Raw genomic sequence first — 227511 nt, 5'->3', positions numbered from 1 at the left:
CAAAAAAGGTCAAGTAATAATGAAGGTTGTGGAATAGTAAAAGGGATCGTGGAGGTAATTAAGGTAATTAAGGATAAAAAGATAAAATAAAGATGTGAACTTAAGAATAAGTTTATTACTTTTACTTATTATTTAAAGTTACTTTTGATTTTAAGTCATATTATTAAGTTATTTTATCAAAGATATTTGATTTCGTTAATAACTTAAATTAAGTTATTAAGTTATTAAGTTGGTTTATCAAACACCCGCTTAATCTCATTTCTTGATATAAAATCTTATGTCAACTTTTACAAGAAAACAAGAAAAAAAGGAAAAAAAAAAAAAAGTGTTTAACCCCATTTGTTTAGGCTGTTTTCTATTTTCATTTTCAAAGAAAATACAAATTCGGTCGAAAAATGTGTTTGGATGGTGTTTTTTCATTTTCATTTTATAGAAAATTAAGCTAAAAAAATTTAACTTAAAAATGAGTTTGGGAAAATAAAACACTTTTCTATGTAAGTTGAGATATGTTTAAACAACCAACTAGAAAATATGTAAAAGTAATATAAAGTATACAAAAATGATAGCAAAAAAGAGATTAATATAAATATAAATTAAGGTTTTCAATGGGTTTATAATCTTTGAGTGATATGATATTTTATCTACTTTATTTTTTATTTTTTAAATTCATATATTGTATGTAATGTAAATTAGGAAGATATAGATATTCAATTGGTAAAAAGTATCAAATATTATAAGAAAAAAATATTATTATAACAAAAATATTAGTATATGATCTCTAAAAATATGGTCATATTAACATTAAATATATGTAAAACAAGAATGAATTATCATTGTTTCAATTGGGTTTTAATTGGTTAAGCCATAACCCAAGTTTAATCCAGTCTTACCTCAAGTACATGGTTGAATCCAGGCCCAAACACCCAAAGAAATTTTTATTTCTTGATAGGTCCCAAACACTCAAAAGAAATTATTGTATTCATACTTTTTTTTTTTCCCACCCAAATAAATCCATCAAATCTTATACACATTTGCTTCACATGATAGGATATGAGATATTAGAATATCATTTTTGATATGATATTGTGACATTTTAAGATATTATATTTAATTAAAATGATATGATAGGATATTCTATAATAAGATACATTATTTGATACTCCGTTTAGCTTGTAGAAGAAAAAAATGGAATAATATATACTCTTTGGGACGGAGTGGAAGAGGGGAGGAGATTCTCGAACAAGGAAAAAGATCCAATGACTTCAAAAGAATTAAACAAGAATTCATATGAGGTGAAAATCTCATGTACGATTTTGTAGAGTAGTGATAAATGTGACTTATCTGTCGACTTTTCCACTATCACCCCCAAAAAACCAAACTCTGCCTTATGTAAAGTTGTCATAGTACAATTAACCTTTGGATTTGAATATTATATTTTAATATTTGCTATTATTTTTAAATAAAAAATACATTACACCCTAGTGTTTAAAAAATATATATATGAAATCTCCTTTTATGTTTAGAATTATTTTAAAATCATTTTATAATTTATAGTTTAGTAAATTATTATTTATTTATTAATAATATTCATAATTCAAATTTATAAATAAAATAAATTTTTTGAATTAAAATTTAATTTTTTTAATCAAAATTTTTGTTTTGAAAAATTGGAAAAAAATAAGTTGACGGAGAGGAATAAATTTATAATCTATGTATATCTAATATTTAACTTATGATCAAGGAGGAAAATGTCGCGATATTTCGGCGATATATCGCCGAAATATCGCGTGTCGGAGGGTATCGACACGATATTTCTTGGAGAAATATCGGTCCAGCGATATTTCGGCATTTATCGCGAGAAATCGCCGATTTCTCGCGATATATCGGTCATTTGGCGATAAATCGGCGATTTTTCTCCGATATATCGCGTGGTCAACGCGGGTCAACGAAAGTCAGACCCGCTACAGTGCGGGTCAACGCGCTACAGTGCTGCTACAGTGCCTCCCATTTTGCTTGCTGCTGAGAGGATTTGAACCCCAAACCAAAAGGTTTGGGGTTCACCCGCTTACCACTTGGGCTAAGTAGCCCTTTGATAAATAATATGCAACACTTATATATATACTTAAATTCATTATATAAAGAAAATATAAAAATATTTTAAAGAGCAAATTAATTATAATTATTTTATAATTAAATACAAAGTCTTTTAATTAATTACCAAAAATATAAAAATTATATAATTTTCTTCATAATGTTTTTAATATCATTAATAATTAATTAAATATTAAAAAATTATATATATATATATCATTATTTATTTTACATTGTTTAATACAATTGAATTAAATGGATCATATTTTAATACTAATATATATTTTAAAATTAGACATATTATAATCAAATATCATAATATTAGGTGTAATTTAATAATAAATGTACACTTATAAAATTCATATTTTTATCGATGCATACGATATTATTATCAAATATGATAAATCATGTTATACATATATCAAAATTTTCAATAAAATAACTTTAAAATGTCTATTATACTTCTAATTATATTATTGAGAGGTTTTCTTTACATTTTCATGAGTTTTTAACAATTTTAAGCACCAATATTTTTTTCCAAAATATCCGCCGATATATCTCCGATATATCCAAAAATATCTCCGATATATCCGATATATCCGTAAAATCGAAGTACCGATATATCCGTGATTACCGATATTTTCATCCTTGCTTATGATTATTATATACATCCATACAAAGTGAATATAAAATAAAAATTAGAAAATAATCTTATCACTTATCATAGTTGAACATGAGATAAGTACAAATTAAGACATTGAAATTAAAGTTCAAGTATGCATGTTTTGAGCTTGAATTTAAAACTCTTAAAATCATGAAAATCTAAAGAATATCATTATTTTGCTATAGTTCTTAAACTCTTAAATTCAAGGTTTTGTTTGTAGAATATTAAAAATATGTATGGTTGGAGCTACCAAGCTTCAATATGATTTTTAGGTAGTCCATTAAGAATTATGAGAAAAAAAATTGAATTTAGGTTACCCTTTTTTGCATAAATTTGAAAACTATCTATTCACCTCCTTTTAGATAGTCCTCTAGAAAAAAATACCTTTACATTGTTCACGGACAAGATGTACCTCATTCATAGGTTAGAAGACATCTTTATTAAGTTAATACCTTAGTGGGTATTTGATAAAATTTAACACTTATTATTTAATAATTTAAGTTGGTTTTAAGTTAAATTATTTTTAAATTATTAATTTAAAACTTATTACTTATTTTTTATTTTAATTATTTAGGTTGTTTAATAAAATTTATTTTAAAACATTAAATTAACACATTTATTCTTGCTAATTTAAATAATATTATCTTATTAGATTTTAACTCATATTTATTTTTATTAATTTTAAGTAATAAATGTATTTATAAAACATTCATATTTAAAGTATTGTAGATACATGAGATCATCATAAAAAATATTTATTACAAAAATTGAGTCATGTGGAATCATAATTCTAAAATATACTATTACCAGTGTGGATAAATAAGATAAAAAGAATTTGAAATTAAGAAAAAAATTAATTATTTTTACTTAATATTTAAAATTAAAAGTAATTTAAGTTAAAATATTAACTTATTTTACCAAATATTTTTTTAAATTAAGTTATTAAGTTAATAATTAATCTACAAAACACATTCTTAATTAACAAAAATAAATGAAAAGAAATGAATATTTATAGGGACAGAACTAGCTAGGGCTCTAAGGTTGCCCCCAGCTAGCTATAGGGCTGGCTCCGCCACTGAATAATTAGTTACAAGTTGGTGGTTATCCATAAATATTTCATCCCAATAGATAAAAAGTGAAAGGAAAAATGGAAATAGAATTAGATAATCCTTTGACCTCATTTCACTTTTTTAAGCAATAATTTTTATTTTTTTTTTAAATCTTTCGTGACCAAGTCCTTAAAATTTTCCATAAAAACTCAAATCTCGGAGTATTGACAACCCGAAAACAACCTTTTTTGAAACAATAAATAGTGAGTATTAATTTTTTTTTCTCATATTCATTATATTATTTATTTATTTCTATTTTTTCATTACAAATGATCATTTAAAATTAATTTTATTTTTCATTTTCTTAACTTTTTATAATGCAAATATAATATACCAGTCAAGAACTTTCCGATGGAAATAATATTATTTGTCTTTAATTATGTCCAAAGTATCGAATCAAAAGTTATTAATCACGAGATGCTTTTAACTCTACTTTTCTTTTTTCAAATTAAAATTAAGTAACATCATAATATAAATTTTTGAGCTCTTCTTTTTTCCTTTGGTTTTTGATGATTGATGAGCTAATATTGTTTTGACTTACCTTGTCACCATTCCTTCAACTAGGCAACATTATATAGCATATCAATAACACTAATCAAAATCTAGAAAGACGGTCCACCGTGACACCAAACATGATTTGCTTTGATCATGCCAAAAACATGAATTTTTGACACCTGCTTTAATTTCAATGCATGCTGGTGGTGGGAATTTGTTTATTGCTGGAGACTTGGTTGTTATCTGGAACTCTATGGTTAGAATCAGAAGTCTAGTGAAATGCTCCAAGCCAAATGTGGTCACTTTTGTGTCCATTATTCCCTATTGTGAGGACTCTGCTGGTATGGTAAATCCCTTCATGCTCATGTAATGAAATATAGGTTAGACAGTCAACTCTTAGTGGCACCTACTTTGAGGCATCTCCACCATGCACAACAGAAGCAGTCACATCTTCTCACTACCCTCAGCCACAACCATCCTTAAATTCATAAATCATTACCAATTCTTTGAGGTGTGTGATTGTCTTTTATTATATTATTATTATTATTATTAGTACTATGTTATAAGATTTTCCAAAGTTCTCAAACTTCGTTATTTTAAGAATTGTTGTTGCATAGTGGTGATGAAATTTTACGTGTAAACAGTATTAAAAGATGTAAGGTTGAGATTGTTTTATTATTATTATTATTATTATTTTGTTATAAGATATTCTATCCCGGGCCCACACGTTGCATAGCCACCTTCAGGCCTACAATGCCGATCACTGTACCTTTTTTTATTTTATCTATTTCATTATTTTATTTATCATTCCCTCAAATTTTTCGATATCCCAAATTAATTTCCAAAGATTCCAATTATTACATTCATTTGTTTCAACATTTTTATTTCCGTTATCATTATTAATTTAGTTATTTATTTATTTATTTTAAAATTTCCATCTTTAAATGATTTTTCAAAATTCCAATTTTCGAATTTAATTTCTAATTTCAAAAGTTCCAATATTCGCGTTCATTTATTTAATTATTATTTTCGTTATTATTATTATTCTATTTATTTATTTATTTATTTTAAAAAATTCATCCTTAAACAATTTTTCAAAATTCCGATTTTCGAATTTAATTTCTGATTTTAAAAATTCTAATATTCACGTTTATTTATTTAATTATTATTTTCGTTATTACTATTATTCCATTTATTTATTTATTTTTTTAAAAAATTCCATCCTTAGACAATTCTTCAAAATTTCGACTTCCAAATTTAATTTTCGATTTCAAAAATTCCAATATTCACATTCATTTATTTAATTATTATTTTTGTTATTATTATTATTATTCTATTTATTTATTTATTTATTTTTAAAATTCCATCTTTAAACAATTCTTTAAAATTCCGACTTCCAAATTTAATTTTCAATTTAAAAAATTCCAATATTCACGTTCATTTATTTAATTATTATTTTCGTTATTATTATTATTCTATTTATTTATTTATTTTTAAAATTCTCTCTTTAAACAATTTTTTAAAATTCTGATTTCCAAATTTAATTTCCAATTTCCAAAATTCTAATTTTCACATTTATTTATTTAATCATTATTATTTTCGTTATTATTATTATTTTATTTATTTATTTATTTTTAAAAATGACATCTTTAGATAATTCTTCAAATTTCCGATTTCTAAATTTAGTTCTCAATTTTTGAAATTCCAATTTTTCAATTTCCGAACTTAATTTCCAATGTCAAAATTCCAATTCTCACATTTATTTATTTATTTTCAAAAATTCCACCTTCGAATAATTTTCAAGATTCTAATTTTTATAATTTAATTTTCATAGTTTCTACTTCTCAAATAATTTCAAAATTCTAATTTCTTTCAAATTTAATCTCCAAAATTCCAATTCTTAAATTTAATTTTCAAAACTCTAATTCTTAAATAATTTGCTAATTTCTCTCAAGTTTAGTTTCCAAAGTTCCAATTCCTTAGTTTAATTTCAAAACTCTAATTCTCAAATAATTTTAAAATTTTCAATTTCTTTCAAATTTAGTTTCCAAAATTCCAATTTTTAAATTTAATTCCCAAGACTCCAATTTTCAAATAATTTTCGAGACTCCAATTTTCAAATAAATTTCAAAAATCTAGTTTTCTCTCGAACAATTTTAATTTCACTTTGGTTTTCAAATAACCTTCTATTTTTCTTGATTTTACATAAGTAAGAATGACTTTTTCATAATTTTGAAATAATGAAATTTGTCAGACCAATTCATGCAAGATAAATTAGGCTTTGGTGAGAGACCCAACATCAAAGAAGTTTTACTTAAAATAAAAATGAACTTGAGTGAAATATCATGTGTGTCATAGGTGATTTCATATTCTGTTTGGTGATGCATGTGATATATTTTACGTTCATTCTTGTGCACTAACCCCATTTCATGATAACGCATTATTTGCTTGCTACCAAGGTACGTACCCGTTCTCACTCTAACCATTCTCTACGTTTTGTTTTGGCTCTCAATGTATGATCATCTTTTTGTATCCACGTTTAATCAACCAATTGTCAAGCGTGCTTCATTTTATTAGTAGAGACCCGTTTTTAGGGACTTAGAGGGGTGCTACGGTTTTTACCGTACATTCCCAATAAGTAACCTAACCCCCAAGCCCCGATTTGGTTTTTTGTAGACCACATTTTCCAAATAAGGAGTCACACTTAGAGTTTTCTTTCTTATTTTGTTTACTCTTTAAAAATAAAACAAAAATAAGTGGCAACTCCAACTCATTTTCTTAATAAATAAATCATTTTTTAAATAAAAAGCGAGCTTGCCATCAAGTGGGAATGCATCGTGCAAAATGTGGGGTCCACAAATAGGATATTTTATAATAAGATGCATTATTTGATACTCATGTTTACCTTGTAGAAGAAAAAAATGGAATAATATATACTCTTCGGGACGGAGTGGAAGAGGGGAGGAGATTCTCAAACGAGGAAAAAGATCCAATGACTTCAAAAGAATTAAACAAGGATTTGTATGAGGTGAAAATCTCATGTACGATTTTGTAGAGTGGCGGTAAATATGACTTATCTGTCAACTTTTCCACTATCACCCCCAAAAAACCAAACTCTGCCTTACGTAAAGTTGTCATAATACAATTAACCTCTGGATTTGAATATTATATTTTAATATTTGCTATTATTTTTAAATAAAAAATACATTACACCCTAGTGTTTAAAAAAAAAATGAAATCTCCTTTTATATTTAGAATTATTTTAAAACCATTTTATAATTTATAATTTAGTATATTATTTATTTATTTATTAATAATATTCATAATTCAAATTTATAAATAAAATAAATTTTTTGAATTAAAATTTAATTTTTTTAATCAAAATTTTTGTTTTGAAAAATTGGTAATATAAAAAAAATTGGAAAAAAATAAGTTGAAGGAGAGGAATAAATTTAAAACTCTTAAAATCATGAAAATCTATCTTAAACTCTTAAATTCAAGGTTTTGTTTGTAGAATAATTAAAATATGTATTGAAGCCTCGCATCACCGAGGGCCACTACAGTTGCCAGATGGACGCGCCTCTTCAACTAAAGATGGTACCCACTTCAGTCAACCTGGAAAAGATGCCCGGACAAGGGTTCGGACACACCCTCCGATGGTTTTGTTAGTCTTTTCTCTAATATTTTGTCTATTCTCTTTTGAGTAAGAACGTTTACCTTCTTTCACTATGTGAGGGCCTTTTATAGTGTCAAAAGCTCTGTCCCCTTTAATGGTGGGAAGACTTTTTGGCTTGTCATAATGGTGCTAAGGTGGTGGCAGAGTCATCATTGTCTTGCAGGCGGTTATCAGAAATTGTGGGAAGGATGACTTGCTGTCATCCCTATCTTTTTGCTCTACAGGCGACGGGGTGTAGGCTGTGACAAGTTGCTTGAAGTGACTCAGGAGGGTCCCGTCAAGCATGCTTCTGGTAGTGTAGACAATGGTGGCTTGCATTTCACGACCAAGACTTTTGGTTAAGACGCTAGCATTAGGTCCGGACAAGGCGTCCGGATAAGAGAGTAGGGTCATCCGGATGACGAGTTTAAGAATGTCATATGCCCCCTGAGGGAATCCGGACAGAGAGTTGATGTGCCACATGTCCCATGGAGGAATGCTCTGCGGGGTTGCCACGTGTGCATTTGGGGGTGGTCCCTACAATGCCCCCCTTTTAACCTGGCTATTTTGCCCGGGCAGAAAATGAGGGTTACAAATGATGCATTTAGCCCATTCGTTTCTTTTTGGGGTTTACGTGACACGTGGTGCTGAGGGAGGGGAGGTATTTATGGCGAGTCGCTGTCCTTCGGATGATTTCCAGGCGGCATGTCGTTTCCATAGCAGTGCTGTTGGGCGCCTGGTCGTTTGGAGTACCGAGGAGTCTCATCCCATAAATAAGGAATCCAGCCCCCGCGGCTGGATTTTTTTTTCTGTTTCTTTGTTCATCTAGTCAGTGACTGAGCATCGCCTTCTAGGGTTTCTGTCAGCGGTGTTCCTTTCGCTTCTCGACCGGTGCATTTGGGCGACTGTATCTCTGCTTTCGTACCAGTTGCAAGCTTGTTCCAGGTATGTTTTCTGTTTCTATCCTTTCATCTTCAGCTTCCTATTTCTTCGATTTTCCTTGGCTTGTTGGGTATTTGTTTGTGATTGAGGGTTAGAGGTAATGTTTGGGGGTTTTCGGGGGATTTGCTTTGTTTTGAGCCCACTGTAGCTTCTGTTGCCCCCCTATCGCCTCTATGAATGGCTGAATCATCTTTTGGGTAGAGTTAGGGGTTGGGCTTGGGGAGTTTGGTTATTTTAAGCCTTCTGGGGCGTTGTTCTCAGGGTTGTGGGGCCGGGTAACTCTGTTTTGACTATTGGCATTTCGCCATGCAGGTTTTGTCTTGGCCCCACGCTCCACCATGCCTGCGAAAAAAAATGTAGTTTCGTCCAGCGTGGCTGGGCCTAGTGGGAAGTGCATCCGAGCAATCTTACTCGGGGAAGCCCACTGACAAGCTAAACGAGAGGGAGTTCCATGAGCGCTTTTGCTTCCCGAACGACATCTCCGTTCAGCTAGTGGATGGGGATGCTATGACCACAGAGAAAGCCGCGAACAACGCTATTTACTTTTCCAATGAGCAATTCAATGCGGGGCTCCATTTTCCTCTTCTGTCTCTTTTCAAAGAATTCCTCCACTACACTCAGATTCCTCCAGCTTACATCCATCCCAATATCGTCCGGGTGTTGATGGGGTGCAGCATCCTAAATATGTTGTTCAACTTGGATCTCTCCCTGCTGGAGGTCCTCTTTGTTTACACCATCAAGAAGGGAAAAAAAGATATCTTCAGCATGTTTGCCCATATCCCATCCCTTCAATTGGTGACCAATCTTTCAGATTCGAACAAGGGGAGAGCCAAAGGGCATGTACTGGTCAGGGGTCCTTAGGCCGGTCTGTCAGAGCATCCGGAAAGAGAGTTCTCCCCCAACTATTCGTTGAAGCTTCCGGGTAGGGTAGCTCTTGGTGTCTGTCCCATGTTGGTTACTGACTCTTGAGTTAATGTTATCAGATGACTAACCTCTTTTGTTTTGGCTAACGCAGGTACACATAAGAGGGGTCGCTTGGTTGAGTGGGTGAAGAAGGCTTCTTTCGACCATTTAAACAGGCTGTTCGAGATTACTTCCATCGAGAGACACTACCAGACACTCCTTACTGCCCGGAACCTCTTGGCGGTCGTCCAGGAACCTCAGTCATACGTCCTCAACATCCTCCCCAGGCGCCTACCTAAGGTTGTGGTGCCCGGGAAACATTTTGTGTTGAAGGATCTCCCATTTTATGAAAGGGCCCGCGAAGCTGACGCAAAGGCGCACCTTGACCAGCGGGAGGAGAAGATGCAGGAGGGAACGCTGAGAAAAGCACCTGGTGAGAAAGGGCCTGACGAGAAAGGACGCGGCTTTTCTCCTGCGATCTGCCCTCTGGCTGCAAAGAAGAAAAAGAAAACCATTGCACAAGCTCTCTAGATTGTGTCCCAGCTCCTGATCTTTTGTTTTCATCTTCAGACTTCGTGTCTAGTCAATTGGATAGCCTTGCCCCGGTGCCTGATGACACTTCTAGCTCCCCGCAGCTTGACACTTTTCGTCCGGGGTTTGGCCCTTCCCAGCCTCAGTCGGACTTTGTTGGCTTGAGAGTCGTGCACGAGCTGGAGGAAGAGAAAGACATGAACGATCTTAGAGCCGAGTTTTTGGAGAGGCGTCGTAAGCGGCTGTACAATCCTATTGAGGTTGTCCTTTCTCCAGCCAAGAGGGTCTGCCCGGAGAGAGCTGAGGAGGATCCGGTGGCAGAGGTCCCTCCATCAACTATGTCTCACCCAGACGAGGCGGGTCCTAGCGCGGCGGTAGCGACTCAGCTAGACGTTATGGGGCCTAGCGCAACGGCAGCAACTTAACCAGACGTTGCGGGGCCTAGTGCAGCGACCGTGGTTCAATCGGATGTAGCTGCCCCCAACAATGTCCCGTCTACAGAGGAGACTCATGGGACGAATGGGGGTCTGGATGCCGCGGTCGATGAGGAGGCTCTAGACGAGAAAAGTAGTCCAGTTGTTGCAGATTCCTCCAAGCTGGGAGGAAATGATGGAGATGCTGAAGGGAATGTCGTGTTTAACGGATGCGGTGGCTCATTCCACGAAGATGCCTAATTTCTTCCCACTCACCAAGTGGGTCTCTATGAACATGGGTGGTGACCCTCCTACCTTTGTTAAGGCCCGACTTCCTTTTGGCACCCCTGAATCCGTCATGTCCTGCATTCAGCATCTGCAAGAATGGACGATCCCCGAGACTGCAGAAGTGGTAATCCTTTCTATGTTGTTTTCTCATTCTTTCTTAGCAATTCTTATTCCATCGCCTGGTATTTTTTTTTATTTTTTTTTTTGTTCTACCTAGGTTGTGGCCGGCATCCGCTATATGATGCATACACACGAACAGCTTTTCAAGCGGCTGGAAGTGGCAGAGGCTATGCAGGCCTTCATCTTCCACCATCCTGGCGGCATTGAGGAAATGCGCTCGCAATTAGAGAGGGTGAAGGCTGACTTGGACGCTACTCAAAAGGCTGCAGTAGATGGGGCGGAGAAGCTGAAGTTGGCCGAGGGGGAGAAGGGGGCTATCTGGGCTGAAGTGGACTTGCTGAAGGGGGAAAAGGAAGCCTTGGAGGGTCAAGTCAAGGGGGTGGAACAAGAGAATTCTCAACTCAAAAAGGAGGTGGACGAACTTCGGGCTAGTCTCGTAGCTCAAAAGAAGGAAATAGATGGGTTGCAAACGGGCTTAGTTGCTCAAAGGAATGAGATGGAGGCCGGATTTTCCGCTCAAAAGAAGGAGCTGGAGATGGAATATCAGAGGCAGGTAGACGAGATGTATTTCTTCGGCTACCGTTGTTGTATGAAGAAGAATGACATTATGCACGATATTCCTTCTCTCCCTTCTGATGATGAGGATGCGATACTCGGAGGCCCTCCCCGATGAGATTTCTTTGCGTGTAGCCTTCCTTATAGCTTTTCTCTTTGTTTTGCCATATGTGGTGCAACCAATTTTGTAAAGATAATTTTTCAGTCATTTATAAATACTTATACTCCTTTGCTTTTCTTCACCATTTGTTTCTCTTTCCTAGTAATATTGCTTAAGGTTAGATACATTCTATGGACGGAGTAATGGGGTTCCGTCTAACTTTTGTAGGTGATAAGCCCCGCTTTCACCTGCTTTAGTGATGATATAAGGGCCTTCCCAATTTTCTTGGAACTTCCCAGCTCTTCTTTCAACAGTGCTTTAAAAAACTTTCCTGAGGACAAGCGTTCCGATCTTGAAGACTCGGGGCCGTGCCTTGTGGTTGTAGTGAGCAGTCGCTCTTTGTTGATAGTCGGCCATTTGGATGGACGCATTTTCTCTTACTTTATCCGCCTAGTCTAGGTTTATTCCTAGTTCCGTACTTTCATCACTCTGTCCTCGTACGACAGTCCGGATCATGGGCAATCATATTTTTATGGGGATGACTGCATCCATGTCATATGCAAGGGTGAAGGAAGTGTTTCCCGTGGGTCGCCCTGGCGTGGTCCGGTAGGCCCATAAAACGCCGGGCAGCTCCTCCACCCACTTTCCTTTGGCTCGCTCCAACCTCTTCTTTAAGGCAGTCAGCAAGGTTTTGTTTGTCGCTTCTACCTACCCATTGCTTTGGGGGTAGCGTGGTGTGGAGTACAAATTTTGGATTTTGAGTTCCGAGCAAAAATTCCGGAAGACAATGCTGTCGAACTGCGGACCGTTGTCAGCTATGATTGCTTGAGGGATTCCAAACCGGCAAATGATGTTCTTCCAAACGAATTTGGTGACATCTTTATCATTGATGTTAGCATATGCTTCTACTTCTACCAATTTATTGAAGTAGTCTGTGGCAATGAGTAGGAATTTCTTTTGGGCAGCTGCGATTGGTAAGGGTCCCACTATGTCCATCCTCCACTGCGCAAATGGCCAAGGGCTGGAAATCAACTTCAACGTTTCAGATGACACATGTGGTATGGGTGCATGTCTTTGGCATTTGTCACACTTCTTAACATAAGTCGTCGCGTCTCTTTTCATAGGGGCCAATAGTACCCTTGTGAGTGCACTCTATATGCCAAAGATCGTCCTCCGGAGTGATTGCTGCATACACCCTCGTGTAACTCAACTAATACGTATTGGGCTTCTGAGCGGTCTAGACACCTAAGGTAGAGGCCTGTGAAAGATCTCTTGTAAAGGCATTCTTTGATCAGGGTGAAACGGGCAACTTGTACCCGGATCTTATGCGCCTGCTTGCGCTCATCAAGTAGAGAGCCTGTCTAGAGGTACTCTGCTATGACTTTCGTCTACTCTTGGCCCTCTTCTTGGCTTTCTTCAATAATATTGGAAGTGGATGCTTCTGTGATGGAGGGATTAGTCTGCACATATATGGGCAATAGGGTGGCCTCTTTGACAGGAAGTGAGGCAGCTATTCTTGCCAGGGCGTCGGCACGTACGTTGTCAGCCCGTGGGATTTTTTCGATGGTCCACTCGCCCAGTCACTGCAAGGTGTCTCTCATTTTTGTTAGATATCGCGTCATGCGCTCGTCCTTGGCTTCGTATTCCTCCTGTACGTGTCTCACAACGAGTTGAGAATCGTTGTAGATTCAAAGCTTGGAGACGGATAGTGTGAGGGCGAGGCCTAGTCCGGACAGAATGACTTCGTACTCTACTTCATTGTTTGATGCAGGGAACCCCAACCGGATGACTTGTTCCAATTGTTCACCTGTTGGGGATTGTAGTAGAAGTCCTACTTCGAATCCCGACGATCGAGATGCTCCGTCAACTTGTAAAGTCCACCATTCTTCCTTGTGCGGTTTCCCATCTCGAGCAGGTCGTTTCATTGTTCGATGCGGGGAACCCCAGCCGGATGACTTGTTCCAATTGTTCACCCGTTGGGGATTGTAGTAGAAGTCCTACTTCGGATCCCGACGATCGAGAGGCTCCGTCAACTTGTAAAGTCCACCATTCTTCCTTGTGCGGTTTCCCATCTCGAGCAGGTCGTTAAGGGAATTCTACCACAAAGTCAACCATTACCGGCCATTTCATGGACAATCTCGGTTGGTATTCGATCCCATACTCACTTAATTCTATGGCCCATTGGTGCATTCTTCTAGACAGATCTAGCTTGTGTAGGATGTTGCGAAGGGGCTGGTCGGTAAGTATGACTATCGGGTGAGCTTGAAAGTAGGGGCAAAGTTTCTAGACGGCACTTCGCAAGGCTAAGGCAGTTTGCTCTATCTTTGAATACCTCGTTTCTGCATCGGCCATTGCTCTGCTAACATAATAAACAGGTTTCTACTCCTTATGTGTTAGGCAACGAAACAAAACAACGCTAACTACCCAATCTGACACAGCCAAATACATGTACAACTTTTCTCCGAGCCGGGGGCTGCTCAGGATGGGTGGCTGTGTGAGGTAATGTTTAATCTTTTCGAAAGCCCTTTGACAATTATTCGTCCATCCAGTCGTGTCATCTTTCCATAACACTAGGAAGAAAGGTCGCAATTTGTCGGTGAATCGGGCTATGAAGCGTCCCAGTGCGACGAGTTTGCTTATGAGGCGCCACAACTCCTTTTTGTTCTTGGGGGGAAAAGGGGGAGGGGGGGCACCTCCATGACTGCCTTAATTTGGTCAGGGCTGACTTCTATCCCTTTTTGGGTGACCATGAACCCCAAGAATTTCCCTGCACTTACGTCAAAGGTGCATTTGGATGGATTCAGCTTCATGTCGTACCTTCTTAGTAGGTGGAAAACTTCTTGTAAGTGGTGCGCATGATCTTATCTGGTTTTACTTTTGACCACTATATCATCAATGTATACTTTCACTGTGCGGTTAACTAGGGGTTTGAAGATCTTTTTCATTAGTCTCTGATAGGTGGCACCGACATTTTTGAGTCTGAATGGCATGACTTTGTAACAATAAAGCCCATGCGGCGTTATAAAGGCTATTTTTTCTTCGTTCGCGGGGGCCATGGGGATCTGGTGGTATCCAGAGAAGGCATCTAAGAAGGAGAGCATTCCCTGCCCGATGGTAGAGTCCACAATTTGATCTATCCGCGGAAGAGGGAAACTGTCTTTTGGGCATGCATTGTTGAGGTTGGTGTAATCGACGTATACTCACCACTTCCCTTCCTTTTTGGGGACCACCACTACATTTTCCAACCAATCCAAATACTCCACTTCTCTGATAAACCAGGCTTCCAACAATTTGTCAACCTCATCCCGAATAATCTTTTGCCTATCCGGGTGGAATCGCCTAACCTTCTATCGGACAGGTCTTGATGAAGGCAAGATGTTAAACCGATGGGAGGCAACTGAAGGATGGATTCCTGTCATGTCGGAATGCGCCCACACAAAAACGTTGTGGTTCTGTCGGAGTGTACCCTCGATATCTTGAGCCTCTTCGAGTGTCAAGAGGGAATTAATATGTGTGAGATGAGTGCTTTCCTCTGAGATTTGGATTGTCCGCAGGGGATCTGCCACCAGGGGATCTTTATCTACAGGGTTCAGTAATTGTTATTGGCCAAGTACGTTGGCGGGTTCAGAGAGTGGCTCACCATCTTTACTGGGTCCGGTCTCTCGTGCTATCTGATAGCACTGGCGGGCGACTAGTTGACTACCGTATAGATCGATTTGTCCGTCTTCGGTGAGAAAGCTTGTCATCTGATGGTATGTGGAAGGGATGACTTTCATGTAATGCAACCATGTGCATCCCAAGATGGCGTTAAAGGGGGACAAATCCTCTACTACTGAAAATTGTACGTTAATAATGATCGGGCCTGCTTGGACCGGTAGCACAATGTCTCTAAGGGATGTGGTTGCCGCTCCATTGAATCCTGACAAAATCCGCCCAGGGTTTTCTAGGCCGGATAGCTCGAGTCCCGTTTGCTTGATTACTGACGTCTGTAAGAGGTCGGCCGAGTTGCCTGGGTCGATTAGGATCCGTCTCACATCAAAGTCTCAAATCCTAAGAGATAAGATGAGGGCGTCACAGTGTGGTTGTAATATTCGTGTGGGATCTACTGAGGGGAAAATGATTGTCCCATCTATTGGGTGGGCGTTCCCGTCAGTTAATCCGGGCCGGATGGAATTGACACGTTCACGTACCAATGCTGCTCACAGCAGCCTCTGCCTCTTTCGTTTGGAGTCGTACTTCTCGTCCAAGGGTCCCCGTGGATGTAATTGATTACGGCTCTGGGGGCAATTGGGGCCTTGGAGGTCCCGAAGTGGTGACTTCGGGAAGTATCCCCAACTCTGGTTTCTAAGCGGACGTACTGCTTCAAATGCCCCGCTTTTATGAGTCTTTCTACTAAGTAATGGAGACTCTTGCATTGCTCCATAGTATGCCCATGCTCTTTATGATAAGCACACTTCTTGCTATGATCTCTCTTGGCTGGGTTCGCTCTGATGGGTTCGGGCCACCTGAAGTCGGACAAGTATCTGATCATAGGAATAAGCTTCTCATACGACATAGTAAGGGGTGTGAGTGGTGGCAGCTCCGAGTGACTTTGCTCTCCCTGTCTGCGGCCAGACAACCTTGGCTAGTTCCGAGGTTTGGAACTTCTTTTCGCGTCATTTCTGGCTGACTGTCCGGCGACCAGAATTTGTTAGGTAGCTGCGCACATATCATCTTCCAGCATTGAGTATTTGCTTGCGCGCCAGAACAGGTCATCCATAGTTGTGGGGGCCTTTTTAGCGAGTGATTCAAAGAATGGCGTACTCGGACATATGTTTCGTTTGAAGATTTGGAGGACAATGTCCATGCTATAGGCCTCTACTTGCAATACAGCCTGACCAAACCGTTTCACGAATTCCCTCAATGACTCATTCTTCTGTATTTTTATGTTTTGCAAGGTGCTGATATTCTGTTTATGTCGGGCAGAGCACAGGTATTGCCCCACAAAAGCTTCCGATAGATCCCAGAAGTTATCAACAGAGTTTAGAGAGAGTCGGTGAAACCATGAAAGAGCTTGGCCTTGTAGGCTGGCGGGGAATACCTTTCACAATAACGCGTCATTCCCTATGTCGAGAGTCATGAGTTGCCGGTAGTGCATGATATGGTCAAACGGATCGCTAGACCCATCATACGCAGAAAATTTGAGCACAAGAAATCCCCTTGGGGGATCATAATGGATAATACGTGAGCTAAAAGGCGTGGAGAGCATGTCATCCAGTCACTTGCTAATGGAACCTGGGGAGGGGGGGTTCATTTGATGAATTCCCTCCAACTTGTCGTACCGCTTGGTGCGGGGGGTTGTTCCGGACGGTGGGTGCGCTGGGGGGTTGGGATACGTTTCCTAGGTTGCGGCCGTCGGCGGTCTCTCCTTACCAGGTTCCTGTGGTCCCAATCTCGCTCGCATTGCGTCTGACAACTAGGGTCTTTTATCACGCTGTCTCTTTGATGAAAAACGGGTAGAGTCTAAGCTTTCATCTTGTGGAGCATGATACGTGGGCATGGGTCGTTCCCAAGATCGCTCATCGCGCATATCAGGGATGGCCCCTGTAGTTCCAGGGTACACTGACTCTGGGTTAGGCCTAGAATTCGCTTCTTGGCCTCTCGGCCGTTGGTCGTGAGGAGGTCCCGATGATGAAACTTGGATGCGTAACACCGCGTTTTCTTCTCTAAGTCTCCTTGTTTCCTGGAGCATGGCTTGCATTTTTCGCTCGCTCTCCAACTGTCACATTTCCATGGTTTCGCGCCATTCGAAATAGCTTTCATCTCCTCTGGCTGACGAACGACTCTTGGAAGGTGTGGACATCTTTGTCGTTGCTATGGTTCCCACAAACGGCGCCAATGTTGAAGCCTCGCGTTATCGAGGCCACTACAGTTGCTAGATGGACGCGCCTCTTCAACTGAAGATGGTACTCGCTTTAGTCAACCTGTAAAAGATGCCCAGACAGGGGGTCCGGACACACCCTTCGATGGTTTTGTTAGCATTTTCTCTAATATTTTGTCTATCCTCTTTTGAGTAAGAACGCTTACCTTCTTTCACTGTGTGAGAGCCTTTTATAGTGTTAAGAGCTCTATCTCCTTTAATGGTGGGAAGACTTTTTGGCTTGTCATGATAGTGCTGAGGTGGTGGCAGAGCCATCATTGTCCTACAGGCGACTGTCAGAAATTGTGGGAGGGATGACTTGCCATCATCCCTGTCTTTTCGCTCTGCAGGCAGAGAGGTGTAGGCTGTGATAGGTTGCTTGAAGTGACTCAGGAGGGTCCCGTCGAGCATGTTTCTGGCAGTGTAGACAATGATGGCCTGTGTTTCGCGGCTAAGACTTTTGGTTAAGACGTTAGCACTGGGTCCGGACAAGGCGTCCGGATAAGAGAGTGGGGTCATCCGGATGACGAGTTTAAGAATGTCGTATGCCCCCCTGAGGGAATCCGGACAGAGAGTTGATGTGCCACATGTTCCATGGAGGAATGCTCTGCGGGGTGGCTACGTGTGCGTTTGGGGGTGGTCCCTACAATATGTATGATTGGAGCTACCAAGCTTCAATATGATTTTTAGGTAATCCATTAAGAAGTATGAGAAAAAAAAATTGAATTTAGGTTATCGTTTTTCGGCATTAATTTGAAAACTATCTATTCACCTCCCTTTAGATAGTCCTTTAGGAAAAAACAAATACCCTTACATTGTTCACGGACAAGATGTACCTCATTCATAGGTTAGAAGACATCGTTATTAAGTTAATACCTTAGTGGGTATTTGATAAAACTTGACACTTATTACTTAATAATTTAAGTTGGTTTTAAGTTAAATTATTTTTAAATTGCTAATTTAAAACTTATTACTTATTTTTTATTTTAATTATTTAGGTTGTTTAATAAAATTAACTTAAAATTTATTTTAAAATATTAAATTAATACATTTATTCTTGTTAATTTAAATAATATTATCTTGTTAAATTTTAACTCATATTTATTTTTATTAATTTTAAGTAATAAATTTATTTATAAAACATTCATATTTAAAGTATTGTAGATACATAAGATCATTATAAAAAATATTTATTATAAAAATTGAGTCATGTGGAATCATAATTCTAAAACATACTATCACTAATGTGGGCAAATAAGTGAAAGGAATTTGAAATTAAGAAAAAAATAATTATTTTTGCTTAATACTTAAAATTAAAAATAATTTAAGTAATAATATTAATTTATTTTACTAAACATATTTAATTTACTTAATAATTTAAATTAAGTTATTAAGTCAATAATTTAATCTACAAAACACATTCTTAATTAACAAAAATAAATGAAAAGAAGTGAATATTTATAGGGACGGAGTTAGGTAGGGCTCTAAGGTTGCCCCCTGCTAGCTATAGGGCTGGCTCCGCCACTGAATAATTAGTTACAAGTTGGTGGTTATCCATAAATATTTCATCCCAATAGATAAAAAGTGAAAGGAAAAAAGGAAATAGAATTAGATAATCTTTGACCTCATTTCACTTTTTTGGAGCAATAATTTTTATTTTTATTTTTTAAATTATTTAGATCCAAGTCCTTAGAATTCTTCATAGGAACTCAAATCTCGGATTGTTGACTATCTGGAAAAACAATAAATAGTGAGTATTATTATTATTTTTTATCATGTTCATTATATTATTTATTTATTTTTATTTTTCCATTACAAACTATCATTGGAAATTAATTTTATTTTCCATTTTCTTAACTTTTTAAAATACAAATACAATATATCAACCAAGAACTTCATAATATTATTTGTCTTTAATTATGTCAAAAGTATCGAATCAAAAGTTATTAATCACGAGATTTATTAATAACCCTAGCAATGTTTTAAGATGCTTTTAACTCTACTTTTCTTTTTTTCAAATTAAAGTTAAGTAACATCATAATATAAATTTTTGACCCCTTCTTCCTCGTATTATTCTTTTTTCCTTTGGTTTTTCATGATTGATGAGCTAATATTCTTTTGACTTACTTTGTCACCATTCCTTCAATCTAACAACATTTAACACTAATCATAGAAAGACGGTCCACCGTGACACCAAACATGATTTGCTTTGATCATGCCAAAAACATTCAATCAAAAAAGTTAATGATGATGAGATTTACTAACCCTAATAGTAGTTTGAGGTCAACAAGCATACATGGGGGGAAGATTAAAAGAAAAAGGGCATAAAGGTGGGGTTCATCCGATCACCAAGTAGTCATTTCAAGTGATTGAAGAACATTCAATCCAACATTCATGGAATACAAGCACATTTTTATTTTGATGAATGAATGTTTCAGAAAATGGGAGAATTAGATTCCCAAGTTTTGGAGTGAAAAGAATTTTCCTAGAAAGTAATATCCATGGCTGCTTCATGGGTTTCTTTTTTTTTTTTTTTTTTTTCCTTTTTTGGGTATTTTGGTCTTAAATTCATTGGAAGCAGTTCCATAATGGCAATTGGATTCCAAATGGTTGGTTGAATTGATTCAAGAATGCATTCAAATAGAATAAATTCAATTGTTGTTGTCAATTTTTGCTAAAAGGATTAGAAGTTTCAAGAAATCAATTCGAAAATGATAAATTTGGGTGTCGTTTGGATATGTGGTCTACTCTTTTGTTTTTGAAAATAGAAAAATGTAATAACTTTATTTTTAGATATTTATATTAAAAAAGTAATAATTTGTAAAAGCTATTTAAAAAAATGAAGTATGAAAAAAAAATATCTTAAATTTAAAAAATAAATAAATAATTTTTAAGAAAATAAAAAATATATATATTCAAACAAAAATTTAATATAAAAAAATAGTTTTTATTTATTTATTTTATGGTACATTATTGTGGAATTCAAAAGTTTTCAAATTATTTTTTATTTAATTTTACTCAAAAACTTGATAAAGTTCTGTTCTAAGTTAGAAAAATGTTGGAACTAATATATAATTAATACAAAGATGATAGTAATTGTAGCAATTAAAAACATCAATAAATTTAGTATTAAAGTGTGATTGAAGCATATGGTCTTTTCATTCCTGATATGAGTGAACTTGAAAGTAGAATGTGGGAAATGAGAAGAGTGGCAATGAAGAATGGAATTGTATTCATCTTCCACTGTCTCAGTGGTCCAAATGGCCTGTTCTTCCCCTGGGGCGCCTGTCCTTTTTAGTAGGGACATGTGTTGGGTTTATGCCTTTTATTGCAAGAATCTTCAAGGTAATATTCAACATTAAGGTGGATTAGTTTTGGGTCTTCTTCAAAAGGAAAATGTCCTTCCATGGCCTCTCTCTCTCTCTCTCTCTCTCTCTCTCTCTCTCTCTTTCCTTTTTGTTCCATGAATCTATATAAAGAATCAGATGCTTTGGAGTTTGGAATCCATTGAAGATATGGAGGAAATTGGCCTTTGGGTATGGCTTTATTCCAAGCATTCTCAAAACACACATGTTAACTTCCAAACTTGAATAATTCTTCAAGTGGATGAACTTGTCCATAAACTTTTACTATACTCATACTAATTCATGAGAAAAACTTTTCCCACATTCATATAAATGGTTTGGACAAACATTCTATCATGAATCAAGCCAAATTAAGGTTAGTTGCTCAAATAGTAGGTCCAAAGTTAGTTATTCTTTAAATTGTAAAAAGAATTTTGTTGATTAATTGACTTTCGATAAGTATTAGCAGAGAAAGAAATATTAAAGATTTCTCTTTTTATTTTATTTTTGTATAAAATAAAGTTATGTTTAGTTTTCGAAAAGTAACAAAGAAATAAAAAAAAAATATAAATTAGATTAATCAAAATTAGTAAAAAAATTATATATTTTTAAATTATTTAATCTTTATATCGATGAAGTTATAAATAAAAATAATTTATTAATTTTAAATCTAATTTTTTTATTTTCTTTTGTTTTTTCTTTTTTTCTACTTTTCTTTCATATTTTTTTTCTCTTGTATTTTTCCTCAAATTTTTCAATAGCCGATCAAATATGACAAAATAAAACTTTTTGTAAAAAATAATATGAACATAAATAAAAATATTTTAAAAAAAACATATTCCATGATACATTGAATTCAATTATTTCATTGTTCATGCGAGAAAAGGTGAAATATAACAAAAAGTCAACTTTTTCTTAGAATTAATCGATTACAAGGAAGAAATAATCATCCTATTCTATGAGGGTATTTTTGTTAAAATATGGCAAAAAAAAAAAAAAAAGGAGATTAGATTTTGGAAATTGGGTTTTTAACTACTCTTTTAATCAAACAACCCTTTTTCTTCTACATCATTTTTCTCAAAACACATTTAATAATTTTTTATAAAAGTCAAAAAAGTGTTATTGATAAAGTAAAAGTATCTTTCCGATGATAACACCCAAACACGACTTTAAGTTGATCCATTCATTCACGTACATGGGCATTTAATCCAGTACGGAGAAAGAGCCAGGCACATGCTCTGCATGCGTTACAAAAAGTGACTATGTGACCGACATCTAGGGTTTGGAGTGAAAAGGAGTAGGTGAAATAGTCCCCCTCATAAATGCAAAAACTTACTTGGAGTCATACATTCAATGTTTATAATTTATTTTTATGAAAATATAATTTTTTTATTTTATATATGTTTAAAATTTTGAAAAATGAAAAAAAATAATAATTAAAATAATTTTTTATTTAACATTATATATCATGGAGAGGAGATGGGTATAACAAAATCATATCCTAACTTGCTTTGATTATACACTTTTCTCAAATCCCCTCCAAACTCGTTTATATTTATACAAAACTCATTCTATTATAAGCACATGAGTGCCCAAAAAAACCCACCCTCATTCGTGTTCCTTAAATCCAATTCAACTTTAAATAAAAAGTAAAAAATAAAAAAAAGGAAATAAGCTCGAATCTTATTATGTCTAGTTTGGGTTGAACTATGTAATAGAATACCTAGCCTTTGACGAGATATGAACATGATCTATCAATATGAATTGTTACCCTAATTATTATATTGGACTGAATTTTTTTTATTTAATTAAATTTTTTTATGAATAATAAAATTATTTTTAGTTTTAAAATATAATCTTCAAATACGAATTAAGGTCCTAGTAACTATTTTCGAAAACAGTTATGAATAATAGTTTTTTAGAACAATTTTTAAAAATTGTTTTATAATATTTTGTAAAACAAAAATCTGTTTGATAACGTGAAATATTTTTAACTTATTTTTAATATTTTTAAATATATTTTAAAAATAATTTTTATGTCTACCACTTTATTTTTAATCATTTCACATGTTTATACAATTATTTTTTTAAATCAATCCTTAAAAAAAAAATAAAAACAACTAAAAAATGTTTTTTGAAAACATTATGTATATTTTTTTATTATCAAAAGTGTTTTTTTATTTTTTATTCCGAATAATAGAAAACTACTCTTGAAAACAATATTTACTACATGTAGTAAAAAATTTTTGTTTATATTACATGTTTATTGTTTAACTAATATTTTCATAAATTAAAAGAATCGAATATCTAGAAATCATTTACTAAAAAGGAGGAGAAAAAACATTTGTAGGAAAGTCCATTTTTTATTTATTATAAATTAAAAGAATAAAATACTAAATAGTTACTACTATCCAAAATGAGGAGAGAAAATGTTTTTAGGATATGCACAAGTTTTATTTGGATAACACAGTCATGGTCAAGTTCTTGAGGTTTTGCCCTTTCTTTGAGTTACAATGTTTGGAAAAATAATTAATATGATTTTTTTTACTAAGCCTTTGTTAAATGATGTCTTCACCATGTTTTGAATTAAGTTATTAGTTTGAAGGTGTTTGATAAAACTTAATATTTATTATTTAATGACTTAACTTAACTTTAAGTGAAATTATACTTAAGTTTTCGACTTTAAACTTATTACTTAATTTTTACTTTAAGTATTAAGTTTGTTTGATAAAATTAACTTAAAATTTATTTTTAATTATCAAATTGTCGTTTATTCTCATAAATTATAATTCAAACAAAGGAGGTCGAGTAATAATATAAATTGTAGAGTAGCAACAAAGATTGTAAAAGTAATTAGGGTAAACGAGGATAAAAATATAAAATGAATATGTAGTGGATTTAAGAATAGGTTAATTGTTTTTACTTATTACTTAAAGTTGTTTTTTATTTTAATATCATTAAGTTATTTTATTTAATATACTTAATTTACTTAATAACTTAAATTAAATTATTAAATCACTTTAAGTTATTAAGTTAAATTACCAAACACATGCTCATATTCATTCTAACTTCAACTTCAAAAGACATTAAAAAGAAATTAAAGGAATACATGTTCTCCTCGTCGTCATCATCATCATCAAGGAAAAATAGAAGGAAAAATGAATGATATAATGAAAATGGTCAAAAAAATATACAAAATAAAACACATAATAACAAGAGTACACTTTAATTAATATTTTCATAATCAAGTCTTAATTTACAAAATACTGTTTGTTTTTTTTTTTTTTAAATTAGGATATTTATTATTCATTTCTTTTGTAAATGTTTGAAGGCACATTTTCTCCCATAAGATGGAATATTCAAAGCATAATTCTAATTCTAATTCTAAAATGATTGCATTGGATATCCATAAAAATATGCTTTTCTTATCCAAATAATTGTGTGCATAATTATTATTTTTTGAGGGGGCATCTAATTTTTTTTCTTCTTAAAATAAAACATAAATATTTTAATTATTCATTGGATGATGAATTTTGTATCACAACAATTAAAAATGTACTTTTTTTAAAAATCATGATATCACAATCTGAATAGATTAAATTAAATTAATTTACATTACCTTACATTTTTTTATATGACTTATATACGCTCATAGTCTTTCTGATTCTTGTGTATAAATATATGAACTTAAAAATAAATTAATTGTTTTTACTTATTACTTAAAATTGTTTTTTTACTTTAAGTTATACCATTAAATTATTTTATCAAATACATTTTATTTTTTAATGACTTAAATTAAGTTATTAAGTCGATTTACCAAACACCTACTAAATTATTGAATTGATATCATCAAAGTTCAAATTTAGGTCGCTGATATTGTATGATAAAAACTAAACTACTGAATAATAATACAAATATATGAAATTATTGTAAAAAAAAAAAATAAACGAGGTTAAGGTATAAAATAATGGAATCACGTATGAGATGTAACACAAAACATAAAAGTATTCTTGTTATAAACCTTATTAAAATTGGTTGCTTTGAGAAAATAGTTTTAAATCATCAACACCAAGAAGAAAGCGCTTGATTTAGTAGCACGAGTTCCAATGGTATCCTAATGAACTGGTCTATTACAAAGACGAGATTTCAAAATTTAGGGACTTGAAAATAGAACAAAAGACGGAGAGATTCAATTTTCTTTCAAAAAGAGATATAGTTATGTTAAAGAGACGATTATCTCACTTGCAAAAATTTTTAGACGATATTAAATATATGACAAAATTACCCGATATTGTTATAATCTTTGTTGTTACATATTGAATCCAAATTGTAATAGAACCAAAGAAGTACTTTAGCGGGACCAAATGTGGATGATAATTTATTGTGGTTTGAAGTATCAAGGTCAGATAGCTACCACAAAACTTACCAGAAGGTACAAAACTCACTGGCAATGTATTAGTTCCAATAAGATGTAGTTTTCAAATGTGGTCCATCCTTGTACCACATTTAAGATTGAGGGACCAATCGCTTTGGCTTATTAATTTCTTCACCAAGAAATCAACCCCATGGGCCTGACCATTTTAAACATGTGATTGGAGAGGAAAAAAAAAAAAAAAACCCCTAGAAAAAAAAAAGGATAGGTTTTGGGTAGCATAAATGTCAAAAGTCCCACAAAAAATCAGAAGGTGGGGAAATAAAGATTTTCCCCTTATATCACCTACTCCTCCTCAACTACATTTTGGCCTACCCAACTCCAAATTTCCTCATTTATATATTCATTATTATTTATTTATTTATTTTTGTGTGATACACATTCCTTATTAAAACTTGCATTGAAAATAATAATAAATTACGAATCCTCTAAAAATAATTCAAGTTTCATATGTTTATCAGTCAAATGTAGAGTTTAGGATGATCAAAAGTGCATTAAAAATAATCATAAATTACGAATTCTTTAAAAATAATTCAAGTTTCATACGTTTATCAGTCAAATGTAGTGTTTAAGGTGATCAAAGGTGGTATCTTTAACAAAAAAGATAATACCTATGACGAAAAAATGCGTGAAATGTTGATTATTTTTAGATAACGCTTAAAATTTATATTTTATAAACTTGGATTCTTATTTTACGTTTTTTTTTATTTTATATAAGTGCATGGAAAAAACTTTTCAAAAAAAAAAAAAAAAAAACCCACAAAAAAGGATGCCATTAACTTCTTTTCTTTCCATGTGGGGTGTGAGGATGCAAACCAAATCCAACAAGGCATTACCATAAAGGTAGGGCTTTTCTTTAGTTGTCAACATGAAATTAAGTGCCTCTCTATATCATAATTTGCTAGATGACAGTCACCCCCACTAAAAAAAAATGCCTTTGATCTAATGTAAAGCTTGTCAATAAGCATTTTCTCCATGAGAGGCTAAGGTTTTAGCTGCAAGTCTTATTCAAAATACACATAAAAATTAAAATTCAAAAGAAGCATCATTATTGTTATTACTTCTAGATAAATGTAAATGAACTTTTTAATCTAGCCACATGTAAGTCTCATTTGAATTTCATTATGTTTTAGTGTGGTCCAAATTTAGCCCTTAGAGCACAACAAAATTCAATTAATTAAGTCACTTAGGTCGCCATCAATGGGGTTCATCCATGTGAAAAAAAATCCAAGTTCAAGAAAGGTTGCTAGACTTTCTACTCCTCCAAACACTGAATTGGCGGTTAATAATCAATGTGGTAGATACATCAAGATATGTTTGACTAGTAGCTGAAAACACTAGTGTTACACTTGATTCTTAAAATCCCTTTTATCTATTTATTTTTTACTTTTAACTAAATTCTCCTCTTATTCATAACATGCATGTTACCTAATAATAATAATAATAATAATAATAATGATAATATTTTTCATTTTTTAAATAATTTTAATAAAATAAATTATTGACTTTAAAAATGACATTATGTATAGTTAAAAAAATATTATTTCTTGTGAAAATTTTATATTAATTTATATAAAAATATTTTATATTTAATGAAATTTTTTATGGTGCTAATATTATCTTCTTCTTTTTTCGAATTATAATTTTGATTTCAGTTTCAATTTTTATTTAAAACTAAAATAAAAAAATTATTAAAATGAACTTGGGTAAATTATTTATAACATCGGCCATATAAATGTTGTAATTTAAAAATATGGTACTCAACCACTCAAGTTGAATTTTGGTTTTTCTTTAATAATAATAATAATAATAATAATAATAATAATAATAATAATAATAATAATAATAAAAAGAAGGGGTGAAGCAAGATGCATGTGTTCGATATAGGGTCTTGCCCCTTTTGGAAGGAAACCCAATGGAAATTTAATTTTGACCTTCATGGTGAAGACATTTATTTGCAAGAGAAGAATGGAACACTCCACCTTTTTTTTTTCTTTTTGTTTTAAGGACTAGGTACAATTAAGGGATCTTCCCATGAGAATTGTGGCTTCCATATGACAATCCACATGACAATGAGACCATATGATAATATAAAATAAACATTTTTTTTCATCTTTAGATTGGTCATATGACAGTCCATGTGACAAAAAGTCCATCCCATAATCATCAACAAGCCAGCCTCACTTACCATGCCACAATTGAAATTTGTTCCATACTCATTAGGGTGTTAATCCACATGAGGTGCATGGGTACCCTTTGGGAACAAAATTGTGACTTTGTTTCATTGCATGCTAATGGAAAATTCTCATCAACAAATTTGCTTAAAATCATGTTAAATCATTGGAAAAGTAAATATAGAAAATATTGAAGTCACAAATCTTCATAACTTCCTAATTAATGTGATTATTTATAAATGTGAAGTAGTTAAAACCCATGCTTACTTACAATGCTATCATTAATCCATGTCATTTATTTTGAGAGATGGGTTAATTTAATGACGTTTTATTTATAGTATTAAAAAATAATTGTTCATGCTTTGAAATATGTTGTCTTTTTATTATCATGAAAAGTAGCTTTTCGATACCATAAATCTTTTTTTATACAAATTATGAATTTATTTGACTTATAATATTTTTTTTTATAAATATGCGGTCTTTTTATTAACATGAAAAGAAACTTTTCGAAATCTATGTGATTTCTTTAAGTAAATGATAAATTCATTTGACTAATAGTATTCTCTTGGAAAAAAATGAAAGAATTGTGATGACCCACAAGACAAAACAACCCATAAACAAATTTGATGTTGAATTTTGTTCATACTATACACACATTTGTCATGGATTTGCACAATAGAAGGTGGAATGGGGTAGTGGACTGCCTCTTTGGAAGAGAGACATTTCAAAAAGCCAAAAAGAAAAAAAACCCAAAAACATGAAAAGATAGGGAGTGAAGTTTTGATTGCCCATACCATGCCCAAACATTTTGCAAAGACCCAGGAGAGAAAATGAAGGTTTGGCCATATTTTTCACCTTTGATAGAAAGAGCCAAACAAGGTGAAAAGTGGGAGCACATTGTGCTCCAACATAAAACAATGGGATATGATGATTTGGGCACCACAAAATTGTTAACAAATTGGATCCCTTGCCCAATGACAGGAAAATCATGCCCTTTTTTCATTGAATTCCTTGAGTGGGTTCAGCTGTCCTCTTTTCTTTTTTCTTTTTTTCTTTTTTGTTTTTGTTTTTGTTTTTTTTTTTTGATGAATTGAAAAAAAAAAAGGCACATAGGCATGCAGAAAAGAGGGGCTAAAATCATGGACCCAAACATCTAAAAATAATAATACCCCAAAAAGCTTGCCATCATGCCAACACACACAACACTATGACCAACTACACTTAAATTTTGTGAAGTGAAAGCCGCCCACCAATCAATTCTCTCTTCTTCTCTCTTTTTACATCTCACTCTTTGAATTAAAAGTAAGCAAAAAGGCATCAAAACCAAAACATTTTTCTTTTTCTTCTTTTTAGCTGAATTAGTTTTCAACTATCTCAAACAAGATATGAAATAGTCTCTGCCATATCAAATCTATTATGCATTATTTTCTCCACAGAATCGAATCAGTAAATGTATTTAAGAAACATAGAGAAAATATTGGTTTTTTGCTGTTCTCATGATCCTGATATTTCTCAAATGTACCCATTCATTTAATGTAATATTCAATGGGAGATTACCTATAAATATTCTCTCTCCCCCTTTATCTAAAGCTTTTTGTGTATATATAAACTGAATTCAGGGACATGAATGCCCCACAAGGCGACACCTCTTTTTTCAGACTCACCTTCCATTCATACTGGTGATACATCATACGACTTTTTTTCTTTTTGGGTTTTTCTTTTTAGGAGTTCAATAATCTAACACGGAAGTGAAGCGCAAAGAACCATAACAAAGGTGGGACAGAGAGCAATCTCTCTCTCTCTCTCTCTCTCTCTCTCGCTCTCTCTCTCTCTCTCTCTCCAGTTTTTTCTCTCTAGAATGGGTTCTTCATTCCTTAGAATGAGAGTGTAGCTTTGCATGGTGGTGTGGGCTTTCTCTGTCTAGCAGCTTCTGCTACGTTCTCTTTATCAAAGGGGACTGTTTGCCTCGGCAATCTGTACAGGGTTCGCCAAACGATTTTACAGGAAAAACCCAGGTCAGTGCCTTGGATTTTCTATCCTGGGTTTTCCTCCGATTTCAATTTCAGGACCTCTTCTTGTCAGCTTCTGTACTCTCAAGATAACATAGAGAGAGAAGGCTAGAGCACTCAGAGAGAGGAAAAAAACAATTTTGTTTCTCTCTCTTTCTCTCTCTGTCTTCGTGGCTCTGTCTCTCTCCATTTTCTGCGTTGATGATGCAAATCTGTTTGTTTCCATGTGCAATGTGTCTGCAGATTTTCTCTCCAAATACCCATTTTTTCCCTGCCATTTCCAGATGGTGAAATGCCCCTCTCACGATTCGATCTCTCTTGCTTAACTCACCACCGTCTCAGTGTTTTCGACCTTCTTCTCCTCCTCCAAAATTTCTTTTCCGATAATGGGTATCGTTCTTCTGCTGAGTAAATTCATATCGTCATCTTCCCTCACCTCCTCATCTCATACCCTGTTGAGAGCAATTAACGGGTTGCCCATATTGGAGCTGTCATCAATTTGCATCAATTTGACATTATTCCTTGTGTTTCTCTTCATCGTATCAGCTCGTCAATTTTTCGTATGTATTGGTCGAGTTCGAATAATTAAGGATGATTCTGGGGCGAATTCTAACCCAATTCGGCGTAGTATTGATAGGGAGATTCGCGATATTGAGATTGGTAAGGGTTTCATAGCTACGGTGTCCTGCTGTTTCTATGTTTTGTTATTGCAAGTTTTGGTGTTAGCCACTGATGGGATTGGCCTAATCAGAGGGGCTTTGATTGGGAAAACTGCAAATTGGTCGCTTCTTTGCTTACCTGCAGCTCAATTCTTAGCTTGGTTCGTGTTGAGCGTTTCGGCTCTCCATTGTAAATTTAAGGTGTCTGAGAAGTTCCCTTTGCTGCTGAGGGTGTGGTGGTTTGTTTCATTTATCATTTGGTTGTGTTCAGTTTATGTTGATGCCAAAGGGTTCTTCAGAGAAGGTTTAAACCATGTGAGTGCACATGTTTTGGCAAATTTTGCTGCTTCCCCTGCCCTTGCTTTTCTGTTTTTTGTTGCAATTCGGGGTGTTACTGGTATACAAGTGCGCAGAAACTCTGATCTTCAGGAGCCATTGCTGCCTGAAGAAGAAGCAGGGTGTCTTAAGGTCACACCTTATAGTGAAGCTGGGCTCTTTAGTTTGGTCACACTTTCGTGGCTGAACCCACTGCTTTCAGTTGGGGCAAAGAGACCACTTGAGCTAAAGGACATTCCCCTTCTTGCACCGAAAGACCGTGCCAAAACTAATTATAAGGCTTTGAATTCGAATTGGGAGAAATTGAAGGCTGAGAATACATCAAAACAGCCTTCTTTAGCTTGGGCAATTCTCAAGTCATTTTGGAGGGAGGCAGCTTGTAATGCCGTCTTTGCTGGTCTGAATACTCTTGTTTCCTATGTGGGTCCTTACATGATTAGCTATTTTGTGGATTACTTAGGAGGAAATGAGACCTTTCCTCATGAGGGATATATTCTTGCTGGAATATTCTTCTCAGCAAAATTGGTGGAGACCTTAACTACAAGGCAGTGGTATCTTGGGGTTGATATTTTGGGCATGCATGTGAGATCGGCTCTAACTGCAATGGTTTATCGCAAAGGACTAAGGCTCTCGAGCTCAGCCAAGCAAAGCCATACCAGTGGGGAGATTGTGAACTATATGGCCGTTGATGTTCAGAGAGTGGGGGACTACTCTTGGTATCTTCATGACATTTGGATGCTTCCCCTGCAAATAATTCTTGCCCTCGCGATTCTATATAAAAATGTTGGAATTGCTTCTGTTGCTACATTCATTGCCACCATTATATCAATTGTTGTTACTGTTCCACTTGCAAAACTGCAAGAAGATTATCAGGACAAATTAATGGCTGCCAAGGATGATAGGATGAGGAAGACTTCAGAGTGCCTGAGGAACATGAGGATTCTCAAGTTGCATGCTTGGGAGGACAGGTATCGAATGAAGCTGGAGGAAATGCGTCATGTGGAGTTCCACTGGCTCCGGAAAGCTCTCTACTCGCAGGCTTTTGTTACATTCATTTTCTGGAGCTCACCCATTTTTGTTGCTGCCATCACCTTTGGTACTTCAATTTTGTTGGGTACTCAGCTCACAGCAGGAGGTGTTCTTTCTGCTCTGGCCACTTTCAGAATCCTTCAAGAACCGCTTAGGAATTTCCCCGACTTGGTCTCAATGATGGCTCAGACAAAGGTTTCTCTTGATCGAATTTCTGGATTCTTGCAGGAGGAAGAGTTGCAGGAAGATGCAACCATTGTTCTGCCACGAGGCATCACAAACATGGCCATAGAAATAAAAAATGGAGAGTTCTGCTGGGACCCTACTTCTTCAAAGCTGACATTATCGGGAATACAAATGAAAGTGGAGAGGGGGAGGCGTGTGGCTGTATGTGGAATGGTTGGTTCTGGGAAATCGAGCTTTCTCTCTTGTATCCTCGGAGAGATTCCGAAAATCTCTGGTGAAGTAAGCTGGTTTTGACTGAACTATCTTTTTCCTTACATCAAATTCCCTTTCTGTTGGTTAGTGAAGACCTTTTTGATGGGCAACAGTTGAAAACTTGTAATGTTATTTTGCTTATATGTTCAGGTTAGAATATGTGGTTCTGCTGCTTATGTCTCTCAGTCAGCTTGGATACAGTCTGGAAATATTGAAGAAAATATCCTTTTTGGCAGCCCAATGGATAGGGCAAAGTACAAGAAAGTTCTCCATGCTTGTTCACTGAAGAAGGATTTGGAACTATTCTCGCATGGAGATCAAACCATTATTGGTGACAGAGGCATAAATTTGAGTGGTGGCCAGAAGCAACGAGTGCAGCTTGCAAGGGCACTCTATCAAGATGCGGATATTTATTTACTTGATGATCCCTTCAGTGCTGTCGATGCACACACTGGTTCGGAATTATTTAAGGTTAGAAACTCATGGAATTGTTGATATTGCAATTAAAATGAATGGATTTTGGCTAAAGCTCTTACATGAAACTGCAGGAGTACATAATGACTGCACTAGCTACTAAGACTGTGATTTTTGTGACCCACCAAGTTGAATTTCTGCCAGCTGCTGATATGATACTGGTATGGGATTGTCTTTTGACTTTAATTCTATATATTGCTAGTTCTGACACTCATATGTAATATGTTAATGTGCACAATGACATTCATGTATTGTTCCTTGCATCTAGACATGATGTAATAATCAATAAAATAGAAAAGCTTCAAGGCTGTGCTTTTTTTTCTTGAAAAAAAAATGGTTGGGGAGTTAAAATATTACCATACACTAATTTTAACATTTTATGGAAGTTTCCTCTAAACATAATGAAATTTTAGTGAAAGTTCAAGAAATCATGCAGTGGCAACTTAGACGATTTTTCTAATATGAAATTTTAGTTGAGAAGTTAGATTGATTGTTTGACCAAAAAAGAGTGCCTGTTTCAGCCTTTACTAGAACATTGAGCTTTGATATTTAATCAGAATTGGACCCATATTTGAAGTTGATCATCTCAGACGTAAAGAGTTTATGTGTATCTTTCCGTTTTCCTTAAAGAAAGTAGCATCTCGTTTTTTCTGATTGCTCGACTTAAAGAGGGGAGATATTTATTTATTATTATTTTTTTCCTTCAACTTCATGCTTTTATTTCTAGAATTACTATTTTCATCGGGTTTTATATAAAATTGTCTTTCTTTAGCTGAAAGAAGGTAATCCATAGAGGAAGAGATTAGATTGTGGTGCTATGGTCTTGAAATCTCCAATGTTCATCTCCATTCTGTGCAGGTTCTCAAGGGAGGGCATATCATCCAAGCAGGAAAATATGATGATCTTTTACAAGCTGGAACTGATTTTAAAACTTTAGTCTCAGCTCATCATGAAGCAATTGAAGCTATGGATATTCCCAGTCACTCATCTGAGGATTCAGATGAAATTATGCCTCCTAATGGATCTGTTGTGTTAAAATGTGACACACAGGCAAATAATATTGAAAATTTAGCAAAGGAAGTGCAAGAGGGTGTATCAACTTCAGACCAAAAAGCAATTAAGGAAAAAAAGAAAGCAAAACGTGCAAGGAAAAAGCAGCTTGTTCAGGAAGAGGAAAGAGAAAGGGGAAGGGTCAGCATGAAGATCTATTTGTCATATATGGCTGCAGCATATAAAGGCCTATTGATCCCACTGATTATCCTTGCACAGGCTCTGTTTCAGGTGCTTCAAATAGCTAGTAATTGGTGGATGGCTTGGGCAAATCCACAAACTGAAGGCGGGCTACCGAAGACAAGTCCTATGGTCCTTCTCGGTGTTTTTATGGCCCTTGCTTTTGGGAGCTCTTGTTTCATATTTGTTAGGGCTGTTCTGGTTGCCACATTTGGTCTAGAAGCTGCGCAGAAATTGTTTGTAAAGATGCTTAGAAGTGTGTTTCGAGCACCAATGTCTTTCTTTGACTCTACTCCAGCTGGACGTATACTGAATCGTGTAAGTTTTCTGTTGACTGATCATACCCTCTTAAAATATGCTCGTCCTTTTTATATTACAATCTATGTGATGCTTATTTTCAAATCGTTTTCCTTCTTTCACATTATTTATTGTCATATGGATCATTTGTGATTTACCAGGTGTCTATTGATCAAAGTGTTGTGGATCTTGACATTCCTTTTAGACTTGGTGGGTTTGCTTCGACGACTATACAGCTTCTTGGTATTGTTGGTGTAATGACAAAAGTTACCTGGCAAGTTTTACTCCTTGTCATTCCAATGGCCATTGCTTGCTTGTGGATGCAGGTAAATAATGACTGAATCTCTAATCTTAAATTTCTCAATTTTCAAAATGTTCCACTCTTTATGTATGTTTGAGATGGTTTCATTCTCTGCTTTAGAGGTATCAAGAACAAAAAATAGACAACACACAGATAAAAACACATCTAAGACCACCTCCTAATCCCCTAAAAAGAGCAAAAATAATAAAAATGAAATAAAAACCATTTGCTGACCTGAACTTAGAACAAAATACCAGCTATTAACTTGAAAAAGAGTTGGAAGAAAAAATGATTTTAAGTAGTGTCCTCTAAATTTTGTTTACATATGACCATGATAAGAGTTTACTCAAGTGCCATAAATAACAGTTAAGGAGTCTTTTCTTCTTCTTTATCATACAATAAAACCATGTTATTTGAAGGGTTTGACTTCCTTTGAACATGAAACTTTTCATGGGGCAGAACAAGATGCATAACGTTTACATATCAAACAAGATTTCCCGCCTTCCTGGTATGTGCTTCATCCAATATTGAAGCTGGTCTATTAAAAATCCTTTTTAGGAATCCTTTCATGGGCATGGAATTAGGATTCACCTGCTGTGATGGCCAATCCAACCAGAAAGAAAAAACAAAAACAGAATTCATTCCTATTTTCCCTCCCAGACACATTCATTCTCTTTTGACACAGAGAATCAAGAGGTTGTTTTCCTAATATATTATTAGTCTTATTAGTGTTCCTAGTGGCACACTTCTGTTTGTGGAGAAGTCTCCTATACATTGATGCTAACTAGGTGAACAGCAGCACAAAAGATCTCTCATGTCCTTTCTCCATGCATGTTGCCCTGCTTTTGCCTCTTTCCAGTGGGAGATATAAAATGTCTAAATAAGTGTAAACAATCTGGCAATGGAGCTCTTCTTCAGTCATCTTTTTAGCCTACTGGGTGGCTAAAGGTACTTTGTGTCATGCAAGGTTTATACAATGTAGCCCTTAATCCCTCTGCATTTTATTTCTCATTCTGTTTGGTATTGTAAGTGTACGACTGTAGATGTTTCTTTATCATACTCATTCTATAATGCAGAAAATGGAAAAGGGAAAATTTTGGACTAGAGGTCAATAACGGGTACCTTCTGCTACATTTTACTATTCTAAGCATCATGGCCTATAAACTTTATTTTATTTGATTGTTAGCAAGGAACAACTACATAATTTTAGTTGGTAGTGAATGTTAATATCTAAATGAATAGTTTTTTTATTTTTTTGTTTTTTAATTTTTTTATGCTGTTTGGACCTGAAGTAAAATTTTAAGCATTGTGTACCTGAATGCAGAAATATTACATGGCTTCATCAAGGGAACTGGTTCGTATTGTTAGCATCCAGAAATCTCCAGTTATCCATCTTTTTGGTGAATCAATTGCTGGGGCAGCCACAATTAGAGGATTTGGACAGGAGAAGAGGTTCATGAAGAGGAATCTTTATCTTCTCGATTGCTTTGGTCGCCCCTTCTTCTATAGTCTTGCTGCTATTGAATGGCTCTGCCTGCGCATGGAGTTACTCTCAACCTTCGTGTTTGCCTTTTGCATGATTTTGCTAGTGAGCTTCCCACATGGAAGTATTGACCCAAGTGAGTTTTGCTTTTTGCTAAGTGGATCAGCTTATTCTAATTATGAATCTTACTTGCTCTGTACATATGTTCTATGAGACTTTAGATAACACGAGTTCATACACTATTTGTTTGGGGAAGTGGGGACATGAACTGATCCTTTACAACTGAACTGGTGATACTTTTATTGCTACGCCCACACTTCCATGGCCCAGTTACATGGGCTAAAATATAAAAATATCTCCTATATTTGTGTGTGTGTTTCTGGCTCTGTGTTTCTGTGTGTCTGTCTCAATGCATGCATTTAGTATCTTAACAAAACTGGATTTGTATACCTCATCTCATGTTACTATGGGAACCAAGCTTATGTGCATATGGGGTTTTTAGTGAAGGAAACTAGAAATAGTGAATTTTGATAACTTCTAATTTTGGTATACTATTGCTAATAGTGGCTGCTGGTTCTTTACAGGCATGGCAGGCCTTGCTGTTACTTATGGCCTTAATTTGAATGCTCGACTATCACGGTGGATACTTAGTTTCTGCAAGCTTGAAAACAAAATTATTTCCATTGAAAGGATTCACCAATACAGCCAAATCCCAGGAGAAGCTCCACCGATCATTGAGAACTCTCGCCCTCCATCCTCGTGGCCAGAGAATGGAACAATTGAACTGATTGATCTAAAGGTATGTGCTGCAGTTTCATCTTACCTCCTGTATGCATTCATTCTACTTCTTGACAAGGTGCCATATCTATTTATACTTGGTGGCATGGTTCCAAGTGCAGCTGTTTGTTTTTATATGGTGGGTGTGCATGCATGTGTTTGTAAATTTCCTTAAGCCCTGCTACAGTTCGAGGTTTCATGCATTCAAAAGGTGCCCAAATATGTTCTTAGTATGTCAGAGTTGACCATTCATCATTCATGAGTCACCTAGTTAAGTTAGCTTCTTGGTTCAAGTAGTTATTATTATTTAGAGTTCATTTGACAGTACTTTTAGAAAACAATTCTAGCTTAAAAAGTGTTTGGAAAAATTTAGAAAGCACTTTTAAAATGTTAAAAATCACTTGTGGTGCTTCCTGGGGAGCACTTGATAGGTGATTCTTTCAAAAAACGCTTTTAGAGAAACAATTCTACTAAAAACACTTTTCCTCTTCATGGGATTTTTCATATTTATTTTTACCGTTTTTCGAATAAGATTATGACACACATTGGAATATAAAATATTTAATTATAAGGCTTTCCATATGTGAGAACTCAGCCAAGTTCTAACACAACTGACTATTTTTAAGGGACACAATTGCAATGTGAAGTGCTATGCAAGTGAGATAGCAGCACTGCAACTTTAACTTTGGAATCCTTGACATCTTATATAAGGCTTATCCTAAAATCCCAAACCTTGAGTCACCAAGCTTAGTAATGCGTAGTTCTTGAATTGATGGAACTTATAATATCATTGGTTATAAAAAAAAAGTGTCATAATGTGCTCCATACACATGTTGAACTAAGTTGAGTGCTTCTCAGGCCTATTAAGTTATGGTGTCGTTACCATTCAGAAGCAACAAGTCTTGTAGTAGTATAGATCATACTTGCATAACCTTTTTTTTTTATGGTCGTGCCAAGACCCAAACTTGGAACCCCCCCATATCCCCTCCCCAAACCCTTGCCACTTGAGGCAGGTCTGGATGGCATACCTAAACTCGCATCGTGCATTCCTTTCACACTTTCAGTTGTTTCTTCATCATTTAGCCATCAGCACCCCCATATTTTCTTTCTTTCTTCTAGTAATTACTTTTTATTTTTTTATTAATCAGTTATAATTCAAAATTTGGTTAATTAAAGAGAAATGGACTTGATTTGCTAGTTTGCTCAAACTACAGCCTCACTGAAAAGCTTGGGTCTTGGTTATTCTGATTTTTGTTTTTGTTTTTTTTTCTCCTGAAAGAGAAGTGTGGGAAAAGAATGAAATTCAAATTTGTAATTTTACGGATGTAATATTTTTGTTTGGATAAATTCCAGTTAGTAGTGTATATTTTGTTTTGTTGTTGTTTCATATGCATAATATAGGCAGGGAATAGTGTCATGGCACTTTATTTTTTACTCTTCCTATGACCGTCTTTCTTTAGAATAGAACCTGACTTCAGTTTAATAAGCTGGATTCAGGCTGCCAGAATTTTTTAGGATAAAAAAAAAAAGTTGGTTTCTGGTTGCAATATTTATTTATTTAGGATTAAAACCTAATAGAAAGAATATTTTATAGCTTAACAATTTTTTCTTATAGTTGGAGTGAAAAGTTCAGTCAATGCAAATTTGTTCACAGAGTTTCCTGCTGATTAATCTGTTCTTATAGGTCCGCTACAAGGAAAGTCTTCCTGTTGTGCTTCATAGTGTAACCTGCAAATTTCCTGGTGGTAATAAAATTGGAATTGTTGGGCGTACTGGAAGTGGTAAATCGACTTTGATCCAGGCGCTATTCCGAATGATTGAACCAGCAGGTGGGAAGATCATAATTGACAACATTGATATTTCAACAATTGGCCTTCATGACATTCGTAGCCGTCTGAGTATAATACCTCAAGATCCTACCTTGCTTGAAGGGACAATTAGAGGCAATCTTGATCCTCTTGAAGAGCACTCAGACCAGGAAATTTGGCAGGTAAAATTGCCATTAACCATTGGCTTCCAAGCCATTTCACTTTTTTATTTTTTATTTTATTTTTTTGTCTTATTCCTTGATATATAATTGTTCCAAAGGTCCTGAATTTGTTAATATGCCCACAATAACAAATTGCTCCCACTAAATACTGTCTTGATGTGGTACAGGCACTTGATAAGTCTCAGCTTGGGGATGTAATCCGCCAAAAAGAGCAAAAGCTTGATACGCCAGGTACATACACATTTTGAACATCAACTTTGCCTACCATCAACAATGTTTGTAGAAGCTTTTTGAGGTTGTTTGTAGCTAATTAGTCAGTTGTATTGTATGTGAAATTGACAGTGCTCGAGAATGGAGATAATTGGAGTGTTGGGCAAAGGCAACTGGTTTCCCTGGGCCAGGCTTTGCTTAAACAGGCAAGAATTTTGGTGCTTGATGAAGCGACTGCTTCAGTTGATACAGCCACAGATAATCTTATCCAGAAGATTATCCGAACTGAATTCCAGAACTGCACTGTATGCACTATTGCGCATCGGATCCCAACCGTTATCGATAGCGATCTTGTTCTGGTCCTCAGTGATGGTATTTGCCTTTATCCCACTTCTTTAATTCAACAGATAAAATTTTGTGCCAGTGCAAAAGATAATTAGTAGCTAATAGTTTTGAAGTGATGGTAGGCAAAGTTATATGTCTGAACCAGATTTCTAAAATTTTAAGTTTCCATTTTGATTGCAAGATGTTTTTAAAACTGATTAATGGTTCTATTGAGAATGTTGTTGGGCTACTGAGGTAGGATTCAACAATTTCAACCTAAACCACATGGTTGGAAAGATTTTAAGATCATTACAATCTTGACTATCCTTTTATTTTGCAATTTTGAGATTATTGTATGATCATGTTCTGAACTTATTGATGGCATTAGGTATAGTTGGAAACAGTTCCTTCGTCATTCACCAGTATTTTTATTAGACTAGGAGAGGATGAGAATATTTATATTGTTGTCTTTAGGGAACTTGAATTGACAGATGCATTGGTGAAGGGTCCAATTTTTGGAACTAGTTTTATGTCTTTCAAAGTCATGGGAGTCCCTTTTGTGCCATCAATGAAGCTTTATACAGCACCAATATGGGAGTAAAAGTTTTTCCTAGTTGTCAGAAAAATTAAACCGAAAAAAAAAAAACAAAGAAAAAGGAAATAGTTCTTCATGGCTGCAATCTTCAGCAGAGAAGACGAATCATAATAAAAGGAAACTTGAAATCTTGGTAACTAATTTAGGTTGTAATGCTCGCTACATGGTTCTGCATCTTGTTTTTCATCCATTCTCTCCCTTGGAAACAAGATACAACGTTGGGGATTTCACGGTTGTGTTTGTTTTTTTTTTTTTAATCATTTATATTCCACTGTTAGTTTGTTGCATACCCTTCTTGTTTCATTGCTTTTTTTGCTGTACTATTGAAAATCAGAGTTGCATCTGCTTCTGTTTTGTATTGCTGCTTGAATTTCAATGTTTGAAAAAGAAAATCCATGATATATTCAAGAGAATTTGGGATTAAATGATGAAACTTGAGATCTGCTAAATCAAACTTCTGAGCATTTTATGGTGTATAAAAGGTCATTTGAAGTATTCTGCCATTTATGTTGATAGACAGACTCTCCATGTGAGTGCTAATGGAACTTGATTTTGGGAAACTTGGCAGGTCGAGTTGCAGAGTTTGATACGCCAGCACGACTATTAGAGGACAAATCATCCATGTTCCTGAAGTTGGTCACCGAGTACTCATCCAGGTCAAGTGGCATTCCAGATTTTTGAATTAGATGGTGTGCCTCAAAACCTTGCAGTTATAAAAGCAACAAGAACATACAACTACTCTAAGAATACTGCTCTTCTTGTGGTGGCGGCAGCGGCAGCTTCAGCTTCTGGAAAAGAGATGGGAGACTAAAAGGGAACCACAGGCCAAGAAGAAGAAAACAATTTGGTTTAAGTGTTGAAGAGATAATTAGTAGCCACTTTTAAAGCAGGACTGGAGGATTCATGCATGGTTGGCATATGCCTTCATAGAGAAAATAAGTCAGGGTTGGGAGAGGTTGGTAATAATTAGGTGAATAGTAAGAAATGCGGCCCATTTGTTTCGAGAATGTGCAATAAAACTAGGTTCTTGCTTCATTAGTTTTACTTGTAGAGCATTAATTAGAGAGTCAAATGTGTATTCCACTGTTTCAACTGCAGAAATTATGTTAAACAATTCTGCATGGTTCAAATTCCAGCCCTTGTTCTTCTTGCATTCTTACTCTCTCTGCCCTTACTTAAATCATGGCCAACCTATTAAAGTCTTTGTACTTCCATGTATGAATCTTTAAACTCTTGAAAATCATTCTCATCAATCATGGTAAGAATTCGATACACACATGTATGACCTTGGAACTTTGCTACTTTCATTCATATCACATGTTACAACAATGATGTATTGTATGGTTTTTACAAAAATGTACAATTGAATAAAGCATCTGACCATTCGGTCCCCTAAACTAATACACTCCATGCTCTCATACTTCCTTGCCCAAGCTTTCTCCTCCTTTTGGCTTGATAGGAGTCTTCATCAGACCTTATTCCATTCAGAGGAAAAGAAAACCCGCCTTAACCCACTGCCTTCAGCCTTGCCCTGTACATAGTATACACTTCTTTGCCCTTTAAAACTTGAAACTTGATGTTCTGACCCGCCTTATTCCATTAAGAGGTTGCTTACAGATCTCTGGCCTTCCTCTGATAGAAAAGGGTGCCGCAATAGCATAAGGGCTGACCACCTCTCGTCAATGTCCCTATGAAGACAACTTTCCAAGAAATGCCTCCCTTGCTCTGAAATGTCACTTGGAAATGCTGGGAGTTCAGGGCTGTAAGCTATCCGCCTCAGAAGATCTCTCATGTCGGACCCTTCAAATTGTTCACAACCCCAGACCAGCTTCCCAGTTATCATTTCTATCACCACACACCCAAGGGCCCATATATCTGAAAGCCAACACTGCATGTTATGTGTCAATAATTCAGGGGACATGTATCGGAAAGTACCTCTCACCCCACTGCATCCCTCATCATCCTCATCTGCAGGGTCATAATAGGCTTCCTTGGCCAACCCAAAATCACCAATCTTTGCTCTGAAACCATTGCAACAAGTCGGCACTAGTAGAATATTATCGGGTTTTATGTCGCAGTGGACATAACCATGGCCGTGAATATAACAGAGTCCTCGAACTATATCCCGAGTATAGCACCTCACCTCATTCTCCGGCAATCCAACCCCACCAGAATTCCTGATCCGACTACCCAAACTACCCCCACAACACTTCTCCAGCAATATATTGTAGTAAAGTTTTCCGTCACCCGACCTTGTGATTTCATCCCCATAACAGCGCACGACATACGAACTGGAATTCAGAACACCAAGAATCTCCATTTCTCTGCGGAGGGATGACGCTTTGGAGGTTTCCGCTGATTTCACCGCCAATTCAGAGGGCATGATGCAACTGCCGCCATTATCATCAATGAAAACAACCGGTGATTTTGATCTCAATTTTGCAGAGTACACAGACGCAAAGCTTCCTTGGCCCAGCTTGTGGCTTCGAATCCAAGTCAGACCATCAGAATTGTCCAGGCCTCCTCCATGAAAGAAGATCCTCCTCGCAAAATTGAATGGAAAGCATCTTCTGATCATCCATTCGTAATTGTCGTCATCCTCATCCCTACGTCTTTTCGCCATCCCCATGTTTATCTCCGTCATCGCAGATGAAGTACTTTTTCTGAAAACAGAGGGAAGTCTTGGGTTTATAGGGTTCTTGGAAGATCCAGCTGTTAATAAATTGAAATCCCAAATGCTCTTTCTAACCTGAAAAAGGCGGGATTTTCAAATCCCTAACGGTCACACAACGCGGGATTTCCAACGGTCATACAAACGCGGGAGCATAGTTTTAAAAGGCTCAGCCTAACTTCTAAATCCAGCCCTGTTTCAACTCCAAACAGAGTTTCATTATCTCAAAACCTTAATCAACAACCTGATTATCTCGAATTAAATTTTAGATTTCTCTAAAAAAATTTAAATTTTTGGGTCAATAAAATTAAAAAATTTATTAAATTTACATAAATTGTTTTTCATTTTTTAATATTTTGTGGAGTCAAAGAAAAAATAATGTTAATTCAATAAATTATATTTTATATATAACTTTTAATTTTTTTATTTATTTTAATTTTTCCATATAAAAATTAAATTATATTTGATTTTTAAGAAGAAAAATATTTAAAAAATAATTTTTTATATATAATGTTATTACAAAAAATATAAAAAAAGTGAAATATAATTATAAATTAGTTATAAATTTATAAAATTTTAAATTATTTAATATTTATATAAAAGAATTGAAATAAATTAAATAAACTTGAAGTAACATATAAAAATGATTTATTGACTTTAAATCTATTTTTTTTTCTCCTTTTTTTTTTTTCTATTTTTCTTCTTTTTCTCGCATTTTTCTTTGAATTTTTGTAATTTAAACATTACTCAAACAATTTAAAATATATAATCAACTCAATAGAATAAAATTAATAATTTTTTAGACTTATGATTGACTTGGTCATTAACAACTTTCAAAGTTCATTAAACAAAACCATGGAATAAATTAAACACCCATCACTTTCCCAAAACTTCACTTTCCATTTGTTGGGAACATTTCTTCTCATATAGGATTACCACATTCCAAAACAAAGTGATGGTTCAAGGCCTCATGGCTCCTTCCTTATTCATACTGTTAAACCTATGTGAAGATCCTCTGAAAGGTTTAATTGGATGTGAAGTTGAAGTTGGAGCATGTGGTTTGGCTGAAGAGGAGAAAGGAGTTGAACCCAAGCCTTGATGTAGCCAGATCAAACTGTATAAGGTTATCCTCCAACTGGTACCCTCCAATAACAATTGAAGTTCTGGGTGTGGGGACTCTCTTTCACGTGTCAGACCACGTGTCGTGCGCCCTCAATACTGTTTGGATAGATGTCGTAGTGCCTAAAGCATTCTACTCGGACCACATATGCACCTTGCAGATAACACCAAGCCCCCCAGAGCGGGCAACATCTTCTAGCTAGCTTCCAAGTCTCCTTTGCTACATATAATTGTTTCCATTTGACATGGTAATGACTAATGGGATTTTCTCCTACCCTTACATCCATGTCAATGGATTGTCTCACACTGCCCCATACCTCTAGCAAGCTGAAATGACGGGTAGCTGCATCATGATGCATCATCTGATGACACCTACTAGCCGCTTTAAATTGTGATGATTGCCCTGCCACCTACAGGATAACCATCATTGCAGAGAAAATCAAAGTGTCAACTCAGCACTACAATGACTCCCTCTAAATCACTATAAAAGCCCTCCTGAAGCATAACCTAGGTACACACATCTAAACTGGCCTATTCACTCTCCTCTCAAAAGGGTTCCAACCCACCTGTGTTTGACTTAAGCTTTGGATGGGCGTGTCCGAACACCCTATCCGGACATCCTTTATGCAGGGAAGAGGCTCTACGTGACACAACACAAGGGAGATCTGACTCCAGTTGATCAAGCATCAACACTGGGGTTTTCTCCTCCATCAACAAATCCAAGGCACAACACATCACCATTGACAAACACCATTGAATTCGCTCTGAAAATTCTCCAGACCATGCTGTTGTTTTGCAGAACAAGACCGATGGTAGGAATAGTTGCCCCGCCCTGTGTGCTATACACATTCTTTGAGTTGAAGTAGATGTTGAATGGTGCTACTGTTGCCACTCTAGTGATGTTCATGGAGGCGGTCGTGCTGATGAAGGCCTTAGTGAAGGCACTGTAAATGGAAGTCTCCATGACAATGTAGGGGTTGACTGTGTTGATCTTTGTCTCTCTAACGCCTTACTATTAATGGACAACAAGGATGTGTTCAATGGGAACCTTTTCATTTATCTAAATGGAATTTACTCCAAATAAATATTCTATAGAAGACTCGCCTTGAGAGTAAGTGGAAACTATGCTCACAGGATTGAGAATCAGTGGGGTGTAGATGAGTAACTGAGAGGCGTCCACATTAAGGAGCAGCTCATAAGGGCCATCACCCAAGAATATGATGCCATCAACTATGGTTGAAGAAGACAGACATATGGAAAATTTTCTATGGAAGTTAAAAGCAGAGGCGAACTGTGAAGGAAGTGCAATATGCATCATGCCCTTGGCCCCACTAGCAAGGCCTTCCAGGAGGGAGGTTGGAGCATAGGAAAAGAGGAACTTGGACACAGAGACTGATCTACCTGGGTTTGACCCATTAGTGGCTTAGACTGATACAACATCTACAACAAGCTCGTCACTGGAGGCAGTGCGGGTCACTGTGTTATCCGACAGGACACCGCATGTGTTGTTGTTGCACCCTAGCTTAGAAGCTGAGAAGAAATTCCCATAGCCACTGGCCTTGGCTACTAAGCATTGGGCTAACTTGTACTGCGTCGGGCGGTATGAGGAAGACACGTAATTTTGCTCACAATCAACGCATAAGAACTGACCCCCAAGATCAACCACAAGTTGGAAAGGCACAAGGGGGGTCATTTGGTTGATACTGGTCACATATTGGAGAGTAGAGCCATCTTTTGAGATGGGAACAACAAAGGCATGAGGCCTGAACGATGACTGAGCATTAGAGGATGAAACGAAGAGTAGGGAGGAAAAGAAGAGAAAGTAGGAAATAGAGGAAGCCATGATAGAGTTTGGTAGCTATAAGAGAAGAAGGAAATGGGCATGGAATAAGAAGTGGAAGGGTAGTTATTTTTACAGGTTGTGCTGGGTGGATGGAGACTTAAGGTCAAGCAAGGCTAGCCGTCTGGCTTTGGTTAATGGCATGAATCATGACAAACAAAAACAATCTAGAAAGGTTGTTGTGGAAACTTTTCAAACTTGGTTTGAACCATAGTTTTTAAAGACTCAAGGCGTAAAGGAGTCTTGGAGCCTAACGCGCAAGGTGAACCGAAGGCGCGGGCTTTAGTGAAGTGAGTCGCACTCTAATTTACATATATATTTTTAGATAATATAATCAAATTTAACAATCATTTATTTGTCCTAAACACATAAATCGTCAAATATCATCCAAAACTTCAATTTAATCAACATAAAACAGTAAAATAAAGAACTCCAAGCATAAATAAAAAATAAAAAAAAAATCCAAATCCATATTGTTAATAGCCTAATACATATCCAAATCCAAAGTTTCTAAACCAAAACATGAAATTTGTCCACAACAAGCAATCATCATTCCTCTTCTAAATCAACAAAATCATCATCATCATCATCATCACATTTGTAGTCTACCCCATCTTCTTCATCTGCTGAATCAACCATGTCTCCATCTTCATCTATTAGTGAATGAGAAGGAAAAATTCTAAAAATTGAAGCTATCTTCCTCATTGGTGGTATTATGTTTGAGTTTGCTCTAGCACTAGCTCTAGTATCAAACATGGCCTCCTCAGCTCCAGTAGCTCTAGCAACATCACTCCATGTCAAATTACATCAAACACAAAATCATCGTGTGCACCTCCATGAGAATCCTCATCTTCAATTCTTCCTATCAACCATTCATTGTTATCATTTATATCTTTCAAAAAAATTGGGTCAATGGTGTTACGTTCATTGTATCTTATCTTCAAGGCTTGATTATACTTAATATATATCAAATCATTCAAGCGTTGATGATCTAACCTATTTTTCCTCTTGCTATGAATCTGCAAAAATTCATAAGCTCATAAATATATTTTAAAGTTTTAACTTTTAAGTCACATTCAAGACTCTATTAGACTATTACTTGTAATTATTTTGGTCACTTACATTTTCAAAGATGCTCCAATTCTGTTCACAAACTGATGCACTGCATGTTAAGTATATGAATTTCATTGCAAACCTTTGCAAATTTGGAGTTGAAGTTCCATATGCAGCCACCATTCAACTGTAGTATAGATATTAACAATTTAGTGAAACAATTCACCTATTTTAGCAAAAACACAATCTAATAATTTAAATAAACAAAACTAAATAACTAACCTAATGCTCTAGTCTTCCTTGTCCTAACAACTAACTCATTCTCGAATAGTCCTTGGGCATTTGTGTACAAACTCACTTCGGCCACAACTTTTTCTTGCTTAGCAGGGTCTCTTGTTAGCCTTAAGATGTATTTATACAAATCACTCATAATCTCTGCATCATGCTCTATTTCTGGTTTATCATAGAAGAATTTTGGGTTCAAAAAGTACCATGTTGCATGCAAAGGCCGATGAAGCTGAATCTCTCACCTCTTATCAATGATGTTGAAGATTTCTTTGTACTTCTCTTCATTTCCATTAAAACTTCTCACAATTGTATCCTTAGCTCTATTCATGGCCTCATAGATGTATCCCATAGGAGCTTTTTTTTCACCATCAACCAAACGAAGAACACGAACTAGGGAACCCGAAACTTTTAAGCAAAATACAATAGTATTCCAAAATGAAGGCATTAGAACTATGTTGGCTATAGTTTTCCCTTTCTATTTTTTTGCTTATTTACTATCTGACCAATTTGAGTTTATAAACATCTTCCTCAAGTTGTTTTTTTGTTCATGCAATCGCGACAATGTGATGAAAGCAGTTGCAAACTGAGTCTTAGCAAGCCTAAGCAATTCCCTTTGTCCAGTAAACCGCCTCATCATGTTGAGTAGCCCTGAGTGATTATAAATATACTCATTTAGTGATATAGCCCTCTCCAATTTCCTCTAATGTTTGGTAGCTTTTCAATATCTTCCAACATCAGGTCAAGGTAATGTGCAGCACATGGTATCCAATACAAATGCAGGCGCTTTAATTCTAACAACCTCCCTATGTGACATTGTAGATAATAAATTTACATAAGTTCTCAAGATAAATAATTAAAATTTTAAAAGTAAATAAAAATTCAAGAAATAGTATTTATTACCTATTATCACAAAACTTGAGTGATTATCTATTATAACTTGAATAACATTCTCCTCACCAACTTGCTCAACCTATTTGTTAAGTAACTCAAACATCTTTTCTCCCATCTTAATCATTGAAGAAGTATTAATAGATTGCATTAACATGGTTCCCTTTGATTAATTAATCAAAAAGTTCACCAAAGTTATCTTTTTCCTATCGGTCCGTCCATCCGACATAATTGAACATCCATTTTTTTTCCATTCCACCATATGATCTTTCATCAAATCTATTGTGAGAGCCAATTCTTTCTTAAGGGTAGTAACTCTTATCTCATGAAGAGTTGGTCTCTTTATACCCACACTATATTGGCCAATAGCCTCAATCATTGGTTGGAAACTCGGATATGTGATTGTATTAAATGGAATAGCAACCTCATACATCCACCTTGTGATAACCATACAAGCTCTTTCTCTTACTTTTTTTTTTGTAGGCATCATTGATGGTAGTTTGTTTCATTTTCCCACTTCTTCGATTTTGAACAACCATCTCTGCATTAGGAGTGAAAAAATGATCCATATGACTTTTTTTCTTGGTTTCTTTTTAAGAAAACAGCCTACCACCACTTCCTCCTCGGTTACTACCTCCACTATAAATGTTGGTGACATTCATTCTACTATTAATCTCCTCACCAAAATCTTCATCTTCTAAATCAAACAAATCTTCATTAACATTTTCGCTTCCCATATTCATTTGTTCTTTTTTACTTTTCTTGGAACTCATAAACTCTTCCATTTCTTCTCTAACATGTTCCGGACATCTTCTACACTTTTTAGCATTTCTATATCCACTAACAAGATGTTGTTTGTGTTTATATATGCCTTCTTTGGTTACTTTATCACAAAAAATGCATATGATTGTGTTCAAATTTTTTTCATTAACCAAACGAGTATACTTCCATTCGGGATCTCTTCTTCCACTTGCATTAGAGTCCACTTGAGTTTCACTCTCATTATCCATCTTGTAGATAAATTATCTATACTACAATAAAATAATTATAATTAAAAAGAGAAAAAAAAATTTTTTAAATGTATATCACATTAACAAAAAATATGCATATGAGTGTTTTTTGTTTGTTTATTTTTATTTAATAAAATTTTCATGTCAAAATACAGTATTTATATTTATACTACAATATACAATACTTATATTTATACTACAATAAAATAATTATAACTAAATTAAGAAAAAAATAGAAAAAAAAAATATACATATCACATTAACCAAAAATATGCACATGAGTGTTTTTTGTTTGTTTATTTTTATTTAGTAAAATTTTCATGTCAAAATACAATATTTATATTTATACTGCAATAAAATAATTAAAATTAAATTAAGAAAAAAAAATTAAATGCATATCACATTAACATAAAATATGCACATGAGTGTTTTTGTTTGTTTATTTTTATTTAGTAAAATTTTCATGTCAAAATACAATATTTATATTTATACTACAATAAAATAATTATAATTAAATTAAGAAAAAAAATTTAAATGCATATCACATTAACATAAAATATGCACATGAGTGTTTTTTGTTTGATTATTTTTATTTAGTAAAATTTTTATGTCAAACTATAATATTTATATATATTTTTTAAATGCCAATGAGAGTTATAAGACAAGAATGGAAAAAAATGCAGAAAAGAGAAAAATACTGAGGTCCCGAAAAGGTACGTGACTATTTTTTTCTCTATTTTCCTCTATTTTTCCTCATCTTCTTCGTCTTTTTAACTTCTCCACTGCACGGTTGAGGCTAGGGCAAGATTTGGGAGTGGTGTAGGGTTCAAAACAACAAAAAAAGGGGGTTAAAAAGGAAAACATGGCCAAAACAATGTCGTTTTGATCCCAAAAAATCAAAATAAAAAATTAGGGTTTCTCTGCCTTCAACCCTCTGCAACCCGACGCGGCACCTTCGTGAAGGCATCGGAGAATGGCATCGCACCACTCGAAGCTTAGGTATGCCTTAGGTGTGCCTTTCACAACTATGGGCGAGAATTTGCATCTCTCATTGACCGAACCGATCCACACCTTTTTCAAACCGTTGGAGCCGTCTCCATTTCAAAATAAAAAAAATTAATAAAAATAAAGAATATGCAACTCTATATTTATTCTCATCCAATTAATGAAAACTGGATATGTGAAAATAATTATTTTAATTTAAATAAGGTTAAATTTAATTGTTGCTAAGAATGAAGGTAAACAATAAAACTAAAAAAAATAAGGTATTTAAATAAGAAGATACATTAACAATTAATAAGAATAAATATGAAAAATACAATTAAAAGATGACATAATTATAATTATTTTTCTTGAACCCTATAAACCCAAGACCGAGGGCTTTCATTTCAAGCTTGAAGACTTTCCTCTACTTGAAATAGAGGTAGCTCCAACAGTCTGAAAACGCAAACTCCCGCCTTGTGTGATTGTTAGAGACTGGAAATCTCGATTAACAATTAATAAGAATAAATATGAAAAATACAATTAAAAAATGACATAATTACAATTATTTTTCTACTATTTTAATATGCCATACATTAACTTTCAAGTCTTGATTAATTTCCTATGTTCACTCAATTATTCTTTCTTTTAGTTTTGATCCTAAGTCGTGCTCTAGTTATTTACTTTCTTTTATGTTCCACAATAAGATACGATATGAAAAGCCCAAAATTGGTCCAAGGGTTTCCTTTCATATTTAAATTTTTTAACCCTTTGGTTCAATGATTTTTAGGCCTATTTTTTTTTCTGGTTTTCTACCCAATTTTTAGGCTTATATTAATATCCAAGTACGTAGTGGGTATAAGTATTTCATCACTTTCATAGATGATTACCCTAGGTATGGTTATGTTTTGTCTTATGCATAGGAAATTTGATGCCTTGGAAAAATTTAAGGAATTTAGGGTAGAATTGGATAAACGATTAGGTAAATGCCTCGAGACACTTCGATCTAATCAAAGTAAAGAGTACATGTTAAATGAGTTTAATTTTTTCCTTAGAGAGCATGAGATTATATCCCAATTGAGTGCCTCTGGAATACCACAATAAAATTGAGTAGCGAAAATAAGAAAGCAAACTCTATTGGACATGATGAAATCCATGATGAGTTTTTCAATACCCTCTATATAACTTAGACATTGGTAGATATCTTCTGAACTTTAGTTCCATCTAAGTCAATACCTTTGACTCCTATAGAGATGTGGATGAATCGTAAGTCTAGTTTCATCATATTCACATATAGGGGTGTCCAACACATGTTCTAAAGCCAAAGGTAGATAAGTTGGAACCAACATTAGAAGTTTGTTAGTTTGTACGATATCCAAAAGGGACTAAGGGTTATTACTTTTATAGTCAAGTTGATTAAAAGGTGTTTGTGAGTACAAATGTCAGATTTTTGGAGGATGACCATATGATGAGTAATAAAACAAAAGGTAAGGTCAATTTGAGAGAACTAGATGAGACTCCCATAACAACATAAAAAACTATGGATCTAATACCAACCATTCTTATTTTTAGTACACAAGTGTCTCGATGTAGTGAGAAGGTTATTGTTCAACCAAACCAATTCATGTATTTGGGAGAGTTCTTTGAGGTCACTTAAAAGAAACATGAGATTGATCCCACATATTATGATAGTGTGATGAGTGATATGGATGCACATCTTTGGTAAGAGGCTATAGAGGCAGAGTTGGAATCCATGTATTCTAACCAAGTTTGGGAACTTGTAGAAACACTTAAAGGGATAAAACTCATAGGATGCAAGTGGTTCCATAAGAGGAAGAGGGGACTAAATGGAAAAGTTGAGACCTTTAAAACTAGGCTTGTAACGGAGAGTTATAATAAAAAACCTAGCTTCGACCATAAGGAAACCTTTTCACCAATAATCATGCTCAAGTCTATCAGAATATTTCTATCTATTGTAGCACATCTCGATTATGAGATATGGAAAATGGATGTTAAGACTGCATTCTTGAATAACAATCTCGATAAGAGCATCTATATAATGTACCACACGATTTCATAGGAAATGACTAAGAGCATATGGTTTGCAAGTTGTATAAATCTATTTATGAATTAAAGCAAGCATCACACTTATGGAACAAGCGTTTTGATCAGGCTATTAAGACTTTTAACTTTGATTAAAATAAGGATGAACCTTATGTGTACAAGAAAGTGAAGTAAAACATTGTGGTCTTCAAGGTCTTGTACGTTGATAACATTCAATTCATTGGTAATGATGTAGGGATATTGTCATCAATTAAAATTTAGTTATCTACTAAATTCTATATGAAAGATCTAGGAGAAGCAAAGTATATTCTTGGGATTAAGGTTTTAAGAGACTATTAAAATATGAATTTGGCATTGTCTCAAGCCACTTACATAGATACATAGATAATTGTTTGGTCAAGTATATGATACAAGGTTTCAAGAAGGGTTTTCTACTCCTCATTCTTAGTATTAGTGTCCTAAGACACTTGTGGAAAAAGAACATTTGTCAAAAGCACCCTATGCCTCAATAGTTGGTAGCCTCATGTATGCAATGTTATGTACTAAATCAGATATTTGCTTTCTAGTAGGTATGGTGAGTAGATATCAATTAAATCTAAGAGCAGAACACTAGATAGATATTAAGCATATACTCAAGTACTTTAAGAGAACGAGAGATTATATGTTTGTGTTCCATAGTAACAAGTTAGTACCTAAAGGGTACATAAATTCAGACTTTCAATCTAATAAAGATTCTCATCAATCTATCTCTAGGTTTGTAGTTACCTTTGGTGGTGTGGTTGTTAGATGGAGAAGTGTGAAGTAGTCTTGCATTGGTGACTCCTTTATGGAAGCCAAGAATGTTGCAGCTTCAAAAGCAGCAAAGGAAGTCGTTTGGCTTATGAAGTTCCTTATGAGATTTAGGGTAGTATCCTTGGTTGTGCAACCCATGATACTATTCTGTAACAATAATGGGGTTGTGACACAATCTAATAAACCAATAAACCATTGAAATAATAAACATATTGAGATGAAGTACCACTTAACTCGTGATATAGTTTAGAGAGGTGATATAGTGGTTGAGAAGATACCTTTTGTAAAAAACCTGACGAATCCCTTCACCAAGACATTGATAAGAAGAGTCTTTGATGGTCACAAAAACAATATATATGTCTAATGTGTTTGAATAGAGCCCTTAAATTCATGACATGATGTAATAGATTTGGAATTCATTATTTATTTAATAATATTTTAGTTTCATTTTTATTTATTCATATTTCATACTTACACTTTATGAGCATTCTTATCTGCATCTTTTGCATTGTACATGACTTAGGTGCATTAGGAATTGCAGGGAAGATCCAAATTCCGGGTTCCTTGCAATTAGATGACCTGTTCACAGCCGGTTCATGGGTCTAGGCAATCTATTAGAGGTTGTAGTACACTATCTCCTAATTTGAGGGATAATTAGTCTTAGCTATCAGGATAGGTTTCTCATGGTGTGTGCGCTAGTATGTATGATTACACATTGGACAGGATCTACGGTGAGTCACGACTTAAGGTTATCAAGTACTCATGACTTCACCAAGCTGCTTTATTGTGTTGTCTCTCAACCTTGAGAGAATATTGAGTTTGTACTAAAGTTTGTAGTGGTTTTGACCTATAGATGAAATCATAAGCTGATCATATATTCCCAATGAATTGAATTACTATTAATGAAAGCTGATAGTAATAGGTATTCTCAATAGAGATACTATGATATCTCATGGGATTGAGACAGTGTATCCCATTGGGTGTTCTTAAGAAGGTGTGTTTCTAGAACCTATGATTATAGCGGTTCCTTAAGTGGAATTTGGTATAGACTATTTGAAAGCTAAGACATGTCAATTGAATACATAATAGGAGGATTTATAACTCAAGGATGGTAAAGATAGTCTTGAAATACTGATAGCTTTCACCTTGTTAGATTAGGGACACCAGTTCATGGGGAGACTGAATGCAATGGATAGTAAATGATAGACTCGAGCACATAATGTCTTGTTGTTATTTACATAGGATGTTGGAGTTCATATGTTGGAGTTCAATTGATTCTCTATAGTGAGATGTTGAATCAACTTCAGAATTGGATTTTGAGAGAGCTAGAACTCCTATGGGTCCCAGTAGTTCCCGCTTTGAGCTCATATTCCTTGTTAGTACAGGTTATGAGGGTCGAATTAGCTATAAGTTCACTTTTGTGTATAAAAGTGCTTTGGTAATTACGCAAGGTTACATAAAGGTAAGTGAACAAGGTCTCTAGATTCGACTAATTGATTAATTAGTAAACCCTATTAGGTTAATTAATCAATTAGGACTTAATTTGAACTAGATTAAGTGACATAAGCCTCTATGGGCTCAAGTCACTTAAATCTAGTTAGGAACCTTATAAATACCCCATAGGGGTTAGGATTTCCATCATTTTTTGTCTTCCACTATCTAAAGAGAAGAAAATCATAGCTTCTAACTTCCTTTCATCCCCATCAAAAGTGTGCTAAGATCAAAGAGAGTCATCGAGCAGAAGATCATGAGTTCATGAGACTTCTAATGACATCAATTTGATTATTTAACACTTGGATTCAAGGTTTGAGAACATCCAAACCTAAAAATTAGTACTTTAACCCTAAAAGATCAATTTTTGAAAAATTAGTATTACTTTTGTTGCTTAGATCTAAGATGCCAACATGATATGTAGTTGGTTTGCTCTAAAGACATGATGCTTTGAAGTTTAGCGGGATAATGTTAAGATAGATCTCCTAAAAGTATGACATGATGTAACAAAATTTGGAGTTTGTTATATATTTAATAAAATTTTATTTTCACTTTAATAAATTATTATTCCATACGTTATATCTTACGAGCATTCTTGCATGTATCACCTACATTGTACATAACTTAGTGCATTAAGAGTTGCCCGAAAGGTCCAAGTCATGAGTTCCTTACAAGTAGATGATTTTTTTCTCAACCAATTCATGGGCCTAGGGAACTCATTAAAGGTTATAGTGTACTACCTCTTAATTGGAGGGATGACTAGTCTTAACCATCGAGATAGGTTTCATATTGTGAGTGCACAATGTATATGATTACACATTGAATAACACCTATAGTAAGTTATGACATAAGACTATCAACTAGTCATGACTTCATTAAATTGCTTCATTATGTTGTCTGTCAAACTTGAGAGAATACTAAGCTTATACCCAAGTTAACAGTGGTTTTGACCTATAAGTGAGATCCTAAAGTGACCATATATTCCCTATGGTTTAAGTCACTTTTGATGGAGGTTGATAACAATAGATATTCCCAATAAAGGCACCATAATATCTCATAGGATTGTGACAGAGTGTTTTGTTGAGTGATATTAGGAAGGTGTTTTCATATAAACTATGACTATAGTAGTTCCTTAAGTAGAACTTGACATAAACTCTTTGAGAGCTAAGATATGTAAGTTGATCACACAATAAGAGGATTTGTAATTTAAGAATAGTAAAGATAGTGTTTAAAGGCTAATAATTTTCATCTTGTTAGACTACAAACACTAATTCATGGGAAAACTATACACAATGAATAGCAGGTCATAGACTTGAGCACTTAGTGTCTAATTATTATTGACATAGGGTACTAGAGTGCAGTTTATTCTCTATAGTGGGATGTCTAATCAACTTCATAATTGGATTATGAGGAAGTCAATATAGTCCTATGGGTCCTAGTAGTCTCTGTTCAAGCTCATATACCTTATTAACACGATTTATAAGGGTTGGATTGACTCTTAGTTCACTCACGTGCATAAAGACACTTTGGCAATTATGCTAAGTTGCAAAGGGATTAGTTAACGATATCTCTTGGTTGAGCTAATCGATTAATTAAATGACTTTGTGAGGTTAATTAATCAATTATGACCCATTTTGGGTAACATTAAGTAACCCAAACCCATGTGGGCTTAAGTCACTTAAGCCTAGTTAAGAACCCTATAAATATTCCTTAAGGGGTTAAGGTTTTCATAGCTTCAATCTTCCACCAATCATAAAGAGAGAGCCTTAGCCTTTATCCTCCATTTCTCCCCCCTTCCCCCCAAAATATTTATGTGCTAAAGAATAAGGATGTAAAAAATCTTGGGTGTATAAGACTTTCGATAACTGTAGGATTGATCTTTACCAAAAGTAATTTATTAGGAACATCTAAATTTTTGGTAATGTTTTCTAAAACACAAATCTAAATCCTTTTGTGCTAAAATTTGTGTTTTTGCTTCCATTGTATAGGATCTAGAAGCTTAGGAAAAAGTTCATGCACTTAACCTAATCCTAGGATAAGGAACGAAGTGATCCAAGATTCTCGATATCACTATTATGTCATTAACATAAACAATGAGGATGATGACTTTAATCTTGGGAACCCTAAATTACTTTGTTCCTTGGCCTTAGATCTTGTAGGGTACATGCTATCTATCCTAGGCTCTTTAAATATAACGCAACGGAAAACAATGTCTTTAAAAAAACATATCAAAATCTAAATCTAAAGATACATTATGTACCTACAATTTAAATGTTCCTAAATCAAATCCAATCCAAAAAAATGTCGCGGTGTCGTAGAACTCATCTACCTAAAGGTCTTCCACTTAATCTCTCCCTTCATGGATCCTAGTATAAGATAAATGTGGGTTTTTCTTCATCTTTTGACGGTAGCTAGGGTTTTTCTCAATCTTTCTCTAAAAGACAATGGACAAAATGCTAAAAGCTTAGGGGGTTTATATAGGGTTCCTTGTGGACTTAAGTGACTTAAACCTAAATTAGGCTTAGGTCATCTAATTTAACTCACTTGGTTTCTAATTAATTAATTAGCCCTAATGGGTTCTAATTAATTAGTCAAATCCACCAACCCAAAAAGATTGTTCATAAGATTTAGTGCAACCTTTCATTTTTATCAAAATACCTTTATGCACACTTATGAACTACAAACCCATATTCCTCAAATAAAACATGTCACCATGAATTAGGAGCTCAAGCAGGGTCCACTAGAACTCATAGGAAAATACTACCTCCATCATAATCTAATTATAAAGTTGATTCAACACGTCACTAAAAAGAGTCAACTGCACTCACTATCCTCTAAAATTACGAGACAAAGCTCAAGTCCATAACTTACTGTATATTACTTGCAGACTCCCATGAACTAGTATCCATAATCTAACAAGGTAATGTTATCAGTCCATCAAGATTATTTTTCTAATCTTTGAGTTACAAAGTCTTCTGATTAATTGATATACTCTGCCTTATAAAGAGCATATGTCAAATAATAGATTATAAAGTCTTCCAATAAAAAATATCCTCAAGTCTTTTTTTTTTTTTTTTGCAAGAAGTCCTCTTTTCTAGAAGCTTTCAAGAAATATTGAGTCTTCAAGGAATTTCTTTAAAAGCTCTCCAGAATTTTCTTTAATCATCTCAATGAACTTTGAAATAAGAGCAACCCTTTATTTATATGATGAAAATCTTATTTTGAAATTATCTTTTGATTTTCTAGAGATAATTATCTTATTTATTTATTATGATAATTATAATTCATTTTAATTATCATAATGAATTATTTAGGATAATGATCACAATTAATTTTTATGAAATAAATTTTATTAATTACCATAATTTTATTTATTTTAATTATCATAATTAATTAATTATGATAATGAATTAATATTTATTTGATTTTTTACCAGATTATTTTATATGACATATCAATATATTATTAGCCCATTATTGACACATAGTAATTAATGAGTTGGCAAAATTTTTCCTACTACAATAATATATAAAATTAATCTATTAATTTTAAATTTTATTTTTTATTTTTCTCTTTATTTTCTATCCTTTTCTCTCTTTTTTTTTTTCAATTTTTTTTTTTTGTCTCTCTCTCCTTCTCCTTTTATTTTTTTATTTTTTATTTTTGCTCACATTTCCGAAAATCAAACATAAAATTTTGAAAAGGGAAAATGCGACATGGCAAGATGCGAAAATCCACGTCATCAATTAATATTATAAAGTTACAATAAACCTTGTTCCAATTTCATAGTCACTCCTGTCTCGTTTCTCTCCTCTCCCTTACAGCAGTCACAGTTGATAGAGGAGGAAGATGCAGGCCCTTTCAAGGCGATTAGGCCACCAATCCTTCAATCAGTCTCCCGCAATTTCCTCTCTCAAATCCATTTACCCCCTCTCTGATCACTGTATCCCTTCTTCTCTTCTCTATTTTCTAGGGTTTTACCCACATTTCTGATTCCAAATTGCGCCCTTCATTTCAGTTCTAAGGTTATAAATTCTGGGCCTTCTTTGATTACTATATGTTGATTTGATCTGCAGATTATGGTGCTGATCATCCACGTCTCGGATCTACTCTTGCCCCCAAGGGTGTGGGCCATCTGGTCCGGAAAGGGACGGGTGGGAGATCATCTGTGAGGTGAGAGTGATGGTTGGTTTAGTTATTGACGAAATGCGGAAAAAAAAAAAAAAAGGATTGGAAATTTTCATTTCAATCATGCTTTGTTCAGTTTGGTTGCCGAGAAAATGGGGGAAATGAATGGAATTAAATTATAATATGTTGGGGATTTTTTCAATTTGGGAGCAAAGGACGTTAATTTTCCATTCAAATGTTAGCTTGTTTTGGTATGTCTTAGGCTCCTCCTGATTGGTGAGAAAATGTGGCAAAAGGAGAGTTGAAATCCAAAGCTCTAATTGATAGCTGAGAAATGTAGTCAAGAAGGTAGAATCCTAACAATTTCACTATTTAGGACCTGAAAAAGGGATTTCATTTTTAAGGAACAGAAACATCCTAGGGTTTAAATTTTGGCTTTTCTCGGCAAACAAATGGAAGGTTTATGGATTGATTTTAGATAATGTGTATTGTTTTCATTTTCTTCTTTGATGCTAGGGTAAGACATAAAATTTGGTTTCATATGCCCTCATACTGGGGTTCTTTATTTGTAAGTTAAAAGAAAAAAAAAATTGTGTTTGGCAGTGGCATTGTTGCTGTGGTTTTTGGAGCTACTGGGTTTCTTGGTCGCTATGTTGTCCAGCAGCTTGGTGAGTGGAATATAAATTTTGTTATTATGGAACTAGCACATTGGCCCATGTTATTTTTGTATTGTATATGTGATTTTGTATCTGCATATTTCTATCGTAAACGTGGGGAAAGTTCTCTAATTCCAAGCTTGGTGGTGGAAAGTTTTTGTTTCTATTTTTCTCTAATACATGTTTGCTTGTATTATAATTTTTTCCCAGCTAAAATGGGATCCCAAGTGTTGGTTCCTTTCCGAGGTTCTGAGGATTCTCATCGTCATCTTAAATTGATGGGTGATTTAGGACAGGTAGAATAAATGGTGATTTATTCATTGATTCAAATTTTCCATTTGTGTGACTTGGTGGGAACAGTAGTTTGGCTGGTATTTCCTTTTAATTTAGACTTTTTGACTGATACTATCAGATAGTACCAATGAAATACAATCCAAGAGATGAAAATTCGATCAAGGCAGTAATGGCGAAAGCTAACGTTGTTCTCAATCTTATTGGTATTGAATTTCACCACCTGTCTCTTTTATGTATTAACTCTAAATATTGGAGGCAATGAAGTGTCTTGTACTTATTAACTATCCTTGTGGGCAGGAAGGGAATATGAGACAAGAAATTATAGCTTTGAGGAAGTGAACCATCATATGGCTGAGCAGCTTGCTATGGTAGGTCCCTGCATGTGCTTTAACTGTCTTATTATTCCGTTGAATGCTGAGATGTTTTCTGGATGTTGATACCTTTGTTACTCTTGCAACCCATATTTTGGCAATTTTAAGTTTAGAATATATTGATTATGCACTAGAGAAAGTTGGCTTGTTTATTCTTCTTTTTTCTATCAATATATCTTTGTGTTGTTTTCAATCAAAAAAAAAAGTTGGCTTGTTTATTATTGGCTGTGACCAATTTTGAATTGCTGTTTCATTCTGTGAAGTTTCCCTGGGTAAACATTAGTGAGAAAAGAGAAGAAATGACCATTGTTATGAACAAGGAATGCATGGGCAAGTTATAAGCTCACTTTGATGCCTCACCATATGTACATCCATCTCAAGTATTCTGATAAAGTTTCCAATAGGGTTACATGCATTTTTTATTGTATTATATGTTTTGTTATTTATGGATTGCATCAAAGCAAAGTGAAAATTTGAGTCTATATTTAAGGAACCATGGATTCACATGCTTGAAATCCATATGCTTAAGGCTTAGCATTTTCAACTCCCAATGGTCCAGGGTCTCTCCTTGCTGGTTTTCTTTTATGGCTCTTTCACATGGAGCTGTGTCCATATGATCAGTACTTCATCAATTTCTCTCAATGACAAAACTCTTAGAAAGCCTTGGTGAATCTCCAAGGCTTCTCTTCTTCTTCACTTTTTTAGTTTTCTGCGTTTCTCCGCTTATTTTTGAACCTGCAATTAACATTTGGTTAAGCCAATTTATATTCCTTAAAGCCTTGATTTGGATAGAAAAAAAAAAAAACCTTACACAGACCTTTCTTTACAACTGTAGAATTTAAAAAACAAGTTTTCCTTGCTGTGCAGAATTAACAGGAAAATTTTCCCTTAATTCCCAACCATAAATGAGATAAAATCTGAGCCTCTGTAATCCTTATTAAATCCATAAATCTTAATTCCATCCTCTCCTCCATAAACCTAAAAAAATGAAGCCTTAGCCCTTGATATTTGATGAGAAGCAACTACTTTAGCGGTTGTCTGACATCAAGTTGACTATTAAATTTGGTTTTCAGTGTCTTGAAGCAGAATCAAGGTCATGCACAGGAGTAGATATTATATTGACATTGATGTTTCTCTTGATCTTATTGATTAGTAGAGTTGTCTATTTGAATTGATTTGAAGAGTTGATGATTTGGATTTCTCTTGAGCTAATTGATGTTAGGCCATGATGATTTGATCTCTCAAAACCACTGCATTTGTTAGGATAAGAAATGGAGATGGGTGTGTTTATAAGTATATGGAACGAATTATTGATGCCTAATGTAAACTTTCATAAAAAATTAGTCCTGCATCCTTTGAAGTTTAAAGATCAAATTTGAGCACCCAGGAAAAAAAATTGAGGCCATTCCAATTCTATGATAATGTAATTTTCACATAAATTACTGTTGTTGCATGCTTTTTTGAATTGTTTTGGCTGCCCGTCCTCCTTTCTTAAATAAACTTTGTCTTATGTCATTGCTTTCTACTTCTTGGTATATGTTCCTCTTTCATGAGTGGTTTCTCATCTGAACCAACTTACCGTGCTTTCTAGAAATACCTTGTATCTTTTATTATTTTCTAAGGTAGCTCATTTTAATTGATGAACTTTGTGCCTTATCTGTTTTCCCTGAATGCATTTAATGGATCATTTTTGTTCCTTGTGCAGATTTCCAAAGAACATGGTGGTATCATGAGGTTTATTCAAGTTTCTTGCTTAGGGGCATCTCCATCATCTCCATCTAGGATGTTAATGGCTAAAGCTGCTGCAGAGGAAGCTGTTTTGAGAGAATTACCTGAGGTGAAACTATTATTTTTGCTCGAGTCTGATCTGATTGATGTGGCTACTTCCAATGGATCTTCCCCACCCCCCCCCCCCCCCCCCCCCCCCCCCTCTTATGCAACCAAAGAAAGAAATTGCTTATAGAAGATAAGAGAAAAGAGAATATTTCCTTCTTTTTTTGCATAGGGAAAGAGAAAGAAAATGCTTAGTATATTAAAAAAGAAAAAGAAGTCAGAATAAAGAGTCCTTGGGCTAGGAGACATCTTTGCAACTGGAGCTAGCGAAAAACTGGAAAACTCAATATTAAACTACCAAAAGGCTGAAAAGAGAAACCAAACTCAAGGTGGGACGCTAGGCCCTATATACTATTAGCTCCAAGTGACCTGCATCAATATTGTTGGCAGCCAGGAGAAAGGATCCCCTGAAGTTTATGACGGACATATAATTTGCTGAACCAAATGATTGCATATCATCACAGCTGAGTCATCCTCAGTTGGACAATGCTGATAACCCAGAGTGGGGTCCTCTTGAAGGCTGAAGCTCCTCCAAGAGAGCTAGTGTTTCAGCCTTGGTGGGTTACTTTTACCCACTGACTCAGAGAAAGACCCAGTTCCTCTTGATCTCTGTAGATCCCTGCCCCAGTATAAGTGTCACTTGATCTATTAAAATCTTTGCAATGCCAATCTCTTAAGATTTTATTTGCTTGTTGGTCTCTTAATGGGTCTTTATAATCAAGGAGTTTGCTAGCACTCATGTTGGTTTGAGTTTGTTGGATGCAGCTGTTTGCTGGGCTGCTTCAGAATAGATCTTGGGGTCTGACTTTTGCCTTTCTTTGGGTGTGCTAGGGGTTCTGGTTTCTTGTATGGGCATCTCATTCTTCTTTGTTTGTACTTCATTTGTCCATTAACAACTTCTGTTTTCACACAACAAGTTGGTCTTCAGCTTTCCTACCATGGGGAAGATCATATAGAAGAAGAAACTGCCAGAGGTTGTCTCCTGGAAGACCAATCATTACCTGATCACATATAAAAAAAATCACTCAGAATCATACAATTTTTTTCTCACTAACTAATTAAGCTAAACATTTTTTATGATGAGCATAGAATAAGTCATAAGTGTCTTGCCTTCTTTAATGCTTGAGGCTGATTGTTAAGTGAGGCATAGTTTTATTTTACAGTAAATATGCATAGAAAAGTGAAAAAGGAGCACATCCCTAGTTGGTTAGCTTTAAATAGAACCAAAGACCAAACTGAAAACCTGAGAGATGGAGTGCTTGTTGTTGCATCTTGCTTGTCAGGTATGAAGACCATCAATCTTGAGATGATTTTTTTTGGATAGGTAAAGAACAACTGTATTAATAGCCCCTACTAAAGTTCACACAAAAGTATACATGGTATGTACAAGGCACCAAAGGCCAAAGGAGTCAGAAAGGGCACAAAAGACACCACCCTCGCCTTACTTTGAGTTCAACCAATCAATAAAATCCATTAGAGACAAGGAGCACTCTCCTATGTGCACTTTTTGTTGACAGCAGATGAAATTCATTCTTACCATGGTTCCATATCTCCTGTGCCATTGAAAATGGTTGCAGAGCCTTTACTATGTCTTGGCAGGGTGTCATTTTCTACTGAAGTTATGATTTTATTAATTAAAAGATTATTTCTGTATGAAATAAGTTCTTCTTTCATTCTTTATGTTATGCAGTCATTTTGCACCTTTAAATTGCTTGCTTTTTATTAATGCAATGTCAATGAAAAAGGTCTGCTATACATTTCCTTATCTTGCATTCAGATGTTCCTTTTATTTATTTTTATTTTCATAGAGAATATGAAATTGATTAACAAGAGAATATAGACCATACAAGGAAGGACAAGGCATCTTTCAAAACATCAAAAACAAAGAAAGAAGAATTAAAGCGCCTCTGTTCAAAACCATCCCAAAGAGAGAACTTCCCTCTAAATTTCCCAAGTGTAGGGCCTCCTGTTTTTTCCAAGTAAATTGCTGTTCAATTGGTGCTTCTAGCAGCGTCACACCACAACAATGGCAACAAAAGAAAAAAAAAATCCCCTCCATCCTATGAGAAAAAAAATTACCTTGTTAAATCAATGCAGGAACCCTAGAAAACCTTGTCCATCGAATGATAGTTGAGGAATCCTCTTATACTTTGATTTGCTCCCAGCCTTGTTATAAGCCTCTCTAATGCCTGCAAGCAGAGCTAGCACCTCCAGTATGATAGCATTGAGAAGGCCCACAATGCACTTTCAAGATTTCGGCAAAATCACCAATGTCAATTTACACAAGGTTCCCTACAGAGCAGCCACCTAATTCAATTTATCCCACCCAACCAGAGGTGTCCAAGTGGGTGAGCACACTGCAATTCTTCTGCTGTTAATACATCTTTAAAAACAAAAAACAATCCTTTCCCAATCAATGTCACTCTTACAGAAAATGATCATGCAAATTCATCAAGAGTCATCTTCTACTTACCTTTTTCTCGCCATTTTAGTTTTATTAAACAGCATAGCAGAGGGCTGTTTAGAATATTCGGAATCAACGTGCAGGTGAAATAGGAATGAAAGAGTAGGTTGGAAGCAAAAGTTCGAGTTCTTGTATTTTGGTGATTGAAATTGATTATGAACAAATATTATGTATTAGACAGTGTAGTTGAGAGCTGTTTATAGCAATCTGCCTATTTGCAGTTGATAGAGAAGGATGAAATACAGTAGGTTAGACACAAAATGTTGCATTTTTAGTTTGGTGATTAGTGATTACAATTGATATGGACAACTATAATGCTTTGATGCTAATTGCTGCAATTTTGCTTGGATGGTGCACAAAGAATATCTTTACAATTTGATTTCCTGATGCTGAATATCTTGAAAATCGGAATTCCTAATGTATGCTTCCACTTTCAGGCCACAATTATGAGACCGGCTGTAATGATTGGTACAGAGGATCGGATTCTGAACCGGTGGGCACAATTTGCAAAAAAATATGGCTTTTTGCCTCTCTATGGTGATGGATCTACGAAGTAAGTCTAAATCTATTAATTGCTAATATGGAAACTACAATTCTTTATTGGGACATTTTAACCACTTTAGTTATTACTTCTTGCACTGATATAGAAATCTTTTCTAATCATTCGTGAATATGCTTACCACGACACCTTTTCAGATTCCAACCTGTATACGTTATTGACGTTGCTGCTGCAATTATGGCCGCCTTGAAAGATGATGGTACAAGCATGGGAAAAGTTTATGAACTTGGTGGGCCTGAGATCTTTACCATGCATGAGTTGGTAATTTCTGGTCCTCTTTTCTCAAGTTATAATATGGTGTGGATTTTTACTGACTCCAAGTGCACTTCAGGCAGCAGTAATGTATGACACGATCCGTGAATGGCCTCGTTATGTGAAAGTGCCTTTCCCAATTGCAAAGGTAAAACAAATATGCTGCTGTTGTCCTTTTTTCCCCTTCCCTTTTCTTTTGGGTGTTGGTCGGGTTGGTGATTGGAGGTCATTGGACAATGGGTTTATCTCAACTTGTTTTAATGGCTGCAGTTGGTCCATTTTGGTTTTTGTAGCTCTGGATGAATTTATTTTCATTCTTCTTTGCACTTATTTACAATTTCAATACATGAATTTTTGCTGTCTGACATTTATCAAAAAAAAAAAAAAAAATTTTTGCTGTCTGACATGAGTAATGGTTATTTTAGATTACATTCTTTTTATTAGGTTTTTGGATAAAATTTATATTACCATCTCTAATGTAAATTACACAATAAAGCCCTTTTAGACCCGGCTTAAGTGATAAAGGGTTGGAGAGGTTCCACTCTCAAGTTCCAAAGGGGACAAAAATTTACATATCAAAAGAATTTTAAATTGCAGCATGAATCTGCCTTTTAATGATTTCACTTCCATGTTGATAGTATAAATCTTGTCCTTATTTCTAAATGCATGTTAAAAGGCCTTCCAACAATTTAGCTGTGTTGGTTAGGATTTTGAAAATATTTTTTTGTAAAGGAAAAGAATTGCTTTAGCTTTCCCTTTCTAAAAAAATGGGAAACAATGTGTCTACTTTTTACATATTGCTATAGTAACTGAAATTATATTCAGAGCTTCAACATATCAAATGTGAGTCATGGGTATGACTGTATGTAAATAGGCTAATGCTTTCACTGTAAAACAAATTTTCATTGCTCATGAAAGGGGTGCCTCAACTGCCTAGGGCCATCCGCTCTCATGTGTGGACATGGGTCTGCATGTTGGTGTGGGTGGGAGGGGGGATTTATTGATTGGTGTTTGTGTGCATGATAAAATTTTGTTTCATGGGCACTGTTTTTGGTTTTGGGGTTTCACATCATGGGGGCTTATTGGCACCTTTGTTAGGGTCAGTGCCACTTCTATCAGAGAACACTTCTGTGGAGAATCATCCTGTATTTAGATGTAAACCTAAAAAGTGTTTTTAAAGCGTGTTGATAATAGGATATATGACAAGCGAGTAAGTTTTGGTAGAAGCATCTACCAAGTGCTAGTTCAAAAATCACTTCATGTGATTCTCTAAATCTTTCAAACTTTGTGAAACGTATAATTTTGATAAAGAAAACATTTCTAAGCATTAGAAATAGCTTCTAACCCTTCCAAAATTACTGTTAAATGCACTCTTAGTTTATTGATATCAGATAGAACCTGGTAATTAGTTACTTCAAATGAATGTTGAATTCTGCCCTAACTGTGGATGGGTTGCAAATGATTTCAGGCCATGACATTGCCTCGAGAAATATTACTAAACAAAGTTCCATTTCCATTACCTACTCCTGGTCTATTCAATCTGGATCTGATCAATGCTTTTACTTCAGATACGGTCGTTTCAGAAAATGGTTGGTATAGTAGTTTTAAGCGAGATCTTACCATCTTTCTTTTAATGTCAGATATGAATAAACTTTTCCGGTTATGGTTGTCTCATTCTTTCATTGCCTCCATTATTTTTGGTGGTATTGCAGCTTTAACTTTTGATGATCTTGGGATTGTACCTCATAAGCTGAAGGGTTACCCTATTGAGTTCCTTCTCTCATATCGCAAAGGTGGCCCACAGTTTGGTTCTACAATCAGTGAAAGAGTAGATCCCGAGGCTTTTCCATAAGGCTCTCTGGTTCTTTAATTTTGAAATGTTTTTCTACCCAAAAATGCTACCCAGCTGGAAAGACTTCGAACAGGTATTTAAGTCTTCCATTTCTTTAAGCTAATGGAAGGTTTTGGGTTCATGTCTCATCCCTCTCAACTTGTGATAAAAAATTTGTAATCTCAATGACTACGATTAATAAGGTGGACATATTTGTTGATCTGTAATGCAACTTAGTTTCCGTAGTGTTTAGGGAGCTACTAATCAGTTCTTAGTTTTGATACTATAGGTTTCCAGAGAGGGGCAGTTTCTGTTGAGACAAACTAGGGAAAGAATAAAGATATGGAGAGGATCACCCTTCAATGATTTCAGGGTTGTAAAATTCTGAGAAATACTTTGGTCATTTGTGATTCTTTAAGACATTTGGGATGACTTGTTTTGGGTAGTCCTCAAGGCCCAGAATTTAATTCCTGTGAAGGGAAGCACTCATATTTGTACATGTGGTATTTTTCGATTTTCGGTTTATTTTCTTCTCTGTTTTGCTTTTGTATGCCCCATTGGTCTCAGTTTGAACTGGAATGGCTATTCTTATTCATTTACGGCTACATTTTAAAGTCCACAACTTTGGTATGTCCTGATTTTCATTCTTAAAGGAAGTATTCTCGGTATGAGTGAGGGTTAAGTCATTCTAAAGGCAAATCGGCTTTCTTGTGGGTGTGGAAAAGTGGATGCCCAAAACTCTTCATACAAGTAAAGAAGCTAGGCCTGGTATTGTTAAACCAAAACTCAACCATGAAACCCTTCTGGGACTGCAAAGAAGAGGAGATTGCTTGCATCAATCTCCAGAGATTGTTGGATCATCTCATGTGCCCACAAACCAGCCATGGCTCCTTCCATCGTGTCAACTTGGAGGGAAGGAATGTCGGGGCTTCGATGGTCATGCGTCGTGGAGCTTCAGATGAGTCCCCAGATAGTGAGAGTTGCAGTATTAACATCTACATAAACAACAACGTCCAAGGGGTCAACAACTCAGCTTTGCTTGGGAGTCAGGTGAAAATGGGAGACCCTGGTGTTTACTTGACTTTCAGAGGTGTGAAATTCAATGAGGATTCTCGGGAAACAAACAAGAGGAATGGAGAGAGCAATGAGAAGGGATTGAGTGCTAAACTAGGATTTTGTGGGAAATTTTTACTTGTATTTATTTCTTTTCTGCTGTTGCTGTGTTTCCTCTAGCTTGGGATTTGAATTTGCATGAGGGAGCAGATGCAGAAGCTGGGCCAGAGTCAACAACACATAGAGTTGTACCTTTCTCTAAATTTCACTCCTATCAAAAAATTGAATTAACTCACTGAGTTACTTGAAACCTAAGTGAGTCATCTGGTTAAGTTGTTCATCTTTATTTTCTTTTTAGGTTTTATATACTAAAAGTATTTTTTAGAAATAAATTTATAAAATATATATTTCAAAATTAAATCTTTTTATCTTGGGGGACAACCTTAGTTGATGTAGTACATGCACCTAACAATGGAAGACCTTTCTCATTGATTTGTTTATTTTGGTTGAAATTCCCCAAAAAGTCAACTCATAAACTTGTCAACGCATCAGGACGGGGTCCAAGTCAAACAATCTGACGCTCCAGGCGACACAAGTGTGATGCACCTAACCCGCCTTCTGATATAATATCATTTATAGTATTTGGGTTAATTACATTTCTTGGATTAAGTTATAAATTTAACCTAAGCTCAGGATTGGGGTGTTACAATCAGTTTGTACACATTTTTCAAAAAAAAAATTAGTTGATTAAATTAGGGATAATGGATTAAAAGGGATGAAATCATCCCCATTTTGGAAAACTAAATCTTCGGTCTTTTTTTCAACCTAAAAAATACATATTTTTGACAAAAATACCTTCATATTTTTCTTATAAAAGTAGTCATTTTAAAAAAAAAAATACACATGTAAATAATAAAAATATTGAAAGGTATTTTTGATAAAAATGAGTTACTCTTTAAGTTCAAAAATGGAAGATGTGAGTTTTACAAATTTGAGATTTTTTTTTTTTTTTGTCCCTTTTAATAAATTAATCCATTAAATTACCACTACATTTGGTCTTTTAAAAAAAAGTAATTTCATGGTTCAATAAAATTTGGAATCATTGGACACCTAACACAATTTTGGAAGCCTATAAAATTAGGTCTTCAAATCAAAAGAGAATTAAAAAACAACAACTAATCTCCAATAAAAAAACCTCACAAAGAAGGAAAATTTGTTAAAATCAAGAAATTAAATCTCTTCAATTAAGCAACTAATTATCGAGAATTCAAAATTCAATTTTCTACCTTCGCTTATAAATAAAGACAATTTCCTTTAAGAAGGGGGGAAATGAGAAAATCTAGAGGAGATAAAAGAATTCATATCAAGAAATCAAGATATACAAAACTGTTGCATTCAACTTATCAAAATTTGGACTCATTGGACACGAGATACAATTTTGGAAGACTATGAAATTAGGACTTCAAATCAAAAGAGAATTAAAGAAAAAAAAAACCACTAATCTCCAATAAAAAAACATCACAAAGAAGAAAAGTTCGTTAAAATAAAGGGATTAAATCTCTTCAATCAAGCAACTAATTATCAAGAATTCAAAATTCAATTTTCTACATTCGCCTATAAATAAAGGTGATTTCCTTCAAGAAAGGGGGAAATACAAAAATCCAGATGAGATAAAAGAATTCATACCAAGAAACCAATATCTACAAAGTTGTTGCAAACTATTGGAAGTTTGGTTTTTTATTATTCAACAAGTTCATTCGGGAAAAAACCATTCTAAGCCCTTAATTGATCTTCAAATTCAAAAAAATAATGTTTTTATCGTTCTTCGAATTGTAGTCAAAACAAAAGAATCAGATGGAAAATATATTTTTTTTAATTAATATTATATTTGAAATTGTACCCTAAAATTTATCAATTTTAATAAATTTTTGTTTGCATTAATTTTGTAGGACTTTCACAAAATTTATATGTACATGGTGAATTTGATATAAGATCAATTAATCCTATGATTTTAAAATTTGTAAAGCCTTTGAGAATCCTTTTGGCAATGATTTTAAGAAACGCTTTTAACTTAAAAAGTGTTTTAAAAAATACAGATATTTGACAAAATTTAGTAAACATTTTTAAAAATATGAAAATTCACTTATAAGGCTGAAAAACCACTTATAGCATTTTTTTGGAAAAATACAAGTAATTCTCCTAAAAACATTTCAATAAAAATGTTGTTAAACACACTCTAAACATTCTATAGAACCTTATGATGATTTTTCACGTGAATCATATCTTTCTATGTATTATACGAAAATCTTTGATTTATCAATTGAACATATTCTAACAAGGAAATTATAAAAAAAAATCAAAATTTTGGACGAATATTAAACATCTATTTTTCCCTCGAGGTAATTGGGTGAAACAAAGATGATAAACTTTCAACTTGATTTAAACAAATACAAAATTAAAAGTTACCATAATGGTTGTATGAAAATGATAAGGTGTAATGAAGAAGTGGCACATCCCAATTTCCCAAGCATCAAGGGCTTGAACCTTGTCACGTTAGGTGTTTGCAGTCACCATTAATAATAGAGAAGTATATGGGCAAGTTAGGCAGGCCCTCTCAAGACTCGGTTCAGGATAACACACCCTACCCCTATCCCTCTTCTACACATGTTTTTGTCGGCTTACCTCGTCAATTTCATATTCAGAGTCTGATTTAGATGGGAAAGCATTATTGAAATCACTACTTTAAAACACTAATATTAAGTTATATTTATTCTTAATATTTTTTTTAAAAAAAAAATAAATGTCGGGAATTCTCATATCCATCCCGTTTATTTATTTATTTTTTATGAGAATAAGAATGACAACTAACATAAATAATCTAATAAAGTTGGAATTGGGAGGACTTGTCCTAAACTCATTTTATTGTTAACGTCAAGAGTATTCAAAAGTATTTAGAGCTCTTTTACCAATTGCCAAAATAAAGACAAATAAATAAATAAATAAATAAAATTTTAAAAAAATAGAATTTAAAATTAATAAATTATTTTTATAGATTATTTTAATTAAATTTCATTTATTTTAACTATTTTATATAAAGATTAAATAATTTAAAAATATATAAATTTTTAACTAATTTTCATTATATTTGATTATTTTTTTTACTTTGTTTATAGTACAATATAACACGAGAAAATAATTTTAATTAACATTTTTTTTCTTGATACTTTTCGAGAACTAAACACAAACTAAGGGTTAAAAATATTTCTTAATATTTTAAAGTGGTTTCACGTTGTCTTATAAAAAAAATGGAGTATTTAATCAAGTTTTAATGATACAAATTTAGATTAACAATGGGCTAAATCTTTATTAAAAATTAGAATTTTGATTAATAGAAAATGTTTGGTGGACCAATTTTACAACATTATTGTTCAACACAATTTTATAACAATTTCCCATTTAATTGGAGGTCCACCAAGCAAGCCTTTATGGCGAGGAGAATTTAGGTGTTGTCAATTTTACACTGGCATATGCCACTGCCTGGAAAATTATTGAATTTTCATTTTCCCTGGTACCAAACAGAGGCCCTGATTCACATGGGGTTGTCAAAATGATAAAGAGACTTCCCACCCACATCCTAGCCTCCCAGCTTTCCTTGTTCTTCTCACTTGGTTTAATGTTGAAGTCTTGGATTTTGCTCAAATTTATAATTTTATTATTATTTTTAATTTTTTTTAAACAATTTCAAAATGTTCCAAAACCTTACTCAAGCTTTTGGTTTGTTTCATTTTTATTTTTATTTCAATTTTTTATACTTATGAAATAATTATGATTTATGAGTGACATTCTAACATAAAATTTAGGTAAACTCATAATTTAATAAAACAAATTAACAATCACTAGGAATTTATTAATTTAAAAAAATCAATAAATTATTTTTATTTACTAATTTAATCTCCTTTCACTTCTTTTAATCTATCAGAATAAATATTAAATCATTTGAAAATCATTTTCATTATAATTTTTTTTTCTTTCCTTAATGCTTTTTCAAAACCGGACATAACCTTATGCTATGTTTAGTTCTCGCAAAATTTGAAGAAAAATGAAAGAGGAGAGTAGAAAGAAAGAAAAAAAATGAAGGAAAATAAAAAATAAGTTTAAATTTAATAAATTATTTTTATACATTTCTTCAAACTCATTTTACTTATTTCTCTCTATTATAGTAAGATTCAATAATTTAAAAATATATAAATTTCAAATTAATTTTAATTATATTTTATTTTATTTTTAATATTTTCTAGTAAGTAAAACCAAACATAAGAAAATCATTTTTTTCTTTTCCTAATATTTTTTGAGAACCAAACATAGCCTTAAAGTTTTTAAAAAATTCTAACATAATGTAATAATACTTTCTGAACAAAGATCCGCACTATTGAATATGTATGGTAAGATTTATATTATCCAATACCTATTGAATAAAAGATCTAGACCGTTGAATATGTATGGTAAGATTCATACCATGAATATATCTATCTATTTATAATGTTACCTGAACAAAAAATTTAAACCATTAAATATGTACGATGAGATCTAAATTGTGGAATGATGGTATAAATAAATAGAATCAGAGTACAAATACTACTCAATTAATAATTCACATCCAATTTTATCCACTTATAATATATTTATGATATTTTAATATGTGACGCTTTTATTAATATCATTTATATTTGAAATTTTATTTATAGAGAATGATATTTACAAAAAAAAAAAAATGTTTTTAAATATATTTTAACAATATATCATATAATAAAAAATAAATTTTTGGAAGAAGTAGGTATTAAGAAGAGGTTTGAAATGTTTACAAGTGATTTTTAAAAGTTTGTAAAATATATGGAATTTTTATAAGAAAGTAGTTCCAAGCATATAGAAAAAGAATTATTAATTTCATAACGAATTTCATTTTTCATCACCACAAAAGCCTTGTGATGCATTTTCCTAGTCCACATCTAGATGTGTGACAAGTGTTATATTCCTAATAATAATGAGAGAGAGGGTCCCATATGTCATGTGGTCATAAGACTCATAACCAAGTTAGTGGTTAGCCACTCTTTCTACTCATTTAGGGTTTGATACCCAACCCACAAACACCAACTTCCCCACATGCACAGCCCCTTAATTAATCCTCACTGACTAAGACACTCAAAGAAAGGATGGTGACAATTCCAAGTATAATATTGAATAAAATGTTTTTAATTAATAAAAAAAAGTGAATAATTTTTTAATTTAATAATAGAAAAAATAATAATAAGATATTGGATGGGTATCTAAAGTCTGGTACAAAAATATTGAACCGTAATTCAAAAAAATAAGACCAAAAATGTAAAGAAACGTAACAAAGATATGAAATCATGGAAATTCATATAAGTTATAAACGAATGAGACTTAGATATAAAGTCGTAGATTTGAATTATACCGATTATATTAGGACCCATGATTATATAATCTAGAAAAGCATATACTAATCACACAATCAAAGGGGGATGAATGGAGAGTTGTAGTTATGATGATAAGGTGCTTGATTTAAGGAGGAAAGGAGGGAATGAGGATGGGGAGTGGGAGGCATTGATTGACCAATTGGACAGGGTACAAATTGAGTAGAGTAAGATTGCCCTTCTAATTGTGGAATCAAAACATTAATGTAATGAAGGGCAAAAGCATTACCTTTTGGATCAATTCAACTTTATGGAGCTTCTTTTGGTTCTAAAGCTACTAATTTGATGTGATAAAAAAGAAACAAAGAAAAAGGTGACTTGTTTATGGAGAGAAAATTAAATTATTAAAAAAACACAAAATTTTCATTTCAAATACTCAATGTAAATGTGAAGAAACTTTTTTAAGTATTTTTCCTTTTTTAAAAGAAATTGAATTCACATTTCATGAGACCATTAAACTTCTCATTTTCTCAAGGAATGGCACAACCCCTCACATGCTGTTTAGCACCCCCAATGCCTCTCATTTCTCTCCCTTCTCCCTTCCTTGTCTCCTTCCCATCCCTCCCTTTTATTTCTTTTCCAAGTAACTCACCCCTCTTGTCCCATTCTTCATCTTTCCTGCCCTTTTCTCACTATCCAAGATACAATCACTTTTTAAAGATTTACATATTTTTATTTTTATTTTTTGGATTAAAATTAATTATTATTTATTATGACCTTCCTGTTTTATAAATTCTTTACGTTGTTGGTAAATGATGAGGGTTTTAAACAGATTTTAATATGAAAAGTTTATTGGACCCAAGTTAATTAAGTTAACTTAAAGTTGGGTCTCACCTTAAAAATTTGTCTACATTCTTGCTGTCATCTTTCAATCTTGTTTCCTCTCGGGCCTAATCGGACGGTCCATAATCACAGATCACAGATCACAAATCTCGGTTTCCGCGCACAAAATTAAAGCCGGGTCCTGGACGGCTCTCTCTGTATCGGGGCCCACCATCTGAAGCCACTCCGAATACCTGGCCTCCACGTGTTCAATCAAACGAAACGCTTGGGAATCATGAACGGAATTGCAGGAGCGACGTCACCAGAAGCACCACGTGGCAAAAATACACCGACTACCGACACGCGAGGACCGGCTCACGTCGCTAAAATGCGCCTAGCTGCCACCTCCGCTATATATACTCTCACCCACATTTGTCGCTTACACCAATTTCCCCTGTGAGCGAACACCAATGGTCTGGTCCATTTGCAGACATCTCCGTTTCCCATGTAAGGCCTCTCTTTCCCTCTCTCTCGAGTCTTCCATTATCGTCTTCGTCTTCTCGTCGTGAATCGTTCAATCGGGTCCGTTAGTCGAACGAACTCGCTGTTTTTGGGGATTGTGATGAAATTCAGGTGTTTTTTGCTGTAGCTTCTATTCTCACAAACGCATTCTCTCAGGTGCTTTTTGGTGCGTGTTTGATTATCTTGTTTATGTATTGATCTCCGATCGCGATCCGGCGGTCAAGGTCTGATTGGGAATTCTTTTGGTTTTGTATTGTGTATTTTTGGTACTGATTTCAGAACTGGAGCTGAACTTGGGTTAGGCTAGGGTTTGGATTTTTGTTTTTTCTTTCCCTTTCTGTTGTTGTGTAGTTGGTTTAGAATTGTGTTGTGAATGTGTATGTGGAATGGGGGTGATTTGGGTTTAGGGGTTTTGAATTTGGGTTGATAAGATAGGAATTTGGGGAGTGTTGTTAGGTTGGAATCTGATGAGACGTCGTCCAACGACGACTATTCTGCCTGAGCAAATGGATAAGGGAATGCCCAAGAATCAGCAAACCCGCCTCTGTTTCTTAGCCTCATTGTCCGCACTTTTCTGGGTTTTGTTGCTGTACTTTCATTTTGTTGTGCTTGGCAATAGTAATGTTGATGAATCTGTACAACTGACCACCATTCCTGTTGCCACTCAGTCGCACATTACCAGTGTGATTACTTCCCCGCCAGAAGTTACCAATTTGGCAAAATCCCCTTATCCTGAATTGAATAAGGAAACCTCTCTTGCTCAATCGAGTGAAGAAAAGGAAACCTCTCATGCTCAATCGAGTAAAGAAAAGGAAACCCCTGATCTGGAAATGAAAAAAGAAAGCCATGATCGAGAGCTGGATAATTATCCCTTTATGAGAGCATTGAGAACTGTTGAGAACAAGAGTGATCCATGTGGTGGAAGGTATATTTATGTTCATGATCTTCCACCTCGGTTTAACGAGGATATGCTGAAGGAGTGCAAGAGTCTCAGTCTTTGGACCAACATGTGTACGTTCACAAGTAATGCTGGGTTGGGTCCTCCACTTGAGAATGTTGAAGGTGTGTTCTCCAATACAGGGTGGTACGCAACCAATCAGTTTGCTGTTGATGTGATATTCAGCAACAGGATGAAGCAATATGACTGCTTGACAACGGATTCTTCTATTGCTGCTGCAATTTTTGTGCCCTTCTATGCGGGATTCGATATTGCACGGTATCTTTGGGGCTATAATATATCAGTGCGGGATGCAGCTTCACTCAATTTGGTTGATTGGCTTATGAAGAGGCCAGAGTGGAAGATTATGGGAGGGAAGGACCATTTTCTTGTTGCAGGAAGGATAACATGGGATTTTAGGAGACTAACCGATCTTGAATCAGACTGGGGTAATAAACTTTTGTTTCTGCCGGCTGCAAAGAATATGTCAATGCTTGTTGTTGAATCTAGCCCTTGGAATGCAAACGATTTTGGCATCCCTTATCCAACCTACTTCCATCCGGCAAAGGATACTGATGTGCTTATTTGGCAGGACAGAATGAGGAAGTTGGAGAGGAAGTGGCTTTTCTCTTTTGCTGGTGCACCACGTCCTGGTAACACAAAGTCGATTAGGGGCCAGATCATCGATCAGTGCAGGACGTCCAAGGTTGGCAAACTTTTGGAATGTGATTTTGGGGAGAGCAAGTGCCATTCACCAAGCAGTATCATGCAGATGTTCCAGAGTTCTCTTTTCTGCCTACAACCTCAGGGTGATTCATACACCCGAAGATCTGCTTTTGACTCAATGCTGGCCGGGTGCATTCCTGTTTTTTTCCATCCTGGTTCTGCATACACACAATACACTTGGCATCTTCCGAAGAACTTTTCAAGTTACTCAGTGTTCATTCCAGAGGACGATATTCGAAAAAGGAATGTCAGTATAGAGGAAAGACTTGGCCAAATTCCACCTGAGCAGGTGAAGGCGATGAGGGAGGAGGTCATAAGTCTGATTCCAAGGTTGATATATGCTGATCCTCGCTCTAAACTGGAGACTCTTAAGGATGCCTTTGATGTAGCCGTACAAGCAGTGATTGGGAAGGTTACAAAGTTGAGAAAGGACATTATTGGAGGTCAAACAGATGATAATTTTGTGGAGGAGAACAGTTGGAAATATGATTTGTTAGAGGAAGGACAACGAGAAGTGGGACCTCATGAATGGGATCCTTTCTTCTCAAAACCAAAGGACCAGAATGGGGATTCTGGAGGTTCATCTGCAGAGGCAGCTAAAAATTCCTGGAAGAATGAGCAAAGACATCAATCATGAACCGCTAGGCAACGATTCATGGATTAGGAGTTCTAGTACTAGAGATGCCTAACAACTGGAAACAGGAGCCTAAAACAAGACTCTCTGCTACAAATCAGGGCTAGAAGGCAGGTATGAACTCACCCATACAAGTGAACTTACCAGGTTGTGAAGCCCCCCAACCTTGTCTAAACTCAAAAGCATAGAAACATATTTTCTGCTTCTAATATATTTTCTTATAGGATTTTTGTTTCTCGCCTTATGTATTTTGTTCATTATTTTTTTTGTAATGCATTCAACACATGTACTGCTGCATAGTTGAGATTTCTTTCATCATTTCATGTACGGAATGCTCTTATCCCAGTCAAGTATACAGGAAGCAATATTGAGTTATCAAAGCTTTATTGATAGTCAAATTTTCATTGCTCAGTGGCTGTGTAGCAGCAGAGGTAATGGTAGTAACTAGTAAGTTAGTCAACCATGGCTTGATGCTGCCAAGATTCAATTTTTCTGTCAACAGGTGTTATGAGTACCCCAATTGATCACCTGCTTGTTTCTGTGATGAATCAGTTTGAAGCCTATGAACATATTCAATTAAAAACATTAGTTTTCAATGAATAATTTTGAGATAAAATAATAAATACATAATTTTGCTATATCATAAAACTTATGAAGTACAAATCTTCATGTCAATCTTTTTTATTTTTTATTTTAGGTAAATACTAACTTAATGCATCTTCTAAAGTTAAGGCAATATGTTGTTACTTTTCTAATGTTGAGATTCCATTAAAAAAAAGAAAAAAATTTGATGAATAAAATGACTTTTTTTTCTTCATATTTCATAATTATTAAAAATATGAAAATAAAGCAAATATAGTTACAATTAATTAAGGGAGAATTATGTTTTGGGGTTGATGGGTCCCCAAATTAACAAAAGGTCCATGTAACTCTTCAAATTGAGCTCAAGACCCAATGAAAGTATGAAAATTGAGTTTAAGGATATCATCCTTTAATATTTTCAAAAATGCCCTTTGTTGATTTTGAGAAAAAAATTAATATTTTTGAAAAATACTTTTATTTAATTTAATATTTTTGATTTAATTTAATATTTTTTTAAAATAAATTTATTTAATTTAATATTTAAAAAAATATTTAATTTAATATTTTTTTTAAATACTTTAATTTAATTTAATATTTTTGAAAAAAAAATTAATTTAATATTTTTTTAAAATACTTTAATTTAATTTAATATTTTTGAAAAAAAAAATTTTAATTTAATATTTTTGAAAAAAAAATTATTTAATTTAATATTTTTGAAAACTACTTTTATTTAATTTAGTATTTTTGAAAAAAAAATAATTGAAAAAAAATTATTTAACTTAATTTTATAAAATATTTTATATGTATTCTTAAAGGGTATATTTGTCCGTTACTATTTCATATCCTTCAACTCAATTTGAAGAGTTATATAGACCTTTTGTTAATTTGGGGGTCCATCTACCCCAAAAGATAATTCTCTCATTAATTAAATGGAATGAATTTGAAATTTCTTTTTTTCCTTTTTTCACATTTTTCTTTTAATATTTGATTCTGTGAAAGTATTCAAGGAAAGAAAAAAATTGTTTCTTTAAAAAATATAAAAAAAAAACAAATATAATTAAATTTAATTAAATATTTACATATTTTAAAAATATTTAATGTTTATATTAAAGAATTAAAATAAGTTAAATAAATTTAAAATAATTTATTGATTTTAAATGTATCTTTTAAAAATATAAAAAGTAAATTAAAAATATTTCAGAACATTGGCTCAACTAATATCGAGAAACTTGATGAAACATACCTTAAATTACTCTCCATTTCATATGAAATTAGATATTTGAACAATACTTATATATATCAAAGGGGTGAGATATGAAGAACATAGGCCAGTGGAGCCTGGCCAAGTCAATGTAGTGTACCCAATGAAACAGTACAAGCAATTAATGAGTCCCCAGTATCAATCCTTTGTCAACAAACCCACACACCCCCAATCGTGTTTCTACCACACCCACATCCAATTACTCCAAACCCCAAAATTGTTTTTGTTTTTTTGTTTGATTTCGTGAACATTCCAAAATGGAAAAACCAAACCCAGAAACAAAGATTCAGGGGATGTGAATCCTAGCGCGCCTGCATGTTCTTTGAAAGCCAATGGAATTGTATTAAAATCAAGCATAACATCTCGTGAAGGAAGCTAGAGCCCAAGCTCTCTTCAGCTCCTCCTCAAACAAAGGATCCTCGTGACGTTGAGCTCTTCATTTTCACGAGTTTCCTCGTCTCTCTCACTCCTCCGATATCCCTCCTCTTACCCTCTTTTGAATTCTCTGCAACTCCTTCAAATACCCCCCACTAACTTTTCTCCAAAGCATGCATCCAACTCCAAGCACTTCCCTTGTGTTCTCATTCCTCCATGGAAGCCAAAGCTCAGCTCTTGTTTTCTGTCCTCTTTCTCTTCTTGGTTTTTGTCCATGCTCAATCTCTACAAACATATATTATTCAGCTGCACCCACATGGGGCCACTGCTTCTTCTTTCAGCTCTAAGGTTCAGTGGCATCTTTCCTTTCTTGAACGCATCATGTTCTCAGAGGATGACCCGTCTTCTCGCCTTCTATACTCGTATCATTCTGCAATGGAAGGCTTTGCAGCTCAGCTATCTGAAACCGAGCTCGAGTCCTTGAGAAAGTTGGGTGAAGTTATAGCGGTTAGGCCAGACACAAGGCTCCAACTTCACACTACTTACTCTTACAAGTTCTTAGGACTCAGCCCTGCAAGCAGAGGTGGTTGGTTTCAGTCTGGATTCGGGCATGGAACCATTGTTGGAGTGCTTGATACTGGAGTTTGGCCTGAAAGTCCAAGCTTCAGTGATCATGGGATGCCTCCGGTTCCAAAGAAATGGAGAGGGGTTTGCCAGGAAGGACAGGACTTCAACTCTTCGAACTGCAACAGGAAACTCATTGGTGCCAGGTTCTTCAGCAAAGGCCACCGTGTGGCTTCAATATCGCCATCCTCAGACACTGTCGTGGAGTATGTGTCGGCCCGGGATTCTCATGGGCATGGGACTCACACATCATCAACGGCCGGGGGAGCTTCAGTTCCCATGGCGAGCGTGCTCGGTAATGGAGCTGGTGTGGCTCAGGGGATGGCCCCACGTGCCCACATTGCCATTTACAAAGTGTGCTGGTTCAGTGGCTGTTACAGCTCTGATATCTTAGCTGCAATGGATGTCGCCATTAGAGATGGGGTTGACATCCTTTCGCTGTCTCTTGGTGGCTTTCCAATACCACTGTTTGATGACAGCATAGCCATTGGCAGTTTCCGAGCAATGGAGCATGGAATTTCAGTCATATGTGCAGCAGGAAACAATGGTCCAATCCAAAGCTCTGTTGCCAATGAGGCACCTTGGATTACAACCGTTGGGGCAAGCACACTTGACCGGAGATTTCCAGCTATAGTTCGAATGGGTAATGGGAAAAGACTCTACGGAGAATCAATGTACCCTGGGAAACACAACCCATATGCTGGAAAGGAGCTTGAGCTGGTTTATGTGACAGGAGGAGACTCAGGAAGTGAGTTTTGCTTCAAAGGGTCTCTACCCAGAGCAAAAGTTCTTGGGAAGATGGTGGTCTGTGACCGGGGTGTCAACGGAAGGGCAGAAAAAGGTGAAGCTGTGAAGGAAGCTGGTGGTGCTGCAATGATTTTAGCAAATACAGATATTAATCTAGAGGAGGATTCAGTTGATGCACATGTCCTACCAGCAAGTTTGATTGGTTTTGCAGAATCAGTTCAGTTGAAGAGTTACATGAACTCCTCAAGAACACCCACAGCTAGAATTGAGTTTGGAGGGACCGTGATTGGGAAATCCAGAGCACCAGCAGTAGCTCAATTTTCTTCCAGAGGACCAAGCTTAACCAACCCTACCATACTCAAACCTGATATCATTGCTCCTGGGGTGAACATCATTGCTGCCTGGCCTCAAAACCTGGGTCCCTCTGGCCTTCCTGAAGATTCTAGAAGAGTGAACTTCACTGTCATGTCGGGGACTTCAATGGCTTGTCCCCACATCAGTGGAATTGCGGCTCTCATCCACTCGGCTAACCCCACATGGACCCCAGCTGCAATTAAATCTGCAATGATCACAACTGCAGATGTAACCGATCATACAGGAAAGCCAATCATGGATAGTAACAAACCTGCAGGAGTCTTTGCCATGGGAGCTGGACAGGTGAACCCTGAGAAAGCCATTGATCCGGGATTGATATATGACATCAAGCCAGATGAGTATATCACTCATCTATGCACTCTAGGATACACAAGATCAGAAATCTCTGCTATTACACACAGGAATGTCAGCTGCCATGAACTCGTGCAGAAAAACAAGGGATTCAGCCTTAATTACCCCTCTATTTCTGTCATTTTCAGGCATGGAATGATGAGTAGGATGATTAAAAGACGATTGACAAATGTGGGGGTCCCTAATTCCATTTACTCAGTGGAAGTAGTGGCACCTGAGGGAGTCAAAGTGAGAGTTAAACCCCATCATCTGATATTCAAGCACATAAATCAAAGCTTGAGTTACAGAGTTTGGTTTATATCAAGGAAGAGAACAGGGGAGGAGAAGACCAGGTTTGCACAAGGGCATTTGACATGGGTGCATTCTCACCATACTTCTTATAAGGTTAGAAGCCCAATTTCCGTGACTTGGGCAAAGTAGTGGCAATTTAGTAGTTGTAGCAGTTGTCTTAGCATAATAGTTGTAATTGTTCCAGCTTTCCCTATTGTTACTCACTTGGGGAATGATGTTCATGAAGATTTTATGAGTAGTGTTACTGTTTGTACCTTGCCTCTGAGGGACAAGTGATAAAAAACTAACCCTTTTTATCATCCAATAAAGACAAAAATTTATTGTCACGGATATTGTTTGGAGCTTTTGCTACTTGATGTAATTTCTCTTTAAAGTAGAAGATTTCCTCTTCCATCTTTTGAAGTAAGCAAATGGGCTTAATAAGGTCGAATATCCCTATTTCTGCTATGAGGCTTCAGGCATTGTCAGCATAGATAAGGAGAAGCATCAAGAAAGAAGAAGAGAAAAGTACCATGCTTATTTGCATTATATCCAACATGCCATATTGTATTCTCCAGTTTCCTTTCAATCAAACTAATTTGTTATATAGACAAGTATTTGAGGCAAGAGCCATCTCTACTCCACATGTACAAAAGACCATAAAGTGTATAAAACATTTTGCAAAAACATTGAAGCTTGTTGAATTATCATAGATGGAGAATACAGTAGTTGCATCAAATAAAAATGGGCATCAACCAAGTTTCTCAAATTTCAACTAAATTATAAAAAGAAACCCAACTTGGTGGCAGATGAAAGTGGAAGAATAAGATGGAATGAAGGATATACATTGCCTCATTTTTTGACGAATTGCAACCCATTCTCATTTGAATATCGCTCCATGAATCTCATGAACCTGTCCCACTCTCGTGGGCTGCGCATCACATACTTTGCTTCAATTCCTGAAGGCTTTCCATTGATGAACTTGGCACTTACATCAACTGACTGGAGAACCCCTTCCTCATCAATCATGTAAAAGCCAGTGATATCTCCAACTTCTCCAGATGAGTCAAAAACAGAGGGCTGTTCGAACTTGAATATAGCCATACCATTTGTGCCATCTCTTGATTGGGTCAGCCTCACATCTGGTACTGTCTGTTCATCAGTTCCTTGGATGAATTGAATTGTTGGTTTGACCATCATTGTAATGAGTCCAGATGTTGATGAACTTCGTTTGAGTGCAGCCCACTGTGGACGAGGCAGGTGCAAAGACCGGCCATTGAATGATGAATGTGCACTTCTGTGAACAGCCCAAGAACTCAAGCCTGTCCATTTTGACACAAAACATTACACCTATTGAATTCAACATTGTTAACTGATCATTTTCTACTATTTTGAATCTGCTAGTCTCGACATCCATATTGGTTATCCGACCTTACCAAATTATCAATCAATCTAAATGGCTTTTTGGATGGGGCAATGAGCCACCATGCACCCGAATCCGAATCCATATATTTCTGCACAATTATTAGAGAATGCAGAAGATTCAACTACTTCTGCCATTACCTCCATTTCAATAACACAACAACACTGTACAAAATTGCTCCTAGTTTGTACTTATGTCTCATTTACAGACTTACAACACCTCATTAATTGAAAAAAATATGTTTGTTTATCCAAAATATACTAGTATAAACACATAAACAAGCAAAACAGTGGACCTCTTTGTAATGGAAATAGGAACTATTTTCTATCTTTGCAAACAAAAAATGGAAATGAACAAATATATTTGGTGACATACAACCATTTTCAAACACATTTCCTGAAAATGGATTGTCATTTAAATACATTCTTAGAAGATGCTACTTTGTTTTTAAGTCATACAAGAACCAGAATCCTATTCCACATCAAGAAGTACTTAAATTTTATGGTATATAGACCCCAAAAGATATTGATTCCTCACAAGGCAACATCTGGAAAACCCCATATCTGATGAAGCAATGTTCTCTATTATTTTTTCCTTTTTTCAGAAATAGAATGTAGGAGAGATGACGCCATGTCTGAAAAACTAACAAATCATCCAAGCAATTCATGAAAATTAAAAAACCCAATTCATGCCATTGAATGTGTCTTCACATGAAGCTACAAAACACATTAAATTTTCTGCAGAGACACCATCTACAGCCAAACAAGAATCAAACCCAGATGTGAAAGGCTGAATAATGAAGCACAACATGGAAAGAAGTAAATGGGCAGACAAACCAAAAGCAGACGGAAAGAAGAGAGAAGAAAGAAGATTGTACCCGAGAGAGGAGATTGCTTGCAACAGTGAGACAGTGGAGAGGTGAATGCAAGGGACTGCAGAGCTGCCATTGAAGACACAGACAGAATGACAGAAACAGAGAAAAAGGGAAGAAGAAGAAGAAGAAGAAGAAGAAGAAGAAGAAGAAGAAGAAGAAGAAGAGAGGAGTTGGTGGGGTTGTGGTGTAAGAGAGAGAGAGAGGTGTGTAACAAGGACAGCCATTCACTACCCATATTCTTAGATTTGATTTCATTTTCCTACTATTCCCATTTGCCACACAGTACATGAGCTTGAGCTCTAACTTTTTGTTTAGGATAAAAATAAAAATAAAATAAAATAATGTCTTAGAAATATTTTTCTGAAATAATAGTTATTTTTAAAAAATATTTTTAATATTATTTGACACAAACTCTTTAATAATTTAAAATTTACATATAAATGAATTAGAAAATAATAGAATATGAAACAGCATCTATCGAGAACTTTTAAATTAAAACCATGAAATAAGGGTACAAATAAAATAAATCAAAAATTAAGATATAAATAAATAAAAATCAAATATTAAATTATAAAATCCGAAAATATACAACATGATTCACATTTCTTGACTTATTCTCTAAGTATATAGTTGAACCCGGCCACACCATACTTATTCTCCAATCTAATTTGATTATAATTTTTAGATAATCATAAAAAAAAAAATACTTATACCTCAAAAAATATAATCATAATTAAAAAAAATACTTAAATTCAAAAAAATATATTTCAAAATGTACATAAAAATATGTGAGCAGTTATTGCAAAAAGTGACCTTCCAATGTGTGGACCAGCTCTTGATGTGCTTGGGCTGTGTGATGGGTAGGGCCTAGGAACGTTCATAAGGCCTGAAGGGGCTGGGTCAAGCCCATAAGTTTGGGCTGAGTAGTATCTCTCAGAGAATAGTTTGTTTGGGTTGAAGGGTAGACCTGGACCAAGTGAAGGAGAAGAATAGAAAATTCTAGAACATGGTAGTTAGGAGTTGCGGTTCTAGAACCGCGTACAAGTTCGGCGGCCATTTCCCCATTGGAATGCCACCATCACCAAAATTGACATTAAAAAAGGGCTTGCTTTCATTTTTCCATTTTTCCATTTTTTTTTCCATTTTTTTTTCACGCTACAAAGACAGCAAAAAAGAAATGGTGACGTGGCGTCTCCTTTCTCCTCCGCCTTTTTATTTTATTTTATTTTATTTTCTCTTTTAAACAACCTTGAATTCTTGCATTTTTGCTTTTTTGCTTCTTCCATTTTTTTCCACGCTACAAAGACAGCGAAAAAGAAATGGTGGCTTCGCATCTCCTTCCTCCTCCACCTCCTTTTTATTTTTTAATTTTTATTTTATTTTCTCTTTTAAACGAGAATTCAAAAATATTCATGTTTAAAACGATTACCTCGAAAGTTCATTTATGAAAACATATGAAAAATATGAAACAGACCAAAGACTATAAGTAAAATTAAAATTTTATTTTACAACACTTTTAGAAAACACATTTATCATAAAAAAAACAACGCTTGTGAAAAAAATCATGAATCGAAACAAAATTTAAAAATTAAAAAATAGTTTGTGAGTGATTGTTGAAAAATTGTTTCTAAATTTGAAAAAGTAAATAAAAAAAACCTAGTGCATGAATAATTGAAAAGTCTTTTTTACCCCTCCCAAATGGAAAAAGTATCAATTTGGTAATTGAATAAGTGGTGTGAACTAGTATTAAATCATCAACTACATATTAATGCTTTTATGGGATTGAAAAAGTCCTCAAGCTTTAATGAATGTGTGACTCATGTTTTAACGATGCCCTCCACTTGATGGTCCTATTTTGTGGCCTACTCATGGAAAAATCATCATACTTTTGTATACTTCACGACTCAAATTATTACTAAAAACCTCCCTTTTTTTAATTTTTATTTTATTTTTCCTTGGGACTATAATTGAAGCATTCTTCATGCCACATTCCCACAACTCTTAGTCAAAAAGATGAGATACTAAATAATTAAACATCTGAGTCATGAAAACTTGATAAAATTCTTTTTCTTAGATGATAATACAAATTTGCAGACTTTTCATTCGATATATTATATTTTATTTCAGTTAGGCTTAAAAAAGAATATTGTTTATATCCATTGATTTTAATTTTTCTCGATATTTCATTCTTTATGCTCAATAATTTCTTCTCTTATAATGATTTGAGAAGTCCTACATTTAACAGTCTTCAAAATAATTTATACAATCTTCACATTATAACTTTGATACCATTTGCTATGCTATCAAAAGTTTCGATAGTAATTGATCAGTGCAAAAACATAAAAATAAATAATTCACATAGAAAAATACATGAAATTTTTCCCTGACATATCATAACTTTTAAAAATATATTTGATTTTTGGTCCTATTTTTTGTGGAGATTTATGTATATTGTAAACTTTTTAGAAATATTTTCTATATTTTTAATTATTATTCTTGGCATTTCTTGAAGTCCCCGGATTTATTTATTGTGAGGTGAGGGGGGAAATTGAATGGACGTGCAAATTGGTGGAGAATGTAATAGAATGTGTGAAAGGTGGCACCAGACGTGGCCTTGGAAGTTAGACTGCGTATGATTACGTAGAACTCCAGGATGGCACATTTGCCGAATCAAATGGACGGACGTGGATGGTGACATGGCAATGACAAGTTTAAGTGGATATAATAAAGGAAAATCCAAAAATCCCAAAACAACGATTAGTAATTAAAAGTGAAAACCCTTGCAACACGGGCGACTGGCTGAGCCGGTCATCACACCCTCTGCACTCACGAGGCCTCCATGATCCAAGTTGACCGCCGGCCTCTCTCTCTCCTCCTCTCTCTCCCTCCCCCTCTCTCGAAACTTTCTCTCATTTTCCCGCAAAATTGGACTAGTATAAATCAGACGTAAACAACAATCCATTCACCAACCCATTTCCACTCTCTCTCCCTGTTGCTCTTCTCTCTCTTGTTTCTCTCACTAGATCATCATCATCATCATCATCATCGTAAACATTTTTTCTCTTGGCTTACCCGGTTTGATTCGAATCGAGTGGTTATTGTCCATCATTGAAAACGACTTCGTTTCAGGATGGGAGGGGTGGTGGACGAAGAAGGCATAGCCAGGAAGTTCTGGATCAAGTTCCGGAACGATTCGGTTGTCGCCATGTACACTCCTTTTTTAGTGTGTTTGGCTTCTGGGAAATTGGATTCCGAAGCGTTTCTTCATTGTATCTCTCAAGATGTTCACTTCCTCAAGGCCTTTTCACAAGCGTATTCAACATTCTCCCTTTTTATCTCTCCCTCTTCTTGTTTGCTTCTCCTGACAATCTTGGATTTTTGAGGCTCTCGATTTGTGGGTTTTTCAGGTACGAAATAGCGGATGATTGCGCGGATGATGATGAAGACAAGGACGCTATTCGGAAGATGAGGAAACTTGTGATAGAAGCCCTTAGAATGCGCGATGATGCTGTTCGAGTATGTTCTTGATCGCTTCTTGCTTTTCGTGTTTTCAGAATGGAGAAAATTCCTTCCAACATGATGCGATGGTCTTTTTTGTTTGTTTGCCTTTCTTTCTTTCATCTTGCTTTCAATGGTTGTTTTTGGCATTTTGTTTGATGGGTCTGTTTTTGGCATTTTGATTCTGCTTCTTTTATTTTCATTTTCTCTCTAAAGGATTAATCAAGAAATGGGTATTTTAGTATTTAGGGTTTTACTGGCTTTTGCAGTTTTTACTTTCTGTAGTATAATATCATGCACAATTGGGATCATATGATACTTATGTGAATCTTTATTTTTCTGATTGTTTTGTTCTTGGCATTTTGATCCTGCTTCTTCAAGTTTCCATTTATTCACAAAGTGCATAATCAAGAAATGGATTCAAAATTTTCACACATGAATACGAAGGTTCTTTTTTATTTTGGTTTTAGGGGTTTTAGTGAGCCTGCAATATTTTGCTGTCATTAGATTAAGGATGTGCAAAACAGAAGTGGAATAATCTCATTTATATAAATCTTGTATTTTATGGCCATTTTGCTTTTGGCATTTCCATTCTGATTCTTCTGTTTGTCATTAGTTTCATCATTATTCAAAATGGTAATTTGATGTTATATTTGTTTATCTTTTTTATCTGTTTCTTTTGGTTTGCACATTGATGAGTTAGGTGCTCTATAAGGAAATAAAAGAGAGAGCATATTTGGTTTCCATTTGTTTTATTTTATTTTATTTTATAAGAAATAAATTCATTGTCATAATTCTTGTCATCACATTGTTATTACTATTCTTCTTCTTCTTCTTGCTATTATTATGATGGTGGAAAGATAGTGAAATTAGCTTGTGATAGTGTAGTTTGCAAGAATCAATGTTAAATCCATAGAAGGCAAGTGCACATGACCAATTTCATAGCGTCTAAGTGCTATGAATATATTGACACAAAAAATAAAGTTCTTGAAGAGAAAAAAATATAGTAGTTAGAAATATCGAGCGCTTAAAGTTACTACATAGTTTCTTTACAACAATTTTTTCCCTCTATCTTGTGATTGGCATTACACTTTCTTTAATTAAACAACTTCTTTATGTTTCTTAAACATCAGAAGGGGGGTGCAGAGACTGAACATGGTTTAAGTATGCCTTTTAGCAGAGGTCATAGATTGATTTAGAAAAATGAAACTGCTCTGCTTTTAGCATTGCTTTCTGTTCCATTTTTGGTGAAGCTTTTTGTTTCAGTCATGATTATGATTTTAGTTGGATGGCTAGCCAAGGTTTTCAAGTTAATTGGCTTCTGGTCTTTGGCACCATTAAGCACAAATCTGTGGTGTGGGATTCATTACCATTTCTGTGCTTGATTGGCAAATGATAAATCTAATATCCATCTATATCCATGTCCACTTGATTCATGCCCTATTAATAGCTGGACGTTAGCCACCGAATTCTTGGACTGATGGCTTTGATGTAGGGTTTAGCATGTGCATATGCAATGTGCACTTCTCTTGGAATCCACCCTCCAACTCCTTTCCTCTTTTTCCCTATGTTTTGACATAGATATTTCACCATTTGCTTGTCCTGAATTCTTGTAACTAGTAGAATTAAATAAGCATTGAGCTTCAACTGCATGTGGCAATCTCCTCTTATTTTTCCTTCAATTTATACTTGTTTGCAAGCATTTTTTTTTGTGTATTCTGAGAGAATCAGCTATTCAGGACTGGGGCTTTGACCTACCAAAAGAGATTCCTTACAACTCTGCAACATCAAAATACACAGATTTTTTACTAGCAACTGCCTCAGGGAAAACTGCAACTCCTTTTGAGAAGACAAAAGTTGCTGCTTATACACTTGCTGCTATTGCTCCTTACATGAGGTTCTATGCATTCATAAGTAATGAGATCCAAACTCTTCTAGATCCTAATGATGGCAGTCATAAATATAAGAAGTGGATTGACAGTTACTCCTCTCAAAGTTTTGAGGTTGGTTTAGTTATTTTGCACCAAGCATTTTCCTTGGTCTTTACCTTTTTTGGTTGAATTGGTATACTACTTTAGTTGTTGGCTGAAAAAAGTTGTCATGCATACAATTTGCTTTAACCAATCATCTATCATCTTTCTGAATTCAGGCATCAGCTCTGCAAAATGAAGATCTGCTGGATAAACTAAGCATTTCTTTGACAGGCGAAGAGCTTGAAATCTTAGAAAAGGTCTACCACCAAGCTACAAAGCTTGAAGTAGATTTCTTCTATGCCCAACCAGTTGTTCAGCAAACTATAGTCCCATTGTGTCGAGTGCATGATCATGCGAAATACCACCTTACTGTATTTTGTGATTTTGACATGACATGCACTCCCATTGATTCATCTGCCCTGTTAGCGGAGATTGCAATTGTAACAGCACCAAAGATTGATCTAAATGCATCTGAAACTCAACTTGTTCGGATGTCATCAACTGATCTGAAGAACACATGGGGTGTTCTATCTACCCAGTATACTGAAGAGCTTGAAAAATGTATGGAAAGCATTGTCCCCAGTGAAACAGGTATGATAGCTGATAATTAGGGTCGCTTCTTGTTGGTTTCCATTTTTTATTTTTTATTTTTGTTTGAAAACGGTACAGGAAAATGTAACTGAGATAGAACATAATTTAAAAACCCTATTCTTATACACCTCTGTTTTTACAGTGGAAAAATTCAATTATGAAGGCCTATGTAAAGCACTTGAGCAACTTTCTGATTTTGAGAAAAGGGCAAATTCAAGAGTGGTTCAGTCTGGAGTATTGAAGGGTTTAAATCTAGAGGATATAAAACGGGCTGGTCAAGGTCTAATTCTTCAAGATGGTTGCACAGGTTTCTTCCAAAAGATTCTTAAAAATGATAATCTGAAAGCAGATGTTAATGTACTTTCATACTGTTGGTGTGGCGATTTCATTAAATCAGCATTTTCATCAGGTATAATCTTTGTTTTAGAACAACATATATTTGTATGTCATGAATTTTACAGTGCAACATATGTCTATTTGCGTACAATTCCACCACTCATCTCCAGCCTATGAAATTGGATCCCCTGAAGTTCTCTGGCAATTGAAGTTTTGTTTCCCTTGACACTGATGCTTGATCTAAACTTCTTACTTATTTTACAAACATAAGAGTTCTCGTCTATCTATCTATATATATATATGTAGTCCTATGGCTAAAGCTCTGCCAGCTTCTTGTAGACTGAACTCTCTTTAGGCTCTGAGTTGTTTTTGGGTGGGATGGTCTAATTTTTCATTGCCACTAGTGGCAATGAAGTTCTTTGCAATAAACAAGGGGGAAGGAAGATCTCCACTCATTTCATTCATTCAGTGCCTGAGGTGAGGCGCGACCCACAACAAAACGCTGCGGGTGCTTGCTTAACTTACTTCACTTATAGCTGGCACCTACCGCAGAATTCCCACCTGCTGGAGAATGATACGGGAGTGGGGCCTTCTTCCCCTATCCTATATATATGAATATGTCATCTGCTTTCATACTGTTGGTATGGCAATTTCATTAGATCAGCATTTTCAACAGGTATGATCTTTGTTTTAGAACAACATATATTTGTATGTCATGAATTTTACAGTGCAACATGTGTCTATTTGCGTACAATTCCACCACTCATCTCCAGCCTAGGAAATTGGATCCCCTGAAGTTCTCCGGCAATTGAAGTTTTGTTTCCCTTGACACTGATGCTTGATCTAAACTTCTTGTTTATTTGCAAACATAAGAGTTCTCATCTATATTGCTCCAGTCAAGTTTGTAAATGGTGCCTTCTTTGTGTGGTTGTGATTGAGTTTCTATTAAGTTTTATGTTTGGGACTTATGACTGTCTGTGCTTGTAAATTGATTAATGTGATGCAAAGGTCATGGATGATAGATTGGACAATGGCCATGGTATTAGCCTATTAGGTATGAAGACATTGGACCACTGGACTTCCTTTGGAGGGGAGGGATGAGGGATGTCTGATTGTAAATCTTCATGATCAATTACCAGCTATCTGCTGGGTTTATGCCAAGAGATAAATTCACCATTAGTTCTGCCTACAGAAAAAGATAAACATGAATGGTGCTATTGTAAAGCCCATGCCCAAGGCTGAAGCCAGCCAGTAGAGGACAAACAATGAGGCATGCAAATAGCTCTAGTATGTAACCTGAGGAATCATTTGGGAAAGGTGTTGCCCAAGACACAGGAAAAATATTTGAAGTTTTAATTACAGTTACAAGTTAGTCGGAACAGTCATCTTAGAGCTCATGAACCTTCCTGGTTTGTGGGTGATCTAAAGATAATTTCTTAATTTATTTAGCATTTATGCATCAATTTGTCTCTTACTTCAAAGAAGTTTTTGAGGTGATATTTTAGGCTGAAGGCATTGATATTTGGACAGATGGATTTGTTCCACTTTTTTACTTTTCTTATATGCACATATATTGGTCATGTTGCAATAGGCTTACTTTTTAAAGGCCTCCTCACTTGCATATGAAATTAACACATGTTTAAAACACATAATTCAAGGCTGCACATGTCCATTTGATTGTTTTTCTCTCAAGTGGGATATTAAGAAAAAATGAATTGATGTCACTTTGATATCAGTTTTAAGTAGTACTATTTAGTCATGAAGTGGTTAAACTTTGTGCTAAATGGTTAAGGGATTTTGGTATTTTGTTTCCTTTTGGTGTTTGGTTATGTCCGGGACAGTTGTGGATTGAATTTTATATGATTGTCAACTTCAAGAGTTGATAAAATTGAATAGAAGGTATAGTGTTTAAACCTTGTTCTTGTTTGTTTATATCTCATTAATGTTTTATTGGTTAGAAGCTCTCTTAATCTACTTTTGATGGTTAGTTTTTTCAAGATGAGTGCCAAGCACTTGCACGTGTGTGTGTATGCGTGTGCACGCATGCATGCACGCCCCACCCTTTCATGTATGCAAAATGATTCTATTACCCTCTTGAAAGCAAATATCAAAAACCTCTTCCTTGGCTATTTATAAGACGTGTTTCTGGGGTTTAAATCCATTTATAAAGTTTGACTGTATTGTTTGTTTAGCCTTTCTGGGTGCATGAATTGTTTTTTGACTTGGGCTTAGTGCTCTCTCTCTCTGTCTCTAACAGACACCTGCTAACATACACACACTCATATGATCTCCTTATTTTCTGCCTGGCTTTTATTTGGCAATATTAGCCTTTATTTTCACTTTTGAGGACAGGCTCACTGCTTTGTTTAATTTGTAAGTTTTAATGACACTTCTGTACTGTAAAATATGCAAATCCCCTGAATTGGAACAATTATGATTTGAAACCATGCTTATTATTAACTAGGCAGTTTCATATGAATTTTGGTTGGAATATTTCCATCATAAAACATTTCATTTGTAATGGAAATTAATGTTGAATCAGGTTTGGTTGTTTATGATTATTAGTTGGGAAAGCCGGAAAGGGATTACTTGGAGTTTTGTTGATGGTGTTCATGCCTTCAAGGATTGTTTGGATTATTTCAACTTAAATGCTGTCCTTGCTGCGTGCTTCAAATTTGTTTCACTGTATTTATTTACTTTCTAAAAGAATTTTGATTATGGAGATTGATTTTCCCACTGATGAATGATTAAAAGTCTCTCTTTCCTGTTTCCTGAAACAGGGGATCTGGGTGTTGTTAGAGTATATTCAAATGAGTTGGCTTATGAAGAATCCATTTCCACGGGTGAAATCATTAAGAAGATGGAGTCTGCCATGGAAAAGCTTCAGGCTTTTAAGGACATCTTAAAGGAGGGATGCAGTAATGACATGGAGCACTTGACAGTTTATATTGGAGGTTCAATTGGTGACTTACTTTGCCTGCTTGAGGCAGATATAGGCATTGTGATTGGTTCAAGTCTAAACCTAAGGAGACTCGGAGATCAGTTTGGTGTTTCATTTGTTCCATTGTTCTCTGGTTTGGTGAAGAAACAACAGCAACTCATTGAAGGTGGCTCTCCTAATTGGAAAGGGCTGTCTGGCACTCTTTACACAGTCTCCAGTTGGACTGAGATAAATGCATTCATTTTAGGATCATGAAAACCCCCCTTCTCTCAGAACATACTCAGAAGAAATTCTTACAGTAGGATATACAGGTATAGATTGTGGCTAATTTTACCGAGCGCCACATTATCAGTCAGGTATTCCTTTTTTCTTTTTGTCTCCAGGGACTGCAATCCAGAGGTATACATATATCTTGTATTTAAGGTTAGATAAGATAGCAATAGTCATTGTTGATCTCCATCACCTTTCTTTTTCATCTTCAACTCAATGTTTTCAAACTTGTCAAAAAGCATTGAGGGGGATTAAAAGAGGGGGGGAGAGATGTATCAATTGATTTGTCTATATGGATTTTGGATGTGAGTGGATGCTCTTTTTTTTTTCTCCTTTCCTCCTCTGATAGTTGCTCCATTACAAATTGCAATGAGGAATTTTCTTAGTTCAGAATATACTTGAATGTGAGGGAGAGTGATTGGTGGCAGATGGGCCTTTTGTATACTCCATTAGAACAGTTTGGAACCATTGATACTCATAAGTACAGTTGGGTTAAATACCCTGTTTTGTGTGATTGGGAATATAAAACAGAGATGTTCTTATGAATCCATTTGTGTATACTGTTGGAATTGTTGTTTCCTTGTCCAAGTCCCCATAAAATGCTAATTGAGATTTTACATTCCCATTTGTTTCCATATGGCATCAATTGGCATTTAGGGGTGAGGGCATGTCTTTCTTTTGGGAATTGGGAATTGGGACCCTACTCCCCAACTACATTGCTGTGTTTTTACTTCTTATTAACGAATATAAAACCCAAACCCAAAACCATTTTCGAGAAATCCCATTTAGAATCAAAGCACTTTCTGAGGAATGTTGGCAAATGCTGACTTTTCTATTGAAAAATGAAGACCACCCACCCCACCACTCATAGTGGGTGGGTCAAACTGAATTCCTTTATATGTGCTTTAAGGTTGATTGGAAGAGAGCTCTCAACTTTTTAAGGGTCAAACTGAAGCCCAGCCCTGAGGAGAGTTCCAAGTTCCAACCCACCCATAATATTCATTTAAAAAAAAAATCAATTTATTTGCTATGTGTTTATATTTTTAATATTTTAATATCCTTTATACATGTTAAATTATTCATTAAATGCAAAATTCTAAAAAATGATCTTAGAAGGATAATGATTTGTAAAAACTATATATATTTTTTTTAAAGATAATAAAAAGTTTTTATTATTTTAATTTTTAAAAACAAAAAGTAAGTTAATACTTTTTATATAAAAATTATTATTATTATTATTATTTTTAAAAATAAAAAATAGGGAATGTATGCAAACTGAGGTGTTAAGAAAATATTATAGGTGGCTGCCAAGTTGTGGTTGAACATATGTATTTCTACAATTTCAAACATAGAGATTGAATTTTAATTTTGGAACATTCCATGAAGATGATTGGTAATATCACAAAATACAAAGTAATTACCATTTTCAGTATCAAATTTTAATTATTATTAGGACATATAATGGCAAAAGCATGGAAAATGGTGATAAAGATAATTTATTAAGTATAAAATGCAGATTAGGTGTGGGACCTAAAAGAGAAAAGGGCATGCAGGTGGGCACATGTGCAATCACCCACTTGTTTCACTCCCTCCCATCTTTCTGCTTTTCTTTTGGTTTTTTTAATACAAAACATAAAATGCTGGGCATGGTGTGGCTTGGCATAAATCCATGTGGTGGCACCTCAGCTTCCATTTTTCATCTCTCTCTCTCTCTCTCTAATAATAGGGATGAAGATGGGGTTTTCTTCTGCAGAGAAGAAGAGGCCCTCCTTCCCTATGAAGCTGGCCTCCTGTTCTCTCACATGGTCCCCATCTCAGCCCCCTCTTTTATTTCTATTATAAACTCACTACTCTATTCAAATCCCCCACTTCTCTATCAATCACTCCACATGTATCCATGTGAATTTTGGCAGTTAAATTAATCTTATCCCTCAGGAATGGCGGTTGGTGGGCTCCCTCTATTATTCATAACCTTCATCACTTTCTCCCATTTCCTCCTGTTTTCATACCCCTTGTATTATTTTCTATTCCCTTTTGATTCTCCCACACTCACCACCCATTTCCATTTTGTAGGATGCCCCTTAACTTTTAGGACTGATCCTGACCCACCCCACATTTCTTTCTCTTCCCCCTTTCAATACCCATAACTAATAGAAATAAAATTGCCCACAAATTAGTCATGATCATATTAAAATTTTCATAATATGAAGTCCTAAACTCTAGGGGCAAATGTCTAAAATAATGGGTGTGTGTAGCCCCAATCAAAGTGGGGAGAGCTAGAGACCACAGTTAGTTGTTGGTTCTTGTTTCCATAGTTGGCTGACCTATAACATGGAAAGATTCTCTCATGCTCATATTCAATCACATAGTGGATAAATGACCTACTCACATTATTATTGGATCAAGAGGGCTTGTCATTTTTCCATTCTTTTTTGGGGTTGAAGTTGGGTTTGAGCCTTTGAGGTCATGTGCATCAAAATTTTGGTGGAACCCACCCTTGATCTCTTGATTGCTAGTTTGATGGCAGGGCCCAGCCCTTGAACCCTTTGGGCATTTAATGATGAATCCTAGTCATACTTGGAAGTCACCCTTTACTAGAGTGGGAAAGTTTGGGATGAAAGCTAAATCATTTGGGCATGAGCTTTGGAACCAACCCCCCATGTAATGTGTCTAAAAAGAAACTTTTTGACAATAAGCTATTCCAATCTACTAGCTAACAATGCTTTAAGGACCTTTCCCCTTCTTAAAGAAGAGAGTTTCATAATGTATAGTAGATTATTGCATTTTTATGCAATTCACGTTTTGATCCATTCTCAAATTCCTATAATTATAGTCAAAAAACACAATACATAAATATTCTTAATCTAAAAAATTTTAACTGTAATATAAAAAAAATAGTAGGGTATCAAAGTGATATGATTGAACTTGTTATCTCAATAGTAAGATATACATAATAAGATCGAAGCTATTGGATTATAAAAGCAATAAAACCAAAAAATGAAAAATAAAAATGAAATTAGATACCAATAATGGGATGGAGGACCAAATTAGAGAATAAAGTTTAAAACAATGGAAGGGAATTGAATATGAAATAATGGAACCTAATTAGACGTGACAAGTTATGATTGATCCATTTTACGATAATATCCCTACAAGTAAGGTATTCTCAACCATCATAGTTCAATGTTAAGAAACAAGAGTCCTATCTCTTCTCACAAATTCTATCACTGTCATTTCAACATCCGATCAAAATTATTGCTTCGATGACCAAAAGAACACACTCGCCCCCATCTTGTATGCTATAATCTTCAAACCAAAAAATTTCATAATTATTATTTGCTGAGTTGACCATGATAAACACACAGGTAACAGAAGAAGAAACAATGCATCAGCAATAAGAATACATTCTCTCCATGTTTAATGTCGGAGAAGGTTCCAATAAGTCCAAAGCTTCACAGTCATTAGCTGCATATTAACAGCTGTTGCAGAACCCGAAACCTCACGAGCTCTCCATATTAAAAAAAAAAAAAAACCCTCCACAATCATGGCCATTATATTAATATTTATAGGTTGAACACATTCATCAATCACCCTTCTCTTCATTACTTCTCATATAACTCTTACCCTCTTCTCCAGATGATGTCGAAAATGGTGGAGAACTAGTGGAATTGTAAGTATTGAGGATGGTGGGGAAGAACAAGATGCAGGTGCAGGCATTTCTGGTGTTGTTCTTCTTCTACTGTTGCATTGGTTGTTATGGTAGGGGGGTTGAGAAGGATGAAGTTTCGGTTTTGTTATCGATTAAGAGGGGTCTTGTTGATCCTTTGAACCAGTTGGGAGACTGGAAAGTGGAGGAAAATGGGGTTGGGAATGGTTCAGTTCACTGTAATTGGACTGGGGTGTGGTGCAACTCTAAAGGAGGTGTTGAGAGGCTTGATCTCTCTCACATGAATCTCAGTGGCCGGGTATTGGATGAGATTGAGCGCCTGCGTAGTCTCGCTCATTTGAACTTGTGCTGCAATGGGTTCTCTTCATCTTTGCCTAAAACCATGTCTAATCTTCTGGCATTGAGGAGCTTTGATGTCAGTCAGAATTTCTTTGAGGGTGGCTTTCCTGTGGGGTTTGGAAGGGCACCTGGATTGACGATTCTGAATGCTTCAAGCAATAATTTCTCGGGTTTTCTTCCTGAGGATCTTGGAAACCTGACTGCACTGGAGATTCTGGATCTCAGAGGGAGTTTCTTCCAAGGCTCAATTCCGAAATCTTTCAAGAACTTGCAGAAGTTGAAGTTTCTTGGCCTTTCAGGGAATAATCTTACAGGCCAAATACCGAGGGAGATTGGGCAGCTTTCATCACTGGAGACTATCATTCTTGGGTACAATGAATTTGAAGGTGAAATCCCTGTGGAGCTTGGGAATCTCACCAATCTCAAGTATCTGGATTTGGCTGTTGGCAACCACGGCGGCAAGATTCCAGCTGCCTTGGGGAGGCTGAAGCTGCTGAACACAGTTTTCTTGTATAAAAACAATTTTGAAGGCGAGATTCCACCAGAAATTGGCAACATCACTTCACTGCAGTTGCTGGATCTCTCTGATAACCTGTTATCAGGAGAAATTCCAGCTGAGATTGCTAAATTGAAGAATTTACAGCTGTTGAATCTCATGTGCAACCAACTTTCAGGTTCAGTTCCTTCTGGGCTTGAATGGTTGCCTGAGTTGGAGGTGCTTGAGCTTTGGAACAACTCCTTGACAGGCCCTTTGCCCAATGATCTTGGTAAGAATTCACCATTGCAGTGGTTGGATGTATCCTCCAATTCATTCACTGGTGGGATCCCTCCAAGCTTGTGCAATGGAGGAAACCTGACTAAGCTCATTCTCTTCAACAATGGCTTCTCTGGTCCGATTCCAATTGGGCTATCAACATGTGCCTCATTGGTTCGAGTTAGAATGCATAATAATCTCATTTCTGGGACAGTCCCAGTTGGGTTTGGAAAACTTGAGAAGCTTCAGAGATTAGAGTTGGCGAATAATAGTCTCACTGGGCAAATTCCAGGTGATATTGCGTCTTCTACTTCCCTTTCCTTCATTGATCTCTCCCGGAACCGCCTCCAGTCGTCTCTGCCTTCCACCATTCTTTCCATTCCTCAGTTGCAGAACTTCATGGCCTCACATAATAACTTGGAAGGTGAAATCCCAGACCAGTTCCAGGATTCTCCTTCACTTTCTGTGCTTGACCTGTCATCAAATCAGCTCACTGGAAGCATACCAGCAAGCATTGCTTCATGTGAGAAGATGGTCAATTTGAATCTCCAGAACAATCGGTTAACAGGGCAAATCCCAAAGACAGTTGCCACCATGCCTACATTAGCCATTCTTGATCTCTCCAACAATTCTCTAACCGGTACCATACCTGAAAACTTTGGAACTTCTCCAGCCTTAGAATCGCTTAATGTCTCATATAACAGGCTAGAGGGGCCTGTTCCAACGAACGGTGTGCTTCGAACAATAAATCCTGACGATCTCGTGGGCAATGCTGGTCTCTGTGGTGGTGTCCTCCCTCCATGCTCCTGGGGCGCAGAAACTGCGTCAAGACACAGAGGGGTTCATGCAAAGCACATTGTTGCTGGATGGGTCATTGGAATTTCCACAGTTTTAGCTGTTGGGGTTGCAGTTTTTGGTGCTCGGTCTCTGTACAAGAGGTGGTATTCAAATGGAAGCTGCTTCACAGAGAGATTTGAAGTGGGCAATGGAGAATGGCCATGGAGACTAATGGCATTCCAGAGACTAGGCTTCACAAGTGCTGACATTCTGGCTTGTATCAAGGAATCAAATGTGATTGGAATGGGAGCCACTGGGATTGTGTACAAAGCTGAGATGCCGAGGCTAAACACAGTTGTTGCAGTCAAGAAGCTATGGAGGTCAGAAACCGATATTGAAACTGGGAGCAGTGAAGATCTAGTGGGGGAAGTGAACCTCCTAGGGAGGCTAAGGCATCGAAACATTGTCCGGCTACTGGGTTTTCTTCATAATGATAGTGATGTGATGATAGTCTATGAGTTTATGCACAATGGCAGCCTAGGAGAAGCCTTACATGGAAAACAAGGAGGGAGGCTGCTGGTAGACTGGGTTTCTCGATACAATATAGCAATTGGGGTAGCCCAAGGGCTCGCCTATCTCCACCATGACTGTCATCCACCTGTCATTCATCGCGACGTCAAGTCAAATAACATACTGCTTGATGCAAATCTTGAGGCAAGAATTGCGGATTTCGGATTGGCGAGGATGATGGTCAGGAAGAATGAGACAGTTTCCATGGTGGCTGGATCATATGGATACATTGCTCCTGGTGAGTAACTAGTTCTTCTCTTACCCTTTTCAGTGCAGAAACTAGAAAGTAGAAGATGTTTTACCTATACTGATGGATGAATTTTGCATTGCAGAATATGGATATACTTTGAAGGTTGATGAGAAGATCGACATCTACAGCTTTGGAGTGGTACTGCTGGAGCTTCTGACCGGAAAAAGGCCATTAGATGCTGAGTTTGGGGAATTAGTGGACATAGTAGAATGGGTTAGGTGGAAGATTAGGGACAACAGAGCCTTAGAAGAAGCTCTAGACCCCAATGTAGGAAACTGCAAATACGTTCAAGAAGAGATGCTTTTGGTCCTGAGGATAGCCCTTCTTTGCACTGCTAAGCTCCCCAAGGACAGGCCCTCCATGAGGGATGTGATAACAATGCTTGGGGAGGCAAAGCCAAGGAGGAAAAGCAGTAGCAACATCAATGGATATGACATTAACAAAGCGAGACCAGTGTTCAGCACCTCACCTGTAAATGGCCTTATGTAGGAACCAAATTATCGGTTCCTCTCTGGCCTTTCATTCTGCTTAGATTCTTCCTTTGTATGTAGAATTTTCTTCCTCTTTGTGATCAATCATGGACATTGTTGTCTAGATTATCAATGAGTATATCGAAGTGGATTCAATCTCATGAATAAATTTTTTCTTTCTGGGTTTCAATCAAACAGTCAAAGCATTTGCTTGAATGGCACCTCTCTGTTAGTGTTAATGCTGAAAATATTGTATACTGGAAGAGGTTCATTTGAATGGAATGGATTGAATAATAAGCTCTTGTGCAATGATGGTGGACAATTTTTTATTTTAATTTTTTTGTTTTTTGATAGGTAAGTAAAGATCATATTAAAGGGAAAACAAAAATATACACAGAGCAACCAAAGGACCAACAAAAAAAAAACACACAAAAGGATCAAAGACACAAACCACAGGCTAGAAAGAGTCTAACCAGTCCCAAAAGTCTAACAATGATGTTGAACAATACTAATGACTTTCTCAATTTGAAGGAAAAACAGGATCATTCCAAACCCAGATGGATCCTCAGATCATTTAAAGAACAACAAATTATATTTGAACTCCAAGATGCCTAAAGCTGAAATCCTTACCTCGTCTTTCTCTCCATATTTTTTGGTGAATGATATTTCAGTAAGCAAACATATGGCAAAAGGTGGAAACCAACATCAGAACCGAAGGAAGAGCAGCAGCAATGAAGGTATAAAAACCACTCGAACTTTCTTTTCCATTACAAAAGAAACTATGATTCCATATTTGGGTGCGCCAAACTCAAGACACCAGTGATTTAGCACTCCCATCTATTTACACATTGCATAGTAGCACACCATTCAAGTATGCACTGTGTATATGACACTGAATACTGAGATTTTTATGCCTTTCAATGAAACAAAAATAAAGGCTATAATTACCCAACAATGGGTGAAAACAGTACGCAAAAGAATAAAAGTAAATGCAGAAACCAAAACATACAGACGGGCTGTGGATGATCAGCATTCATTTCTTGGCAAAGTGCCTTGACTAATTATGTGTTTCTCTCCTTATATTTTACGTTTCAAGCCATGGGTAGTTTTCCTTTTCCAGAAGATGATCAACAAAAATAAGATTTAGATTCGCATGCTTCTTTGTCTCCCATTTCTTTCTTGGATCCTTGGAGCTGCAAAGTGAGGACGAATAAAGATAAATGGGATTCGTAAAAAGGTAGCTTTTGATGGGAGAATCACATTGTTGATCACACATCTACATACCAAGTCCATTAGCATCAGATGTCCTCATGATTCTGAGCCTCCTCGCAGAGCCCAGGAACATCCTGAATACAAATTATAGAAAGAGTGATGACTATGAAAACCAGATCAAATGACCCCCAGAGTCTAGATAATAAACTAAATTCTGTAGATAATTAAATCTAACAAGAGAACATATAGGGTATTAGGAAAAGACTAATACTTTCATTGTATAACAAATTAGTCTGCTTCTTTACTCTCCTTTTCTCATATTAGGTGGGCCTTTTTCTTTCTTCCATCTTCAGGAAGTTGAATATGTGCCCAGAAACCCCAACATGTCCACAGAATAAACACATGGGAACAAAAATAGGAGAGCACTACTTGGAGCTTCCCTCACAATTATCAGATTTTATGGAGCTAAACCCTTGAGATTTATGTTGAAAGATGCATTCTTCAGGAAAATACTGAATGGCCAAGGGGATGAGCTTGTACATGGCCATAAATGTACAGTACTCAACCATGACAAAAGACATTGAAATGAATGAGTTTTATTGGTTTAGTTCAGTTCCCAATTCAGAGATAGAACATTGTTTTCACGGTATGGTAGGCCAAAGAAGTAAACTAGTCATTGACATGGTTTATTATTGCAATATTTGCAACTAGTTTTGGTGTTAAGTCCATCATACAAAAGTAACAGTCACAAGTTTCTTTCAGTTTTGGGATTACTTTAAAATCCATAGAGCCAGACCCAGAGTTCCCATCACCTCACCAATGGTGAACTATTACCTACATTAACTATTAAGTCCAAGGTGGGCTGTGCTCAACTACCAGTTATCCTAAAAGCTTAGCTCATGTGTGACCTCAATCCAAATATGAAGAGACGAACAACCAATCACATAAACATATGAGCAGGAACAAACAAACACATAGGTCCAAACCGGAGAGCCCTCTCTAATGTGCAACTTCTACCCATAGATGAAGAGGCAATTAATCAAATGGGGACAAATAAAAGGAGGAACAAACATAGCAGATTCAAACTTGGAAACTTTGGGAAATACAGCTCTGAAATCATGTTCAACTAGAGCTTGAGATGTAAGAGTAATGAGCCAACATTGTAAATCAAGCTAACAGGCCGCGCAGAATGGACACTTTAGCAGTCCTCTAGACATGTTATTTGATTATAACAAACCTTAAGCACTTTAATTGGATTTGACACAGTTAAGGCAAGGAGAATCATATCCTTACCAAGGAAATAGTTAGCTAAGTTATAAACAGCAACTGATGAATTTTAGGCCAATTGTTTTTGATACCTGATTTTAGGCTGTTTGATGTATGCTAAATTTATTGACTAATTATAAACCATTTGTATAATCTTATGAAACAGTAAATTATATGGTCCAAATTCAGCTGTGTTCATGATGTAGATTTCCTAGGTGAAAACCCTTTGGAGTTAAATTACGAACTACTGCTTTAAATAAAACACTACATAACAATGCATAGTATGAATATAGACTTTCTAAATTGGCACATGAATTTTCTAAATAAAAAAAAAATACTAAATAATTATGTTTACTGTCAGTTTCACACGCTTGAGCATGAATATCAATAAGTTGTGTTTATTTATTCTCTTTTTAATATACTTCCATTTCTTTCTTTCTTTCTTTTTCCTAGTGGTAAAGGTGTTAGAATATAACTCTCGGTCACACCTTCATGCCTTTTTCTTTATCTCTTTTCAGCATGCACAGTAGCTTGTGTGATACCCAAACAAAATTATAGTTCTGTTTCTTTATCCTCTTTTTAATATACTTCCATTTCTTTTTCTTTCTTTCTTTTTCCTAGTGGTAAAGGTGTTAGAATATAACTCTCGGTCATACCTTCATGCCTTTTTCTGTATCTCTTTTCAGCATGCACAGTAGCTTGTGTAATACCCAAACAAAATTATATTTCTGTTTCTACAGCTACACCTACCCAAAAGAGGCACATCATCCAAGCAATTTATGACTACACAAACTGTTGAAACCTTATATGATGTGCATTTGTTATGAAAGCAGAGGACTAATAGGATCCAGTGAGTAAGTGCCTCCTCAAGGAAGTTTCAGATGGCTAAATGACTTTGAACTATTGTAGCTTTCTCATATACTTTCATAATGGTGAAAATCTTTTTGCAATTATTATCACAGTGAAGTACTGAAAACAAATAGTCTGAAACTGTGTCTTAAGCCTCTAGGTGTGTGTGATATGTCCTATGCCTAAGAATTAATACCTAGGTTTATAAGAAACATTATTCAAATGGGCGCAAAAACTGGATGTTCAAGGATTTAATAATGGATTGTGCAAGGGCATGTGAAAATATAACAACTGATGCATAGATTATCTATTAACAGGCACAAATAGCACACGTCTGCATTGTATTGAATGGAAGACACCTTACCCCCAAGGAACATCTCCAACCAGCATCCAGTCTCCCTCCTTGTCTTCATAGGTGAGCACAAAGTCAGATGAACCATCCAGTAATTTTGAGGGTCTTGTTGATTCTGTCATTGCATCATAATTCTCATTGCTAGACCCTAATCACAGACAACAAAAATTTTACCCAAAAAAACAGAAAAAGCAACATCCACATAAATAGTTGGCTAATTGATAAAGCTGTGCATGATTAGAAATTTGCATCAATTCAAAGTTCCAATTGATTTCAACTCTTTCCCTGCAAGTTCAACTGTTGAGTCCAATTTGGAAGAAAAATCAAAATTTAGGAATCTGTTTTCAATTTGATCGGTAAAAAGATCATTGGTTCACAAGATTGGCACAAACTGATTCTTTTTCTCAAGTTTGAAACTGATACTTAAAACTCTTCCTATGTACAACACCTAAGCTAATGAATCAGGTAATATTCTTGTCAGTGTTCAACAACTAACGACCAAATCACACTAATCTTTTATTCAACCAGCTAGGAGGAAGCTTAAGATATAACTTACCTATTGCATTGACAGTTGTGGTTGGTCCCTGAAACATCTCCTCCAATGTTTTTGCTAATGTCTCGTAGCAACTATGAGCACTCAGATCAACCTTCCTTCCAATTGGAATTCCATCCATATTCACTTTCACAAAGAACGAAGTATTGAGGGGCCCTTTCTTCTTAGCATAACCATTGGTGTTGTTGCTTCCGTTATAAGTGTTCTCTACCATTGTGTTTGTACTTTTACTTTTCTCAACCATTGAATTCAAGTCTTCAGTGACCAGTGATTTTGACTGGTTAGCCAAGCTGTTCATCCTATAAGCTCTGATAGGGGGCCATCCCACAACCTGACTGCTTTAAGAATCAAATTACAACCACAGCTCATTGGTCAGTAAAATGGAGAGTGGTAAATAGATAAAGTCCATTCACCAAAGACTCTGTATAGTCCATATACATTATAAAATAGGAATGCAGATGAAAAAAATTCTTAAAAGGTGGGAATCATGAAAACAATGTATGATGGGGAATAAGGCTATCTAGTGGAATAAAGCATGGCATAGTCCACTAGTACCTAATGGTGTAAAACCCTAATAGAAACATGCTTCAGACAGAAGAAAGTTTTCTATTGGTGTAAATGAATGTTGACAATCTACTCCTAAAAAGTCAGGCACAAGCTCTAACAACAGTGAATACTAATCCTGCTACTGCCAATAAAGTACTCAACTTTGCCCAGATATTGTCAAATGATTATTCCAAGTGTTTTCCAGTCAACAATTCTTGAAAAAGAAAGAAAAAAAGAAACAAGAGTTTGATGGCACATATAAAATGGCAGCAGCCAAAATGTTAGGGCTGATCTACACATGCGATTTTTTCATATTAAAGACTTCTCATGCCTAACCAAGGAAGTATTGGGATGCAATGCAACATGGATATCATGAAATCCACTTAGATCCCTGCCAGCTCAGTTTGGAAGTGCTATAATGGACAAAATGAAGCAAGAGCATGGATCTCATGGTTGCCAAAGCCTAACCCACAAAACAATGGTAGATTCTTATGTCAGAAATGAGTATATACCATATCACTGCCAAATTAAAGGCCAAGTAGAGAGATCAAGAAATTCTTAGACAAGTGAAAAGAGAATGGAGATTTCTACAAAATTTTCCCTGGGTTTTCTTTCATGCTAAAATATGAGTTTACAGCCTTTCTGGCAGCATGGAAAGCCAAAGTGGGAGACAACATGGAAAAGAAGCAGGAAAATATTTTGGAATCTAGTAAGAAACTTGTATAAAAACTTCAATAAAAAAATCAATGAGAAGCTTTAGAACACTAATATGAACACTTAAAAAGTCAGATAATAGATCAAATGGAAGGAACTATAGAATAAAATGCCTAAAATGAAAAATGTGAAAAATCATTAAGGGAAAATGGCTAGAGGCACTAAAATGACGAATGTATTCTCATGAGCTCTCTAACCATTTCCTCTGAAGTTGACTGGTCCCAACAGTTTTCAAAAAGTTCTCTAAACTATTGCAAAGATTTCCAAAAGGCTTTCCCCAAAATTTCCATACATTTTGTCCCAAATCAGAAATGGATTTCCCATTTAAAGCTAAGTTTCTCGACAACTATGGTTTGGTACATATTATTTCTTCCCCTTTCAGGAAATACTTGCAACTCATCCAATCTTTTGTAGTACCTCATGTTTAGAGGGAAAAACTTGGGTATATATTGTATCATTTCAATTTTAATTCAATGAACTTGGTTTTGTAGTTCCCCAAGAGCCAGGACTCGGCTATCGATGTTGGGTGCAACAATTAAGAACCCTGGAGAAATACAGTCCCAACAATTCAAAAACCTAGTTGAGTTGATATGAGTCTCTCTTTCAGTTTTCAAAATGAAACAACAACAAATATGGGCATTCAATTTCATTAATTGAACCAGATCATTCAAATCCAATAATAAATAACAAAAAATTGGAAATAAATAATTGATCAAAAGTTAAATGAAAGGAAAAAAAATTGTTGAAAACATACAAAACACCCAAATTAGGGGCAAAAACCATCTGAAGTCACTTAATCATAAGCACATAAACACACTAAGATTCGCTAAGAAGCATGATATTATATATTAGACATAAAAGAAGAAAGTAGAAGTCACAACCTAGGTGCTCATTTGGAAACCCATCTCCTTTTTAAAAAAAAATTAAAAATAGAAAATGTTAGTAACTTCTATATAAAATATAGTCACTCTTATATAAAAAAAAAATATTAACTTACATTATATTCTAAAAAATTACTACTAAAATTTTTAAAATTTGAGGAAGTAAAATTTTTTCAATAGCTCAATTTTTTTAAAACAGCTTTTAAAAATCATTATCTTTTTAAGGTAAGTCTCAAAGAATTCTTACTTTTTATAAAAGCTATTACAGTTTTCTATTTTTAAAAACACAAAACAGGAAGTGTATCCAATAGAGCATTAAATTTTGTAGGTATTTAGTTTAAATGATCCTTGGAAGTTTCTCAAGAGTTTCCAAAAAGCTCTCAAAAGGCTTTATAATAAAATTCTCCCTAAGATTTCCATAAAGTTTTGTACTAGCTTTGATAATGAGTCGCCCATCTAAAAGTAAGTTTCCCAGAAACTACACTCCAAGGTCACTTTCTTTCTTCTTCTTCCTCCGAATTGTTGAATATTCTCCACTTTCTAGTAATATCTCACATATTAGGGAAAAATTTTGAGAAGATATTATATAATTTACTAACAACATGACTCAGTAAGGGTTGTTCCCCATCAATTTTTGTGATGCTTTGTTTGATTGGAGAGAAAACAGAGGAAAAGGACAGAAGAATGCATATAAAATATAGCAGTTACAGTTATAAGCTGGCTCTCAAGAAAAACGTAAGGATGAAACCATATAGGACCAATACTTATCATAAATGCGACCCAATAATTGTACAAAACCTAGTTGACCTGGGTTTATCTTCCAGGCTCTGAGAACATAAATAGAAGAAGATAAGGGGTTTCAATTTCAGTTTCCCTTTATCTTTTCATCAAGTTTCTTAACAAAGAAAACAACGTCCCATGTAAATCTTGGTGTAGCAATTGTTTGAAAAAAAAAACATAACAGAAAGAGAAAGCAAAAGCCCATTTCCTTACTTTAATCAGATCCAACGAATTCCAATAAACGGATAACACAAATTAGAAAGAAATTTAAAAAAAAAAAAAAAAACAATGAACAAAGATTCACAGGAAAGGGGGGAAATGGACATTAAAAGAACATCCAAATGAAGAAATTGTATAGGGGAAAAAAAGCATCTAAAGCTACTAAATCAAAATCATATAAAACACATCAAAACAACTAATTAGATCAAATAGCAAAGAAACAATACCAAAAACACAAGAATCAGAGATTAGATTTTAGACTTCAAAAGGAGGAAAGTCTAAGTGTTTAAACAACTGGGGAAAAGCATCATACCTGCCATTATTGGAAGCTGCCACGGAATCAGCTCTTCTCTTGGTACCAACTGTTGTTCTATTAGCTCTGCTCAGTGAAGAAGAGGATGAAGATGAAGATGAAACTGTAGAAGGAAAGTCCTTAGCAGTCAAGATCCTTCCATACTGAGCCCACCCCTGTTCTTGAGGCTTGACACCACCACCACCACCACCACCACCACCAAGGCTCAATCCAAGACCCAACTCAAGCTCTGCTTCATCTGGGTATGAAGAAACCTCAGTGGACACCATCAAGTTGTCCTCTTTGGACACAGTGGACATCGACCCACTTGTACACACTCCTCCTCCACTACCACCATCCATTGAAATCAGTCACAGAAAAAGAAAGAACAAGATCAAAGAGAAGGGTTTAAGGGAGTTTTAAGGGAGGAAGCGAGGGAGGGAAGGAGGGAGGCAGAGGCGGAGGCAGAAGAAAAGAGAAGGCTTGTAGTGTAGCGTTGTGAATGGTGTGTTTGTTCGGAAAGGTAGGTTCGGTGGTGGCAGGGGTCCCATGTGTCTGCTATTATGGGCCCTTTCCTCTTTCTGGGCCTCTTTCTGAGTCATTTGACATTTTCATTGATTTTCATTTCATTTTTCTAGTGTGGTTTTAGTGTGTGTTGATGATTATGTGGGGTCCTCTTTACAGACAAAGTGCCTTCAATTTCCAACCAAACAGTGCCTTAGAGTCCCCTCTAATGATGCCAAATTTTCATATCACCTCACTCCCTTTTTTTATGGGGTTTATATCCATTCCCAAATCATTCATTTTAGGACCCTTTCTGCACTATTGGGACAATCTCCTTCCGTCATTCAACTTCATCATTCCCACCTCATCATACCTTGTCTCCCTTTTACTTCAACCCCCCCTTTCATTCATTTTATTAACAGCCCATCTCAAATAATCCACATTGCTTTTCTTTTTCCCTAATTTCCTAACAAACGAGTTTTCTCAAGATTATTCTTTTCTTGGTATCCATATAAATATAACAGAGGAGGCATTCAATCCATCCATTATGCTTTTTCCCATCAAATGAATTGAATTAGATCATTAAGCAGCATTTAAAGCAGAGAAGGAGAGTTGACCGGGTCCAGCAGGCCCAAACAGAGGTCTGGGCGCTGACGGAGTAATTATCAATAAAGAGAGAAATTGAAGGGAGATTGTTGGCGTAATGAAGTGGGAGGCGCAGCGTGTAGGCAGTCCAAACGACAAGCCGACAGGGTGTAGGGGGCCACTTTCTGACCCTCCAAACACGTAGGGGGGTGGGTGGTGGTGTGTGTGGAGGGGTGAGGGGCGGTGGTTGAGGCTGGCACGTGGGGAGGGGAAGATGGGGTTACGTGTGGGATCTGGGCGGTAGGAGGGAGGAGGGAGATTGTGGTGGGGAGCAGCAAACGATGGCGGTGTCGGGGACAGCTCAGCAGGAGGGGGGATCGAGTGTAGGATACGCCTGCCGCCTGCCCCCCCTACCCCCGGCTCTCTCAGGGGTTTGGGGTCCGGGGGGTTAAGGAAATGGTTTGGAGTCCGGATGTGGGGAGGAGGCTGAGAAGGAGAGAGTACGACTGCTGTCACGGGGCGGGGGAACAGGGGCATTAAATTTATATGGGGTGGGGGCCGCTTTTCAAAAGCCGTGATACCCTGCGCCTTGGGCGTTGACCCCATCGTTGAGCCCAAGACCAGTGTCCAAGTGTGATGGATCTTGACATGTCAGGACCCAATAACCATTCAACAGAAACAAATATCAATCTGTCTCTCTGCAACCCAATGCCAGTTCAGAAAAAGGTTTTTTTTCTCCGCCTTCAACAAACAAACCCTACTTCACTTCAAATGACCCACTCACCTTCTTACGAGCTCCAACACCCGGCTTCTTTTCCGACCTCTGTAGTCTGTCCTTCCATCACTTGCCCTACATGGTTCCTCTTGTTCCAAGGCCACCCTCAACTTTCAGCCCACAACCCCACTTTCCCAACTAACTTGATGGGGCATTCCTGTCTTCCCCACCCACATAGGGAATCCTTTTGCAGTCACTCTTTCTGACTGGCTCGGGGAAGTACACGAGTCAGCCATGGAGTTCCTAGGCATACTAGCTGGGGTGCTCTGGAGTTAGGTGACCACTCTATTTCAGTATTCCCTTCAGAGATAGCAGTCTCTTTCCCATTTGCTACTCTTCCTACTCCCTCCACAACTGGGTTTCAAAGCTTCAAAACAAACACCAACCATATATAGATTGCATCGGCAGAGAGATTCAGCTTGTAGATATTTTGCACATTGGGCAGTTGAGTGGGATGGTGCCAGCATTGTTTTAACGGCCATATATCTCAGTAAGAGAGTATTAGCTTTAGTGGGCAAAATCAATGGATTGAATATTAAGTCACGTATATGCTCAAAACAAGCGAATATTGTTCCCAATCATAGAATTACTCCTACTATAAAAACATTACAAAATTTGTCACAATTTATTAAGATGAACACATCAACTGGGGAGGTTCTCCCCAATCAGTTTATAATGGAATTGAAAGAATCAGGCCTTGTATTGAATAGGAAAAGCCAAAGAAGGGAAACATTCTTGATGGAATGGAATTTCATTTCTTCTCAGGAGCCTCCGATCTTTGAGCCTGGCAATCAGTGCAGGCCTTAGGAGCTGGAGTAGAAAGGTTGTCCAAGAGACTAATCCGAAAAGTTTGTTGTTTTTCTTCATTCGCAGGGACATGGAGAAGGGCTTCCATGATTAGAATCTCCCAGTCACGAGACCGCAAAAATGAATACCAGGTGACATCTGTTTGAAAAGACCGATTAATATCTAGAACGGGCAAAAACTATCATTTTGTATTTTTAAAAATAGAAAATAAGAAGTTCATCCAAACAACACTTGAAGTGTAGGATATCCCAGTGTAAAAAAGTTCTCTCAGATCACATATATAATAGCTTTAACACCTCCCTAAAGGAAAAAAAAAGGTTTGGAGTAACATTCTAAACATATTTTATAACTCAAAAGAGGTATTTGTAAAACCATTAAAACATTAGAGATATGAACTTAATCATGGCCTCAATGGACAGCTTAGTGCTTCAAATTCTCAATCGACGTCCCCTAACTTGAATAAGATGATGCCAACTTGACAACAATTAATCCTTGCCGTTGAAAAACATTAAATCTAACCATTAACTAAAATCTAAATAGAAGAAGACTGAAAAATATCCTTAAAATAGAGCTACTACCAAGCTAGCCAATCCCCATACCGCCAACAAAGTCCAAAAAAGATAAACAAGAAGGGCCCAAACTCCTGTTTGACCATGTAAAGTTGTAAACAAAGCCTTAAGAACTACATCTTTCGTCACCAAGCTTAACCCTTAAATCATCTTCAAAGGAGAAGGATCAGCCTCTACACTATCTTACGCTTGTTTCCCACAAAATCACCATGCCAACTAAGGGAAAATCTTTAATTGATTAGGGGAGAATCCATGAACACCGGACAAAGAGAAAATAAAAAACCATGACCTAGAAATTCACTTATAGTGGATGAGGATTTGGTCCATGGACTCATTATCTTGATTGTAAATGCAGTAGCTATTTTCATGCCGCATACCACCCAGGATACCCCCCCTTGGTGGGCACTTCTGATTTCCTAGTCCTCTTATAGCTAAGAATGAGGGGGCTCCAACCGAGACCAGAGATGAGTAATAGGTTTTGACAAAGAGGGAAGCCTTCTTAGAAATCTTTCAAAATTAATTTATCCTCCAAGTCACTAAAAATAAAGAACAGGTTCAGCAATTGCAACAATGAGTCCATCTCCAACAACTTCTGACCCAAAAAAATTCCTTCTATATTTCGGATTCCAGCAATTCCCATCCCAAACGTTTGCTATGGAGCCTCCCTATTGCTTGCAAGATTGTAGAGACTCAGGAGCCAATCCTTTAAAAGGTCCTCACCACACCAAGGATTTCATAAACTTGATCCATAAGTTTCCCTTCCCTCTTCAGAATAGCATCCCCCCTTCCAATTCCCCATCATACTTACCTATAATCACCTTTCTCTGCAAGTTGTATCGCTCTATACCGAATCTCCATAGCCACTTTTCTAATAGAGCTTTGTTGAGAGACTCAAGCCTCTTATCACCCAAACCACTTTTTAGCACAAACAATGGACCATCTCACTAAGTGAATCCTTTTGTCTAATTAACCTCATCGACACAAAACGTCTCTTTGAATTCTTTCTAATATCCTCCTCTCCCTCGTTGGAATTACAATGTCGAGAAAAAATATATAGGTAAGCTTGATAAAGTGCTTTTTAACAACACAAATCTTCTATCCTTTGAAATGTACTTTTCCATGATGTCAATCTTCTCTTGTATCTTTCCTCTATGGAGTCCAAAATCCATAAAGACTTAAAATGAGTGCTCAACAATAAGCCCAAATACTTGGTGGGAAAGAAGCCCACTCCACAACCCAACTCATTTGCCAACCCCTCATGTCCTCTCTCTCTTGTGTTGATAGGCAATAAGAAAGTATATATATGAACGCAAAGTATACATTTGACATTGAAGAACAAACATGCACAAGAAAGAGGAAAGGAACAAAAAACAAACCCCCTCTCCCCCTCTTCTCACTCTGAACTAACCCAATCTACTAAGTCAATCATGGACATGGGACTAACATCTACATACAATTTAACTTTATCCAAAAAGGTATTCATAAATGATAGTTTATGAATTTTCAAGTAGGAAATTGCCTCAAAACATAATAGAAACCATTTGGCATAAGGTAATTATTCCATGGCCACCTCATGGAAAAGCAGAGCGCCAATAGCAAAGAGGAGGTGAGAAATCTCAACCTCACCACCCCTCACTCCTAATTTAAACCCCTTAATAAGACCCCCTTCTAGGGCCCTTTGGATGAAGCCAATTGAAACTTTTGTCACCATAATAAATAAAAGAGGGGATAAAGGATCTCTTCGATTTAAACCTCAAGTGCTCTAGAAGAAACCCGTGAGGGTGCCATTGACTAAATAGAGAAGAAAACCATGGTACACAAGATTTAATCCAACTCACTCACTTTTGACCAAAGCTTGTTAAGTTCAATGTCGAAAGCAAGAAATCTCAATTAACATGGTCATATGTCTTCATTATCCCTAGCTTATAAATTACTCCTAATCGTAAGCTCTCACCCCTTAAATCAATGGGTTTCTTTGCAATGAGGAACACATTCAAATTCTATCTTCCCTTCATAAAGGTATTTTGGAAGCCAAAAATCACCTTACTAATGATTGACTTGAGCTTACTTGCCAAGATCTTTGCCAAAAGTTCAACACAACCATCTAATTAGGCTTATGTGCCTAAACTCTGTCCTTGGCACCCCCTTCTAAAGGATCAAGACTAAAAATGAAGCATTGAATGTCCACTCAAAAGTCCAATAGGAGTAAAACTCGTGGGAAAAATCCAGCATATCAGCCTGAACAAACTTCACAACTTCTGCCAAAAACCAAGGGTAAAGCCATCCAGGACCTGAGCTTTATCCCTTCCCAACTCTCCGAAAATGATCCAAATTTCCTCCTCACCAAAAGGCCTTTTAAACCCCCTACTGTCCTCTTCCCCCAGCTGCTTAAGGACCTCCCTCTCTATGCCAATCCACCACCTCCTTGACTTAGAAAACAGATGCTGAAAATAATTTTCAAGGCCTCTTCTCAGGTGAGCTTCACCTGAACACCAAGAACCATCAAATCTTACTCTCCCTCTGAAGATTCTATGAGCATTGGTCTGCCAAGGAAAAATCTGGTATTTATATCCCCTTCTTTCAGCCAAAGGGCCAAAGATTTTTGTCTCCAGGATGTTTCCACCAACTCTGCCAGCTTTAAGTACTGCTGAGTCTCTGTCTTCCTGGCTTCTTTTTCATCAGAGGCCAACCATCCTTCTTATCGCCTCCAAAGTGATTCCTTCTGGGAAGCAATATTGGCAAACACATCCTTGGCTCACAACTGCTTGACCAGTCAGCAACTACATTCTTGAACCCCACCTTAAGCCACATGTTTTCAAACCTGAAAGGCGCATTTGCCTTGTCTTAGTCCTCCACTGTCAAGCAGAATTGGATGATGATATGAAACTGGTCCTGGTAATAAGTTGTAAGTTGCATTATAGAAATGTTCTTCCCAATCAGTACATATATGAAAATGATCCAGGAGGGATAGAGCTTGGCCATCTTGACCTCCATTCCATTTGTACTTAAGAGGTGACTAAAGCAAGTATTTGGAAAGAATAAATGTTAACTGCTTCAACTACTCATTAAATTAAGATAATCCCCATGCAACATTATAATAATTTGAATACAAAGTATATTGTTATACAAAGTCCCCCTTTTTCTAAATCAAATTATTTACTATGACACCAAGATTCTTCAGCTTCATGTAGTGTGCTTGTGTCATAGGGGCTTGGGTATTGGATCCTTATTGGATTCTTCTACTTTGCTTTGGATTTGGCCATTGGATTTAATTTTTTTTTTTTTTTTTTGTACTTTAATTTGCTTTTTTATTGATATTTAATTGATTTTTCTTTTTCTTTTTTCCTTTTCTTAAACTGTGTCCAAGTGTCCATACTAGTTATTGAAATCTTTTTTATCTGAATTCCCATATACCTATATCTACCAAAAACATATTGCAAAAATGAACAAGATTAATGAAGAAAATAGACAGAGTGTTGAGAAAAATACCAACCTCCATTACGAACTGCCTTCAACTGGAAGATTCCAGTGCCTTGTGGTCCAGACACAGGAAACGTGCAAGATACAGAATGCCTCTTATGAGCCACTGCAAGTGATGCATTGTACCATGGACCTCTAACAATAGGTTCTCCAATAGCATCTATGAGCATCTGATTCTTACTGGCTTTTTCCATGGCCTTGCTGAAAGATTTTCAGGCAAATGGTGAGGATTATTGAAAAAACCTCCAAATGTTTAGCAAACTTTAAAAGAATATTACATATGAGACACGATTTTATATAACAACTTCAACGTTTCTTATTTCTGAAAATTTAGTAGTGAAAGATTAGTCATCTCCAAACTCTTCGCAGCAACATATTCTAGTAACTACAGCAACTGGTGGCCAATAAAACTGAGCCTACTCCAAGCCTCCTTACTTTTTTCCACCATTAACAACCCAAAAATCACAAGCCACCTAAGATTTGGAACAGTGTTTAGACAGCGTCATTCTACATGCTAGTGCTGTTCTGAATCAAGTCCTACATAATTATGCATCTTGCTATTTAATGGCAAAACATGTTTTATTGCAACACAACTTCCAGTACAAACTTAATTCCTGTAATATGCCTTATCTATTTCAAAAATTTTAGTATAAATTGAAAAAGAAAATTATATCCATGTGCACAAAAGCTAGATTCAATTTCCACATGGCATGTTTCCCACTTGGAAACTGGTATGGATGACCCAAAAAATTTCCATACCGCAAATGCAATGCTAATTTATAAGGTACAACAACATGCAAAAAAGGAAGACAATGGTAATTTGGTTTCATTATCCTATTTAGTGTACCTATCAAAAAAAAAACATGGAAAAATGTTGCATCCATAACATGGTTCAAAGTCAAAGTATCAGCCATTGACTCAAAAGGTACTGAGGTACATTAGTCTTAGTAACTCGGATCGGTATGGGATGATACACAAAATATGTTAATTTAGTAGCTCAAAATAAAATATAATTAATCAATATGATAAAATAATTATATTTTTATTAATTAATTATTAAAATATATTAGATGATATTCTTTTATATGAACTTTATCATTTTTTAATTATTTTTCTCAATTCGTAAGTATAATTAACTCAATTATAAATCAATTAATTTATTAACCATTTATATTTATAACCATATATATATATATATATATATATTCATGTTCTTACCCTTATGCCCAGAGCCATATAAATTTTCCCCATTTACCTCCATATATATTTTTGAAATCCCATCTTTGGCCCATTCATCTAATCAATAATGCATAATATCGGATAATACAATAATATAGTACCATATATATTATTGGTATGTAAAAAATACCCAATGTTCATTCTTTTCCCGAATCTAAATTTTCTTCTCAAAGGGTGAATCTTTGTTCTCAAGCTTTCAAGGTCCATGAAGTACAACCGGAGATGTCTATGCAAGAAGAACCAAGGCACTACTGAGATGTTGTTGCCAACAAAAAATCCACATCACCATTCAAAATGTTGCTAATAGAAAAAAGGATTTGAAGACAATGATTAGAGGAAGAGAGAACATCGGCGTCGAATCATCCCTTCTCAACTTTCAATCACCATAATAGCAATAGTAGGGCGATTTTGTGGATGAAGAAGAAGAAGAGGGATTTACGACGAAACTTGGGTTATTGGGATCAAAAACTGAAACTTGGTTTGAGTCAAATGAGTCTTTTTTTTTTTTTTTTCAAAAAATCAGTCAAGTTAGATGATTCGAGGCAAGTTAGCACTGAGTCAGTGTTTAATCTTGTAGATCATAACTCGAGTGTCGAAATTGTCTCGAACCTAGCCGAGGCGGATACAACTCGAGTGAGTCGTACTAGACTTGGTAGATACTTTGAACCTTGATCCAAAATGGAAAGGGAAAAAATAAAACCACTTTTGGCTAAAAGTTGTTATTAAAGGATGGTAGATATTACGGGAAACTAATATTAAGCCTTTATAGCATCAACCCAGCCTTCAATTTAGAACCAAGTCAGAAACACACATTAAAAACAGATTTATGACCAATGTGCTATCTCATCTCTTCAAATAATTAGTAACATATAGCCAATGTGTTGTCCCTGTCTCTCTTTCAAATAACTTATCACTAAAACACGTCTATTTCAAAAGATCAACCGATTTTCCTTCTAATTCAATGATATATGAATGCCTGGACCCATCCGCACAACATGAATAATCCAACATAAATTCTCCATATGGCAATAATCCAAATGATGAGGAATGAACCCCTAGGGTTTATTCACAAAAAAGGAAGACAATAGTAATTTGGTATCATTATCCTATTTAGTGTCTTTTTTATTATATGAGGGTTGATATTTAGAAGTTTACTTTTGTTAAGCCTTTTATTTTGGGTGATGGTTCACATTTTCTCAAGTTTCTATTTCTTCTAGTCTTCTTATTATATTAGCAAAGTCTTGATTTCTTTTAGTTTCTAAATAATATTTCTTTCCCATATCTTTTATTATTCTTGCAAGGAAAGATAAGGAATTAGGAGAGTTATATTAGGGAAGGGTATAAAAGTCTATATACACACCCATGTAGTCTTTCAAAGTTGAAAAGGAGAATTATAATAACAGTTTCAGCATCTATTATGCTTCCTTTGAAGGCATGGGCATCTTCTTCCTAAGTGTGATTACATAGGAAACCCTATGTGTGATTGCCAAAAGACCTTAGTGTGACAGTCAAAGATTTCTTTTCTTCTTTTTCAGTTATCTTTTATTCTTTTCGCTTCATTCTATAATATCTCAGTTTTTCCCCCTTGGGAAGCTCATGAAGGAGGAGAAAGGAAGTTAAAGAAAGAGAAAGAAACGAGGGTGACATAGGAGGGCACCCTTGATTAAAGTTCTCACACACCTATAAGCACCTCAGTTGCATTTTTTTGAAGTAATCATAAACCACATTAGATAGGTCCCATTTAACGAACCAAGTGTCCCTAAAATTAGCCAGATTCTCTTAAATTCCCATACCTTATATTCAATGAAATATTAGAAGCCACAGGTACCAAGTTTCAAATTATTTGCTTTTCTAGGATGTCTAAGTCTTATCTATATTCTCTCCCGAAAAAAAATGAACACTCAAAGAGAAACTTTAACATAAATATAAAGAATCAAAATTTTCTTTAACTTCCTAGCACTAAATATGTGATGCAATAAAATCTTAAGAAAAATAGTGGGTACATCGATTAGATTTTCAAAATCCCTCATTTTCATCAAACAAAAGTTTAGATTTCTATCGATATAAACACACTTCCACATAAAAGAAACAATTGACATACCTTGTACAGCCATAATAAATTGTAAGGTCATCAAGAGCACTCAAGGCAACACCACCTGAAAGAGTAAGCAAGACGAAAGACACTGCCTTACGACCAAAGCTCTTGCCCTCTCCTTCCTCCCCAGACTTTACAGAACTGCGAAAAGTGGCTTATCAGAATTAAGTTCTGTCTAATGCTCCATTTGGTTGTGAACTCAAAGAAGTGATTTTATCAGCTAAAAGTTCAATTTTCCTAATGGTCCATTTGGGTGCAAGCTGCAAGAAGTGGTTTTATCTGTTAAAAATTAAATTTCCCTGATCCTCCATTTTGTTGTGGAGAAAATGCAGGAAGGGTAACAAATTTCAAGTCTCCGGTCTCCATCATTTAGCACCCTAACAAATTTCTTCCTTTGTAGGTAAAAAAAAGGTGCAGAAAGCTGCCTCCTTTGCATTTTTTGGACAATTTGATGGGAACGCAATCAAAGAGCTTTCAAAGATTAAGATCAGAATGACCAATCTATAAAACTCTTGTTCCTTCCTAATCTTCCAGCTGGGTTAGCTTGTACTTAAGAGAAGGCTCAATGCCTTTGCTTGATTTTGTAGAGTGGGCGGGGTCTCATCGAGTGTCACTATGTTTTATTTGTTTTTTCTGTTGAGGTTGTACTTTGTTATACTTTCATGTTTTACTAATAACTACACACCCATCTTTACCTATCAAAAAAAAATATTCATTTTAATTTCTTTTTCCTTTTCAGTTTCTCTCAGCATCCAAACAAATAGTAGTTAAATTTTCAAACTTTTGTGAAACTAGAGATCATTTAAACCAAAAGTTCAAGCACATGATCACAAAAATAATACAACAGAAAAGGGTCTGATCAGAAACAAGATGATCGCCTTCTTTAGTAAATACACAACTCCCTCCCCACTTGGTCGCTGAGAAAATGCAAGAAGATAAACTAAACTTAAAACTTCGAATTTTTTATCTTTTCATTATTCAGGAGAATGGGAAAACAAAACCTCCACTGAACCGAGCTGTGTGCAACCATAAACCGAGTATTTGTTTCTTCATTGTTCAATTTGTATAATCCAAAGCGACATGAAAAAAAATAACATTTTCCATTTCTATGCCTCAGTTTTCTTAGCAACCAAACAGAGGGAAAGTGAAAATTTAACCCTTAAACATAACAAAAGAAGACCAAAATGAAGATGATAGCGCGATAGCATCTAACCTGGAAACTGTGGATGCTGGAGACCTTTTCAGAAAGGAAATCAACCTCCTTCCCAACATCTTTATCTCTCTAAAACCCTCTCCCTCTCCCTCTCCCTCAAGCTGTCTGCTTAAAACCCTCAGCTAACTCGGGCGAGTTACTTTGGGTTGGCCAGACCTTGGGTCAACTCAGTAATACCCTATTTTTTAATTTCATATTTTACTTTTATTTATTTTAATTTTTTATATTCTTACACCAGACCAAAATTATCTTAAAATGAAAACTAAAATAAATTAAAAATAAATAAATTAATTCAAATTAAATTTTTTTTAAAGGAAAATATCCTACAACAAATCAATTTTCAAGTAAAAAGTCTTATTTTCTCTTTATTAGTTCTTATAAAATAATATTTTTAAATTTAATACTATTTTTTTTTAATTAATATGCAATAAAATAATAATACTTAGTATTGTGAAAAATATTTAAATATAAAATTTTATGGGCAATAATGCTAAATTCATTGACTACAAGTATCATTAATCAAATAAAATTTTCTAATATTGTTATTATTATACCCTCATCCTATTCTTATTATTATTATTAAAACAATATCTTATCTGTTTTCTGAAACATTTTTTTTATTATAATTTTTATATTTATTTAAAAAGAAATTGAAAACTAAATTTCTTTTTTTTATTGGGTTCCTTACAAAAATCTCAAATTAATTTTCTTTTTGAGAAAAATGTGTATTTCAAATAATTTAATCTTATAATAAAATAAGAAAAACTTATATAATTTTTCATTTTTATTTTACCTTTTTTTTCTTTATTTTTATATTTTTCATTATTTGATTTATTTCCTGTTTTTTCACTTTTCCATTTTTTTTTTTCAATCCCATATGTGCAAAAAGTAATGAAAAAAAAAATCACAAGTAAAAACTAAAGTTGTAATCTCACTACTCCTTTTCATAATTTTTCAACTCTATGGAAGGAAATGAGTAATGGAGAAAATCTTAAATAAAGGGTAAAATCCAAATGAGAGAATTTATAATATTTCAAAAAATTTATATAAGTTATGTTTGGTTTTCAAAAATTTTCAAAGAAAATATAGAGGAAAGAAAAAATAAAAAAAATAAATAAAAATAAAATTAATTTTTAATATTTAAAGTCATTTAATTTATCTTCTTCCATTATATAAAAAGTAAATAATTTAAAAATAAATAAATTTCTAATTAAATTTAATTATATTTAATTTTTTAATATATTTTTTATATGGAAATCAAATATAAAAAAAATAAATTTTTTAATTTTTTTTTCTTCAGTACATCTAAAATCAAACATACCCATTTAGAATTTAATGATTAAGATTTATAGGGACAAGATACAAATTAATTTTGTTAAAAAGTTTCAAAAGGCCATTCTATTAACCAAGGCCTAGGCCTAGCTTTGTGCCAAATTTAGTTTTTTTTTTTCCTTAAATTCAAATTTAGTTGAATTAGTGAACACATGCTGCAACCCCTTCAAAATAAGTAAAAATAAGAAATATTGTACATTCCAAAACAAAAAACTTATAAATTTTTTTTTGGCACGTTGGGAGTGGGAATAGAAAACTTATTCTATTTTTGTATTTTTTTTTATTTAATTTAAATTATTCATTATAGATTTATCTTCATGAAAAATAAAACTCATTTTTAAGTAAAAATTTTGATTTTTTTTCAATAATACTATGATTCATCTTTATTTCCATTTTATTAAATATAAGTTTAGCATAACATTTTGGTAATTAACTAATATCGGAAAAATACCCTTATTTTTTTTCTACCAAATTAGAAATTTTATAGGCATTACTTAGGGTTTATTTAGTAATTGTTTTCGAAAACAATTTTTTATTCTCCAAAACAAAAAACAGGAAAATACATTAGGTAACCAGAAAATATGGTGTTTTTAGATTGTTTTTTTAGTGTTATTTTTAAAAATAATTATACAAACATATAAAATGATTAAAAATAAAATACTAAATATAAATTTATTTTTAAAACATATTTAAAAATATTAAAAACATGTTAAAAAATATATTAAGCTCTAAAATAGATTTTTATTATACAAAACATCATAAAACAGTTTTTAAAAACTATTATCCAAAACCATTTTTCAGAACCGCTCTTGAAAATAGTCGTTACCTTACTTACCATCCTTTCTTTTATATTTGATCATTTGAATTAAATTGACAACTATATTTAGGTTGTGGTTTGCACAAGATGAGGGGAAACTATAACCGCGGATGATGGGAAAGAATGTGTGACTAATGTGGTGTTTGTTTTTTTACTTAATTTTAAATGGAACTTTAATGCTTAATAGTGTTAAATATTAAATTGTTTGTTTTTGTAGTATTTTATTTCTATCAAGTATTAAAAAGTAAAGAAAAACAAATATGTTATTTTTTCTATTTGGAAAAAACTATATATTTTGACTTTTTCTATTTAGTAAAAAGTTTATAATAAGTTATGAAAAAGTGGAAAAACAAACAACTTAAATTCTGAAAACAAATTGTTTTCAGCAAAAAAACTAAAAAATAAACACCACCTAACTATTTTTTATTTTTGAAAACAGAAAGTACAAACGGAAGAAAAAACAGGAAGAAAAGAACACAAAGCATGGGATCACATAACTACTGAAATTGGAATAAATTTTATTTAATTTCTTGAGCTTATTTAGCATAGAATACAGATGATGCCTAAATTTGGAAAAGATCCCACTAATGTCCTATGCTTCTTCCCATGAGAAGCCCTAGTTCATCATACTAATGTTCCAATAAATCTCAAGTCTACATCGGTTACAATAAGGTTAATTCAGTTCTCTATAATTCTCTGTGTGTGTCATATGAACAGACCAGTAAAAAAGAGCAAAACACTCACCATCTTTCATCTCCTGCCCAGTTTTTCTTCTCCTTTGGCCCAGTTGGCCCTTCTTCCCCAGACAGCTCCAATGGAAACTTATTAAAAATATTCTCGACCGAGTATCGAACCATTGCTGGTAAAAAGTTGATCATCTTATCCAGTTCAGACCTTGAATCATACACGATATTTGGACCCCATTCCCTCATGTACTGCAACCAGCATGGCTCTGTAACAACTCCATCTCCAAGATACTCTGCTCCAATAATTTCATACTCAATGCTTGAATCCACATACAAATTACTTCGAGCAGCATCATTCCTTATTCCAATCCCTAGCTTTGAGGAACCTTGAATGTAGCTCCCAGGATGAGGAAAGCTTGCGTGGCCACTTCTTGATGAGTAAACAATGGCTTTATTCCCCTCTATGAACTCCAAATCACAAGCATTCACCCATATGCCACCACTGTGCTGTGAGAAATATATACTCCAGAGCTCTCCAGTAAAGTTGCTTATACGGAGGGTGAAATGTTCCCAGTCACCCACATGCTGACCGATCTTGCTAAGGGCAATATTCATGAGTCCAACCTTGAGAGTAGCTGGCCCATTGAAGGGGCAAAAGACCCACATCACAATATCAGTGAAAGTCCCACCTGAAGCTGGCTTCACATGGACGTAAAGTTTAGCACTTTCCAAGTTTCCACTTTTGAGGCTTCTCTTATTATCACCACTTGGTAAGTCTATCCAATATTCCCCATCATTTTTCCCACCACTTGGCAAATTCAAGCCTTCCGGATCGATTGCCTGACCATCTGATTCACCCTTTTTGTACAACAGTGCTCCATTTTTGAAAAACCATGCAACAGAAGACGGCAAGTAAGCCTCATTGGGATGGAAAAAAATAGTAGGCCCATAGTGCTTGATGAGGGCATGAATCTGATCAAGGTTTGGCATTGCATGTAGAGATGGATTTAAGTTCTTCAAGCACACAATATTCAGCTCTTCTCCATGGTTCCAGTAGCTACTGCAGAAAAATGTTCCTGTAGGGATACCTTTTCCCAGCATTCCCCGGTGACAAGGTCTTAAGCTCCAAACTCGAAATGGTACTTTTGACAATTTGGAAATGGTTTTAAATATAAGATGGTGAGTTTCACATGAATCTGTCAGGTCTGCTCTAACACATCTCACTTCATCCAACTCAGGCCTGTCTGGCTTGTTGGTAACCACAAACCCCATGGCCTCATAACCCTCAGGAGGTTGAGGTAGCCAAAAATAACCACATGAATCATAATTTTCCTCGCTTCCATCATCTGGACTCCAAAGTAATGTATAGTCAAGGGGCTTTTGAAGAGGTGGAGATTTATCAAGATTGCAAATTTGAGCAACTTCGGGATTGGAACAAGCCACTTCCCTAGCCACAAGAACAAATCCTTGCAATGGCTGGTCGTTTGATTGGCAGTAGTGACCCAAGCTGAAAAATCCATTTGGAATTCCCACTGGTTTGTAAAACGTAACACCCTTTTTCTTGTCCTGCGACAGATTGCTGCCCCAAACAAACTCAAACCTGGATATTTGAAAGACTTCTAGTTCTCCAAGATTGATTACGCCAGACGCAAATCCTTGACCTGATAGACAAACATGACTTATTATATTCAACCCACTAAATAACATTTAAACGCAAGAAAACAAATGGCTTGTATTGATGCAAATGCCATCCGGAACACCCATCCTAACACATGGATGAACAACAGTATGAGACACACCTAGAAAAAGAAACAAGTCATATGACCCACATCCTTCTATGGGCTCAAATGGGAGAAACTTTAAAAATACAAATCGTAAAACAAAAATGCATGAACAGGGAATAATACAAAATCCCACTAGACAAGATTTCCTAATAAATACCAGGATGGACATTCAGAACCAAGCACATAAATGTGTAAGGAAACAGAGTCCCCATCTAACACAAGGAAGATAACATAGTAATAATTTGAATCTGTCCCATACGCATTTCTCGAGAGAGAAAATGGAAATTAAACCAAAACTCTGGAGCCTATAAATATTTAGAAAGCAAACTGAGACAAAATTGCAGCACCAAGAATCCACAGAAAAGTTTTAAAGTGCCTCTGTGGAAATCCTTCTGTATCTGATTTGAAAAATCCAAAAGTACTCATTGAGAAACTTCAAAGGAAGGAACAAAAAAATTTAAAAGTGCCTCAGTGGAAATCCTTCTGTATCTGATTTCACAAATCCAAAAGTACTCATTGAGAAACTTCAAAGGGAGGAAAAAAAAAGGTAAATAGGGAAAGGAAGAAGACCAAGCAAAAGTAACCTGGAAATTAATAAAAAAATAAAATAAAATCCCATACAGAGCCATGAATCATGCTTCACATAACTAGTCTCCCACCAACAATATGTTAATAAAAGTAACACTTTTGGCAAACCTAAGCTGCCCACCCAAGGCATCAAACTTATTCAAGTGGGCAAAGTATGCATTTACATATTTCAATTTGTATATAGCTAACAAGAATATAGTACAAACCTAAAATGGCCAATGGGCAGGGGCTGCTTGGTCCTAATTGCATAATTTTCCATCCAATTGGACAAAAATCAGGAAATTCTAGCAATTGAGCCCAAATTAAGACCAACGATGTGCAATGAAAAATTAAAGAAAACATAATAAGACCTTTGTGCACAGAATCCAGTCAACCATGGAGGTCATCTACACACACTTAACCATCACTAATAAACCAAATGAAACATAACATTAACCACAATCAATGATCCATCAACATACAGGTTAAAGAAGCCAAAAAGACTCATCAACCAAGAAAGAAAAAACCTACAACCCTAATTGATCCAAACAGTTTCTTTAACCAAAGGCACATACCCATCGACAAATATACAACATCTGCCATCCAACATGTACCCAAAATTAAACAGAACAGAGAGTTCAATTTATAAAGGAAAAAACAATGAAGTTCCGGACTCAACCCCACATACTGTCATTCTCTTTAAACAAAACGCAGATACCCATCAACCAACATCCAAAATCTAACTAAAACCCACAATCAATGATCCATCAACATACAGGTTAAAGAAGCCAAAAAGACTCATCAACCAAGAAAGAAAAAACCTACAACCCTAATTGATCCAAACAGTTTCTTTAACCAAAGGCACATACCCATCGACAAATATACAACATCTGCCATCCAACATGTACCCAAAATTAAACAGAACAGAGAGTTCAATTTATAAAGGAAAAAACAATGAAGTTCCGGACTCAACCCCACATACTGTCATTCTCTTTAAACAAAACGCAGATACCCATCAACCAACATCCAAAATCTAACTAAAACCCACAATCTATTAAGCAACAAATCCAAATACTTTTCTCATACACTAATCTTTCTCTTTAAACAAAAACTATACACCCATCAGCAAGAAAATTCAAAACCTACGCAAAGTTTTATCAAAACCTACAATCCAATTGATCACTAAATAAAAAAAAAATTCAAATTCTCCCACATTGAATTTCCTTAAACAAAATCCAAACTTCCACCTTCAATAAAAATCCAGAAAACAAAAACCCACACAAAATCACCCAAACCCACGGCATGATTCACCAAAGTAATGAGAAGAAGAAGAAGAAGAAAGAAAGAACAAGAAGAACAATGACACAAAACCCAACATTTTTGCAACCAAGCTCTCACGAACCTTGAGGCCATGTGGGAATCGGAGCCGGCAGCGAGAATGTTTTGGTATCCGGCGGCAACAATTCGGCGATCCTGCTCCACTGGAAACACTGACACCCAAACATATTTTACAATATCTCAATTCTCAAAGGAATTCTCAAAGGATTAAAAAAACACTAAAAAATTATTTTCTCAAGGTTATGAACATCGGCATGTGAAATCCATGCAATATTTCAAGACAAGATACCTCCCACCCCACAACCCCCACCCCCAAAAAAGACCAAAAAACAAAAACTCAGGTGAGATTTGACAATGGTGGGGTTCGTGGGACCATACAGAAAATGTACCCCCACAAATTTTTTATACAGAATTGAAATTCTCTGTTTCTGAGGAACCCCAACAAGGTTTGATGGCTGAGAATTCTTGGAGGTTTTAGAGAGCAAGAGAGGGATTTGGTTGTGTGGGAACAAAGGTAAAGTTGGTTGGAATCGTTATTTTTCCCGGGTCCCTAGTTTTACTTCACCTTTTATTTTGTGTTTATTTTCATTCCACCATCAAAAAATAAATATTAATTATTTCTTTAATTTTGATTAATCTTAATCTTCCATACGTTAAATCAATGGATTGAATGAAATGATTATAACTGAAATTTAAATGGAAGAAAAATTCAAATTTAATCATATTACTTTTCTCTAAATGATACATTTTATGATAATGAAGGCCACATCATTATGGAAAACAACAATAGATATGATTTTTTTTTTTGGAATTTCTTATCACAAATATGTTTCCATCTTATGAAAATAATTCCTAAAATTATAATTTTTTTGTAAATAGTATACTTAAATAGAAAATAATAGAAATATTGTCCAATTAGATATAATTACAATTAAAATCTTAAAAGGATATGAATTCAAGATTTGAAGCAAATCATATACCCCTTTATATATATATATAAGTCCACTTAGGGTCACTAGAAACTTCCCTGATCGTTAACTCCCCGTGCGATTAGTCAAGATGTGCGTAAGCTGGTCTAAACATCCACCGTTATTAGAAAAAAATACATATTAATCCTTTTTTGTTGGCAAGTTTTTATTTAATTTCAAGCAATTGTGGAATTATTTGAAGCTTTTATATGAATCTAGTAATACTTCATTTAAACCCAAAATCAAAACTCTTTAAGCTATGTTTGATTTTTGAAAAAAAAAAAAAAAGATGAAAAATGTAAGATAATGAAAATAAAATGAAAAATAGAGAAGAAAAAAAGATTTAAATTTATTAAGGTGTTTTGTTTGAATACATTTTTTTTTAAATATAAACTTCTTTATAAAATATAAGAACTCTTGCCGGTTTTTATTTTTAAAGACATAAAATAAGGAACTTACCAACCTAAATTATTTTTATACGTTTCCATAAGTTTATTTAACTTTTTTTTATATACAAAAATTAAATAATTTGAAAATATGTAAATTTACATTAATTCTAATTATATTTAATTTTTTATGGTAGAAAAAACAATGAAATAATTATATTTCTAATATTTTTTTTCTTAGTACTTTTGAGAACCAAACATATTACAAATCGTATTAACCTATTAATTTAATTACATTTAAAAATTTAAAGAATGTATATAATTTGCTTAAAAACTTAATTAGTGTTGATTTTCCATCACAGGCCTATTTATTATGGACTTTTAAGTTTTATTTTGTTGTTTGGTAAAACTTAATATTTTTTACTTAATTACTTAACTTTAGGTTGTTAACTTAAAATTTATTACTTTAAGTATTACGGTTGTTTGGTAAAATTAACTTAAAACTTATTTTAAATCATCAAATTAATATATTTATTTTTGTACATTATAATTAGGGTAAAGGTGGTTAAGTAATAGTGAAAGTTATGAAATAACAAATGAAAAATATAAAGGTAATTAAGATAAATAAGGGTAAAAAAATAAAATAAAGATATGAACTTAAGATTAAATTAATTATTTTCACTTATTACTTAAAAATGTTTTTGACTTTAAGTCAAAATATTAAGTTATCTTATCAAACATACTTAATTTATTGGGTTATTTTTTATATTATTAAAAATGAGAGGTTACTTTTGCAATTTTGAGGGAATTTTTTCCATTATCCCTAAATAAATCATACTAATATGAGAGTGGGGTATAAACATCTTTAAAACATTCAAAACACTTTTTTTTTTTTTTTTTAATAAATTGAATAAAATGGAAAGAAAATATAATCGAAAATTTGAAATATGTTAATGAGCGAAGCAATGATGATGAGAAGGAGAGCAAATGACATAATACAAGTGTTGAAATCAGTCAAATGACAGCTGTGTGAAGCACAAGCAAATATGCCGTGCGAAACGTGTTCCTCTTCCCATGTTTTGGTAGGCTAACAAGACAAATTGTGGGATAAACTAAAGGAATTATAGGTGTTCCAGAACCTTGAATATGGTCATCCAGCGGAGCCCTTCCAAGAAGCCTCCATACTTCCAACTTGGGCTTTCAATGTTTACTTTTCACATCCAGCGGAGCATATGCCTGCCGTGGCCCATCTGGCACTTTCAACTTCGACAAGAGTCCAAACCGATATTTGCTCCTACTTTTCTCTCAACCATACAAATAAAATCACCATTCAGAGGGAGGGAAGGAAGGAAGGAAGAAAATATCAGATTCTAAATCGAACTCATCTCTCACACGGTTATAAAAGGGTCTTGGTGTGGTTCAGTAGCAGTGTTTCTCGAATTTCTTCATTTGCTATCACATTTTTGGGAAAGGGAGGCCTTGTGCGTTTCCATTGTTTGAGGGTTATTGAAGGTATGGTTTCTTCTTTCCATTTTCAGGGTCTGCCATGTATTTGGGTTTTGGTTCTGCATGTAGGAATTTCATGTTAGCTGCAAATTTTGATTGAGAAAGGAGAAGGGTTTTGTGGGGGTTTAGCTAATTTCTGGCTAAGTATGATATTGCCATGAGTGCTGAGAATGGGTACCATGAAGATGGGACATTTGGCTTTCCATGCACTGGCATAATCCCAAACATTACATTCGATCATGAAAGTAGGAATTGTATTACCACATGCCAAGCAAAAGGGTAGTAGTATTTTCATTGAAAGATCTTGTGTCCCTCAATTTGTCTTCTTTTTTACAGATCTTCATATCCAACACAACCACTAGCCACCAAAGCTGTTGTTAGAAGGAGAGAAATGCTGCTCAGGAGCTCTTCAACACCTGTTCTTGGTTCCCTCCTCCCATGCCATTCAGAAAGTCCTAACAACAACCTTTCTGATGCAACTGCCAAACACCCACCGAGCACCATTTATCAAGCTCATAACAAGCTCTCACTGCATCAGACTGGGTCTTTGAATCTATCCCCAGTTTCTTTTAACTCCTCTCCCATCTCTCCGTCTGTTAATGCTGGCCATAGAGGCTTTCGAAGAGCTCAATCTGATGGGAATTTGAAGGGCCTGGCTTATGCATCTTGCAACAACAATGATGAGCTTAGTACCCCAAACCTTTCCAAGAAATCTTCGCAAAGACCCAGTCGCTCAATGTTGCAGACTATACCATCTTTCTCATTTTATGGTTTAAGTCGCATGAATGAGGAAGAAGAGAATGATGAGGAAGAAGAAGAAGAAGAAGAAGAGGGAGAGTGGGAAGAGTTGGGGGACAATGATGGAGAGAGATTCATGGCTATGGGAGATAGGGAATTGAGCTTCGAAAACATAAAAATGATGGGCATTAGGGAGAATGGAAGTAGGAATGTGGCTTTTGAAGAGGAAAAGGAGGTGGTTGGTTCAGAAATGTACCTTGCAAGAGGAGCTGGTGTGAGTGGTGTTGACTTTGGGGGCCGCGGTGGTGGTGGTGGTGGTGGTGGTGGAGGGGATTTTACTCCAAGAGGCTCTGGTGGGGAGAGCGGCGATAGGCCAGGAGTGGAAGAGTATTACAAGAGGATGTTGGAGGAGAATCCTAGCAACCCTTTGTTTCTGAGGAATTATGCTCAGTTTCTATATCAGGTGAGAACTGTTTCATCTTCTTCAATTTCTATATCAGCTCAGTTTGCAGGGTAAAAATAGGAATGCGATTTAAGCAATTCATAAGAAAGCACAATAGAAATATTTTCTTTTCAGTACAGTAGCATACTTACATGTCATTTTGACAGTCAAAGCATGATCTCCAAGCAGCGGAGGAATACTTGTGTCGTGCCATTCTGGCAGATCCAAGAGATGGTGAAATCTTGTCTCAGTATGCAAAGCTAGTGTGGGAGCTCCACCATGACCAAGATAGAGCTTCAAGCTACTTTGAACGGGCCGTTCAAGCTGCCCCTGAAGATAGGTAATGCGCTTCCTCAAATGCATCTTCTACAATAATCCAGAAATGAAGTCCAATATATGCATTCTTCAATATGTACACATCATATGCTGATATCCAGTTTTGGGTTTTGCAGTCATGTTCAAGCAGCATATGCTAGCTTTCTTTGGCAAACAGAGGAGGATGATGATGATGATGGAACATGTCATGTGGATGCCATGCCAACACTTCTCCATGGAGAAGCCATGGCTTCTGTGATCAGTTGAATTTCTGCAGTGAGTAGTTAGCATGCCACTGAATAAGGGCAGTCATTCTAGTGATATGGAATGTGTATGAACATCATCTCATGGTATGCAAATAAATAAATAGTCAATTTTATAGCTTAAGTACTACTTGCTTAGCATCACAGTACATTTAGCCTAAGAATTTTTTTTTTATTGTTTTATTTTCCTACTGGTGTTGGGCAAAAGGAAAGCTTTAGTAGAAGGGGTGATTGCACCAAGATCATTTTTAGGACCATCATCAATATATAAATAACCAAATACAGAAAAAAAAAAAAAAAAAAAGCAACAATGTCAGGTTTTACTTATTTTTGCATGATTCATCTAGTGAAAGTATGAAATCCAACTACCAAGTCTTCAACCAGCTGAAATAGGCCTGGAGAAAGGAAAAATACCTTCACACTTAAGATGCCCACAAGTTGAAAAAGCAGAGCTGAGGGAAGAAACTGAAAATCTGAATCAGAACAACTACAACTGATGGTAATGGGGCACCCTGTTTGTAGGAAAGGGATAAAGGCAATACATTTGTTACATTTCCATTTTCAGAAATGTGAAACTAGAAGCATTTGGATTCAACCATAAAATAGAAAATATATCCAGACAGCAAGTTTTAAGTAAATTAAAAAAAGTTCCATGTAACCCATGAAACCATATTTTTACACTCACAACAAGGGGCTTCAAAATGCAAAAATACTTGAATTGCATGATAAAATCCATTCAAGTGGAAGAGTAGGAAGACAGAATAAATACAACACTCCATCCATTCAAAACCATGACCCCTTGGTTATTCTTTCCAGAAACCATGGATGCAATGATAACCTCAGCTAGAAACAATCTAAGAAGCCTCAACATGGACCCTGAATAGGGCTGCCCACTTTTAGATAATTCTGTCTTATGACCCTTAATCTTGTTGCAAACCATGCTGAAGGAAACCGTTGCCTCTTGGCACATCTGTTTGGCAACTGCCTCTGCCTCTTCCCCTTCCTGGTCAAGACAATTCAGATGTCAAATAAAAGTGATGGGGGAAAGTCTTTTAAAGTCTACTTAAGAAGGAAAGGGAAGAGATAAATAAACTTTAAATATAATTAATATTAATTAGAAATGAATTAGAATTGTTGGAGTCAAATTAGGATTAGTTAGTTAAGTTATAATATAATTATAATTTGAGTCATGATAGGTTATTAGAGTCCAAATAAACTTTGGATGTTATAATAAGAATTAGAGTTATAATAGGTTATTAGAATCTTAGTAAAGTTTGGATTTCTTAGAGAAGTCACTAATCAATGTAAATCCAAGGAATGAATTGATTGATATTAACAATATTATATTTTTTTTCATTGCAAGTATTGCAATCCTCAATGGTAAGACTGCATTGATTTTCTTCTAAGTAAGACTCTCCTAGAAGGCCTTAGTGAGACTCAAGGTTTCCATCTTTTCTTCGTTATTTATTCTCTCTCTCTATTTTTTTAATCTTATTTTTTCTCTACCATAAACTTTATTCCTTGTACCCTAAAAACAAAACCCTAGTCCACCTACTTTTGAGTGTAGGCAACCATCCTAAGATTGTCGTACATCAGTTTTGGTATCAAAGCAAAAGTTCTTGACTTTAAGGCATATGCAATTGAGGAGCAGAGCAACTTATGCAAGCATGAGTTCCAAAAAAACTTCTAATAATCGAGATGCTGCTACAATATGCTTTAAGGAAATTTCAGCCACACAACAGTCCCATCAAGATGCTATAACACAACTAAATAGCAAACTTAAGGAAATCATGAAGTTATTAGAAAAGAGTTAAGAAAAACGACCAATTGAAGATGAGATTGCAAGTCATCAATTTAGACAATCACCAAGTCGATCATGCAAAGAACAAGACAGTTTTATGATAGGGAATCAAAGAAGAAGCGAACTCTTTTAGCAAGATGATGATGTGACAAAAAAGGTACACCTTGAAGTTGATGAATTTTATGGAAAATTAAATCCAATAGCTTTTCTTGATTAGATTATTTTGATGGACAATTACTTTGATTGGTGTGCAATGCCCGAAAATAGAAAAGTTCGTTTTGTGAAGGTAAAGTTGAAAGGAGCAACACGTCTATGATGGTATAATATTGAGAATCGACTTCATAGAACTAGCCAATCACCCATAGAGACATGAGACGAGATGGAGTTGAATATGAAGGAGCACTTTCTTCCAACTGATTATGAACAACTCATGTACACAAAATTGTCTTCCCTTAAATAAGGTACCAAGTCCATTGAAGAATATAATTTTCTTTTGCATAAGTTAAATGAGTTATAAACATGTTGGAACATTAATCTTATAAACTTGTAAATCTAAGTCAACTTTATTATTAAATAGGATAAAAAAACATTATCATTAAATAAGTTTCATATTATCCGTTTAATAATTACATCATATTTATATTTATGCTTTTAATGGTGTTTGTGTTTGAGTTTATCTATGTAGTAAAATATCTTAATTTTAACACAACGTGAACAAGATTCACAGACTCAACTTAAAATAATAAGATAGGTAGGAATATTCAGCTTTCAGATCATTACGGAGCTGAACAGTACGTTTCTTAATTTCCCTTTTCTCTTTCTCTTTGTTAAATTAATTATAATCATATGGATATAAAGAATATATAAACAGGGTTCCAAGTATACTACGATTTTCAGGCTATAAATGATCTAATGGTTGCAAATGAACTCCCATTTTTTATTGGCATTTGACATCATCTCTGTGGCCAACAGAAAAATATAGAAAAGCAAAACAAACTCCCACTAATATTTATTTTCCAAGATTGGACTTAAAATTAAGACATCTTAGTCCCATCTTTTTGTTTATAGAAGATGACAAGTTCTTCAAATAGATGTTCTCCAAACAGACGCAGCAGAAATGCTTTTGATTCTTCTGAATCTGTCGACAAGAAACATCATGAAAAACTTATCCTTTTCCTTCATGATACATTATCCAACTGCTTCACCACTCACAGTTATACAGTAACAACAACACAAAAGGTAAAAGCCATCAAAACACAAACACCACCACTTCAAACAACCTTTATTAACAAGGATGATACTCCACATGCAATCGATCTTCTAATTAAGCATCCATGCATATCCGATTGCATTCACTACATCCATGAACTTCATACTCTGCATTGAAAGAAATTAAGCAAAGAAATATTAGTAATCCTGCAGATGAACAATAAATAATGATTATGCCCTTTAATCAATCAAAATCATGCATTTTACATACTGTTGGAAGGATATTTTTATTTTCCCTGCATCTGGATCAGCAATGGACGCAAAAGCTTCTTGAGACAAGTCGATGGTGCCTCTACAGCCAGGTGGGCAGTAGTCGACGATCTTCACGACCACGGATTGAGCACCCCGGCAAGGTTGAGGGACCCCAGCGTTGGTTGCACCCTCGCATTTGACCTTATAATTCCTTCCACAAGCGCCGCGGTTGTCCCAGATTGCATCACTCGCTGCCGCAATCATCACACCATCATTTTGATAACCATTGCAAGAGGAAGCTGCATATGAAAGGGAAAAACACCATTTGATTCATATAAAAGCAAGAAAGAGAAATAGTAAGCAACAATTTTCTTGCTTTCAAATCTCTTAGGCTATGTTTGGTTCCCGGAAAATGCGAGAGAAAGAAAATCGGGAAGAAAAATGGAAGGAAAGAAAAAACTAAGGAAATGAATATAATTTTTTTCACTTGTTTGGTTATCTATGAAAAATTCAAAGAAAAAAAAATTAATTTTCTTTTGTTTGGTTAACCATGAAAAAAATTTAAGGAAAAATAGAAGGAAAACAAAATCAATAATTTGTCTTAAATGATTATCAATTTATTAAATAATAAAATAAATTTTATGCTCTTATTTTCTAAAAAATAATTATAAAAGAACGCATTTTGTGGGAGCCCATTGTTCAATAACTATTGAAAACTCACCTTTTTTTAATGGTACCTATCATTCTTTTTTTCTTCTTCATGTATATACAGTTCAACCCTCTCACCCTCACTATACCAAAATTTTAAAAATAAAATAAAACCCATGTGATCCCAGAGGTAGCCCAGAGTCGTTGATTAAACTCATCTTGCATCTCATCAAGCACAACTTCTGATCGTGATCCATCCAATGGTCCATACAGCTTCGGTGGAAAATGTGTTTACAATTGGTCAACCACCTAATCTCTTCTCCTACCTCGAAGTCGTACAGACATACGGCGCATCGCCGTCGCAAACCGCCTCCCCGAACTTCATCACTAGCAGGATTTCATGAATCAGAACCGCCGATACAGGCGGGTATTCTGGCACTTGCGTCTGCATTTCGGACCACGAAACGTCAATTTCCAGGAAATCGAAGAGACCCAGAAAGTGAAAGAGCGAGAAAATGAGTTTCCTGATTAAACCTAGAGCGATACAGCCACTGCTCCTTCGCCGTCTCCAACGGTTAAACAATGATGGAGTTGTCGAAAATGCGCTGCAAAGTGGTCCCGACGACCGCCGACGGCGACTCATCTGAGAAGTTTGATCAACTTCTCCTCTCCTCCGCCATCTGCAATAATGAAGATCTTGGTCCCCTCATTTGCAAAGCCTTCACTTTTGGCAAGCCGATACCACCCCGATAAAATTTTCCCCAACTTTTCCCCTCTTTTCTCTTATTTTCCTCCTTATTTTTAAAGGAAACTAGTAAGGAAAATATTATGATATATTCTTTAATATTTTCCTTTCTATTTTTTTTTTCATCGTATTTTCCATGTCACCCAAACTAAAGAAAATCATTTTCCACATGATTTTTTTTCCTTTTCTTAGCATTTTCCGGGAACCAAACATAGCCTTACTTTCATTAGTATGCAAAAATTCTAAAACATTACTCAGATCAAGGATACGGTGCCTCTCCACTCTTGATCTTATAATGCCACTTTAGAATGATTTCATATATCATGGCCAGTGGCCACATAAATACGACTTTATATATAAGAATCCCATATTTTAGTTTTAGTTTTTTCCCATCCAAGTATAAATGATTAACCTCAATTCTAGTGCACAAATCAGATTTTGGTTGACTAAGGAGGTAAATGAAACACTTGGAAGAATGCTAATTTATGGAGGCTTACGAACGTATGGAGGAGTATAGTAGGTTGCAGTCCCTGTAGCTGCAACTACTGTCTTTGAAAAGAAGCAAAAGGCTAACGCCATGACAAGGAAGAGGAGACCTCGCAGCGCTGCCATGACCACAAATTTCTTTTGCTAAACAGGCTTAATTACCAGTGATAAGCAATGATCATCGGTAGGCCTAGAAAAGAGGTATTTATAGAGGATCTGTGGGGACATGGTAAGTATAATATAATTCAAGAATTACATGCGGACAATCGCATGGTAATACTGCACCACAAGCATAACCTATTGGAATCCACGATGTGGACAAGATTAAATGGTAACTAAAGAAAAATTAAAAATGACCCAGTATAGTGGGCCCTTCCATGATTAAGTTCCCACCTATTTCTACGCAAATAAATAAATAGGTACAGCACATGAGGAGGACTGGAGGAGTAGCTTGACAGGTATTTGTGGTAGGGTTTGGACATCAATATTTAAGGACGGCCCCAGTAGCATTTTTGTGCAAGAAGGCAAGGGGAATGTTGAAAGATACCCTTCTCGAGGTCTAACTTTCGCCTTGATACAAATATTTTCATTATTAGCCCCTTTAATAATTTTTTCTTCTTTGCATTTTTGGTATCCCTTTTTTTTTTTCCTCCAACTTATAGCTTCATTTCTTGTAAATTTTTATTAGTAGACCCTTTAATAATTAGCTCTTACGTTAGATAAGATGTTACTTTCATACTCATTACGTTAATGAAACATCAAGTTGATGACCCTTCCAGGTAATTTTCACCCTCAGCCTACCTTATTCAGTAATTTTCCCATGGAAATATTAGTATCAACATAAAATTATATAAAAATCAAAATATAGAAGTTTTAAGCAGATTTTTACTAGACATTTAGCTTTCAAGCACTAGCAAAATCCCATAATTTACATTCAATCAAGAATGTAGAAATTTTATTACCACAATCTAAGCAGAAAGGTATAGTATTTTCATTGAAAGATCTTCCGTCTCTCAGCTTGTTTTCTTTTTGATAGATCTTCACATGTAACACAAACAGCAGCCACCAAAGCTATTGTTAAAAGGAGAGAAAGGCTGCTCAAGAGCTATTCAACACCAGTTCTTGGTTCCCTCCTGCCATGCTTTTCAGACAGTTCCAACAACCTTTCTGATGCAACTATCAAACACCCTACAACCACCATTCATCAAGCTCACAACATGCTCTTACTGCATCAAACTGGGTCTTTGAATCTATCCTTAATCTCTTTCAACTCCTCTCCTATCTCTCCATCGGTTAATGTTGGCCATAGAGGCTTTTGAAAAGCTCAATTTGATGGGAATTTGAAAGGCCTGGCTTATGCATCTTGCAACAACAAGGATGAGTTTAGTAGTACCTGAAACCTTCCCAAGGAAATCTGTGGAGACCCAGTTGCTCACTGTTGCAGACTTTACCATCTTTCTCATTTTATTGTTTAAGTTGCATGAATGAGGATGAAGACAGTGATGAGGAAGAAGAAAAGGATGAGGAAGAGCAGGAAGAGTTGGAGGAAAATGATGGAGAGAGATTCATGGCTATGGGAGATGATGAATTCAGCATAGAAAACATAAAAATGATGGGCTTTATTAGGGAGAATGGAGGTAGGAATGTGGCTTTTGAAGAGGAAAATGAGCTGGTTGGTTAAGAAATGTATCTTGCAAGAGGACTCGGTGTGAATGATGTTGATTTGTGTTGGGGGGACGGGGGGGTGGAGGGGGGGGCACAGCGAGGCAGCAGTGGTGGTGGTGGAGGGAATTTTATTCCAAAAGGCTTTGGCAAGGACAGCGGCGGACCATAGGCCAGGAGTGGAAGAGTATTACAAAAGGATGGTGGGTTGGGGGGGAATCCTAACAACCCTTTGTTTCTGAGGAATTATGCTCAGTTTCTGTATTAGGTGAGAATGCTTTCATCTTCTTCAATTTCTTTCTGTATCAGCACAGTTTGCAGGGCAAAAAATAGGAATTTGGTTAAAGCAATTCATAAGAAAGCACAACAAAAATATTTTCCTTCTAGTACAGAAGCATACTTACATGTCATTTTGACAGTCAAAGCATGATCTCCAAGGAGCAGAGGAATACTTGGGTCGAGCCATTCTGGCAGATCCAAAAGATGGTGAAATCTTTTCTTAATATTGAAAGTTAGTGTGGGAGCTCCACCAGGACCAAGATATAGCCTCAAGCTACTTTAAACGGGTCGTTCAAGCTGCCCCTGAAGATCAGTGTATATGCTTCCTCCAAAAATGAAGTCCTCCTGAGATTTGGGTTTTGCAGTAATGTTCAAGCAGCATATGCTAGCTTCCTCTACAAACAGAGGAGGAGGAGGATGATGATGGAGCATGTCATGTAGATACCATGCCACCAATTCTCCATGGATTTGCAAGGCTTCTGCAAATAAATAGTTGAATCTCTGCAGTGAGTAGTTAGCATGCCACTGAATCAAGACAGTCATTCTAGTGATATGGAATGTGTATGAACATCATCTCATAGTATGCAAATAAATTACCACTTGCCTAGCATCACAATACATTTAGCTTAAGAAATTTTTTTATTGTTTGATTTTCCTATTGATGTTGGGGAAAAAAAAGGAAAGCTTTAGAAGAAGGGCTGGATAAAATCAATATATCAATATAAATAACCAAATACAGAAACAACAATGTCAGTCTAACAGGGTTTTGCTTATTTTTGCATGATTCATATGGTGAGAGTGTGAAAACCAAGTACCAAGTCTTAAACCGGCTGAAACAGCCATGGTGAAAGGAGAAATACCTCCACTTAAAATACCCACAAGTTGGCAAAGCAAAGCTGAGGCAAGAAACTGAAATTCTGAACTGATGGTAACAGGGCACTCTGTTTTGTAGGAAAGGGATGAAGGCAATAAATTTGACACATTTCCATTTTCAGAAATGCGAAACTAGAAGCATGTGGAATAAACCATCAAATAGTAGAAAATATATCCTGACAGCAAGTTTTAAATAAATAAAAAAAGTTCCATGCTACCCATAAAACCATATTCTTACACTCACAATATGGGGCTTCAAAATTGCAAAATACTTCCATTGTACCCAATTTGTACAGTTTTTTATCTTTGACCCTCCCACTAATGAGGTATCTCTGTGACATAGCATTTTGCCTGCATAAAAACTACACTTGCTAAGGTATTCATGATACAAAAGGAGAGCTTGTTGACTTAAACTATTTATCATCTCTGTTTTGACAAACATATTGTACTACAACATAAACTAATATCCTTATGATCTCTGAGCATCTTCTTCTGCAAGAAAATGGTACTACAACAGCATCAGTGCTGACCACCTATCATCAATACTCCATAAATGAAGTCATAAGATATGCATTCTTCATCATAAACTAATATCCAGTTTTGGGTTTTGTAGTCATGTTCAAGCAGTATATTGTCACAGATTTAAGCCTTTCTTAAACTCATGTGCGACACTTAGACAATTCAAGATACTTCATATTGCTAAGTCATTCTTTCCCTGATCTTAACTTGCTATGCTAAGCAATGCTACGTGAGTTGGTAGCTAGGATGCTCAACGAGGGCAACACTTAAAAAGGAAGTTTTGTATTGCACAAAAATGCTTTGCAATGCTAGGAAGCTCTTGACTTGCTTGTGTCTTGGCCAAATAAGGCCACCTTCTATTTATGGGCACCTAAAAAATTATTTGAAACCCACAAAGGTTCCTCACCAATTTAGAACTCTCTAGAAAAGCTTACATGAAAGTTATGTACAAAGCCATATACAAGAGTTCTCTAGAAATCTCAAAACACTCAAAACACTTCTTTTATCTTCCAACATTGTGTAAAGATGTGTGAACATGTCTAGGCCTCTTTATAATCTTCCATACTCCTCCACTCAATAGATAATTGTAGATTGCTTTAAGAGGCTTAGAAACTTCCTACTCTCCTATATAAGTTAAGGGAGAGTCATTTGAATAAGTTATGACAATATACTAACTTCCTCTGGAAACAGAGGATGATGATAATGACGAAATATGTGATGTGGATGCTATGCCACCACTTCTCCATGGCTTTTGTTCAGTTGAATTTCTGCAACGAGTAGTTACCATGCCGTTGAACTAGGGCAGTCATTCTAGTGATATGGAATGTGTACGCAAATAAATAAATAATCAATTTTTTAGCTAAGGACCACTTGCCTAGCACCACAGTACATTTGGCTTAATTTTCTTTTATTGTTTTACCTTCCTACTGGTGCTGGCTAAAAGGAAAGCTTTAGTACAAGGGTGATTGCACCAGGATTATTTTTTAGGAGTATCATCAATATATAAAATAACCAAATACAAAAGCAATAATGTCAGTCCAACAGGGTTTTGCTTACTTTTGCATGATTCATCTTGTGAAAGTATGAAACCCAAGTACCAAGTCTTCAACAAATAGCCCTAGAGAGGCAAGAAACTGAAAATCTGAATCAAAAGAACTATAACTGATGGTAATGGGGGCATCATGTTTTGTAGGGAAGGGATAGAGGTAATACATTTGATGCATTTCCATTTTCAGAAATGTGAGATTAGAAACATGTGGAACCATAAAATAGAAAATATATCCAGACAGCAAGTTTTAAATAAATTAAAAAAGTTCCATACAAATTCTTACACTACTCACGACATGGGGCTTCAAAATGCAAAAATACTTTCCCCCTTGAATTGCATGATAAAATCCATTCAAGGGGAAGACAGCATAAATACACCCAACCCAGAAGAAAAATAAAATGGAAAACTCTCGACACCCCCCATCCATTCAAAACAGTGACCCCTCAGTTGTTCTTTCTAGAAATCATAGATGCAATAATCACTTCAGCCAGAAACAAACCAAGAAGCCTTCGACATGGACCCTGAATGCCCACTTTTAGAAAACTGTCTTAATCTTGTCGAAAACCACGCTGAAGGAAACCATTGCCTCTAGCAACAGAACCCCGACCGCCCACCCGAGCTCTTGGCGCATCTGTTTGGTAACTGCCTCTGCCTCTTCCCCTTCCTGGTCAAGACAATTCAGATGTCAAATAAAAGGATGTCTAACCAAACTGACTTGTTAAGCTAATTCTTAATCATGTCATTTCAACAATGGACAGGAGAATAACTACTCCATGAAGCGAACCAATGCCATTTTGAAAATGAATGCGGAAGAAACTAGGTAGAATTTGGAGTAAAAACATTTCCAAACCAATTTGGCTTAGCACCCCAAGAGGATAAGAATTACCTCCTCCCTTTGCTTCCAAGAGTATCATGACACAGATAATCCAATCACCAGGAGAAGGCACCACCTGGTGAAAACACTTCTCTTGCTTTTGGAAACCAAAATACAGATGAAGAGATACTGTGTTTGATGAAATAATTTAAAGGTACTCCTCCATACTGATACAATCAACAAAACAACTAGAATACATACTGCCAAATCCACCATCATGTCTACAACCTTCATCAGCACTGGTTACACCAACCTAAAATTGGAAGTCTCAATTCAACCACAACCAACACCATCTAATTATTAAGCCAACCCTTCTAGTGTTGTAGCCTATCTTATTGCAAATTGGTGCACTTCAAGCATACCACTAAAGAAATAACCTAAGGCCCACAACAGAAGGACCCTAATCCAGCACAATTTCCAACAACTAAACCAGACATTATTCCTAATGCAGCACAAAAAGTTTGTATCTAAATACACTACAAGACCAGGCCTGGTAATACTACCAAAAATTAAGAGCTTCTTCCCTCCAATTAGCACCAACGTGGTTACATATTCATGTGTGTTAAACCATGTTTTAAAATTCAATCCTTCCTTCCAGCACAGGTGATTCTATACATTTAACATTCCTCTTGTTAACATCAATTTTGATGGGTATCTTTCATATGGGCTTAGTGGATATGCAAAGTAGTAGAGGTATGCACCTTGCAGTCAAATTCGAGTAACAGCCTAATATTAAGAAGAATACGGCTAAATGCCCAATTTGTAAAATTTTTGCTCTCTGACCCTCCCACTAATGGGGTATCTCTGTAACATACCATTACCTGCATAAAAACTACACTTGCTCAAGATATTCATGACACAAAAGGACAGCAGCTCTTTCACTCTATGCATCTCCTTTTCTCTCAATAGAACTCACATCTACCACAGACATGAAATAATTAAGAAAAAAAATCCTCAGATCATGTCAATCTAGAAATGTATCTCTTTCTTTTACTTTGGCAGGATCACCTATTTAGTAGGACCTACAGCAACCACTGCCTCCACAACATATTCCATATCCATATCCACATCTAAATCACATCATGTCTCAACAGGTTCTTAGAACACTTCAGAAATTCAACTTTAATAGAGAAAAGATTGAGGCACTTACTTCCTCCTCGAGAAGTGCTGCTGCTGTTTGCCCTTCTCTCCTCAATATAGACTTGCCTCCCTCCTAATTGTATTGGAGATGCCTACAGGAAACCAAAGGTACGTAAGGCTTATAAAATACAAAGAATCCTCAATGAAAACATATGCAAAATTAAATGCTAGTAGACTATCTGAAAGGTTATAACAACAAATAAGGCAAATCAATTCCTTCATGCTCAATTCATCAAAAACAAATTCCTTCATGCTCCACTATTATTACAGAAATTGATCTTAGAAATGGTTGTAAGAAACTCAAAATTTCAACAATGGATAAAAGAGGATCAATATTGGTTGATAACAAATTATACAACCAAGGTAAAGAGAGGAAGATTTGTTGTTTAGAGAGGCCACCTTGCATGCATAGGGTAACCACCAACATCTTGATACTTTTTTGTTACAAAATACTTAACTAAGGCAACTATGCTTTTTCCAAAATATTTTTTTACCCAAATTGGGCCTCAGGAAGCCAGATAATAGATAACTTAGGAAAAGACCATGGCTTGGAACTTGAATGTAATATGTAAAACAGTAGGCCTCAAAAATTTAGGAACTTTATCCACATGTAGAAGATTTAAAACACAGAACTGAGCAATTTTAAACATGATAACTATTCAAACCTTGATTGCATTTTGAACACCAAGAATATCTTCAAACTCAACAAATGCATAGCAAACTCCACTCTCCTGTACAGCAATAATTTGTTAGTAAGGATTAGCATACATATAAAATGTAAGGGCACACATTTTAAAGAGCAGAGATGGAAATTAACCATGCGGTTTCTAATGAACACGCCTCCAGGCTTGATTCTACCAAAGTTCTTAAACTCCTGCTCGATATCATCAGTAGAAACAGATGGGGGCAAATTTCTCACATAGACAGATCCTGATTCACCTGAAAAGGTGGATTCTCAAGAATTAATTCAATACACCTCAATTATGAATGCTTACCAAGTATTATCTTGACAATGCAAAATAGTCATTTCAGGAGATGTCAGAAGCACTATTAACACTTGAATTGTTTTGCAACATGCTAATATTTGAATGACATATAAAAGTCAAGTTTAAAAGGCATAACCATCACAGTATCCTTTGGTAAATAATTTTTTAAGATTACTCACAGAATTTCTACAAGATCTTTACAAATGCCTGGAATCATATATCGAAATTAGAAGGGTTGGTTTTGATATTCAATAAACATTTTGGTCCTTGATATCTAGTATGTGGAAGAGGGACATGTCACATGTTGGCACACCAGAACATCAGCTCAATTCTCACATACAGCATGAAGTTCGCCTTCTAAAATTGTTAACAGAATAAACACTATGGGAAAGGAGGATGCTCAATGTATCAATGAAATAAAATTATTTAATTATAAAGTAAAGACTAAGAAGTCAACCTTCTTCTAGAGCTGAACCTTCCTCCACTGCCTCCACACCATATTCAGGCACAAGTGATGATGGATAGTTTGATGGCTGAACACTAGAGTGATGCGTATAATTCCACTCTGAAGCAGGAGGGCTGATCTTGTTAAGAACTGGTTGAGCAGCTACTGATGACGAGGGTTGCCCTTTAGCCCGCAGCTTTATAGTAATTAGCATTTTAAACACCACAAGGAGGGAAAAAAAATCAGTAAAAAGAAACCACCAATAACTTTAATTTTCAACAATAGCTTTTACTCAAACAAAGAAAAGGAACTAACTTTTCAACAAGACCACACCACAGGGAATTTTTACTTCATGGCTTCGCCTTGCACCATCCCCACCACCACCTCTCCCCACCATCCCCAAAAACAAAAAAGGTAGACATAGAATAGAAGGGAGAGCGGGGGAAGAAAGGGAGATGCATGGTACAATTCTTTTAATAGGTTACGCTAAATATACATAGCTTTCAGATGGAAGAATTTGGTTCTTTTAATAATTTATCTCATACACACATGAATTTTAGAAGTTATCAATTCCCTAAGTGAATTTGATGGGGTCCAATATGAGTTTTGCTCACAAAAATAAACCATCTCTCGGTCAAGATAGATGGTTATAGCAGATTCATCCCTTAAGTAAGAACCAACACATGCACAGGCACAATTTTGCATACACATGCACAAAACATAAAGATGCACATGCACAATCTAAAACAACTAGAAGAGATGCATACTATAGAAGCATAAGTTTTCTTTGGAGGCTCTCCAACAGGTTCCTCCACATAAGCAGCCTGCGGTTCTTGCACCATGTTTGCCACATTTTGAAGTGAAGCGGATGATTCTTCTACAGCAGGTTCCTCTACAGAACTTTCAACCTCAAAGTCTTGTTGTTGCTGCTGCTCTGAGTGAGTGTAGCTATCAACTGGATGATCTGGGATACTATAGTCATCAATTGGATGCTCCGGGTGACTATAGTTATCAATTGGATTCTCTGGGTGACTATAATTATCAACTTGATCATCTTCAAGATGAACTGAATTGATATAGTCCCTGGCTTCTTCTTCCAATGCATAGCTAGAGACTGCCAAACACATTAATGACAAATATAATCTTTGGTTTATATTTCAATAACCAAGAGAAAAAAAGAAAAGAAAAAAGAAAAGAAAAGGAAACAGGAACATAAAACACACATCTAACTCTACACAGAAATTTTTAACCGAAAACCAAGATAGATTACCAACTGTTAACTAATAATTCAGCCTTCCATTTCTTCAGCTAAAATGAATACATGATGATATAACTGAGTAATACATAGAAGTATACAATCTTACAACTGGAAGCAATTTTTCTTTTCAGAAAAAAAATAAAAAATAAAAAATAAAAAGCAAATTCTAATTAATCCTTTTTTTTTCTTTTTTCTTTTTGCTACTAAATTTATAATTTTTCCCCAGAACATCTAAAAAGAAGCATGGTCTAGACCAAGGAAAACTTGTTGACAAAGTGAATAGTGAATAGGAAGCCATAAAAACTAATAGGCAGTCCATATGGCTACAACTATTTATCATCACAGTTTTGACCAAAGACCATATGAAAACAATTTGATCATTCATATACAAATATTAGAAACAAATGTAGTGAGTGAAAGTTCTTAAACAACAAACCAAATCACAACACCTACTTATCAAAATACAAAAAACCACCTGTCGGCTCGGGGATAGAATTCGATGCACTAGATTGGGTATTAACTTCATTCTCAGACACTATGGCTGCTGAATTTTGGGGAATCATTTCTTCATTAACAAACTGAAAGATATCATTGAGAACGTAAAAACCCTTTTCCTGGGGAGCAAGGAAAAAGGTCTCCATAAATTTCCTCCCACTGAAATCCTTGGCTTTGACAGAACCTGAAACCACAACGAGAATGCCTCCATTCCATGACTCAACAGCATTAATCGTCTTGATATTAATGCCAGTGTAATTCAGTGACGTGATAAGTGCATGGATGTCCTGGAGAGGAAAAAAAATGCAATAAGTTAATTTTGTTCCACAGCCCATGGGGGGAAAGGTAATACAATCATGATTTAGTCCTAAAAGGCCTCTATAAGAAACAGATAGTTGTCCAAGTCCACTCAATCAGATTATTGCAAAAACATTGACATAGTTTCAACAATTATCTTTTAGTGCACTTCACTTTTTTGTTTAGTCCGACATAATTTTCCTGACTTCAGATTGCATAACACCCAGTGCCCTTCTATACATAGGAAGTATTTTTTGTAATTCTAGTTGTCTACTGTTTAACATATAGCCAAGAAAAACAAAAATATAAGAAGCACAATCATAATGGTGTTGCCTCTTACGACCACAACAATAATACAATCCCATCATGATGACAGAAGGAATCAGAAAAATTAATTTTTAACCAAACAAAATTTCAACAGTCACAAGGTGAACAATCTAAACAAATATAGAAAAGAAAAGTTTCATCAGGTTTTCCTTGATTTAAAATAGAACACTCAACATATAACACAATAAGGGTAAAAATTCAGTGATGAGGATGAATCTTCAAGATATATATCAAGAAAGGGAATTAGTATTAGTTGTAATTAAAGTAGGATTAATATGACTTAGAATTAAATTATGATTAATATTTGTTGGAGTCTAATTAGGATTAGCTAGTTGAGTTATAATATAATTAGAATTTGAATCATGATAGGTTATTAGAGTCCTAGTAGACTTTGGATTTCTTAGAGAAGCTTATAAATAGGCTAATCAATGTAAATCAAAGTGATGAATTTGATGAATAATATTATACTTTCTTTCATTGCAAAGTTGCAACCCTCAATGGTGAGACTCCATTGATTTTCTTTTAGGTGAGACTCCTAGAAGGCCTTAGTGAGACTCTAAGGTTTTCCATCTTTTCTTCATTGTTTCTTTTTTTTCTATTTCTTATCTTATAATTTTCTCTACCATAAAAATTATTCCTTGTTCCTCTCCTTACACCCTAAAAATAAAACCCTAGCCCACCTACCCTTGAGTGTAGACAACCATCCTAGGGTTGTCCTACATCATTCAGTGACATGCAAAAAAGCAGATGCATGCATAAGAGAGAGAAAAAACGTTTGTAAACTCCAGCACCAGTAGAATAAAGCTCTCACTGGAGAGGTGGCTGGAGTTGATATAGTGAATCGTGGGCAACTAGTTGAGGACTAAGTATTTGTCTTGTTGCTTTTCCAGAGTTGAAGAGGGGGGATCTTAAGTTGTCCTAGAGGCAATAAACCAGAGGTTTAAATTTAAAGATCTCCTGTGTTACAGGCTATAATGTTTGTAGTTCATCTTTTTTTTATTCAAGTTGGTATGCAAGTTTTGTTCCATTCTTTGTTTTTAAGTTGTTCCAGATCACAGAAGGTAAGGTGCATAAGCACATCCATATAGTAAAATAACATCAATAAAAGGAAATACCCTCTGCCATTTAAATTTTTGAGATCCTGTCAAAGAAACATATCGGAAAAAAGGTCTTCATTTCTAAAAATTCACTTTGATGGTAAATCATTCTCTGATGTTTCTTCATTCTTATTCATTCTTATATTAAAAAAGAATATGATAAGAAAATAACCTTTTTTCACTCTAATGAGATATGGCACCTTCAGTAAGAATTCTTTTGAAACTGCACTGCTAAATATGCTTTTTGTTAAAAGAATTTCAGCCATTGGTTTTCTTAAAACAGAAAAAAAAATTCAATTTGAAAACTAATGAAAAAAAAATTGGATCTCTAAGAAACAAAGTAATCATTTGTTTAAGGAAAAACTTAAGATCTAATTTTACAAGATTTATAAAAATAAATGAAAGAACCTATGAATCTTCACTGTTCCATGAGATTGGCCTTAGGTGGAGGCAAAGAAGACATCCTTGATTTAATCATATCTTGATATATAACAAGGATGAAGGAAGTAATGGGAAGAATAATTTTCAATAAAGTGTTACCCAAGAAGAATAGCAGTAGATATCCACATCAAATCTCTCACACAAACAACTGTTCCAACCATCAACAAGCACATAAAAATGATTCAGCTACAAGTATTCTTCAGAACATACAGAAATGCCATCAGCATATGATCAGATATCATATTTCATACTTCATTTAGATGTAATGCATATATAAATGCTTTTTATTATGTACATCATAAAGCAGCTATGCAGAGGTCTCGGTTATTTGTAGGCTATCACCTAGGCACCTAGGGTCTCAGACAATTACAATGCTATTCATATAGAAATTATGGGCTTGATAAAAAAAATAAGAAAACCTGTTTGGCAATTAGAAAACAAAAAACAGAGTGTTTTTTGGAAATGTACTATATTTGTTTTCAGTTATTTTCACTTGTTTTATGAATATTGTTTTAAAAAATAATGAGATAAATATGAAAAATAATTGGAGATAAAGCACTATATACAAAATTTATTTTTAAAAATATTGGAAACATAGAAAACAAGTAAAAAATATTTAAGTTCCCAAACAGACTTGCTCTAGAAAACATCATAGAACGGTTTCTAAAAATTGCACTCAAAAACTGCTTTTTGATAACAGCTTTCAAAAACATTCCCAAATAGACCCTATATTTTTACAATGAAAAATGTTCAGGATGTTGCACTAAATTATATCATATACCCCTAGGATCTTATTAGTCATATCTTTCCCAAATCCTGCCAACTATGCTTGTATAAAATTTTCACATCCATGCATAACAAAAGCAAGGATATTTAAGGGTAAGGTGTAATAGAGGAGTTAAGGCTACCAAATTATCCATTTAACATGCTGTTCTTCACAATGTATACAGGTGCAAATAAAGACAAATAAAGAAAAGCAGACCATAAACACAGTTTGTCATTACTTTCAAGAAGAAATCATGTGAGTTTATAGGTGCTCCCTAATCTTTCTAGAACAAGGGTTCCCTAGAGTTTAAGGCCAAAATAGTCTTTTTGAAGAAAAAATAACCAAGGTAGATCTCCTTCCAAAATATTTACCAATCTAATCTTTGCTATCACATGTTCATTGATGTGACTTTTTTTTTTTTTTGAGTGTATAAAACCACAATTGGTAAGTGTGGTTTTAGCTTTAAATTTAAAACCACAGTTACCAACTGTGGTTTTTACCCACTGTGGTTTTAAAATGGAAGAAAAATAAATAAATAAATAAATATATAAAGTTGAATTTGGTGTTGTCCAAACACTACTTTGACAACTACTTTGACAAATATTTTGAACACAAATCTAGATTAAGAATTATTTTTACGAAAAAGATTACTTTTGAGTTTATAAAACCATAATTGGTAAGTGTGGTTTTAGCTTTAAATTTAAAACCACAGTTACCAACTGTGGTTTTTACCCACTGTGGTTTTAAAACGGAAAAAAATAAATAAATAAATATATAAAGTTGAATTTGGTGTTGTCCAGACACACTACTTTGACAAATATTTTGAACACAAATCTAGATCGAGAATTATTTTTACGAAAAAGATTACTTTGACCAGAAACTCGGTTCCCTAAGCCTTCTAGGACAGGTGTTACACAATTCCCATACCCAATTTTTTTTCCATGTTCACACAGCACTCAGAAGATCCAAGAAATCAGCCACCTTTACCACCGAAAAAAACAACCTACTAAATGATAAATAGGAGTTAGCAAATCAGATTGGGTTTTGGCCCGCCCATACAACCGCAGTACTAAAATCTGACCAAAGATTTTTTTTTTTTCCTCACTTCAATTTATCTCATCATTTTAAAGCACACAACCAATCCCAGACATCTCCTCAATCTCTATATCTATATCTCAACACACCAAATAAAAAATCAATAAAAAAAAGCGCAATACATATAAACGGCATCTGGATAAGAGAAATACCAGCATTGCAGACGCGGACTCTTTGGAATCCCCATCGATCCTAATCATCGTGCTCGAATCGGTGTAGAACTGATGAACAAAATCAGGTTGTTGCCGAAGAACGTGATAGTACTGAGACACAAAGTAGGAACCAACCTGGAAAAAAAACACAGAACAAAAAAATAAATAAATAAATAAAAAATAACAAACACCATGAGCATCAAGACAACAACTTCAACATAACAACACAACACCCAAATCTGCGCTTTTAGAGGTGGCAATCATCACCTCAGAAGCAGTGACAGATGCGGGATACGTAGACGCCATTATTGCTTCAGCCCAACAGAACAAGCATGCAACGATGACGATCCTGCAAAACCCTAAACAGACACCAGATCCACAAAGAGACACTGTAACCAAAACCTAAATTTCAGAAAAAAAGTTAGGGTTCCGCCAATAATATGATAAATAGTTTTGCACCTCTTTGTAGATAGGGAAAAAACGAGGCTTGAAGAAAAATCAGGGTTTTAGAAAGAGAAGGAGCAAGAGGGGGTAGCACGGAGAGAGAGACGAGGGTTTTAGAAATACCAAAAAGGCAGAGGCTTTGGGCAGATCTGGAGAGAGAGAAGACACACAACTCCACTGGCTCTGAGACTATTTATAGTTAATACAATGTTCTACAGTAAGATACTGTACATCACTCAACTCTATGATAACGTATTCACAAGTGAAATCAGAGCCGTTAAACTGCTGGTGACTTGAAGTCAACGGTTTGGACGGTTGAGAAATAAAAATGTTGGTTACGTTGCCATTTAGGGTAATGTCTCATTGGATTCTGCTGACACAATGGGGTTTTTAAACTTCCACACCAACTTTAAAAAAATAATTCTTTAAACATGATAGATGGAAAAATATGCATAGCACTTATTATCACGTCGAAGATGTCTTTTCAAAATACATCTTCCATAATTTTCAAATTCAAATGACATGTATTTAAAAAAAAAAAAAATGAAGAGACATTTTTCATAATTTAAAAAATTTTAATTTATATTTTGTATCTCTTAAATTTGATTTTATATGAAAGGTATATACCTTCTGGAATTCCTTAAAATATTGGATTTATACTGAAAACGTCTCTTATATTTCACAATTCCATAAAATCCAATATATGCTAAAAGTGTATCTTCAAGAGACATCTTCCACAATTTCATAAATTTTAATTTATACTACAAGTGTCTCTTGAATTTGATTTTATATTAAAAGTATCTTCAAGAGACATCTTTTACAATTTTAAAAAAATTGGATTTATATCGAAGGTGTCTTCACACTGGAAAATTTTGAATTTATGTTGAAGAGAAACCTTCCACAAAAGAAAAAAAAAAATCTATCACTTAATTAATATTACCTTATATACAACTTGATGTTTAAAGTTTATCACATGTATACATTACAATCAATATTTTGACATTTTGATCCAAAACCAATCAAAACAAATAAACCAATGTAAAATAAGTCCAAAATAGGTAGAATACTATAAAACTTATGTTAATAAAAAGTTAGTCAATCCAAAATATAACAAGCATAAATATACATCATGAATATTTGTTTAAAATAATAATAAACAAAATACTAACCGTATCCAAAATACAAGTCACATGTAGTAATATCCTCAATGTATACCGCATGAAGGAGTTTTCTTTTTTCGTTGTGGACATCCATGATATGCATGTTCCACTATTGGCTCTATGGGGCTGACATGTACCCTCCCCCCATAAGATCGATGACCGCGTCGACCATGTCCTTGACCACAATCATTCTTTTGTCCTCATTGATCACTTATCAACCAATGTAGTTTTCTATTGATTGTGGTAATGATGCAACAAGTGGCACTACAGGTAGGTCATCAATTATTTCACCATCTTTGTAACACACAATTGTAATCAAAATAATAAAATAAAAGATAATATAAGATTGAATTGATAATAACTAAGAAAAAAAAAAGAAAGAATAGTAATGATGATGATGATGGCGATGATGATGATAATAATAATAGTAATAATATCAATAATAATAATAATAATAGTAAGAATAGCAATGATTGAATCTCAATACCTTATTTAGTTGAAATACCAAAAATCTAATATTTGTAAAAAGAAAATTAACTTTTAAAAGAAATAGAATAGTAATTTCTATATGAACAATTTCAAAAATCAACCAAAAGTCAACCTTGATTTGATTATATTATTTTGGAAAAAATGATCCACAATTCACAAGTTATGGAAATATCTAAACATGTCCTAAAAAGGAAGTTTAAAAAATTATTATTATTATTATTCATATTATTACTAATAACAACAAATTTTAGAAAATTTCAATTAAATAATTTTATCATTATTATTAGCATTAGTAGAACTAATTTTATTTTATTAATATTATAACTATTATCATAATTATTGTTAGAGGTGCAATTTAAATGGGTTGGTTTGACCCAACTTAATATTGTAGAGGGTTTGAATAAGTATTTTTTATACTGAGTTAGTTTTGGTTAAGTTTTTTTTAATGTTAACTCAATTTTGAGTTGAATTTGGCAACTTCAACCTAAAACAAAGTTGATTTAATATTTTATAACAATTGTAATTTATTTTATTATACCAAAATTTTGTTTATATTATTTAAAATAATTTTAAAAGAAAAAATGTGAAATTTAATTATATTATTTATTATTTTAGTTTTTTTAGAAAGATAAATAGATTTGTTTTTTTTTATTATTTCAAAATGATATGTTATTTACCATTTAAAGTTTGGCATAAATGTACAAAATATAAAATTAAAAAGACCATTACAAATAGGTTTCATCCAACTTGTGTCCTCTAATCAAATATGTTTCATCCAACTTGTGTCAAATCTAATCAATCCAAACTTAATTTATGACTAAAAAATGTGGGAATGGATTAAGTTTGAATTGAACATTTAGTTAAAGGTTGAGTTAAGTTACAATTTTGGTTGAATGTTTATTAATTCAAGTTAGCTCCAAATCCAATCAAACAAACAAACCCAAGTTAGAGGCTTGTAGCTCTAATTGTTGTTAATATTGTCAAATTTCTATTTAATTACTATTTAAATAATTATTATTATGATGTCATCATATACAAACTAACCTTAGAAGATATAATTTTTTTTTTAAAAAAAAAAAAATCATAAGAGTGGTTCACATTAGTAGGTTTTTACTAGGGCTTTTTTGGTTTGAGGGAAATGAGAAAAAGAAAAGAAAAAGACTTTTTTGGTTTGGAAGAAATGAGAAAATGAAAGAAAGAAAAATAGGTTTTTTAGGAATATTTCAGGTTCTCCACATTAGTAGTTGATGTGGTCCAAATTGCGATAAATTTGGAAATACTTTTCAATCTACCATATATTTTTTTTTAAATGTACTTTTATAAAAAAAATCCAAGAGTATTGCCAATATAACACTATTGTTCCTTGAAAAATTAAAAAAGCATATCATTGATTAGGAGTTTTTTAGCCCATGTTGTAGAAGCAATATGGTACAATCCTATATTTGGCAATACTCCTAAGCAATGATGTCTTTAAGCAATGATATGCCTTTCGATTTTTCAAAGAACAATAATGTTAATTTAGCCATACTCTTTAGACTAGTATATATATATATATATCATAAGATTGTATCATATTGCTTCTACAACATGGGCTAAAAAACTCCTAAGTAGTGATATGTCTTTCAATTTGTATGTGTGTGTGTGTTTTATGAACAAAAAGTTAGTCGTGAAAGTTAACAAATAATAATATTTGCATCTTTAAAAAACCAATCTCACACTAAGAAACTATTAGATTGGAAGTGAGATTAGATCTCTCACTCATAGAAGTGTTTTTTTTCCCCTTGTTTAGCCATTTGATATCGGGATCTTAGAGACATGTTCATATCGGTTTCCTAACAAGACCTTTGTCTTTAGACTTCTTGAGTAATGGTAGACAAAGACCAACACATTTCGCTTACCATGCAAGAAGATGAGTATCATGTTAGAGGACATATCGATCAACAAAGCATATCTATTCCTACAAATTATGATGATTATACGATGACACAATGGATTAGTAGAATACTTAAACATTTTAAGTCTGATGCACATATGGAGTTGCAAACACATAAAGTGTAGTTAATGTATGAAGTGGTTGAGTTTTTCATAGCCATGAGCATATGAACATATCCTTTTACTTCAACTTCATTGAAATGTAACATAGGTTGCATGGCCTGATAGTGATGAAATGGCCACCTAAAAGGGAGACTGGATCCACATCTATGTGTTTTGTGTTCCTATGACATATCCAAAAGAGTGCATTCTTGATTATATGTGATAGGATAAGATGGGTCTGACACTTGTGTATGTAGAACCCCAAATTAAGGTTAGTGGCTCATTTATTGCAACTGCAATGTGATTGCAACACTCACTCTCATCCAAACAAATTAGATGCACACAATGGCTTGTATCTTAGAGATTTGGGCACAACCATGAGATTAGGGAGGGTGTGAGCCTAGGAGGACTTAAATGAACAAATGAAGAAGATCAAGGGCTTGACTTGGATGTGTTTTTCAAAATGATATTAAAAAATAGTTTTTGAAAACAATTTTTAGTGTTTTTAGAAATAAAATTACGTTCAAGAATTGAATTTTAAAAAATAGTTATTTGTATTTTTTTTTTAAAAAAACATATTTAGTTGAATTAATAAAAAACAATTTTATAAAATAAATAAAAATTTATTTTCTTTAATCAACCTAACATTGTAAATATAAACAATTTTTAAGTAAAAAAATTATATCCGAGATAATTTTAAAGTTTGAAAAACTATTTTTCTTTTTTTAAACCTTTTTGCATTACTCACCCCTCACCCTCAATTTTATTTTTTCCTTCTTAACATTTTCTTCATCCCTCAGATATTTTTCCCTTTCTCTTCTCATCTCCTCCATTTCCCTCACTCCTCATCTCTTCCTCTCTTTCCCAAATATTCTCTCATTCAAAAATTGCTCAGTCATAACCTCCTTCGTACCATCTTCCATTGCTCCACTATGTGAAGTCCAAATCGTAGTAGTGTCATCATCCTTCACAATCACCACTATCACCAGTCTATTCTCTATTTGGAGAAAGAAAAGGGAAAAAACTATTCTACATTTTTCCAGGCAGTCTAATGGTACGGAGGGGAGGGGAGGGTGATGGAAAAAACTACACCCAGTCTTTTGATGATTGTCATTACTGGCACTGAAGTCTAAAAGATGGCGTGGCATTTGCCCCGCCTCTGCCACCAACCCATCTATAATGCTCTGTGTCTCTCTCTCTCTCTCTGGGTTGCAAAAACTACCAACATCACCAGCCACGCAGTGCAAGTTGAGTCTTCAGGCACCTCTGTTTTTGCATCATTTCAAATGAAATGCGGAGAGACAATGGCTGATGGCCTGAGGCTGGCTATTCTCTATCCAACTCTCCCTCCCTCTCAAAAATTCAACCAGATAAATCTTCCAAGTAACTAAAATGAGCATCCTAATAAATGCACATACATGGAAATTCAAAGCACGACTCCCAAATAGCTAAAATACAATTCCATCGCAAATGCCTCATTCCAGACAGATCGCAATTAGAACATATTACTACTCAATAATTCTCTTGTGAGTGCCTCAACTACGCCAAAACAATGTCTGAGAAACACCAAGTTAAAGCTCAAGTTCGTATGGAGATGAACAAAGGAGAAATAGAGTACATGTGGCAAAACTGGCTGGAAATAATCTTTGCCAGCTCAATAGTAACTCCCATAATAGGCCTGAGATGCTGAAGCTGGTTGCTGAGCTGGGGCCAATGCTGCTGCTGCTGCTGCAGCTGGTTGTGCATAACCTTGCTGGGGCGCAGCCTGCAAAAATTAAAGCCAAAATGTTGCGATTTAGAGAATAAAATGTAGGCAGCAACATAGTAGTTCCTACAATTGTCACTTTCTTCCTATTGTTCTTTTTGTTTTCACATTTTAATTCTTCAGTAATTTCATTACGCCATTGACTCATCACAAAAAATAAATATATAAATATATAAAGCAAGACACCAAAAAGAGAGGCAATCAATCACTTAGAATTGAATGACATCATTTATGGATTCTACTAACATGAAAAATTCTCATAAAAAATACCACAGAAGGTAAGGTACACCTCCAGATAATACGAGAAGAGAAATGCAAAAATTCCATTTCCATGGTTACCCATGGAACATACCCACCTAGAAAGCAAAGGCAAGTAGTCAGCAGGCATTTAAAGCATGTTGACAGATACACACCAAAAGCGTCTCTAACCATAAGCCTAGAGGATTACATTCGTTGTCTAAGGAAACAATTAACCCCAATTTCCTTCTATGCCAGCTTAAGAAAAACAGTCTGAACATAGTTATTGAACCTAGACCTGACATCACCCATGCAGGATGGCAGGCCACAGCCTCACTGGACCAACCCCCAAGTTTATCTGTCTGGTCATCTAGTATTATTTGTTACTATCTTATATGTTATGAAATTAAAATATTTAAAAATTATATGGTAATGATAAGCAAAGAAATATAAGTGGCTGGGAAGTATTACAATAGTTAATACAATGTGCATTTCAGACTCCAGATGCCTACAGGTTGAATTTCAAAACATTTTTGGTATGTTAGATGGCTGATTGGAAGAGGATCCAACCAATGGTCTCACTCCTAAGTCGCTACATGAATGGTCACTTTGAGCAAGAGCACCAATTCATCTGGTTCCCTGTCCTAAAACAGCTCAATCAAAGGACCAAACCGGCTGAGTCACCAGTCTTCCAGTTTATCCAGTCTCTAAAACACTCCTTTGAACATTATTTTCTTGCAGAAAATCTTGGTAGAAAGGAGAAATATAGAGACATGGGTGGTCTTAACTCACCTTGAAGAGAGATAAGGAAAAAAATTTACAATGTCACCTCCAATATGAGCTTTACCTACTAGTAGTAGAGACTAAGAATCAACAATGTTTGCAACAAATTGCATAGCATAATTAAAATCACCATAATTTATTTTTTGCAACTGAAGTCAATCAGGATGAGGATTGAAACCACAGGAAATAAATGCAATAAATGCCACTGGTACCTGAACAGGATATGTTGGAGGATAAGCACCATAAGCAGCAGTCTGTGGCACTGATGTTGGTATTTGTGGGTGGGTATAGCTGCTTCCGTAACCACTATATGCATTGTATGCAGCCTACATATCCATATAAAACAAAAATGATCATTATTGTCAGTTTTAAACAGACCAATCAAAATAATAGCTAGATTCAGGATATAGCTAGTTTCCACAATGACCATTTTCAATAGCAAATTGAAACGATAACAAAACTTTGGTCTAGCTTTGCAATAAAAAAATAGCACTGAAAAAAATTAGAAATACAACAGTTCTGCAATCTTGCTCAAACAAGAACTGCTTTGCAAATTTTCTACACTTCATTCAATTTAAATCCAAGGTTAACTCTCTTCATACTTTGGGGGCAGACGGCGCAGTTAAGAGATGCATGGTTAACTTTGTTTCCATTCAAAACACTCTAGCCAGACCATTAAGTTTGTAGCCTCCCAACCCACCCTGCTAGTAAAGAAGAGCAACCAAAACTAATCGAGAACCAGTAGCCAGTACTAATGGTGAAAAGAATACTCTTTCCAAGGCCAGAGAATGCAATTTCAAGGCATGCCAAATCAAATTAAAGAAAATTTATGAGATAGCATCCACGAGGAAATCTACCTGCTGGGTGTAACCTGGGTTCCACTGTTGACCCTGTGCTTGCGTAGCTTGTGGCCAAGCTTGGGGCTGTAAACCATAACCTGAAGCCCATTGGTTTTGAGCACTTGGATATGCACCCATCAATGACTGAGCAGGTGAGGGAACACCAGAGTAAGATTTGGCTAGTTTTGCTTTGTCTGAAGCTAGAAAATCCTCCGCATGACGCTTTTTCAACTCTGATGTACTTCGATGGTGTAAGAAAAGCTTGGCATGCCGATCATCAGCCTTCTTGATAGACTGTGCATCTCCAAAGAGATCCAGAAACTGCAACCAGGAGATGGGGAAAAAAGGGTTTTGTAAGAACATTCAACTTCACATAAATATCATTTACTAAAAAAGCTATAAAATAAACCATTCAGCCATTCTAAACAATATATAGTTCTGTTCCTATTTTGAATGATTTTCATTCTGTCAACTTTCGAGAATTAAGCCTTTTAAGACAAATATTTAAAGGAAAATTTAAAATTTCAAGATTTTGTTTCCATCATGAGCACAAATTCTGACACTGGAAGACTCCAATAGCATTAAAGAAATAAAACAATTTTACAAGCAGAAAAGCACTCTAAATGTTGTTTTTCTAAATCAGAAAAAGGTTAGATAAACGTTTATTGTCTTTAGATTTCTGTACTCTATTTCCATAGGAAGAGTTCTGAATCAATGACAATTGAGGACCCCAACAGCATTTTTAAAAAAAAAAAAAAGAAAGAAAGAAAGAAAGAAGAAAAAAAACCAATGTGTGGGAGAAAAAACTTGTAGGCAGGTAAGAGTACCATGAAATTTTTATTCAAATAAAATAACAATGTCTTAACACACGTAATTCAATTTAATTCAAATAACCAGAATTTCAAACAATTTCATAAGTGACGAGCAATTTCATAACTGATATCTAATTGTAAGTTAGAATTTGGCAGAGACCACCACAAGTTGATTCCAGTTTATAAGAAATGTTTTAGAAATAATGAACTTCAACACCAATAATAAAACTCACTTCCAAAAAGATGCTAGATAGCTCTTCTCTTTCAGCAGCACTTGCAGCATTGGGGCTTTCAGGGTTGGTATGAATGAACTTATCAACCAATGAATCTAAATGATCAATTCGCTTTGGAAGTGATTGAATTGATTCTAGATGGATTAAGGCCTGCATGCATAGTAGAAACAGTGTAACACATTGACTAAGAAAGCTCTTCATTTAAGTGATATCCAACAGAGAACACTAAAATACAAGATAAATACCTCAAGAAGTGGTTTTGACAGTTGAACATGCTCAAGAGCTTCAACTAAAATTTCCCTAGCCTTTTCAGTGTTGCCAGTAACCTGCAAATGAAGCTAAAAGCGATCAGAACACATCATTCCATCAATGGTACATTCTAAATAACATTTCTGTGACCAACAGGGGCCTACAATATAAATATGAAAATTGCAGTGATACAATCCTTGCTTGAATACCGTGGTATGTTTCTTCATGCTCAATAAAAACACTTCGTTTAGGTTTTTCTATAAATCTCCTTAGATTATAAATGTTAAATATCATGCCAAAGAAACCTCCCATTCAATGAGATTCCCAACTGGAACAGATACCATTGGAAATGAGTATTTTTAACAAATTCAAGCACAATAGATGTTATGAATATTACTTGCAAGTCAGGCTAGCAATTGGATGTTTTTGCCAGACTGAGCCAAGCCTTGGAACAAAATAAGCCATGCATGAGAATGAAAGCCACTTTCTTACATAGCACCATGGACCCAATTAAATAGCATTTCATTGTGTTTGTCATGGGATTTAAGGAAAATGCAGCTATTAAAGAAAATGGAGACATCCTAACTCCAACAATAAATCAAATGTGCTGGATAATTGGAGATAGATGGTATACTAGAGAGGGAGAGGGGAAGAAAGAAAGTGAACTCCAGGGGTGGGATGGGAGGTTGGTTGGGGAGGTGGAGAAAGTGCAAGGAGAAATGATGTAACTGCCATCAACAACAAAAGCATCAGAAATACAAATATAGAAGGTGACATACCAGGTATAGAAAACGGGAATACTGTGCAAACAGCATTGGTAATGTTTGTGAATGTTCTTTCCCCTTTTCAATGGCGATAGCCTGCTCATACAAAGAAAAGGCATCTTCCAAATTTCCCTAAAAAACAGAGAAATAACAAATTAAAACATTTGATATCACAATCATGATGTCTGATATTCAACAGATAGCCAAGGCAATCTTACTAGCCGATGTTCCATGTTTGCATGCTTAATAATTGCTTCTAGTAGACCAGGTGAAATTTCAGTATGCACAAGTTGATACGCAGCCCGAGATCCTGGAATATCCCCCTTCTGCTCTCTGAATCGAGCAGCAAAAAGATGTATCTCTGGCTGTCGCTGTTAAGCACAATGATGATAATTCATACGTTAGGAAATCATAGAAAAAAGAACCAAAAAGGAAACCAGTTCACAGATAGAGCAGCATGGAGGTCATAACAAAAACTCAGTATACTGTTAAGAAAATTTGAACTTTGATTGACCATATGATGTCAAGTAAACTTACATGTTAATAGGACAAATAAATCATACTTATAACATTGAATTGATGGCTACCCATTGCCTAACCAGAAAATGTGAATGAGATATACTTCATTTACTTTCTTGATCAAAAAGATTATTTGATATTAAAAAAGAATTGCAATTCCAACTATGTTTTCCATCAACAAAGAAGCTTCTGTTAGTAAACATTTTCACTTTGTTGAAAGTGGTACCAGTTTGGACTCCTACTATAGGTGTAATATGCAGGACTGAGGAACAACTTCCACAGAGGACCTGTTCTCTCAGGAGAGACTTGCTACACATAAAAGGATGACACCACAAAAGATTAGATTGGCTTTCTCCGCACTCTTACTTCAAGAGTTTAGCACAGGATAGGACAATTTGGAATACTCTTGCCCCAACCAAGGTAGCATTCTTTGATTGGCCTTCACTAAGAACAGATTTTTTACATTGATCACCATGGACTCACAAGAGTGCCAATTACCAGGCAGGGAGTCACCTGACAGAATTTTTTTTTTTTTTGATAAGTAAAAGAAGTATATTAAACGAAAAGAGGAAACACCAAAAACCGGTGCCCTCTAGGTATACAGGTAGTATACACACTACCTTCCCTAACTAGGAGCCTATCCAGTCTACAAAACTTACAAGTGAAGAATGACTCTCTGCTAGGGAACCCCTGACCCAAAACCAAAGATTACATACAAAAGAATATTTCAACCTTTGAAGCGAAAGGTTCTCATCCCCAAACGCTAACCTATTTCTCTCCTTCCAAACTGACCAAAAAATACATAAAGGGGCCATTTGCCAAGCCTTCTTGCGTCTTTTCTCCACAAACCCTCCATTCCACCCAAGAAGGGTTGTCTTAACTGTACATGAAAGAGTCCAAGATATTCCAAAAAGAGAGAAAAGGAGGTTCCATAGGACCCGCGTCTTGACACAATGCAGTAGAAGATGATCCACTGTTTCTTCTTCAGATAGACAGAGGAAGCACCTGTTTGCCAAAGAGAAACCCCTCCTTTGAAGTTGCTCCTGTGTTAAAATTTTACCCCAAGAAGCCTCCCAAGCAAAGAAAGCTACCTTGGGAGGCACTCTTGCCCAAGTCACCTGACAGAATTTAGACACATCAGACCACTTCTAGTCCATTGATATTATATCCATTTGGTTTAAATATTTGGAGAAGGTTGAAACTCATTCAATTATGCTATCCACCATTTTTGTTCAGCAACCTTGTTATTCTAGATATTGGAGTAATGTAGACACTTCCTACTCTAATCACCTTTTGTTCCATCTGAAAATAGATAAACTATCACTAAGGACATAGAGAAGCTTCCATCTGAAAGTAGAGAACCTTTTAAAAGGCACAAGGCACACCTAAGACAAAAAAGTCTCCTAAGGCTTAGGCTTAGGTGCAACACAAGACGTGCACCTGAACAAAGTGAAACTTAGGATTCATATCAATTTTATAAAATATGATCCAAAATTCAATTCAACCAAAAAAAGGAAATTATATAAATTTCAAAATACAATTAGAAATTTTAAGAATAAAAGTGTTAAAAAAGAAAAAATAAAATAGACAAGATGAGCCTCTCCAACAAGGCACTCGCCTCTACGAGGAAGGCACCATAATTAGGGAGTGAGCCTTGAGTGAGCCCTTTACAACTATGATGGAAACTATAATTAAGGGCAAAGAGGAGCTCCCTAAAGCATGGACAAACATGCCATCCCTCTCAAATTAACTTAGGTAACACATGGGGTTAAACCCAACAGAATAATGAATGGTATTTAAAAATGTATAAATCCTGCATTCTGCACATATTTTAACAAGCTTTTTGAACACTCCACCCAACTTGACAAAGCCTTCAATCCAAATGCAAAGTGAAAGCTTCAGATTACTGATAACTATTGCCAATACAACACCAGTATGAAGTGAAGCAAGGGTGCTATATATTGCTGTGCTACAAGATCTAATTCAGAAGTGGTGCAGCTACATGAAGAAAATAATTTAAACTCAACATTATTAGAACCAGATCATGAGCGGTGATTTCCAGTTTTAAGTATCAAGATTGCATAGTAAAAATAGAATTCCATACCTTGACAAAAACTTGAGTAGCACGAGCAAGGGCATTGTTTGCAAGATCCATGCTTCCACTGGCCTCCATGCATAAAACATATCGTATCCAGTACTCGGGATAATTTGCACATGCAATTAGGCATCTTTCATATAATTTAACAACCTGATTCATATGAATAACACCATGGATTAAATGGTACATCATGATTCACTGTTACATGAATCAAAGGATTAATACAAACACAAAGGACAAATGCATAAGAAGTACTCCGTTGAAGGAACAGGGAGGCCCCTCAATACGAAAGGAGGGACCCTCCTTGCCTGACAGACAGATGGTTAGGAAGATAAGAAGACACCTGCATGCATAACATTGGAACTTCAAAAAGAATAAAATTTACTATACAACACATCAAGAACCCAGAACGTCGACTGACAAATGAGGGTTTGAAGTACTTAGCCTTATAGAAATCATATGGAAGGCCCATGCTCTAGTCTCAGTTCAATTTCCCGTTTTAAAAGTTGCTTCATCGAACGGTTTAGCCAATAAAGCATATGATGCAGCAGATATTACTTAACTGTAAGTCAATATATAACAAGAAAGACAACTAAAACTACAAACCATTGAGATTTTCATGGATGAACAACAAACAAACTCAAATACCTTGTTAAAGTCATCTCCTCTTTCAATAAAATCCAGATAGTTATGCCAATTTTCAAGCTCTGCAACATTAAGGGGCCGCACATGAAAGTAGGGCCTCCTGATAGCTGTTTCAAAGCCAATGATCTTAGAATCGAAGTCTTTAGCTTTCTTATACATCTCTTCTCTAATGGCGATATACTTCTCCAACTCCTCTGCATCTGTTAAGCCTGCACTTACAGGTTTAGAAGATTGTTCCACTTCATCAGGACGAGCCTCCCCCTCAATCCCTTGGCCATTAGCATCTGAAAATGCACCTGCAGTAGCAGCTGCTTCCTCAGCAGTAGTTAATTCTGATAAGGGGCGACTTCCAGCTAACTCCTTGAAGCTGTAACACCATTGGACCCAGTTGAATAAATAAAGGTCAAAGAAATGCTTCCCCAGGAATAATACATTCACTAGATACACTTGCAAAATTTTACTGTCCAAATAACAGCAAATATTTCAAAAATAAAACTGAAAGTCACATAAAACAAAAGAATAACTGTCAAAGACATGAAGTTATCAAGAGAAAGAACAAACCTGGGGAAAACATAAATTCTCTCCATCAGACATAATATATTATTTATTTTACTTCATGAGACACAATAAAGTATAGTAGCAGCCCACACTATAGAGTAGAAACTTGCTAGTTGATACAATACCACTATAGTAGAAACTTGCTAAAATTTAAATTTCTTATAAGCTAATTAGTCAAATTTTAATCAAGTCAATTAAACCACCCACTACCTTTACAACAACTCCAGCAAAGAATATCCCAAGTGGGCTCTATTTTTTCCATTTATTGTAGTCATGGCCAAGAGGATATATGAGGATGCATGAAAGCCCTTGACCAACAGAGCTTCACAAAAGAAACACTTCCTATAAGAAAGCATGCAACATGGTCTCAATAGTACCATTAGTATCACAACATTAAGTATTAATGCACCCTTAAGCTTTAAGCTTAAGCACACGACAGGACAAACTCCCTGTTGTACTCAATAATCCCAAAATTGGTGGTAATCATAATTAGCCAGAACCATTGCAATTAATATGTTTAAAACAAGGTATACTGTTAGTAATACGAAGAAATGTATATTTATGATTTTACATGCCACAACATTCCTAACCAAGGATGAAAACATCTAAAATTTGGAAAATATAAGTGGTTCGATTTTATAGAAATATTGGAAGTATCAGCAATATCAAACAAAAATTCTAGAAAAAAAATTCAATGGGACGGAATTAACCAAAACTCATAAAAATATTGGAAAAACTAATAAATGATCAAACAAGCAATAATACACGTATTGAAGCTGTTTTTTTAAGAAAACAATATATATGTATGATAAAATTTGATAAAATTTGTGATTTGGGGAAATAATATAATGCACGTTGATAAGGAATGTGAATTTTGAAAGCATATGCTTAATACTAATGTGGAGGTAAAAAAACTTTAAACTAGTTTTTTAACAAAATAATATATGCATGACAAAATTAATGACATTGGTTAAGAATATAATATGCAATGATAAAATAATAAATATTAATATGGAGATAAAAAAAATATTTTGTTGAATTTCATTATTTGAAAAAAATTTACAAATGAGATTATTAATTTATTGAGACATCCTTATATATATATTTTATCAGAAACAAAATATATATTGATAATAATAAAGTTGAAGAGAAGGATGAGAGATCCTTCCCACAAGGTACAAAACCTTATCAAAGTAAGAGTATACCTTACACTGTACAAGGAGAAATACTAATAAAAGCATATACAAAATCTCTCGAAAACCAAAATCAAACTCTCTCAAAAGTTATCCACCCCCCCTTCGAATTAAAAATTGAAAGCCAACTAAGTAGAATAACATTAAGTGGAATTCCTCTAAAATTTTAAATAAAAAGTCCAATCACATGATAACTTTAAAAAGTTCAACTAAGACATTCTTATATATTTTGAATAAAAAAATTAAATCATTTAAAATTTTTAAATAAGATTTCATATAAAATATTTTATTTGAAAGTTCATTTTAAAAGTCTCTTTAAAAAATATCTGACCATATAATTATTTGCGCCTAAAATTCATCAAAAAATCAGCAATAAATAGGCGACATATCATTGAAAATCTTCATAGCCATTGGATGATCTCACACAACCAATATTTTGCCGATATTTTTACCAACTTCACCATTTTTCACTTCACCGATCACTGACATATGATATTTAGATGGAAATTTGTCGATTGTTACCAAACCAAACCAAGACTTCTCGCACCATCTAAAAACACTTTCCACCTCAATCCACCCTCTTCTTCAAGCAACAGTAAACTAATGCAAGGGTAAATAAGCAAATATATAGTTATTAAAACAAGAGATCCACCTGTTCAAATAGCGATCCAGTTGCTGATTTGGATTCTCCAATATCCTCGTGTAGATCATTGCAAGACGCGACCACTCCTGCTGTGAATACTCATATTCTATGAATTTATCCCAAAGGGGGTATGACAGGTAATCTGTTCCTACATAAGCTAGTCCCCGTTCAAACAGCCTGAAACACCATAAAAAGGAGAGATCATTATGACACACATCATAACATCACTTTAGCCGTTGCAAGAACATCCATGAATGCGAGACAGCGGAACTAATGTTGAAGGAGAAGGAACAATACACTCTAACAGCATATGACACTTCCAAACTTAGGCTCAAATACGCTGCATTTACCTTCCTGGAAAAAACCATACTATGTCCGTGAAATGGAGGAGATAGAGGCCATCTTAGCCCTTAACTGGACGAGATCTTCCCAGCAGCAATTTGTATATTGATGCACCTCAGAGTGTCAAAGTTAAAGACAGCAATAATTCATGGAGAACTACATGACTATGACACAGGCCTTCGAAGAAGAATGAAAACGGACACGATGAGGGCATAAAATAGAATTAGATCCTAAAAGAAATTTCAAAAAGCTACCCTGTATGGTAGCCTCAATATCAAGGGTTTGCACATCAGAAATTGCATTTCTGAAGTACATTCCCATCAAACCTTTCCGCCATACATGTGAGCAATCGCTGTTGCACGCATACTGAAATCAGGTTAGAAAGCAATTAAAGATTACCAGATTCTCGTGACAACGAGAAGCTCAAGCAATCATGATCTCCTATGTATAACTACAATGATAATGGACAAAAGAAAAGCTATTACCTTCTGATTGTATCTGGATCTCCATATGTGCTTATGGCAAATATGCAATAGTGCAACCAAATATCCACAGAATAAGTCACACCTTGAACTGCCCGTTCATAGACCTCAACAACTTTTTCAATAGACCCAAGACGTGCCTCATGATCCGCATACTTCTTCCAATAACCATAACACAAAGGAAATTCTGCTAAAAAGGCATCATAAACCCTTCGGATTTTCAATATGTTGTCCTGCAGTTGAAGTATATATGGGTAGGTTAGTCATTGTTGTTAACTCGTTATCTTTTTTTATTTTTCCATATTGTGCCATGTCTCACAAGGGTTTCTACATAATAAAATAAAAAATAGGAGAAATATGAAAACATATATGAAGTTCACATAATTGGAAGCATGAAGTATAAAATAATATATAACCAATTTTGTGAAAGCTTCTAGGATTTAAAGAGTTAAACTAAACTATTTCTTACCATATGAAGACATTGAACAATAAAGTTTTGAAAAGTTCAATTTAAGAAAATATGAGTTTACTACACAAGTTTATCACAAAATCCACAAAAATAAACTTCTTGAATTTTGGCTATAATTTTTAGTTCCAATTCTAACTACACATGCATTCTTATATGTGGTGTTGATATGTATGCCTTCATGTGACACTAAAAAGTTTCAGCTTTTCATGTTTGTGTTTATATATATTTATATATAAACCTAATATATTAAGTAAAAAAATTTATTCACTAATTATAATCATTTTCAATGTCAATATTTAAATCATTAAAATGACGATTTCATAATATTCATTGCAAGAATAAATATTATTCTTGCACTTTCAACATTTCATGTATGCCTTGCACAATAAAATAAGCATATAGCTTATATGATTGTTTTACATTTCTTTCCCTTTTATGATCAAAATTTAATTTTCTTTTAAAACAACTAATATAATAATTTTTTTAAAAGGAGAAAAAAAATTCAAGTTTGATTTTTTTGAGAAACTTTGAAAAATAGTGTGTTTGTATTGTTCCATCACATACTGTATGATGTACTTAGGATGCAAACTAGTAACACATATCGATTTCCATACAAATGTATGTTATCATTGTATTATGCCATGCATTGTAAACTTTTAACAACCATGATGTTAGTGCACAGGGAAAATAAAACAAAACTGCAGAGAAACTGCCGATGCATGTATCTATCAAACATTATTTAAACAAAGCAAACATAAAAAATATACATGAATCATGATGGGGTTTGAAATTCAACTTTGCTCTCATTGAGCATTTAGAAAGTTAGTTTTCATTTTTTTAGAAAATAACCCAAGCTAAACAGTGACTTTTCAGCCTGCCTTGGATATCCAGCCCTACTGTGTTTTATATAAAATGCAAATAAACAACATTACTATTTATTTCTAATTAAGAAACTCAGTCAAAATTTTAGCAATGGTTGTTAGAGAATATTGACTTCATTTCTATGCAGGAAACATTCGCCAAAACAAGGGCTTCGTTTCTTATCTGCGATTTTTTTTTTCCTTATTCCTGTATTCAATTACTCCCTTTCTTTCTGTTTTTTATAGGCCCCCTTTTCATTCTGTTTTAATCACAGTTATTTGGTTGTATGAAGTATTTTTTTTCTCCACTTTAAAAATTGTCCTCTATCATTTGATAAGCTGAAGTTCATTCCATGACAAAATAGCCCTGCATGCAGAAATAAGCAACAGTCCTTTTTTTGAATGTTGGAGATAGATGACCCAACATCAGTTCTAAAACTACCATTTAACCTTCCATTTCTAGAAGGTTGGCCCTAACTGCAAAATATGCAGATAAAAGGCATATTCACAGGCATAAACAAGTGCATATAAAATTCCAAGTTATAATATAGATACAATAGATGTCCACATTGGAAAAACTCAGGCACATGCATTAATTGCACCAAAGCATATACTCAACCACATTGGAAAAACTCGGGAACATGCATTAATTTCACAAAAGCATATACCCACCGGTCATAAGCACCTCTTGTATCATAAATAACAAGCATAAAAGGTTCCAACAGACAATACAATGAGAAAACCAATCTATATTAAAGAAATCGTAATGATATACCTCTGCAATCTTCTCTGTCTCTTCAATTAGGGCAGTCCATGCATTAAAATCTAAAGAATTAGCTCTCACTATACTCCACAATCGATCTTCTTCAGCAGACATTGCTGGCACTAAAAGTAACAAAGGAAAGAAAATTTCATAAATCAGAGCATTAAACAATTGGAAAACTGGGAGAAAGGGTAAACTGTATTACAATATTATTCACATATATAACCAAATTTCAAAAATTCACCAAAATGCTGTAAAATCATAAATAAGTACAATATCTTATCTAAGGGTACACATAAGCAATATTTTATTAGAAATGGTACACAGAAGTGACTAGTATATCTGAGTAAGTTATAAACTCTAAAAAAGAATCATGTGTTACTTTCATATTTTTTCTAGAATGGAAGTCCCTCCAAAAAATAATATTTGGAATGCCAAGTGCTAACAATCATTGATCTTCTCGCTTCCAAAGAAGTTTCATTAACAGGTAGTTTTCTTCACTGCATCCAAGTCACAGCAGTGAGGAAAGGATGATTTGATAAGCAGGGAAGGATGATTTGCAAGTAACAACAGCTTCTTGATCACATCATTCTACACCTTTTCATCCCAAGGGTGCCGGCTTCTTTTCTGCTAAGAAGTTTCAGTTTCTATGGTGGCATCTAAGGCTGTTTGGTAGATGCTCAAAACAGAGATGGAGAAACCTTCCCCAATATACCTTGAAATGGTACAGCAAGAGACAATACAAAGAAAAGTGACTCAACATTAAGGATTTGTACAACTGCAACAAAAAGGTACCAAAGCAATGTTCCTCTCTTTACTATTTTAACTCTGTGTTTGTTTTAAACTATTTGGAAAGAGAGAAATATGAGAACTTTTGAAAACGTAGAGTTATTAATTCAAGAGCTAAATCCTTTTTATGTGTATTTTTTTGGAATGGGTCAACAGGGGTTTAAAGGATGCATCTATGTTTATAGTAGACTTTGTCAATTGGTTAGACTGCAAGTAAAGGAGGGAGTTCTTTTCGTTTTCTCTCTTCTGTGTTCTTTGCCTTGTAACACCCTTGTATACGCCTTGTGTGCTTTGTGCGCCCCTTTTTAGGGCTCATAATACATTGCTTTCCTCACTTATATATAACTCAAAAAGAACTTGACTAGTAAATAGTAAGAATTGCACAATTGCATCACAAGACATGAAAAGTACCCATGGAAGCAAATACATTTTTTTTTATAAGTAAACACAAATATAATAGCACAGGCAAACGCCGCAAAGCATACAGGGAGTATACGAGGCAACAAGGCCTCACAACAAAGGAACAAAAAACAACAAAAACCCACCAACCCTCAACTGGAGGCTATCCACTCCAGGAAACCTATAAGGGAACGGGACTCTGCACCATTATACAATTTTGCCCACCCCCACATATTACAGACAAAAGAATACTTAATTTTCTGTAGAGCTAACTCCCCCCCCCCCCCCAAAATGCTAATCTATTCCTTTCCTTCCACACCGTCCAAAAAATAAACAACAGTATGGATCTCCAGATTCTCTTCCTCTTTTTGCCCATAAAAGAACCCTTCCAGCTGATAATCACCTCCTTTACAGTTTCTGGAAAGACCCACTGGACTCCAACCAGACTAAGAACCATCCCCCACAACACACTAGCCACTGTACAATGGATAAGAAGATGATTTACATTTTCCTCATCACTACCACATAGATAACACCGGTTAGGAATTTGTCATCCTCTCTTTTGAAGCCTATCAATAGTAAGGACCCTCCCCCAAGTAGCTTCCCACGCAAAAAAACGCTACTTGGGGTGGCAATGTCGATACAATGCAACAATACAACTCAAAAATGACACAAATTTTATGGATTTGGGTAGAGCGTAATCATGATCATGTTAATTTGTATAACCCATTTGATAAACGGGTCATAATAGTGTTTGACGATTCAACTAGTTTAACCCATTTACATAATCGTGTCAAAATGACCCAACCCATTTATGACTTGTTTAACCTGTTTACTTGATCATATCAAATGGACCCATTTACAACCCATTTAAATCATATAAATTTATTTGCTTTACATTTTAAAAATTAGGAAAATTTAAAATAATTTTTTAATTACAAATATCATATGGTTAAAAAAATTAAATAAGGAAGTAAAATTTTATATATTTCATTATAAAGATTAATATATCTTACAATTAAAACATTAAATAAAATAAAAAACACACTTAAATTTTAAATTTTAAATTAAATTTTGTTAATATATTATAAACATAGTATAATTAAAATTAAATAGTTAAAATTAAAAAAAATTAAACTTAAGTTAAAGCAATTATAAAGCATTTTGAAATAGATTAAATTGGCTATAATCATGTCAACAGATTTAATGGGTTGGAACCATGTTAAAGGGTTTTGATAGGTTGAAATCATGTTAACAGGTTTAATAGGTTAGAATCATATTATCGAGTTACTCATATCAATTCATACACAACTCAACTTAACACATCCATTAAACTGGTTAAACAAGTTGTGTTGTATTAGACATGTAATCATCAGGTGTTGTTTATATCAAATTATTCTAACACGATTATTAAGCAGATTGACCTCGAGTTGCATAAATTTGCACTATTTTTACCTCAACACAACATGAACCCAACATGATCCATTGCCACCCCTAAATGCTTCTAATCCAAGCAGGAAAAAAAGGTTGAAACAAGTGATACCATAAAGTCCAAACATGAAAATAAATAGACTAATTAGGGAAACATTTGGGTGACTTGAATTCTGAAATCAATATGAAAATGAATGGGGAAAACAGTCCACCATCCTGATCAACCGCATTATAGCTGGTTTTTGGCATTCAAATACAGCAATTCCTCTTATATAGGATGGTATATGTTTGAGAAGATGAAGTACAAAAGAAGAATTCATGATGTCTAAAACATTTTTCTGTTTTGAGAGATGTGTTAAGTCGATACCTAAATGGCTGGCCTCAGTAGATGTCATATCCATGTAGCAACTAAGTATGATAAATGAATGCTATTGTATTGTCTTGGCTTCACACTTAGTTAACTAAAGCCTCAACTTAGTTAAGCATCATGCATTAATATGTTCCAAAGCATTCTTTCCTCAGAAATATTAGAAAGAGGCCAATGTGAAGTGGAACAGCAGATACTGAACCAACTAGGTGCAAGATTGACAAATATAAATAGTAGTATGACCTGATCAGAAGTTCCCAATGAAGTTCAAACCACAATTACATTAAGTGCACCATAGAGAAAGAGGCAGACATTTCACAGTTTACATCAGTTCTGGCACAGAAATTCTAATTTTTATAATCTTCATCTCTGATATCAAAAATGAACTGGGGGACCACATCAAGTTATGTTTATATACCAATGAGATATTCATATATTTTAAATGAAAAATTTCAAGACTTCACTTGTAACCACCTCACCAAACTCAAGTATAGCAAGTTCTCTTCCATAGTTAATAACCTTGTTTTGTGGTTCTCCCATGGTGTAGAAGATTATCTTGTTTTACTTAATGGAGAACAATCACACAAAAGAAACCAGGTCAACAAGTATGAAATAAACATGTGAAAAGCATGCCAGATACTGACATACCAGAACCTTCCTCAAACTGTGGCTCAACAGCAGCTCCACCAACATCAGAAGCATTTCCATTGTCAACAGAAGGGAAATTCCTGGCTTCAGTAATAGCATTTCCATTTACAGATGAGTCATAACCAGCAGCTTGAGACAACTCAGCAGCTGCAAGATTCGAGCTAGTCTCAGTTGTACCAGCACTAGCCTCATAGGTTATACTACCAGGGGCCTCTTGCATAACAGTATTTGGATCTGTGCCATATGTGTTCCCCTCACCTAAATTTGAACCATCAGTCAGAGAATATGCTGCATCTGTAGGAGCAGCAGATCCAGCTAAAGTTCTGGTATCTACAGCTGCAAAGGCACCAGCATCAGGAACAGCATTTGAGCCAGTACCAGCATATTCGGTGGAAGAATATGTGTACCCCACGACTCCAGATGTTTGTGCAACCACCGTTTCACTGTCTCCCATTCTCCAAAAAGATGTTGGATTTAATAGTAAAGCTGAAAAATTACAAACATTATACTTTAAAGATAACTGCCAACAACCTAAAAACAAATATGTAAAAGAAAACAAAAATAGTTAAACAAACAATAAATGAATGAATAAAAAGCAGCAAGCAATGGCCCAGGTATCTTTTAAACCAATTAGAACTTAAAACTAGGAGATGCTGAGTACAGGCAAGCACTATGTCATCTCTCTCCATTCATATCAAGCTATTCATGAAATTTTATCATTAAGCAGAATTTATCCTTTCCCGCTTCCCATGTTAGAGTTTTATGGAAAATGCCACAGGATTCACATTCACCTTTCATTCCACCATATATCTCCATGAAGTCATTGATTCTTGTTAGCACACTCCATCACAGCCATTATTTGGTTTCTTCTATCAGTGAAACCCTTCCTGGGATCCGTAAGATGGTTCATACCCAAAGTGGCCAAAAATGGTCAGAACACTCAGGGACCAGACTAAAGGCAAGTCCATCTTGTGATCAACCTTACTGACACTGAGCCACCCACCACATAAGACAGTTCCAATTCTCCATTTTTCAAGGATCTTCTAGGAAAAAAACCAACTAAGATTTTACTTCCTACAGAAACAAAAATAAAGACATAGTTTTCCAACATTCAACATAAATCATGGATCAACCTCTTATAATTATTGGTCCACCCATAGAAATTTCCACCAAAAAAAGAATAATCGATTAAAATTCTGTTTGATAGGTATCAATCGGTAAAAAAAAAAAAAAATCAGCATTGCACACAAAAAAAGGGACCAATATCTCCAATCCAACGATCAATTTGACGAAAATTACTTCCAATGCACAAAAATTAATTATCCCAATTACCTTATAGCTAAACTATTGCCAGAAAAGGGACAGAACATCCAAAAACAATTTAAGAACTCTCTAGGGTTTATGATACAAAACCCATATGCAGATAAAAATCACAATACCATTACCACTGTGCACAGATTAGGGCTTCATACACTAAAACCCTAGGTTCCAAACCAATCTGTATGCAATCTTGAAACGAGAACGAATAATGTGACATATTTCAAAATTATTACAGAAAATAAAAACAGCAACAAAAAGAGTGGGGGAAAGCAAGTGATAAAGACGGAGACGAGAAAAAATGAGAAGAGCGAATGAGACAGGGGCTACCTGAAACGAGAGAAGCGACGAAGTGTGTAGAAGAGTTCGGATTTGCGTTCCCGAAAATGAGAGAGAAAAATAGAGTTATGAATTAGGGCTTGGGTAAGTTTATATTAGAGTTCGTGTGGTGGGGCGCTCAGTCTTTATAATCCTCCGCTTTCTCCGTTTGATATCTTTATCAGATTCAAAACAATTTCTTTTTTTTACGAAATTTAAAAATACAAAATTAAATAGTTTTTTAAGAAGAAAATAAAATCCGAAAATGATCATTTTAGTGAAAATACAATTTGACAAAAATGACCTTTTTTTTCTTTTCTCACTTGATCGACCCAATTTTGGGGCTCTCCCACATTTTTTATTTTTTTATATTTTTTTTTTCATTTTCCCCTCCCCACTCCCAGCTCATTCTTACCTTCTCATCAAATTAAATTGAGTTATATATTATAATTAAATAAATTAAATTTTGCTTTTATTTAATACTTAGATTTTAATTAATTTTATAAAATAATTCTCATTTTTTCCGAATTTTTACGATCTACTTAATTAAAAAAGAAAACTTTATCTTTTAAAAATACAATTCATTTATTCATTATTTATTCCATTTTATTTATTAAATTTTTATTTTAACATCATGTGTAATTAATACATTAAAATAAATTAGTCTTTAATATAAAAATATATTCACCTATAATAATTAATAATCTAATAAATTAATAAACAAATACTAATATTTTAAATAATATTAATTTCAAATATATATATAATATTTTATTTTGTTTAGCATTCATAATATTTTTATATTTATAATATTTATAAATTTTTATATCATGGATTTCATTTTTTATATTTTACATTTTAAAATTTTTTATAGAATATTAAACCTAAATTTAAAAAAATAAAAATAAAAAAACACAATCCACACGTGTTGAAACTAATTTTTTTGTTTTCTTCAAAATCAAAACAAAAAAATAATATTAAAAATATTAACTTACCTTTAATTTCATTCAACAAAAAAATAGTAATTGACCATTTTTAAGAACATTTTAGATAAAAATAAAATTTTAAAAGTGTTTACATTAAATTTTTTAATATAAATTCACAATTCCTATCATATTACATTTTAAAAAAAAACTAATTTTTTTATTAAATATGTAAAAAAAAATGTACATTTTTCTTTAATTAAAATTTTAAACCATTAAAATTATTTTTATTTTAATAAATAGTGTTTTTAAAAATTACATTATTTGTTTTTTATTTTTTATTTAGTAAAAACTATATTACTATCTTTAATGACATGCATGTTTGATGTAAAGGTTAAAATGGTAATATGTGATATAATAGTTATGTACGTGGGATCAATCAAATGTACTTGTCAATTTATCTTGGCAAGTCACCTTTAATTGGGTTTTCGGACACAATGGGGAGGGCAGTGTTACAATGCATGAAATGGGGAATTATTTATTGTCAAACTCTACTTTCCATTTTTGGGTTTTGTTTTCTTTCTTTTATTTCATCATGTACCATATTTACATCATTCTCCCAATAATTTATTGTTTTTATAATATTTATTATTTTACATTATCATATAAAATTATTCAAAAATATATCAAATCATAATTATAACACTATTTATATCATTTAAAAAAAAATACATTTATTTTTTAACTGTCAAAGCACTAGTGTAATCCAAATTCAACCAATCAATTTAATGTGGTCAAGTGTAACCTCTTGACCAAACCTTAGAACTTGTTTGGATTTTTTTAGAAACAAAAAACTCTTTTTCAAATTCAATAAAACTATAACTAATTTTATTTAAAAGGTTTATAACTTAATAAAATAAATTTAATATAGAATTAAAAAAAAAGTCTATTTTAATTTATATAAAAAATTCTTTCATATTTTAAAAAACTTTTACAATATTCAACACCTTAAGAAATTATAACTTTGGTTTTACCTTCTACATTTTACTAAAGCAAAAAAAAAAAAACAGAAAAGCTATTCCAATCAAGATCTTAATCATTTTGACCTCGAATTCAACATTTGGTGCTACAAGTAAAATTAAATTGGGTTGAAATTAAAAATTATAGCTTATGTTTTGCCTTCTATTTCTCATTAAAGCAAAAAAACAAGAAGCTACTCCAAACAAGGTCTTAATCTTCTTAACTTGGAATTCAATAGTTAAATTAATATGCAAAACCATTATTAAAAATATATCATCTTGCTTTATTTTTATTATTTCTAAAAATATGCCATGAAAATTATCAATAAATAATTAAAATGTTATAATTTTATAAGACAATTTGTGGATGAGTCAATGATAATATTGTGGACCCTGCATTTCGGCTCATGCGTTTTCCACTCGATGGCGAGCTCGATTTTTATTTGAAAAATTGATTTTATTTATTGTTTGAAAATGACTTGGAGTCGCCACTTATTTTTGTTTTATTTTTAAAAGGGTAAACAAAATAAGAAAGAAAACCCTAAATGTGACTCCTTATTTTGGAAAATGTGGTCTGTGAAAAACCGAATCGAGCTCGGGGGTCAGGTTACTTTTTGGGAAGGTACGGTAAAAACCGTAGCACCCCTCTAAGTCCCTAAAGATGGGTCTCTACTAATAAAATGAGGCAAGTATGACGATTGATTAGTAAATCAATGGATACCAAATGAATATCAAGACAAAATACCCGAATGATTATGAGAGCCAAAGAGCGTACCTGAGTGATGACCTAATTTATCTCATGAGAATCAAAGGTTAATGAACAAACGTAGGATGATCATGTGCATATCATGGAACAAAGTAAATCAATCATGTATGGCAATCAAATCGATTAATCAAACAATCATAACATCACATATGTCAGGCCCCCACCAAAGCCCGTTTTATTTTGCATGAATTAATATCACAAATTACATAATTTTGGAATTATGAAAATTCATTCATAATTTATTTGAAAAACAAATAAATTTTTGTTTTTCAAATAATTCATAACTTATTAAAAAAACAAAAAAAAACAAAAGAAAAAAAAACGAAAGATTATTTGAAAACCAGAGTGGAATTAAAACTGTTTGAGAGAAAACTAGATTTTTTAAATTTATTTGGAAATTGGAGTCCCGAAGATTACTTGAAAATCGGAGTCTTGGGAGTTAAATTTAAGGATTTGAATTCTTGGAGATTAAATTTGAGAGAAATTAGAATTTTGAAAAATTGTTTGAGAAATACAAATTATGAAAATTAAATTATAAAAAATGGAATCTCGGAAATTATTCGAAGGTGGTATTTTTTTTAATTAAACAAATAAAATGATAATAATAATAATAATAATAGATAAATAAATAAATAACTAAATAAATGTGAGAATTGGAATTTTGGAAATTGGAAATTAAGTTCGAAAATTGAAAAATTGGAATATCAGAAATTAAGAACTAAATTTGGAAATCGGATTTTTTAAGAATTATTTAAAAATGGAATTTTAAAAAAATAAAAAAAATAATAATAATAACAAAAACGAAAATAATAATAATTAAATAAATAAATGTGAAAATAGAAATTTTGGAAATTATTTTAAAAAGCAAAATTGTGAATGGAATTTCAAAAAATTAAATTTCGAAAATTGGGATTTGAGAAAATTATTTTGAGAATAGAATTTTGAAAAATTAAATTTTTTTTAAAAAAAATGAAATCTCGGAAAATTAGAATTTTGAGGAATTATTTTAAAAAGTAAATTTGATAATGGAATTTCGGAAAATTAGATTCCGAAAATTGGAAGCTTGGAAAAATTACTTTGAGAATGGAATTTTGGAAAAGTAAAAAAAATGGAGTTTTGGAAAATTAAGTTGGAAAATTGAAAATATGGAAGTTAACTTTTGATATCAAAGCATGAAGAATAACACAAAAAAAAATGAAAAGAAAAAAAAAAGACACGTGGTGGATTAACTTAAATGGCTTTACCAAACCATGTACAAAATGACCTCATTGTTGGTAGAGATTTTTTTTCTTTTTTGCCAACTTGCTGGTCCCTTAAAGAACCATGAATTCATTTTCTTATGTCTTTTAACCACATTAGGTCTCCCTGACGTAATGCTTTCCATCACTCCCTCCAATTGCAATCATTTTCCTCCACTCAAATCTAACAAAAAAAATTCATTTTGAAATACAAGGGACCGAGCAGCTAATACCAACTTATACGCATGAAAACTTTTCCCCAACCACATCAAAAACAACATCTGAACCTTTCATATTTTCCAGCAACACACCAAAATGCTTTCTCCTCAAAGAAAAGGAAATCTTCTCGGCACTCTCATAGAAGTAATCATCGGTCAATTTTTGTTGGCTTTTGGTAGAAAATATGGAGGCAGTAGTGGAGCAATCAAAGCCGTCAAGCAATTGGTCCATTTTCCTTCTCACGACATCAATCTCTTCAGGGCTTGAAAACGATTCAATCACAAGAAACCCTTGAGAATGGAAGGAGTGGAGTTGTTCTAGACTCGGTTTTCCTGAAATCCCCATGGCTGCCGATATTGGTGGGTGGGTGGTGGTGGATATTGGACTTGTTGAGGAGATGACGGAGGGGGTAAGGTGATGGGTACCCAGAACAGAGGAATGTAGGGAAGAACCAAAACAGGGGCAAACATGAAAGTAAATCCGGATCCAACACAACTCAATGCGCAACAAAATAAACTAAAGATGCTCAAGTAGTAGGATGAGATGATAAAGACCAATGATAATGAGGGAGAATCAATAAGAAATACCCAAAGAAACCATACCTGAAGTGATCCCTAGATCCTCCAAAGATCCGCAAGCTTTTTCACCCGGTTCCTCTCTGTTTTTTTTTTCTATTCAAAAAAATCTCCTTCCCTACCCCACCGAATCACCCTCCCCCCCCCCAGATTTTTCTTCCTTCCATATTTTTTTTTTCCCTTTTTTCGTCCAATTTTTTGCTTTTTTTTCCTCGTTTTTTTTCTCCTCCCTACAAGTCTTCACCTTTTCCCTGCTCCTTGCTCAGCCAATATGTCACAATCTCAACCACCACATCCATGCATGCTCCGCTCTTCTGGAAACCGGCCCCCACTTTCGAATGAAAAACACAGCTCTCCCCCGAGTGTTAGAAAAAATGTTGGTTCAAGAGGGGTCTACAAATATGCCCCTTTTTGGTAGAGTTCACGAGTGTAAGGAAATATGAACACTAGAGTGAAAAGAAAGTGTGAATAGTGAGTGAAATGAAGTGAACTCTGCCGAAGAAAAAGAAAGACCCCTAAAGGTACACAAGTGGAACACAAACTTGCTCGAACCGACAAAAGAACAACAAGAGTTTTAAAATCCTAAGAGGAAGGTAGCTCTCAGAGTGCCTCTAAAGCTATGCTATGGATCCAGACTTTCTCTAAGATGTCTCCAAAAGTGACTCGAAAATCGATGTCAAAGTTGAGTAGCAGTCGAATCACCAAGGAGCACAGGAATATATGTGTACAAATGAAGAAACCACACGTCCACTATATAGAAGTAGGATGAAATGTGAAGCTGTGAGGATAAGGTGTGCAAAAACTAGAGTCACCGAAAATAGAGAAAGGAACGGGACATGGTCGTAATGATCGGAATCACCAAACCAAAGGAAAGAACGGGATACGGTCACCATGACCGAAATCACCTAAAACAGACGGGATGCGATCGTCATGACTGAAATTTTCAAACCAAGGAAAAGACAAAGATGTGACAAATCGTACAAGGTGTGGTCTATGCTAAAGATAAGACTGAACTGACATGGCAATGACCGATCGATATAGGTGTGGCCCCGACTCGAACTAATAAGACGATGACCGATCGCTATAAGTGTGACCCTAAACACTTAAACTGAACTAACATGATAATGATCGATCAATATAGGTACAACCCTGACCCGAACTGAATACAAACTGATAGGAAGATGACCGATTGATATAAGTGTGATCCTGACTCAAACTAAACAGACAAGATGAATGACCGATTGATATAGGTACGGTCCCGAAAACTTAAACTAAAACAAACAGGATGATGACCGATCGATATAGGTGCGGTCCCAGAAACTGAAAACTAACTCATTGATGCTCTGTGATAACTATCAATGTCCTTCAACAATCACCTCACTATATCATCATAAGCCACTCACCATCGTCTCATAAGATCAGCATCTCTAATCATCCCGACTCTCTGAAGTCATGTGCAATGGCTCAAATCTGGATGCTTCATGATAACCCCTCTGTCTCAGCAACATCATCAAGCAGTCAAGCCACTCTCTCATCATGATCCATCTATCATCATGCAAAGTCCATCTCAGGTCTAATCATCTCGGACTCAACCTGGTCAGATCAAGGAAATGATGGAAGGAATAGGCAATGAGATTGTAGTATGCTAAGGCGAACAAAGGTAGTAAAGTCATATAATGGTACCAAGAGGTGGTGTCATGTCAGGCTCAAAATGAGAAGGTTACTAAGTCTGAAAAGTCAGGATATGGATATAGATACGGTACTGCTCTGATTAGAAGGTGAAATGGGTCACAGTCTCGAATTCCCTAAGTCGATCTCCTAATCCTAGGTCAATAGGCTCAATATCCTTCATGATAGGTCAAACCAAAGTGATCATGACGCATAAGTGAAACTATGTCTCATATCGAAAGCATAGCACACATCAACGCAAGATATGCAAAACATACTCATTAGAAAAGAGAATAATACATACTAAAAATAAAAAAATCATATCACTAAATGAACCAAATGAGTACATCATGTGTGAAGCGATAAAAGACTACAAACGACTAGACTCTCAGCATGAACTATAACAACGACTCTAAACCAAACTGGACTCAACAAAGCAAATCTAATGAACTAAAGACTGGACCCGATAGAACGGGAACGACTCTAATGACGACCATAAATCAAAATGAAAGGTGTTCCGAGCTAAATCGCTACAAAATGATGTACCCATGTCAACTGAACCAAGTCATCAACTCGAAAAATCCCAAAATACCATATGACCATCAATATCATCAACATCCAGATCAATCTACTGAAGGCTAGGAGGAGGGGAAACTGCATGTATAGAATGCGTAGGCAGGGGATTGGTGGTCACACTTGGCTCAGAAAAGTTGACCAACCCTGAATCGATCAAGTCCTGTATCGCATGATAGAGTGCCGAACAACGCTCAGTATCGTGCCCCTAAATCTGATGATATAAGTAATGCTCATGTGAGCGGAAATGAAGAGGAAGGGGATGTGGCAAAGGGCATGGTGCCAAAGGAACAATCAAACCAACATCCCTGAGCTTCTCGAAAGCTCTAGTCAAAGTCATGCCCAATGGAGTGAACTGTCTCGCGGGCCTCTATGCATATGGTTTAGGTGGTGGGTGAGTAGTGGCTCTCGGATGTGGTGGTCGTGGTTGCATGCTAATCTGAGCAATGTAAGGCTCCTGAACATAAACCGGCTGATACTGATACTGTGGATGAGAGAAATGAACTCTGACTATAGGAGACCTGTAAGATGAGTGATGCGCGGGCCTCTGATGCTGATAGCTAATAGCACCAACCTCTCCAAATCTACTAGATGATCCAAACGACTTTTTTCCCTTATTGTCAGGGGAAGTAGCAGTATCTGTCCATAATCCTCGAGCAATGGCCTCCTTGACATTGAAAGCTGCATGAAGTAGACTCTTAAGATCCTGAAATGGGATGCCCACAAGGCGTTTAGCGAACCTCTGTTGTAGGTTCCGAAGAACCATATCAATCTGATACTGCTCCTTAGGCCGGTCTATCATAACAACTACCTTTGTCCTCCGACGATTGACAAATGAAGAAATAGACTCATTTGGCCTCTGCCTGGTGGCCTCCAACTCTCGTCTGGATACATCAATGTCGACGCTAAAAGCAAACTAAGTCAGGAACTCATGAGCCACATCTTCCCAGGTGCGAAGTCTTGAAGGCTCAACTGAAGCAAACCACCTCTAAGTTGCCCCACTAAGTGACATAGGGAAAAGGGTCACCAACTGTGCATCATCTATCCCATGTGCTTTCATGACTGTGCTGTATAGTCTCAAGTGGATCTTAGGACAACCAATTCCACTATAGCGCTCAATATCTGGCATGCGAAACTTGGCGGGCAAGCTAGTCGTCGGTATGCCATCTCTATCATCCCAAGTCAAACCTCCATCCTGCAATCTGATCTATCTCATCCTGGACTCAAGCCTCTCAACCCTGGCCTCCTGCTCGGCCAATCGAGCATCATCAGTAGTAGTAACAATGGGAGTGGCACTGTGACAGTAGGTAGTGGAACAGTCTCACAATGATCTGATAAATGGAATGGAATGCCATGTGAAGTCCCAAGTGGAAAAACCTGCGCTGTCTGAGGTACATGGGGAACTGTATCGTTAGTGTTAATGCCGATTGGATGATGATCCTGATGAGAACTCTCTATCTGATCCAAACGTATACTAACCTTTGCCATGAACTCCTGAATAGATGCAAGTGTGGAAGCTAGCTCGTCTGACATCTCGACCGAACTGTCTGAACTCTGATGTGAATCTGCTCTGATCAATCGACCCCCAACTCTCCTCCAAGGATGTGACTTCAGACTCAAACAACTCTTAAAATGACTCTCTACAATGCAAACAGAATGGATGAAAGACACAAGATAAGACCTTAAAAGACAACAGTACAACATGCAAGCACATGGTCCTGAGGTGGCAATCTGAAATCTAAATTTATGGTGAGAACTCTAGAGTCATAAAGGTGTCCACTGTGAGATGGCTACAAATGTGACTAGAGAATTCCTATCGATAATCCAAGATGAAAAAGATGTGAAGAACACGCTATCACGAGATCAATACTCCATCTATAACCACATATCCTTGATTCAACCTTCAACCCGAGCTCTGTAAGAGAAAAATGATAAGGTGATCAAGGCAACTCTCTCGAAAAAAGTGTAAATGTGTCTTTCACCTTTCCGTAATGACAATATGAGCATTGAGTTGAAAATACAAAGAATGGGGTACTAGGCCCATGATAGATGTACGGTGTAAAAATGTGATCAATGAACATATCCCAAAACATCAAGCAAGTGACAACAAAGTTAAAGGATGTGTCAAGCCAAGAAAAGAAAATGAAAGCCCTAGGGAGAAAACATGTTAAACTCATTGAGTAAAAAACATAAACTAAGGCGACATGACAAAGGTGATCCAACCGATACTCAAATTCATACCAATCTTTGAGCACTCTTAGATGGAAACTAAAAAGAGGGAGTGTCGAATTCAAACTATGACCACAAAGGCTCTTAAAGCCCTCAGATGCACCCACGTGTAAGGAGAGAGTCCTAATCGAAGGATCTACGGCTCAACCTACGAGGTCAAGATGGCTCTAAACGGATATGGGTGGACTTTAAAAGATCCCTAGCAGAAGCGATCATACCCTCCGACGGTACGCAACCCTCTGCACGCCTCCGAAAAGACGGGGCGCTTCCGTGCAAGGTGGTCATCACCTCCACACATGCACTACCTCGACATCCCAGGGGGTTTTCTATGGAAAAACCTCTCAAAACTCTCAACTCTCAATGGTCAGCTGATGTGCATAGTGACGGTGTAGGTGCATCTGAAAACCCTAAGAAGCTAAAACAAAAAAGGAAACACACTGGCCACACAAATATCCATGAAACCTAGCTCTATGCTATACAGGTCTTCAATGATCGGACTCTAATCGACATCAATGTGTCGGCTTCCTCCAGAATGCTCCCAAACATCGATATAGCCCGTCGCTAAACCTTACTCCTAACCTCTAGCTCGGTCAGAGTAACAAACATACACAAGGCCTCACACTTGCAAAAGTGATAACCGAAATGAAGGAAATGACCGAAACTAAGAAAGTTGGAGGTAAGGGGATAGATGTACGCCACACATAGACAAATAACTCATGCAATCACACAGAATGAGAGAAGTCATGCAACAGACAGTCATGCGAAACAGGTATATATCATCCAAATCTACACATAAGCTAATCCAGATGAATATCTAGCAATGATAGAATGCTCCATAACAATCATGATAATATACAACCAAAAGAATCAATCATGTAAAAAAGAACAAGATAAGCAACAAGAAGAATGCACATGTCAAGGTAAGTAGAGTGATCATACAACAAGAAGAGTCAATATGTGAGGAAAAGTGAAATGATAAATCAATATAATCAACGTGTCGATGCCTCAAACGAATACCATAACTAATCATGCATCAAGGATAATGATATCAAGAGCTCTCGATGTGTAATCAACAGTCAAGCAAACACACGCACAAAGAGAGGTGGGTACCCACTGATCGACTAATCAAACGTCACATTTGCCCCATCTTAAGTTCAAGTTTGACCCTCTAATCGATCCCCAGTGGAGTCGCCATTTTGTGGACCTAGCATTTCGGCTCATGCGTTTTCCACTTGATGGCGAGCTCGATTTTTATTTGAAAATTTGATTTTATTTATTGTTTGAAAATGACTTGGAGTCGCCACTTATTTTTGTTTTATTTTTAAAAGGGTAAACAAAATAAGAAAGAAAACCCTAAGTGTGACTCCTTATTTTGGAAAATGTGGTATGTGAAAAATCGGATCGAGTTCGAGGGTCAGGATACTTTTTGGGAAGGTACGGTAAAAACCGTAACACCCCTCTAAGTCCCTAAAGATGGGTCTCTACTAATAAAATGAGGCAAGCATGACGATTGATTAGTAAATCAATGGATACCGAATGAATATCAAGACAAAATACCCGAATGATTATGAGAGCCAAAGAGCGTACCTGAGTGATGACCTGATTTATCTCATGAGAATCAAAGGTTACTGAACAAACGTAGGATGGTCATGTGCATATCATGGAACAAAGTAAATCAATCATGTATGACAATCAAATCGATCAATCAAACAATCATAACATCACATATGTCGGGCCCCCACCAAAGCCCGTTTTATTTTGTATGAATTAATATCACAAATTCCATAATTTTGGAATTATGAAAAATTCATTCATGCTTATTAAAAAAACAAAAAAAAAAAACAAAGAAAAAATGAAAGATTATTTAAAAACCAGAGTGGAATTAAAATTGTTTGAGAGAAAACTAGATTTTTTAGATTTATTTGAAAATTGGACTCCCGAAGATTACTTGAAAATCAGAGTCTTGGGAGTTAAATTTAATGATTAGAATTCTTGGAGATTAAATTTGAGAGAAATTAGAATTTTGAAAAATTGTTTGAGAAGTACAAATTATGAAAATTAAATTATAAAAAATGGAATCTCGAAAATTATTCGAATGTGGTATTTTTTTAATTAAACAAATAAAATGATAATAATAATAATAATAATAATAATAGATAAATAAACAAATAACTAAATAAATGTGAGAATTGGAATTTTGGAAATTGGAAATTAAGTTTGAAAATTGGAAAATTGGAATATAAGAAATTAAGAACTAAATTTGGAAATCAAAATTTTTAAGAATTATTTAAAGATGGAATTTTAAAAGTAAATAAATAAATATAATAACAATAAAAATGAAAATAATAATAATTAAATAAATAAATGTGAAAATTGAAATTTTTGAAATTATTTTAAAAAGCAAAATTGTGAATGGAATTTTAAAAAATTAAATTTCGAAAATTGGGATTTGGGAAAATTATTTTGAGAATAGAATTTTGAAATTTTAAATTTTTTTAAAAAATGAAATCTCGGAAAATTAGAATTTTGAGGAATTATTTTAAAAAGAAAATTTGATAATGAAATTTCGGAAAATTAGATTCTTAAAATTAGAAGCTTGGAAAAATTACTTTGAGAATGGAATTTTGGAAAAGTAAAAAAAATGGAGTTTTGGAAAATTAAGTTGGAAAATTGAAAATATGGAAGTTAACTTTTGATATCAAAGCATGAAGAATAACACAAAAAAAAAAAGAAAAAAAAAAGACACGTGGTGGATTAACTTAAATGGCTTTACCAAACCATGTACAAAATGACCTCATTGTTGGTGGAGATTTTTTTTCTTTTTTGCCAACTTGCTGGGTCCCTTAAAGAACCATGAATTCATTTTCTTATGTCTTTTAACCACATTAGGTCTCCCTGACGTAATGTTTTCCATCACTCCCTCCAATTGCAATCATTTTCCTCCACTCAAATCTAACAAAAAAAATTCATTTTGAAATACAAGGGACCGAGCAGCTAATACCAACTTATACGCATGAAAACTTTTTCCCAACCACATCAAAAACAACATCTGAACCTTTCATATTTTCCAGCAACACACCAAAATGCTTTCTCCTCAAAGAAAAGGAAATCTTCTCGGCACTCTCATAGAAGTAATCATCGGTCAATTTTTGTTGGCTTTTGGTAGAAAATATGGAGGCAGCAGTGGAGCAATCAAAGCCGTCAAGCAATTGGTCCATTTTCCTTCTCACGACATCAATCTCTTTAGGGCTTGAAAACGATTCAATCACAAGAAACCCTTGAGAATGGAAGGAGTGGAGTTGTTCTAGACTCGGTTTTCCTGAAATCCCCATGGCTGCCGATATTGGTGGGTGGGTGGTGGTGGATATTGGACTTGTTGAGAAGATGACGGAGGGGGTAAGGTGATGGGTACCCAGAGCAGAGGAATGCAAGGAAGAACCAAAACAGGGGCAAGCATGAAAGTAAATCCGGATCCAACACAACTCAATGCGCAACAAAATAAACTAAAGATGCTCAAGTAGTAGGATGAGATGATAAAGACCAATGATAATGAGGGAGAATCAATAAGAAATACCCAAAGAAACCATACCTGAAGTGCTTCCCAGATCCTCCAAAGATCCGCAAGCTTTTTCACCCGGTTCCTCTCTGTTTTTTTTTTTTTTTTCTATTCAAAAAAATCTCCTTCCCCACCCCACCGAATCAGCCGACCCTCCCTCCCCCCGATTTTTCTTCCATTTTTTCGTCCAGTTTTTTTTTTTTTTCCTCATTTTTTTTTCTTCCCCCCACAAGTCTTCACCTGCTCCCTGCTCCTTGCTCATCCAATATGTCACCATCTCAACCACCACATCCATGCATGCTCGGCTCCTCCGGAAACCAACCCCCACTTTCGAATGAAAAACACAGCTCTTCCCCGGGTGTTAGAAAAAACATTAGTTCAAGAGGGGTCTACAAATATTATTACCATGTTCATGTTTTTATCATGTATGTATTATTCTTATGTTTGTGTTACCCTTAACCTTATATAAAAGTATTTTAGCTAACGAAATCGAATAGAATAATTAACTCATTTTTTTAAAAAAGAAAGTAGTTTTTAATAGGGATAAGTGTATTTTCAATGGGAGATTGTGAGAGAAGTATTTTTTTGTGAGGTATAAGTGTGCTTTGAAAGTAGAATTTTTTGTTTTTAAAATAAAAAAAATAAAAGCAACTTCAATAATTTTTTGAAAATGTTTGGCATAATAAGTGATAGACCCTTGTGCATTTTGGTATGGACAAAAAAACATGCAATAGTATCACTATGTGACAAGCTTCAAGGACACAATGATTCTTACAAATGCTAGACCAATTCAATTGATAGCAAACTATTAGAAATCTACCAAAAAGAAATCCATGACCTGCTTGAAAAGAAAGGGAAAAATTCTCCCCTGGATTGCCCAACTTTCTATATTTAGAAGGTTGAAAGTTTGGGCAAAGGTGTTTCAAGATTGGGGATAAACCATAAACATTTCAATGGATGCCCCATTGAACAAGACAGAGCACCATAATTTTCTACAAATGTCATATCAAGTCAAGATGCTATCAAGCCTAGGTTTGGATATCAAACAACATTCAAAATGCCAATGAATGGAATCTAATGCCATTTAGATGGGAAAAAAAATCCAAAAAAACAAAAAATGTCTTATCAAAATTCCAAAATATTATGAATAATATATTTAATCTATAATCAGTTATATTAGAGCCTATTTAGTAGTGTGATTTAAAAACAATTTTTTATTTTTAAAAATAAAAAATTATTTTTAAATTTTTTTTAACACCGCTTGGTCGTTGTTCTCTAAAAACGGTTTTTAAAAATAAAGTGAATAGACAATAGTTTTTAAAGAATAAGTAAAAATTACTTTCACTCATTTTTAAAAACAAAAAGGAAAACATATAAATTTAACATGATATCATTTCATTTCTTTTTCCATGATTTAATATTGGTACTAAAAACCTTCAAATATGATATTCCTTCAAATTACACATGTTCTTCTAAATCTCTTTTAACTTCTCTAAAAAATTTTATTAAATAAATAAATTTCAAATCAAACTGTATTTTATATGTAAAATTTATTAATTTTTAAAAAAGAAACTCAAAAATTAATTTAATTAGTACTTAAAAGGCATGAAACTCAATAACATTAGAAAGTCATAGACCATAATTTATTTTAAACATTTGTGTTAGTTTTTCTCTTTAATATTTTTACAAATATTTTAATTAGGAAAATAAACTCCAAATTAAGCAAAACTTAATACGTTTGATTCATTAATGATTCAAGTAATTTTTAAAAATAACTTAAAACTCAAATAATGATTCAATCAATATTAAAAATTTATTGATAAAAAATAACTATATTGTTTCTCTTATTTATTTTCTATTTTTTTTTTCATTAGGCAAATAAGCTTTAAATTAAACAAAACTTAATGTGTTGGATTCATTAACAAGTTTAGTAATTTTTAAAAATAATTTGAAACTTAAATAATAAACTCATTAATATCATAAATTTATGGATAAAAATTTATTCACAATGGCTTTATTATTATTTTTTAATATAATTATATTTTCATAAATTTTCTTACTATAAAAATGAATTTCAAATCAAGTGACAATTTTTCTTAAATAAATTAATGGGTCTAATAATTTTTAAAAATGATTTGGAATTGAAAAAATACATCTAATTATTAAAAAAAAAATAATAATAGACCAAAATTGATATATTATCAATCATAAACTTATTATTTCTCCTATACATACTATTATATATATTTTTTAATTTAAGTAAATAAATTATAAATTAAGTAAGACATAATTAATAATTTAAAATTTTAAAATTTTTTAGAATAATTTTGAATTCAAAAAATCAATCTAATTAATCACATATTTAAACATTCTAAAATATTATGTTCGTAATTTAGTACTAAATGTATACACGAAATGAAAAACTTGACTCATTTACATATTAAAATGTTAAATTTTATTCATTATTCATTATTCATTTTAAATAAAGTATTGTTAAAAATATTATTTTAAATTATTATTATTCATTTTTAAAGAAAAAAATTTACAATATCCTTATGTTTCTAACATATACTAAAATAACATATTTTTTTTATAAAAAAATATAATTTATGATTTTATTATAATATTATTAAACATGTTTTAATAAAAAAAAATTTTATTTTTTAATTATAAAACTATTTTCATTTTTAATAAGACTTGAATTAGATTTAATTTATATTATATAAATTGAATTTGCAATGTTTTTACAAAATCAAAACAAAAAGTTTATTTTTAAAAATAATTTATTCAAACAAGTTCTTTGTTTTATCAAAATAAGTAGTTTACTCATAGCTTGTATGTTTGATTTAGGTTTTGGCTCTTAAAAGATGTATTAAATTTATTTAAGTGTTAGTTCAATGTTTGAGGACTAATCTAAAACATCTTGCTACACTCCTTAAATGTGTCCTTAGATAAGTTTAAAACTCTTAATAAGCAAGTGAATAATAAACAATTATTTCTCTAGTTCTTCCCCCTCTAAGTATTAGTTTGTACTTGAAGACTAATTTACAGATCCCCTTTATAATCCCCCACCAAAAATCAGCCTCATCCACTAACATATATGCACCAAAGGTACCTTATATTCCTCCATGATATGTAACCCTCCTAATATCATCTTATTTTAGCAAATTCATAACCACCTTTGCATTGGGAGCCTCATTAAACGGTTAGAGTTGCTTTTCCTTGAACTTCTTTATTGATTTCATCTTATTCATAGTTGTCTTTGTTGAGTGAGGTTTCTTTGGGTATCACTTGAATCATCTTGTGGCTAGGAACATCTTAATCTACTGAGACCTTGATCCCTAAGAAATTGGGTCATTTCTCTAATTCTCGTCTCACTTCTCTAACTTTCTCTTATGCAAATCCATCTCATTTGATATCTTTGTAACCCTTGACCTTCCCCTTCGTGTTCTTTCTAACAATTTTCCATTATCAACCAAAGCCTAAACTAGTTAACCCTCGAGGGCAAGCAAAATTGATTCAAGTACAACAATTTAGTAGTTACAACATCACAACCAAATCCAAGCAATAGCATAGCATACACTCATATATCATAACATTACTATCAATCTCAACCAAATCCATGTTATTAAACATGTTATTAAATTCATGTTGAAGGGTGAATAAATACACAAGCACCCATACTAACATTAAGGTATTATCACAACCTTTGGCTCTTATGCTACTATTTAATTTGTCATCACCTAGATCTAGGTGATTCAAAACTCGATCTGTGAGCTTAAATCAAATATTTGACCCTAAGAGTCACATTAATCTAGACCGACAGTCAACTAGTCAATTTATATATTTTTATACAATCAAAAATTTAATTTTAGATATCATTTATCAATTTAAAGTTCAACTAAGTGGAGTCCCAAACAATCTAATTCCCAATCCAACATTTAGCTAAGACAAACAAAAATAAAAGTATTTACAATCAATCCTAATACAAAATGTTCCCCAAAGGCTCTCCAAGAACTAATATAAGCTTTAAATACATATAGATCATATTTGGTGCATGTGAATGGGAGAATGAGAATTGATATTTTGTTTTTATTCTTATTTCTCTTGAATGAGAATGAATTTCGTGATTCTAATTTTTATATTTTAATGCACCAAGGAATGTAATATTAGAATAATTATTTGTTTTCATTTTAATGTTGGCTAACACATGGAATAAACATGAAAAAATAAATAAATAAATTGACAATAATATTCGTACACATAATTTAAAATAATTTTTTATATAAAAACCTCTCAAATTGCACAATTTAAATAATTTTTATTTTCATTAAAAAAAACATCTTTGAGAGTTTTTTTAATTAAATAATAAAATTCGGTTTGACAATGTGACTTAAAAACTAATGTTCTATTTTTAAAAACAAAAAGTTTTTTTTAAATATTTATAGTACTAATTTTAATGAACAAGTAGAAATTATTCTAAAAGGAAGGGAAAATATAAAGAAATAATAAAAAATTTAAGGATAATTATTTGAGACATAGTTAATATTTAAAATTCTTTAATGAATCTTTTAATTTGTAAGAATAATTTGAAATTAGAAAAATTGATTAATTAATTACGGATTAAAAAAAATTAGAATATTTTGTCTGTAATTGTTTGCCTCATTTGTACCTTAAAAAAATATACTTTATTTATTTTTATTCATTTAAAATAAAATATTATTAGCAATTATTAATTTTAAATCATCATTATTTATTTTTAACAAAATACATCAATTATGTCTTTGTGAGGATGTTAATATCCATAATTTTATAATATATATATAATTTGTTATTTTATTATAACATTAGTATTCATATTTTATTAAAAATACTTAATTTTAATTTATTTATAATTAAAAAAATTATTTTTATTTTTAATAAAACTTAAACTAAATGTGGTTTATATTATTTAAATTGAATTTATAATTTTTTATAAAATAAAAATAAAAATAAAGTTTTTTAAAAATAACTTATCAAACAAGTTTTTGATTTTTTATTTACTGGAAAGTGTTTTAAAAAACAATGTACATCAAATGAATCAAAATGCCTTACATTAGAGATGAATTTATCTCACTTATAAATGAGATTCCATTTCCATTGAAATTATATTTTATTTCATTTTCATCATCACTTGAGTTATCAAAAAATAAGAATAGACGAGACAATGAACGAGACGATCATTCCCGCTTTTCATTCTTACATACTAAACAAGGTCATATTGATTTAATAATACAATTTAAATTACACAACTATTTTTAATTAGGCTAATGCATGCACAAGATTAAACAAATTAAGAATAAATCATCAAACAACCCCTAGAGGACATAAAGCTCTATCCAACCCACTCTACTTTCCAATTGTTTCTTACAATTTATATTTGCATCTAAAAATTAAAGGGAAAGGTGAACAACTATGGAGCAAGTTTGGGATCGGTCACCCTCATCCCACTTCATCCTATTATACAAATTATTTATTCTCATTATCCCAATAAAAAATTTAAAAATGGTGGACTAGGTATGAAAATTTCTTATATACGCCCTACCCTACCACATTTAATTTTTTTGTATTACATTAAAAATCAATATATTTTATAAATAAATAAATATTATAAATTTTTATCACTTATTTGTTGAAAAGTAAATTTTTTATTACCTTATATTTTAAAAATAAAAAATAGATTAAATTATTTTAAATTTAATTACATATCTAATTGAGGCGGGTAGAACAAGACAAGAATACCTCCGAGTTTAAAAAAACATCTCAAACTCACCCCTAAACTATTTATTTTAATTCCAAACTTATCTCATTAAGGCTAAGTACCTGAAAAAATCTCACCTTATCGTGATCCCCAATTGCTCAATAACGTGTCCTCCATCCATAGGATTAAACAATAAATAATTATATATATAAACAAACAAAAATAAAATAATCCTCATTATGAATAAATATTGCAATAACATTGTTATTATTATTATTTATTATTTATTTTAAAATTTTATTTATTTTTTAATCAAAATCACTATACTTGCCACTCACCCTTATACCTATTAATATTCTTAAAGTGTGTTTAACAATGATTGTAGGAAGTATTTATAACATCTTTAATATTTGAAAGATAAAAAATTTCAAGTATTAGAAAGACATCATTAATCCAATACAAAAGAAATGACATAATTTATAAATAAATTCTTTAATTGCTTATTCAAGGCTTGGTACTTTTTCTATACTTAATCTACAATTCCCATCATTTATGTACTTCCTTCGACGTTACCCGACAAAATCAAATCCTCATAATTTAATCTCCATGCATATATCATAATCCTCACTTTAATTCAACGATTTTACCATCTTTTTCAAACCCAAGTTACACCATATTGTTGTTTACTAAATTCCTTCCACAATATTATTCTATCACATGCCCAATCAATATTTTCAATATTAATTTCATAATTGTAGTCATCATAGGAATACAAAATTGTCCCAATTTTCACTATTTATAACACAAATCTCAATTTAACCATGTTGGTGCACGACCAACAATACTCATATTCGATTAGCCTTCTTTGAGTAAACAACAAACGCACCTACACCAAGGAGTGTCTCAATGGTTTTGTCAAGCTTCTAACTGCATGAAAAAAAAGGACCATGCTAGACGAACGCAAGTATCCCACAAATCATAATTAAATCTCAAATCTTAATTTTGCACAGTTAAATCCCTTACCTTCAATTTCTAATACATCAATTGAATTTAATTCATCATAAATAGCCACACAAAACTACAAGTTGTCCATATATAATCCCAAATTTAATGTCCTTTTAATCCAAATTATTTGACTGAAAAATTTAGCAAATCACTCAATTCAAAATTGGCATGCATGCTTTGACCATGATGAAAATTCTATCATCGTATGTATTATTGGGATACTACAATCAACCTCTACAATGCTTGGCTTCACCATTAACATTGAGAATAAAGTCACAAAAATTAAGGTTAAGTGCTATATAGAAAGTCCTTTGAGGTGTTTACAACAAAAGAAGAATGGCAATATAATTTCATTGACATGAATTTTTCTACAACCCCCCACAACATGACACACATTCACAAGAAAATCAACCTGTTAGGCCTTTTCAAATAATAAAGCCACTGAATCAGCATATGAAGAGCAATCCAAAGGAAGTTTCATCTGCTTCAGACTCTAATGGAGCTTTCTACTTTTCTAGGACATGGTTTCTGTCCCAGATGTGGTGGCTCACTAGAGTTTCTTTGCTTGAGTCTGCTATTAGTATTTGGAGCCTCCCTTTTTCTCATGCTTGGAGGACTTCCTGCTTTGCCATGGATTGGAATCTCCTTAATTTGGACATGGCGGTTCTGTTTCAAACTCTGTTCTTTTGGAATTGAACGATTGCTGATCAGCTTGTTCTGATTTCCAATCATCCCATCGTTGTCTGAAAGCATGGATGAATATTAAGTCTTAGCAGCTTCAGTATTTTATGTTGCTGGTAAGCAAAAGGAAGTGCTAGCAATAGCATTCACAAAAGACTCTGTTTGGTAAGTGTTTTTTAAAAACAGTTTTAGAAAACAGATTTTGAAAATTGATCTACGATGTTTTGTAAAAGAAATAGTGTCTTTATGAATTTGAAATGTTCTGATTACCAGGACTAGATAAAACAGCTCGAGGGCGTGGCACTGAACAAGCTCTGCCACTCTGTTTCTCATCCTCTCCAGTATGCTTGTCATTCTTCCCTATCCCTGAAAATGGAGGTGTTTGGCAAACTTCTCTATACAAATATTGATGAGGGCAGTATCAAGAATCATTTCAAGAGTGCAGATTAAACCTTTGGATGACACAGGAATTGGTGGGGACCTCACAGCTGCTAAGTTTTTGACACAGCTCTTTGGGATTTTGGCAGCTGATGGTGGGCCATTACTTCTCTTCTCCTTCACTGCAGATAACATATGGAGCCACTGACTTAAAAGGGTCCACAAAATATCAATGTAGAATTGAAAATGAAATAGATTCAAGCTAAGACTGGCAATAGGTCTGAGTAATGGGGGAAAATGTACCATGGGGATGGGAATTATGTGAAGAAAGTGACTCAAGAACCTCCAACAGCACCATGGGCATGGAGGGACTTTCATTTTGCAGAGAGATATGGCTATCTTGTTCTTGTTCCCTAACCTTCTTCGCCCTTGGGTACACTGCAAAATTTCAAAACAACTATTACCCACATTGGAAAACCACAAATTTCAAAGAAAATTTGAGAAAGAGGAGAACATTTGAATCAAATAAACAGCATCATCTAAGAAGAAAGCACCAATGAAACCTATATGTAAAAGTTGAAAATCAACCCACTTCTCTCTCTCTCTCTCTCTCTCTCTCTCTTCTCTTGCATCAAAATCCAAAACCAGCATAGACCCAGATGCCGGACTCAAAAATATGAAAAACCCATTTGAAAAATCTTCTGCTTTTTGCTGCTCAGAATCCAAATACAGCTACTGCACACATAAGAAAATAACCCTTTCCTTCAAAAAATTAGGGAAAGAGTAAAAACTGAAGAACCAGACAAAAACCCATATGAAAAATCTTCTGCCTTTTTGTTCCTTACAATCCAAATACAACTACTGTCCACATAAGAAAATCACCCTTTTCTTGTAAAAACCATGGAAAGACTAAAAACTGAAGAACCAGAAACAGGGCCAAACAAGAAACCCATCTGGAGAAACTCACTTTTGTGGTTTTGTTTCAAATTCAAAATTGCTTTGATCTATGGAGGAGCTGGTGAAGTCAATGAAGACCTGACTATATGTAGGGGTGGAGAGAGAGAGAAAGAGAGAGAGAGAGAGAGAAAGAGAGGCAGTTACAAGAGAGTAAAAAGGAAGTAACATCCGTTGATGGAAATCAAAAGAATGCCAATTCCTTGACTTGAACACCAAGAAGAAGTGATTCTTGAGGTGGCACATGGCACAGAGTATTGCTTTCTAAATCAGAAATATTCATTTCTTATCGGATGGAATCACTCCAGGAATCTTTCGGAAAACACGTTGCCTTTTACTATTTTTACGAGATTTTTTATTTGTTTTTGAAAAATGCTTTCTATTTTGATATTTATGAGTTGAAATTATTTTGAAAAATGCTTTCTATTTTGATATTAAAATTTTAAAAATTATTAAAATTTTTAAAAATTATTAAAAATATATTTATTTTTAATAAAAATATTTTTAAAACATAGTTTCAAAGTAATTACTCTTATTTTTACTTCTTTCTACTTTAAAAGTAGAAGTTCAAATCCTTCCTTGGTTTGAATTTTTTCATATTGAGTATATTATGAAAAACATTTTAAATTTTAGTGTTGGTTTGGATACATTTCTAATTTTTAAAATAAAATAAAATATTAATAATTATTAGATAAAATAAGAAAAAGTGGGTTTATAGAAAAAGGGACTCTAAATTTTATAAATTAATTTTATTTTCATTAATTTAAAATATATGTTCGATAAAATTAAATAAAATTATAAAAAAATAACTATTTTAAGTTAATAAAAATATATTACAAATAAATGTATTGTAAAGGGAGAGAGAGAAAGATAAGAAATATATATTTTTATAATAATAAAAATAATAATGGATAAAAAGTTAGAATTAGTTGTGTTTTATGTGTGAAATGCTTAGGATATTTGTGATTCTAAAACTTTTAGAAAGTTAATATAATAAAGATAATAAAATATTATAATAATAATAATAGAAAAAATATTATAATAAATAAAAGGAATAAGTTTTGGAGAAATTTAAGTTAAACAAATAAGTAAATAGAGAAGATTCTTAAAAATAAACTTTTGAACAAGAATCTTACAAAAATTAGAGATTTAGAAAACTAATTCATCAAATTGAGATTGAATAATAATAATTGTTTAATGTAATAAATAGATAAAATACACTTTTAACAACGGAAGATGAAAAATGAAAAAAAAACCTTCAATATTTTAAATCATATTAAATTCAATTGAAAAAACATCGTTATAAATGAATAAGAATAAAAATAATTGAATCTTAATTCCAAAACCTAGTTTGGATTTTCGAAGGAATATAAGTCCTTTCCAACAAACCAAACGGGACACAATTATGAAAAGGGATTTACTCGAAATATTGATTAATTTCAAAATGTAGCAAAAAAATAAACTTAAATTAAGAATTTTTGAGGTTGTCGTTAAGTTTAAGTTTATGTTTGATTTTCATAAAGTTTGAAGAAAAATATAAGAAAAGTAAAATAACGAGGAAAAATAGAAGAAAAATGAAAAATTGATTCAAAATCAATATTTTTATATGCTATTTCAAACTTATTTCATTTATTTTTTCTTTTATGTAAAAATTAAATAATCTATAAATGTATAAAATTTTCATTAAATTTAATTATATTTGATTTTCTTTTTTTTATTTTATAATAAAATCAAATATGAGAAAATCATTTTTCTTAATATTTTTTTTAAATCACGATTTATTTTTCCTTTCCTTAGTGATTTCCAGTCACCAAATATAGCCTAAAAGTTCGATCAATTTCATTTGTTGGCATGATGGAGCCCAGGGCACTTGAGATATTACTTTAAATTGAAGCTAGTGTAAGCTTTACAAACAAAATCCAGTGTAGCACTCCTATTGAACTGGAATCCGGGTCCAAATCCTGGCATTGGAAAACATTTTTCATTTCTTTTCCTTTTTCCTTTTTTATTTTTTTTAATTAATTAATAAATCCTTCCTGGTTATAGAAATATACCTCACCTCCAAGAACACCTGGGTGCTTAAATAAATTAAGAATTGATTTATTAACTAAAAAAATATTAAATAATCAAACAAATTTTCAGGTGTATTAAATATAAAATTATATTTATATATAACCATGTTATTGATTTAAAGACTATACTAAAGTTTGAAATTTATTTGGATCAAGTTTATAAATATGTGAAAGCAAATTTATAGATCACTATATTTTCATATCGAATTATCTTTCCTCCTAATTAAAAAAAATAGAAAAAAAAAACAAGCATTAAAATAAATGGAATTAAAAATTTTATTTAGGCAGACAAATTAATAAATTATCACTATTAAAAAATCTTTTTTTTAAAAAAAATACAAAGTTAATGATAGGAATAAAATCATACAATTTTTTTTCATGAGATCAAATAAACTGAAGTGAAAGTGCAGCTCCTTGCTGAAACTATGTGCAGAATTCATGAGATCAAAATAACTGCTTTGAAGAAGATCTACCTGCAAGTTCCTGCTTCTTACAGACGAGGTTGGAGCCCATAAATTCAAAAATAAAAGATTAAAAAAGAAAAGGGAAAAAAAGGTATAACTTTCTCCTCAATTGGAATGCTTTCCTTTCCTTCTCCCTCCAAGAAGGAACCTGATAGCACAACACCATCATTATTGAGTGAAGTCCATTTCACCACGTACAAATTCATTTTCATTCCCTCTATGCTAATGATCTACCTTGATCAAATGCACCCACCCAAGGGTTTTTAATTGATATTAAGATGGGTTTGCTTCAAAACTCCCAGCACCTGCATTTCTAACCTTGACAGTTGACAATTACCAATTCTCTTCTGGTGTTCATGATAAAATATACAGCCTAGTACTTGTATGTTAGCATATAATTGAGAGCCACTAATTAACTCACTTAAATGGATTATTTTTCAGGATCTTGCTAAGATGAAAACACTCAAACAGCTGTGATTCTGGTGCACACTTCCACTGGAAGATCGAGCAGAGTACAAGTTTCAACTTGACTTATTTCCCTTGTTTTCATCCAGAAACAGTACTCAGACCATCGTGTTAACCTGAACCCACATCCACCCCTTTTCGCTGTAGAAATTCCTTGGCCTCAATAATGTCCTACAAAATGAGTGCCAAATTTAATTATAAAGGAACGAGAGGAAGATATTATGACAAATAAATCTTGATTAAAGAAATGACCCCAAAAAACTCAAAACTACTTTAGGCACACATTTTGGCCAACAGGCAGCATACAGGGATGTGAGCATAAAATATTGAATAAGTACCCCCATAGGGATGGCTATGTCATCATAAAAGGAAGAAAAGAGAAAGGAGAAATCTTGACTCAACCAAGGGTGCTTGGGTAACTTTTGCAAATTTTGATTATTTGTACATATGTCAACCCATAATATGTATGATGTATCATATATCTTTTTTATATTTCCCCTTCATCACATTGTATCATATTGCATATCATAAGTTATAGTAAACACACGCACACATCATGCATTTATATTTTTGATATATCAAAATTTACACACACAAACATATACATAAAACAAAGAGATGCTTCAAAAAAGAGAGAAATATGTCAGTAAACAATCAAAGTATCAATCATCATTCATTTATATTTTTTATATCAACATTTTCAAGTTCTAACTTTCATAGAAGCAAACAAATTCTACACCAAAACAAAAAAACTAATTGCATACACAACTATAACTATGTACACGTATGACCATGGATTGTGGGCATAAAAACAACAAAAGCCGTGTACTTCATGAATCATCTCCACTAATCAAGGTATATCAATGTCATCCTAATAATCTCCCAGGACACCATCATTGTCATGTTCTTCAACATCATCATCTACTTCAACATCATCATCTACTTCAACTTTAACAATCCTTTCCTTTCCTTCGTCTTTATAAGTTCCTTGGTACTAAAAAGAATGATTCAACTTAATAAATTTTTATATATTGTTTGTATGTGATACTTAAAGTGGATGGTAAAATATACCTCATTTTCTTTGTCCGCTACAACCTTCATAAGAGTCGGACTATAATCATTCTTGGACATTTATCCATGAATTATCTTGAAGTAGCGATGAGTTTTCTTGTTCCATAAGACTATAATCCATTCGTTATCGAATTCCATATATGACAGACAAATTGAACCATATGTCTCCCAATTAATCTAAGAGGCAAATTGAATCATGTGTCTCTATTTTCTTGTCTCTTAAATTGCCTTAGTTCTACACTAATATTATAGTTCAAAAACTAATGCATTCACTATTTGTTGCTCTAAATGGTTTCTTTTCTTAGAATGCATATGATCAAGACTACTCTAATTTCTTTCACATTCCATGGTAGTACAAATAAAGCTTAGCATTCATATGCCTAATGTTTGAAGTTCCTTGTACTTCCATAACTTTCCCACCATCATGCTACATAACACAACAAAATAATATGAAATTATAAGTTTATAAACAAAGCACAAGGAATCCATGAATCATAAATCTTTAGTTTGTAAGATATACCAGTTTATTTCTCATCCCTTGTGAGAATCATACTCATATCATACATGCCCTCAACTTTATGAAACTTCTCCATTTGAGCATTTAACTTAAGTCTCCTTTTATTAGTTGGGAACATCTTTTCAATCATTTTCCATAATCCCAATTTGACTTCAATATTGGGTTTGAAATTTGGATCCTAATAAAACCTAAAGAGTAAAACAAATTAAATCAAGTTTGAATGTTAAAGTTCAAACTTCAAAGAACTAAAGGAAAACCAAGGCAAGAGAAGCAATAAAGTTCAACAAAACATCTTTTTATACTTAATTGGGATTAAGATAATATGTCGTTGCATGAAGGAGCCTATAGTAACAATAATATCCCAAATTAGTTCATATCTACTTTTTACAAAATCAAAATCCTATTCATTTTTTTTTTCCAATTTTCTCTATATTTTACTTCTTTACAAAATTGATTTCCTTTTTTTTTTTTTCCAATTCTTTCCATTTGCTCTATATTTTACGTCATCAATGTATCTCATTGCCAACTTTGCAACCTCATCTAGAAGCCTTAAAAGATCTACTTGCAGGATTACAAATCTTAAGCAAAACCTACTTGCTTGCCAAAACTTTGTATCACCCACGGATTCTTGGATAGCATTGCATCATTCTTAATATGAGAACCCAATGCAACACATAGCTTTGAGCCTTCAAGTCCAATGTTTTGGCTTCAAAGTCATTCAAAGTGAGGCAAGCAGTTAAAAATCTTGTCATTCCAGATTGTGCCAATCTCAAATATTTTGGTATATTAAGCACTAGAGGATGACAATAAATATAGACAATAATTTTTTGTGCTTTCTCTATTGTATTCTCATGCATGGATAAGTCATTCTATGTCATTAAGCATCAAAGCTATGCAATGATCAGAAAAAAAGGACCAAACAAAATTTTAACACATAAGTGAAAGCACTATTGGTCACCACTAGGACAAAAGCTCCTCTCCAAGTTCTTCCAACACTGAATAAATAATTCAAACAAATGTTCAGCATCCTTTAAGATTGTGGAAGCATTCATGAATTTCGAGCAAAATGATAACTATTGGACTATTTAAGAAAAAATAATTAGTGATAAGTTGTCCTTTTCCATACAACCATCAGACATCAAAGTACATCTGCTTTATTTTGTACTTCATTCTATATTTATTTAGAGTTGCATCCACATTTTCAACTTCTTTTTCCAAATAAGTAACTTTAACTTCAAAATAAGGTCATTTCAATCTCTTCTCATTTTCAGTAATGTAATTGACAACCTTATGAAATGAAGGACCTTTAACTAAATTCAAAGGCAAACCATTCCAAAAATAAATCTACATCCATGCACACCAGATCATGATCTTTCACCATTTATTCAATGTAATTTGCTTTCCTTTTTTCCTTTCCTCTTCTGTTAACTCTTCTTTTCAGGATAGAGTTTTTTGCAAGCCACGCTACTTCTTTAAATCCTTTTTCATCATCTTCTTGATCACAATTACCATATTTTTGTTACAAGTCCAATTTTTTGCAAACATATCTTCAACTTTCAAATTTTTGTATAAAGGAAACATTTTATTAGTTTATTTATTTATAAGTAAATTTTTGTCCCCATTGGAATTTGAACCTAAAACCTCCCACAAGCTCTCCCCAACGTTTTAACACTTGAGCCAGACCTCAAGGGCTTTCATCTTTACAAGTTCAAGCTAAGTAATATTTCATGCCCTGTATGCCCACAACCACTCAACCCCACGTTGCCAACTGAAGCAGGCCTGCATCCATCTCCTTCAGGCAAAGCCTAGCCCAACCTAAAGATATCTTGGGATTTAAACCATCAGCCCCTTCTATTAAGCCTCTATACACCTGGGCCTCTTTAATTAAAGAGCCCCTCAAGACTTAGGCCTAAACCAAAAATTGTTAGCCCATACCCTAAAGCTCACTACCAACCCCACCATGGTCTCCTTTAAAGAAAGCCTAGCCCAAACAGTCCCTTCCACCAACAACTAGACTTCCCAAACCACCACCTTCCACTTACCCACCTACATGATCTTTTTCAAAGTTAACAACTGCATTGTCTCCTGGCCCCCTTTTTCTTATCCTGAGAAGATAACACGCCTCACCTGTCGACTGTGATAGAGACGACACCTTTCTCATGCTCTCGCCAGTGCATCTTTCGAAAACCAAGGTGGAACTTCCCACCACATCTGAATGGCATAGCAGGACAATCCCACCACCACTTACAGCAAGCCAGGAAACCTCTCTTGTCTGATTTCACCAGGACTTCTAGCCCATTGCAGATGTGAGAACCCTCCAATATCTTCATCTACAATAACAAACCCTTCAAAATAATCCCCAGGTTTTTTAAACACCTTTTGACTCCACAAATGAGAAGTAAATCCCACCAGTTTCACCCACACTTCCTTAGCATGCGCACCTTTCAAAAATACCCAACCTTTAGAGCCGACCTATCCAAATGTAGAACCTTGTCCCTATAACTCCTTAAGCCTCTTAAAAGCACCCTCTTTGCCTAAAAGCAATCCTCAAAATCAAACAACAGCAAGGCACCCCTAAGTGTAGAAATCCTCACTTCCCCTTTCAAAGACTAATATTGTGTCATCCATCTCCTCAATGAGTGCAACTTTGGGACCACATCTAAGCCTCCCCGCACCTCCCAACCAGATGTGATTTCAACTGGTTTATTGTTGTTATTGTTATTACTATTATTGTTATTATTATAACGATATCAAATAAACTTAATTCTTAAAAAGTAGGGAAAGAATGAAAACTTCTTTTTTAATTAACCATTACTGTTGTTATTGTTATTATTATTGCTACTACTATGATTACTAGTATTGTTATTGTGGTTATTGTTATTTAATTATTATTGTTGTTGTTGTTACTAACTTACCGTTTTTCATAATCCGGCAAGGAAAATAAAGCATAGGAATACTAACCACATGTAACGTGATGACAAACAAGGATTAACTTTTTGAGAAAAATGACAAGACCTTTAAACAGGGTGTTTAAGTAAAGTTGTATAAGGACAATGTATGAACAGAAAAAACTGAAGTGACAAATAAAAGTAGTTTACAAAGTGATGACATCTATGTATGAGAGCCCCTTTTCTGAAGATAACCAGTAGGATATTCCAATGTAAAGTGGACGTGAAAAGTAACATACCTGCTGCAACAACAGTGCTTCTTGAGGACAAGTTGGAAACTGCATAAGACCAACTCCAACCATTAACAGGCCATAGCATCCTAGGGTCACAACGGAATAGATAGGTAGCTGCAAGTGAAATGGCAGCAGGAATATAGGGCTTAATATAAATATAAGAGGGGGGGAATCAAGAACAAGAATAAATAACCACACAAAATAAGAACTAGAAACAGGAGCTCACCAACAAAGCATAGCTCTGTGGAATCATTGATGTCTGAAGGAGGCCGATCCAAAGGGCAGCAATGGCTACCAGCAGTGCCATAATTTTAAAAATATGCTTCATTGGATTCACAATGAGAAAATACTACCCAGTCCTGATAATATTTTAAACAGAATCAAATCAACACATGGCAATGAAAATCAGACAGCATCATCTTCCCTTCAATTTTTTATGCCTGTACTTGATGTGGATGAAAAGTGCAGCAGTCAATATGTCATGACAGAGTGGACAAACCAAACAATAAAGTCCCAATAACCCTTGTATTGTTGACAAGTTGCTGCATCAATAGTTGGTCCATGAATTGGGGGTAGGCAGTTAAGTCAGCATTATCCTGTGATTGAGAATGGCTGTCTTCACTGTGACCAGCCACATAGGTACTTGATAAATATATAGCTGGCACAAATAGAATATAGCAAGACACTCACTTGTCATATGTGAAGGACACCTAGCACCTGCTTATTCTGTTATGCTTTACTACCATTTTGTGGTTAGAAATCATCCATATGTCCTTAATGTAAACCAGCATCCATAGGAGTGTACAGGTATATAGCTGGATGAATAACTAAAGAGGGACACTAAGGGCTACATATGGAAGCACCTGGCAGCTATTTAAGGCAAATTACAACTTGTTATGTATAATAATACCACCTTAAGCTAGTTTATAAAAGATAGCAATTAATCCTCAGTATGGAGGACTGATCTCCTTTTTATGGATTTGTGGACTGTTGCATAATTTTTACATATGGTGACTGATGTAATGAGGGTTTTCCCACTGTAAAATAATCCTATAGTTTCATCTCTATTGGATATCTTACACAGTTACACATTAACTCATAGGATGTTCCCCCACTGTAAAATAATTACATTGTTGAATCTTTTGGGTAACGGATATGGATGGGGGCTTTTGAGTGATGATGGACTAAACCATATGAAATATTGTTAAAGAAAGGCCTCAATGGGGACCCTCTATATTGGCCTAAACCGTGAAAAGAGCCACCCACTACTGCACAGAGCAGCAAGTTTACCATGCCTTAACAATTAACAATGACAGATTAGAGAGCGCCTAATGGACAAGATGTTGTAATTTTGACCAGAAACTAAGGCAATTGGACCAACTTTTATCTATGAGGGTATGAGGTATTGGGCAGATATAAGATTGGTTTGTTCACCTAATTTTGAACAAGAACTGGAATACCTGCAGGATTGGTTGCAGAAGATTGACATGGGTTTCAATAGAAATCGACATTCTTAGACACACCCAACATTTTTTCATATATTGATGTTGCTAACTTACTGGAGATGTTGATCCTAAGACCTGCATACCTAACTGGGCCTCATTAAATTGAAAGAACATGACCAGTTTATTAAACCTTGGTTCATGTTGGGACTTGATTCCAGCAACAACTGGAAATGGAGGTAGTTGATCTTTAGCTATTGGTCCATCTAAACTCTGGGTTCAACTGAAACTAAGAAATGGGGATGAAAAGCTTCCATATATGTCCACAGTGTTGCACCACCCAATAAAATCTTCAAAAGTATTCTATTTTTGCTTGTGAGGCCTTAGTAGCCTTGTATACCCCCTGTATACTTTGTGGCTATTTTGCCTCTTTTTATTGAATTCTATGCTTACTTATCAAAAAAAAAAAAAAATCTTCAAAAGTATTCTGTGATTTTCATGGCAGAAGAATTGGATTCCATTCAACTGTGCTGGAATTTTCACCCAGCCCACAATGCAAGTAGCCATTGATTAGTTTATCTTTAATGCTCTATCTTCCTCCATCAAACTAAAATTCGATTGGGGGTTTCCAGGCAGTTTTGTTGAAAAGTTGGGGTTGAAAAAAGAACAAACTGAATGTAGACTTAAGCAGTCTTGCATTACAAGTTCATCAATCAGTCAATCTAAACTTTCAGCAATCTGCAAAACATTACCAAGTCTAGCCAACAGAGAGATCGTAATAACAATACCAATAAAACTAAATACACAAAACACCAAGACAATGGGTGAACAACTCAGCTGATAAGCATCGAGTTCACACAAGAATGCATCTGAAACAACAATTTACAAATTTGATTCACTGATCAAGCCCAGAATTGACCAAAAACAAAAAAAACAAAAAAAATCCCACAAAGCAAATAGCTTCTGAAATCAACTCAGGTGCTGAAAATCAAGCATTTTAACCAAATAAAATAACACAATACTTTCAATCAAACCAAGACATGCAATCTATTTCACAGATATAGCATCCAAAGAACCAAAAACCCATCTCACATCGTACCTAAAAATCAAAGGAACTTTCTTTCAAAGTCTCAAAAATCAGATTCATCTAACATTGCAAACAAAAATACACACAAAAAAAAAAAAAAAACAAACAATCAAATGAAAAAAATAAGAAGAAAACCCTAGAAAATAAAATAAAAAAATAAAAAAATAAAATAAAAATAAAATAAAATAAACCCTCAAAGCCAGACGAAATCTCCACGAAGAAGCCGAAAAAATGGGACAGAAATAATGAAAGAAGAGAAAAAAAAAACATGATAGAAAAAACCCGTACCTCAGAGACGGGTCACCTCTTTGTCTCGTCTCCACGTTCCGAATACTAGGAACCTCTTCTCTCTGTCGTCCACGGGTTCGCAGAGCACAAGAACCTTCTCTATCGTCGACGGTTCTCTTTTGTAATTTTCTTTGGTTTTTAAAAACAATAGGGAACACATGTGAATGTTGTTCTCTAAATGGTTTTTCCTTTTTTTTTTTTTTTTTTTTTAATCTTGTTTTTAAAAACAATTACCAAATATGTTAAAAAAATTAAAAAGTATTTTCTATTTTTTTAAACTGACAAATGTTTTTATTTTTATTGTTTTAAAAAATAATTATACAAATATGTAAAACAATTAAAAATAAAGTATTAGATATAAAAATTATTTTAAAATATATCTAAAAATATTAAAAATTTTAAGTTTTCGAACAAATTCTTATTTTACAAAACATTAAAAAATAGTTACAAAATAAGACCTTCATTCCTATCAAGAGGTGTCCAATGAACTATGCCAAGTCGGTCCAACCCAATTAAAAAATGTGTTGGGTTGGGTCAGCCTATGCAAACCAAATAGGTGGCTCGACATGACCCATAAGCCTATGGGCCAATCGTATCATGCCACGTCGTGCCAACCCTACCAATTGTGTCCTACCAATGGGTCGTGTTAGGAGCCTATGGCCCATGGCCCACTCACTTTGTTGAATTTTTTAAGTCATTTAGTCTTAATTTTTTTTATTAAATAATTTTTTTTGTTACTTTAAACATCTCTAATAATTATACTTTTTATTTTTTATATTTATATTTATGGAATTTGTAATTGTAAAATTTGTAGAAATCTTCATTTTTTTGTTTTTAAAAATAGTAAAAAAATCATATTTGAATTTGGTTTTTTTAATCAAAATAACAATACATTTAAAATAACGGAATATAAAAGGAAATGAAATATAAAAAAGTAATTTTTTATTCAATATTTCACCAAATTATATGAAAAAATAGAGAGCAAAAAAAGTAAAAATTGCATTTGACATGTAATAAAAAAGAAAAAGAAAAAAAAAGAGTAAAAAATGATATTTGAAACAACCAAATGGGTTGACATGACCAACATGACGGACCATCTTCTTAGGCCCAACATGGCCCGCTCCTTTAGGCCATGCCGGGCCATAGGCCAAAATGAGTGGCCTAGCCCATAGACTATGGGATGACAAAGGGAATAGTGATGCATTCTCTGCACTTATGGCAACCTAGTTTAATATAGGCTCACTTTGGATCCTATAAACATACTTACATGGTCATTGATCCAATGAAAATCTCCAAATAAAATTACTGAAAAGGCCACAAATATGCAACATCACATACATTACTTTGCTTTCGATTGAAACCTACAATTGAAATCAGTAAAAAAAAAATTCTAAAACAATCATGTGGAAGCAGCAGTTGCTGTAATTTGAGGAATTGTGTGAAAGCCTCCTTTTCTGATGGTACCAACAACTCTTCCACATCCAATTCCCATATGCTACTAATCAATTTCTCCATTTCTTAATCAACAACTGCTTAAAGAAGAAGATCACAGTGAACCCGAAATCCCTTCCATGTTCCATGAGTCCCAAAGTTTGAAATGAAGAGAGTAACCATCTTTGAAAGGGAATCTTCTAGTGTGAAATGAGAAGGTCTAGCATGGTTATAGCTCAATTATCCACTTTCAATGGATGGGATGACTGGGAACTACCATAGGTTTGGTGGTGAATTCATTGATGCAAGAACAACTACATTGTGACCTGAGAAGATGCTTCATAAGCATCAACTGTGGGATAGCTCCAAGCTCATATTATACTAATAATAAAACCCATATACCTTACACTTCTGATGCACTGATGGACAAAAATAAATCTAAACATGTTATAACAATCCTTAAATAACAATTAGATCATAAGCGGAATTGAAAACAAATAAAAAACGTACCTCCTGCCATTGACATTCTTACAGGTTAAAAATGTGTTTTTCAATTTTCAAGGTCAGGTGCTTCTAAACCTTTCTCAACCTCCACTTAGATGGTGTTTTTTGAGATTGAAGGCTTAGGGAACCCTACCCTTTAGTGTTCTGCCCCTTTTTAAAGACTCTCTCCATCACGGAGTCTGCTTCAAGCGTGCACAGAACATGGGGTAGTGATGCGAACGTGGTACCGAACGTTAATCCTCGTTCCTAAATTGACGGAATAAATGTGGACCACATTCCGAATCACGTCTTCGGTTTATTACCGAAGATTCAGGAGAAATAAAATCCCAACATTCTCCCATTTGATCCATATATTCCATTATTCACCATAGCAAGAAACAAAACACATGAATCATGACAATAAGTCCTCTAAAATCGAGTATTATCTTTCATGTATCACAATGCATCATGTCTCTTAAACACTAACCCATATAACTTAATGAATAAACCCTATGTTTATTCTATGTCCAAATATTAATGATATTTCTCAATAAATGAATAAAAGTGTACACAAAGAAAATCAAACATGATAAAACATCACAAATAGAGTTTCATTGAAAATAACATTCGTTCTTACAACGAAAATCACATAAAGGAACCAAGTCTGAATCTATCTACATGATCTTTAAATTTCAACGGTGGCATGCCTTTAGTCAAATGATCAGTAATAATCAATTCAGTGCCGCCATTGACATTCTTACAGGTTAAAAATGTGTTTTTCAATTTTCAAGGTCAAGTGCTTCTAAACCTTTCTCAACCTCCACTTAGATGGTGTTTTTTGAGATTGAAGGCTTAGGGAACCCTACCCTTTAGTGTTCTGCCCCTTTTTAAAGACTCTCTCCATCACGGAGTCTGCTTCAAGCGTGCACAGAACATGGGGTAGTGATGCGAACGTGGTACCGAACGTTAATCCTCATTCCTAAATTGACGGAATAAATGTGGACCACATTCCGAATCACGTCTTCAGTTCATTACCGAAGATTCAGGAGAAATAAAATCCCAACATTCTCCCATTTGATCCATATATTCCATTATTCACCATAGCAAGAAACAAAACACATGAATCATGACAATAAGTCCTCTAAAATCGAGTATTATCTTTCATGTATCACAATGCATCATGTCTCTTAAACACTAGCCCATATAACTTATTGAATAAACCCTATGTTTATTCTATGTCCAAACATTAATGATATTTCTCAATAAATGAATAAAAGTGTACACAAAGAAAATCAAATATGATAAAACATCACAAATAGAGTTTCATTGAAAATAACATTCGTTCTTACAATGAAAATCACACAAAGGAACCAAGTCTGAATCTATCTACATGATCTTTAAATTTCAACGGTGGCATGCCTTTAGTCAAATGATCAGTAATCATCAATTCAGTGCTAACGTGTTCAATAACCACTGTTTTCTCTTTAACACGTTCTCTTATGGCTAAATACTTAATGTCGATGTGCTTGTTTTGACTACTATTTTTTTTGTTCTTAGCCATAAAAACTGCAGTTGAATTGTCACAATATATCTTCAATGGCTTAGAAATTGAATCCACAACTCTAAGCCCAGAAATGAAACTCTTTAACCATACACCATGCGAGGTAGCTTCAAAACAAGACACGAACTCAGCCTCCATAGTGGAAGTTGCAGTCAAAGTTTGTTTTGCGCTTCTCCAAGAAACAGCTCCACAACTAAAATAAAGACATATCCTGAAGTTGATTTTCGCGAATCAATGCAACCAACATAGTCCAAATCAGAGTAGGCAATCACTTCCAAATTATCAATCCGTCTATACATAAGCATGTAGTTTTTAGTCCCCTGAAGGTACCTCATCACATTCTTTGTGGCTTTCCAGTGGTCTATACTTGGATTACTCTAATATCTTCCTAACATCCCAACAACAAATGCAATGTTAGGTTTTATACAGACCTGAGCATACATCAAGCTTCCAACAGCAGAAGCATAAAGAATGTTCTTAATTTGTTCTCGCTCAAGATCATTCTTCGGGCACTGGTCCAGATTGAGCCTATCACCCTTTACAATGGGAACTATACTTGGTGAACAATCCTTCATCCAAGATCTCTCTAAAACCTTGTTGATATAGGTCTCTTGAAACAAACCCAAAAGACCTCGAAATTTGTCTCTATGTATTTTAATGCCAATGACATAAGTCGCATCACCCATATCCTTCATGTCAAAGTTTTTAGAGATGAATTGTTTCACCTCATGAAATAAACCCTTATCATTGGTTGCAAGTAAGATGTCATCCACGTATAAAACAAGAAAACATACTTTACTCCCACTGACCTTAAGGTATATGTATTGATCCATAACATTTTCTACAAAACCAAATGAAGAAATTACGTTATGGAATTTTAAATACATTGGCGGGATGCTTGTTTTAAACTGTATATGGATTTCTTGAGCTTGCAAACCAATTGCTCACTACCACTAGAGAGGAATCCTTCAAGTTGTTTCATGTAAACCTCTTCCTCTAGCTCTCCATTAAGAAATGCACTTTTCACATTGATTTGTTGCAACTCCAAATCAAAGTGGGTTACTAATGCCAATATAATGCGTAAGGAATCTTTCTTAGATACAGAAGAGAAGGTCTTCGTGTAATCGATTCCTTCTTTCTAAATGAACCCATTTGCAACAAGTCTGGCCTTGTATCTCTCAATGTTACCTAATGAGTCTTTCTTTGTCTTAAAGACCCATTTACAACCAATGAATTTTGCACCATTGGGTAACTCAACAAGGTCCCAAACATTGTTGCACCTCATAGAACTCATCTCATCCTCCATAGCATTGTACCACAATCCTAATTCTTTGCAACTCATGGCTTGTGAAAAAAATTTGGGATCATTTTTTGTTCCAATGTCATAATTTGATTCTTGCAGATACACAACATAATCACTAGGTATTGTTGTTTTTCTTGCTCTGGTAGATCTCCTTAATGTTGTATCAACATTTTCTTGAGGATTACGTTGCTCAATTGGTTGTTCATCAATTTCTAGTGAATCTTGAACAACTTGATCTACTGGATTGTCATTAGCAATTTGTGGAACTTCAATGATTAGTTGTCTATCACCCATTTGAACTTGAGGGGCGTTGTGAATGACAATCAATCTATCACTTGAAGTGGATGGTTGAGCATCAATATGATCTTTTTCAGAAACAATGTCCTGAAATCGATCGCTTCCACTAATCAAGTCATTCTCAAGAAACTTAGCATTTCTTGACTCCACAATCCTAGTGCTATGAGATGGATAGTAGAATCTATATCCTTTAGACCTTTCGGCATATCCAATGAAATATGCACTAATGGTCTTTGGATCTAGTTTCTTCTCTTGTGGGTTGTAAACTCTTACTTCAGACCGGCATCCCCAAATGCGTATATGTCGCAAACTCAGTTTGCAACCTTTCCATAATTCAAATGGCGTTTTGGGGACAACCTTTGTTGGAACTCGGTTCAATATATACACTGTTGTTTTAAGAGCTTTAGTTCATAGGGATTCAGGAAGATTGGAGTTGCTACGCATACTCCTAACCATGTCCATTAATGTTCAGTTTCTTCTTTCAGCCACACAATTCTAGTTTGGGGAACCAGGCATGGTGTATTGAGCAACTATCCCATGTTCTTGAAGAAACTTCGCAAAGGAACCAATTGCTTGTCCATCCTCGGTGTATCTACCATAATATTCTCCACATCTATCCATTCTCACAATCTTTATTTGCTTTCCGCATTGTTTTTCTACTTCAGCCTTAAAAACTTTAAAGACACCCAATGCTTCATTCTTGTTATGAAGCAAGTAGATATACATGTATCGTGAGTAATCATCTATGAAGGAGATGAAGTATTTCGGACCATACGCGTCCATGTCTAGACAACAAATATCTAAATATATGATCTTTAATATGTTTGTGCTCCTTTTGGCACCCTTCTTAGACTTGTTGGTTTGCTTTCTCTTAATGCAGTCCACACAAGTATGAAAATCAGTAAAATCTAAAGTACTAAGTACTCCATCATTTACTAATCTTTTAATTCTCTGTATGGAGATATGTCCCAATCTCTGGTGCCACAACATAGAGGATTTTTCATTCATAACACATCATTTTGTACCAGTATGAACATACATAGTGTTATTAGTGGTATCATTTTGCAAATTGATAGAGAAAAAACCATTATACAATGTACCATTTCCAACAAGATTAGATTTATAAAACAAACTAAAAGATGTCTCATAAAAACTAAATGAATAACCCAAATGTACAACTCTTGAAACTGAAATCAAATTCCTAGAGAAACTTGGAACATAAAATGTCTTTTCTAGATTCAAAATAAAGCCAAAACTTAAAACTAAACTGCATGTTCCAACAACCTCCACATGTGAATGCATCTTGTTTCCTGAATAAATGCATTGCTCACTTGGCATTGGCTTCCTTAGGTTTCGCATACCCTGCAAGGTATTCGAAACATGGATTGTAGAACCAGAATCAATCCACCATGTGTTATAAATAACATCAACCATATTAGATTCATAACAAACAAATGAGATTGGTTTATCTTTCTTTTCAAGTCATTTATGAAATTTTGTGCAACCCTTTTTCATGTGCCCCTTCTTCTTGCAGAAGAAGCACCTATTAACATTTTTTATTCCACCTTGGGGCGGTTTTACCTTTCCCTTTCTTTTTGGCCTAATTCTGATCATTTCCTTCCATTGTCATTAATGCACTCTCACCCAATTCCATTTTCAACATTCCCTTCTCTTGAACACACATGGTCAGAAGCTCATTAATTGACCACTTATCCTTGTGTGTGTTGTAGGAGATTTTAAAGGGTCCATATTGTTGTGGAAGAGTGTTCAAAATAAAGTGCACAAGGAAAGAGTCAGACATTTCAACCTCAAGTGTCTTCAATTGTGTTGCAATATCCCTCATCTGCATTATGTGCTCTTGCACACCATTCACATCGGTGAGCCTTAAGGATGAAAATTTCATTATTAGAGTGTTGGTAAGTGCCTTATCTGAAGTCACAAATTGCTCATCAATAGCCTTCAGTAATGCCTTGACATTGTCATGTTGATCGACAGAACCACGAATATCATCAGAGATTTTGGTCTTTATGAACATCAGACTAAGGCGATTTGATCGCTCTCATTATTCATAAAGAGCCTTTTCAACTATAGTGTTGTTGTCAGTAATGGTTGGCTTATCTTTCCTGATAGCATAATCAATGTCCATGCACCCCAAATAAAGGAAAATTCTCTCATACCAAACCTTATAGTTATCACCTTTCAATTCGGGAATGTCACATTTTATATTAGAGAAATTCGTAGGTTGCATGACTGCACAAAAATTAAACATACATGTTTATAATTCAAAATTGAGACTAATAACCATATATCATGTTTTACCAATGTAACTCATGTTCCAAAATTATGAATTTGGTGACATAAAACTTGTCTATGGGCTAAAGTTCTAATTCAATTAGATCCATATAAAACCTTGTGATAAAACTATCAAATTATGTTCCATTTCCTAATTCCTATGGGTAATTAAGAAATATAATTTGATATTTCATCCTAATTAATTATACAAATGTAATAAAAAATTCTTGTGGGATAAAATTTTATTATATCAAATATAATTAATTAACCATAATGTCAATTTCCTTTATGTGATCCTAAAACACTTAATATATAATTTTTCATAATTAAAGATGTTGTGACTACTCTTTAATTAATTAAAATTATATGGATCACTTGAAATTTAATTAATTCACAAGAAAAATTATATAAATGGCATGAAACCATAAGCAATATATAAACAAAATACAATATCATTGTACTAATATTATTCAACTCAATATTGCATCTATAATAAAACAATATATCATACACACAAAATTATGAAATAAATATTATAAGCACATAAATGTCTAAAATTAAATTCATAAAGAGCCTTTAAGAATAAATTTAATGTGAAAAATTATTTAATTTAATGTTGCATGCATAATAAACCATAAAAATATACATTCAACTAACAAAAATAAATAATATATCACATAAAATATCCATAAAAACTTTTTTTAAAAGGTTGCTAGTGGGAGGAGTCAAACCTGAGCGGTGGTTGAAGAAAAACAAGGTTGAGACCAACTGGGCTACTACCCATTTTCTTATTTGTGGTTCACTTATTTATTTCTTATTTATAGTCAAAACGATAAGCCCATGTCGTCTTCAACCGGGTCTATTTGACCCATTTGCCACCCGAAGTAAAACCCGATGGTTTCCTTGTATTTCAGGACACCGGATTGACGATTTAAAACACTAAAATGTTAGAAATCTCATCTCCTAATGATTTATAACCATATTTTTCTTCAAAAACTTCTAAAACCAAAAACTCAAAAATACCAAAACTCATTGTATTTTTTGATTAAAAAACAATGATTGTAAAATAAGGCAAAGGCATAAAGGCTCTGATACCAATTGATGGACAAAAATAAATCTAAACATGCTATAACAATCCTTAAATAGCAATTAGATCATAAGCGGAATTAAAAACAGTGAAACCAAGGTTTGGTTAATCTTGATTTTGATGATAACAAAAAAAGGTTTAGAACTAATGATCATATTTCAAGTGTGATTAGACAAAACGATTTCCAAAGTGGCAATCACAAAGACAAATCAAGCCAAGGAGAAATCATGATGAAGAAGACCACCTCAAAGAAAAGAGTTTTTCAAGACCAAAGCTTCATAAAATCTCTTTGTAAGATTGTTGGTGCATTAGGACTTTCATGCATTTCATTCTTTACTTATGCACCAAAATCATCCAAGAGAAATATTGTTTTAAATATCTTAATAATTGGATGATTTCATGTTTTCAACTAAAACCTTGTGTTAAATGATTTTCAAACTTGTATTAAAAGGTTTTAAGTTGAAAAAGGTTAGGTGTTGAGCCAAAAAATGGCTCAACCGGTTGACCGGTTGAGGGAGGCCAAAAAGTTTCTCTCCTAGTGGCCTTCTCTTCCCGATCAAGGTTGAACCTCAACCGGTTGAGGTCCGGTTAAGGCCCAACGGTCACTTGCCAAACATTAAATGCTAACGGCTAGTCAATCGGTCGAACCCCCAATGGCTACTTTGGCTTTTTTCTTCTATAAAAAGGCTCCAATCTTCATTGTTTCAAAAGCTTAACCTTCCCAAATCTTTCTTGATTATATTTGAGCCTTAGAAGAGTATTTTTTAGTACACCATTATTTCAAAACTTGCATATCTTTAGTGCACCATTCAATCCTAGTTTTTCTTGTATCATTTGAGTTTCAAGTTCTTGTGCTAGGATTTTTGAGAGATCATTCATTTGTAAATCTTTGAGAGGAAGTTTCTCAAGTGTGGGGTATCATTTGAGGGGTTATTCAAGAGTGGGATATCTCTTGAGAAGTGTAAAGGGTGCTTGGAGCCAAAAGTCCAAGATGGTGAATTGGAACCATAATCTAATTGTATTGCTTGAAGGCTTGGTTTGGAAGCCTTGGATTAGTGGAACCTCAAGCTTGGGATTGAAGCTAGAGAAGAGTGGATGTAGGTCGGGTTGTGTCGAACCACTATAAATTCTTGTGTTTGCATTCTCTCTTCCCTACTCTTTAATTTATATGCAATTGTCTATATATTGATTATTATATACTTGCATATAATTGTCTCTTACATTCACTTGTTTAAATTTGCGAAAAGAGACTATCACCCTATTCACCCCCCCCCCTTTAGGGTGATTACCATAGGTTGGATTAGCCTCAAATTCCTAACAAAAACATATCGAAAACGTACCTCCCGCCATTGGCATTCTTACAAGTTAAAAATGTGTTTTTCCATTTTTAGGTTTTAGGTGCTTCTGAACCTTTCTCAATCTCCACTTAAATAGTGTTTTTTTGAGATTGAGAGATTGAAGGCTTAGGGAACCCTACCCTTTAGTGCTTTGCCCTTTTTTAAAGACTCTCTCCATCACGGAGTCTGCTTCAAGTGTGCATAGAACATAGGGTAGTGATACGAATGTGGTACCGAATGTTTTCTAAATTGATGGAATAAATGTGAACCACATTCCAAATCACGTCTTTGGTTTATTACCGAAGATCCAGGAGAAATAAAATCCTAACAGAATTTACAAACACTAGAATCAATTATAATGTTTCTAGGTCTGAAAATCCTTCAAAGCAGCTCATGAATGTTAGAAGCTTCCCAAAAGGGGCTCTGAATTGTTACACCCTAAAACCAGAACAAGGCAAAGGCAATAAGTATTTGATTAGAGCTTTTTTCATGTATGGGAACTATGACTCCAAGAATCAACTCCCAGTCTTCAACTTTATATGGGTGGTGATGAATAAGACACCATCAACTTCAACAATTCATACCAAACTGTAGAAGGAAATCTTGCATGGCCCCAAAACATATTACATGGATGTGTGCCAAGTCAACATTGGTTCTGAGACACCCTTCATAGCTGCATTAGAGCTTAGACAGCTTGATAACAAAAACATCCAAGCAGAGATGATTTCTTAAAATCCAAAAATAAGGTCAAAATAGTATTTCCAAGAGACTATTTCTAAAAATTAATCAAGTATTTAGATCATGGAAGATAAGAAGAGCTTTAATTTTCGTTTTCAAATATATATGTTTGTTTTTATTTTCTTTAATTTTTTAAAGTTTTTTCTCGAGGCAAATAGATTCCAAATCAATGACGCTTGATACTTAGGATTTACTAATTTTTAAAAATAATGTGAAACCAATTAATAAAATAAAGTCACAAAACTCAAAATTGATCTTATTATTGCTAGTTTCTTCTTTTTAATTTTTTTATTAAGCAAATAAACTTTAGATTAATCAAAATTTAATACATTTGATTCATTAACAAGTTAATGATTAAAAGTAATTTTATGCTAACTCAATTAATACCATGAATTTAAGAGTAAAAATGGATTTGAATGACTCATAGTTTCTCTCTTTCATGTGGAGACATAAATTTTCAATTTTTCTGATGAGACAAATAAGCACAAAATCAAGGAAGGTTTGTGTCACATTTATTAACGAGTTAATAATTTTAGAAATAATTTGAAAATAAAAAAGAATCCAATCAGCACTAAATTTTGTAAACTAACACCGATACAAAATTTAATAATCTTTAAAAATAATTTGAAACCCAAAATTAGATTCAACCTAAGCTATAATAGTTTAGAATAAGTCGTTTTTCTATTTCTTCTCCCTTACAAACCATTATGCTTTTTTGGAATTTTCTCATTAGGTAAATAGATTCTAAATCAAATGATGTGTTCAAGATTTTTTTAATGAATTTGATAATTTAAAAAATAAATTGGAATTCTAAAAATTGACCTAATCAATTGCAAACTAAATCAAAACTGATACAAAATATTATTCTGAGTACTAAATATGCACATATGATGAAAAACTTGATTCATTGATAATATAAAAAAATCAATTTTAGTTGTTTTTAAATTCATTTTAAATACGATATTATTTTTAAATTACTGTTATTCATAAAAGATTATTATTATTATTATAAAATATTCACTTTATCATAATAAAAAGAATTATTATGTCAATTTGATCATTTTAATTTTAATTTGTGAAATCAAATTAAATCTCTAACATATTGAACGTTATTTATTTAATTAATCAGTAGTTAATTTTTTAAATACCTATTATTTTTTAAGCAAATTAAGTGAATTTTATTATTGAATCAAAAAAGCATGCGAATCATTCTAAAGTAGAAATTTTGGACACATTCTAAGTAACCCAAAAACCATGAATTGAAGAAGTTTGAAAGTAGATTTAAATATTTTCTCTTAAATTATATACTATTTGTGATTTTTGATTTCATGGTTTAAAATTTATAATTAATAGAGAATAATAGAGAAATTAAATTGTTGTAATTTAAACACTTAAAAAATAATAGCCCGGATAAAATGGTAATTACGGAAGTAGGGATGGTAATGAGGCAAGTCACCCCCATTCCAATAACGTCCAATTTATTTATATATATTTTCATCGTGCCTAAAAAAATATATTTAAGGATTAATTGATTAAAATGGATGAAAAGATCCTAAATTTATAAAACTAATATCTCCTATTTTTGAATTTGAAAAGTATTCATTTTTTACATAAATATCCTTCAATATTTTCATTATTTACATGTATTTTAAAAGAAATGATTATGTTTGTAATAAAAAGATAAGGGCATTTTTTGTTTAAAACGAATATTTTTTAGGTAAAAAAATGGTGAAAGATTAGTTTTTCAAAGTGGGAATGTTTCATTCATTTTAAATCGAGGAACAGGTGTAGGAAATTCCCATATCCACCCTACCCCATATCATCCCATTTAAATTTTTTATTTATAAAATCTTAAATTGTATTAAAAATAAATAAAATTTATGAGTTAATAAGTATTATAAATATTTATAATTTATTTTTGAAAAGTAATATTTTATATATGTTAAAATTTTAAAAAATGAAAAAAAAAACACTTAAAATAATATTTTATTTGATATTATATATAATTGGGGGCAGGATAAAACCAAACCCGACCCATTCTAAACCTATGTCAAATATTAAAAAATTCTTAAATCCTCCTTAAACCCATTTACATTTTTTTTAAACTCATCTTATTAGGAGCAAGATGGGTGTGGGTATCCGAAAAAATTCGCCCCATTACCATTCCACGGTAAGCAACTCAAATTCCTAGGGGTTTGTTCATTATAAAACAAATAAAATAAAATAAAGTCTCCTAATAATTCATTTTTACTACTTACTATAAGTGGTTCTTATTTATTATTAATAATAAAAAGGATAAATATTGAAAAAATTTCCTTATCTTTTCTCTAGTTATTTTTAAAGTCCAAATAAAATAATAAATAATATAACTTAAAAATAACAAATAAATAATAATACATATGGTTTAGATTTTAACATAATGTTATTTTTATTTTCCAAGTCCATATTTTTCCATTGGAGGGATGTGGTGAGGGCAGGGGAGTAATGATATATAAGGGATAATCCTTGGAAGCCACTCAAACCCTCCAACAAACCCTCAAACCTCTCTCATGGCGTCTCAGGGCCGCAGAGGAGTCTCGGACAGGCGAAACCCTAAAAACGAAGGCATTCTATCTAGGGTTTCCAACTCCATTTCTCAGTCCCCCATCCTTTTCCAGGGCCGCCAAGCTGCGTCCGACGCCGCCGTCGTCGCCAAGAAGCTTTTCAAGAGCACCGGCAAGGCCGCCTGGATCGCCGGCACCACTTTCCTCATCCTCGTGGTCCCTCTCATCATCGAAATGGATCGCGAGCAGCAGATGAACGAGCTCGAGATGCAGCAAGCCAGCTTGCTCGGCACTCCGGCCCAAAAGTGATAGTGTTTTGCCCTCTTTTTTCAGGTCAGAGATGTCAGTGCTCTCTCTAGGGTTTTGAATGGTTTTGTTGTGGAATTTTTAGGGTTTTCGTTGGATCACAAAGGCGCAGTAGATTTAATAACTTTTGGTGTATCTTTGTGGATTGTTGAGCTGAAATTACTCCTTTTATCGTTAGAATTTGGAAATTGTGGTGGAATTTGATCTATCTGTCAGTAGTATGATTGATTTTACTCAATTTGTTTAGTTGAATTTATGTTTGTGTAGATTGAAAAGAATAAATTTAGCAGCATTTATTTTTTTTAAAAAATTAGAAATTGCTCAATTTGTCATTACTTGGAGATAGATTGGAAGCTAAAATTCTGACCTTGTAATCAAATATTGATAAAGGAATGCTAATAATAATCAGAATGGAAAATAATAGACTTTTTTTTTTAACTAGAATAGGCATTGAGTGTGGTGTGCAGATAGAAACCAAACTTTTTGAGTGTTAGTAAATATACAGGGCACATGTTTCAAGCATGAGCTTCGCCTCAAACTGCGAGGCATTTTCGTTGGACTGTGCTGGGGTATTTACAAAGTGGGGGCTGCTTAAGCTTTGTTACGGATTGATGAAGTTATTCTTAAGCTTTGCCTCATTGCAAGCCTCAATTTCTTGGCATCAAAAGCCATGTTTTAGATTGGTTTTATCTATGCTATTTGTAATTGGTGAGTGTGTCAACTAGCTCTATTACTTGTGTGTTTCCCTTGAATGTCTCTGCTGCTCCAAGATATTATTTGTAATTGGTGTGTGTGTCAACTAGCCCTGTTGCTTGTGCGTTTCCCTTGTTTGTCTCTGTTGCTCCAAGGTATTAGTGATATGTTATGCTGGCCAGGGGCGGATCCCCATAGTGATCAGGAGGGGCACTTGCCCCCCCTGAAATTTAAAAAAATATATTTACACTAAGGGCATTTGAACCCCTTACCAGAGAAAATTGAAAGGAGCCCATTTAGTACCATTATGCTATGTAATAACCTCGTTAAAGTTTGCCGCCTCTGAAATCTATTCTCATATCCTCCCCCCCTTGCTACCCTCTCAAAATTCATTTCCTAGCTCTGCCACTGATGCTGACCATATCTATATATCCACTGTAAAATAAGATTAACCAATAGAAGGGATCAGGAATTTTCTTCTGATTTTGTGGAGTTTCAATAGGAAAATTATATTCCTCTTGCTGTTTGTCTACCTTTTGAAAGTGTTAGGAAGATGCCATAACTTCCTGTGTAAAAAGTGATGTCATTCTTCATATGAAGATGGCTTTATTTAGAAATTTTTCTGACTATATATTTTAAAACAGTTCTTAACGAGAGGAGAAAAATGCTTTTTGTTTCTTTTTATTTTTTGGTGGGGGTGGTTTAAATTAGAAGATGAATTATAAGGGGCAACCGGGGATGAGATATCCTCCAAAGATAAAAATATGCAACATTAGATTGAAAGAAGAGACCAAATAGCCATTTAGAAGAACAGTAGAACAAAGATCACAAAGCAAGATGACTAAGGAGGCATGAAGTCCCAAGCAAAAACCTACATACTAAAAGCACCACATTTAACATTTTAACCAAAGAATCTGCCAACTGGTTGGAAGAGCCTGGAATCTACAAACAAGAGCAGCCCAAAAACCAAAAAGACCCTCCGCAACCAAATCCAACTTCCAGGACCTTGTTTCCTGTGATACCTAGGAAATAATTATGGATGAATCACCCTACACCAACCAAGAAATTACTGAAACCCAAAAGAAGCACTTGTTTGGATGCTTCAAACAGCGCAGGCACTTCTGCCTCTATTGCTGATTCGACCATAGCTGGCATGGAGAAAAGCTCCAACCCAACTCTCCTGGGATCTTATAAAACTTCACTTGCACCTATCTGTATCGAATACCATAGTGAGCAACTGTCAGAATTGAGCTTTAACTGGCTCATTGGTGGCAAACTCCCCTAGATGTGCACCTTTGTAGACCTAGTATTGCAATAAGCAGCTTTCTAAATTCAATGGTCATGCTGAGCAGGGTGCCTGAGAACTCGGAGAAATACACCACATCCCAAATTGATTTCAATGGCTATCATTTATCCTCAAAGAATTCCAATGGCCAGGTATCATTGCACCCTGCCTCTAGCACTGCTACCAGAGTCCAGACCCACTGAAAGCTATCACAAAGCACACAGCTGCCTCTCTAGGAGGGCTCAAGCCTGTTCAGTAAGCTTTGAGAGTTATGTCATAATTTCATCATTTCTGGACGATGTAGAAAAAGGTGATCGATAAATATGTCAGAAAATGCTCTGCATTAAGGGCTTTGTGGGGCATCCTCAATCACAGGGAATCACTGGTCTTGGTTTGCTGGGGCAATGTACCTTCTGCCAGAACCTCTCTTCATCTGCTTGTTTTTTTTTTTTAAGCTTTTTCCAAAGCTTGATGAGAACTCGCAAGCACACCCTATAACCTCAAGTAATACTAAAGTCACTTCTCTAAAGGTTTTCTTACCTGTGGTTGGGTGCATAGTTATAATCATGTTTGCTGTTTCTGCCTATCATGATTTGCCAAAATATTTTTGCTCCCACGTTGAGAGACATCCAATTTATAATAATTGGGCCGGATGGGGTGGAGGGTGCCCTTTATTCTCAAGGCTGGGGAGGAGCACAATAATAAACCACCAGTAACAACACCTCCATTGCCAGACTCAAATACCTGCATAGTCTATCAAAAAAAAAAAAGGTACGTGCATCAATTTCTTACTCTGGCAACTGTTTTCAAAATATGTTTTCTATTCTCCAAAATAGAAAATAGGAAAACATGTTTACAATTGGAAAATAGAAAATAGTTTTCTACTCTTTAAAAACAGAAAATTGTGTTTTTATAAAGTAGTTTTTGTTTTCACTTCTTGTTGAAAGATTGTTTTTAAAAAAGTGGAAAATAATTAAAAATGAAGCACTACAATAAAAAATTAATTTTAAAACATATTTAAAAACATAGAAAACGGATTAAAAACATTTCAAATTCAGGTTTTTAATAGATAATATTTTTATTGATGATTAGATCTTTATTTTAAAGATCAAAAAATAATTTTTAAAACTCTGTTTTTAGAACTATTTTCGAAAATTGTTATAAAAACCTGTTTTTTTTAAAGTATTTAAACATTTCATAATTTTTTTGTTTGCAAATGGGAAAAAGGCAAGAAGTTATGATATGGTGACATAGTTCAAGCTTCCTTGTATGTTTCTTCTAAGCATTATTGGTTTATGTTTAACTTTAAACACTTGAAATCGTATATAGTTTATTTGAATTGGTTTTAAGAGAAGAGAAAATAAATTTGATAATTTTTTCATAGAAAATAATTTTAAAAAAAAACTTATTTCAAAAATAGGATGTTTTTTAAAGTGTTTTCATTTGATTTTTAAAGATTATTTTAAAACATAGTTATACATATACCAAACTTAATTAAAATTAAAAATATTATATATTTAAAAATTACATCATTGAAAATGCTTCTAAAAATTAATAATAATAATAATAATTTATCTGTCTTTTCATATTAAACGACCATGCTGTCTCTGGATGTATCCCTTCTTCGGAACACCTGAACGGATATTGGATGGCTCGTCCCCACCAGCGCTTAATTTGAATGATGTGCCCCCTCTGATTTGATAGCTTTGATTGATACTTGGCCGATTCAGTTTGCTTGCAAGTCGCTGTCACCCCCTGATTTTTGGAAATTCTTCTCTTACTTACAACTTACAACATCAAATATATTCCTAATTTTATAGACGACATTCTAAAATTTTAGACAATTTGTTTAAAGCCCACGTCATGTTCACCACTCGGCATACATGTTAATTATCAAATAAGTGAAAATAAACCCCCACTATTTTCTTTGCATACATCTTTCACATTTTTGTCATAAATCACTTATAATACAAAAGCCATATTTCCTTAGCTCTATTTTTCCTACAAATAAAAATTGCAACTCACAATTCGGTGAGATTAACTGAGTGTTTAATAAATCGATTTAATAATTTAAAGTGACTTAATAAATTTATTTAAGTTGTTAAGTAAATTAAATATGATTGGTAAGATATTTTAATAGTATACTTTAAAATAAAAAATCATTTTAAATAATAAATAAAAAGAATTAATTTATTTTTAACCTCACATCTTCATTTTATCTTTTTATTCTTATTTACCCTAATTACTTTTATAATCTTTTTTATTACTTCACGATGTCTAATATTACTCGATCTCCTTTACTCTAATTATAATTTTTCAGAATAAATATATCAATTTAATAATTTAAAATAAATTTTTTCAAATTAATCCTAATAGTTAAAATAAAAATAATAACTTAAGTATAATTTAATTTAAAATTAATTTAAATTATTAAATAATAAGTATTAAATTTTATTGAACATCCTAAATTCGTTTAATTTTACTAAAAACGACAAAAAAACATATACCAATATCCCTTATAATTGCTTAGTAAAGTAAAATTAAAATACATAATTACAATCTTACTATTGTTGAAAATACTAATGGATGTTTACTTCAATTCATAAAAATACCAAGATGATGTGAGGACAAAAAATTTATTGGCAACCATCAAAATTAACTTTTGATTGAAAAGATTTTTCCATGATTGATTTGTGGGTCCACCTCTCTCTCTCTCTCTCTCTCTCTCTCTCATATTAAGTGATAGACTTTTTATTTTTATTTCTTTATCATTTTGTTTTTCCCTTCTTCTGCTCCTTTCCAACCAGAATAAAAAAACAAAAAACAAAAACGAATGAGTTGTATGCTTACATACATATTAACAAAAAGGGAAGGAACAAAATTGAAATATTTATGTTTTTCAAACATTTATTTCAAATATTTCTAATTAATATATTTATAAAATTTATTTTTTATAAAGATTTTAAGTTAATTGATTTTGAATATATGTGTTTAATTATTTAAAAAAAATTATATATAAAATAAATCTAGAAATACACCAATCCATAAAATTTAAAACCGACATAGTTTAATGTATTTAAATTAAATCTCTAGGGATGTGGATGAAATTAATCGTAAAAAATAATTTTTAAAATTATTTTCTTAACTCATTTTAAATATTTTAAATTCTCTTAAACATTGAAAGAAAAAAAGAAAAAAAATTATAATATGATTATTCTTATATGCTTTTGTAGACCCCTTTGTGGAGATCACCTGGGAAGAGTCAAAGATTTTCTTTAGAAGTGGGGGGACCTCTTTCTGGAAGAGTAAGTTGCATGGACATGTGGCAAAAAACATGGCTCACCATGGTGGTGGTTGAAGCTTCAAATGATGATCTGATTTGAGCAGGGAGTAGGTGGGAAGTTGGCAGGAAAAGAAAAAGGGTGGGCCGACTTATCTAGGGGGAGGTTGGTGGTTGCTTGAGGAGAAAGATATTTTTTTAGGAAAAACATAGAAGAGTGGATTCAAAGGCAGGTTCGGTCGGGGGGAAAGTGAGACTTTTTTTTTTTTTTTTAGTATCTTGGAGGGCAAGACAGGCCAAAGGAGCAAGAAAGGACTGAAGAAGATAACAGTGAAGGAGAGTGGCTGCAGGTGAGTTTGTGGTGAGTTTCTTGCTTACTTTGATTAGTTTACTTCTCATCTATTTCCTTTTTGTTTGCTCCACATTGCTTATCAATTTGGGTTGGATAAATATGGGTTACATGCTTAACTTCGTTGATTTCTGGATCATACTTATACGTAGTTGTTGTTGATCTCATTGTTATTCTTGTGGTTTGGCTTGGAGCTAGTGTGACTTTGTTTTATATACACTATGCAAATCTAGTTTAAGGAATCTCGCCTGTTTTGAGCCTCCTGAAATGAGGCCCTATATATTTGTGTGTTGCATGTTGTCCTATTTGTTTTATCCTCAACGTTCGCTTTAATTTCTATTCTTGCTTTCATCCCTATATTCTCACTGTGATCGATGGGTTGTTTGATTTGGGGTTTGATGAAAATGAGCGAAGCTGTGCTTATGGCTTTCACTTTCCTGTTGATAGTTTGTTGCTCAAAAAGGAATGGAGCGTGCATGGCCCCCCTCAAAACCCTTGCAAAATCCATCACCCATCATATCCATCATCATCCACATCTCTTATTTTTCATACCCATTTTCTCCATCAATCACACCCATTGCAGTAGTTTGTTTCACCACCTCATCCATGCAAACTCGTTCTCATTCCCATGCACATGGCCACCTCCATTTCATTCCATCTTCATACCCATCGAATCCATACCCATTTTTTTTCCCATCCTCCATGCTCATCAAATTCAACCATGCCTCCTCACAAGCAAGATCAGAAACAGTTTCTTCTAGCGAACAACCACCGCCCGACACCACCAACCCCCAGCAGCCACCCTCACTCTCATAGTCACCTCAGTCGATCCCTCATCTTCTTCCTCCCGTGCCTAAGGCGAGCACTAAATTTGGAGATGCGTGTGCGTTTAATATGCTGACGTCAGAAATGATCAACGACAGGCTTGCCATGGTTGGCTTTGTTGTAGCAATGGGTGTGGAAATATGGAGGGTGTGGGAGAAGTTTGAAGCAAATGGAAACTTCATGCGCATGGTGGTGAGAATGGCGGATAGGTGGGGAAGTGGTACATGTGATGTTTGTTTTTCATGTAAAAAATTGGGCTTGTGGTGCTCTCTGGAAGTACATGGCGTGGGTATGATAGAGACTTGAATGGAAAATGGATTTGAGTGACATTATTGTAATTTGGGAAATAGGCTTGTGGCATTCTTTGATGTGCTGGCAGCATATGGAATAGGTTAGTTGCCACTTTGAACACGTGGAGAAATTTTGCAAATGAGGATCACCACAAACCATTTGTTTTTATTGCTATTTCTTCATATTTTGATATTAGAATAATTTTCTAACATTTCAATTTCTGAAATTTAGTTTTTCGAAATGTCATTCTCAAAATGATTTTCCAAGATTCCGATTTTCAAAATTTAATCTTTCGAAATTCTATTCTCAAATTTACTTTTTTTTTTAAAAATAATTTCTCAAAATCCCAATTTTCAAAGATTTCATTTTTTTATTTATTATTTATTTTATTTATATTTTTTTAATGTAATTTTCCGAGATTTCATCCTAAAAAATAATTCATCAAAATTCCAATTTTTAAAACTTCGATTTTCAAATAATTTCCAGAATTTCAATTTTCACATTTATTTAATTATTATTGTTATTATTATTATTTTATTTATTTTTAAATTTCATTCTCAAATAATTCTTCAAAATTCCCTTTTCTTAAATTTAATTTGCAAATTTCCATTTTCAAATAATTTTTTGAAATTCAGATCCTCAAATTTAATTTTTAAAAAACTCCTATTTTTTAATAGTTCTTCAAAATTTCAATTTCCAATTTCTAAAATTCCAATTTTCACATTTATTTATTTAATCATTATTATTTTCGTTATTATTATTGTTTTATTTATTTATTTATTTATTTTTTTAAATTTTATCTTTAAATAATTCTTCAAAATTTCATTTCCAATTTCCAAAATTCTAATTTTCACATTTATTTATTTAATCATTATTATTTTCATTATTATTATTATTCTATTTATTTATTTATTTTTAAATTCTATTTTTAAATAATTATTCAAAATTCCAATTTCCAAAATTCCAATTTTCACATTTATTTATTTAATCATTATTATTATTATTATTACTATTATTTTATTTATTTATTTTTAAAATTCCATCTTTAAATAATTTTCAAAATTCTAATTTCTTTCAAAATTTAATTTCCAACATTCTATTTCTTAAATTTAATTTTCAAAATCCTAATTCTCAAATAATTTTCAAAATGCTAATTTCTTTCAAATTTAATTCCCAAAATTCTCATTCTCAAATTTATTTTTCAAGACTCCAATTTTCAAATAATTTTCAAGACTCCCATTTTCAAATAAATTTCAAAAATCCAGTTTTCCCTTAAGCAGTTTTAATTCCACTCTGGTTTTCAAATAACTTTTTGTTTCTCTTGATTTTACATAAGTAACAATAAATTTTTCATAATTCCGAAATAATGAAATTTATGAGACCAATTCATGCAAGATAAATTGGGTTTTGGTGGAGCCCAACATTAAAGAAGTTTTACTTGGAATAAAACCCCATTTCATGATGGCGCATTACCCGCTCACTGCCAAGGTACGCACCTGCTCTCAGCTTGACCATTCTCCATGCTTTGTTTTGGTTCCCAATGTATGATCACTTTTTGATATCCACGTTTAATCAATCAATTGTCATACATACTTCATTTTATTAGTAGAAACCTGTTTTTAGGGACTTAAAGGGGTGCTATGGTCTTTACCGTACCTTCCCAATAAGTAACCTAACCCTCGAGCCCCGATTTAGTTTTTCACATACCTCATTTTCCAAATAAAGAGTCACATTTATGGTTTCCTTTCTTATTTTGTTTACCATTAAAAAAAAAAAAAAACAAAAATAAGTGGCGACTCTAAGTCATTTTCTAAATAATAGATCAATTTTTCATAAATAAATAAAAAGAGAATTTCGCCATCAAATGGGAACGCATCGAGCCAAAATTCAAGATCCACGACTTTTCATACAAAAGTTGAAAAGAAAAATAATAAGAAAAATAATTTCTTCATGATTTTCTTATCTTTTTCATGTTATTTTATGTTTAAAAGTAGTATGCAAGTTGAAAAATATTTAAAAGAGTGTAACCTTAGCTTGAAAGAAAGTGATATGATTTCAAAAGATTTTAAAATTAAGCAACATATGGATAGTGGGGTCAATGAAGTCTTCATAATTCCCGGTGTGAAGCCTTAAGGAGAGAAGAGCATCCATTTATGATACTATATAGAAAAAAAATTGATAAAGCTAGCTAGTAGGCAAAGAAAAAGAGAAGGTCACAAAAGAAGGCAAGGACACATACATCTCCATGGTAGAAAAATGAGACTTGGGAGACAAATATTGTACAAATCATTGAAAAGAAGGTGTAAAAGGCAACCAAGGTGTCTTTTCTTTTTGGAAAGGTGGCAACATCTAGATGGGTATCCTTGCAATTTGGGTTACAATGGGTGGCTAAGGAAGCCCACCAATACTTGCTTTCCAAGTCATCAACATCCCAAGATTTTTAGTGAAATAAGCTTGGGATTTGCTTCTAAGAGTGTCTTACATGTGTTCTTGAGACAAAAATGGTAAGTAAAAAAGGAGTTAATCAATCACCAAATGTGACATGTTTTGGTCGGTGAAAGGAATTGCATAATAATGGTACAATAATGGCAAACCTTGTCATAATTTTAAAATATATATTTTGTTTCAATGGTACTATAACACTAAACATGAAGAGAAAATTATTCTTTCAACATCATGTCTATGAAATCCATAAGTTTCATCTCCCTTCCTCTAGCATGATTTCCCCAGAGAGAGAGAGAGAGAGAGAGAGAGAGAGAGAGAGAGAGAGAGAGAGAGAGAGAGA

The 227511-nt window shown here is 34.3% G+C and overlaps 19 protein-coding genes, 1 long non-coding RNA gene and 1 pseudogene across 26 annotated transcripts; 10 read left to right on the top strand and 11 right to left on the bottom strand.

The window, feature by feature from the left end:
• Window positions 1-29349: 29349 nt before the first annotated feature.
• Window positions 29350-41002, top strand: LOC100258320 (ABC transporter C family member 5). Its single transcript, XM_010654122.3, has 11 exons — window positions 29350-32213; window positions 32337-32657; window positions 32735-32821; window positions 33519-34208; window positions 34349-34513; window positions 35813-36107; window positions 36556-36770; window positions 38433-38738; window positions 38906-38969; window positions 39081-39320; window positions 40436-41002. The coding sequence occupies exons 1-11, from the start codon at window positions 30111-30113 to the stop codon at window positions 40546-40548; spliced, it is 4599 nt and encodes a 1532-aa protein (XP_010652424.1). The 5' UTR covers window positions 29350-30110; the 3' UTR covers window positions 40549-41002.
• Window positions 41003-41264: 262 nt separating this feature from the next.
• On the bottom strand, window positions 41265-42491 carry LOC100253184 (mitogen-activated protein kinase kinase kinase 20-like). The gene has a single exon (XM_002269602.3). The coding sequence runs from the start codon at window positions 42488-42490 to the stop codon at window positions 41459-41461; it is 1032 nt and encodes a 343-aa protein (XP_002269638.2). The 5' UTR covers window position 42491; the 3' UTR covers window positions 41265-41458.
• A 1062-nt stretch (window positions 42492-43553) lies between these two features.
• LOC100248050 (probable aspartic proteinase GIP2) lies at window positions 43554-45500 on the bottom strand (annotated as a pseudogene).
• A 12334-nt stretch (window positions 45501-57834) lies between these two features.
• Window positions 57835-67002, top strand: LOC100242849 (NADH dehydrogenase [ubiquinone] 1 alpha subcomplex subunit 9, mitochondrial). Of its 2 annotated transcripts, XR_786246.3 has the most exons (13): window positions 57835-58007; window positions 58141-58237; window positions 58796-58860; window positions 59059-59144; window positions 59261-59345; window positions 59440-59510; window positions 61219-61350; window positions 64248-64363; window positions 64507-64630; window positions 64701-64769; window positions 66090-66210; window positions 66334-66546; window positions 66742-67002. XR_786246.3 is itself a non-coding variant. In XM_002271365.5 (12 exons), the coding sequence occupies exons 1-12, from the start codon at window positions 57914-57916 to the stop codon at window positions 66471-66473; spliced, it is 1200 nt and encodes a 399-aa protein (XP_002271401.1). In that variant the 5' UTR covers window positions 57835-57913; the 3' UTR covers window positions 66474-67002. The 2 variants fall into 2 exon arrangements, 1 of the variants encoding a protein (XP_002271401.1); XM_002271365.5 differs by having other exon boundaries at window positions 66334-67002.
• A 242-nt stretch (window positions 67003-67244) lies between these two features.
• LOC104879855 (uncharacterized) lies at window positions 67245-67685 on the top strand. Its single transcript, XM_010654254.1, has one exon. The coding sequence runs from the start codon at window positions 67245-67247 to the stop codon at window positions 67683-67685; it is 441 nt and encodes a 146-aa protein (XP_010652556.1).
• Window positions 67686-74089: 6404 nt separating this feature from the next.
• LOC100854532 (xyloglucan galactosyltransferase KATAMARI1 homolog) lies at window positions 74090-76958 on the top strand. Its single transcript, XM_003632384.4, has one exon. It carries the CDS (start codon window positions 74749-74751, stop codon window positions 76579-76581), a length of 1833 nt encoding a protein of 610 aa, XP_003632432.1. The 5' UTR covers window positions 74090-74748; the 3' UTR covers window positions 76582-76958.
• A 1492-nt stretch (window positions 76959-78450) lies between these two features.
• Window positions 78451-81510, top strand: LOC100265217 (subtilisin-like protease SBT1.2). The gene has a single exon (XM_010654121.3). It carries the CDS (start codon window positions 79013-79015, stop codon window positions 81311-81313), a length of 2301 nt encoding a protein of 766 aa, XP_010652423.1. The 5' UTR covers window positions 78451-79012; the 3' UTR covers window positions 81314-81510.
• Window positions 81511-81839: 329 nt separating this feature from the next.
• Window positions 81840-83743, bottom strand: LOC100260011 (photosystem II reaction center PSB28 protein, chloroplastic). The gene is made up of 2 exons (XM_002271630.5): window positions 83464-83743; window positions 81840-82485 (listed from the first exon to the last, which is right to left on the bottom strand). The coding sequence occupies exons 1-2, from the start codon at window positions 83693-83695 to the stop codon at window positions 82016-82018; spliced, it is 702 nt and encodes a 233-aa protein (XP_002271666.2). The 5' UTR covers window positions 83696-83743; the 3' UTR covers window positions 81840-82015.
• Window positions 83744-86171: 2428 nt separating this feature from the next.
• On the top strand, window positions 86172-93615 carry LOC100249779 (bifunctional TH2 protein, mitochondrial). The gene is made up of 6 exons (XM_019221359.2): window positions 86172-86772; window positions 86868-86976; window positions 88698-88961; window positions 89108-89522; window positions 89665-89931; window positions 92639-93615. The coding sequence occupies exons 1-6, from the start codon at window positions 86591-86593 to the stop codon at window positions 93052-93054; spliced, it is 1653 nt and encodes a 550-aa protein (XP_019076904.1). The 5' UTR covers window positions 86172-86590; the 3' UTR covers window positions 93055-93615.
• A 2839-nt stretch (window positions 93616-96454) lies between these two features.
• On the top strand, window positions 96455-100086 carry LOC109122934 (MDIS1-interacting receptor like kinase 1). The gene is made up of 2 exons (XM_019221298.2): window positions 96455-99414; window positions 99509-100086. The coding sequence occupies exons 1-2, from the start codon at window positions 96753-96755 to the stop codon at window positions 99913-99915; spliced, it is 3069 nt and encodes a 1022-aa protein (XP_019076843.1). The 5' UTR covers window positions 96455-96752; the 3' UTR covers window positions 99916-100086.
• Window positions 100087-100628: 542 nt separating this feature from the next.
• Window positions 100629-109266, bottom strand: LOC100244630 (auxin-responsive protein IAA11). 2 transcript variants are annotated; one of them, XM_010654120.3, is made up of 5 exons: window positions 107582-109266; window positions 104132-104463; window positions 103588-103723; window positions 101181-101242; window positions 100629-101089 (listed from the first exon to the last, which is right to left on the bottom strand). In XM_010654120.3, exons 1-5 carry the CDS (start codon window positions 107920-107922, stop codon window positions 101040-101042), a joined length of 921 nt encoding a protein of 306 aa, XP_010652422.1. In that variant the 5' UTR covers window positions 107923-109266; the 3' UTR covers window positions 100629-101039. The 2 variants fall into 2 exon arrangements, with proteins under 2 accessions (XP_010652422.1, XP_010652421.1); XM_010654119.3 differs by having other exon boundaries at window positions 104132-104466; window positions 107582-108065.
• A 664-nt stretch (window positions 109267-109930) lies between these two features.
• Window positions 109931-118971, bottom strand: LOC100265138 (uncharacterized). Its single transcript, XM_002272050.4, has 4 exons — window positions 118828-118971; window positions 117621-117755; window positions 114294-114481; window positions 109931-110369 (listed from the first exon to the last, which is right to left on the bottom strand). The coding sequence occupies exons 1-4, from the start codon at window positions 118884-118886 to the stop codon at window positions 110176-110178; spliced, it is 576 nt and encodes a 191-aa protein (XP_002272086.1). The 5' UTR covers window positions 118887-118971; the 3' UTR covers window positions 109931-110175.
• Window positions 118972-121474: 2503 nt separating this feature from the next.
• Window positions 121475-125890, bottom strand: LOC100259944 (hypothetical protein At1g04090). Its single transcript, XM_002272120.4, has 2 exons — window positions 125416-125890; window positions 121475-123323 (listed from the first exon to the last, which is right to left on the bottom strand). The coding sequence occupies exons 1-2, from the start codon at window positions 125516-125518 to the stop codon at window positions 121717-121719; spliced, it is 1710 nt and encodes a 569-aa protein (XP_002272156.1). The 5' UTR covers window positions 125519-125890; the 3' UTR covers window positions 121475-121716.
• A 2019-nt stretch (window positions 125891-127909) lies between these two features.
• LOC100254834 (uncharacterized) lies at window positions 127910-130093 on the top strand. The gene is made up of 4 exons (XM_010654111.3): window positions 127910-128217; window positions 128548-129412; window positions 129559-129731; window positions 129844-130093. The coding sequence occupies exons 2-4, from the start codon at window positions 128603-128605 to the stop codon at window positions 129971-129973; spliced, it is 1113 nt and encodes a 370-aa protein (XP_010652413.1). The 5' UTR covers window positions 127910-128217; window positions 128548-128602; the 3' UTR covers window positions 129974-130093.
• Window positions 130094-132749: 2656 nt separating this feature from the next.
• LOC104879821 (EG45-like domain containing protein) lies at window positions 132750-135368 on the bottom strand. Its single transcript, XM_010654114.3, has 3 exons — window positions 135122-135368; window positions 133251-133530; window positions 132750-133147 (listed from the first exon to the last, which is right to left on the bottom strand). Exons 1-3 carry the CDS (start codon window positions 135234-135236, stop codon window positions 133141-133143), a joined length of 402 nt encoding a protein of 133 aa, XP_010652416.1. The 5' UTR covers window positions 135237-135368; the 3' UTR covers window positions 132750-133140.
• Window positions 135369-136879: 1511 nt separating this feature from the next.
• On the top strand, window positions 136880-137693 carry LOC104879822 (uncharacterized). Its single transcript, XR_786244.3, has 2 exons — window positions 136880-137040; window positions 137192-137693. It is a non-coding gene; the product is annotated as an uncharacterized LOC104879822 (long non-coding RNA).
• Window positions 137694-139712: 2019 nt separating this feature from the next.
• LOC100249710 (nuclear transport factor 2) lies at window positions 139713-149519 on the bottom strand. Of its 3 annotated transcripts, none has more exons than XM_010654116.3 (10): window positions 149432-149519; window positions 149132-149266; window positions 148865-148999; window positions 144670-144976; window positions 143704-144050; window positions 142949-143132; window positions 142323-142444; window positions 142171-142236; window positions 141516-141597; window positions 139713-140155 (listed from the first exon to the last, which is right to left on the bottom strand). In XM_010654116.3, exons 2-10 carry the CDS (start codon window positions 149168-149170, stop codon window positions 140040-140042), a joined length of 1398 nt encoding a protein of 465 aa, XP_010652418.1. In that variant the 5' UTR covers window positions 149171-149266; window positions 149432-149519; the 3' UTR covers window positions 139713-140039. The 3 variants fall into 3 exon arrangements, with proteins under 3 accessions (XP_010652418.1, XP_002272650.2, XP_010652420.1); XM_002272614.5 differs by having other exon boundaries at window positions 149132-149223; window positions 149324-149481; XM_010654118.3 differs by having other exon boundaries at window positions 149132-149223; window positions 149432-149467.
• A 4917-nt stretch (window positions 149520-154436) lies between these two features.
• LOC100244562 (pre-mRNA-processing factor 39-1) lies at window positions 154437-172670 on the bottom strand. The gene is made up of 14 exons (XM_002272649.5): window positions 172527-172670; window positions 170880-171365; window positions 167258-167367; window positions 165157-165386; window positions 164339-164506; window positions 161939-162302; window positions 161297-161440; window positions 158892-159044; window positions 158689-158805; window positions 157906-157986; window positions 157661-157810; window positions 156634-156936; window positions 155989-156102; window positions 154437-154756 (listed from the first exon to the last, which is right to left on the bottom strand). The coding sequence occupies exons 2-14, from the start codon at window positions 171331-171333 to the stop codon at window positions 154646-154648; spliced, it is 2499 nt and encodes an 832-aa protein (XP_002272685.1). The 5' UTR covers window positions 171334-171365; window positions 172527-172670; the 3' UTR covers window positions 154437-154645.
• A 19531-nt stretch (window positions 172671-192201) lies between these two features.
• Window positions 192202-194293, bottom strand: LOC100246394 (uncharacterized). Of its 3 annotated transcripts, none has more exons than XM_059737984.1 (5): window positions 194186-194293; window positions 193388-193522; window positions 193159-193266; window positions 192977-193072; window positions 192202-192768 (listed from the first exon to the last, which is right to left on the bottom strand). In XM_059737984.1, exons 2-5 carry the CDS (start codon window positions 193446-193448, stop codon window positions 192512-192514), a joined length of 522 nt encoding a protein of 173 aa, XP_059593967.1. In that variant the 5' UTR covers window positions 193449-193522; window positions 194186-194293; the 3' UTR covers window positions 192202-192511. The 3 variants fall into 3 exon arrangements, with proteins under 3 accessions (XP_059593967.1, XP_002272833.1, XP_010652411.1); XM_002272797.4 differs by having other exon boundaries at window positions 194052-194197; XM_010654109.3 differs by lacking the exon at window positions 194186-194293 and adding an exon at window positions 193648-194045.
• Window positions 194294-196857: 2564 nt separating this feature from the next.
• LOC100232877 (dolichol-phosphate mannose synthase subunit 3) lies at window positions 196858-204769 on the bottom strand. The gene is made up of 4 exons (XM_002272870.5): window positions 204626-204769; window positions 202035-202167; window positions 201815-201922; window positions 196858-197210 (listed from the first exon to the last, which is right to left on the bottom strand). The coding sequence occupies exons 2-4, from the start codon at window positions 202134-202136 to the stop codon at window positions 197151-197153; spliced, it is 270 nt and encodes an 89-aa protein (XP_002272906.1). The 5' UTR covers window positions 202137-202167; window positions 204626-204769; the 3' UTR covers window positions 196858-197150.
• Window positions 204770-217577: 12808 nt separating this feature from the next.
• Window positions 217578-218241, top strand: LOC100261695 (mitochondrial import receptor subunit TOM9-2). The gene has a single exon (XM_002272946.4). The coding sequence runs from the start codon at window positions 217704-217706 to the stop codon at window positions 218004-218006; it is 303 nt and encodes a 100-aa protein (XP_002272982.1). The 5' UTR covers window positions 217578-217703; the 3' UTR covers window positions 218007-218241.
• Window positions 218242-227511: the final 9270 nt, after the last annotated feature.

The sequence above is a fragment of the Vitis vinifera genome, chromosome 7, assembly GCF_030704535.1.
Source record: "Vitis vinifera cultivar Pinot Noir 40024 chromosome 7, ASM3070453v1".
Lineage (NCBI taxonomy): Eukaryota > Viridiplantae > Streptophyta > Magnoliopsida > Vitales > Vitaceae > Vitis > Vitis vinifera.
This window is presented reverse-complemented; position numbering and strand designations above follow the sequence as displayed.

Coding starts and splice junctions, on each gene's coding strand:
- LOC100258320 (XM_010654122.3), top strand. CDS start 30,111: ATGGGTATCGTTCTTCTGCTGAGTAAATTCATATCGTCATCTTCCCTC. Junction 34,209..34,348: donor CTGGACGTATACTGAATCGT/GTAAGTTTTCTG, acceptor GTGATTTACCAG/GTGTCTATTGATCAAAGTGT. Junction 39,321..40,435: donor TGTTCTGGTCCTCAGTGATG/GTATTTGCCTTT, acceptor GAAACTTGGCAG/GTCGAGTTGCAGAGTTTGAT.
- LOC100253184 (XM_002269602.3), bottom strand. CDS start 42,490: ATGGCGAAAAGACGTAGGGATGAGGATGACGACAATTACGAATGGATG.
- LOC100242849 (XM_002271365.5), top strand. CDS start 57,914: ATGCAGGCCCTTTCAAGGCGATTAGGCCACCAATCCTTCAATCAGTCT. Junction 59,346..59,439: donor CGTTGTTCTCAATCTTATTG/GTATTGAATTTC, acceptor CCTTGTGGGCAG/GAAGGGAATATGAGACAAGA. Junction 61,351..64,247: donor TTTTGAGAGAATTACCTGAG/GTGAAACTATTA, acceptor TTCCACTTTCAG/GCCACAATTATGAGACCGGC.
- LOC104879855 (XM_010654254.1), top strand. CDS start 67,245: ATGAAACCCTTCTGGGACTGCAAAGAAGAGGAGATTGCTTGCATCAAT.
- LOC100854532 (XM_003632384.4), top strand. CDS start 74,749: ATGAGACGTCGTCCAACGACGACTATTCTGCCTGAGCAAATGGATAAG.
- LOC100265217 (XM_010654121.3), top strand. CDS start 79,013: ATGGAAGCCAAAGCTCAGCTCTTGTTTTCTGTCCTCTTTCTCTTCTTG.
- LOC100260011 (XM_002271630.5), bottom strand. CDS start 83,695: ATGGGTAGTGAATGGCTGTCCTTGTTACACACCTCTCTCTCTCTCTTA. Junction 82,486..83,463: donor CAAGCAATCTCCTCTCTCGG/GTACAATCTTCT, acceptor CAAAATGGACAG/GCTTGAGTTCTTGGGCTGTT.
- LOC100249779 (XM_019221359.2), top strand. CDS start 86,591: ATGGGAGGGGTGGTGGACGAAGAAGGCATAGCCAGGAAGTTCTGGATC. Junction 86,773..86,867: donor CTCAAGGCCTTTTCACAAGC/GTATTCAACATT, acceptor TGGGTTTTTCAG/GTACGAAATAGCGGATGATT. Junction 86,977..88,697: donor TGCGCGATGATGCTGTTCGA/GTATGTTCTTGA, acceptor TCAGCTATTCAG/GACTGGGGCTTTGACCTACC.
- LOC109122934 (XM_019221298.2), top strand. CDS start 96,753: ATGGTGGGGAAGAACAAGATGCAGGTGCAGGCATTTCTGGTGTTGTTC. Junction 99,415..99,508: donor ATATGGATACATTGCTCCTG/GTGAGTAACTAG, acceptor TTTGCATTGCAG/AATATGGATATACTTTGAAG.
- LOC100244630 (XM_010654119.3), bottom strand. CDS start 107,922: ATGGATGGTGGTAGTGGAGGAGGAGTGTGTACAAGTGGGTCGATGTCC. Junction 104,467..107,581: donor GCAGCTTCCAATAATGGCAG/GTATGATGCTTT, acceptor TGATTCTTAAAG/CAGTCAGGTTGTGGGATGGC. Junction 101,090..101,180: donor ATCTGATGCTAATGGACTTG/GTATGTAGATGT, acceptor CTCACTTTGCAG/CTCCAAGGATCCAAGAAAGA.
- LOC100265138 (XM_002272050.4), bottom strand. CDS start 118,886: ATGTTGGGAAGGAGGTTGATTTCCTTTCTGAAAAGGTCTCCAGCATCC. Junction 117,756..118,827: donor CCAGCATCCACAGTTTCCAG/GTTAGATGCTAT, acceptor CACTTTTCGCAG/TTCTGTAAAGTCTGGGGAGG. Junction 114,482..117,620: donor ATTTATTATGGCTGTACAAG/GTATGTCAATTG, acceptor AAAATCTTTCAG/CAAGGCCATGGAAAAAGCCA.
- LOC100259944 (XM_002272120.4), bottom strand. CDS start 125,518: ATGTTTGGGTGTCAGTGTTTCCAGTGGAGCAGGATCGCCGAATTGTTG. Junction 123,324..125,415: donor GATTCCCACATGGCCTCAAG/GTTCGTGAGAGC, acceptor TTTGTCTATCAG/GTCAAGGATTTGCGTCTGGC.
- LOC100254834 (XM_010654111.3), top strand. CDS start 128,603: ATGCTGCTCAGGAGCTCTTCAACACCTGTTCTTGGTTCCCTCCTCCCA. Junction 129,413..129,558: donor ATGCTCAGTTTCTATATCAG/GTGAGAACTGTT, acceptor TCATTTTGACAG/TCAAAGCATGATCTCCAAGC. Junction 129,732..129,843: donor CAAGCTGCCCCTGAAGATAG/GTAATGCGCTTC, acceptor TGGGTTTTGCAG/TCATGTTCAAGCAGCATATG.
- LOC104879821 (XM_010654114.3), bottom strand. CDS start 135,236: ATGGCAGCGCTGCGAGGTCTCCTCTTCCTTGTCATGGCGTTAGCCTTT. Junction 133,531..135,121: donor CTATACTCCTCCATACGTTC/GTAAGCCTCCAT, acceptor TTTCATATGCAG/CTTCCTCTTGCAATGGTTAT.
- LOC100249710 (XM_010654116.3), bottom strand. CDS start 149,170: ATGGCGTCTACGTATCCCGCATCTGTCACTGCTTCTGAG. Junction 149,000..149,131: donor CATCTGTCACTGCTTCTGAG/GTGATGATTGCC, acceptor TTTTTTTTCCAG/GTTGGTTCCTACTTTGTGTC. Junction 142,445..142,948: donor AGGTTCAGCTCTAGAAGAAG/GTTGACTTCTTA, acceptor CCACCTTTTCAG/GTGAATCAGGATCTGTCTAT.
- LOC100244562 (XM_002272649.5), bottom strand. CDS start 171,333: ATGGGAGACAGTGAAACGGTGGTTGCACAAACATCTGGAGTCGTGGGG. Junction 167,368..170,879: donor ACAGTTTGAGGAAGGTTCTG/GTATGTCAGTAT, acceptor TGTTACTTTTAG/TGCCAGCAATGTCTGCTGAA. Junction 157,987..158,688: donor ATTCCCGTTTTCTATACCTG/GTATGTCACCTT, acceptor CTTCATTTGCAG/GTTACTGGCAACACTGAAAA.
- LOC100246394 (XM_010654109.3), bottom strand. CDS start 193,735: ATGCTGGTTTTGGATTTTGATGCAAGAGAAGAGAGAGAGAGAGAGAGA. Junction 193,523..193,647: donor TTTTCAACTTTTACATATAG/GTTTCATTGGTG, acceptor GAAATTTTGCAG/TGTACCCAAGGGCGAAGAAG. Junction 192,769..192,976: donor AGCTGTTTTATCTAGTCCTG/GTAATCAGAACA, acceptor CCATGCTTTCAG/ACAACGATGGGATGATTGGA.
- LOC100232877 (XM_002272870.5), bottom strand. CDS start 202,136: ATGAAGCATATTTTTAAAATTATGGCACTGCTGGTAGCCATTGCTGCC. Junction 201,923..202,034: donor CACAGAGCTATGCTTTGTTG/GTGAGCTCCTGT, acceptor TTTCACTTGCAG/CTACCTATCTATTCCGTTGT. Junction 197,211..201,814: donor AAGCACTGTTGTTGCAGCAG/GTATGTTACTTT, acceptor CTCATTTTGTAG/GACATTATTGAGGCCAAGGA.
- LOC100261695 (XM_002272946.4), top strand. CDS start 217,704: ATGGCGTCTCAGGGCCGCAGAGGAGTCTCGGACAGGCGAAACCCTAAA.